This window comes from Vicugna pacos, chromosome 16, assembly GCF_048564905.1.
Source record: "Vicugna pacos chromosome 16, VicPac4, whole genome shotgun sequence".
In the NCBI taxonomy this organism is placed as follows: Eukaryota; Metazoa; Chordata; class Mammalia; order Artiodactyla; family Camelidae; genus Vicugna; species Vicugna pacos.
Window position 1 is genome coordinate 37,049,370 of NC_133002.1, and position 284,534 is coordinate 37,333,903.

General features: G+C 46.3%; 5 protein-coding genes, 7 long non-coding RNA genes and 1 other non-coding gene across 23 annotated transcripts; 8 read left to right on the top strand and 5 right to left on the bottom strand.

Moving 5' to 3' along the window:
* Nucleotides 1–1,658: 1,658 nt before the first annotated feature.
* Nucleotides 1,659–32,938, bottom strand: LOC140686121 (uncharacterized). Its single transcript, XR_012059649.1, has 3 exons — nt 32,820–32,938; nt 21,214–21,279; nt 1,659–2,472 (listed from the first exon to the last, which is right to left on the bottom strand). It is a non-coding gene; the product is annotated as an uncharacterized lncRNA (long non-coding RNA).
* Nucleotides 5,428–9,765, top strand: LOC140686122 (uncharacterized). The gene is made up of 4 exons (XR_012059650.1): nt 5,428–5,673; nt 7,807–7,936; nt 8,513–8,760; nt 9,284–9,765. It is a non-coding gene; the product is annotated as an uncharacterized lncRNA (long non-coding RNA).
* A 4,784-nt stretch (nt 32,939–37,722) lies between the features above and the next one.
* LOC140686124 (uncharacterized) lies at nt 37,723–41,055 on the top strand. Its single transcript, XR_012059653.1, has 3 exons — nt 37,723–37,848; nt 39,892–40,059; nt 40,861–41,055. It is a non-coding gene; the product is annotated as an uncharacterized lncRNA (long non-coding RNA).
* Nucleotides 41,056–41,793: 738 nt separating this feature from the next.
* LOC140686123 (uncharacterized) lies at nt 41,794–48,450 on the top strand. 2 transcript variants are annotated; one of them, XR_012059651.1, is made up of 2 exons: nt 41,794–41,901; nt 45,344–48,450. It is a non-coding gene; the product is annotated as an uncharacterized lncRNA (long non-coding RNA). The 2 variants fall into 2 exon arrangements; XR_012059652.1 differs by lacking the exon at nt 41,794–41,901 and adding an exon at nt 44,973–45,118.
* LOC140686125 (uncharacterized) lies at nt 45,197–45,680 on the bottom strand. The gene is made up of 2 exons (XR_012059654.1): nt 45,594–45,680; nt 45,197–45,494 (listed from the first exon to the last, which is right to left on the bottom strand). It is a non-coding gene; the product is annotated as an uncharacterized lncRNA (long non-coding RNA).
* Nucleotides 48,451–79,230: 30,780 nt separating the features above from the next.
* TAC4 (tachykinin precursor 4) lies at nt 79,231–86,486 on the top strand. The gene is made up of 5 exons (XM_031674659.2): nt 79,231–79,375; nt 82,845–82,938; nt 84,571–84,600; nt 85,531–85,590; nt 86,378–86,486. The coding sequence occupies exons 1-5, from the start codon at nt 79,259–79,261 to the stop codon at nt 86,419–86,421; spliced, it is 345 nt and encodes a 114-aa protein (XP_031530519.2). The 5' UTR covers nt 79,231–79,258; the 3' UTR covers nt 86,422–86,486.
* Nucleotides 86,487–93,935: 7,449 nt separating this feature from the next.
* Nucleotides 93,936–122,539, bottom strand: KAT7 (lysine acetyltransferase 7). Of its 2 annotated transcripts, XM_006218640.3 has the most exons (15): nt 122,353–122,539; nt 119,702–119,849; nt 117,409–117,585; nt 116,042–116,281; nt 112,664–112,746; nt 109,620–109,709; nt 108,081–108,179; nt 105,613–105,723; nt 103,806–103,997; nt 100,912–101,001; nt 100,540–100,680; nt 99,380–99,473; nt 96,966–97,112; nt 96,272–96,378; nt 93,936–95,627 (listed from the first exon to the last, which is right to left on the bottom strand). In XM_006218640.3, exons 1-15 carry the CDS (start codon nt 122,365–122,367, stop codon nt 95,526–95,528), a joined length of 1,836 nt encoding a protein of 611 aa, XP_006218702.1. In that variant the 5' UTR covers nt 122,368–122,539; the 3' UTR covers nt 93,936–95,525. The 2 variants fall into 2 exon arrangements, with proteins under 2 accessions (XP_006218702.1, XP_006218703.1); XM_006218641.3 differs by lacking the exon at nt 109,620–109,709.
* A 119-nt stretch (nt 122,540–122,658) lies between these two features.
* On the top strand, nt 122,659–137,958 carry LOC140686126 (uncharacterized). Of its 3 annotated transcripts, XR_012059657.1 has the most exons (3): nt 122,659–123,166; nt 123,418–123,682; nt 135,940–137,958. It is a non-coding gene; the product is annotated as an uncharacterized lncRNA (long non-coding RNA). The 3 variants fall into 3 exon arrangements; XR_012059655.1 differs by lacking the exon at nt 123,418–123,682; XR_012059656.1 differs by lacking the exon at nt 122,659–123,166 and having other exon boundaries at nt 123,174–123,682.
* A 3,261-nt stretch (nt 137,959–141,219) lies between these two features.
* FAM117A (family with sequence similarity 117 member A) lies at nt 141,220–182,824 on the top strand. Of its 2 annotated transcripts, none has more exons than XM_072938900.1 (8): nt 141,220–141,487; nt 165,590–165,759; nt 173,866–173,961; nt 175,583–175,693; nt 176,129–176,263; nt 177,349–177,550; nt 178,681–178,831; nt 181,604–182,824. In XM_072938900.1, exons 1-8 carry the CDS (start codon nt 141,292–141,294, stop codon nt 181,902–181,904), a joined length of 1,362 nt encoding a protein of 453 aa, XP_072795001.1. In that variant the 5' UTR covers nt 141,220–141,291; the 3' UTR covers nt 181,905–182,824. The 2 variants fall into 2 exon arrangements, with proteins under 2 accessions (XP_072795001.1, XP_072795002.1); XM_072938901.1 differs by lacking the exon at nt 141,220–141,487 and adding an exon at nt 141,773–142,081.
* Nucleotides 182,825–184,982: 2,158 nt separating this feature from the next.
* On the top strand, nt 184,983–191,194 carry SLC35B1 (solute carrier family 35 member B1). 2 transcript variants are annotated; one of them, XM_006218639.4, is made up of 9 exons: nt 184,983–185,440; nt 186,115–186,218; nt 186,813–186,943; nt 187,219–187,249; nt 187,838–187,995; nt 188,927–189,053; nt 189,802–189,908; nt 190,056–190,209; nt 190,956–191,194. In XM_006218639.4, the coding sequence occupies exons 1-9, from the start codon at nt 185,232–185,234 to the stop codon at nt 191,006–191,008; spliced, it is 1,074 nt and encodes a 357-aa protein (XP_006218701.1). In that variant the 5' UTR covers nt 184,983–185,231; the 3' UTR covers nt 191,009–191,194. The 2 variants fall into 2 exon arrangements, with proteins under 2 accessions (XP_006218701.1, XP_072795003.1); XM_072938902.1 differs by having other exon boundaries at nt 185,075–185,095; nt 186,838–186,943.
* Nucleotides 190,452–190,520, bottom strand: TRNAG-ACC (transfer RNA glycine (anticodon ACC)). Its single transcript has one exon. It is a non-coding gene; the product is annotated as a tRNA-Gly (tRNA).
* Nucleotides 191,195–207,764: 16,570 nt separating the features above from the next.
* Nucleotides 207,765–271,146, top strand: SPOP (speckle type BTB/POZ protein). Of its 5 annotated transcripts, XM_072938903.1 has the most exons (12): nt 207,769–207,970; nt 230,595–230,714; nt 240,741–240,786; nt 251,536–251,679; nt 252,296–252,417; nt 254,322–254,473; nt 254,594–254,721; nt 261,162–261,339; nt 263,990–264,045; nt 264,544–264,666; nt 268,298–268,440; nt 269,866–271,146. In XM_072938903.1, the coding sequence occupies exons 4-12, from the start codon at nt 251,602–251,604 to the stop codon at nt 270,008–270,010; spliced, it is 1,125 nt and encodes a 374-aa protein (XP_072795004.1). In that variant the 5' UTR covers nt 207,769–207,970; nt 230,595–230,714; nt 240,741–240,786; nt 251,536–251,601; the 3' UTR covers nt 270,011–271,146. The 5 variants fall into 5 exon arrangements, with proteins under 5 accessions (XP_015106956.1, XP_006218699.1, XP_006218700.1 ...); XM_006218637.4 differs by lacking the exon at nt 230,595–230,714 and having other exon boundaries at nt 207,767–207,970; XM_015251470.3 differs by lacking the exons at nt 230,595–230,714; nt 268,298–268,440 and having other exon boundaries at nt 207,765–207,970.
* On the bottom strand, nt 218,169–227,053 carry LOC140686127 (uncharacterized). The gene is made up of 3 exons (XR_012059658.1): nt 226,990–227,053; nt 221,727–222,153; nt 218,169–218,378 (listed from the first exon to the last, which is right to left on the bottom strand). It is a non-coding gene; the product is annotated as an uncharacterized lncRNA (long non-coding RNA).
* Nucleotides 271,147–284,534: the final 13,388 nt, after the last annotated feature.

Consider the following 284,534-nt stretch of genomic DNA (forward strand, 5'->3'; position numbering starts at 1 on the left):
CTCAGGGACCCAGAGATGCAATGGCTGGGCCAGGGGGAGGCAAGGCCCACGGAGGCCAGGCTCTCGGGTCCACAGGAGGAAGGGGAACTGAGGCGAGACGGAGCCACTCTAGTTCCCTTGCTGCTTTGCATTGTGGACCAGCAGAGGTGGGGTGGGCAGGGCACAGAGGATGGCAGCATTGGAAAGTTCTTCCACGGGGCCCGCTACCATACTGGGGACTTGTGATGTGTCCTCGGAGCTGTGGGCTCCGTGGGCTCTGGGCAGAGAACGTCCTTGTCCTGGAAGTCCCAGGGAGAGTGAGAGAGCACCCTGGGCAAAGAGTCAGAAGACCCAAACTCCCATCCAGGCTCTGTCTCTCACTCCCCATGGGGCAAGTCCCTCCCTCTCTCTGAGCCTCAGTTTCTTCCTCTGTCAAATGGGAAGATTGGACTGGATGGTCTCTAATGCCTCCCTGATGGACAAGCTGTGGTTCTCCAGGGAAAGTGAGGGGAAGCACTTCAGTAGGTGCTCCATCAATGTTGGGGCTCCAACATGTTGGAAGGCATCCTCTGAGGAGAGAAAGCAGGGCTACCCTCATCTCCCACCTACCCCCACAACTTCTGCCAACAGGGGAGCCAAAGACTATGATGAGGGTATCAATAGACCTCCTCGATTGGCCCTTGCCTCTTCCCAGCCTCCACCCTACCCCTCACACTGGCTGCCTCCTGGCATCCTGTCTCCCCCTTTCCCTCCCTCATCCATAGCTACAGGGCAGCTGCAGGGGGGTGGGGGACAATAGGGCTTTCCAGCAACCTGCCCACAGACAGGCCCTGGCTCTCTGCGTCCTACTCAGGTGGTTTAGACCTGGGCACAGACCAAGCAGTCTCATCTAGGTGTCCCTAGAACGTTGTTTCTGCAGGGTCCAGACTTGAGACATATCAAAGCATCCATGATCCCAGCACTGAGGGCCAGAACTGAGCTCTGGTCCCCTTTCCATCAAGGCCCCTGCCTCCTCCCGGAGCCCCCACTCATCCCTGCCCGCAAGAAGGTCCTGATCCAGGGGGAGGCAGCCTACAAGCCTCACATGATGGTGTAAGAACTACCTTAACAGATGCCTTCCAGACAGAGTGGGGCATCTGCAAAGGCACCCATCTGCCTGCTGGTACCAGGGGAGGGCACGTGCAGGCTGAGACTAAAAGTATGGCATTTGCCCATCAGACAATGGCAAGGGAAGAGAGATCATCTCAGGCCCGGGGCACACGCAGTGTGTTCTGGGAACCCCTCTGTCCAGGGCTGCAGGAAGTCATCCAGCGGATGGGACTGGAAGAGCAAGCAGAAGCCAGGCCATGGAGGCCTCTGTGGATCACGTGGAGGAGTCCAGCAGAAAATGGGTAGCAATGAAACTGACCACCCCTAAAATGTACAGGGCCCAGGACAAGAGTACTAACGGAGGCCCACAAATCGAGATACCAAACTGCTAAATAAAATATGTTCTTCTTGCCTTCCTTGATAATAAGCCTTCATAGTAATAAAACTTAAATTTGTATAGAGCCATGGGTTTTATATGGCTGAATAGTAACATGACTAAAATATTCTAATATAACAATTAATATTAAAAGGCAAAATACAAAGTATAGTTAATGGACATCAAAGCACTAAATTAGAATTATTGAAGTGAATCTAATGTTTAGTTTAAGATTTTGTAAATTTAATTAAAAATATGAGATTATTTTATAAAATACAATGCTTTGTAATTCCAAGATTCATTGCCCATCAAATTGCCAATATAAAGATTCACTATCAAATTTCATGTATGGTACATCTAGACCTCCATTTATACAAATCGAGTTGTATGAATTATTTAGTACCGTAAAATGTTTCTCACCTGCAATGCGCATCTATTTTGAAAGCTATGCTAATTTGTGTGTACTTCAGGAACTCAAAGAGAAGCAAGAGCATGGGTGCTTGGAAATTTTATTATTTAAGAATCCAGGGGAAGAGTATAGCTCAGTGGTCAAGTATGTGCTTAGTATGCATGAAGTCCTGGGTTCAGTAAATAAATAAATACTAAATAAAACCTTAGTTACCTCCCCCCACCAAAAAAGACTCCATGGCATTATTCTTGAATGTTTTTTTAAAGTAACCTATTGCATGTTTGCTATCTGGAAGGAAGGATTTAAAAAGTATACCCATTCATTTTTTATTTGACCCACCCACTTTGCACAATGTTCTTTGGTGTCACTGACTGAGGCGGACTCTGACAGAATACAGACACCGCTGCTTTTTGTTTCAAGAACTTAGAGCGAGAGGGTCCTAATGTGGTCAGTTGTTAATCACAAGAGCAGATGTGGAGAGTTATCGGCTGGCCGTGCCGCACTCAGTACTAGATCCAAGGCACTTGAACAAATGTAGCACCCGTGCTGTATTTACGCTTTGATGTGTCTGGAGCAGGGGGCCTTCTTGCTGGCTCCAAGGGCAGTCCCGCATTGAAGGCTGTTGAGCAGGGAAGTGATATAGTTAGAGTCTCACGTTAGCAAGACTACTGTGGATTAGAGGGAAATGAGGAGTCTCGGGGACTCTCAGAGGGAGCCGTTGAAGCAATATCTGGATGAGAAACAGCCTGGACAGAGAAGTGGGTATGGGTAGAGAATGGTGAAGAGACATTAAGAGAGAGATTTAGGAAACAAAGATTTTTTTCTCCTTTTCTCCATGGTCTCTAGAACCTTCTTTCCAAGGTGGGGTACAGGGACACCGACAAATAATTATGCAGCTAAAGTAAGAGAAATTCAGAATCAAGGGCAAAAGGTGACTACAATGGAAGCAGCCCTGGGCCATCTGATGTACTCCAGCAGTTAGCAAGTGACGAACCGAGAGGCCAAGGCTAGCAGACCCTCCCCACAGAGGGCAGTGCCTGTAAGTGCAAAGAGAAGGCTCACAGTTAGACTTCAGGGAGGACTGCTCGGGATGGGTGCTAGGTGGAGCACAGGCTGGGGCCAGGGAGGAGCATCCAGCCCCAGAAGCCATCTCCAGGCAGGGCCTGCTTGGTTGGGGCCGAGTGCCTGGAGGCATCAGGCTGGTCAAGATGACCTCACAGGGAACCATTCCAACTCCAGGCTCTCTGCCCTGATCCCAAGGGCTAGAACTCCGCCCGCGTCCTCCACACTCTGCCATGTCTCCACCTGGCAGCCCTCGCAGATAGTTATCTCTGCTCCCCGCAGCCCGCGCCTCCACCCGCCCGCCTGTCCGTCTGCCAACAGCCCCACTCCTGGCCTTTCATCTCGTGCCACAGCAGCCGGGCTGATGCTACAACCCCCGCCCCCCGGGCTGTCCAGCTCCACAGCTTCCTCCGGGCTTGGGGCCCACAGGGCCGGAGACCTGGGTTTCCCCAGGGCTTTAGCTTCTTGCTTCAGACTCTGCCCAGGGGGGCCTGGGGGACCCGCTCCTCCCCACCTTGCAAACATGGGCACACACCTGAGACAGACCCCACTGTCCTTTCCTCCCCGGGCAACCTCCCCTCCACCAGTCCTCACCCCCTGGACCCCTCCTGTCCCCAGAGCCCTTCTCCTGCCCTGTCCTCTCTGACTTGAAGGCCTGGGCAGCCAGGAGGAGGCTGTAAGACCGTGGGAGAAGGCCTGACGATGGGAGGAACAGATGTTAGCCGCCATTTTCTTCACCCAAATTTCCTTCTTTGCCTGAGTTTGGCGGAGGCAGGCACAGTGCTGAGGCAGGGAGATGGATGAGCTGACCAGTGGCCAGTCAGGCTGATCAGCTCCTCAGGTGGGTGGGTTGCCACCACAGGCATCAGCTCCTTTCCAGCCCCAAGCCCACGCCCAGGGCCTTGGGAGAAAGTGTTGAGTGAGGCCGACTGGCACAGGTGGGACAAGGTAAGTCCTCTGTGATACTAGTGAGCAGCAGCAGCCTGCCAGGAGGCTGGGAGGGAAGCAGACGATGCTTTGATGGGGGCAGGTAGGCTGAAGTAATAGCTCCCAGTTGACCTCTAGGGCTTGCTGTGGACCGAGGTCAGGATGAGCCTGAAAAGGCTGGGATACAGCCTCCTCCTCTGGCTGGGGTGAGTTGAGGCCAAGACATATCTTGGCCATTCCCCTGCCTCCAGCAGAAAAGAACAGAAGCGACATCCAGCAGAGGGAAGGCAGAGGTTTATCCACAAGCCCCCGCCCCTACTCAGCCTTGAGCACCCTCTGGGGACAGACCGGTGGGCCTGGCCTGAGCTCTGTGGGCCACAGTCACTCAGGAGCCAGGCCAGGAATGTGTGGGTGCCTCCTGCACAGGCTGGGGGGTCCCTGAGGTCATACATTGGGTCTTCTACCTTCCCATCTGCTCCACCATAGTGTGGAGGGCACTGCCCACTGTCACTTACATCCAGGCGACATTCCTGAAGACCTGGTTCCCCTCTGCCTCATTACCTAGGGCCTCCTGCATTCTGAGAGCTGTACAGGAAACAGCAGGGTGTGGGGAGCTCTGTCATCACCCATGACTGTTTGCTGGTCAAGAGGCGTTGAGTGGATAGTGAGAAAAAGGGATGCTGGGAGCTCCTTAAAGCCACCTGGAAGCAGCCTGGCTCACGCAGAGATTCGAGGAATGGGCAGGATTTGGGGAGGACAGCATTCCCTGCAGCAGGGGAGAGGATGGGCAAGAACCATTGTCATCGGGCCGCTCAGAAGATGAGGGCGAGCAGCGTGCTGACTGCCAGAGCTCATGACCCACACTCTGGTGAAAAGGGGTAGGAAGAAGGTGTCTGCATAGAATGGGGCAGAGGAATTACCCCTGGGATGGGAGGACCTGGAAGGAGGGGGTGAAGGGAGATCCTTATTATATTGTTGAATTTCTAATGCTGTTGTGGAATTTTTAAAAATATAATAAATGGTGAAATGGGAATAAAGTGTTGGGTTTAGTTAATAGAAATGTTTGATTCTTGGCTGGGACAAAGTTACCCCGGTAATAGGTTGTTAACAACAGGGGAAACTGAGTGTATGGCAACTTTCTGTTTTATCTTTGCAACTTTACTATACATCTAAAATTATTCTCTGGGGGAGGGTATAGCTCAGTGGTAGAGTGTGTACCTTGCATGCATGAGGTCCCGGGTTCAATCCCCAGTACCTCTACTAAGCAAATAAATAAACCTAATTGCCTGACCCCCTCAAAAAAAAAATTCTTGAAAAAGAACAAATTAGAGTGTGTGCTTAGCATGCACGGGGTCCTGGATTCAATCCCCAGTACCTCCATTTAAAAACAAAAACAAAAAATATAAAATAATCATAGAATTATTCTCAAACAAAAAAGAAATAGGTGTTAAAAATATAATAAAGACCAAAAAGAAAGACAAATACCTTACTCAGACAAAGAGCTGACACTAAGAAAGTCCATCTGGTCATTCTGCCACACCAGCGGCCGACATGGGCCTGACTGGGAGGCTGGGGGTGGGGGCTGGCGAACGAACTGTAGGAGGGGACTGGGGGTATTTCACGGAGCACTCTCGTTGGGGAGGCTCTGAGCGTTTGATCAGTGGGCATCAGGAAGTCTTGTCTTGATGAGTCAAAGAACTCCCGGATTAATGGCAAACCAGACAGATAACCAGGCAGTCCAGCATGGTGTGATGGGTTATGGTGGCAAAATGCGGGAGCTATGGAGCATGAAACCCACACTAGGAGGCAGGTAGTATCTCATGCCTGAAAGGTAAGCGGGAGACAGACGGACAGAGGGGAGGAGAGCTTCCTAAACAGGAGACCTGCATGCAGCTCCTTCTGGCACGGGCGAGGGGTGGACGGGGATGGCAGTTCAGGGTCACAGCCAGAATGTGGAGTCCAGTATGGAGTCCAGACTCCTTACTCATTGTGTCCCTGGGCAAGTCACTTAAACTCTTGGGGCCTCAGTTTCCTCATCCATAAAATGGAGATTATCATTCTATCTGCCCTGCCTGCCTCCCGCAGTTGTTGTAAGCGTCACATAGGACACTCACTGTGGAAAGGCCCGGCATGGAGCACAATCACTCTGGAAAAATGAACACTGAATCCACAGTGAGTGGAAGGGTAGGCTCCCCCTCTCCACCCAGTCCCAAAATCAGTTCTAGCCACGCTCAGCCTTGGATGCTGACCTTGGAGGGGCTCCCCCTCTGTCCCTGGCAGGACCCTCCCCAAGAGCCAGTGTCCCCCCCACCACTGCTGAGGGCAGGTGCCAGGCCCTTCCTGGGCCCCCAGGAGATAGCCAGAGTCCTCCACGGTGGGCGGGGGCGGGCATCGGGGGCCTGGGAGAGCGGGCTGCCAGGGCTGGGAAGATGCTGAGGGGAGATGGAGGTATCTGTGAGGGCCCAAGCCCAGGGGGGAAAAAATTCTTGCTGGAGCTGTATAATTAAAATCCTATTAAGCGGCGCCTGGCAGTCTCCCATCAACCCCCACCGAGGCTCCACGCTGAACCCTCACAGCAGCTGCGGCACCCTGCTCTCTGGGCACCGGCTCGGGCTGGCTCTGCTTGGGGAGAGCTGGGGGCCAGGATGCGGCTGGCCTTGGGCAGAGCCAGGGTGGGCCAGGATGGGCACCGGGGAGGGGGAGTGCGGTCAGGGCTCCGGGCCAGGCCTGCCTCTGGGCCCCTGCATCCTTTCCATCCTTCCTGCTGCCCTGTGAGGACTCAGCGACCTCCCTCCACCCCTCAGCCCCTCTGCCCGGGACTGAGGCGCCACCTTCCTGGCTCCCCACCCTCTCCCCTCCTCTTCTCTCCTGGGCTCTCTGCTGTCCTTTGGGCAGCTCCTTGGAGCCCTCACTGTCCTCCCTCAGCTCCCATCCTCCTCAACTCCAGGTTCTCATCCCCCTGCACTCTCCCCTCTTCCTAAGCCTTCCCCACTCTGAGGCAATATCCCTTTCTGCTGCCCTCCTTGGTTCCAGGCTCCTTTCCCCCTGCCCCCTCCACCAGGCAGTCTGCTGAGACTTCCTACCCAGATTCTATTCACCCTTTTCTCTGTGCCCCAGCCCTTCAGTATTCACTTTGTCTACACTCTGCTGTCTTTCCCTGGAGCTATATGCTGAGTACATTGATGTCTTACCTCCCCCATCAGATTGATCACTGTCTCCCCCGTCACTCTGAAGGGCTCTCTGCGAGCAGAATGCAAAGCCTGTGAATCGGATAAGCTCGGGGATTGATTGTTCTCCCCTCACAAGGGGCTCCATCCAGACAGCCATGGTGCTGTCAAAAAGACAGAGTGCTGGGCAAGAAAAGAGGAGCTCGGACCTAGGGGTTCCCTACACATCCACTCTGGGTGGCCTAGAGAAGCTCCATAAGCAGGGCCAGCGCAATGGGGTGGGGGTATGGGATGTAGAGGCTCACTGGGCCTGGCCTCATCCCCTGAAGAACGCATCCCAGTATCTTTCTGGACCCACACCCGCAGTTTCAGAACCTACCCCTTAGCTTTCCCCCTTGGGCCACCAATGGGGGTGAAGGCTCTAATCCCTTGAGAAGGAGCGGGAGCCTGCAGTAACTCAGTCCCCCAGCCCTCCCCCAGGGGCCAGCCATCAGTGACCAAGGTGGGTAAGAATGGCATGAGTGGAGGCAGGCCACCTGGAATGCCAGCTGCTGGAGGTGGGCTGGCCCTGTGTGCCCCTCTCCCCGTTTCCTGGACTCCCTCCTGGACCACAGGGCCGGGAACATTCTGAGTGGTCCCCTGTCACCACACTAGGCTGATCTCAGCAGGCTTCCTCTGATTCTCCAAGACCTCTAGGGCAGCGGATTTCACCTTCAGAACCCCTCTCAGATCCCAAAGGAATGTCAGGACGATGATGCCCTTTCACCTTTTCCAACTAGATTCTGCGTCTTTCATAGGCAGTTCTCTGGCTCATTGTAACTGGAAAACTGAACTACTTAGGGGAAAGATGAAACCAGAAATCGAAGCAAAGGCAGCTCAACAGAAAAACAGACATTGTTAGATACTCCTGCAGAGTTATGCAAATAGGTATGCAAACGAATGAAAGAAGGATGGGGTAGTTTGTGGGACCAAAGGAGTTTCTGAACATAGATTTTAATGTAATGTTCAAACTGGAAGGGTCATTGGAGATGGTCTGCTGAAACAGGCCCAGGGATCTAGTGAAGGTTGACATCAGGACCAGGGCCAGAGCTCTGTCTACCAGACCAAATGGAAGAAGCTAGGCCTTCTAGGGGGAAGTCTCCAAACTCCCGCAGGGTGGGGACAGCCAAGAGAGTTATGACAGCCCAGAACACATGAGACTCGGCCTCTGCCATATTTACACCTGAGCCAGCGAACCAGTCCCAGAGAAACCGGTCCCTGCCTTGAAGGTCTTATATTCTAGAAGGGTGGTGGGCAGTAATATAAGACACAGAAGCCATGTTCCAGGGAAAACTTGAGCTTCTGCTGATGAGGGCTGAGGAGGGAGAGGATTTCCCCAGGGGAGGGGACACAGACTCTGGAACTGAGAATATTGGCTGAGAGCGGGCCCATGCCAGACCCCACCCTTGATTTACCCTCAACAAGTCTGCTTAACTCTGCCTCCCAAATTGTCCTTCTATACAGGATTTGACAACATGGAATCTTTTACCTCTGTAAAGGCCACTGTTCAGGTCCTAGCCCTTCATTTGAAAACAGAAGGGACTGAGCTCAGAGAAGCTATGACACCCCCACTGAGGCACACAGAGCCAGGAGCCCTGACCTCTCTCCTCCCCAAGTCACTGCATCCAGCCCTCACCACTAACAAGGAGTCACCAAGCCAAAGGACCCTGAAGAGACACATCCTGGGCTGGAAAGTCCTGTCAGGGAGACGGGTGAGGACACACGGGAGGAGGGGAGCCAGGTTCTTCGATTCTGGTTCCTTCTGCTTCCGGATTATGCCTCTTCCCACAGCTGCCCCACGAGACCTCAGCTGAGACCCTTGCAGCTGCAGGTGCAAAGGCTCAGCAAGGGGCAGCCACACACCTGGTCCAAAGCTGCAGTGACATCACTGCCAGTTTTCCCAGACGTGGGATCTTCCCATGATGACAGACAAAGCCCGTGCGCCTTTCACTGCACGATGAGGACAGTGGGGGGGGGGGGACGCCTGTGGAGTGGGTGCCAGAGGCATCCCCCCACCCTCACCCCAGAGAATAACCCAGGGTACCAGACAGAGCAGAGTGCCGCCTCCTATGTTAGGCACTTATCTCAGAGGCCCTTATCCCCAAAAGGACAAAGTTCTCCCTGAAATCTGTCCTCCATCTCTCTTGCTGCAGTTTAAACCCCTGAGCATTCATGGAGTCATTAGCACTGAAAAACTCAGCTACTGAGCAGATATGTGTTTATCTTCTGCCATAGGCCCACCATGCTGGCTGTCCAAAGGAGCCATGAAAGAAATGTACCATGAATCCCAGCACTGGAGAAGGTGACAGCTTTGTGAGCAATGCTTTTTCCCCTTACGGCCCCCATACTTCTCATCCACTCCCCACTCCTGGCCTTCACTTTTCCCTCAGGAGCCCTGCTCTCATTTACTGTATCCTCCATGGTCTGCTCCTCTCTCCACACTGTGCAGTTCCAGTTAGACAAATCACTCCCCTCTCTGGACCTCAGTCTCCCTGTCTGTCAAAAGGATGGCCTTGCCCTCCTCTGTTGGGGGGAGTCTCAAAGATCTCGCAGCCCACTAGGCCTCAGTTGGCTGAGTCAAACAGGCTCAAGGAGCTGGCCGCACTCCCAGACCATGGAGGGAGCCTCTGCCTTCCCCAGGAGGGCTGAAATGCAGGCTTCCTCTCTCATCCCTGAGGGCAGGGCCATCCCAGCTGACAGCATCAGCGCAGTGCCCTCCGAAGTCCTGCCAGTGTCAGCACCCTCCCCGATCCCACCCCACCTCATCCCACCCAGCCCCACCCAGCCCAGCTCCATTCAGGGTGACAGCATCGCCAACCTCTTCCCATAGTGGGGGGTGGGGGGGCCTCTGGCAAGCTGATGAGCAGGAAGGTGGGGGGGTCCCTCCACTCCCCAGGTCCTATTACCTAAAGTGCCACCGCCCTGACTCTATAATAATTGGAGGGCTCATTTGCATTTTGCATCTGTGAGCTTTCAGAGAGGCTCCCTGCCCACCTCATCCCAGGGGCTCCACAGCTGTCAGCTCAAACCCACAGCTGGCTTCGTGGGAAGGAGAGAAGGGCTAGGGAAAGGCAGGAAGTGGGAGCTAGAATGGGCACTGGGCCCTGGGCTTCTCCAAGGAAGGGGAGTCTTGGCCCTGTCCCCAGATCTTGTGCCAGTCCTGACTCAGGGGCTAGGGTGGGGATAGAGGGGGGTGACGTCCTCCACCTCCTTAGTCTCAGTTTCCTCATCTGTAAACTGGGGCTAATGACACTTAACAAGCGAGGGGGGTGGGGGGCATGTAATTAGCTCCTGCTGGCTCTGGGCTTTGAAGTGGGATGGAGGAGGGGGCCGGCTGGGCGGGGTGCATGCAGGACAGAGCTGGAGGCCTGAGTGCACTGGTCTGCAGGGTGGGGGAAAGTGCAAATCCCAGGGCCCTTCTCCCATCTGGGGGAAATCAAAAAGCTGAGATCACACACCCAAGGGAGGCCCTTGAGGGCATGGGGTAGAGAGCAGATCAGAGAGGCCTCAGTGTGCACCAAGAATGCCCCAGTCACCTAAGAAATGTGGGTGGCCCATCACCCGCTAAAGGTGAGGAGAGGGGACACAGGATCCAGACCAGGGCCTCTCACACTGTGCTTCTTTGATTTCATGAGCCACGGTGGCCTGGCACATCCCAGGCACAGAAGGCATGTGCCCACAGGCAAAGGCAATGGCCCTGAGCGCACGGGCTCATGGGAAACTCACGAGGAGGTGAGAGGGTAGGGATGGTGGGAGGGAAGGAGGTTATGGGGACTGAGCCCAGGGAGGTGAGGACAGGAGGGAGGGAGCCACCACCTCCCACGCCCTCAGCCTTTCCGCTCGCCCCACGACGTCAGGGCTGAGTCACTGGGAGAGGCCGCTGTCCAGCAGGGGTGGGAGGACCCTGGGGACCAAGTCTGGACACTATCCCAGGCCAGGCAGTGCTTGGGGCACCTTTGGCCGGGTTGGCGCACACCAAGGATGCAGGCTCCAGCCAACCATCCACAGTCCAGCCACCCACGCCTGGTGGGCAGAGCCTTGACTGGGCCTGGGAGGCCCCAAAGGACCATCTGGGAGGATCAAGAAGTCATCTCGGGCATCCCCCTGCTCTGGACACATCAGTAATGAAACCGTCCAAGATTCACCAAAATACATTGCGAAGTCCTTCTTGATGTCAAACCATGAGTCTTCTTGCTACAAGCTACACCCATTGCACCTTCATCAGGGGCAAAGACCAGGTAGTCACTGTTCTTCCTGGGACTCCTCTCTGCCCCACTGTGCTTTCTCTCTCCAGCTCCTTTTATGTTTCCAACAGGTGGTGCCTGGAAGTAGGTGGGTTTAACCAATGGATGGAGCATGTGTGCTCCCCCTTTCTACTGTGCAAAGCCTCAGACCCGAGGATTAACAACCCAATGATTTGTTTGGTGGAGCCTTAGAGCCACAAAATACAAGTACTATTTTGGTCTCCTGAATAGAAAGAAGAACTGTTCATTTGTTCCACAAATGTTATTGATACCCACTAGGTACTGGGCATAGTTCTAGGCATGGGGCTACAGCAGGGAGGGAGACAGGCAGGGGCCCTGCCCTGGAAGGCCCAGCTCGAGCCTAATCAAGAGTGCGGTGAGAGGGCCAGAGCCCGTCAGAGGGATGTGGGGGCTGTTTCTAGAAGAGTCCTCAGAGGGGAAGGAGGATTTGGGCTGTCCAGGGAAACTCTGGGTAGAGACTCCACCCACCATAAATCCTGGAGACCCATAAATCCCAGAGGCTCCCTCAGACTGGGACACCGCTTTCCCGCTGGCACCCGTGGCCCTGCCTGAGCCTGGGACTTGCCGGCTAGGACATCTGGAAGAACTGATGTGGTGGGTCACTCACTCATCATCTTGGGGAGGGTGGCAGGTGAGATTTATGGGATGCTGGCTGTGCGGCTTTATAAACCTCCTTGAAATGGAGGATTTTTCTGTTTTCTGTGTTGACGGTCCTCAGATGTCCAAGCAAGAAGAAGCTTTCCCAGGTACCTGGGAGCCTGCCCAGAAGCTGAGACTTGGGGATCTGACCTTCAAAGCACTTTCAAAATGGAGTCCCTGAGAAAGTGGAAGCACCTTGTCCCTGGAGGACTGAGGGGTCCAGGCCTGGGCTGTCCTCTTGTGCTCTCAAGGTCAACTGAGAGAAGAGCCAGGAAATCCTGACCTGCTGGGGACTCCTGGGATCCCCCCACCTGAATGGTCACCTCCACCCACCTCGGCAGCTTGCCTTCCTGGCCCGCTGGCTCTGCATAGCTCTGTCACTATTTCTCTCTTCTCTGTAGCTCTGTGACCTCCTGGGTTCCTCTGAACTGTAGGGAGAAGAAAATCCTGGGAAGGATATTATTAGCTCAACTGAATTAAGTCCAATCAAAATTGGGACATGGAAATGTGGATGGTAGACTAGACAAAATATTGCATCGATGCAAATTAATGAAACTGATAGCTGTAGTATGGTTAAGGAAGAGACTACCCCTATTCTTAGGAAACACATGCTGAAATATTTAGAGATAAAGGGCCACAATGTATTAACTTACCCTCCAATTGTTCAGGGAAAAATACATACAGTTATAGAGAGAAATAAAGAATGATAAAGCAAATCGGATCAAATATTAACAATAGGTTGATCTGAGTGAAATGTATAAGGGCACGCTCTTTGTACTAGTTTTACTTGTGAAACTTTTTCTAAATTTGAAATTATTTCCAATGACAGAGCTAAAAAGAATGGCTCTCCGGGCTCTAGCTCTCCCTTATCCCCGCATCCTCCCATAGACCCTGGGGAGGGGGGGGTCAGGTTCCCTGTGTTTCATGTACTCATTCCTAGAACGTAAAAGACACTCAGGAGTAAATATGGCTGATATGCTAGCTGTGCTCCTGTCTTTCTGTTTTTGCATCTGTGCCAACATCTGCATTCATTCATTCATTCATTCACTTACGAGTAAGCACCCCTCATCACTCAGCGCACATCCTCTTGGTTTCCTTAGACATACTGCGGAGACAAGAGGACCCGCTTAACAGAGCCCATCTTGGTGGGTCCTTGTGATTCTGAGTAGGTCTCGGGCCTATACCTTGATGCCCCTGACCTGGACGTTGACCTCCTTGGGGCTGTCACTGTCCTCCGGGCCTCTCTGTGGGATGAGGGATGGGCAGTACTGGATGGAGTTGTTTAGAGCCTGGGCCCTGCCCATGGGGCCTTGGTGGCTCCTTCCTGCCTGCCTCCCTCAATCTGCTGCCTTCTCCCCTCCTCCCTTGGAGGGTATAGATGCTCCCAGACTCAAGGGAATGATTGGCCCTGGTGGGTACTGCCCAGCTGTGGGCCAAGGGTCCAGCCCAGAAGGGCCTACTGCCTCTTTCCCACCTTCTAGTTATCCCTGGGCCTGGCCATGGCACCCTCCATCCTTGGGCTCCTGAAGTGACATCACTGGGCAACCACACTCCCCACACACATCCCACAGCACCACCTCACCATCTCACCATCTCTACTCCCTCACATCAAAGGCCCAGGCAGCAGCGTCCCCCTCCTCCCGGCCCCGGGGGTAATCAGAGCCGGGGTGTGTAAGTGCTAGGCCTTCCAAATAAATAAATAAATACTGGAGCACGCTGGGCCTCCCGCCCCTCACTGCTGCCCAGCGCCCTGGGCTGGGACCCAGGCACAGGGCCAGCCCCTGACGAGGTCTTGGGGACCGCCTGGAGCCGGAGGTGTGTGTGAAGAGTTTCGTGTGGGCTGAGGCCCGGCTTATCCTCAGCAGCATCAAAAGGACTGTGTGTCGTGGGGGGTGTGGGGGGCGGGTGGAGAAGCTGCGTGGGGAGGGAGGGTCCCTCAGCAGATGCCCCCCAGGGGCCCCCCCTCTCTCACCACCCCACCCATCCTACCTCACGCACAAGCCACCCCTTCTTCAACATCATTGACTCCAAAGCCAGCCTGCCTCTTCTAGCAAGCAAAGGTTGCATCCCTCAACAAGAAGAGGAAGAAAACACAAGTGGTTTTAAATGTTATCAGAAAGGAACCCCTTACAGGCCAGGGTCCTGCTGGTTCCCATAGCAGGGGGCAGTGGGTGGGCTGCATCGAGCATCTGAGGCCTGGAGAAGGAGGAGGAGGAGGAAGCAGCAGCTATAGGGTGCTAAAGGCTGAAAGGAGGGGGAGCCCCTGTACCCCGGGCCAAGGAAGTGGCTTTCCATCCCGGTGGGCCGGTGGACATGCCAGGAGGGAGGCACGGGTGCTGGACTCTCAGTCTGTCACTCCTGGCTTGTCAGCTGTGTGATTTTGGGCCAGTCACTTAGCATCTCTGAGTCTCAATTTTTTTTTTTTTTGAGTCTTAATTTTATCACCTGTAAAATGGCCTCTCCCACAGGGGAGCAGAAAGGATCACTGAAGATGACCCAGAGGAGGAGCTATAAACTGTAAAGTGCAGTCACCCTCTGAGATTTGTCTCCACTGCTAAAAGGGAAGCACCTTGATCAGGGGGTGGGGGATCCCTGTGTGTGTTTGACTTCCCCCCAGGGCCTGGCACAGAGTAGGCACCAAAAACATGTCTGAATAGTTGAGTTTTTACAAAATGAATAAACAATTTCTAGACTTGACTTCTTCAGCTCCTTTTAAGGTTTTGGTCACGTTCCCATCTTTTCAGCTCAGGAGCCTTTGGAGAGTCTGATAAAAGCAGTGAACCCTCCCCCCATACAAAAATCCATGCACATTTGAATACAATTTCTGGGATTCACACCCCAGGCCCTGGCTTGAGGTGGGGAGGGTGACTCCTCCACTGTCAACAGTGACCTGTGAAGCAGGTCTTCATATCAGAGCTGTATGCAGGTGACCTCTGAGCCACCAACAGCCCTGCACCTGCAGGCATTATTGTTCCCTTTTATAGATAAAGAAACCGAGGCCCAGAGACACAGAGTGACTTGGAGGAATCAACAGCCAGGATGTATGGATAAACAACAAGTTTATACTGTATAGCACAGGGAACTATATTCAATATCTTTTAACCTATAATGAAAAACAATATGAAAATGAATATATGTGTGTATACGTAGGAATGAACTATTATGCTATTACACCAGAAATTGACATAATATTGTAAACTGACTATATTTCAATAAAAAACAAACAAACAAAAACCCAGCAAGGATGTACTGGAGCCAGGATTTATTCAGCATCTCTGACTCCAAAAGGCTTTAAGGCCTGGACTCTTCCTAGGTTTTGCTCCCTGAAAGTGAAGTTTCTGTCTCTGCCTTTTGAGCCCCTAACTGGGGCCGAACAGAAGACAGCACAACTCTTTTCTGGAGGGGATGGCGAGTGGGTGGCCCACGGGCTGGGGCAGACAGAGGCAGACTGACAAATAAAGAGGGTAAATTGGAATGTGAGAACATTCTCTTAAGCTCCGGCACCAAATATGGGACAGGAGGCAGAGAGCAGAGGGCAGGGCACAGGGGTGGGCAGTTTGGGAAAGGAAAGGAGCACAGGGAAGCTCTGAGAACACAGAGAGGATGCCCCTCTGGAAAAGCTCCTAGGGTAGGGTGGGCACAGGTGAGACACCCTGAGTGGGTGGGAGAAGGCTGGTGTCGGGGAGCTTGTCAATACGAGCGACTACTCATTCGGTGACCACGTACGTGTGAAGGGCTCACTACGTGGCTGGTGCTGTGCTAAGCGATGTAAGCACTTTGGCTTCATTCCCCAACTCTCTGAAGTAAGAAAGAATTCTTGCTGGCCCTAATTTCTGGATAAAGAAAACAAGGCACTTGCCCAAAGCCACCCAGCTAGGAAGTGGTAGCACTAAGCACAGAGTAGGTGTGCAATAAATATTTGTGGAATAAGTGGATGGATGGTAAGATGGATGGATGGATGGACGGAAGGATGGATGAGTAAACATAGGTCTGTCTGATCCCCAAATGCGGCTCTTAACTTCTCCCTAATCCTGGGAGGCAGTAAGGAGGAGGTGACCAAAAGAAGAGGCACCCTGGCTGTTTTCTTTACCCTATCTCACTCTGAATAAAATCCAGAGTCACTCCCCCGGTCCACAAGGCCCTGTGTGATCTGATTCCAGACTCATCTCCAGCCACCCTCCCCTCCATTCACTCCGCTCCAGCCACAGTGGGCTCTCTGCTCTTCTCTCCACATGCCGAGCTCTCCCCAACTCAGGGCCCGGCACTCACTGTTCCCTCTGCCCAAGATGTCTTCCCTCAGCAGTCCACTCGGTCTCTTTCTTCTCAGAAGTCACCTCCTCAAAGAGGCCTGCTGATCTCCAGATCTAAACTATCACCTGGTCACTCCTTATCCCTTTACCCATTTAAATTTTTCTCCTAAACAGGAGAGGTCTCCTAGCCAACAAACATCTTATCTGTCTTGTGTCTGTTTCCCTCAACCCCAGGCAGGAATATAAACTCTGTGAAAACAGGGGCTTTGTTTTGTTTACAGCTGTATCCTCAGCACCTAAGCTGGTACCTCATGCAGTCAACATCAATAAATATTTGCCGAATAAGTAAATGAATGGCTCTGATCAGCCCTGATGAGAAGGGCGGGACCTGCTCATGGGCACTGCTGGGCTAAATCCATTGTCCCTCCTCCAAAAAGCCCCCCTGAGTGTATCCATTTTTCAGCAAAAAACCAAAACCCCATGTTGAGATCTTCTGGCTGCATCTGATGGGACACGGTGCCTCCCGTCTGCCCTCTGGCTTCCCACCCTGGTCTCCCCTCCTTGTTATCTTTCCAGGTGAAAGGAAGGGGGAGAAGGCTGGGTGCTGGGGTGTCCGCCTGGCCAGCCTACAGCGAAGTGCCCCAGCCAGGAGGCGGGAGGCGGTGCCCTGGGCTTAAGGCATGAATGGGGCGGGAAGTGGATGAAAGACAGCCAGCGCTCCTGCCTAACGTACAAAGGGGACCAGAGCAGGTGTGAGGGAGGCCTGGGGCCGGCTGAGAGGAGAAACTGGATCTGGAGCTGGAGATCAGTTTCACTTGCAGCGATGCAGATTTCCATTAGTTTTCTGTGGCTGTCACTCATGCCTTGGGGACAAAGCTCAGGCTGGAGGTGAAGGAGAGGCAGCAGCCCAGGGGTGGGGGCTCTTTTCTCCCCAAGTCAGTCTCCCACAGCGTCTCCACTTCCCCGGAGGCAGGTGCACAAGGCCAACGGGAGCTTAGGGAAGATGGGCAACACTGTCGTTTTATAGAGGGGACCAAAGAAGCCTCCAGGGTGCAGTGACTCACCCAGGTCACATAGCCAGTAGCCCAGCCGGGACCTGAATCCAGGAGTCCTGGCTCTGAGGTCACCTCTTGGGAACTGATTTATATATACAACCTGTTCTGTCTCCTGCGGGCCCAACCATGTGAGTGGGGCTGGGAAATCTCCATGGGGCGGCTAAGGCTGGGCTGGGTCTGGATGGCACATGGAGGGGGCCGGCCTAGTGCGAGGGCCAGACAGGGTGTTCCCCAGACAGGGGTGCCACAGGCAGACAAGTTGGGCAGGCAGGGCTGGGCTTACCCGAGCAGAGGCCCCAGCTCCAAAGAGCACTATCCCGTAGAGGGGATACCTTTCTCTGGCAGAACTGCCCAAGGCCATCCTGAACCCCACCCTTGCAACAGCTGCACTGCCCCAGGCTATGGAGGGGCCTAGGAAGAGGCCAGGGGAGGTCTGGGTTGGGGCAGGGAGAGAGAGGGAGGAGGAGGAGGACAAAGCCAGCCTGTGTGGCACCTGGGACATTCCCGGTCTCTGTCTTGTCCCTCCCTGATCCTGCTCTTGGACGGGTGGGAACAATGCCTCCATTGATGTCCATACCCCCAGGGATAACATCTCTGCGTCCCCTGGGACAGGAGCCAAGCAGGTGAGCCTGGTGGGGGCTGGGAGCCTGCACTACAGCAAGAGAGACAGGACCGCAAGGATGGGGCAAGTGGTCCAGGGGGCAGAAGTTTCCCTTGGAGACTCACTCCTTCTGGGGCCAGAACACAGGGAGATGGTGGTGGCCACAGCAGGAGGGACTGGGGTCAGACTTCTGGGTAGGGCAGGGGACTCACTTCCCAGTTTGGATGGAGCCCTTCTCTGCTCTGCAAGGGAGCACAGGAGTATCAAGGATCCGGCCCCTGATCACAGGATCTGCTGGTGTGGGATGAAGACTAACCTTTCGTTTAGGAGAGATGCAACAGAGGAAGAGGGTGGAGGAAGGAGACTGGCCCCAACCTTGGTTTTATCCAGAAAGTAACAAGTCACCCTTGAAATGTCTTTTCATGTCAGAAACAGAAATGGCTCATCGGCTTGCTGGGGAACTACTGGATTTCCAATCAACAAGACTCCAAATAAAATAAGAAGCTGCCATTTGCTATCATTTTAAGAATAAAGTCAATACGGTGGACCCCCCTCTATGGAGCACCCATCTGAGCTGGACGGTCCTGGGCTGGGAGGAAGGACTCCTGCTGGGCCACGAGGGGAAAGGGCAGCCTGGGAGCTGGCCCGGCCCCACTCTGTCTGGGTGACCCAGCATGAGGGTCACCTTCCCTGGGCTCACTAACTCAGCTTGGAAGTGGGGCCAGAAGCCACAGCGGCCCGACTTCAGGAGGTTCAGGGGGTTTGTTTACGGCTGCCTCCCCGACAGGAGTACGAGGCCCTGCATCCCAGAGTCCCGGCCTAGAACAGTGCCTAGCACACGCTAAGCTTAGGAGCTCAGGAACTGCTGAATTAATTACGAACAGGGTATGGGTGAAAGTTTTTTAAATTAGGGGTTCTGTCAACATGATTAACAATCCAACAACAAGAAGGAAGGCTCGGGTCCTGCCCTCGAGAAGACTGCAGGTCAGTGAGCACCAGGATGACAAGAAGGCAGTTCAGGGAAGAGTGGAGCCTCCCAGGTGAGGCCCCAGGGACGGCATTAAGGATGGGGAGGCACTGAGATGTCCTCAAAGGATGAGAAAGTTTTGACAAACAGGGCTGGGAAGATAGAAGGTCCTCAAAGCAGAAGGCTGAGGATTCATTCACCCACTGACTCATTCAGATGGTTGGTTGACCTTTGCTGAGCCCCTACTGAGCACTGGGGATACAAACATGAAAAGATGTGGCCCTGCCCTCAAGGAAACCATCACAGCAATTCAACCACTGCCTCGGTTGGGGGCACCAGCCAGAGTCTTCATCAAGGAGGCAGTTTCTCAGTCTAGACCGGAAGTAGTCGTTATTTCCAAGCGAGTTGGCTAGCTAGGGGAGAGGAGGGCACTGATGCTGGAGAAAAGCCCTCTGTAAAAGGGAGCGAGAGCCTGGGGCCCACCTGCAGAGGGCAGGTAGTGGAGTTTGGTTGTTACTCTGCAGGTAATGGGGAGCCATGGAAGAAAGGCAAGTCCACGCTTTCAACAAGATCCTTTAGAAACAGCCTTGGCTGCAGCAAAGGGGCCACACTAGAGGTAGGGAGGCTGGGAGGGGAGGGATATGAAGTCCACATGGGTGTGGTGGGGTCAGGTCAAGCAGGGAGGAGGGACGAGCTGGAGGTGGCAGGGAAGGAGACAGGAGAGATGGGTAAAGCAACTGGCTTGAGGGAGAAGACCACAAACTCCAGGATCTCAGAGGGCAGAACTGAGGTGGAAGGCCTCACAGCGCTCCAAGCAGGAAGGACAGCTTGGAGGGGACTTAAGGGAGCCCCCACCCAGTGCAGGACTCCTTCCCTCAACAGCTGCCCACAGAACTTCAGTCATTAGCCTGTCCTGTGGTGGAACAGCTCCAGCAGCTGTGGAGGGGGCATCTGTGGGTCCTGTTTAAATACAAAGTGGGTCGATGGAGGGATAGATGAATGGGTGCAGAACACACATGCATTGAGGCAGAGGGTTAAAAGATCAGGTCTCTGGATCCCCTACACCTAGCTTCATAGCTCCAGCCCTAATCCTCTTCCTTAAGCCCTGATCTTTCCTATCCTCTCCTCCAGGAAGCCTGCACTTACTTCCCCACCCATGGAGCTTTACCCTCCATCTCCCCTGTTTCCCCAGCTCAGACCAGTTGGGTTAGATGTCTCTCTAGGTCTGTAGCCTAGGAACTGCAGGGGCAGGGACACAGCTGGGGTTCACATCCCCTGGTGTCCACAGGAACCTGTCTCCAGGGGAACCCCAGATAGGAATGGCGGCAGGGAAATAAAGCAGACCTGCTCCTCCCTGGCCTCCACCGCAGGCATCAGCGCACGCTGCAGGCAGCCCTGAGCATCCACCACCTTGACGGGCTTCCTTCCCTTGTCCTCAGCCTCAAAGTCCCTCCTCTAGAGGGCACGCCACCTGCTTGAAGCTGGGGCCTCAGGTACAGGCGTCCTCACACTTTACAAAGCTGTAAAAGGGGCTAATGACCCCCTCCACCAGCCCCCAACTGACAGAAGGGGTAGAGGAATGCAGGCCAGGGCTTGGCAGCTTCCACATGAAAATGTCTAGAAACTTGTGAGGAATTTTTATCCTGCTGGGGATGGAGGTGGGATGGGAGGAATGTCACCTGGAAACCTTCCACCCTTTCCTCCCCTCTCAGGAATCTTTAGCCTTGAAAGATTAGGAGATCTAAGCCCACCCCCCAAAAAATCAACCATGTCCTTTTTATAGACTTGCCCATATTTCCTGGCCCCTCTTTTTAAATAGTCCTCTCTTGATTTTCCAGCTCATAATAATAGCAATAGCATTTATTGTTGCAGCGGGCACTATTGCAAACTCTGCAAACTCTTTCCAACTTAATCCTCTCATTAGCCCTATGAGCCTGGTATTCTTATTTCCTCACTTTATAGATGCCAACACTGAGGCTCAGAGAAGTTAAGGAATTTGTCCAAGGTCCCACAGCACGCAAATAGCAGGATGTGAGCCTACACCCTTTTCCCCTCTCCAAACACAAGTCATTTCCTTCTGACCCTGGATGGGGCTGGAACCCCAGTGGGTGAAAAGGGAGAGCAAGGGGCAACTGAATTCACAACTTATCTGAATTCCTCCTGCAACTCTCGGACCCTGGCTGGGAGAGATGGCCTTTTCTCAGGGGCAGAGCCTCAAGCCAATCCTTCTTAGGCAGCTGGGAGGAGGTCAGAGGGCAGGCAAGAGAGGGTGTGCTCTTCCAGTCCACCCGGACTCCAGTTAGGGGAGACAAGTGTCACACATCCAGCCATGTATCACCAAAGGCAATGGTATAGAGCCTAAGAGAGGATTCTGGATTCAAATCTCACCTTCACTGCTTTCAGCTGTGTGATCTTGAGCTCAATACTGCGCCTTCTGAGCCTTTGTTTCTTCATCTGTAAAACAGAGAGAGTGACAGGACCTATCTCATCAGGCTGTTATGAGGATTAAACATGCCACCTGCTAAAGCGCTCAGCCCAGTGCCTAAAATGTAGCAGGCTCTCGGTAAAGGCCGGCCAGCAGGAAAGCTGTGGTACCAACAAAGAGTGGGAAGCGGTCTGCGCTGGGGGTATTCTCTGCCCTGCCTCCTGGGAGGGACCCAATCAACACTGCAGTCCCTTCATGGGCAAACCAGGGTCGGGGGGAGTTGGGGTAGCAGGGGGTGCAGAACGCACCTGCGGAGTATGGACCCCTAACACCCTGAAGCCAGAAAAGAGCCAGACCCACCGGCACACAGGCTTCTGCCTCGGTGGGATTCTGGGCAAGAGGCTGCACCTGCTGGTGCCATGATCTCCCTCCGCAAGGTGAGGATGTTGCCACCTGCCTGAAGGCTAGCCCTCGGGGTTTATTTTCTCTCTTCTCTCTAGATTCCTGCTATGATGCCTGCCTCTCGAATGCAGCCCTGTCTCCTTAGTGGGGAGGAAGGATGTCTGCAGATTCCATACCTTTGGCCGAACAACGTCAGGCCGCCCCTAGGAGAAGAGGAAACATTCGTTTGCTTCCAGCTGTTTGCAGGTAATCAGCCTTGGGGGAGATCATCGGAGGCCCTTCCCTTAGGGCTTCAGCCTTCAAGTGGCTGAAAGTGGCCTCCAGCCTGGAGCAGAGGGCTACGCAGCTGGGAGAGGGGTCGAGAAACAGGAGGCTTTCTCAGAGGGCCCACAGGCTCATTTGCCCCTCGGAATCTGACTCCCCAGACACTGGGCCCAGGGGCTGGTGGAGGAAGGAAATGCAGCCAGACCAGACTCCCTTCCTCCGTCCTGCCCCCTGGGTCCGTCCAATCCTCTGTTCTCAAATGTCACCTCCCTCCAGCTGCCCACCTTGCTGTCTGGAATGGCCACGCCTCCTAAACATCTTGGAAAATAGCCTCTCCCTCTCCTCCCCCACTTCTGCTTTCTCTTGCCCATCCTCCTCCTCCAGGAACTTTCCAGACCAGAAGAGGAGAGGACCGTTGTCTTCATTGCCCCCCTGTAGAAATCCACTGCTCTCACCTGCTGCTTCCTCACCGAGGATGCTGAGTCATGACCTGAGGGTGGACTTGGTGACTCGCTGAATTATGGACCCTATGAGAGCAGGGTTTAGGGTCACAAAAGCTGCAGTGAAGCAGGCAAGACAGCAGGGCTGGGCTGGGCTCCCTGTCCCCCTGTGCCTCCGTCCCGTCACTGCGGAGCAGTACGTGAGACCATAAGTGAAAAGTTTTCTAACAGTGCCCGGTGCCATTATTATGGCAACAATTATTACAATCCCAATATCTTGGGAACACAACAGCTCAGTTTTAGAATCTTAGGATCACAGGTACAGAGCCTTAGCTCAGAAGGAGCCTTGGAGGTCATGTAGGACAATTCACTATCTTACCTTCTGGGTCCCCTCCTCCAGCCTACCCTTTCTGGAAGTATCAGACCTGAGTTCCCAAGAGCAAGGACTCCTCTGTGACAGTTGCTGACTGTGGTACCTACCTGTGGGCATTTGATGACAGGGATGACCCAGGTGGATGAGTAAGCCTCTTCCTGTTCCACTCCCTCTCCCAAAAGTTCCATCCCTGGCCCCGAGGAAGTGTTTGAATCAGGAGAGTCACCCCTAACCCCATGCTGAGCCTGTCAGCTGGGGCCCAGTCCCTGTAGAGGCCTCAGACCGTCCCCACTGCCCAAAGCCCTGATCTCTAGGGCCTTAGGGCTGGGCAGGATGGGCAAGGATAAAACAGGACACTGCCTTTTTCAGGCCTAGCACATGATGGGGGCTGGAGGTCAAGGCCTGTGGGTGTCTGGCTCCTCCCTTCTCCATCCTTGTTCAACCTGGTGGGCATCCAGCAAGAACTGGGCTTGGGAAAGACTCCTTGGCAGTCTGAGACGTATGCGGCATATGCAGAAGCCAGTCTGGGCTCTGAGGGGGTGAGGACATGGAGATGGGAGGTCCTGGGGGTTGGGGGAGAGGGGGCAGGAGAGACACCCTCAGAGGGCTTCTGGTGAAGCTCTTAGCCCGGATGAGGATGGAGTCCTGTTAGTATCTGGCTGCTAATGCAGAGTGTGGTGTCCAGGAGGCCTCTAGTCCTTGCCCCCTGGAAAGAGTGTGTCTAGTGGGTCCCAGGCCTGGGGGTCAAGGAGGTTCCTTGAACCTGGTCAGCTCTCAGGACACAGTGGCCCAACCCTAACCAGTCAGGTCACTCTGGGCAGTCACCACCCCTTGCTGGGCTCCCTCGTTCTTTCCCCACAGTATCCCTGCCCTGTGCCAGCTGACAAGAGCACGGGACATGCCACGGGGTGAGTGAGCTGGCCCGGGTGGGTGGGTGGGTTCAGCAGCCCCTCGGGCCAGGGGAGGAGGTAAGAGAGGACTGGCAGAGCTGCCCCCCTCACCGCCCCAGTCTGTGCCCCAAAGCCCACTCGTAGCTCTCATCCCATTTGCCAGATCAAAGCCCTCTCTGTTGTGGGCCTTTGAGAGTCTCTGGGCTCAGGAGGAGGGGATGGGGCCCTGAGGGGGTGTCAGAGAGGACTGGATGGAACTCTACCTGACAGCCCCCCTCCTCTGTGGAAACACCTGGCCTGGTCCCTCTGCCCTCCTCCCCACTTGGCCTCAGTCTTCTTTCCCTCCTTTCCAGGACTGCTCCTCAACCGCCTCTTCGGGGAACCCTCACAGATTCCCCTTCCCTCTGGCCAGGCCAGCCCTCCATCTTGCCCCAAGTGTGTATGTGTCAGGTGCCCTTAACAGGTACCTGGAACAGTGGGCTTTGCCCGCATCCCTGACTGCCCGCTAAGGACCTCCAGGAAGAAAAGCAGAAACATGCAGCTCTGCCAGGCGTGGAGCAAATGGGCACGTCCCTGGGCACCAGGCCTGGCAAACAACCTTCCGCTGTTGCTGCTAGAAGCACAGGAAACAACAAGCCAAGTTCCCAGCACCTGGTGCCCGGAGCCTAGGGACCAGCCTCCGGGTGCCCGGAGCCTTCAGGAAAAAGAACAGGAAGGGGCCAAAGGGAGCACGCTCCCTAGAGGTAACAGGCCCGTCTGTCCCCTTCCATCTGGGGCTGCACCAGGCTCTGCCACCAATCTGCCTTCCTAGGAGACATGCCACCCACCAGTTCGGCAAACAGTGCTCTCCTCAAGCCAATTCTCAGGCTGCAGCCCCTAGGCAGGACCTGTTCATCTTACAGAGACCCTCCTTCTTTCTGGCACCTCTCTCTCCTTCCTCTGACCTTCCCCCAAGAGGCCAAGACACCCTTTCCAGTGCTGCTCCCTTCACTCCTTCCTAGCCCTGCTCCACATTCCCCTCCTCCAAGAAGTCCACCGTGGTTCCCCACCCTCCTCCTTCACAGCAGCTGGATTTCCAGCACAAGCACACCTATGCACAAATCAACCCGCACAGTGAAGAGCAGGGAGGTGCGGAGTTATTCTTCTTATTTATTATTCCTCAGATGTTTGCGGGGCTTTACAGTTTTTATAACACTTTCCTCTACATTGACTCAAGTCATCTTTAAGATTACTAAGAGAGGGGGTAGGGTACAGCTCCAAGTGATAGAGCGCGTGCTTAGCATGCACAAGGTCCGGCATTCAATCCCCAGTACCTCCTCTAAAAGTAAATAAATAAATAAGCCTAATTATCTCTCTCCCCCTCCAAAAAAAAAAAGCTTTTAAAAATTAAAAAAAAAAAGATTACTAAGAGAGGTAGGCAGGAGGGTTAAGTGTCTACATTTTTATAGAGGACACTGAGGCCCAGAGAAAGGAGGAGCTTTGTCCAGGATCACCAAGTCTATTAAAGGTTAACCCAGATGTCCTGACCTTCCGTGACTCCAGGACGCCCCGACTATCAGTGCTTGTTAGTCTGGGAGGGCCTCCTGGAGGAAGTGTGCGCGTGCGCTGCCGGAGGAGGGGACGCAGAGACCCAGGTGGAGGAACGTCGCGGGCCGCAGCCGGCTGGGCGGCGTGGGAACAGGCTGGGCCGGAGCGCGGGGACGGGGCGCCGCGCTTACCGCAAGGTTCCGCCCCTCGGCGGGGCGCAGACAAAGGGGTCGCTGTGCCCGGTCGCCCCCTCCCCTTGCTCGGCGCCCCGCGCCCGCCCCCTCTCCCCAAAGCTGCTTTCAATTTAAACGCCTCCAACCAGCGGGCGCTGCCCCGGGGGGCGCGACCGCAGCGCTGAGCGCCCCTGTAATTTCCGCGGGGAGCTGACCGGCTCAAACACGGCCCCGCGGTGCCCCGACCGCAGGCCCCGAGACCGGAGACGGCGCCCAGACGGCCTTGCCCGGGTCGTGGGAGCGCTGCTGGGGCGGCCTCCTCTGCGCGCCCAGCCCGGCCCCGCTGCCTCCTCCAGGAAGCCTGCGTGCCTTCCCCAGCCACTGCTGCCTCCCGGGCCCCCGCACCTCCACAAGCCCAGCTCCCTTATGGGAAGGGAAGGAGGCCGAGTCAGGAGTGTCCATTCTCTTTGTATATTGTGTCTCCCCCATCAGACTAGAGGCTCCCTGAGGGCAGGGGTCGGTTCTCTTCAGACTAGGGGCCTGTTAGGAGAGGTATTTTGTCAGTGCTTCCCCCATCAAACTGGGGAGATCTTGGATGGCAGGGGCTGGGGTCTCCCTAAAAGACAGGGAGCCAGTGAAAGAATGTTTGTAAAGCATGGAAGCCTGGTGCCCAGACCTAGAGTAAGTTTTTTTTTTAACTGTTAGCTAGTACTACTGCTGATTACATAATAGTTTCCCCAAAGATGAGGCTCTGGAGGAAGCAGGCATGTGCCACCTTTTTCTTCTCTTTCCCCAGTCCTCTAGTGCTTACCCCAAAACAGGAAGGAGAGGACACTTTCTCATGCTGCTCGCTCCCTACCAGGCTTCGTGCAAAGTGAGTCTGAGGGAGTCTGAGTGACTTGAGCTGTAACTCCTACTTACCTGCTAAGGAAGTGGGAGGGAGGGTCCCAACCCCAGGCTAGAGAGGAGGAGACCCCAGCCTCCTGGCCTCCAGAGAAGGCCCTAGCATGGACTGTCTCAAAAGGAGTGGGTCAGGGCCGTGGATATGGTGAATCTATCTTAGCACAGATGAGGCAGAAAGGGCAGCTGGACACCACGAAGAATTTTCTGGGTCCTGGCAGGGGGCTCCGGGGACTTCTCCAGGTTGGGCCCTGAGTTGGGAGAGTGGATATGCCTGCCAGAGCTCCCTCCTTCCCTGAACTGCTTATTCTGTTTCTTGCTCCCCTCTGCCTACAAGTTATGCCCACCCGCCATCCCTCCCAAGGACTCTGGAGGGGCCATTCTGAGTTAATACATATGGATAAGTGTCTAAAGTGCTTGTTGTCCCTGGATCTCTGCTACTCTCAGTAGATGGAGCATCATTGGAATTTTCCAGATCATGGTGTGTGTGTGTGTTTGTGTGTGTGTGTGTCTGTGCGTTAAACTGTGGGGAGGGAACACAGCTGGGGGCCCTGCTTGTCCTGAGTACTCTGCTCCACCTTGTCCCCTCCCTCATGTCCCAAACACCCCTCTCTTTCCAGCCTGGCTTTTGTGGTGAAGCTAATCAGAAGTAATTATGGGGGAAGGAGGGATCCTGAGAGGGACCCCACAGAGACCACCTCATCCGCCCTGGCCCAGCCCTGGTGGCCCCAGTCCCCGGGGCCTGGGCCCAGCTCAGCTCAGCTGGTGAGGGTAAAGCCCTCACCCCTGCCCCCAAGCCCTGCAGCCACAGATAGGCTCACACGTGTGGGTTTGCCTCAGTCACCCCCTAGCTGTTCAGTCCTCATTCATTCATCTCACATTGATAGAGCACCTTCTCTGAGCCAGGGCCCCTTCTGGGAACTGGAAGTAGACGGGTCCCTGCCCTCATGGAACAGCTTCTGGGGCTTGGGTCAGTGTAGACATTTCAGAGGGAAAGACAGAAGGCCCCCTCCAGGATCACAGGCCACTTCAGGGAGGCCCTCCCTGGCCACCACCTTGCTGATGCCGGTGGGGGCAGGGGGCAACAGAGCACACCAGCTCCAGATGCCAGCGAGGACTTCCTGACTTCTGCACTCCTTACCTGGCAGGGTGCCCAGTCCCACCTCCCACCTGGTATTGACAGGTGTGAGGCCAACCCTGATCTATCTCCCTGTCCTGGCCACCTGCTCTCCTCTGGCAGCCTCCTCCATCCACTTCTGTTCTCCCCGCTTCTTTGCTTGAGGTCCCGCAGCAGTGCGGAGACCCTCAGTTGACACCTCTCAGTCACCTCCCTGGCATTCAAGACCCCAAGCAGGAGAGTCTTAGAGACCATGGAGAACAGCTCTCTCCTCTCACGCACTAGGAAACTGAGGCCAGGACGGGTGGGGAGAGCGCAAGCAGTCAGGGCAGCAGAACCAAATCCTTGTCTTTTGATTCCCGGTCCAGTGCTCTTTCTGTGGAGTCCTCCCTGACCGGCACCTGAGGGCAGTTTGGGTCTGCTCCTTACTGGGCCTGGGGAACCAAGGAGCAAACAGGGGTCTGCACCATCCTGCCTTCCAGCCCTCCCCCTGTAGCCTGGGCCCAGGGACTGGGTGGTGGGGTGGGAAGGACCAGAGAGGGACTCAGTTGAGGGTCTCTAATTTGCTCCTGCCCCTTGATGTCCAGAAGAAAACAGGCTTCCTGTGCCCAAGAGATTTCCAAGCACAAGCGGAGGTCAGTGCCGCCCCCCCCAGCCCCGGAGGTGCCAAGGTGGTAATTAGGCTTGGGGGTGGGTCCTGGAAGGATGGGGGTGGGGCGGCCATTATCCCCGGGAGCTGAGCTGGGCAGAGGAGCTGTGTGGTCTGGGCAAATGGGTGGTTTGTAGGTGGTCTGGGGAATGAATGACTGAGTGTTTGGGAGGGAAGCTGGTGGGGAGGGAGCAGAGAGAGGGGAGGGAGCAGGCGGATTGGAGAGCGAAGCTGGGCAGTCTCTCCCTGGACTCACTGGGCTGAGCCCCTGCCAGACTTCTGAGGCATCACCAAGGAGAAGACCACGAGGCACCTGGGCCGGGGGTCTCAGGGATGTTTGTGCTAGGCCTGCAACAGTGCAACACCTGGGCCATCACAGGAGGGGGGCAAGCTCTCTGTTGGGATCAGGGGCTCCAGGAGCCACCATCTCCCCACCTGCTTCCTCAGCTGCAGGAAAGGTGAGGGGAGAAGGTGGGCAGACATTGTTCAGTGCAGGGTCCATGCTGTGGGATGCTGGCCTGCTGCCCCTCTGTCCTCACTCCCAGCCCGTCTAATCCCATTCATTCTAGGGAAAAATTCCTTCTTGGGCTAAGGACATTTTGATTAAGTCCCTGCCCCTGTGGAGCTGTGGAACCACAAGATGACCTCTTCCTCTGACACGCAGGATGCCCGCTCCACTGCTTCTCCATGTCAGGCTGCACAAGGTAAACTGTATCAGTGACTTCATTGCCCTGAGCCTTGGTTTCCCTACCTGGGAAATGGGAATAATGCAGTATTTAACGATGAGGATGAAATAAGCCAGCCCAGGTCCTAAAATGGCAGTTGCGGCAATGACTAATGCCCCACAAGATGTCTCTTGTGTCTGGAGGCTAAGTCTCCTCCTGGGAATGGGTACCTGGAACCCAGGACCTGGCTGACCCCTGGCATAGGGACCAGGACCAGGGCAGGCAGGCAGAGAGGTGAGCAGGTCACGGGGAGGGGGTGGGGTTACTGGACTGTCCAGTGGCATCTGCCCAGGCCTGGGGCACATTCCTCCTCCCCCGCTCTCCCCACCTGCCAGCTGCCACCTGTGCTGCCGGCACCACCACTCACCTGGCCTCTGCAGCAAGAGAGAGTGCAGTGAGACTACCAGACACAGCTGCTCTGGGGGAGGAATGAACTGAGGGAGCAACTCAATCTGGACAGCCTGCTGGGCACCTTAGCTGCTGGTCCTCATGAAGGGGCCAAGTGTCTATATCCTGGTTTCATCCTGTGACCCTCAGCACCCTGGGGGACCCTCACTACAGGAGCGGGACTTCCACCCTCACACTGGGGTCCCCCTGAGGCAGGAGTTGGGCCCTCACCATCAGACCAAAGGATTCATGAAGGGGAGCTTACCCAAAGAACCTGGCCCAAGGGGACCAGGCTGGGATTTGATGGGTCAGCTGGGCACCTTCATGGGTTCGACGGCCTGCCCCTATTCTTTGTTCAGATCTAAAATTTTCCACTGATAGGAAAGTCTCCAGGGAAGCAGGAGAGAACCAGAAAACCTGGGAAATTGTCTGCTGCCTTGGGATCTGGAAATGGCTGGGGTGGGGGAGGGGCAACGTGTGGAGAGAGAGCCTCTTGATTGGGATCCTTCCCAAATCAATCTCCACCCTTGTCCCTACCCTCTTCAAAGCCAAGCGGGCTAACCCTGAATCTCCCTCTGTGCTCTGCTCACTGCTCTCCCACTCCCCCACCCCTCCCCCTGGGAGCCAGAGCAGGAAGGGACTGCATGGCATTTAGTGATGGGGGTGTGACCAAGAAAGAAGGCACCTTTATCCCCCAGGCCTGCAGTCAGGCCAGCATGGCAGCCTGTAGGGGGTGGGTGGCTGGGACCATTGGAGGAGGGGATGGCAAAAAGGCCCAGATTTGGAGCTGATGACACCCATGGGTGCTGATGCCAGTACCCACTCTCCCAGTAGGAAAGAGAGCCCCTTCCCCACCACTGCCCCCCTCAATCCAAAATGGATCATCTGGGGTTGGGGGAATAAGGGGGTGGGAAGCTGGGCCAAATGGAGTGTTGTTTCCTAGGGCCTGGGAGTATTCTGCGGCATGTTGAGAAGTGTTGGTTGGGAGTATTTAGACAGAGGACAGAGATCCGGAGAGAGGCAGTGACTAGAAGCCCATCTTGCTCACCCCTTGCTTCTATGCCAAACTCACTGACCACCTCTCAGAGAATGTCTCCTGTTTTAAGGTCTAATTCCATGCTCATTCAATACAGCAGTCTCCACATCCTCACCCTCAAAATAAAAATATTCATCAAAGGCCTGTTGTGCTCCAGACCTACTGTGTGCTGAAGGGTGGTTGGTGTTCTAAGCACGAATGAGCAACACTCCCTTCCCGCACCTGCTCACGGTCTAGGGAATGCGACACACAAGACAGATTCCAGTTCAAGACAGAATGAAATACAAGCTAGGCAGAGACGCCAAGAAATCTGGGTGTGCAGACAGGGAAATTCGTCCTGACAAAAGATCAAAGATAACCTCCTCAAGCATCGAAAGGGTAATGCAAAAAGTAACTCAGCTCCAATACCCTGAAGTGCCTCTTCTGCCTAGAAGCCCTCTCTGAGTCCCCGATCTAAATCTGTCCCACCCCCATTATAACTTCTCTTTGAGTTCCTAAAGACACCCTGAACTTATCACAGTTTGTAAGGATATATTTATTTATGGGATTATATGATTAATCCTTCTCCCTCACAGCACCGTAAGTGCCAGGAACAAGCTTGTCTGTGAGCCAAGGTGGTGGGCCATGAACGCATGCGGCAGGACTAGGATCACACAAGCCACTGGATGCGGCTGGAGTTGAAGGAGGTGAAGTACATAGTGGCAGCCCAGGCTGGCAGGGGAAGTTGGCACCAGATCAGGGTAGGCTGTAAATGCCAGGCAGTGTTGGGACTTTATCCTGCTGGCAATGGGGAGCCATCAAAGGTTTTTGAGCATGAGAGTGGCATGTTCCAACCTGTGTTCTGAGATCCCAGGATCCCTAGTGCAATGCGGAGGAGGGATGGGGGGTTGGGGTGTGCTCCCCTGGAGCCAGGGGAACCAGCCCTTGTTGCAATAGTCCCAGGGACTGGTTTAAAGAGGCCTCAGTTGAATCTGGAACAATCAAAGGGGAAAGAAAAGCGGGCATCTTCAAACCACTAATGCTACAGAAAGAATGGGGCTTGGTGACCAATTGGATGGTGAAGGGAGTGGACACTAAGGATGACTTCCAAATTCTAGTTATATTGTCTTGGAGGTGATGATGCCTTCAAGCTGGATAAGGCATACCCAAGGCACTGGTTTTTAAGAGAGCTGAGTTATATTTGGACATATAGGTCAGAAGTGTAGTCCTTCCTGGTGTCTCCTCTCCAATTCTCCTACCCTAACCATCACCAAAGTTCTCTTGCCCCTTTGGTTTCCTAGCTTCAGGGCCGAGTTTCCCCCAGGGTGGTGGCATAGACACCATGGGGGAGTCAGGGGTGGGTGGGGGTTGGAGCTGGGCACTGGTCCTCCTGTCTCCCTGCCCCTACTTGGCTTTGCCTCCTGACTGGACCTCTGACGTCCTGTGCCTCTTGGAGCTCCCACCCCTCCTAGGTGAGAGGGAAACTCCCCAGGAAGGCTGGATAAGCTGGGGGAGAGATCTGTGAGGACAGATCTGAACTTTTGAGGCAGGCTTTGCTCCTAGAGCTTTGCCCTCCTCACTCCTGCCCACCAGATACTCCTGTGCACACCTAGATTCTTGGAATTCTTAGCAGAAGAGAGAGGTCTGGGAGACACAAGGTTGGTGGGGAGGCACTGGGTCCAACAACATGTAGAATCTAGAGAGGGAATGTCGTCCCTGAACAAAAAACACAAGGTCGAAGGCAGGGCCCTCTCTGGAGGGCACGGAACACAGACCCCAGACCCTGGAAGCAAGAGCCCAGACCTCAGGGCATCACAGAATGCCCCACGGGGAGTCCTGGGCACAGAGCAAATGCAAACAGAGATGCATCTCCATCACCCAGCAGATGTAGACAACAGGAAGAGAAAGCTGTCAAGGCTGAAAAGGATCTCATCCGGTACCCAGATCTCAGAGCTTTCCCTAGAATCCTCTCTAGGTGTTCTCAGGTGTTCTCATGAAATGGGTGGGAGGGAAAGGGGACTTCACCCCCTACTCCAATCAGAAACTCTCCACTTTGATTTATATACAAGGCATCTGTCCTAAGACACTGCCTCTCTCCAGATCTCTGTCCTCTGCTCGGGGAAGAAATGTAGCTTGCCACTAAAACAGATACAAATAAAGAACTCCATATTTTGGATTATTGACCCTGTAATTCTACACACTGGAGAAACTCAGACTTAGAGCCCACTTTCCCTGAGTCTAACAGCTGAGCTGACCCTCTTGGCTCTTCCAATGTAATTACTGCATGAATACATGAATTCTGGACTCTCCGCCCAGTGCTCTAGAGCTTCAGGGACTTTCCAGGCGAGGGCACATCAGCATGGGAGGTTAGTCTGTCTTTATAGGAGAGGAGGGTATCATCTGTTACTGGGAGACCAGTCTCTTAGCCTGTCAGCCCTAGAACCAAAGGGGGCCTGAGGCCAGAGGGGAGCAGGGGGGATCCTCGCCAGTGCCCAGAGGCCGAGGCCGCCCACTCACTAGCCAGCACGCCCAGCCTCTGCTCCAACCTCCGCCCCGGCCTCCCGCCCCTCTGCCCCTCGAGGTTGGCGACCACCCGGCAGCTGGCGGCAGAGAGGGGGTGCGGCCAAGAAAGAGTTAATCTGCAGTGCCTTTCATCAGCAGCTTGGCGGGCTCCCAAGGCCCACAGGCTGGGTACCTGGGCGCCTACCTCCGTCGGTGGGGCGGAGACGTGACCACAGGGCAGCCCTGCCGTCTGCATTCCTCCCGCGTGAGTGCGTGAGTGACAGCCGCCGCCGCCGCGCCTGAGCCCCTCGCGGGCCCGCCCCGCCCGCCCGCCGCGAGGAGCAGAGGTGGGGGCGGGCCGCCGGGGAGGGGAGGGGAGGGGAGAGGAGGGGAGAAGAGGGCCCGGCCCCCCCTCCCCCGCGCCTCTTCTCTTCTCCTCTTGCGGTGGCCCGTGCTCTGGAGGGAGTCCCACGATAGGGGAGGGACCAGGAAAATCCTGCTGGGGACACAGAGGAGCAGCAGGGCGCAGCCTCTGCCGTGAGGTCAGGATGGAGAGATGACCTGGGCTTCCTGGAGGAGGGGTCAGGACAGGATAGGCACAGCCAGATCTAAATGGGGTCCTTGGAATTTCTGCCTCTGTTCCCTGTATCCTGCTCATGCTCCAGCTCCCCACATAAATTTCAACCCTCCCATTACAAAGTGGCGGCACCCTCCATCCTCAATTCCTCTTCCCTGAACTCAGAGCTCTTGCCTTTGATCTCCCCTGGGGCCTGTTGTTGGGAACAGGAATTTGCCTTTGGCTTGAAGCAAACTCAAGCAGGGTGTAAACAGGCAAACACCCCACCTTCAGGCTTCCCCAAGATGGAGACCAAGCATCAGGACAGTGAGGAGAGTCCTTGGCTCTGACAGGGGGGTAGAAATGCACTCCCTCCACCACTAGGCCTGGGGGTTCTCCATGAAGGCCAGCAGGACTGGAAAGGGGCTTCATAGAGGGGTCCTCATCTTAAAGAAGAGCCTGTCCTCAAATGGAGCTCAGGCCCTGGCCCACTCCACAGACTAGTATACAAGGCACCCCTCCTGGGAGAGGAAATCCCCCCAGGGGCAGCTTGTCCACCCAGGCCCTCTTAGGGCTTAGGGCTGCCCCAACAAGGAAGCTGGGCAACCTAGCCCTAAATTACGCAGCTTTCCAAATGCCTCAGTAGCCCCTGCATCATCAGACCCAGGAAACCAGCAGAGAATCCTCCTAGAATTGTCCACATCCCCCTTCAAATTAGCACTTCAGGCTCAGTTTGAAGTGCAAACTCAGCTTTTGCTTCCAGCCTCTCCCTGTTTGGGTTCCAAGAGCCCTGGGCTTGTGTGCAGAGGAGAGGGATCGAGAGGTGGAGGGGGGAAGAGGCACGGAGGAGAACTGGGTCAGGGCAGGAGCAGGTGGGACCAGCCCCCAGCAGCCCTCCTCCCAAGGACAGCAGAAGCACTGCTTTGCCCCCGCTCTCCCTCCCTCCTCAAGTACGCTCAGCCATCTCCTTCACATCTTGGCGTCTCCAGGTTCCATGTCTTGGATGCCAGTTGCTGCTGTGAGAGCAGGTAGAAATTTGGTCTGATATCTAGATTTTCAGAAGCCCTCTCTGCCTTTGGAATCCTGCCAGCGTGACCCTTCCCGCCAAACCCGTTCTGGTTCTGTCCCCCGTCATGCAATTAGTGTCTGGGGAGTGGGGCTGAAGCCACTTTCAGCAGAGGAGCAGGTGACTCCAACTCCCCAATTTGGGGCAGAGGTCTATTCCTGACCTTCATCTTTGCCTGAACAGGAGATGGGGTGAGGGGGCGGGGTGGGGGTGCGGATATCCACGAGAACTTGCTTTGCTCTATCTCCACTCAGCCCTGGGGCCAATGACTCCATCTCAGTTCTCCCACCTCTGAAATGGGATAATAACTCCAGGAACCACACACAGCGGTGTTCTGACGGTTCCTCTATTAATTAGAGACGGGTGCTGGGTGGTCGGTGCCCTTGGAGAGCAGGCCAGCTTGGCTGCTGTGATCACACCCCCAGCCCATGATCCTCAAGATGAACAACCAAGCTACTTACCCCCTGCTCCGCTGCCCCCCCCAAGTCAGGATATCCTTCCAACACTCCAGGCACTACCTTGAAAAGAAGGCTGAGGAGCCCACAAATAATAATGTGTCAGGCTAAAATCAAGTAAGGACAAAATAAAATCAAATAAGAAATCAGGCAGCAGATTTCAGAAGAACTGGTTTCTTCCATCCCTCTGCCTGGTCTCCAGGGCTTGAGCTTAGGTAGGGTGACTAGCTGTCCCAGGCTGTCCAGGATTGCTCTGGCTTTAGCACTGAAAAACTGCATCCCTGGATATCTCTTCATCTGGGGAAAACTGGGATAGTTGGTCAACCCTTCTCAGGGGGCTTTGAAGGTTGGAGAGATCACAGATGGCTGATTCCCTTCACTCCCCCTGGTTTTCTTTAGGTATCTACGTGGCATCGGAAAAATGCTGGAGGCCTTAGACGCTTCCACTGCCAACCCCCAAACCCAATGACATCACAATGGAAAGCAGCCCTCCCTGACGCTGGCAGCTAGGACCCCTTTCCCCAGTTATCCCTCTTCCAGGAGAATTCTCATCCAAGGACTGAAGTCCTAGACCCCTGCCCCCTTCACACACTCCAGGCAACAGCAGAGCCCTGGCCCTCCCGGGCAACTGGGGAGAACCTCTCAGGAGACAAGCCCCAGGTTGCCATCTGGTGGTAATTCCCCAGGGAAGAGATTTGCCCAGGTGACCTCTAGGTCAGGCTCCTTTAAATAGCCCCAAATTGCCTTTGACACAGGCAACCTGGGGTCACTGCTGGGGGAGGAAGACCCAAGACTTTGAAGGCCACACCCCCACCATGGTACTACCTTGAAGCCACTTCTGGGGGTGAGCCTTCCAGCTGCACAACAGCCATCCACAGGCATTCCTGAGGGGTAGCTGTGGCTGCGGCCTCTGGGAGGGGCAGGGAAGGGGTGAAGGAAGTGGGGGCAGGCCCTCCCTTATATACGCCCAGATGTTTTCTTTTAGGAAACACCAGACCCTGCCTCCCTGGCCGCTACCCCTCCCCCCACCCCAAACACGAGTTTCTGTTGATCTCAGAGCATAACCATCACTGTGCAAGATGAGAAACCAAAGTCCAAGGGCTTAGAGGATGCAGCTCCCCAAGCCCCACCCAGCTGTGGATCTAAACACACACACACACACTCACACACACACAGCAGAGACATGGGGCATACAGGTGCCTGGGCCCTGTTTGGAGCATGGCATCCCCCGTGGAAGCAGGTTAAGGGGGTGGGCAAGAAGCCTGGCCTTGGGCCTCTCACTCAGAGCCAGGCCCCCCAGGCTGGCCAGGGAGCTGTCAAATCCCCCACTACAGAGACAAATGGAGCCGTCAGAGAAAATAGCTTCTAATGGGGAGCAGGAGCCAGGCTGGGCTGGGGTGGGGGGGAGGACTCTGCTGGCCAGATGTGAATTCTTCACTAATCACACCAAATTGGCCCAATTTGTTCACTGACACGGACACGTGGGGGGACTGGCTTCATCTTTCTCCCACAGAGCCGGCTCCCTCCCTCCCGCATGGAAGCGCTTTTGCTCTAGAGATGGGGCTGGCCAGCTGACAGCAGGCTGGGGGGAAGGGGATGAGTCCAAATTTACACACACCCCTCCCAGGAGGTGGCGTGGGCCGGCCCCCCCTCCATCTCTGCCAGGCCACTGGGCCCTGGGTGCTGAGGGCCACAGAGTTTAGGGATCATGGGGAAGGGGGCAAGGAAGAGAAGGGGGTGAAGGCATCTGCTCCCTTGGAAGTGGGTGGCATGGGCAGGAACTAGGGAACTGGGAATATTCTTTGGAAGAGCAGGGAAGGGGGTCTTGGGAAAGGCTAGGGGATCATTTCAGACAAGATGATGTCATTTCTTGGAGGCAGTGGAGTTTACCAGATCCCATTAGGGCCACAAACTCTGAGCCAGCTGGTGAGGGGAGCTGAAGAGAGCCCTTGCTCCCTCTCTTCAACTCTGAGGAAAACTGACCCCTTAAATGTTCATGTCAAATAACACGTACTGAGGTAGGACCAACAGGAGGGCTGCCAGTGAGATTTGAGAACTTTCTCACCTTCCACTTCACTTGGGGTTTCTTTCTCCAATGCAGATCAGAAAGTGATAATGACATGGGCATCTACTGGGGTTTGGGGGTTCCAGGAGGTAGGATAGGAGGGCTGATGGGGGGATCAGCCAGGCAGGAGCATAAATGGAGGTCCTGGCCTCAGGAACTCTCTTCTCTGTCCTGCACCAGGAAAAGGGGCTCATGTACATGAGTTTGGGTGCCCTAGCCCACCATCCAAAGTCCACCCTCCCCCTAAAACCTTTCCTAGGTCACCTTTCACCCCATATCCCAAACCTTCCCAAAGCCCAATCCTGTTGCAATCATCAGTGCTACTCCCTTGGGGGGAATTCCACTCCCAGGAAACCAGCGGGGGGTGGGGCCAGCCCTGAGGGGGAGATGAGCTGCCTGGTTCTCTGAAGGCAGGGAGGTCACCTGGTGTGATAACCTGTGGGACCAGGTGTGGCCTGCTCCAGGAGGGAAGAGCAGGACAGAGTTGGAAGCAGGAGGCTTAGGAGACAGACGAAGATGACAGAGGCAGCCAAACCCTGTTAGCGAAATCAGGGGGCATCCTGGGGAGAAAGGGCAGAGGGGAGAGCAAGAAGAGGGATGAACAGAGTCCATCCAGCTCCAGCAACAATTAAATTTTTATTTTTTTAGTCATTCCTATTCCTTCCTGCCTCACCTGCCTCCCTCATTGTCCCTGGCTAAGCAGAGCGCCTCCTTCTGGCAGGATTGTAGACCTGGCTTCCAGAGAGCTGAGCCCAAACAGGAAAGGAGGAATGCAGGAAAGTCCCTTGGTTTCTTTTATAAAAACACCTCCACTTTCTGTTTTCTCACATGGTTCCCAGTTGACTTATCTTCCCTAACAAGAGCTCTTCCTCCCGCCCAAAGACTCACACTGACCCAGGTATGAATTCTAGTTCTGCCACTTACTTGCTCTGTGACCATGATCTATTATTACATAACTTTGAGCTATTATGTAACGTCTCGGAGCCTCAGGTTTCTCATCTGCTAAGTGGGAAGCCTACACAGAGGATGCTGTGAGGACTACCGCAGATCACAGAGGCCTCTGGCCTAGTGGTACACGGAACCGCTGAGTCGGTATCCTTGAATCAATGAATAGATGGATGGATGGACGAATGAATGGACTTGAAGGACTCTGTTTTGATCTTTTGCCTGACTTCCTTACAGATTCTTGGGCACCATCTAGATTTCCAACAGAGAGGGACTTAACCCCTCCATGTCTCAGTGTCCTCATCAGTAAAATGGGCAATAATTGAGACCACCTGCCTCATGGGGTTATTGTGAGGCTTGGATAAGTGAGTTCAGGTAAAAATCTTCAAGTAGTGCCTAGTACTTTATGAGTTCAGGCAATAGTGGTGGTGTACCACTGCAGGCCATATTGTGTCTCCCCCAACATAGAGCAAGGCCTGCCCTCTGGCCCACACCACACCAGGAACAAGATGCCCCCTTCCCTTTATTTTATTGGCCACCCGCAGGCCCAGCCCTCCCACCTTGGAGATCAGAAAATCCTTTCCTCAGCTAACTCCTTCTCTCAGAAATACTTACCCCAGGACTGGAGAAACTCCAGAACAAGTTCCACTTCCTCCAGCCCTCCTGGCCCCACCCAGGACCCAGATTGGGCCACCTGCCTTCCCTTCCCACCCTGTCTCCAGGACTGATCCTTCCAGTGTCCCTGCCCTGCTCTCAAGCAGTGACTCCCTCTCCACCCTCCTCCCCGTCGCCCCACTGGCTGGCACCTGGGCCTCCCTCTCCCGGGTGGTAGCTGTGTGCAGACTGAGTCTGCAGCAGGTCTTGGGAGGAGCAGCGGGTGCCAGGACCAGCCCGGACTGGTGGCTCAGGCCTCCTCTTGCTGAAACCTGCCACCTCCCAGCCCCTGTGGACACAACACTCATCCCCTTCCGCCGCCGCCAGGAAGCCAGCTCCAAACACCTTTACCTGGAAACCAACACTCCCTACCTACCAGATCCTGCCCTGGGAGGGCTCTGCCTGCTTGTCATCTTGGGTTGGGGCCCCTGGCCTTTGCCTGGACTCTGGCCCTCTCTTGGCTGACCTGTCCCCATTCTGAAGTGGGCCCTGTCCCAAATGGCAGAGAGGAAACTCGGTGGCCATGGACAAACAGTATTTCTCAAAGTTCCCTATGGGGTATCTGTAAGAGCAGGGTCTGTCGGTGGGTGGGAAGCCTGTTCGGAGCAACTCACTCATAAATACTTTTATTTCAGGCTTGTTTTATCTTTAATAGACATGTACATATGTCCAGGCACATTTTACTTCATGTTATGTCCAAGTTTTCTTTAATATAAAAAGCATGCTCTAAAATGTACAGTTGAATAATTTTTTTTTCTCCAAAAATCTTTAGGTCAAATAGACATACCAGAAAGATGTATAATGTCCGGGGAGTCCCTCAGTACACCCCACATGGCACTGGGCACACTGGTGCCTCTGTGGGGGAAATCAGGGAGGCCACGCAGATCGGGAGTGAGATGCGCAAACAGGCAGGCAAGGAATGTTGCAGGAAGTTCTGGCACCTGTTCCTCGGGGCTGACCAGGACATTATTTTTCCCTTCCCTTGCTTATCTGACCTTATCTGAGCCCAAGTTCTCCAGTCCTAACTCCCAAATGTGCCCTGTTTATCTCAGATTCTTCTGCAATGGGGTTTCCCTCAAGGCTCACCATTCCCCATTCTAGCCAAGCCAAACGTGGCTGTGATCCAGAGAAGAGCCCTTGGTGGTTCCACTTCTGGAGAGCAGCAAAACAGATCCTTCCACCCCAGAGCCCACCCCAACACCGTCCCACCCCACACAGCAGCGTTCTTCATCTTCCATGACTCTACACCTCTGTTTCCTCATCTGCAAACCAATTAGGATCTTCCCACAGCAAGAATCTTAACCTCCTTATAGAAACTGTAGGCTTCATAGAAAACTACTCTCTTTCCTTCAAAACGAATATTCTTCCATTCATTCCACACTTATTGAGCAACTTCTATATGCCCTGATCCATGCAAGGTACCCGGCCTACAGTAGAGTATGGTCCCTCTGCCCACACAACACTCGACTGTGGGGATTAGAATTATGTTGGAAGCCTGCCTTTCTTTTTTCATCACATACTTAACAAATCTCAAAGTACCAGAACCTTCAGCGTTCCTGTCCCTGCCCCTGTGCTGGATGCTGGAGAGCCCTGGGATTCAGCCCTCAGGCTTCAGCGGAGACAGCCTGGTTCGTATCCTGTCTCTGCACTCATTACTGAACCTCTCCAGACTTCAGTTTCCCCATGGAAATGGACTTAAAAATGGTACTTCCCTAAAGACTTCTCTCTGACTGCACCCCTCACCCCATCCTGCTTCCTGCCCTCTCTTCTCCCGCACACTGGCCTTCTTGCTGCCTGGTGTACCAGGTGCCAAAGCCAAGCAAACACCCACCTCGGGGCCATTAAACTTGCTGTTCCCCTTGCCTCCACTGCTGAGCTCCCAATATTCAAATGGCTGTCCCTCCACCCCCCTTCCCCCGTCTCCTGCACATCTCTGCTCAAATAGCACCACCTCCGGGAAGCCCATCCCATCACTCTCTGTGCCTTTATGCTGCTCCAGATTTCTTCAGAGCACTTACCTGACATAATATATCTATTTTCTCACTTGTTTGTTTTCTCTATCCTTCACTAGAATGTAAGCTCCAGGAGGGCGGAACTTTTGTCTAACTTTTTTTTTTTTTAATTCATTGCATCTCAGCCCCAGTATCCAGAATAATGCCTGGCACATAGTAGATGCTCAGTAAATGTTTCCTTGACCGAATCTTGAATAAATGAATAGAGAAGGTGGGGAACTAAACAAGACAAGGGCCTGTAAAGTGCTGCCCAGTCCCTGGCACAGGGCAAGCGACAATAAATGGAAACTGTTATTATTAAACACACACCAATGGCCTGATTGAAAAAGACTGGAATTTCATGAGGAGAAAAACAAAATTACGTATCTTATTTCATGCAGTAAACATTTCTGTTGCCATTTCTGTCATCCATCTTGATTAGAAGATGCTTTACCCCATTTGCTTCCCAAATTCAGCCCCCTCAGCAATTGCTAATTCTTCGTTTTTTTTTAAGCACCCGTCATCCAACCTCTGAGTAAGTGATCTGGAAGAAATCAGTGAGATGTCACCTCTATAGCCACCTGGGCCTGGAGGGACCCCTCCCCCAATGCTGTAAGTGGCCACAGAGCTGAGACGGTGATGACCATAACCAGCAGGACCATTTCTCTTCCTCACAGGAGCCCTGAATAAAGAGAGGGACATGAAAGAGGCGTCCCTGAGGGGTCTCAGTCCTCTCACTGGGAGTCCCGCCCCTAATCTGGAGTCTTGTCAACCTAGAGCTCTGGGGAGAACCATGCCATGCCCCCTCTCTACCCTCGAGGCTGAGAAGCCCTCAATTCCCAACCCCTAGCCCCGGAGGTGGCCTTTCCTGGCCTTGGCCAGTGAGGACAAAAGGAAAAACACCTGCTCCCAGTGTCCGGTACGACCTGTGAGGCAAAGGGGGTCACCTGCGGTGCCCCCACCTGCAGTGGGACTGGCGTGGTGTCAAGCTGGAAGGCACAGGCCATGACCAGTTTGAAGGGAGAGATAGGTCCCTGCCCTTTGTGGCTACACCATAAGATCACCAAACACTGACTGGGTCAAGCTCATCTACCACTCTAACACAGCACGTGGGGTTAATAGCCCTATTTATGGCTGGGCCAACAGCCTGGAGAGGTCCGGTGGCTTTGCCAAAGGCCAGAACCAAACCGGGATCTCTGTGACTCTGGCAGGACTGTGTGCCCCTTCCATCACGGGTGGCCCAAGCGTGGTCTACCAGGAGAGGAGGTGTGGCCCTCGGGGCAGACTTCCCAGAGGAGGAGAGGCTCAGGGCTGGGAAGAGGGTGTGGGGAAGTAGGGGCATCCGGAGACAGAGAGGCAGGAGGCCAGGGTCCTGCGGCCTGAGCAGTGCGATCCAGGGATTCAAGGGCGGGGCAAGCTCAACCCGGGAGGCACTCCACCCCCACCCCCGCCCGCCGCTGGCCCCGCGACCTGCCCGGCACACGGTTCCGGGCCACCCCCAAACTGGCGGGACTGAGGGAGGACATGGCAGGGCCCCAAAGCCTGGATATTAAGGGTGAGCTTCCTCCTCCAGCCCTCCCGGGCAGCTCAGGGCGGGGCGAGGGGCGAGGCGCGGTCCAGGTCCAGAGGCGCAGGGCCAGCCTCGGGCCGGGTCTAAGGAGACATCCGCCCGCAGTAGAAATCGGGATGCAGCCAAACCCGAGGGGTCGCTTGGTGCCCAAGACTGCAGGGTTGGGGCGGTCTCAGCCATGAGCCGACGCAGGAGGACGGGGGGGGGGCGGGGGGGGGCGGGGCAGGGGGTGCGGGTCGGAGGCCCGCAGGGCTGGGGCCCGGCTGCCTAATGGTTTTCCGAGGAGGCTCCTGGCGGATTAGAGGTCTGCTCAGAGCAGGGCGGGGCGGCTGGAAAGACAGCCCAGAGCCGCTGGGCTGCGCTGGGGAGGGGGACCTGAGTTTCAGAGTAGGACAGGGCCAGGGCTCAACACGTGCCGAGTCGGGCCTGGAGTCGGGGTGGCTTTTCCTGCTAACCCGGTGGCTGTGCAGACAGAGGCTGGGGCTGCTGGCTCTAGGCGCTGAGGCGGGATGCAGATCCGGTGAAGGTGCTGGGGGCAGGGGGTATCAAGGAGCTTGTCTTAAAACTGTGATTGCCCAACACCTTACAAAAGACAGAAATACCCACTGCAGAGTAGTGCAGTGGGGTCCGGGCAGGGGACTAAAATATCCCAGTGTCCTGCTAGAGAAGACTGTTCCATGCGTTGAGCCTGGTGGGCTCCTAAGTGGGTCGGGGTGCCTCCTCGGCAAGGCCCCATCACCGCTGGCAGAACTCCCTCCCCCCACATTAAGCCTTCTCCCTTCATTAGCCCCCCCTCCCCTCCCCCCCCCCCCCACTTGGCCCCTTCTCCCTTGGCCCCTGCCAGTCCTGGCAGAGACCCATCCAAGGAGGCTGACACCTCCTCCAGCCAGGCCCAGGCCTGCCGGTTTCCCTCTCCCTCACTGGAACTGGCCCCAGGCAGGAGGAGCTTTCTCCTGAGAGGACCCCAATTCTTTTCAGGGAGGTGACCCAGAAGAGGGGCTGGGCCTTGAGTACAGGCTGGATGACTTCAAAGGGCGGTGGGTGGGGTTGGCGCCTGGTCACAGGTGCCACTCAGGGTGGGCCAACCTGCCCAACCAGGTCAGGGCTTGCACTGCACCCCACCCTCCGCCCAGAACATCACGACACCGACACCGACCTGACAGCCACTCCACCCATCAGAGACTCCCCCAGGGCCTAAGGAGGAAGACCTGAGATGCAGAATCCAGGATTCGAGGCACAGAGGGCCTGGCAGGTCATCCCATCCGTCCTCCCACCCCTGCACCCTGAGCCTTCACACACTCATTCACCCACATGCACACCCAGAGAGCTCTCTGGCCACAGAGGGTCACAGATGGGATCCAGAGCCTTGATAGCTACACCTAGCTTTGTCCAAAAGTTCTTCCTGCTGTCTCTGTACCCTTCTGGAATTCTTAGGAAATGAGCAGAGGGTAGGCCAGTCCCCAGTCTGGCACCAGCTCCTTTGGATTATGGAACCCTTGGACCTGAGAGAGGGGCCCTAGGACCCTCTCTCTCCATGGAACCATCTGTCCCACGACCATACTATATGTCAGATGAACATCTGCATGTGCCTGCACGTAGCACCAGGTACTCAGGACCATGCTAGGCACTAGGGCTTAAAAAAAGACTAAGGTTTTTTCTTTCCTGTAGAAAGCTAACAGCCTTAGTCTGCTGAGCTGTAAAATGGGAATGATAATAGTATATATCACATAAGGTTGTTGTAAGGATGAAATGAAATACCACGTAAAGTTCTTAGCATAGAGTAGGTGCTCAATAAATGCCAAGCATAATTGTTATGAGTATTAATAGTAAACTCTAGTGGGGGGATCACAAGTGGAGAGCCACATATGCTATGGATCAGACTGGACCTTTGCAGATTGAGTGGGTCCTGGCCTTGTGTGAATCAGCATTTGCCCCTGCACCTGCAGCTCACTCCAGAGTAACCCCCAGGATTCAGACCAACCCATCCATCTACCAAAAGTCCCCAGGCAGAGGCAGGAATGGTTAGTGCGGGCACTTGGCTCATGGCTACATATGGTGAAGCCTCTTGGAGGGAGAAAAGGGTGCCAAGAGAAAGAGCTTCAGCCAGTCAAGTTCCAGGAAGTCCTCAGGGAGGAGAGAGTTCCTAGGGACAGTGGGAATAAGCAGAGGGAAGTGGCGCTGTGTATCCTGGGCCAGAGATAGGACAAGGGACAAAAGTGATTAGGAGAGGAGGATGCTGGGCTGATGCTGGGGGAGTACAATGGAAGGTAAGAGGATGGAGAGGTGAGAGCAGCAAACAGAGGAATGGGGAGGGCACCTCATTATGGCTCTTTCCAGGCCCTGCACCAGCAGGTACAGGCTGGGTACCAGTGAGCCATGTCAGAATCAGGTGCTATGAATCTGGCTTCTCAGCTGGCCCACACCTCTGCAAGTTGTAGTTATCTCCATGCATTCAATTCGGCAGATCGGCAGGCACGTAGGTGTTATTTACTGGGCACCGACTGCCAGGCCCTGAGCATAGGCAGTGACTGAGATAGCCAGGGTCCTTGAACCTGAGATGTCCATAATCTGGAGGGAGTAGTGACCCGCTCAGTCCAAGAAGCCCTTCTAGAGACAGCTGTCAGGGCGGTAAGGAGGAGGGGGCACTAGTTGGAGAAGGTAATGTGGCGGGGCAGAGGAGGGCCAATCTGAGAACCTACTCCAACCAGGAGGGAGGAAAGGAGGGGTGGCCCGGCCAAATGGAATGGGATCTGAAAGGCCAGAGCAGAGGAGAGGAGGGGACTGGTGGTGGGAGGGATGCTGCCGGCACTCATTCCTGGCTGCAGTGGGAGGGGATGGCTCTCGACCCTACTGGCCCTGGACTCAAGCTACCTCCAACCTCCCTCTGTCAGGCAGCAAGAGCCGGATCTGCCACATTCCTCAGAGGCCAGAGTTGCCATCCTGCTGGGCTTGGATGCACCCCCAGGGGCAGGCTGGTCTCAGGGCTGGAAAAACTGGTCTTCCTGCACCCCTCTCCAAATACACACCAGCCTGGAGTTCTAGGATTCTAGGAGAGGGTGTCAAAGAGAGAGTGTCATGGGAACTGTAGGTTCCCTACATTCCACACTTAAGGGACTGGGAGGGGAGTCGGGAGGAGAGAAGGCAGAAGAAGCACATGAGAAGAGGAAGTAGGATTGGGGCAAATGAGCCAGGAGATTCTCTGGTCAGTGAGGAAAATGGTGGGGGCATTTTTTTTTTAGACTTTTTTTGTGGGGTTTTTGGTGGGGGTAAGGGGACGTAATTAGGTTTTTAAATTTTATTTATTTATTTTTAATGGAGGTACTGGGGAATGAACCAGGACCTCATATATGCTACACACATGCTCTACCACTGAGCTATACCCTTCCCTCTCTCTCCCCCACCTTCCGCTTTGGGGCATTTTTAATAGGCTTCAGAAGCAGGATGCTGTAAGGATCAGATCCTTTTCCCTCTCCCAGTCTCACAGGAAGATGATTATAAGCAGAAAAGTTTGAAGACAGACATCAAGAACTTCCCCAATGGCTGCATTTGATGGCTCCAAGAGAGGAGTGAAGTATTCTCTAAGGAGAAAAAGAGAGAATGGCTTTCAGCCTGGGATGAACCAGGAAGTATAGCCTCTGGATGTGCTGACTGCCCATCACCAACCCCTCCTTCCTTACCATGGGGTGGGGGTGGGCAGCTGTCCCACTGTCCTCAAGGATCCTCCTGCTTCCTGGGCCCCTAGGCCATGTTAGGCCCAAGAAAATCTCCAGCACCTCTGTAAGAATATCTTTTGCAGCAAGAGATATTTAGTGGAGACCCAAAGAAGTAAACTGGTGACCGAAATAAGTCCCAAAATTGGCCCCTGGGGACATGCCAAGCCCAGCCTTCTTCTCAGAACATTCTTACTTGGTTACCTGGGTTCTTCTCCCCTCTCTCTCGAGCTGTGAGCTCCCCCAATTCTTTCCCTGGGCCTGCTGTCGTGCTGGTGCAGAGTAGTCCCAGCAAGTGTGGGATGGGCTCTAAGGGACCAAGCCTAAGCCTCCGATGTTTCCATGGATCCACAGAACTTCTTTCTTACAAACAAAACCTGGCCTCTCTTTAGGGTCATTTCCCAGCTCAGGGAGATAAGCACTGAGATTTTGTTTCTCAAAACATAGGCCACAAATCACCCATCTGCCTTAGAATCAGCAGAGCACTTGTTGAAAATGTTCCCACAGTCTCCCCATTGAAATTCCCTGGACCCAGGAACCTGCATTTTATACTACTTTCCCCATCAAGGTCCCAGTCCCAAGCCCATCAATGATTCTAAGAAGTTTAAGAATTTCTGCAAAGGACCAGCCCAATGAGCAGTTCCTAGAGTGTGGGGTTTGGGAGACTCAGACCAGATGGGCTGTAGCCCTCAAACCTTCTGTAGTCCCAGGGAGAACAGTGTGACCGGAGGGGAAACTTCCCCATGACAAGTGACCTGAGTGAAAAAGACCCTTCCCCAATGTGTGTCCTTTCGTTTGACATTCACTTAATAATTTTTATTGTGAGCCAATTAAGGGCCGAGCACTGTGCTCTACGCTGGTCATTTCAGAAAAGGTCCTGTTCACCTGCCTGAGGAGCAAAGGACGAGTGAGGGCTGGTGTTGAGGCTGGAGTATGGACACGATGACCTCTTAAGGTTCCCTGGCAACCCAAAGGCACCCCTGCCCGGCCTTCCCTCCGTGGCTCTGAGGTCAAGCCAGGCTTCTCTCTGCCTCCTCACAGAGTTGCAAAAAATGTGTTACAGCTCGGTGTTTCAGCTCAGTTGTGACAGCAACCTGGCTCCGGGAGAGAGACCAAGCAGCACTCCAAGAGTTGGAGAACTCAGGTTTATGACGCCAGCAGTCCCACAGGAATTAACACTCCAAGCTCTGGACCTTCTCTGTGGGGTTACATAGGCCTTTATAGGCTGCCAGTTTTACACCTTGGAACAGCATATGCAAATAAAGTATAACAGAAGTTGGCCAACCAGGAACAAGCTTTGTAGAAATAGACCAATCAGGAGTGAGAGAAATAACCAATCAGGAGTGAGAGAAATAACCAATCAGGAGTGAGCTCATGCAAATGAAGTACTACAAATGGACCAATCAGAAGTTAGCAAAGTGGACCAATCAGGAGTGAAGGAAATAACCAATCAGAAGTGAGCTCAGGGAACCAATAGAATTTAAGGGTAAGTAAGCCGTTTCAGAGGCAAAAAAGTGAGACCGATTTCCTGGCCAGGGAACCAGATGGTGCCGGCAAGAGATTAGTGGCCCTGCTTAGGGGTCCTGCCAGTCTTTTTTATGGGGCTTCCCGCCTCAACAGCACCACCAAGACCAGGCAAGAGTGAAATTTCCTGAAGGTGCTGGGTTTCCTGGACGGGAAGGGACCTCTAGCCCTACGGTCTGATTTCCTGCTGTGATGCTCCTGAGGAAGTGTTACGCAGGTGGACTTCATTGATGGCTTCGTCCATTCATTCCCTCACTCATTTATTCACAGGGCTCATCCTCTGTTCTGGACTGGGACTCAAACATGGATGAGACATACTCTGTGCTGTCAAGAGATGCTCACAGCCTCCAGGAAAAGTCGCATGTGACATAGACCCTTGCAATCCAGGGTGTTCAGGCATTCGATCAATCACTCACTCATGTACCACACATGTACCAAGGGTCCTTGACCTGACCCTCTCCAACGACCGGCGCAGTTGCCTGCAGTACAATAATGCCAGGAGCGAGGGCTTTGCAGTCAGTCTGCAGTTTTGAATCCAGCCTTCTGGCTCCCAGTGAACAGCACCCGGGGCTTTGTCCTGTGCACCTGGGACTTCCCCCTGGCTTGTTAGAGCACCAGGAACGACATCAATTATGGGTAATTGAGGTAATAGTACATCAGTGAGTGAGTTTCTAATCATCAATTTCTCCTGTTGCAGCTTCTCCAATCAAAGCACTTAAATTGTGTGTGGGCTTGGTCTCCTGGACACACATACAATGCATATATCAGACTGGATCTCAGTACCTGGCTGTGCAGTAAGAGTCTGCTGTATGAATGAGTGTTCAGTGCAGAGACTGAGAGTAAAATCAGCAATAGTCTCCCGAAGGAGTTGGGTGTTGCCCCGAATGTTCTGCCTTTGATTAGATCTCTTGGCTGGTTTGGGGCTGAGAACCCATAGCCCCGCGGATCAGGTTAACACACATACAGTTAATGCTGACTCCTCTGACCCTCTTAGTTCCAAGGACGCAGGTATTCTGAGTTGCCAGGTGAGTGTGGAGACAGATAAACATATACAGGAGGACCCCACAGTCTTCCAGCTGGACCAGAGGGGCGGAGTCGGCTACCCCTCCCTGCCCACCTCACAACTGTGGAAACCACGGTCTCCACTTGCCTCCCAAGAAAAGCCTTTGTATGTATCTGGGAAGTGCTTTGAAATGTCTAGCCTTGAAAGGACTAGACATTAAGACCTGGGAGGCTGGAAGGTACCTCCTGAGACCACCGCCCCAGCTCTCAGTAAACATGCCAGTGCTGATTATCCAGACCTTCCTTGGTCTTTCTCGTCTTTTTTGCAACAAGCTTCCAACAAGGAGAGGAGAGGAAGTCTCCCCTACCCAACAGTGCACACACACACCACTGTATAGGGAGACCGGGGTCTTCCCAGACCACCCAGCAGGCTGAGGGCCACCCTGACGAGGAAGACCTTTCCCAGGGGAGGAGAGGAGGGACCAGCTCAGTCCACCCACCGGGATTTGGGTCAGACTTGAGGAAGGCCTTCCTGAATAGGCAGACCCTGCCCCCAGGATCAGATCAGATTACCAGGAAGGGGAGAGGATGTCTTCCTCTAGTGATGGTGACGCAAGTGCAGCTCGCCCTGCTCTGGCAGCACCTCTCAGAAGGCCTGATGCGCATGCCCACTGGAGCAGCTGTTCTACAGAAGCATGTTCCCACCAACACGAAGGTACTCGGACAGGCATCCTTGCTCAGCAGTACCTGAGATGAGACAGCCCAGATGCCCCCTGGTAAGAGAGGTTAACCAAGTTAGATTTTGTCCACACAGTGGGTGCTCTGCAGTCTTAGACAGGAGATGGCTCTGTGTATGCAGATAGGAACGATGGAAGAAGAAATCAAGGCACTGTTTGCTCTATTACTATTTGTTAGTAAAGTCCCATTTATGTTGGAAAAAAACATTTTTTTGAATGCTTAGAAAGAAAGGTCTGGTGGGACAGCACTGTTAACCACTGTCACCTGATGGGGGCCAGCTTACACAGCACGTGGTAGTCTATAGACTTCGTATTATTTCTAGGAATTCTGTATTATAGGCATTAGCACTTTTGTAATTTCTTAAATGACACAATTTTTTTAGTGAGCATAACTTAGGGGGTAGAGGGGAGGAGACAGGGCAGGTACCCTCAAGGAGAGGCACTCCCATCTCGGCTTCAATGAATATTTACAGAGCACCTGCTCCAGCCCAGGCAAGGGGTTATGGAAAAAGATTTTGGTCTTTGCCCCAGGACTCTGGTCCCTGTGTAATGTAGCAGGCTCAGCCTCAGAGCCTTGGGAGGGAGATTGCGACCAGGGTCTTCACGGGGTGTGTGGGCTGGGTAGGGGCTTCATAGAGTATCAGGAATCCATAGTAGGGGAGGAGGGTAGAGCTCAGTGGTAGAGTGCATGCTTAGCATGCACAAGGTCCTGGCTTCAATGCCCAGTACCTCCAAAAAAGTTGAGTGGAAGAATCCATAGTAAAGCCCCCCCCCCACCTCCCCACCACACACACACACAAAGATACTCAAACCCAGCAAACTGGGACCTGCTCATGCTGCCACCCTCATATCAGGTTGTACACTCTCAGTCCCTCCCGCTGTGTTGCTGTCACCCCCTCAAGCCCTGCCCAGACAATGCCAGGTGTGGTTGGAAGGGAGCAGGAGGTCCGCTGCGGGGGAGGGGGAGAGGGGGAGGGAAGGAAGAGGGAGGAGGAGGAAGCCCCCTCTGCAGGGCAACTCCCTGCACATCAGGCCTCCCTCCGGTCTCCCCTCCCTCCACTCCCTCCCAAGACTGTGAGGGCAAGACCTCCCTCTCCATCCCTTCCTCCCCCACCCAGCTCCAGGGCAGCGTCTGTGCGGGACCCTCAGAGACAGGGAGAGAGCAGAGACCCCGATACTGAGCATGGGAGGGGAACGAAGGTCCCCCACCAGCACTGTCCTTAGCTGTTCCAGATGTCCCTGTAGGAGATTTTCTGGCACACGTGTGAACGGGAAATCTAAAATGGAAGGGAAGAATAGAGAAGGGCCTTGCATGAGGTCCTGCAGTAAGACCACAGCAAAGGCTGGACTGGAAACCCTGCAGGGACTCCTCTCTCTTCTCCCACTCTCACTCTCTGTGGCACCGGGAGACCAGAACAAGTCAGAGTATCTGCTTCCCACACACGGGCATTGGAGGTACCCCAGTTCTGCAGGCTCATTCTTGTCTTCCCAAGGCTTTGTCAGGATTCCTTACTCTGCCTTTGGACCTGGGGCAAGCCACTTGGCCTCCCTGCGCCTCGGTTTTCCCATGTGTAAAATGGGAGTTGGCAATACTAATAACTAGGATCAAAGAGATGTTTATGAAAATATTTAGTATTAGTGGCTGCTTCTCTTTTCTAAATGAAGGCGGCCCCTCTTGGGGGGGTGGGAGGGAGGAGGGTTGTAGTGAAGGTGAGTACCTGCCAGGTGCGAAGGCCCTTCGGGGGAGGGACAAACCACAGCTGTTGGGCAGCACCCAGAGGCCTGTGTGGGAACTGCACGCCTTCGCCCGCTGGCTCAGGCCGCGGAAAGGAGATGGGGGAGTCGGATGTGAGGCCAGCTGCCCAGCCCCACCCCCAGTGGGCAGCTCTCCGGTCCTCTGCAGGCCTCGGGGGGGCGGGGCAGGCAGAGGAGATGCAGAGTGAGAGAGGAGATTGGGGCTTCCTCCTACAGAGAGCTCTGCTGCTCAGAGGGACTTTGGGACAGGGGCTGCCAGAGTGGGGACCCCAGGGCAGTGGCAGGATGGGGAGGAGGTGCTGGGAGGGAGCCAGGTCCCCCTGAGAGGTGGAGAGGAGAAGGGCAGGGGTCAAGGACAAGGGTAGACAACAGTGTCCATGGAGGAGGGAGGCTGAGAGCTGGAGACAGGATGGCTGTTCAAGAGGAGGGTGAACCAAGATGCTGGGTGGAGGCCATTTTGGCCAGCCCCCTGCCTCCAAGCCCCTCCCAAAAGGGGTGAGTTGTTGTAGGCGGTGGCTTTTTTTTCCCCTGTGAAAATCCACCTGAAGCAGAGTTCTCAGCTTCCACCCGTCCCCGTTCCCCCACCCCAGGGTCGGCCTCCCCAAGTCTAGCCCTTCTTGGGACATTTCTTCTGGAGCATGACCTCAGATGTCCCCCTCCCTTCTGCCTGGGCTGGGGGGAGGGAAACCGCTGCTTTAGTCATGCCAGATAATCACCTCTGGTCACTCACTGTCTGGCCTCTTCCTCCAAGTAACTCCAAGTATCTCTTAGACATTATCTCACCCTGCAGGCTTGGAGGGGGGCGGTGGGTCGGGACAGGGAGAAAAGAGGAGGCAGCATTTAAGAAGGAGAAACTGAGGGCAGAAAAGACCAACATGCCCACCTACCCTGCTCCCCCGAGTAGGCTGGGAAGGGGACGCCGTGTCATGCTCTGAGGAGGGGTAGCAGGCAGACAGCAGAAAGAACCCTCAGGAGGGCTGGGTAGACGAGCACTTGAAAGGGGCTTTGGAGGAACCACCAGGGCCCAGTGAGCACCAGACTGTGTCAAGAGCTTTGCAGGAACCACCTCATCCCTTCTCCCAATGAGAGAGACACTCTAATGCTTATCCTCATTTTACAGATGGGGAAATAGGTAACCCCTAGACCAAGACCACTCAGGAAACAAGGGGGATGCTAGGATTAAGCCCACAGGATCTGACTCCGGAGGCAGCCTCCTGGTGAAACAGTAGAGCGATCAATCTGGAGGCAGGAGCATGCCTCAGGTGACTTCCTGTGAGTCCTCCTGAAGGGCGCACAGAGTGACTTCTAGGTGTTGTCCATTAAGGTGACAGGTACAGCTTTCCCAATTATCGCTGAAGGTTCCCAGCCTCAGCTGACAATACTGCTGGCCCTTCTCTCCCCAGCGTTTTCATAGCACCTGAGAACCTTGCCTGGGAGAGGAAAATGAGCTAGAAGAGGAACAAGTGTATTTCTTGTCCTGTGTATTTATGAACCTCCAGTCTTTTCTAGCGCTAACTCTTGAGCCTCCTTTCCTCTCCTGGCCACAACCTGCCCGCCACCCCCTCATTGACCAGCAATGGCAATTTTGGAGGTGGCCCTCCAAAACCTGTAGCAGGGGATTTATGCCTCATCCTGCTCCACTGCAGACCCAGATCTGGCACATTCAATGTCATGGACTCTATGACCCAGGAGGTTCTTCCCGGGGTCTGACCTGAATCCTTTCCTAACTGTGTGGCGGAGGCTGTACATGGGGTAGAGATGCACAGTCCATGCCTTCGATTGGAGGTGGAAGGAACAGTCCACAGATATTCCTGGACACAGGACTTCGTGGGGCCCTGGAGATCCTATGGCCACATGGCCTAACCCAGCCAGGATGGGAAGGTAGGTACTCTGTGCCCAGCCCAGCCTGGACCCACCTGTCCCTCATTACAATAGCAAATGGGAGGCAGTAAAAGACTTGACTTATCTGATGGGAGCCCACTCAGGCCCCCTCCCCTGGAAAAGCCTCATTACCAGAGCCCCACCCCCTGGCTTTGAGGGGCCTGTTTACTCTGTCATAAGAACAACGGGACTCAGCAGGACTTCAAAGGGAGTCTCCCAGTGGTGCTCCAAGGGAAGGAGAGCATGCAGGTTGAGAACAGAGAGAGCCAAGGGGGTGGAGAGAGTGGAAGGTTCAGGGCCTGGGGTCCCGCTCTGGGTGACATGAGACCCTCTGGAAGCAGAAACAGGGCACTGAGGCAGCGCTGGCCCTGCCTGGCCTTAGAGAACCCCCAGTTAACAGGGGAAATACAGCCCTGCTCGGAGACTCTAGTCTGATGGAAGAGACAGCTCTCTCCTCTGTCAGACGCACGCACGCACACGCCAGAACACGTAGTCTTGAATGTGGACACGGACTCTCCTGCACACGTGGGCCGCAGACATCAGGCTGCAGGCTGAGGAAAGCCCCTCTGCTGACCCTGCCATCCCAACGTAAACGCACAGCAGAGTCTGAGGACCTACTGTATGACTGGTGGCCTCGACTCCCACCCCCTTCTGACGCTATTTCCATCCCCTCCACATCCTCCCTCAGCCCCTCTACCCACCCTGGTCTGGTGAGAAGTCTTCCCTGAACCTTCCTGCTGCAACTCCAGCTTTCTACCGTGAAACCCTGCCTCTGGGCAGAGCTTCCAGGAAGTAGAGGGAAGTGAGTTAGGAGGCCTCCTCCCCTCCTACGACAATCAGGATGTGCTCCGTGTGGGTCACACCTAGGAGGATGAGGTGGGAGCTGGCAGGCGCCTTCTCCTGCTTCACAGCCCATATACCCACCCAGGGGCCTCCTAAAGAAACCCTCAAATCCCCGCACCTTCGGGGGGTTTCTCTTCCAACCTGCCCCCTCCACCCCAGCCTCATTAAGGAAGGCGGTTAACCTCAAACAACAGACAAATTAAAGTCCTGAAGCCGATCAAATAGGAGGTGCCCAGAGGGTAAATTGAAGGCAACCTGCCCAGGCCTCGGAATTATCCTGTTCCCATTCCCAACTCCTGGGCCCACCTTTTCTCCCAGGTTCAGAAAAGACAGAAAGTTGAAATGAGGGGCTCGGGTGGGACAGAGCATAGAATCTCTGGGATGGGGAACAGACAGTCCTGGGAAAGATTCCCAGCACAGACATCACACCTGCTTCAGTGTCTCTGCCTCTCTGGGAACAGCACCTTCCCCTCGAGCCGGGTCATTTCGGACAGCAGAACTTGGGATACAAACAGCCATGACAGCTCACAGCAGAGGCGCTCTGGACGAGCCAGAATGACAAAGACGCCAATCAGGATACAATGGTGGTGCCCACAGGAAGACTATGGGCTACAAACTGGGACTGGATTAAAGCACGTAAAATTTACTTGCACACTGCATGGAAGATTCACCTGGGACAATTTCCCATCGACAGTATGGAAGGTGACTTTACAGTCATAGTTCATAGCTCTCTATTCTAGTGAGTGTGAAAAAAAAATCTAACTGGGGCACCAAGCCATGATTTCACAGATGTTACTGCTCGGAAGTATTTATTTACTTATTCTATTTTACAAACACAGCACCTGCAACGCACCAGGCCCTCTTCCAGCCACTTTACAAACACGAAGTCATTTTGTTTCGGAAAAATGTGTTACATCTCCGTGTTGTAGCTCAGTGGTGACAGCAACCTGGGTCCAGACGAGAGACCAAGCACCACTCAGACAGTTGGAGAACTCAGGTTTATTACACCAGTGGACCCAAAAGAGTTAACACTCCGAGCTGTGGACCCTGGCTGTAGGTTTACATAGGCCGTTATAGGCTGCCAATTTTATACTTTGGAACATCATATGCAAATAAAGTATAACAGAAGTTGACCAACTAGGAACAAGCTTTTTAGAAATAGACCAATCAGGAGTGAGAGAAATAACCAATCAGGAGTGAGGGAAATGGTCCAATCAGGAGTGAGAGAAATAACCAATCAGGAGTGAATTCATGCATATGAAGTACTTCAAATGGACCAATCAGAAGTTAGGGAAGTGGACCAATCAGAAGTGAGAGTAATAACCAATCAGGAATGAAGGAAGTAACCAATCAGAAGTGAGCAGAGGGAACCAATAGAACTTTAGGGGTAAGTAAGCTGTTTCAGAGGCAAAAAGTGAGATAGAGCCTCTGCGCCAGGGAACCAGATGGTGCTGGCACGAGAGTAGTGGCCCTGCTTGGGGGTTCTGCCAGTCTTTTTATGGGGCTTCCCACCTCATTTTAATCCACACAAGAACCCCATAAGTACTATTATTATCCCCATTTCACAGATGAGGAAACAGATGCACAGAGAAGTCAATGGAATTGCCCAAATCACACAGCTAATGTGGAGCTAAGTTTAAAATTGGGTTGATATTGAATCAGTTGACTCGAAAAGTCTCAGTGCAAAAGTCAGGCCAGTGATGTTTCCACAGCTAAAGTGTGAGAAGCATTGACTTCAAGGAACATAATTGGAATTTGATGTCCAATTACTTACTTACCTGTTTAATTGTTTGTGAAGATTAATTTAAAAATAAAAGAATGCTTTCATTCATATCCCCAGTCATATTCCAACCCTCCACCCATTTCCCTTCCTTTCCTCTGCCCACCTTCAGCTGACAAGAAAAGACCCTGTGCAAGTGATTCCGTTTTGCTGGGCCTCAAGCTGGAGTTCACTCCTTCATCTTGTCTCACTGCACCACCCCCCATCACCAATTCCATCTCCAACCCTGTCCTGACTTCTGTCCTCACAGCCCAAGGAACTGAATCCTGGCATTAGGTCATTAGCGGAAACTGCCGAACTCACCTCCTTAACTCTGCTTATAAATTCAAGTAAGTATTGACTGCCTACTATGTGTGAAGCAGGCACTGTACTCAGAACTAGAAAAAGAATATATGGGTGGGAGAGAGAGGGAGGAGGGGAGAAGGACTAGATTATTCTTCGACTGATTCCCACTGAGAGAGCCCCCTTTTCTGCAGCTGAAGTCCTGTCCAGCCCTCCTCACCCGACTATCCCCCACCCACTATCAGGAATGGCCATGTGCCTCTCTCTCAGGTACACCTCTCCAGCCAGGGTCATCTAGGAGACCGGGCCTTGACAATAGCCCCATTCCTGGCTCCGGGTAGGGGTGGGTTGGCTGTGTTCCCATGAGACAAGAGGGGACAGGCCAGGGGGTCATGAAGCTCTGGGGAGGATGCCCCAGCCTCTGGAAGAACAAATAGGGATTAGGGAACACACCGGGGTGATGCCAGAGCCTCTGCAGACACTTTCATCTCCCTGCCTGGGGTCTCCACCAATCCATCTGCCAAGCCGCCTCTGCCTGCAGGCTTCTCCTCAACCTCCCACCCCAGAGTGGGTTTCAGTTGCATCCCACCTACCCTCATCATTCCATCGCCCTCTATCCCCCCACCCCATACCCGGTACCCCACCTCTCCCTAGCCTACCCATCCCTCCTTCTCACCCCAGCTACCCCTGCCCTCCAGCTGAAAGCCAGCCCCAACTCCTCCCCCCCAACACCTGAAGACCTTCTCTCACCCCACAGCCTGGACGAGGAGGCAGCCCCTTCATGCATCTTCCATGCTCTGGCAGCCACGTCTAAGCATTAGGAAGGCTATTTCAGATCACTTCAGACTTCCATTCTGCCCTCCTCCCCAGTCTGACTCAGATATACATACCTTCTGTCCACCAGGCACCTACCGCTGTAGGAAAGATGGGCAGGGGCTTCGGGCAGCTTGCAGGGCACCTGGGGGCCTGTGCCCATGGCAGGTCACAGGCTCAGTTCCTCACTCAAGGCTGCATCTCTCATTCCACAGAGAGACTGGTGGGTGGGGGTGGGGTGAGGTGGTGAGAAAAGGAGAAGGAAGGGACCAGAGCTGATGCAAAACGCAGTGTTTAATGGATGTCATGCACTGCTTTCTGCCCTAAGTGCCTTAGGCTTATTAACTCACTTAATCCTCCTAGCAAGCCTACAAAGTGGGCATTATTACCATTTCCTTTTTGCCAATGGAAAAAAACAGGCACAGAGAGGTTAAGTAAATTGCCCAAAGTCACACAGCTAGTTTTTAGGGCAGGATTAGGATCCAGGCCATCTGGTTCTCTGCTTTTCCTGTGCATCTTTCCTGTTTAAATGTCCTTCACCCACAAAATCAAGCTGAGGCTTCTCACTGAGGTACTCAAAGCCCTTCCTAAGCTCCAAGCACCCTCTGCAGCATTTCCTCCGTGGATACCTTCCTTGACAGATTGAATTCCAGCCTCTGCCAGAACCCCAGCTGTGTGACCTTGGGTGACTCACTCTACTGTCTTGGGTCTCAACTCCTCATCCCTAAAATGGGAGCTAATGATACTGATTCTCAGGCAGATTTGATGAGATCACCGGTAAGGTACCCACTGGGTGCCTAGCACCAGTAGGAGCTCAGTACAAAGCAGGAAGAAGGTGGAGGGAGAGTTCTGAGACGGTTAGCTGAGGTGTCTGGGTGATTGAGTGGGCATGAAGAGGAGGGGTCTTGGGGCCAGGAGCCAGGGTGGGAAGGGAGCTGTCACTCACAGAAAAAATGTGCTCTGGAGTGGCCTGGCCAGTCACCAGCAGGGGGCCTCACTGGCACTCAGCCCTCAGGGTAAGATGGCACCAGAGCCCATCTCCCACCCGCGCACAGAGGGCAGCCCTGTGGGGCCAGACCCGGACCCCAGGCCTCCCTCCAGCCCCTACAAGCCCCAGAGCCAGGATGCAGCCCACAGGATGCTGGCTGGGGCCACCATGCCCTGTCTCTGGAGGGAAAAGGGCAGCTACTATGCAGAACTTCCCCAGAAGGGGTCGTTTAGTGCTGAGACTGCCACCGTCCCAGCTGTGGTGGGGTGGCAAGGAGTCTGCACTCAGCAGAGGTGAGCCCATCGCTCCTCAATGGCCCTGGCCCCCTGGTCTAAACCAGACGCACATCTTACCCACAAGGGCCCCCATGCTTTCCTCCTTTCCTGGCTCTGGGGACTGAACCAAATTATTTCCCGAATGTGATAAATAATAAGAAAGTGGGAAGGAGGGGGCCTCAGGTCCCAGAACGTGGCACACTTCCTGAACGGGAGGGGCTCTCCTCCTCTGTTTCCTCACCTGCAAAACGGGGGATACAACCCCACTCCTGCCTGCATCTCAGGCCTGCCAGAAGTTCACAATGAGATCAGGTGTGTGAATGTGCAAACTGTAAAGTGATCACAGACTCAAGCAGTTCCTATTTGAGATGTGTTGCTTCAATCAATTGCAGATATAGCTATTTGAGCAATTGCTACACAAGCTGGTTTGGTTCAGAGGTTGCACTCAACACCCAGCAAAGGGAGCGGCCCACACTCAGACTGTCCAGAACCTTGATCCTCTACCAAAGAGGAAATGGGCTGATCTACCACCAGGATTTAATTCTAGAGCTGTCTATCCTTGGTCACACACATCCCCTTTCTTGAAATTGGAACCAGTCAGATGGGAACACTTTTCTCTGCTCCCAGAGCTTCTCAGCTGATGAGGGAAGACCAGTCTTAGGTCTCAGGACCACCTCCACACATACCTGATCCTGGAGATAAAGCCCGGGGCATAAGAGCAGGGCTCAGGGAGGCACAGCAGGTCCACGTGGGGGTCGGGATGGTTCCAGAAGGGAGTGGCTGGAACCTGCTTTCCACCTGCCTTCTCACCTCCAGGTTTCTCTGAGCCTGGTTTTGAGGCTGCAGCCAAGCAGGCTACCTGGGAGTGTGTGGGTCCCAGACATCCCTCCAGGGGCTCCTGTCCGTCTGAGCTCCCCACTAGCAACTCCCTGCAGGGACGACCTGAGGTCTCTTCTCACTAACATCCACCCCCTTGCCTCCCTATGCTGGACCTGCTGGACCAGACAGTGTCAGGGAGGAGATGCCTGGCCACAGGTTTCCGGGGTCTGAGGAGGGAGGGAGGCAGTAGGACCAGGGGGAGTGAGCCAGCTGTTGAGAAGGCAGGGAATCCAGGCTGGCCCACCCCACCCCCTCCTCTCCTAAGAGGGGCAGGAAGAGAGGCCCTTTACAACCCTCTGGGCTTCTGTGAGGGGTCTCCCAAAATTTTAGTGAGAGACAGTCAGAAAAGAGAACTAAGCAGAGACTCTCACCAGGGTTTGGCTCCAGGGTCCTGGAGTGGCCCCCATGCTCCAAATAAACACCAAAGGCCTCAAACATCCAGAGTTGCAGAATGAAGACTCAGCATCTCTGCATCCCAGTGGCCTTCAGGAGGCTGCCCAGGGCCTCACAGCTCAATTTCATCTGTCCCCTCTGTCCCTCTGTCCCCCTGTCCCCTCCAGGTCTGATGTCCTCACTCTCCCGTTTCTTCTTCCCCCCTCTCCTTTATTCTTCCTACTTCCATCTTCCCTTCTTGTCTTTTTCTCCTTTCATTTATTCAAAGAATTGAGTGGCCGCTGAGGATTTTGTGGTTCTGTTTATCTGGAAATTGTGTCCTTATTTCTGCGTGGATCCAGCTCTCTGGGTATCCGGAGAGTCTCATCTCTCTTACCAAACTGAGGCCAAACTCCAGGCCAGGGTTGCTCCTCCTCCCTCAGACTGGGGCTCCCTAGAGCCAGTGCTTCAGTGTCCCCCTCAGGCGGCCACCCCCAGGGACCCATCCCTCCCTGCAGCAAAGCTGTGCTGCAACAAGTCTGTCTGGGGTGAGCACGCCCACCTCAGCCCAAATCTCCAGTTTCTAAAGGCAAAAACCTCCCTCACTCCCCCAGGCTTCTCCTCAGCCAGGAACCTCAGACTGGAGGCTCTGCCAAGTTGGCAGAGCTGGGGAAACAGGCCAGAGTTGTTGGGGTGGAGGAGAAGGTGAGACCCAGGCAGTCAGATGTTAGACACAGGAAGAGAAGCCTCACAGGCAAGGAGCTGAGAGGCCCTGAGAGGCAGGGGCCTGTGAGGCCAGGGATCCGCCTCCCTGCCGGGCACAGTCACCTGTGTGACCCAGACGCTGACGCTGAAAAATCACTCTCGTTCCCACGCCAGGCCTCGGGAAGGTGAGGGGAGTAGAGGCCAGGAGGCACTTCCTCTCCACTCCTTCTCTGACCTAGGCCTCAGAGAGGCCCTCCTTCCAGAACCAACCACCCTACCTGGGCTCTGAGGATCCCTTCCTGCCAGCAAAGGGAGAAAAGAGTGTCCCCGGGGTGCCTCTGGAATTGGGGAGTGGTCCTGGCACTCGATCCCCAAAAGGTGGCTGAGCAGGGAGGGAAGAAAGAAGGAGAAAGGGCAGGAGGGCAGAGAAGAGAGGGAGGGAGGAGGTAATGCTGCTGACCCTAAAGGTGGGGACAAAAGCCTGGGTGCTCTGGCCTGCCCACCCCCCGACCTCCGCATCAGCACACGCATGCGCACATGCGCACAGACCCACCCCCTACACCCCGTCTGCTCCCTCCTGCTCTCACTCACATTGATATATAAACGTGGGTACATATATCCTCTCAAGTCAGAGACCCAAGTCAGTTCACACGCACACGATCACGCATGCTCAGGACTCACACCCACCCAACCACCCTCGCTCACACTCAGAAACAGTCTCAAGGACTGCGGCACTCTCAAAGCACAGCCTCTCACACATTTATCGATGTAGTCTCAACCCCTCGGGCCCCAGGCACACTGCGCGTGCACCACACCCATAATCACTCATGCTCATGTACACACTCTCACAGGCGCACACAGAATCACACACTCCCTCACAATTGGGCACATGTACACACTCACACATCCTTGGGCTACCAGGACAAGCCCTCTCTGTGCCAGGTCTGGCCAATTCAGAGGCGGTGCTCCCCCAGCCCATCAGGCTCCGGGTCCCCTGAGCATCCTGCAGGCAGGGCCTTTCCTGGAGCCTGTCCAGAAATGCCCAATACTGAGGTCTCTTCCCCTCGACTCATGAGCTTGCATCCACACAGTGGGTCCCACCTTTGCCTAGAACCCAGAACTGGCCAGAACTACCCAGGCCTGAGGGACATGAGGCCTCAGGCAGCCCCCACTGTCTGGAGCCTGGTCTCCCAAGGGGCCCTGAGCCCCCAGCCCAGCCAGCTTGCCTTCCCTTTGAGGAGGGGCCCTGGAGAGGGGACCTGGGCATCCCTGTGCCTCTGTGCCCTCATCTGTAAAAAAGACGCGGTCATGTCATTCCATGCCCGTGTCAGGGGTCATGAGGCTCCCACATGACCAGGAAAGGGCATAGTCAGCTGGAAAACATCATGTCCAACCTAGGGTTTAGTCATGTCCTTCTTAGAATCATTGCTCTTCACGGCGTCCTTGAGAAACAGGTCCAGGGAGGCCCTGGGGCCAGTCCAGAACTGCAGCTTCAGGGGAGGGCTCACACTCGGCCCTCTCAGTCCTGAGGGTCCATCCACATCCAGACCACTCACTGCCAAGTCTTGCCTCTCAAGGCCAGCCTCTCCAAGAGGGCCTGGATCAACAGCACCAGGTGCCCTGGAGGGTAGGAGGGAGTAAAGTGCTAGACTCCTCTCTGCTGGAGATGAAACATTTACGCCTGACTAGCAGATGCTGCTAGAGATACCTGGACCCTGGCAGGGATCAAGGTACAGTCTAAGCCCCAGTGCCTTGGTGGGTCGGTTGGGATTTGTAGGATTCCTGGTCCCCTATTTCCCACATCAGGCCATGGAGAAGCTCCTGACAAGACCTCCCTTCTCTCTGAAAAGAGAATAGATAGGGCACCACCTGTCGTAGGGCCACAGAGCGGACCTGCTGGGTGGGAGGTCAGCCTGGCATGAAAAACAGATCTGGAAAAGGCCTGAAAGAAGTCCAGGGAGGGGCAAGAGGCATGGAGGCTGGAGGCTGGAGGCTGTGCTGGGAGCTCAGAGGGCACCAACCAGGGAGGAGGCAGACAGCCTGGAGCTGACCCAGCTTGCTGCCCTGAGGGTCTGCATCAGGACCAGTCTCCACCAGGGAGCAGGATAGCGCCTGAGCCCCAGGTTCTGGATGGGAAAGGCACAGATGAGGGTAGCCTTCTATGTGGGGAAGGGGTGCAAATCACATTAAAAGGAAGGGAGAAAGAAACGGAGATGGAGACAGAGCTTGGTAGTGATGGAGAGAAGATACGGCAATGAAGACAAAGAAGTCAAGTCTCCAGTCAGAGTGAGAACACACAGGAGACAGAAAAGGGGAGGACGTGAGAGAGAGTGTGTATCCATGGTAACTGCAGACCAGGGAGGCCAGGGGACCAGAACTGGTCCCTGATCTAGAGAGAAGTGCAGAGACCCAGAGGTCCAGAGAATCAAGAACAGAGGGAAAGAGATGGAGAAAGACAGAGAAAGTAGAGATATAAAGGCAAGACAGAATGCCAGAGCCAGACTAAGAGCAGGGAAGGGAGTGAGGGTGAGAGGCAGCCTGAGAGAGGCTCTAATTATGGGCGGGCGGGCAGAAGCAGAGGGCAGCCTGTTTGAAGTCTGTGGTGAGAAGCATCAAAGGGAGAGGAGGGAGGCCAGCAGGCAAGGGGAGACACAGGAGGGGCCGCCCTCTGCTCAGGCCCACCTGGACCTCCCAGTCTCCACCTCCACCCTGCCCCAGCCCCCAGCTCCCTTCCATCCAGCTGCTCAGCACTGGCCAGAAGTCAGAGCCACCTGGTCATTGGCCTGGGGCTCAGGCTCTGGCTAATCCCTGCCGCCTTCTCAGCATCTCCAGGGGTGGGGCAGGCTTCTGGCCCTAGGGACTGCCTGGCTTGGGGAGGGGGCGGGCTTCCCTTGTGGTTCCTGCAGCTACTTGCTCTGGGTCTCCCAGAAAATATGTCTTGGCATTCCCAGCCCCGACTTTTGGGATCCTGAGGGGCGCCGAACCACTCCAGCTTCAGCATCCCAGCACCAGTCCCCATGATTTGCCTTTCCTTGGATCTGCAAAGCTCTAGCTCTCAAGATTCCCAGCTCCCACCAAGGAAGTTTTGGCCTCTTTTGGCTGCAAGAGGGTGTCCTGAGGTGACCTCTAGGCACCCCCATGTCTCAGGTCAGCAAGTCAGCTGTGCTGGAACTACCATAGGTCACCTTCTCCAAAGAATGTGTCTTTCTGCCCTCCCTCTTCTGCCCATTCCAGAGTTCTACAGCCACCTAAGCCAGAAAGTCCTTCTGGTGCTCTCACTCAAATCCTTCATGCTGTCTCTTATTTCAGATAAGAGGCCAGTGGACCTCTACAACAGCAGCCCTAGGAACACGTGCTAGAGCCCATTTCCTTGTTCTTGAAGCTTATTCTCTAGGGGGCCTCACCTACATCCCTCTGATGTGTCCTTCAAACTGCTGCTCTTTGGACTAGTTCTCTCCAGCTGACCAGCTGGACCAGCCTGCAGGGAGAGGGTGGTAGTCTCAGAAATGAGAGGTGGCATGAGGCAGAGAAGCCAGGCTGACTTGAATAACCTCCTAGGTGGGTGATACTGGGCACGTTCTTTCATCTTTCTGAGTCTCAGTTTCCTCATCTGTAAAACGGGAGAAATACTTCCTACCTTGAAAGGATACTGTGAGAATTAATGTGATGGCATATGTAAAATGCATGAGGCTCCTATAATTGTCATGGAAGTGGGGCCATCCAGAGTCCCCGGGGGAAGATTTTTCCCAGGAGAAGGACAGAAGAGAAAACTCTTGAAGCCAGGAATAGGCCTGGTACCTGGGAAGGGACAGAGAAATGACTCCACAGCTAACCACACCCATCCCCCCACCAAGCACACCCCCTCCTGGCATCTAGCTTCCCCATGTCTTATTACAACTTCCGTTTGCCTCCTCTCATTTGAGAAAGCAGGTCAGTGTCCACCTTCTGTTGTCAGGGCAGCATTGCCACTATCAAGTTCTTGTCAGCGTCACACCACCTGCCAGATACCAAGTTAATCTCTGTGATCCTGGGCTCCTCCAGTGCTGACTGAACCTCAGGGAAACCTGGAGGAACAGCCCTAGACACTCAAGAAGTCCAGCCATTGTCCTCACAACCAAGGTAGTTGTGAGAAACTCATTCCTTATGTAGAGCCTGTCTTTTAAAGGCTCTTCCAGGCTCCCAAATCCCTACCACAAATTCACTCATACACCTATCCACCCACTTTCCCATCTCTACCCTTCCATACATTCATCTATCCATCTGTTCATCCTTCCTTCCATCTATCCATCCTTCTGTGCATCCATCCATTCACATACTCTTCCTTCCATCTATCCTCCACCCATCATCCATCCATTCAACCATTCACTCAGATATTCATTTATCTAACCACCCACCCACCTGTCCATCCTAACACTACCCACTCACCCATCCACACATCTCACCTGTCACTCCTCCATCCATCCATTCACCCACACATGCATTCCCCACCAACTCACCTGTGCATTCACCCTCTTCTATGTATTTATCCATCCACTCACCACTATATATCCATCTTTGTATATTGATCATCTTTTATGTTGAAGGCACTGAGCCAGATTCCTAACCCCCATGGCCTTTCCCCGTCATTGGGAAATCCCAGCATCCATCTTGGCATGCTTGGCAGCTTCCCTCCCATGGAAGGGATGGGGCTGGCTCCACCGAAGACCAAATAAAAAGGGCAAACAAAAAGACTAAATCTGCAGCAAGAGAGGACTAAACCTATAGAATAATAGTTTGATAGAAAAGAAGGATATGGAGACGTCTTTAAGAACAAAGTAGATCCCAATGTTTTTGGCAGGAAGAAGAAGGGAGCTTCCATAAATACCCGCAAAAGCACGGGATGGATGCAAGGACTGTCCACGCGATGGGGCCATGATTGCTTCAGGATGGGGTGTGACTCAGGGCAGGGCCAGCTCATCTCACGCAGCTCCCACTGGCATGTCTCCATCCCAGTTTCCCAAGACAGCAGACTCTTTGGGGGCGGTAGGGACAGGGTACTGAGGAGGCAGAGGCCCAGCCACGGGAATTCTGAGGGATCCAAAGCATCTCTCTTCACACTCACAGAGCAAGACTCCAGGCTCCATCCTGGCTCTCCTGCTCACCAGTTGTGTGATTTCAAGTAAATCCTTTCACTTCTCAGAGCCTCAATCTAAACATCTCTTAAATGGGAAACGTGGGGCTCTACCTGCCCTGTCTGTCAAGAAAATCCATGAGAGTAAACGTGAAAGAACTTTCAAAGTCATTTCTGGTCTTGCACAATACAGAGAAAGTGCTAAACTCAAAGCCTCAAAGTCAGGGGGCACGACCAGCTATTGTCGTATTGTCGCTCCCTCTGTTGGAGAAGCCGCAGGTGGCTCTCCAGAGACACAAGATCCAATGTCAGTCCCAAGTGTCCTCCATGGAGCCCCTTTGACCCCATGCTGAAACAGAGTTTCGCCTCACCAGAGTGGGCCGAGCCCCGACCAGAGAAGGCGCCCTCTCGCCTCCAGCGCTCACTGGCAGGACCGTGCCCTCCCCCAGGAATGCACAGGGAAGGACTGGGAGGTCGGCGCTGCAGCCCGCTGTGGGGGAGGGGTGCAGGGGCCAGGAATGAGAGGTGCAGAGACCTGGGGTGCTGGCAGCGATGCGGGCCGGCCCAGCACGTGCCGAGTGACCGAGGAGAGACCTGGCCTCGCCAGCAGGGGAAGGTGGGGACCCCAGGACCCTCTCCTCCACGGGCTGCACCTCCGCTTCCACCGTGGTGTTGGGGCGGGGGCCACACACACACACACCCTCGGGCTGGAGAGGCTGCGGTGAGGGCACTGTCCTGGGCTCAGAGGTGTCCGTGCCAGCCGGGTGGGCTGGCACGCGGTGGGGAGAGGGCGGCGCAGGCGGCTAATCCCCCCAGCGTCTCCCAGACGCCCACAGAGCCCAGGGTGAGCTCTTTGTCTGAGTGCAGAGACGACAGAGGGGCGGCGGGCAGGCGGGCAGGCTCCTCTTTCTCTCCCCAGCCTCCCGCCCCGCCCCGGGGCAGGTAGAAGCCTGCCGTCTGTGGGGATGGTCGGAGGGAGTGGGGGTGAGAGGATTAGGAGAGAGACAGGCGCTTACAACTTGTAGGGTTCCCTCCCTTAGGCCCAGAGGGCCTGTGGCTTTGGGGTAGGGGTCCCCAGGAGGGCAGGGGGGCATGACCCTCAGCAGGAGCAGGCCTTGTTTGCAGAGAGGGGGGCTGGTAGCACTGCTGTGCATTCATATACCTAGTCACACCCAGAATGACAATACACACACACACACACACACACACATAGCCCGAGTCCCAAACTCTGCATCCACACGTGTGTTTACAACCAGTCTCACTCACAGAGCCCAACTTCAGGGGCATAATTAACTCCACAGGATCATAGCTGGGCAGTTTAAACAACTCCAGTCCCTCATCTGCCATCATACTCAGACGCTGCCCCCCAAAAACATCACGATGGGGTCACGTGCTTTCACCTACAGTGGAGCAATGCCATAGCCACTGGTGGCTCATGTCACACTCTCATGCCACCAGAATCCAGCAACACAGTCACTCACACCACACAGGTCCTAGCCCACTTGCCCCGTCACACAGCAGTCAGGGGGTGCCCAACACCCAAAAGCCTACAGCACGGAATCAAACACGGGCGCCTTCCACGAACCCGCACCCACCACCTAGCATCACTTGGCACCTCATGATTGCCTCTCTGTGCACCTTGAAGAGAATGGAAAGGCCACCCCCTTCCTGCCCCTGGAACTTTGCCCCCTGCCCACCCTCCTACTTAAGAACAGGCCCCCAGTGGGGAGGGTATAGCTCAGTGGCAGAGTACATGCTTAGCGTGCACGTGAGGTCCTGGGTTCAATCCAGTACCTCCATTAAAATATATAAATAAACAAGCAAATAAATAAATAAAAACCTAATTACCCCCCCCCCAAAAAAAGAACCAGCCCCAGACTCCCAGGCCAGGACTAAGCCCCACACCACAGATGCGCTGGGCCTAGGCTGGGTCTGGGCTACAGGAGGCAGACAGTTGATGTTCCCCCAGGCCGGCCCTCCAAGGCCTGTAGGAGCCTTCAAACCTACAGACACATCTGAACTGAGCTGCACTGACACTTTCTCCCCAGCCCCAGAGATGGGCAGAGTCACATCTGCCCCTTCTCCCCTCCTCCTCCCCGACCCTGCCGCCTGCCTGAAGCCTGTCAGCTCTGCAGCCCACGAGCCCAGCTTTGGCAAGCTGGGTCCCTGTGTGGCCAGCGCCTCCAAGGATGAAAGACCTCTGGCTCCTCCAGAAACCAGGGCTAAATATACCCCTCGCCAGCTTTCTTGTGCCTAACTGGAACCAGCTGGGCAAGACCCACCCTTCCGCCTGCAGGACTGGCCCCGGCCGGCAGACAGTGGACAGGCAGATCAGCAGGCCGCTGCCCGGAGCCGCGCCTGACAGAGTGCTGGGATCCAGGGAGTGAGCCCAGAAGTAGATGAAGAAGAAAGCCATGTCTCTCAGCACCCCTCTCTCCAACCCCCACCAAAAAGACAAAATGCTCCCTGAAAGCGGGCCACATGAAAGTGAGCCTGGCATGGGAGAAATGGGCTACTTCCAAGCCTCAGTTTTTCTATCTGTAAAATAGGGATAAAATAGCACTGCCCTCCAATAGTGTTGTTGTACATAGTAAATGAATTAATACAGGTAAAGTGCTGGGATAGTATCTGGCACCCAGTAAGTGCTCAATAAATGCTGATCATTATAATAAACATTCTGGTACCCCACTGGGACGACCTTGTCCTGAAGGTGTGGGCTGCACAATCTTGGACACACACGATGCAGGGCCTCAAATCAGCAGGGCTGCAGGGAGGGGACAGAGGGATGGGCCCAGAGCCGGGCAGATCAGTGAGGGGCCCAGGGAGGGGTCAGTGAGCCAAGACACGCCCCCAGGGGCCCTGCCCCAGGCCTGGCCACGGTCCCGGCTCCCCTCCCCCTGCCAGGACTCCGCCCCGGGCTGTGGTCTGTGCTGTGGCTGCAGCTCCCACGCTGCGGCCCAGTTTAGCGGCTCCAGCCCGCGGCCCCAGGACAGCCCACTCTCCGGCCCAGTCCAGAGGCCTGAAATAGGAAGGAAGAAGGGCCTAAAAATAGCCCTAATTACAGAGGGGCCCAAGGGGGTGGGGGGCGGCGGCTCCTCTCTGGCTCCTGGGCACTGCCACAGCCGGCCCAGGATCCTGCTCCGGCCCTGGGGAAGGGACCCCACCCTGGGCCTCCTGTCCCCAGCCCACAGCAGGCCTCCCAGTGGGACAGTGAGTGAGGGAGTGGGGTGGGGGGATGGGCTAGTAGGGAAGCTTAGGCCAAGATAGGGCCAACATGGTCCCCTCCCCTGACTACAGGGCTGTGACAGCCCACCCGCCCTGCTCCCCACACATGAGGATCACTGAGCACCTCCTGGACTGATAGGTGCCACGGAAGGCACTGCCCTCACTCAGCCTGCCTTCCCCTAGTACTGGCTCCTGCCTCCTCCAGGAAGCCTGCCTTGAATACCTTCACCTGGCTCTGGCTCTGTACCAGTAAAAGCTCCCAGAAAGGTACACTTCTGCCTCCCCCTTTCAACAGGCTTCTGGGGCAGGGTTGTGTTTCCCGTCATCCTGGGGGCTCTCAGAGGGCAGAGAGGGGCTGCCTCTTCTACATTTCAGCCTCATGAGAGAGAGAGCACGAAGATACATAAAGAGATGAAAAGGAAAAGGAGAAACTGGTTAGTGTAATGATGCTTCAATTCTGAGAAGACCCGGAGGCTAAGATAATCTTGTGGGTACTTCCCTGGGTAAAGGATCGTTTTGTGTCAGGTTTGGAAGAAACAAACCAAGAGGCACAGAGGGACGGTAGGGCCTCAGCACAGGAGAAAGCGCTCAAGGGCCCCACTTGCTCTGGGGACCCTCACATCATCCTGTTCTCGCCTGCCCAGGACAGCCCAGGAACCCCAAGTTTTGGGAACCTGCAAAGCTGGGGTTCAAGTTCCCTCCCACTACACATTTGCTGTCCCGCCCTGGACGAGGGAATTCATTCCTCTGGGTTTCACTCTCTTTGTGTGAACAGTGCACCCAGGACCTGACGGGTTTGAGGTGAATATGTGCTGTGATGTCTGTAAATGCCCTTTGCCCTTTTGTGAGGTGTTACCCTGAGGGGTATTAGAGCTTCTCCAGGGAGTAGGAGCTCCTGGCCCCCACCCTGACCCTGCCCATATTTTGCTGCATCTGTTTTGCTCCATGTTTAAAGTCCCAGGAAGGCGTTGGGCGGGGTGTGGGTGTTGTGAAGGGTTAAGGGTAGTTAATCACCCTGGGCTGGTGGAGGTGGGTGGGGGCGGGTACCCCCAGGAAGGATGGGACATGGTGCGCTAGTGCCATCTGGTGGCTACAAATAGCAATGTCAGTTACTGGGTGGAGAGGAGAGGGAGGAAAGACTGGAAAGCAGGCAAGTGGGTGTAAAAGGAAAGGAGGGAGACAGAGACAAGCAAAAGGGAGAGAAAAGGAGGAGAGAGTGGGATGGAAGGAGAGAACGGTCCGAGGTCCTGCAGCAAGAGGGGGGACGCTGAGAACTGGGGCTTTCAAATGTTGCCTCGGGCCCAAGCAGCCCAGAACAACAGCCGAAGAACATTTGCAGCCTCTCAGAGGCTCCCAGAAGCCATAGGGGACCCCTCCTTCCCCACCCATCCCACCGCAGCACAGGGGTCTGAGTCATGAGGCCTGAAGGTCAGCAGGCTGAGATCCAGCAGGTCAAACCAGGTATCACTCCACGGGGACCCCCAGTCCTAAGGCCCAACCTCATCAGCTTTCAACCATTTGGCCCCCAGACACGAGGGATGGGGTGAAATGGTCCCCATGAGCCTTCGCCAGCAACTTGGTCCTTGGAAAAGGTTAGCCACAGCAACCCCAGAGATGCATGAGAAGGCAAACACACTTCTGTACATGTCGCCCACGTGCGAGAGCCCAGCACACACCCTCCAGGCCCCGTGGACGCCCATGACACGCACCTGTGTTATGCAGATGGATTGGGCCAGGCTGAGTGCTTGGGGGCCCCCACCTACCCTCTTCCCTGCTTCCTCTCAGGGGCGGGAGGCAGAGGGTGAACTTGTTTACCACTTCTGCTCCCGGGCAGTGGTGATGAGCTCAGACTAGCCCATTGCCCTCCACGGGCAGGGCCAGGCCTGAGTCATGGGGGTCAGATGACTGCAGAGGCTAAATGGGTCCCATCCTGCAGCCCCCAGGAGCTGCTGGAAGCCCCGCCCTTCCCCTGATGGTGGGCCACCCTCCCAAAGCAGTCAGGCACTCCCAGGCAAACAGGACATAGGGAAGGTCCCAAGGTTCAGGCCACCACCAGCCCTCCCCTAACCGGAGAAGAACGGGGCACATGGCCCCTTCCATCTCTGCCCAGCCAAGCCCAGTCCCCTGAGCACTCATCCAGGAGCAGTGCCTGCCTGCCCTCTGGGGCGTTCTCCTTCAGGCCAACGCCCTCCCAGAATGCCAAGTGCTCCTTCAATCAAGGCCCCAAACACATCTCGGTGAAAGAAATGTTGACAAAATGGCTGCGCTGGAGATTGTGTTACTTCTCCCTGGGCCTCAGGCCGCTGCACTGTGACATGAGGAGGGGGACGCACGTTGTCCAGGGCACTTCCCAACTGACCTCTGTCTTGGCCTGAGGTACATGTTCCTGGGGCTGCAGCTGACGAAAGCTACAAGAAAACCCTCAGCTCTGTCCCCTGACAGACCTGCAGGCCTTGGGATTATCTGTTGATCAGAAGAACCCCACACCCTGCCCCCTTGGACAGCAGAGTAACCATGGTCAGCTCCAGTCACTTAGCATCCACCTTTGTGATGTTTTTTGTTTTGTTTTGGGAGGAGGGAGATAATTAGGTTTTTGGGTTTTTTTTTTTAATGGAGGTACTGGGAATTGAACCCAGGACTTCGTGCAGGCTAGGCATGTGGTCTACCACTGAGCGATACCCTCCCCCACTTTGTGATGTATTTTTGTCTTGTAAAATCCTTCCTCCTACTGTGGGACATTTGATTTCCATTGAAAATAAATTTTCCTAATGGATTTAAACGACTCCTCATTTTTCAGAGTTCCACCAAAACTACAGTTTCCATGGAGTCCTCTCTCTCAAATGTTCTAGCTCTCAGGGGGTGCGCTCCTCCATTGATCCAGAACATTTCCCCAGTGGCGCACATGGCCTTCCACTGCTGCTGGGGTTTGGACGTGTTTGGCCTCATCTTCCCAAGCACCACAGGCCCCTTTGGTCAAAACTGGAGCCTTTCACTCTTAGCGTCCCTCACTCCCCAGCACTACAGCATCCCTTCCCCACACTCCACTCCACAGGTGTGGCACAGACTTGGACACACAGGCAGGTTCGGCCCAGGTTCTGACACTAGACTTACTGGGTGACCTTAGAAAGGCCAGACCCCTACCACGCACATCGCTGTCCCCACCTGTACAAAGAAGGAATTGGAAAAGATGACCCCAGTGGACCCTCTGAACCCTGAACTCTAGGTTTTTGTAACTCACCAACAGAGGCCTCTGTTTTTGTTGCAAAACTGACTGAGATCCAGGAAAGAATAAGTGTGAGGCTCCCTCCCCCGGCCCCCCAATCCCAAGCTGGCACTGACTCTTTCCCATTGCTCCTCTGGCACTGTCCACTTCCTCCCGGCCACCCCCTGGCTGCACTGATCCCCACACTCCACCCACCGCCACCCTGCCTTTGGCAGCCTCCAGCTTCAAGCCCTGACAGTGCCCTTCCCCCTACCCCCGTCTGCTCCTCTGATCTCCAGCCCTGGCAGCCCCTCTCCCCAGTTTGGCACGGCATCTTTCAGCCTGCTGTCTGCCAAGCCTGGGCATCGCCCACTCTCCATGCCTGGGCACCAGGGTTTGGCTTTTGCCTCCCCAAACCTTCAAGCCTCAACACTTTCCTCGCCCACCCGCCCCCTGGGCGCCAGAGACTTGCTGACTCCTGCCAGAGTCAGCGTGGTCATCCGCGTGCCTCAGGGCCAAGCTATGCCTCCAGCAACCCTGACTGGCCCGGCCACTGTCACCCCTTTGGGTCCTCAGTCTTTCCCAGGGTGATGACCCCATTTACTCTTTGGTAAGAGAGGAAGACAGTTTCACTGTATCATCAGCAGCAACATCAAAGAGCGTCAGTGCTCCCTCATGAGTCCCAGGCAGCCGGGGCCTGGGACCACAGTGGGACGTTCCCAGGTGGACCACCAGCTGATCATGGGTTTCAGGGCCCTCTGGTCAGGACTCTTAACAGGAAAACTGAAAGCAGACCCTGTGCTTGTGGACCCAAAACCCTGGCGGGACCTCCCCTACCCCAGGTCAGCCCAGTTTCTGCCCCCTCAACCCCCTTTCACTTCAGGACTTGCTCTGCATTTCATACTGTTGACTCTTCCCTCCTTTTTTAAAAAATTTTTTTAATTTACTTATTTATATTATTTTGGGGGGAGGGAGGTAATTAGGTTTATTTATGTATTTATGTTTAGAGGAGGTACTAGGGATCGAACCCAGGATCTGGTACATGCTAAGCATGTGCTCTACCACTGAGCTATACTCACCCCACCTTCTCTCCTTCTTAAAACCCCTCTCCCTGTGGCTTTTCTTTTCTTAATTTTTAAAATTATAATTTTTTATTTCTGAGGGGGAAGTTAATTAAGTTTATTTATTTATGTATTTATTCACTTATTTTTAACGAAGATATTGGGGATTGAACCAAGTACTTCTTGCATGTTAAACATGTGCTCTACCGCTGAGCCATATCCCCATCTCCTCCCCATGGCTTTTCATATGTCTCTTCTAATCTTCCTTTCTCCAAAATGTATTGATTATATCAGGCACATTAAAATGTGTAGCTAATATTACAGCAAACTTGAATGCTCACTACCTAGTTTGAGAATGGAATTATTACAGAGAAAATGGAAGCGATCTGTGTCTTCTCCCCAACCCCTCTCCCGTATACTTTCTACACACTACATGTGTCTATATCCATTTATAACATGGATATATGTTTTTCATGTTTTTAAATTCTACATAGGTGGAATCATGCTTGAGGTATCTTGCTGCAACTTGCTTTTTTTGCTCAACATCCTGTGAGTTTTATCCATGCTGATACACACATTTTAACACATTCATTTTCACTGCTATGTAGATTCCACTGCCACAATTGATCTATCCATTTTCCTGTTAATAGACATTTAGATGACTGCTTATCTTGTTTTAAATTGTTAAAGTAATACGCACACATATTCTCATCATAAAATATTCAAATCATATAGGATACTGAACAGATGATAGAAACCTCCCTTTACCATCTCAAAGTTACCACTGCCAACCACCTGTGTGTATTCTGCCAGCCTCTTTTTTAGGCATTAACATATACACGTTTGTTCATCAATCGGCCCTTTGCATCCTTGGGTTCCAAATTTGTGAATTCAACCAACTGTGGATTGCAAATATTCAGGAAAAAAAAAAAACTCCAAAAAATTCCAAAAGGCAAATCTTTAATTTGTTGCAGGGCAGCAACTATTTACATACCATTTACATTGTATTTTAAACTATTTATACAGTATTTACATTGCATTAGGTATTAAAAGTAATCTAGAGATGACTTAAAGAATACAGGAGGATGTGTGTAAGCTATACGCAAATACTATGCCATTTTATATAAGGAATTTGAGCATGTTTGGACTTTGGTATCCAAGGCGGGGAGGTCCTAGAACAATCGAAGATGGATAGCGAGGAACGACAGTATACATATGTATCTTTTATAAGCATCTCTTGTCTTGATGTCTGCCCCTCTCCTCTATCTTGATGCATCCATCCTTCTAGTTTCTTCTTTTCACCCCACCCTCTTGTCCATCACCTGCCTCTTAAATATTGAGGCTGCTCAGATCTCAAGCTTTAGCCCTTTTATTCTCAATTTCCCTCTGTTGTCTTCATCTCCCCTGGATTTACCAACTCAGAACTGACCTCCTTAAAGCTCCATGACCTTGTCTCCCGAGCTCTGAGCACCTCCTGGCATCCTCTCTTGGACCATCACAGACATCAAACTGTCAATCTGTTCCTCCAAACGGTTACTCACCAGCAGCTCCCCACCCTCCCACAGACTGCTCTCCTTCCTCTTCATCATCCCAATGCCTTCCTCACTCCCTCCCTCCAGACCTCACACCTGCTGACCCTTTGCAAAAGACACTGATACAGCCCTCTTCTCTCCAGCCCCAGGCCCACTATGTCTCCTCTAGACTACCACAATTACTTCCTGAAAGTCTTCCCTGTCGCCAGTTCCTCCCCACTTCCAGGCCCTCCTGGGAACCCACGAAGTGGGATGGGAAATACAATCCCATATAATTCCTTTGTTCTAAAACCTTCGGTGCCTCCCCAGTATCTGCTGTATAAAACCCACACTCCCCAGCCTGGCATTCAAGGCCTCATCTCTTTGTTCCCCAGTCCCCAGGCAGCCCGTACAGGGTCTCACTGAACTCAGCATTCCTCTGAGAGCACAGGTGTTCCAGACTGCAGTCCAGGAGACCCCGGGACAGGGTCAATCCTGAGTCTCACGCCCAGCCCCAGCCAGCAAAGTTACCCACTCCCTGCATGCGGCCTCCGGAGTCCTCCCTGACTTGAGAAACACACTGTTCTGCAGACAGTGGGGTCTGGAGGCTCCACTCCGTAGACAAAGGACAGTGCATTATAATTATATCTTCAATTAGCTGTTCACTTTTCTGCCACACTCACTAACCAGGACCCAGGAAGAAAACACCAACTGGAATCACGAGCTTCGCCTCTCCCACTAATGGGGTCAGATTGGCGGTCTTTATTGCACAGAGGCTCTGAGACACAAGCACTCAGGAGAGACTTCACTGCCACACGGGAGGCAAGGGCCAGGCCAGAGCCCACATCCCCCACCAGCGGGGCTCTACATACCTGCCTCAGCACTCAGGCCTGAAGCTTCTGAACCCTAACTTTCAGGGTGGGCACACTGAGTCTTGTCTAAGAAACCTGGCCACAGGGAGCTCCTAGTCTGACAGGAGAGACCCAGTTCCTGCCCTTAGGAAACCTTCAACCTGATGACAAAATATCAGGGAACGCCAAAAATCACTTTCCTTAATCTGGCTTTCCTGTAAAATCGAGATGAGTGTTATAGTTTAATTACATTATTAGCAATAATAATTGCTACCGTTTACTAAGGCCTACAATGTACAACGTGCCAGATGCTGTATGAAGTTCTCTTCTGCAGTATCTCACTTAAACAAACTTTACTTCTATTGTTTCTTTGGAGTGGGGGAATTGGGTTTATTTGTTTGTTTATTTTTTAATGGAGCTACTGGGGATTGAACCCAGAACCTTGTGCATGCTAAGCATGCACTCTCCCGCGGAGCTATACCCTCCTCCCAACCTTTGCTTCTACTCTTAACTTAAATCCTTCTTGTGGACAAATAACCCCCACTGTGCACATTTGTCTTTCCTTGTAGAACCTAATTGCACAAATGACATGGATAGGTCAGGGCCAGGGCCCCGGGGAGAAAGGTGATGCAGAAGGAGGTTGAGAAGTTCCCAGGGCCCTGGGCCTGGGCCAGGATATACCTTTGCTGATAAGGGCAGGGACTTGGACTGTTTCAAATCATTCTCAGGACTCTGAGAGCTTCTGAAACTGGGCTATCTATACCTTCAGGCCCTCCCAGAGATACTTGGGATATAATTGAGAGGCTAGAAATGCCAAAAGCAAGGCAGGCTTGGGCCAAATTGTCTGCCATGCCTGTGGGCAGAGATAACACAGCCTCTGGGCACAGAGGGCTAAGGCTGTTTGCTCCATCTGCACTCTGCATGTAGAGACCCACTTTTCCAAACCCAATGTCTTCTGTCTAGGACAAGTGTCTTAAGTGTATCCACACTGTAAATGTGGGTAAAGGGGGCCAGGATTCTTCTCTCCCTGGTGCCCCAGCTGTGGCACACTGTTACAATGCTTGTCTGTTTCTTTCATGTGTGTTCTGGGGCAACTCCCATGTTGCAAGGTGCTCAGCAAATCCAGAATCAATAAATGAATGCATGAATGTAACCTCAAAGAACCGAGATAGCGTTAAGTCACTGCAGCTGAAAGGGTTCAAGAACAGGGTGCAAAGACTTTTGCCCCAGTTACCGGCTCCTGGCTACTTTTACCCGCCCCCCTCCTTTGGAAGGACCGCGCTGCCCACCCCAGGAGGCTCTCCCCTCCCCAGGAGGCTCTCCTCTCAGGCGGCCCAGCCACTCCTAAACATCCTGTCTCTCTAACCAAGGGGCGGGCTGTGAGACCGGACCCAGCTCTTGCCCCGCCTGGATCTGCCAACTCCTGAGTTTTAGGAGGGGGATCGGGCTTCGGAAGAAACCTCCACATGGGGGCGCTGGAAGGGCGCGGGAAAGACTGAAGCAGGATCCCTGCGGCGTCATGTGGGGTGGGGTGGGGGGACCCAGAGGGTCAGCCCCGTAGCCAGTTCCCTTCCTTGCTCCGGCCCGGATCACGTTTGCATTCTCAGTCGAGGGGAAAGAGCACGCGGTAGGGGAGGCTTTTCAGGCTCCCGACTCCGCCACTTTGCAGCTGGGCGGCCTCGTCCGAGGCACTCTGCCTGCCCAGCCGGCCGGTGAAGTGGGCCCAGTCATCCCACCTCCTTTGGACGCAGTCGGCGCTCGGGAAACGTCAGCTTCCTGCCCGCATCCCGCCCTCGGCTCGTGTTTCCTTCTCGGCTCTCCTCCCTCCTGCGCCCTTTCTCCTCTCGGCTCCGCAATCTTAGCCAAACCGCAGCCTTTAGCAATCTTGCGCGCCCACCCGGCGCCCGGGCAGCCCCGCCTCGGCCGCGACCCAGCCCGCGGCCCCGCGCCGCCCGCTCCCGCCCACCTCGCCCCTGCTCGGCTGCGGCGCCCCGACCCCCCGCCGGGGCCGCGAAGACGGGGCGAGGCGGGGCGGGGCGCGCCGGCCAGGGCCGTGCCCGGGTGACCGAGGGCACTGGGAGGGGCGGCGGGCTCGGATGCCGGGGGCCGCGAGCGCCAGCCCGACCGCAACCCGAGGGCAAGGCTGAAAATAGCCGCGGTTTCCAGCCCGTGCCCGGCCTCCCTCCCGGCCTTCCGGACCTTTGGGATTTTCCCTCCCTTCTTCCCGCCGCCTTCTCCTCTGCCCCGTGGCCCCTGCCCCCTCCCCGCTGTGCACCCACCACACCCAGTCCCACGCAGCCGGCCCAGGGGATTAGCGCTGAGGTCCAGGGTTCCAGAAGTCGAATGATCACAAAAATTAAGTTAGGATTAATTGAGCACATACTATGTCCCAGGCACTGTGCTGAGCTCTGTAAGGATGAGCATTTATGAAACATTTACCACCACCAGATGAGGGGTGGCTCCGACTTGCAGATGGAGAAACTGAGGCTCAGAGAAGACTCCTTGGGTCCTAAGGTCATCAGGTTTGGTCTTGCAGAATGGAAAGCTATCTTCTCTGTCCAGAGACCAATGCTGTTACTCGGCTTCCAGCCCTGTGCGGCTTGCCCTTGTGGGCTAAGGCCCCAGGGGAAGTTGGGAAGCAGCTGACTGTGGACCCTGGATGCCAGTCGGCCACCAATTCTCAGTGTAACCTAGAGCAAGCCCTACCTGCTGGAGTGTGAAACCCAGTGTCTCTACATCTGAAGGGGCCATTAATCCCTGTAATTTTCACAACAGTGGAAAACCCCAAAAGGAATGTGAGCTATTAAGTACCCTGCTTTCAGGAAAGTTCAGCTGTGTAGAGGCAGACCCACAGACCAGGGCTGGCTGTGTCAGAAAGGGCTGACCTGGGCAACCTGCATTTTAGCAAATGCAGGGATTCTGAAACCATCAGGCTGGATTCACCAAAGAGGTTCCTGGAAGGGGGTGGAGGTTGTATGTCCCCCCCCAAACCTCCAACTGCCCTTAGTCATCTCTGTCTTCACTGGCCTGGACTCAGTGATTGCAGATTTCTTAAGGACCCCCTGTGCGCCCAGCACACACGTCATAACCCCACTCTCAGTGCTCTCGTGGCATAATACTGCAGATTGACAGAGCTCTCCTCAGCCCAGCTGATCCCTCTGGGAGAAAGGGAGCCAGGTGAGCAGAGTGAGGGCTGGGTTTCACCTCCACTAGGCCATCGGCAGCCTCCTCTGTGCGGAACATAACCTGCACAAACTCTCACCACAGCCCATGCAGAGCTGCAAGAGATATGAGTGGGAGATACTGGGGAAACCCAGGCAAGGGGCCAAATCATTCTTGCTGGAGTCAGGAATAGAGACAGAAAAATTCTACTGAGGGGGTGACCATTAAGTGGACCTTCAAGGATGGTTTACCAGGTGGAAAAGGAAGTCCAGGCAGAGGCAACAGCCAAGGACAAAGCATGGGGCAGGAATCTTGTCCTGTCTGGGAGCAGGTGGTGAAGCTGTCTGGGGGCAGGAAATGGCTTCCGGGCAGCCTGGGAAGGGGACACCGCCTTCTTTCACTCCTACCTCTTTGCTGGCACATAGCAAACCGAACCAAGCTTATCTGCCAACCAGAGGTCTCCTTTCCTAGAGGCTGAGATGCTGTAGGACAGAGACGGTGTCTTATTCATCTTCTGTGGCCCAGCGCCTCACCCAGTGTCAATAATAGTGACAGTAATGATCGTTAATGGGAATTAAATATTTACCATCAGGCACTGTGCTAAGTGCGCCACATGCATTATCTCATTTCATCCTCAAACAACTTTGGAAAGGAGGGCTATCAATAATCCCATTTTACAGATGAGATTCTAAGGTTTAGAAAGATTAAGTAATGGGCCTAAGTTCATACAGCTATTTAGGGGCGGAGCTCGGAATGGACTTCAGGTCTCTCTGACCATGGGGCCCTTGTTCTACACTGATACATGGACAGACAGATGGACAGATGGGTGGGTGGGAGACAGAGAGGAACTAAGTGGAGAAGGGCCCTGAGTGCCATGCTAGGGAGCTTGAACTTTATGCCAAGGGCAATGGGGAGACACGGGGAGGTTCTAAGCAGAGAGAGACAGGGTCAGGGTTGGGCTTTTAAAATAACACTTTGACAGCAGTGGGAAGATAGTTTAGAGCTGATGATGCTTGAGCAAGAGGCCATTTTTCTGGCAAATATTGATTTCTGCCTGTGAGGAGCCTCCTTTCTTTAAGTATTGCCTTAACTCTTCGGGCAAGACATGTGCTTCTGTGCACACATGGGGACTCCTGATGGAGCGGAACGCCGAGGAAGGGGTTCAGGGACGGGAAGGGGAGACAAGTGGTAGAGTACTAAGTTCTGGGGAGAGGCCTGTCTTACGGGGTTGGGGGGAAGCCAGGCAGTCCCCCTGCCCCATTTCTAAGATGACAGGGCCCCACCGGGGTCTCCAGTCAGGAAGCCGGAAGCTCCAGTCCCCGCATACCTGCCCCATTGTGCACCTGCCTCCAGAGGGAACGCAGCCAAAGGTGAGGCGGTGTCGCAACAGAGAGTTAAGCCCTGAGATCAATGGAGGAGGCGGCAGTGGAAGAGGTCTTGTCCCTTCTCTGGGCAGCTGTGATATCATTGGCTTTTCCAGCCAGGGAGGAGGGGAGTCCCGGAAACCGCCCCCAGGCTCAGATAAGCTGAAGGAGCAGAGTAGCCAGAAGGACTGAGAACAGGTGGAGTTTCTCCCACCTACCGAGGAGCCAGAGAGAGAGGACCAGCCTCCTCAAGGCGGTCTTCAGGCTGTGAGGGGCTCCCGGAGGGTCGCTGGGCAGAGTAGCGCTCACCATGCAGCTCTGCCTCACCCTGCTCCTCCTGGCGGGGCTGTCTGCATGTACTGTGGCAGGGGACAAGGAACTGGCACTCGACGCTGAAGCAAGGTCCTGGGTAACCGTGACCCTGGAGGTAGGTAGCACTGGGGAGAGGCTGGGGGTGGTCCATGGAAGATCCCCTTTATGGTTGCCAGGAGAGCAGGTTACACACTGCAGAGCAGGGTGTCTGCCTCCCCTCTCTCTCTGTAGGTTCAAAGCCACAGCTCCTGGCCTCACAGAACTCCAAAGGGGCACATGCATATGAAGCAACAGCATGTGTGTGTGTGTGTGCGCACGCGTGCACACTTATGCTTTACTTAACATTTATTATATACTATGTTTCTGGCACTGTCCTAAGTGCTCCATAAGTATTAACCCATTTAATCTTCATATCAACCTTGTGGGGAAGGTACCATTTCTATCCCCATTTCACAGATAAGGAAACTGAGGCACAGAAAAGTCAAGCAGTTTGTCCAAGGTTATGCAGCTTCAAAAGCACAACTGTACACCTTGCCCAAGGTCTGAGTCTATGTACCTGTGCATCAGAAGACATTTTCCAGAATTTCCTTTCAAGGGGTCAACTTGGGGTGAGATCACTGTTTTATCTCACATGTAGAAACTCTTATTTCCTGACAAGTACTGGTTTGATTGTCAGTTTCTAAAAGGACCCAAGTGCTGTCACTCGGAAGAAATCTGAAAGTTAGAGACACAGCATCTGGGCCCCACCCCATTTGGTCAAGGAGACAAAGGTCCGACCTCAGGGAGTTCCCAGACAGGGGAGCGAGGACGCACACCAGAGATGAACAGGCCTGGTGCTAAGGGAAGGCTTCCAGGAGGGCAGACAGAACAGGGCTGGGCCGGGCTCCTCCCAGTCCTGGTTTGGTGAGGACACTGGGGCCACAGGAAGTGAGGAAGAGCCATCGAATAAACAGCCATTGGTGGTGGTTTTCCTTCGTGGTTTGTCTGGATGTGGAAGTGTGTGTAGGTGAGAAGATGCAGGAGAGAGAGACCCAGGTTCAAGTCTCAGCCTCTCCACTGACTCTGCCATCTTGGGGAAATCATTGCTGTTCTCCGGACATCAGTTTCCTCACCTGTAAAATGGGGGGAGGGGGAAGATGTTCCTGAAGGGTTTTTTTCCCCCTAGTTTTGACATGCTTTATGGAGTTGGAGTCTGTGCCAAACCTCAGGGGACCTGGCCCAGGCCCAGGGAAGCCAAGCTGGGTGGTGGGGGGCTCCCTACACAGCCATGTAGGAAACATCCTCACCAACTTCAGCTAGCGCTGCTGGGCTTTCTTTTCCACCTGCAAGCACCTCACCCTGCAGCTGGATCTCATGCTTCTTTTCCCTTCACTCTCATTTAACATCTCTCTGCTTCCTGAGACCCAGGCTTGGGATATAGGAACCATTAATCTAAGTGAGGTGACAGAAGGAGTGGTGGCTCTGTCAGGGATGATCTGACCACCTCCCTAGCTCCCAGGGCTCCCCGCCTGCAGTGAGCCCTGGAGCTGGGGATTTGGGTTCAACAGATAAGGAGGGCTTCTGGTGAGCGCAGCGGAGCAGGGGTCCTTTCTTTTTTTTTTTTAATGGAGGTATTAGGGATTGAACCCAGGACCTCATGCATGCTAAGCATGTGCTCTACCACTGAGCTATACCCACCCCCTACAAGGGGTCCTTTCTGAGTGAAAGATGCTTCCTAATGGCCCCCAGGAATCGGGTGGGTGGAAGAAAGATGAGTCTTATTTAATTCATAAAAAGCCATTCTCTCCAGCTTGCATTTGAAGACTGCCTTTTACCAAGGCAAAGTGGTTTTCATAAGCTTTTCAGAAATGGGTCCAAATCTCCAAAGACACTTTTCTGGTTCCTGGCCAGGCTAGGCGACTCCAGCCCCAGACAGCCGCCCCAGCCATTGACGTCCTGGGGAGGAGACAGGTTGGAAGTGACTGAATTAGTCCAAGGCTTAGAAAACAATCCACTCCTGACCCCAAAAGTTGGGACAAGACAAACTGTGAGAGGTGAAGCGGTTTCCACTGAACCCCAGCCAGGCCCCTGCTGGTCCCAGGAGCTCCAGCACTGCCTCATCAGAACTGGAAGTGGAAGAGCAAGCCCCTGATCCAATCCCAGCTCCCAGCCTCCTGGCAGGTGGCTTGCATTACTCTAAGGCTCCGTGCACCTGTCTCAGCCTTCCTAGAAAAGGAGACCCCATCCTCTCCCCTATTCCAGATTGTCAGAGAAAGGGCCCTTCATTCAGTGTCCTGTCTCCCAAAAACGCTCAGATCCTGCTTGTACCCAGCACTGTGGCAGGTACTAGGGACACAGAGATGTGAAGATGGTCTAATGAATGTCACCCACTGTTACTCTCTCCCTCTCAGCAGAGCTGAGCAGACCCTTCATCAGGGGCTCTAGTGAAGGCCAGAGAAGGAGAGGACTTTGGCAAAGGTCACGCAGGCTAATGGAAGAATGAGAACTTCAATCCATCACAGACACAGAAAACAAACTTATGGTTACCAGTGGGAGAATGTGGGTAGGAAGGCATAAATTGGGAGTTCGGGATTTGCAGATACTACTATATAAAAAATAAACAAGGTCCTACTGTATAGCACAGGGAACTATATTCAATATCTTGTAGTAACCTACAATGAAAAAGAATATGAAAAGGAATATATGTACATTTATGTATGACTAAAACATTATGCTGTACACTAGAATTGACACATTATAAACTGATTATACAATTAAAAAAACAAATAAATAAATAAGTAAAATTAATTAATTTAAAAAAATAACTTAAATCCATGGTCCTCGGTCCAGAACTTTCACCCCCTCAGCTCAAGGATGGAAATGTCTTTGCCTGGGGTAGTGGCCTTCACATGCCATGACCCTCATGGAGGCCCAGGTTCTAGGGCAGGATAAATCAGGACCTGGGGGGAGTGCAGGGGAAGAGAGGAGAGCAGGAGTTAGAGTGGGCATTGTACTGGGTGCTCACCTTGAGTTCACCAGCTGCCCTCTCCTTGTCTATGTTGAAGACATTTCCCAAGATGGAGCAGAACCCCTGCTCTGGGGTCAGACTCTCTGAGTCTGGGTCCTGGCTCTAGCATCTCCTGTGGGACCTGGGACAAGTCACTTAACCTCCACAAGTCTGTTCCCCAATCTGTAAAACAGCGATAAATCATAGTCCCTACTTCATATGGCGGTTGGGAAGAGGAACTGAGACTATGACTGACATGTTTCAGCCTCTGAGCCAGGTGACCCGGGTTCTGCCTTCACCTCTTACATCCTCACTGGCAATCTCTCCGTGCCTCAGTGTTTTCATCTGTGAAATGGTGACAGTGATAGTACTTACTTCATGTGGTTTTGGTGAAAATTAAGCGAATTAATATATAAAAGTCCTTGGAACAGTGCCAGGAACATAGTAGGCAAAAGGTTAGCTATCAATTATTAAGTATTGTGTAAAATATGCTAAAGAGCTCTGTGCCATCACAGAGCAAGTGTTAGTGAGGTTGTCATTGCTCATGCTGTCTCCTCGCTAACCTCCCCCAAGTCTAACAAACCCTCTGCTTCTTCAGGAAAATGCTGTTCCCAGCATTCAACTCCAGCCCCGGGAGGTGAAGAGGGGCAAAGCCAGCCAGTTCTTTGGGCTGATGGGGAAGCACGTGGGAGGTGAGTGACAAAAAGTGGGCGGGTGCCCAGCGAGGAGGGCTTCTGAGTGGGTTCCGTCACATCAAGCAGAGCTTAACTCCCGGGACCCAGCATCCCTCACTCCAGTCCAGTAGGGGTCGCTTGCGCGATGGTGGTGGTATAGAGTGTCCATATCAATTACCATCCGAACCAGGACACTTTGGAGATCGTTAATTATGCCAGGCAACAGTGCAAACCAGGGCTGTCTCCAGCATCTGGGGAGTGTGGTGGGGACAAACGCTTTGCACCCTACTGGTGCCCTTGCCTTCAATACTATGGATGACCATGGAGAGAGGTGGAGCTGGAGATCAGCCACTAGGTGTGAGTAAAGCTACAGGCAAAGCTTTCTAGTCGATTCTGTCTGGCTCAGACAGAGTTGGTAAAATGAACCTGTGTTCTCTGAGGGCACGCTTAATGCGGGATTCATGTCCTGGGGGGACAAGGAGAAAACAGTCTGAACAGAGAGCAGTTTTCTTTTTCTTATTGTCAATATTGTATATGTTTTTAAGTGGTGTTGGTGAGGATACGAAAAAAAACCTGGCACTTTTCTATACTGCCTTATTTGGAAGATGTGTTGGCAATATCCATCAAGGTTGGAAATGTGCATACATTTTGACCAATAGTCTCATTTTGGTCGTATAGGGAATCTAGCAGATAGAAATACTGCTGATACATGAACCCTGAGGTATTTGGACCAGGGCGTTCATTGCCAACATGTTTGTAGTAGCAAGAATTTGGAAATAACATAAAAACCACTAATGGGGGAAATGGTCAAAATCTATTAGGCACGTCCATAGCCTTTGTGGCCGCTAAAATGGAGGAGGCAGATCTCGGGAAAGACATAGAAATAGCTCCAAGATACTGGTTCAGTGGAAAAAGCAAGTTCTATAACAATATGTAGGATGGGAACCTACGTGTTGTCTTAAAAACACCTACATACTTACACACATATATATGAAAACATAGGGGGAGTTCGAGAAGGATAAATATCAAACTGTCAACGGTATTCATACCTAAGATAGGAAGTGGAGGTGAGGAAGAGTTAAGAGGGACTTGAAGTTTTACTACACTGACCTCTACATTACTTGATTCTTTTTATAGCGGGAGTGTATTCAAAGACTGCTTTTGTAATTTTAAAAAATGCATTAAAAAAAGAAAACCAACTTGTGACCAAACACTTTTAGCCTGAATTTCCTCTCTACATGAGTTTGGGATGGGCCATTTCAGAATTCTCTTCCAAATCCAACAACCCATGGGGAAGCAGGGTGTGAGGGTATAAGAGAAATATTTATTGAGCACCTACTATGCTCACATGTGATGAGATCTCACAATATCCTCTTTATCACCAGCAGGGGAACTAAGGTTCACAGAGGTTAAATATTTCCCCAAGGATGCCCAGCTAGTGCCAGGCACCAGTGACTTCAAAGTACGTGCACTTCCCACTACACGTGGCCTCCTACCAAGTGTGTGTCTTACGTGGCCCAGCTACATGACTGGAGTTCCACCAAAGATGCACCAAAGGCCTGGGACCCCGAAAAGCCATGAGCCCTTGCCACCTCACTGTGCCCCCCAGGGAAGCAGTGCAGCCCTCATTCCTTCTCACTCTTTCCCCAGGAATACCTCCCAACCAGCCAGAGAAAGCAGGTAAGTTTTGTCTAGACTTTTTCTCCCTACACTCCCTGGGGAGGATTGAGTTGTCCAGGGAGGTGAGGGGATGCTCTGGCCAGAGCGCGTGTCAGGCCAACATGTGGAGGGTGGGGCCGGCATGGTCCGGCTGCAGGCTGGGGCTGGGCTTCCTGCTTGTTTCCTTAGAGAGATGCTCTCTGCCTGCCCAGGAAGCAGCCGCGGGGACAAGGAGACAGGGATGAATCTAGTTCTGCCAAAGCTTCAAAATTACCTTGGGTCTGAAGCCTGGAGTTGGAAAAACAATTCAATCCATCCTGCACATGGAAGGATCTTAAAAATGAAAATCTGAGCAGCTTAAAACCCTTTGGGTGGAAAGGGAAAAACAAAATCAAAAGAAAACAAACCAATCTTTACCATAACCCTTCAGTGCTCTCGGGAGCAAACCTCATGCCCTAACGACCCAGCACACCCTCCTGGCTGTCCTCACTGCCTGGACTCCCGGCTCCGCCTCCCCTTCCCTGAGCGCCTGCCCTGCCCAGAGCTTGCCTCCGTGGCCTGGGCACCGTGCCTCCTCCGCACACCGCCCTGCACTCATCTGCTGGGTCACACGGCTGGTGTCCTCAGAGTAGAACACTCTCCTCTCCCATGGGCAGGGAGAGGTCTGCCATCTCCTGTGTCCCCATGACACCCAGCAGTTTTATTAGAGGCACCCACGAGGTGTCTGTGGAAGGAAGGGCATAAGGGAGAGAGCATGGAGGGGAAAGAGGAAGGAATCTGTGAATGAATCAGTGAATGAATGAACCAGTCCACAGTCTTTCCTCAGCTACGCAGGCTGATTGAGAAATGACTCCATTCGTGAGGTCCCAGCTCTGGCCTGTATTTCTTGGTTCCCAAGAAAGCCTTCCTCTGCTGCACCCTCTCTTCTTTATCTCCGCTCTCCATCACCAGGGTATCTGCGAGGACCAGTGGTCCAGGGCCTCCTGGACAGGGGACGACCATCTACAGAAGGTAGGTGAGAGCTTTTACTGGATTGCAAGGGCATCCTGAGGAAGGACCAGGTATTTTGCTGCCAGTCTCTGCGGTAGGGGCCAGGCAGCTGGACAGGCAGAACAGGCTTCCCACAAGCTGCAAGGAAGGGGCCCCATGGAAGAGAGCAGTCAAGGCGCTGGGAGGTGGTCCCTTTGATGATCCAGGCCTGAAGCAGCTATAACCCTGAAGCTGCACCCTCTCCACCCCCCACCCCTCACCAACAGGCACACTCTGCTCCCTGCTCTGAGGGCCTGCTGAAGCCACAAAGAACGGTGTGGGGGTTTTTAGACCCTGGAACATCCCCCTTATTCCCTCACTAATCATTGTTAGAAAACCTGAAGATATTTCCTGTCTTCAACAATTGTAAATAAGTGCAAATCACCCTGGGAGGGATAGCACCCTAAGTGGTTATCAGCTAACGCCTTCTGGCAGGGGGCCACAAAGTCACACAGTGAACTGATAACAGAGCCAGAACTAAATGCTGTGTCTCCTGCTCCCTCGTCCAGGGCATATCCCATGTCCCCAGGAGGGCCTCTGGCATTCTGAGTACTGGGTTACCACTCCCCCTCTTTAGAGAGGAAAACTGAGGATTGGCCCGTCCACACTCTGGAGGCATTTATGATGGAAAAATGGAAGACGTGGCAGGTGAACCTGTAATCTGATTGCCCTAGCTATCTGCAGCCAGAGAAACCTGGGCTAGGGAAACGGAGGGCCTCCGGGGGTGGCGGAGCCAGGCAAGCCTCCCCTAACCCTCGCCCATGTACAGCACTCTTCCCAGGCAGAGAGGATGAGGACCACGGGTCAGAGTGAGAGCCCCCACCACACGCTTCCCAGACGACGAACCCCCCCCTTTCTCCCTACCTGGACATTATAACGAACCAGCTGGCCAGGCCAGCTCTCTTCTCCGTGTCTCCTGTGCTCAACGCCGGTGTGTCCCTCCCACCAGGCCCTCACTGAACTCACTGGGGCTCCTCCCAGGACTCTTGGTCTCAATCGGCGGTCATGCATAAATTCCCTGTTGTCACCACTGTGAGCAAATGACCCTGCCCACCTCCACCCCCAGCACTCAGCTCTCCTCTCACTGCATAGCAGGACTGAGCCTCCCCACTCCTGTCTCCCGTGCCCAGGGCCACATCAGGGGCTCAATAAACCAATGAGTAGTGAATGGTTTCTTCTCTGGTTCTGGGGCAGAGGGCGGGGATGGCCTGGGCTCTGCACCCTGCCCGGCGGCCTGGCACGTCAGCAGGCCGGGAGGCCTTTTCCAGAGTTGTAAAGGGAAATCTCAAACGGCCGTGGTTCTACCCGAAGGTGGGAAGACAGGCTTGGGACATTGGTAAGGGCGACACCCCCTCCCTACCTACCGTCATAGCCTCAAGGACCCAAATCCATGTGTCTTTGGACTTGGAGAAGAACTGGATTCCAGGGCCTTCGTTAATACTCACGTATGGAGTAGCCCTCCAACTAACTGCTGTGCTTCTGAGACACAGGCAGCTAGTCAAGCTCTGAGCACTGGGAAGAGCTTTAGAGAAATGAAATAGTTCCCGTCTCAGGGAGCCCCCAGTCTGATGGGGAGACCACTGTCCTGCCCCAGTGGTTCATAGACAGGTGGGACACAGAGGACCCCAGGATGCTTAGAAAGAGCCAGAATGAAATCCTGGGGGACAAACCTAGGTAATAAGCCTAGAGATGAACAAAGGAGTGAGCTGGGAGCTGTGCGAGTTCCACAGTGAAGGACGGTTCGTTAGTTCACTAGGCTGCATCACATTTTGCATCTCTGCATCCCTCTGTCCAAAAAGAAGGAAATGGTTTAGGAGTTTGAGGGGGCACCTGACTCTTTAGGGGGTGGGGTTGTTAGGCTGTTTAAAAGGAGGGGAAGAAGACATGGGTGGAAACAGCAGGCCCCTCATCTGGGTGCTAGAGAAAGGTTTGCTGACAGCAAAGGCCCTGAGGCCAGTGTGTCAGCACAACCAGTAAGGTTCTTCTAGTCAACGTGTAGTGAAAGAATCTCTATCCTAAGGCTCACTCTTCGTCCTGAGCTCTGAATAAACCCCAGGCCTCCTGTCCTCATCCTTACACCATACCATGTCCGCTGAGAAATACGGGAGTGGGCGGCGGTGCAAGCCACCGCCTGACACTGCAGAAGCCCCCAGGGTACCCTCACCCCTTCCACTGCTAACCTCCCCCACCAGGCACTGGTGCCTTGGCCATCTCAACACCCAGTGCTGTGGTCCCAGGAGGTCGGTCACTGTAACAAGCCAACCTGAAGGAGTGGCAAAGAGGACTGAAGATTTTATTCCTGTGTCTGAAATTTGGGACATTTAAGAAAAACAAGTTACCGGATATTTTGTAAATTTCCTCTCTATGCTGGTACTTTTTTGGGCACTTAGACGGGACTGGAAGTATCAGAGATGGAATTTGTCCTCAAAGACCTACCGACTGTAGAGAGCAAGGGAGAGGTGGTCACTCTGCAAAGGCCAGCCCCTGCTCTCCAACGATCCTTTTTAGACCCATCATGTTCACACAAGCTGCTTTCTGCACATGCCATTCTCCTCCCGTTCTAGTGAATTCTTACTCAGAGGTCAATTTCTCTGTAAAGCTCTCCCAAACTGAGAACTACCCATTCACTCTCTCCACCGAGTTCCCAAAGTGCCTGCACCTTCCTCCACCACAGCACGAATGTGATGTTAAAATTAATAGTTTTATCTCCTCAACAACAGGGTTACTCAAGTATACAGACCACTTCTCATTTATCTTTACCCCAGTGCCAATGATAGTGTTCAGCACATAAGAGGTCCTTGGAGAGGATTCACACTTCCTGTCCTCAGGGAGTCTGTCTCTAGAGCCACGAGGGAGCCAAACATAATACAAGTAACTGAAATAAACAGCAGTGACTGTTCAGTGAACACATATCCGGTAGTTCTCAAACTCAACATGTCCAAATGCTGAACTCTTGACCTACGGCCCCAAAGCTACTCATGGTGGTCAGCTCTTGTCTACAAGTGGCACCTCCAGGTACCCTGCTGTGGGCTGGAAACCTGGGAGCCACCCTCTACTCCTTGCTTCCCCCATCTAAACACATTTCCTAGTTGTTGGTTCTTCCAGATCTGTCTAGAATTCATCTTGCCACCTTCACTACCACTGGTAACACAAGGCATCATCTTCCCTTGCCTGTAGGGCAGCAGCCTCCTGAAAGACTTCCTTGCTTCCCATCTTACTGCCAGACCCACCCCCCTCCATTCTCCGCCCGGAGCATGACCGTCCACTACTGGCCACACTTCAGTTTCCTAGATAAACCTGATATTCTCGTCCTTGGCCTCCAAGGCCCTGTGCTCTCTGATCCTTCCCCCTCAGTCTCCTTACTGGCTCCAGGCAGAATTTCTCAGACTACCTGCTTGCCTGCTTTGAGGTCTATGCTCAGGCTCTCCCCTATATGAACACAGCCCTAGTCCCTCCACACACCCCTCCCTTGGCTAACTCCTCATCTTTCAGGCCCCAGGATAAAGTAAGAAAGGCTCTTTTTCAGCCAGGGCTTCCTTGATAATCAAGCTCAAGGAGTTCCCTCCAGTTATGCTCACACAACACCTTGTCCTTCACCCTTCTTCGCATGGATCACAACTAGAAATCCTCTGTATTTAGTATCGATGTCCTCCAGGAGATTTAAGTTCTACATTTTTGTGTACAAATGAAATGTCTGTAATGTATCTGGCATCCTGCAAGACAGTTTACCTCCACAAGTACCCTCCTCACTCTGCAGACACCCTCACTCTACACCGGAAATGGAAGGATTTGAGCCAAGGGTCCTTCACTCCAAACACACTCAACTCCTACGCCTACTTGGTCTATGCTGTAAATGTACAGGCAAGTCTCAGGCAGAGTTATAAGTCTTCACAAGGAATTCCTTTCTAGCCAGGCCACTTCAATAGGCAAGAAACTTCCAAATGTCTGCCTCTCAACATATTGGTCTCTCAAAGGATTCTCCTAGATCTAATCATTTAAGGAAATGTTACATTCCATCTCCCTCTTGGAAAATCCCAAGAGGGAGGCTTTGAGAAGCTCTGAATTCAAGAAACACACTGTAATATAACTCCGTATTCTCCAAGTTTGAATACAGCACCCTTTTAGCCCATTAATTCTTTGTGTTTAACGGGACACACTTTGGGGAAGGCTGAAGTGGAGGCGTTCCCGAGGAAAAACAGGGAAAGGGACAGACTAATCCCGTTGTGCACCGAGGCTATGTGCAGGGGAACGAAGAAAGCTAGGGAGGCCATCAGCTTATGGAGACTCGAAAGCCAAGATAAGCATGAACTTCATCAATCCAATGAGCAATGGGAAGCCATGTGAATTCTGGAGCAGGGAAGGGATGAGCCACGTCTTGATACGCTAATTCTTCACTTCTCCTGATCCGCTTCCATAAGGAGGTGGCCAAGAATTCCAAGGCCAGGGAGGGACCTCAGAGGCAATATGACTGAGAGCTGAGAAATACTGAAAGACCAACCAGGGTTAAACTGGCTCTGCAGACGCCATTGCATGGAACTCGAACACTGCCCCTGGTGTTACACAAGGTGGTCTTCCTCTGGACACCTCTGGTTTCCAATCACAGGCATTAGTTTAACAAAACCTACAAGGCCAAACTGGATTCTAGCCATTTAATTTCAAAACTCCTTTTTCATATACCCATTTCGGTGTCATGCCATCCCCAAATAATGGTTTATAATTTCTCCTGATCCTCCAGGTTGGCACAGCTCAGCAGGATGTTTCTTTAGCTTTGTGTGGTCGGCAGGGGTCACTCATGAAGCTGCATCCAGCTGGGAGTATGGAGTCTGGAGTTGCGGTGCTACCGGCTGCAGCACATTAGTTCTCCTGTACATGGTCTTACTCCGTCCAACACTACTCAGTTTAGCTCAAGCTCCTGGTTTGGAAATGTCAGCTGGCTTCCAAGACCAAAAGTGCAAGCTGCCAGAATACCACTTCTGTCACATTTGATTAGTTAAATCAAGTAAAAAGTCCAGCCCACATGGAGCAGCACACACATCCAGAGATGGGAGAAATTATTGGTCACCACCTCTGGAAATGATCTACCATACCTTTTTTTTTTTCTGTGAGATAGGAGTACAGGTTTCTAAAAACTTTGGGACCAACTAAATATGAGGTGAGTGGTTTCCAGAAATAAATACCCAGCAGAAAAAGACAGGCTTCTTGGAATGGACATGACTTGCCAAGGATAAAGGTGTTTGTATCGCACACAGAACATCTGGGAAGAGCAATGGAGCCAAAGTTGTGCAACAGCACAGGTTATTTTCTCCACTCCTGGGCACAAGTAAACAAACCCTCAAACCCCCACATGGTGCCAGTGTGTCCTGCATCTACAGGGATTGAACAAGGCAGAAGAGACAAACTGATCTTTCAGCACAAGGGACGTTTTTCACCACTAGGCAGTCCTTTTTTCCCTTCTTAGTGACACTCATTGGCATTCTGTTGAAGATACCACAAAGGAAGTGGGCAATTATCCTGCCCCCATCAGCAGGAAAACAGTCTGGAAGAGGCAGTCATACAAGTTCATAGTAGAAAGTGCTAGGGCAGAACTGGTGGCGGTCCAATTCTGTCATTCCATGATCCCCAGTGAATAGCAAAAGGTGGTTTCTAGAATTCCCAGCACACACCGTGTTATTGAGCGAAGTTTTTACCTTATTCTCTAAACATGCAAAATCCCGCATAGCACTGTGTGTGTATGTATACCTGGGAGGCCACGGGAAGGAAGGACACTAACGAGCCAGTGAACCAGGCCTTCTCCCTCAGCAGTCACTGTACCTCACTTAATGGGACCTGTTACTTGAACCTGTAAAGGTCTAGCTCAGGGCCGTGGGGTGGGGTGAGAGTGAAGGCAGGTAGAAGGCAGGATTCTGCCTTTTCACTGGAGCTTTCTCAAACCAGGGTTTCTTTTACCTCCCCACCTCTACAATCCAGAAATGGATTCAAAGGCTCAATTTCCTGAACTGTAGACAAATGTGTGCCTATCTGCATTATGTAAATTAAAAAAAAAGACCCAATGCTTTGATTAGATTCTCAAAAGTTCAGAAGGAAAGAAAAAAGGGTAAGGCTCCCTGCTGAGAGTCATGCCGCTTCATCTTAGCACCTGTCATAACAGCTCTGCTCCTTAAATGTCATTTGGCTTACCGACTGCTCTTCGATGGAGGAAAGAGGCAGATATGTTTATGCTTACCCTTGAAAACTTACTAATATACATCCAAAAAGCTGCTTTTCATTTGTTTCACGTTCCAGGAGGAATGTGTGCTGTAAGCAAGCTGCAGTCTATTTTCTACACTGGCTTCACATGAACTCCATTAAGGCCACTCCTAACCCTAGCCAGGCAATCTGCCCAGAACTGCAGGGACAAACCAAAGCTGAGGACAAGTCAAAAGCATCATGTTGCCATGTAAAGGGCACACCATTATTCTTAAAAATTACTTAATATGACTCACTAGCCCCCTTGTGAGAAATGGGAACAGGCACAGAGACATCAGATGACTCACGACAGCGCTGTCAGAAGCCTGGGTACTGGAATCAGAGAAGCAAGGCTCTCATTCTGTTTCTATAACCCAGCAGCAAGACCTCTGAGCCTCAAATTTTCTCGTGTGGAAAAGGGATATAATACCCGCCTTACAGTGGTGCTGCGGTCAGGACTGAAGGAAACCACGTCAGTTAAGGGACGGTGCTTACTAGACAGTTTATTTCTAAATCAGAAGCAGAGCCAGAATGAGGCACATCGTTTGCTTCCTGGTTTAGGTCTCTGGCCTCCAAATGTTTGCCTATCTGACCAACTAAAATCAATTCTTTCGTCTGCAAGTTTCACCAGTTTTATTTTTCTGGCAATGGAAGCCACTAGGAGCATGGGGGCCTGTGGCTGAAGCAAGGAAATCTAACTAGAAGGGATCAGATGGTTAACCATTAAGGAACCAAAAAGCCGAGAAGTGAAATGGTAGATGGGAGGGTGTGGGTTCTCAAGCCAGACAGAGCAAAATGAGATTTGCCTTTGTCACTTACCATGTCACCTGTGTTCCCGGTTTTCTCCTGCAAAACCTGTGTGGATTTCTACTGCACTGGGTTAACATGGGGGTCAGATGAGGCAGTGTGATGGTACCCAGCACACTGGGAAGCAACCAGCACGTGCTAGAGCGCTCTTCCTCCGAAACACAGGAGGGGCTTCTACTTGGAGGGTTTCGGGAGCTAGATCCAGGAATAACTCCAGACTTTCGATCTTCTCATGAGGGAGCCTCAGCAGCTGAGCTTCTTTTGTGCAAGTAAAAGGGAGTCAGAGGGGACAGTTTTACTCACAGTAGCCATGGAAGTGAACAGTCTATTCCCATACCTGTAAGGATTTAAACCAGAGAATTCTTCTACGTGAGGAAAGGGCGGGTGGCAATCAGCGGAGGCTTAGGATCCAGACTGTGCACAAAACTTCAAGTGCTCTGACCTCTCAGCATTCCATTCTCATGATACATACTGCCTACTTCAAATTTTTCAAAATGTGAGAGAGAGCAAAATTTCCCTTTGATGCAGTATCTAGAACATGGAGATTTGGGTGCACATCTCTGAGTGTCAGAACAGTCTTTTTATAACCTTAAGTTTCTGTCCATCCCATCTCCCCCTCCTGGTAAGTGACACACAGGACCTAACCTCGCCAAGGAGGACCCTTGTCTCCAAGTTTACCTGCCAGGAGGGGTTCTCACTGGTACCGGCCACAGTGGGCGAAACCACCCTAATACAACTTCCACCCTTCTCCTTTCTACTGTACAGATAAGTGCCCAGCCTCCCTTTTCCTGCACTGGATAAATGCTACAAGAAAATGCAGCTGCTTTCAGAAACCATCTCTACCCGAGAGACGACGATTAGAGGTGACACTGCTCGCTCCTGGCAAACAAGCCTGGAGATTAAGAAGGGATACACCTGTTCCCACCTCCCACAACTATCGCTTGTACCCCGTCTACCCTAACTTCCTGCTGGCTCTTCTGCCCTCAAAATCAAGAAAAGGAACTAAACAGAAGAATGAATAACACTGACTAGTCGCTCGTATGCATGCGTATTAGCTGGAACCAGAGGGCGGCAGAGAATTTATCCCACCAAGTAGACAAGTTCAGAGTAAGCACTCCCTCTACAGATAGCCTGCAACACAAAGGAAAAAAGACAAACCTTCCCCCAGCCACAAACCGCATCCCTCAACAGGCAGTTCACTGCTAGGAAAATAAATCCCGAGGGCATTTACTATTCGCAGCAAGTCAGTGGCACCCGTTCCATCCGTAAATGAGAGCTCCTGGGTGAAACAGACGTGAGCAGAGAACATGCTTTATTGAGGAGTAGATACAGGACAGCACATTCTACCACATGTGGGGAAGGGTTAGCTTCTGTAAAAGGCCTTTACCCCTTAAGAAAACCCCCAGTGAAGTTGCTTTTGGATAAATTTTAACAGTGACACTGAAACTGGCAGGGAGCTGCCACTGAACATGCTTAAAATTAGCTCCCCCCAACCCACAGTGAATATAAGTAGTGTACAGAGATGACAAGAGAAAGGCACAAATGACCAGAGTGGGGACTGTGGTGAGGGCTCCACATGAAGACAGTGGTGATGTAGGAGACCAAGTTGGGAAGGGTGACATGTCATACATCAAAAGCTGCCCCAAGATAGCAGGTTATAATGGGCTGGAGAGAAATTAGAGGGAGCATCTCTTCCTTCACTTAAACAACACCAAAAATAGGAGACCAGAGAATGGGGGAGGGGGGGTAAATCCCAAAAAAGGAAATGGAGGAGGAGTTCTTGGAAGGGCATGAGCACTTTAGTCCTAGAGGGAGGGTGAGGCACTGTTGAAAAGAGAAGCAAACCTTGGCAGGGGTGGACATTCTGCTTTGCTGAGTCATGGGCTGAGATACGGAAGTCATTTTCAATCGCTTCTCCGAGGATGTTCAGACAAAAGCAGTGCAACTTATGTGGAAGTGTAGGTGTGCTATCTCACACTGGTACTGGTGGTAAGGTTTCTGTGGTATAATTAACCAGTTAACATGCAGCATGAAAGGGAGAACTGGAAATTATTTTGGCACCTGCAAACGTAAAAAAGGGCAGGGAGTAAAGAGAAGAAAACATTTACGACTGGGCACCTTATCTGGTGAGGCAAAAAGTAGTATCCATTCCCTTCCACCAAGACGCTGCCCAATGCCCACTGCCCACAGGTGAACTCAAAAGTACAGAATCACCACCGCTCAATTCTTTTCTCCATCTCATTCAGATAATGTGCTGTTACCAAGACTAATCCCTGGGAGAGTCTTCAAAAGTATTTGGCTCTGGTCAGCCCGATACTGATCAAAAACAGGTCTTTTGATAAAAATGGAGGAAAAAATTTACAGTGAGATGAAGTCCAAAGGGAAGGGACCCCTCCCAGCACACACACTCAGAAGTGTTTGTTACCTCTCCCCTGCCCCTCCAAAAACACATGTAAGGAATAAATGGAAAGGTCCTGGTGGTGGCAACCGTTATTTGGTGGTCTGGTGACCAGGCGGCAAGAAGCACTATTACAAAGTTTAGAAGACACAACACAACCTCATGGGGCCAGAGGACATGAGGAGAGAACCAGTGACTGGACAGGTACAGTACCAAAACAGAACACCTTGGGTCAGTGCTACGAGGGATCTGCACTCAAGTCTAACAGCGATCCCATCCAGGCAACCTCACTGAGGCCGAAAGAACAGTTCCTCAGAACCAGCGTCTGCAGTGTACATGAAGGTCGGAGCCAGGACAGTCCTGAGGGGGATGGCCTTCCCAAAGGATACTGTACTTGCCAATCACAAGAGCAACAGAAATGACAGACAGATCCCTAGGGTACGGATTCCTACTGCTGGGGTTCGCTGGCTCAGAGTAACAGGTCACTTTAAGTGCCCTTGGGAGGGGTCCATTTTAAACAGCTTGGATCCATGGTTTTATTGGAGTTGGATCTTTTGGCCTCTTTGGCTATCCACTCATCAATCAGGTCCTGGGGGAGAACAATGGGAAAAATTATTATATAAATTCAACCGAAGTATCTTTATATGTGGGTTCCTAAATGACTGTAGGCAAAGAAGAAATCAACAAAGGTCTCATAATACACTAAGGTGTGAAACAGGTGCTAAAAAAACTGTCCTTTGATTTACATAATGCTTTCCTACCTAATCCATTTCTTCCTACTAGGCTCTCAGTCAGACCAGAAAACCATTATTCATCTTCCCCTATTCTATGTTACGAGTCAACTTAAAATTTAAAACATTTCAAGTCGGCATGAGTTGAGATGGCATTTGTCAAAAGAATTTAAAACCGCTCCCGCAAGCCCTGGAGTTTACGAAGATACCCCTGCACAGATGAGCGGTCTCCTCCGATCTAAGAAAATCACCCAGAATCAGCACAGAAGGACAGCTGTGCAACATAAAGCCGCTTAGCTGGAGCTGCGTACCCTTCTTTTGTCCCAATGTGAGACAGGAGCTGACCAAAAGCTTCTGATAAGGATAAGGCAGGAGACAGGCCTAACGACGAGACCATGGAAAAGGTGCAGGTGGTCAGGCTCCTTTAAGGGAAGGTTACCATTAAGGTGTGGAGGCCCCACAGAATATTCAGCAACGAGCAAGAGGCTGACAGAAACTTTACCTGTCTCTTCAAAACGAGGTGTTTTCCTTTCCAGTACTTGAGCATCTGAAGGGCTTGCAGAGTGCTGACAATGTCCACGGGATTCACAGCTGTCTCCTGGCTAATTTCTGAAACAGAAGAGCTACTGAGAACTTGGCCAAAATGCAGACCCCCCACCACCCCCTACCAAGGCCCCCTTTCCCTTGAAGGAAATCTAGAGGACTCCAAATGTTTGGAATCTTCACTACTCAATCCAACCTGTTCAGAAAAAGTCTACAAAGCAATCACTTGACTGGTTCAAATAGCTACAGAAGACAGCAAAAACCTACTTTGGCCCCTACAGAAATCAGGTCAAAGACAGACCAAACTAAATTCTTCCACCCTTGCATAAATATACAGGGATGTTAGAAGTCCCTGTGTGTGCCAAAAGACTTGAAGTTTTTCTTCTTTCTTGACTTTTGTTGAGAATTAAAGCGTTAGCAACCTGAGACTTGAGAAACCAAATCATATAACCAGTCCCAAGGGCCAACTGCTCTGGAATCCTTAGGTACCTTTAGTGAGGGGCCCATATTCAGCGGGCCACTCTCACATTCAGAGGAAACACAGAATGGGGCATTATCTTTGCAGGTTACAAAGCATGAAGAGGGCCAAGAAGAGTCAGAATATTCAGCAAACATCTTGGGTAACAACCATTCTCTAAGAGTCAAAAACCAACCTTTGATAGAAATCTCTTTGCCTTGGAAATTATGCAGGTAACGAAGAAGCACTTCTTTCCAGTAACTGCGATAGCTTATGAGCCCTAGATCTGAGAGTGGACGTTCTGGGGAGCCAACTTTTTCTTCCACTTTGGAAAGCAAGTAACCTGCCAGGGAAACACAGACACTGTATCTCATCTTATGAGCAAAGAACAATGTACCAACATAGAAAAAGATTTAAGCAGTAGAATCTGCTTTGCACTATTAGTTAGGGTCCAGTCATTTAATGCAACACTATGTCGCTGCTGTCTAGTAGGCTCCCTTTGTGTAAACTAAAGGGGGAGAATGCATACTTGCATTTACTTATAATAGACATTAAAAACTCTGGAAGGCTTCATGAGGAACTTATCAATGGTTATCTGTTACCCTGTGTTAAGAACAGGGTAGATGGGAACAGAGATGGGAAGCCATTTCACTATACAGCTTTTAATCTTTTTCAAAATTTTGAACTTTTAAGAATGGATTATTTCAGTACCACCTATGAAATATTTGAGGGGGTGGGGGGAGGTGACATGACCTAAACCTTTCAAAGTCTCTAGTTTTAACATCTAAACATTAACTTTCAACACAATGGGGATGCAGTCAGCAAAATTCATACTCTGGGAAATGCTACTGGATAACCAACCTGCTTTCTTCAACAAACAAATAGCAAAGAAAAAGAAAAAGAAAAAAAAAAAAAGAATGATGGAGCAGGAACTTTTAGATTAAAAGTGATTTACAAGCTTCATCTATCAATCCCATTATCAGTTCTACCTGGATTTGAGTAAAAAGAGTTTGAAAAAAAAAAAAAAGAACAAAATCACAAAATCAGCAAAATCTGAAATTATAATTTATATTAAGGTTTTTTTTTTAGGTAATGGACTTTGTTCTTTTAGAGATAGTAAAATAATTGAGGGTGGGAGTATAGGTAAACAAGATTGGCTATAAAATGGTAATCATCACAAGGGGTTGATTATACTATTATGCTACTTTTGTGTACGTATAAAAGTTTCCACAAAGTTCAATTTATAAAAGAGGTACTACCTAGTCAAAGATATACAATGCCCTCAGCCCCTCAGCGGTTTATGCCATTTACTGATTCATCTCTTCCCAGGTGGCTTAAATAGAAATGTTTGGAAAGCTAATTCTAAGAATTCTAATTCTGATGAAACTATGTCATATTATAATGAACATGAAATAAAATACAGTTGAACCTCATTATTTACAGTAGTTATGTTATACAAAGTCACAGCGAACATTGGATTAGCGAATACCGACTATTGCTTCTAGGGAAAATAGAGGGTCAGATTCCTGTGAGCCTCTCACACTTTCTTCACCAATCAATACATAACCACGTTTTATGTGTTTAAAAACACCTATTTAATATACATTGTTGTGGGTTTTTAAAATTTTTTAAAATATATATATATATATTTGTTTTCATATTCTTTTTCATTAAAGGTTATTACAACATATTGAATATAGTTCCCTGTGCTATACAGAACACATTTTTTTATCTATTTTTTACATATAGTGGTTAACATTTGCAAGTCGCAAACTCCCAGATGTATCCTTTCCCACTCCTCTTTCCCCCAGTAACCGTAACATTGTTCACCATGTCTGTGAGTCTGTTTCCACACTATTGTTGATTCATTAACATTGAATTGACAGCCAACAGCACAATAACCTACGCCTGAATGACAGCTGGCCAAAACACCTATTTCCTCTGTAAGGCACATCATAGCCTTTGTCGACAGCACTTTAGCTCAACGCTTAGGGGCCATTTAAAATCAGCAACAAAAAGTACAAAAATAAGAACATGGCACTAACAGACTGTGAAGAGGATATCTGCTTAAACAAAGAGGGCCAAAACAAGGAGTCTTGCTTAACCTCATCTGGGAATGGGTAGTGACCTTTTTTACTGCCTTGCTCATGTTCATTGATTTGGGGGTTGCAGATAAACTTTAGTTAAGGAGGTAAATCCCCAAATACAGAATCCAAGATTAATGAGACCCAAAGCCTCTATCAGATATCCGGATCGCCTCCAGACAATTTCTTACAAGACTGAAATTCCTAACACCCAGGAACAAATTCGAAGCCTTACACATCTATGTGCTGTTCATAAATCTTAAACTGGGGTAACCCTGAAGAGCTTACTTCACTATCCTCCATATCTCCCACTGTTAGGTACCAACTCAGGGTCCTGTATTCATTCGCATGTTCAACTGACGATCAGGCCAAGTGACAACCAGGTTTTCTCCACTTACTCATTCACTTAATACCAGTGTACTCCCACTACATGCCAGGAACTGCAGAGACCGTAGGACAAAAAGACAAACGACAATATTCACACGGTCCCTCCTTATGGAGCTTATGACTCTGCTGTTTCACTTACTGAAATCAATGAGCATCTTGCCATAGCCCTGTCTCATGTACTGAGGCATGGTAAGGATACAGGACACATTGTAGTTGAGGAATGAATTCTTTTCCTAAAACCAAGAGCAAACAGATAAGCAGGTCATGAGAATATGGAACCACACATACAAAGTAAGGATTCTTATAAAATACATGCCAACTAGGCCTGGGAAGTGGCTGTCAGGCTCACAGTTGTTTCACCCACACACTTTACGATGGCCAAAGCCATGAATCCCAGGGTTTCCCTAGCTCTGGGACCTCCAGTCTCATTTGAAGAGGGTTGACTCTCTTTCTTTACAGTCACAGAGCAAGGCAAGAAGGTTTAGAATGCTGAGTCAGCCTAGGGCACCCCTCTCTAAAAGCAGTATTTCGAAAAGGGGCTGCCGACTGGAGAAGAAAGGAATCCAAAAAGGAAGCCCCCATTCTGCAAGGGGGTGAAAACTCAGTTAAATCACATATCATACAATTCCATTTACATGAAATATCCACAACAGGCAAACTTCTAGAGACAGTAGGAATGCGACAGATTGAGTGGAAACGGGGAATGACTACTTATAGGTATGGGGTTTCTTATTGGGGTTAACAAAAATTGATTGTGGCAACTGTACAGTGGTTGCACAACTCTGACTCAACTAAAAACCACTAAATGAGTGAATTGTATGGCATGTGAATTATACTTCGAAACAGTTGTTATATTAAAAAAAATCATATGCAAAATCTGGCCTTGAGTCTTTGAAGGCACAGTAGCATTATGACTGAAGGAGTCCAGCTAAAAAACAGGCAAAAGGAATATATTCCTGGTTTGAAGCTAGTAACATAGAGAGAAGCCAGGAGAGCTGGCCTGACAACAAGACGTGGGCCTGTGGGTTAGCAGGCAGGGCCCTGGCCAGTAATTAATAGGCAGCTTCAACCCACAAGTCCAGAATGAGTAAACCAGCTTTTAATAAAGAACTGCACATTTTCATTAAATAATCTTTGATATGTGGCTTTCTCCCCTCAACCCCCTACTGCCCTTTAAAGGAAGGGCTGTCACCACTGCCCAGGGAACTGCCTCTTTCTGTCAGTGATTTGAGTCCCCGTGTGCCAACATCAATCACCCTGCTCTGGTCATCAGCTTCTTAATCTCCAGATCCTGCTGACCTTGGAAAAATATCCAATCAGGTGACAACCAGTGTTGTCTGCTTCAGTCATAACATAGAACAGGAAGGGTTCCACATCATAATATAATGTCTTGTGGTCCAGAAAAAGCTTGGCCAACAGGCACAGGTTTTGGCAGTAGATCTGGAAGCAGAGAAACAGAGTTTAAGTGTGGGTCAGTGATTCTTAAACTTCTCAGATAAAGGCCTAGAATTAAAGAGCATACCATTATTGTTAATGAGGCAGAAATGGTATATTTTGGCCAATAGAAGAGTTCGATCTTCTTTACAAGGTGAGACAGAGATGAAACAAACTCCTTCTGAAGCCTGTGAATGTACAACACTCCCACCCCTTTTTCTGATGTCACTACTTTACCTTGTTTTTCTTGCCATCCACTTCAAACACAGAGATTGAACCTTTGCGATATATCTCATCGCCGGGTGGGTGTTTCCACACACACTTGGCCTGCAAGAGAACGGAATCCACATCAGGGAAACAAATCTTCCCCGTAGGACCGCTGCTCAAAGGGGAAAATGAATCATGGGTCGAATCTGGTTAGCTGAGATGGACAGCTCAATGTACAGAAAAACAGATTTTTTTTTTTCCCCCAGTGAACCAAATAAAGGCTTCTAAAGTCACTGCAATATATTTATGGTATTTTCATAGCAGTTTGGAACAAGTTTTCTGGATTATATTCCAGCACTGTTCCAACTCGAGAGATTAAAATCATCCACTATGTAAAAGCAAGACAAATAAAAAATACCCTTAGCTTATTATACAATGTCTTGTGCCAACAGGAAATTCTTAAGCTGCTTATTTCCAGCAGCTTAGAGTTGTTAAGTAAAGGTACTCTCACCTTTACCAATAACTTCTCGTTACCACCTAAACCATTATGGTCTTCTTTTTTTCAGATTAGAAAAAAAGGCCCAGTGATAAAAACCATGCCCTTTCTCCAAGGGTTTCCTTTGTTATACTAAAATGAAATAGGAGCAAGGCCTTCTGTGGCTTAGAAAAAAAAAAAAAAGGCAAGGCAGCCTGGTTTAGTAGCAGGAAGCTGGGTGGGGGGAACTTGGCCACAAGGGGGCACAAGGCACCCCTTTTCTCACCCTCAACTGCCAATGGATTTAATGCAGCCGGGAACTCCTTGCTGTAAATACGTGAATTCCTGAAAGGTTTCATGTAAATACGTTTTAAAATATCACTTTAAAAGTATGTTTATGGAGCATTTTCTATTAAATTTTATTGTGACTCTTTTTGGTCAACTCAAGGATCATGCCTCAATTTGTGTTTTTTTTTTCATTGAAGTTTACAATTTTTTTAATTGAAGTTTACAATGTGTCAATTTCTGGTGTACAGCATGTTTCAGTCATACATACACAATCATATACTCCTTTTCATAATTTTTTATTATAGATTACTACAAGATATTAAATACAGTTCCCTGTCTACACAGTATAAATTTGTTTATCTATTTTATATATAGTAGTTAGTATCTGCAAATCTTGAACTCCCAATTAAGCCCTTCCCATCCCCTTTCCCCTCTGGTAACCATAAGTTTGTTTTGTATCTTTGAGTCTGTTTCCGTTTCGTAAGTAAGTTCATTTGCATCTCTTTTTTAGATTCCACATATAAGTGATATCATATGGTATATTTCTTTCTCTTTCTGGCTTACTTCACTTAGAATTGGTGATCTCCAGATCCATCCAGGTTGCTGCAAATGGCATTATTTTACTCTTTATGTCATGCCCCAATTTGTCACACTTAAATCCAAATATTCACTAATTGGGACTGCTTCAAGAAAGCTTCACCTATAGTTAGTTTGTTCGTATCTCCACCCCTTTACTCATGCTGGCTCTTTCCAACAATAAGCAAACTAACAACTATTATTTGTTGAGAAACAGAAGCCAAACTGTTGACCAAATGGCCAAAGAAAGCCCATTTCTGTGAGTATGCCTAAAGCAACAGGAATCTCAAGAGGTATGCATTAACAGGTTTTTATTTCCTGAAATTCAATTTTTGTAACTCATATAACAATTGTAGAGAACCTCAAATATTCAGAATGTTTGTTTACTTGATCCACAGATTAATCTAGACCTTTGTTTTCTCTCCCTACTAGTACTATTTCTTATCTTTTGGCTACTTTGTTGGTTAATGCCACTAAATAAACAAAAACAAAAATGAAGAAAAAGGGCATAAATAGTAAGCAGGTCACATCAATAAAAATACCAGTCTTCCATGAAGCAAACCGTATTTTAGTTTACCTCCACGATCAGGGAGACCAGTCCCCACCCGCCACCCCCACCCCCCAGCATTCCTCCCCATCTAGTCTAGTGTGAGCCTCATGTGGAGTCTAGAGGGCTTAGTACACAGTGGCAGTCTGGGCCACAACATTACAGACCACATATTCGAGTCAGGAAGACAAAAGAGCAGTTATCACCAAACTGGGGAGAAGAGTGTTATGAGAGAAATCATAGGACTGGGATGTAGATACTCAGCATGTGGAAATCTGGGAAATAAAGACAAAGGGGAAGGAGAAAGAGACACCCAAAGAGGCCGCAGAGCCAAAACTACACTGTGACTATGGGAACAAGAAAAAAAAAAGCTTTCCTTGTCTGACAGACTAATCCCCCCACAAGACTTCCCTATCCCTGCACCATGGCAGAAATTTTCTTTAAGACCTCATTCCACAACCAGGGAAAGAAAAATGGCTTAAAGCGGCAAAATATCTAGTAAGCGTATCTAGTAAACGATAAAATCAGGTTCAAATCTTTATTCCTATTTTAACAGGAAGATTGTTCAGAAACCAAAAGCATCAAGCAACTCAAGGAAAAGGCTGACCCAAGGACCCATTCTGTTAATTTCATAATCTGTCTCCCCTAAATAAGTGTTCACTCAACACATATTTATTGCTATGTATAGAAAGGTGAGTCATCCTGTCCCAGCTCTGTCTAATGAATTCTAGCTAATAAAGACCATTTATTTTCATCTGGCTTGAGACACAGAAAAACTGCGGGCAAAGGTAACCCATATCCCAAGGAAGAACTAGAGAAGAGCAGGCACCAAGAAAGAAAGACAGGGAGATGAGTATGACAGGATGTGGTTAGGGGCCACCCAGCACCAGCCTTGCCACAGGCTATGTACACCCGCCCTTCAACTTTCTATGCCTTCATCCCACTTCTGTGGATCACTGAGAGATACTTAAATACATGTCAGAATCTTGAGATCCTGTAGCTTATCGTGACCATGCCCATGGATCCCAGACAACTTACCATGTGCCGGCGGAGTATTGTTTGGCTCTTCATATATTTTAAACAGAATTCACACATGTAGAGACGCCCCAGTCGTGCATATTCTTCAGGATAGGGAGAATGGTACCAAGTATCAAGCTCATAGCGACCAAAAGCAATTGTCTTAATCATGTTGCTCCCCTCTGTGATTTGACCTTGCAGCCTTAACTTCTCCTATTGTAGAGAATAAGTCAAATCAAAGGACGATTAGAATCGATCATCTTTGTTACTGTAAGCTGTGTGCAGGCCAACACACTAGGCTATGGGGGGAAAAAATCAGGTTTGGCTTTTAACTCATGAGAAACTTGCACTGAAGAGGACTTACAGGGGCATGAGTAACCAGGAAGGCTCATAGAAAACGTACTGTGTACGTTGCCTAGAGCACAGATCTCAACAAGAGAGTGGCTTTTCTCTGCTCCCTACCATACTCTGGGCCTCCTCTCTTGAACATCACAACAAATCCTTGGTAAAATTTTATTTTCTATCAGCCTGAACCAAACTGAATGATAAAAGGCAATCTACCACAGATACAAACTCCCTACACCTTTACAAAACATTCTAAAACTAAACAAAAGATCCTCTAGAATGTGCTTTATGTATCTGCAGGAGTCTTTATAAAGCTGTGTGGATTGGCATAACATACACCCAGCACGGTCACCCTCAAATCGGGTCCTTAAAAAAATATTTCTCGGGGTGGGTATAACTTAAGTGGTAGAGAGCATGCTTAGCTTGCCTGAGGTTCTGGGTTAATTCCCAGAACCGCCTCTAAGAATAAACCTAGTTACCTACCCCTACCAAAAAAAAAAAAAAATTTTCTGAAACATGTATGATGCTTTAATTCTGGAAACTTAAAGTAGAAAATATTTTTGGATATCTGTCCCCACTCAGTAGCAATGAGCTGACTTTGGAAATAATTCTGAAGCATAACCAGGTAGAGAGTTGTGAAAAGCTGGCCTATGAAATGCTCTCTGTTCCAGGATAAGACAGAGAAAACCCGCAATATCAGCCTTGCCCAGCCATGGGCAGCTATCAATCCCCACTCTCTATAAAACTTTCAACAAGTCTATTTGAGAATTTTCAAATAAAGTATTGATGTAATTTTTCTTTTTACAAAGGAAGGTAAGATTCACTTTACAAACTAAGTTTCCCTGAACACATTATATTCACTAAATCAGAGGTACACTCAATCACAATTTTCTTAAAACAAAGCAGCAGAAAATTCTGCATAGTGTAGCAAAACTAAATACTAACTAACTGTAAATAAAAAACAGAAGGGAAAGCCATCTTAATGTACATAGATAAAGCTTGGCTTTGTCAAACAATAATTCTAAAATATCTGACAACAACCTTTTCCATTATTCCTCTCCACAGTTCCTTTCATAGCTGTAATGAAGGACTGAGACAACCCTGCAGAGGGGAGTTCCTGTTTAGGTTAAGAGAACAGAGAGGGGTATCTCCCAGTCCAGATGTTCTTGGAATTGCGAATTTCCCAGCTGAGTCTTAGGGGCACCAACTGTTTTATCCAGCTAACTACCTCCACCAAACAGGTCCTTCCAGGAGTTGAGCTGGGGAGAGAAAACTTTTAAGGGATCAGGGGAGGGAGGAGAGGTAATTAATTTTAAATATGAATGGATGGAAGACAGTTTCAAAGGAGGATAGCTGGGGGGAGGGGAAAGAGCCAAGCAGCAAGGTACATTTAATCCCCATCAAACTAACTGCTTAATCATTTTCTTGGCAGTTCCAAGTGCCCCTCACAAGTGGTCCTCAGCTTGGAGGTTTTAATACTCACCAAATCCTCTGAAGCCCGAGCTTGTGCTCTCCGGAAAAGATCCAAGTCATACTCGCTAGTCAGGTTTTCCAAGAGAGGTTCCCGAGTATTCCCATAGGTCTGCCTGTGTTCCTAGGAAAATAACCAGAGTGTCATACTCTCTACTTCTAAGAACTTAATCTATTTCATTTCAATGGATGCCAACTAGAGGGCCAAGAATAACCCTAAGCTATTTATTTAGTGCCTAATATTTGCCAGGTATTATTAGGCACTAGGAATTGAGCACAATACATATTATTTATCAGACAAGATAATTCCAGAAGACACCCACTACCCACTCTAGTGAATCTGGAAAGGAAATGCTCTCACAACCTCTCCAAAAGGGAGTTTCATTCTTCAGAACCCTATGCCTCAATTTCTTCCTCTGAAAATGTGCGTGACAGGACAAATAAATAAAATATACAAACCCAAAGGCACTACCAATTCCTAGAATCCTGAGATCTACTTAAAAACACACTTAAAAACACAACCTAATAAAACCCAGAATCCCTAAGCCTTTGAGTCTAAGATTTTGGACTGAAAGTAAAATCTGCAGGTAGGAAGGGGAAGTTGGACTAAGCAGTCTTTTGTAAACTCTTTCGCTTGAATTCCTGCACCTGCCATTATACACAGTCTGTCAAAGGCACTGTAATGCTCCCCCTTTAAAACTCCAGCCCCAAGTGCACAGGAAAAAAAGGCTAGCTAGCCTCGTTGAGAAATGTTTAACTAAATATTAAGCAAGAACAAAAGAGGGAATAATCATAGAAAATTAGAAGTGTAAAAATAATTCAGTTTTAAGTATCAGATCTTACCATGGCAGTCACTAGTGTCCTTTCACAGAAAAGAAATTCTACAGGGGAAACGTCCCTTTTAAACCTTTGATTCTAGCCCTTCCCCCTGCATCCTAGGCTCCACCTCCTACCCAGAGAATAGAAGATAATGGTTGTTAAGAGAAGTGGATGGCTCATCCCAGGATGAACACTGTAGACTTCACATACGTATTAGCATATGAAGAAACCATTCACCAGCACCTTTATCCACACTAAAACTTCTTCTGGTTAATCTGGGCCCAGCTGATGAATATCTTCTTTGAGCTTGAGCTCATTCATTAGACTTGGGCTCTAAGTATTAGTTATTTCTTCCAGCTTCACGAAACTTTTTTTTTTTTAAAGCTTTAAAAAATCCTATTCAGCGTTTTTACCAGGAAGGTTCAGTCTAAATCACCTAGCCTGAAATACTGTGGAGCAGTTGTTTGTAAGGTAAATTTCAGGAGTTTTTCATTCAGACATTCTTTCTACCTGTATGATTCTGGGAAAATTACCTCTCTAAATCTCAGTTTCCTATCTATAAAATAGTTGAAATGCCATCCATTTTTGTTACAAAAATTATGTAAGCAACATGACCAGAGCGGCTACCGAGCACATAAGCGCTCAATATAATAGTATTATCTTATTATTACCCCTCTACCTGATTTGTAGATAAAAACACTAAACAAGACAGAGCAGAAGTATACAGGCTTCAACCCTACAGCACACTTCTAGAGCCCCCCACCCCCACCCTCAACCCAACGCAGTCTGCAGTAGGTGTTTGGCTACAAACACCCCACAGCCTCCAAACGTCTCACACTGGTCCATCTCCATTTATTTATAAGGTTATCATTTTTAAGACAGTAATGACTACCACAAAAGCAAATACATAGTTTGTCACAGTCTTACTGAAAACATGCTGACTGTCTTAAGTATTCACGAACCATACTTTTAATAATCTATTCTAATGACTAAATAAGCAAAGATTCCAACTCCATGAAAAAATAAAAATACGTACCAGAAAAAGATGCCAAAATGTTAATAACAGTGGTTTATCTCTTGGAGGGTGATTTCTATTGGAATTTTTCTTCTCTATATTTTTGGTATTTTCAATAGTAAATACTTATGAATATAATTTATAATAAATCTTTACTTAAAAATTAAATTTCATGCAAATTTTTTAAAATTTTATTTATTTATTTAAATTTTTTCTTGGAGGGGGGAGGTAAATCATGCAAAAAATATTTTAAAGAATTTTTAATGAAACAAGGAAATCAGTTCATATGTAAATTAAAACACAGAATTAAAAGCTGTACTTGACTATTTTTCCTTACACGGACATCTCCAATATCATGATATTTTTTCAAGCAGGTAAATTTAACCCTTTAAACCTAAAGTGAGGTTTAAAAATTAGAGGACTGAATTTTTTTTCCATCTAAATTCTAACAGTTTTTTGTTTTTCAAGACTCTCCCAGTTCCATTCTTAATGGGGAATTATATGTAGTGAATTCTAACTGACAGAGGGGAGTCTATTTACTTACAGAGGATACCAAATGACAAATGTGAAAAGCAGAAACTTAGTGACTAAAAGGAATCAAATGATGGCAAGAGTTCATGCTAATTAAATATTTAACTTTTTCTCACCATATATTTCTCTTTCTGTTCTTTGCTCAGCCCAGAATTTCTCTTCTTCCTGAGTTCAGCAACCTTTTCCTTATATCGCAACTGCCTCTCTGTTGGTGCCTAAAAAGAAAAAGGAGAAAATTAAGAAGCTAGCTTGAAAACTCATTATGTAATTAACTTTTCTAAAGGAAAGTAAGACACACTAAAAAGGAGGGGAGATGGGGGCAGGGAATGCCAGATGTGTTACAGCCACCCTGTGAATACTATGGTAATTTAAAAAATTCCACCTAGACCACAACCTTGTCAGTTAATATGCATTCAGAAAATGTATTTATTTTAATATTAATCTAAACAGAATATAAGTTAAGGATGGAAGCAACAGGAATAAAATAAAGATCAGTTCAGTTCAATAAGCATTTACTGAATGTTTACTGTTTTCCAAGTACTGATACAAAAATGAATAAAAAATTTTAAAGTGAGTAAGAACAAAACCAAAGACAGACAACAAAGAAAAGTGCAGCTACCACTTACAGAGTGCTTATTACCAGCCAAGCACTGGGGACAGGTATTTTACATGCATAATTTAGCTGACCACCCTGCCAGGTAGGTATTATTCATTCCTTTTTATTAACAAGGAAATAAAGTTTAGGGAGGTTAGCTGACCTGCCCAAGACCACACAGCTAGAGTAAGAGAATCGCAGTATTCAAATCCAGATCTGTTTGGCTCCAAAGTCAAACTTCTCCCTTATCACCATGCCTCCTCTGCTATCCACTTATAATCTAACCACAAAAACAGACATCCATATGATGAGCTACTATATATAATATTTGACAAAGTCTAAACTAACATTCTGAGAACATTACAAACAGGAATACATGAGGAAGAAATTCATTAATGGTAGAAGATTTGGGAAGAATTCCTATAACAGCTGAGAGTTACACAAGGCCTTGAAAGAGAAACACAATCTGTTCTTCGTATAGCTATAGAGTTGTAGGCAGAAAAACAGCAAGAGAAAAGACCAAAGGTATTCAGAGGGGCACAAGGAATTAAGTGTAATTAACTGGCATGAATGTTTAGAGAGGCAGAAAGATTAGGGCAAAGCAGCATCTTGGAATCCAAGGGAAAAGAGAAGTAGATGAAAAATGACATAATCAAGTGTTAAATGCTAAGGAAAAGTCACTGGTGACGTTGGAAACACGCCAGCTGAGTGGAGGGGCTTGAAAGTAAATTACAACGTGTTCAAAAGTGGATACAAGATGAAGAAATAGAGCAGCAAGTATAACCTTTCAAATAATCAAGATTACCTATTATCTATTATTATTATAATTATTGTAGATATATGATTCCTTCATTTATGAGTTAGAAGTTTTGTTTCTTGAAAATTTCCTATTTGGAAAACAAGTATGATTTCTAGGTTTAAGACTGAAGACCAGTTATTCAGTCACACCATACCACACAATATAAGAGGCATGGATATACCTAAAGACCATTATGGGGCAGAGGGGATCCAAGACTTGGCTCTCAAACTATGATGGCCAGAGCTTTAACAAGGCCCGTACCTGGTGCCTGGTTGCATGCCTGTTGTTGTCATCTTGCCTGTGGGACAGCATCCTTTCTTCTATCTGCTTATCCCGGCTCTGTGCTCTCACCTGCAACCATCAACAATGTCAATAAATCCACCTGCTTCTAAGACTATGTTTACTTAAGGCATAAGAACACAACAGTAATCCCTTGGATTTACATTGTATTTTCACTTTCAAAGGGTCTTCACATTTATTGTCACAATCTCTATAAGAAATAGATACGGCAAGTTTCACATTCTGTTTTCCTACCCATTAACTGAGAATCAGAAGTGAAATAATTACAGCTAAATGGTGGTCAAGCTAAGATTTTAAGTCTGATGACTCTGAGCCTCTGTACTCTTTCCACTATACAACGGCTAAGAAACAGTGTGAGGAAGTACAAGAACAGAGTAAAGAAGTACAAAGAAAAGGTTAGATACTTGGGGTCAGGGCAAGTCTACAGGTAAACTTAACTTCAGTTATGACCTTGTACAAATCACGTTAGCTCTCCGAGTCTCAGTTTCATCTTCTGGGAAGTGAGGACTCATATCCAACTCCCTCTCTAACATCAACACTAAAACGCAACATGGTCAGAACACAGTGACTGACCCACAATAAGCCCTATCTCAAATCTCCCCTATGGCAATAAACAGCAACTATTTTTAAACAACTGATCAAGTCAAAAACCTGAGAATCCTTGATTCTCCTCTTTCTCTCACACCTCACATCAAATTCGCCAGCAAGTCTATCACGCCACTCCCCTCCAAAACATATCCTAAATCCGTCCAATTCTTCCTATCTCCACTGATACAACACTAGTCCAGGCCATCATCTACGGGCTGAACTTGAGAGCAGCCTTCCGGCTAGTCTACCCTGTGGCAACTCTTGCCCCCTCCAGTCCATTCTCCACATACTAGCAAGCTGTGATTTTAAAAAGTATTTATTAAATTATACCATGCCTCTGAATGCTTCACTGCCATCAGAACAACAGGTCCTTTATGATCTGGATTCTGCTTCTTCCTTTTCCATTACATTCCAGCCACACCGGCCTACTTTCCATCCTTCAAACCCAACCATTTATCCCCACCTCACAGCTGGTGTGCCTGCTCACCCTTCTACTGAGGATCCATGACTCAGATAAGATGTCTTTCTTAACCCGAGCAATAGCAGTGCCGCACCATCACCCCCAAAACAGTCACTCTCTCTTGAGTCTTTTGGTTCCTCATAGCATTTATCACTAAACAAAATTCTTACTTATTAATTTTACATATTCATTTTTGCCTCTCCCCATGAGAAAGTAGCTCATTGAATGCAATCTTTTGTCTCATTCAGAGAGAATCCTTAGATACCTGGAACAGTGTTCAGCACATGCAGTCACAGAATTCTACGATTAAACAAAAATGGTGACATCACTAATTGCAATCATTTACTGGGAAACTCAGAGTAATTCTGTATATGCAAGTACTTGAAAAATCTTGGAGCTTTTAATGTGAGGAATTAGTTTAATCTTTCCATTTAGAATTCTAAATGACATAAAAATGTGTATCTTTTGGAAATTTTCTTGATCCTCCAAGCACATGATCCAGTAGTAAAGATGGATTATGCTGAGCCTGATTCCACTTGTAAAGAAGAGAGCACAAAAGAGGAAAAACTCAGGAAATGCATTCCTTTTTTCATTTTCTTCCTCAAACTGAAAAAAATTTTTTCTTCTTTGAAAATAAATGCTTAAGGTAACATGTTCATACTGCTACAAGCCAACAATTTAAAAAGTTGTACCTTATATGTAAAAGACTTTCATGTAAAAGCATCCACAGTATCAGATTGTTATATTTAGAGACAAGTGGTAAAGGACAACCCTCAAAAAACAGAGGTCACAGTTATTTTCAGAGAAAGAATCACCTAATACTTTGTCAGATTCTGATGCAGATGTTGGAAGAGCCGTTCCTGCTTTGATCTGGTCTCACACTAATGGGAAGATAATGGGATGACCTACCACTTTTATACAGAGCAGAAGAAACTGCCTTGCTCATGCAAGAGATTTGAAATGAAGAAAAGTAAGAGTAAGTGTCCTCAACCTTAAAGTCCACATAGGCATTGGAAGAATACTACTTTGCTGGAAGACTACACACAACATATAAAGAAATTTTCCACCCTATAGTCTACTTGTAAATAAGAGAACAAATTTCTGAAACGGGAGAATTAATATTAGTTGTGGAATCCAATTTTTCTTAGGAGGAAACTGGAACAGACAGGAATAAACCTGTTACCCTGGCCTTGTTAGCAAAGTAACAACCACAAAAAAAACAATTAATACTTTAGTTTAACCACTTGGATAACCTGCCCAAATACTACCCAAGCAATCCATTTTATGAATAACAATTTCAACTCTTGCTTCCCCATAATGAGTATTTTGGTTCCTCCTTGGTTGCAACAACCCACACAGAAACATACAAAATAGGATCTTAGATTTCACTTCTAAATCCATTATTTCAAAATGCCAAAAATTATTTAGAACTGTATTTTTCAAGAATGTGAAATAAGAATTAGCCAAGAGTCAGTGTGATTGAGAGTAACAAAAAGGAAAAGTATTCCATTGAAATAGCCACAGAAAGAGAAAAAGAATTATGAAAAACTTTTTAAAAGCAAAGTGTCTTTAAAGATTTATAAGAAGGGAATCTAATGCATAAACACTGAAGCCACATATTTACGTAAGTTATTCGTTACTGGAAAAGGTCCCTAGCAATCTTTGAAGATAACTTTCAATGGAAAATATCAATGCACTTAGAGGGTGAAGTTCTAAATATTCCATAGATAATCTCTTTATGAATTTCTCTTAAAGAACTCAATATACACAATAATCTTTTATTTCACCGTTTAATTTATTTTTAAAAACACAGTTGTTTCTTATCATGTTTCCTCCAAGTAAGAAGAAAAAGGACCTTGCCCATTCTGTTCACACCGTGTCCCCACTGTTTAGCAAAGTGCCTGGCAAATGGTAAGCACTCAATAAGTATATGTTGAATAAGTGAGAATACAATTACCTTGCACTCATCAGCAGAGAGGTTATGATAGAGCGGGCATCCTGAGATGGAGAAATGTCTCTCGTGCTTTCCTGTAAGGTGTCCTGTTACAGGAGGGCAAAACTTAATCTCAAGATGGAAGACAGTAATATTTCCCCCTAAAATAGATCTTTTTTTTGCTATATCATTTTTACCAAGTATATGATCACAGGTAATCACATCACATCAAAGATAAGCACTGTTAGGGTCATACTGCACCCACAAGAAACTCTCTTCTCTCACCAGGTTGGATCTGGCAATCTCTGAACATACTTGCATACCTTCAATACAAGTGTAGTCCCTTCTTCCCTAACGATGTATTTCTCAAATTCCAAAATGTCATAAACCCATAAGTTTATTTAAAAAACACAAAATTATAAGCAAGAACATTTTCTTTTGGTGGAATTTATCTTTCCTATATTAAATTGATCAAGTCATGTGTACAATAAGTGTATTTTCCTTTCTATTACACATTATCCAATCTGAATTGAACTTTTTCCAATAATCAAAAGAAACTTATGAAAAATGGAGAAGGAAATGGACTTTTCTATCATATAAGGAAACATACTTTGATAATTTTGGGCCAAACTGAATATATTCTTTTCTTTTCTTTTTTCTTTTTTGGAGGAGTGGCCGATTTTGTTTAAAGATTGTTCTTCTATAATCAAACTTTTATTTTATTATCTATTTATAAAACAGATAATCAAATTTTTAAACAGGCAGTTCTCACAAGGCCCTCTTAAGAGAGGAAAATGTTAGGAGTAACAATATAGAAAGCTCATTTTATCTAAAGGGGTATCTCTTCATTTTTCTATTTTTCATGTGGTTTGTGAAAATATGCAGGGAACCAAAAATCCTTTTTATAGGTCTCTTCAATCAAAAGATTTTATAAAACACTAAGATCAAGAGGGATGGTGAGACAATGCTGATGAGATAAAAAGATAAATTAGCAAAGCTAAATTGCAAATCTACAAAAATCTTTATCTTTCATGGAAAAAGAAACATTGATTTGGGGTAAAGGGGACTTTAAGAGGGATTTAAAAATTATACAAGATTTATCACGTAAGCTTTAAAACAGTCCAAGTACTAGAAGAGAGGGGAATTAATATATGATACGCAGGATGCAATTTCTCCAGGATTCTATTATTAAAAATGTAATCTTGGAGATACACATATTTATCTTAGACACAAAAAACTACCCTCACTGATCAAACACTATGTACCGAATGTAAAGTGTCACTGTTATAGCAAAACTTTCAGATATTATGTACCTATAACTTCAGAGCAAATTATTCAAGTTACATCTTATTTTATAATATGTAAACTAAAACCAATCTAATGTGTCTAAATTTAAAGTTTAAAAATGACAGTTGTTCTATTGACCTAGTAATCGACTGCTATGAATTTATCCAACCAATTTTCTAGAAAGACACAAAAACACATACATATAAGGCTATTCATTACAGTATTGTTCAGAGTAGCTACAAATGAGAAACAATCTAAATGTCAATAAATAGGGGGCAATTTAAGTAATTTCTGAACTATCAATATAATGGAATTCTCTATATCCTTTAAACAGATGGACCTCTGAGTGCTAATAATGGTAAGATATCTAAGATGTCAAACCAACAATTGTATATTTCCCTTTTTATAAGTAACAACAAAAAAGAAATATATGTACATACACATGTCTTCTTATATAAGTATAGGAACTTACTAGAAGCATTCATAACAACTACCAATAGTAGTTTTATATCTGGGGCATGGTTTGGGGGATATGAGTGAAGGAGAACTTTTATTTAGCACTCAAGACCTCCTATAGGGTTTCAATTTTTCACAAGCACATAAGACTTTCATACCAAAATTACCAAAAAAAAAAAAAAAAAAAAAAAAAAAGATTGTTCCACATAAGACAAAGAGTGGAACGGGATCAAGAATAATTTTGGAATCTTAGGTTCATTCATACTTTTCAAACTATGCCAGAACATTAAAACCAAAAGTCAAAAAAAAACTTTCCTGCGATGCAACAGATTTCTATTTACCCTCTGGTCTACCACATTAAGGGTGCCAAGACCTGGGCATAAATAGCAAATAATCAGGCCCCAACTCTAACCTCATCTCCTCCTCCCCATTCTGGTCTATCTGCCCCTGGGCCTATTGGCCTCTAAGTACTATTCCTCAAACTGGTTAAACATGCAACATAGTACATAAAAGTAACAACTGAAGGATGCAGGGATAGTGACTAGCAGAGCTGAGGAAAGCGCCTTCTCTTGCCTGTGGCAAGGAGATCACCTTACCCTCTTCAAGTGTATTAGCTCTCTCTTATCCTAAATGTCTATATGATATTGTCTATTCTTTGTTTTTCATTATTTATCCCAAGGAAATTGATTTAGGCCTAAAACAAGTATCTTGAGTAACAAATGGTATGGCGTTGGGGGGAACGTTTGCTTTATTTATGCATTTTGATGGGTTGAAATTACCTGAGAAACCGCTCCTAAACTCGGTAAAGGATCCAAATAAATAAAATACTAGGGAAAATGTATTGGTGTTCTGCAAAGCAGCAATGTACTCTATTCTACCTTTTTTCTGAAACTGGTGGCCACATTCACAGGCTAAATTTCTAGATAGAAAGGCCCTTTATATCCCAATCAGCACCTTCTAACTCCAGACAAACATGCACCCAACATGTGTACCTAAGCTCATTTAAGGCACACAATAAGGTTTAAATCATTACAAGAATCCCTCAGTAAGTGGGAAAAGTTAGCCATTAAAAAAATAAATAAACAAACATAAATGAATGAAACATTCATTTATCTGAGAATACTTATCTAGTTTATACTTATCAAACACACAAAGCCGCAAGATCTAAAACCATTGAAGTCGCAAAAAAGTCTCATCTGTACTCTTAAGGTTGTTTCTTGACCAAAAAAAAAAAAACTGTTTTTCTTATTTCTTTAATAGCTATGGCCATACAACCACTATTCACCACCAGCTTATGCTCTGTTAGTCCTCAGTAAGCTTGGCCGATGCTCCATACAATGAGATATTTGGAGGTAACTGGTCTTCTGTTTTATTTTTGCTGGAAAAACGAGACAATTTTTCACCAGGTAACCCTTCTCAATAAACTGAGTGGTGCTTCAGAGCTGATTTCCTTGTAACCAAATATGCCATGGACAATAGACCAAGAAGCAGAAATGCTGTTTATTCAAGCAGGCAATTCATTGATATTCTGAGCAGTGATCACTGAAGAGCCTAAGAACCCAGGTCGCAGCAGAACACTAAACATTTCTGGGTGATCTTAATTCCAAAGGGAGAGAGAACCATGGAACATGGGGTGTCATGAAGCTGGGGCACACTTACCCAGAGAGTTACAGCCTGGTGTAGGACACTTCATGTTGAAATTATAGCTCTCATGGAAGCGACGGCGCTTGGGGCGGTGAGAGAGATCACTGCCTGAGTCCTTCAGGGACACGTCCTTGGCAATGCTCTCATCGTGAGACACGTTGGGGCTGGAGATGTCTATATCCGACTCAGAAGAAGGGGCATTTCCAGTTGGCGTTCGAGGTGGAGACTCATCGTGATCGGCTGTATTTTTAGTTTCTAAAGTAAACAAAATTGGTGGAACTCATGAATAGGGTTTATTTTCTTATGAGGTTTATTATATTCAGAAGAGTTTATGGGCTACTCAAGATCCTCTTCCTATAATTTAACCAGTAAATTTTAGCCAGTTATCTGCCACAAAGCTAAATGAAAAATGAAGAGAAACTAATAACAACATTCCTCTTGTGCCAAGTTTAAATTCTGACTAAAATTAAATTTGGGGTTAACGAATACATTTCACTTATTTACGTTTCTCCTAAGCCCCAAATCATGGGTAATCCACAATGGCTGGAAATAAATTTTTAAAACACATTATCATCCCGCTCTCCTTGCAGGAAATACACAAGATGGAAGACAAGTGAAAATGGTTCTTTCTGGATGACACTGAACAGACCTGGTGTGAGAGTGTGAATGGACTTGACTAATTCTAAATCGGTGATGGCAAACCAAATGCCCATCAGGGCTGAGCAAGGCCAGAGAGCTGACTGTCCCTGTCAGAGGATAACTACTATTCAGCGCCAGCCAACTATTATTGTGGGTGAATGGCTACCTAATGTTCCTAGAGCTTTCCATGTTTTAAAAGAAACTAGTAACTCAGATTTTTATATGAAATCTCTATTTTCAAGTATTGGTAACAAAACTTCTTTTAAAAAGTAAATACTGTGCAAGCAAACCAACTGGCCATGTTGGCAAGCTAGAAGCTCACCAGTCTACAGCCTTCACTCTAAGGCCTCTGCTTTGGGCTGGTAAATCACAACCTCAGTAGCTTACCATTCTGTGTTATTGACAGTCATTCCACCTCAGAAATTCAGAGACAAATGGACTAATAATAAGCATGGTTGTAAGAAAATCTGGTATGAGCTTTCTACATCTGTGGGGAAGAGGATTCCAGGCCCTTCTGCCTACTGCAAGTCTGATCTAATATACTCTAGCTACTGTGGACCTCAAGAAAACTAAACTACCAAACTGCCCTCAGCAAGACCTAAGAAAGGAATCAGACAGACATCATTCACTGAGCTGAACTTTATCTGTATGAGGCATCTATCTGCAGTGGCTCCAAGTCTCCCTTAGGAGGAAACTGACTAGACCTCTCTATAATGGGTCCAAGTCATACCATACCCACTCACCTCTATCTGAAAAGTCAACCACTTGCTCAGTTTCTGAGCCAGATGAACGAGTCTGCCGAAGGGGATATTTTTTCGGAGTCACGGGGGCAGGCTGCTGCTGACTACGGGTCACTCTCCTGGTAGAATAAGCAGGCTCCTCCGTGCCAAAAGACTGCAAATTCCGAACGGGGCTGGAATCTGATCCCGATTTTTAGAATAATAAAACAATTAAAGAAAAAAGAAGGAAATCTGTTTTATTTCTCATCAGTGTGACTTATTAGCATATAGGCCCTCCTCTTAGTATTTCACAAAACCCAACAAATCCTTAAAACATCCATTTTACTGAGTTGAATATAAGCAATATAGCATAGAATTAATAATTTAGGCCCTGGAATCAAGACTGAATGTGATTCAATTCCACTTCATCGTACGAACCAGATATGGCATCTTGGGCAAGTTAATCTCTCCAAGCCTGTTTTCTGATCTATAAAAAAGGGAAAATACTAGTAGCACATTCCTCATACGTTTGTTGTGAGAAATAAATGAGATAATTCATATAATACACTTAATGTGATTCCCTAGATCCTTAAGTCTAGTGCTTCATAAGTATTAGCTACATTCTCTTTCTTCCCTTACTCTAACCCACCAGAAAACAGATATTCTACTATTAAACATACAACAAGATACAAATACTTCCTTTGTTTAAGGATGTCTTTTTTTCTCCCTGATTGCCCTCTCTGATACCCTGATGCAAAATATTAGATTCATAAACGGTAAGGAAAGAATACAACCTTTAAAATTCTTTTGGATGGAGAAATCTATTCTGAAGCACCTAGCAGCCTTTTTTACAATTCTAATCTGATGACACTTAAAAAAGGAATAAAAGAAATTCAAAGCTAAAATTAAAGCATATTTTAAACAACACAAAATAACCTAATGTGTAAATCTTATAGCTTCTTCAAAGAAAACTGAAATTTTCAAACTCTTGTGTAAAAGTTAGCACACAGCTAGGTTTTCAGTTTGTGTATCTCCAGGGGGCTCCATTTACAATGTAGTCTCCATTTTGCTTTAGAGAAGGTCACTTACACAGAGCACATTGTGAATGGTGTCCCAGGAGCCGTGCAACTCAGTGGTCATGAAGGAAGTCTAGAGATCATGTAATTCCTAGTTGTTTTCAATATTTACAACCTTCAGGTCTCCAAGGCATGGTTAATTACACATTCTAAGAATACTATGCCTGTTCCTTTGCATATACTGTACCCTCTGCCTGTAACAACACTCTGCCATGTTTCAACTTGTGAATTCCTACTAGATCCTTTAAGGTTTCCACAATACTCTACGCAAGCTTCTCAGAGCCCTTCCACAGTGCACTATCATATCAGTTTACATCTTGCACTGCACGGCGAGCTCCTTGGGGGCAGGAACTATGAATTCTCTATCATGGTATTCCAGGACACAGCACAGTACCTGAATTATAGTAGCCATTTATCAATATTCCCATTGTGCAACAAAATGAAAAACTTAAAAGTGGAGAAATCAAGGAACAATATCTATACTTCAGCCAAAATGTTAAATTCAAAAATAAAGTTAGGAACAGTTGCTGAGAGAGAATGTTTCCACTTTCTTGCTTAAAAAAAAAAAAGTGTTTTTCTCTCATTTTGCAACATGTTCATAACAGCAGTAAGTAAATCCGCACTATTTAAGTGCTCAAAGTGTATTATATTTTTCTCCCTTAACTTATTATCATCCATTGATCATCGGCTTTCTGTATTAATTACAACTTTCTTTCTTCACCAGGGAATCCCAGAGTAGAGCCAGGAGGGTCAGGAGTACCCTCCAAAACTTAGCTCAGATGGTTAACTGCACTACAATTGATAGCTGGGTCAACTATTTTTATTTATTAACTGTCTATCTAACTATATTACAGAATTAAACATGTTTTTACAAGTATTGGGCCTTCTCCAATAAGTTCAAGAGACTACTTTAAGTCCCTACACCATTCTAACAAAAAGTGAAAAGATAATATTCTCATTTTACTGACAGGGAGACTGTAATCTATAAAAAATTAAATGACTCAAGACAGACATCTGTCACACATTGATTATACCAGACACAGTTCTTTTGGGTCTACAAATTGGACAGCACCCCAAACAGAACCATGGTTAAAGACCTGATACTTCTGCAGTCATTTACTCTACATTTTACCAGTCTGTCAACAACATCAAATCAAGGGACCAGTTTCCACAATGACTAGCACAATAATGTGATGATCAGTCAGCTGTGAGGTGCAGTCAGGAAGGATACTGCCTTTTACCTTGGGAACTCTGGCTTAGCCGGGCTGAGGAGCGGGTGACTCGGGCAGATCGCCGGGATGTGCCATCACTCTCTGAACTGTCTGTGTGCTCGAGATCTGTAGAGAAATCGGAATCTTCGGTTCCATCTGAACTACTGCCTGCATTCCTCTGTAACACCATAGATCCAGACATTAGCACAGAAACATTTACTTTAATTAACACTGGAAATAAAATGAACTATGATGCTGAAAACACCAAGTTCAAACGTAAGAAAGGATTCCACAGCCAACTTCCCTTTATTTAGAGCATTTAAATGGAACAACCTACAAATAATGTACCTTTATTAAATAAATGAAGAAAGAGAATTAATTCTTATTATCATTAATTCTGAAACAAGACTATTTGAAGGCCAGTAAGTACCACAAACTGGGAAGTATTCTACTCAAAATAGTCTGGTTGACATAACCATGCACTTATAGAAAATCCAAGGTAATGAGAAAAATGTTAGTGCTGGACCCCACTTAACTTCAGAGTAGTTTTTGCTCAAAGTCTCCATGAACAGCTATTACGTTTTTAAAAATCACACACTAATTCAAAATACTATGATCCACAACTCTGATCCCAGAAGAACTTAAGAAGGAAGAGTAAAATTCCTCTTTCTTACATTATCTACCTTTGACATTTCTCCACATGAACGCCAAAAGTACATTAAAAAGAGGGGAGGTTATAGTTCAGTGGTAGAGCACATGCTTAGCATGCACGAGGTCCTGGGTTCAATCCCCAGTACTTCTATTAAAAGAAAAGGGGGGCAGGGCAGCTTACACATGAAGACTCGTAAGTATGCAAAACAGGTTTTAAAAAATCATCTTCAATTATTAGCCTCCTGAGGTATGAGTAGCCATAAAAATAACTTTCATCAATTGAGCATTAACACTATACCCTTTACTAAACCACAAAGAGAAATGTATTTGTTTAAAAAAAAAAAACTCAAAAGTTCAAACTACAAGTCCCCTATTCTTTATTCAAAACCTTTAGGACCAGTTGTGTTTAGAATTCATAATTTCTTAGATTTTTTGGAAAGGGAATGCTTTGTATATATCCCACAAATAACACTCTTTCTTCAGCAAAATATATGTCATACTAAAGGAGACACACAATAACTGTAAGTATCCTCAGGACAGTTTAGGACTGGGTTTGCTACCAAATAAGTTACTAAAAAACATACATTTTCCAGAGTTCTTTGTATTTGGGAATTGCAGTACGGAGACTGTGGACCTATTCCAAGGCACCAGTACTATTCCTGATTCTGGTGAGCCTTCATGTAAATACCGCCTACCAATAGGTCATTTTATACGACATTAAAAAGTGTAAACATTTGAAAGCCTCTGTGAAGAGAAAGATTTCTGCAGAAATGAGCAAGAATATCACCCAGCTTTTCAAATTTGTCTAGGGTAATTTGTCTAGATAATGAGTGGAGGCCCCAGAGAGAGTCACAGAGAACTGACAGGATGAAATGGGAGTCTTAAAGGTGCTCTAGTCCAATTACCCAACTATCTGAATCCCTGATCATCTCTGACCATCCCCTCCTGGCTTGACCCTGGAACTCAGCCCTTCTTTCTGGCTTTCACCAATCTACTTGCCATCTTATTCCAGAGCAGGTTTAACCGCTCTCTCACTTCCCTCTCATTAAGCTTTGTATATGTACTGCCAAGTAGAGAATTTACTAGATCCTTGTACAGTTATTTCTGTCTGTTCTCATTAGACTCAGATTTCCTTAAGCTAGGGATCATGTCTAATTAATTTCAGAATCCCCAGCAATCAGCATGTAGCAAGCAGTCAATAAACATTTGTTTAACTTAATTAGATTTGTTCTGTAGTCCTGGCTCTGCCATTGCCTAATTCAGGGCACTCCATTAGGCCTGTCTGTTTAGCTGAGAAGAGGACTATAGGTGTCTCTAGGTGATCTCATTAAGTCCTAATTCTAAAAAGTTTCTAATTTTTACAAACTGCATTTTCGAGGCGCTGACCAACTAAGCCAGTAAAGGAAAAATAACAGCTTGGATGCAACAGGCCAGAGTAGGATCCCTCGGGAGTGGGCGCTGGTTCTCCACCACCCAGTCTTCTGCTTTGTTGTGTCCCCCTCCGGGAAAGGAAGGATGCTTGAAAACCCCGCCTCTTCTCCTATCAGCATCACCAGACGGTAGGGCGGGGATTCGTGCCACCCAATCGCAGCCCCGCTAAACCGCGCCCCCACAGGACAGACTTCCAAGCCTAGCCAATCAAGAGAAGAGGGATCGTTCTCTACAGCCAGTAGGCGAGCGGTAGGGCCGGGCCCAGACACCGCCCCCACACGCGGGGAGGTGACCGTTGAGCCCAAATGGGCGGTGTCACCAGCCAATCAATATGCTTCCAGACGTTTCAGCGGCCAATTAACGAGAAGAACGCCTCCGAGCCAGGCAAGCAGAGGGCGGGAATAGTTGCAAGCATAGGCCGAGGCCAGGGTCGGGCCCACATTTTTCTGTTGGGTATGGACAGAGGAGAGGGTTGCTGAGCTAGGTTTGGGGGAGCGAGAAGTTGGAACCCGACCACTATGAGGCGTGGCCAACTGCGTCACGTTGCTCAATCGACTGTCGTTAGAAACCCGCCATCCCTCCTGTGCCGTTCCTCTCACCTTCCTTCGCGGCATTGCCGGCGGCTGCGGCCCGACGGTTCCGATTCGGGCAGCGGCGGCAGCAGCAGTAGGAACGGTGGCTCCGGCGGGCTCCGTGGCGGCCTCTGTAGCAGTCCCAATCCTGCGGACGATCCCAAGTGCCTCCTGCTTCACAGCGTCTAGAGCCTTCTGCGCAGGCGCCGCGGGCTGAGGCGCTTTTTCCTCCACTTCCGGCTGGGGCTCGCGTCACCTGACGTTATGGGCCAGAGAGGGTGCTGGGAGGTTCCCTCCTCTGATGAGGGCAGTGAACGCCATTTTGGAGTTGGGCAGAAAGCGGCATCGATGGTGAAAACTGGAGCCAGCCATTTTTAGTTAGGGAGCGGGTAGCCATTCCTGTTTGGGGCAGAAGCCTGACAGTTGAAGTCAATGGTTCTCATCTTTACCTTGGGCAAAATTTCCCTTACCGGTTGTTTTACTTTCTGAAGTCTAGGCAGGAAAGCCCCAGAATCCATCAGGTTGCTGGGGTTTAACCTGTTCGTTGCCTAATTGGCGAAAGGACGTTTCCGTTTATCATATAAACTCCAAGTTGATAAGGGATATTTTGCAGAAGAAACCATATTTTAAGAGCCATCCTGTGTCTCAAAGTGTTAGGAAGAGGGGCTTGTAAAAGGAACGAAAGGGTAGCGTCCATCATCAGGAAGTTTCTTGTCTGGTAGAGGAGACATTGTCCTTGCCCTTAGCAAACAGCAAGTAAATTAATCCGTTCACTCGCGGAAGGAGGCAGAACCATCCTCCAGAAGCCGTAGCTCCAAAGAATTACCAATTTAGCTCTGTGGTGAGCACCCACCTCCTTCCCCCGTCCTATATGGGTTTGAGAGGGTTTGAGTGGCCTGCGGGGTGAGTGTGGGTGTGTTTGCGCGCGCGGTACCCGAGTCAGAGAAGCATTGAATCCCGTTAGCTCAAGTGACTTCTGGAAATCAGCTTGAGCCAGGAGTTGGGAGGAGGAAGAGGAAGGAATATTTTTAGTAAAGCTGGAGCTCAGAAAGTCACTGATGTTTAAATAATAGTAATAGGGCCTGCTTTTAGAGGGCCTAGAATGGAGAAGTTGGTCGAAGATACAAGGTTGGAAGAGGAGTCATAAGAAGAGGCTGGGAAGTGGAGAGCAGGCATTGAGGATTTAACGTTGCTGGAAGAAAAAGCCTTGAGAGGACCAAGGCTTGGCTCACAGCGACTGTGTGGAATCCAGGCAAGCATAGTCATTAAGTTAGGATCCTGAACCCCAGTTTCACCTGAGCCTAGCTAAGATGGAGATTTCCCCCAGGAGCGGATCTAAAAAACAAAGCAGCAGAAGGTAAACATCTGATTGATTTGCTAAATAGTGGACTCTGAAGAGTTGAAGTTCCAGACCCTTAGCTAGCAGTCCCCTTGGAGGATATCCTGGGCTGGTATTAACACAAGCAGCTTTTAGTGTTTAGTATAAATACCTTTGAATAACCTACTTAGGTTGAATTGCATGTAAGAACTTATTTGGAAAGGGCTCATATTTCTTCTACTTTTGTACCCCCTCATCACTTAAGCATTTAACTTCACACTATTACTGTTATTTTGCACTTACTGGTGTGTTCCTAAGGTACTCCTGGAAGTTCTGGTTCCCCGACTAGTGGTAAGGAGCTCAGATGTTAAAGAATGTATCTCACTTCTTTGATACCAAACTTAATAGTGCCCAGACCATGCTCTACCCACAGTAAATCCTTGCTGGTCAATCAGAGTATATTTACCATTTCACAGTCTCTGAATGTATAGCACTCAAAGATGATGAACTATCCCTCCCTGGAAATTAGTATTTTAGAATAAAATCTTATCCTGACTTAGCCATTCATCATACAAATACCAGCATTACAAACGTTCAACATTAGTTGTTCTCTTATATTGAATTTGCAAACATTGCAGCTAACACTAAAAGACTTTACAGTTTCCTTTAGACAGCAGAAAGATGAAAAAAACTAACACCAACAGGATAGGAATGTGATAGTAAGGAAAGTGTGTATTTTAGATGAAAGTAGAACAGCTAAGTATATTTAGAATGGGGAAGGGAAAATCCTAAAAGCTTCTTTCTTTCTTTTCTTTTTTTGATCTGAGCATACTCTTTACTTTGAGCGTCATTTTCATCATGACACAATTAGCTCTCGAAGCAGAAACTGATGTTGGTTTCAAAGCCTTTGACCAGTTGCCCCCTGCCCATCCTCATCCACCAGACTTCACATAGGCAGCTCCACTTTCCTGCCTTTACGCTTTTGCACAGGCTTTTCTTCCTGCCTTGATGCATCTTCCAGCCTTCTTTGAAATTTACTTTCTTCGGAAGGTCTTTCCTGATTTAGTCTCTCTAAGGTAGTGGAGCACAGTGATCTGTTACTTTGCACTTACTGCTTTTTATGTACTTTGCCTTATACAATTTGGTAGATGTTCTTTTTCTCTGTCTCCTTCCCAAACAGGTAATAGGACCATAACTCCTATTTATCTTATTCATCAGCTCTTCTAGTGTCCAGTACAGGGCTTTGATGTCATTTCTGGATTTGAATTTCAGCTCTGCTACTTTCTGTCTGCATTGCTCTTGGATAAGTTTTAAAATTTATCTGTGCCTCAGTCTTCTCATTTGTGAAGTAGAGATACTAATAGCCATTTCACAGGGTTGTTATAAGGATTAAAGGAGATGATTGTTGTAAAATGCTTAGCACAGTTCCTGACAGAGTAAGTGCTCAATAACTGGCTGCTGTCACTGATATTGATAACTCCAGTCACCCTAGTCATGGCTATAACATCTGAATGTTTGGGAATATAACTTTATGTGGTCTCAATGGTTGTTTCCTTTTGTCTATTGAGCCTCACTTCAGCTCAAGAGACACAGAATGATGACCCAAGCATTATATATCGGGCATTGAGTCACAGCAATATGGACAAAGCATCGTGTTTCCACAGGCCAGTAAGCTTGTTGTTCCAAAACACTAGAATATATAGAAAGATGAGCAAGGTTCAGGAGTGGTACAGAGGAGAAAGTGGAGTGTTTTATCTGCAGGGTTTAGGAAAGGATTCATAGAGAAGGTGAAATAAAGAGTGGAAATCCATCGAACGAGGAAGTTTGTCAGTGGACAAGGAGAAGAGGGGCTGGCCATGTAATGGGAACAAACAGCATTGCAAAAGTGCAGAGGTGTGGAGCAGCATCGTATGGGTGTGACTAACCTCATGATGGAGTTGGGGTGGTTGACAAAAGAAGAGGCAGAAATGGTTTTTGGAACCAGTTCATTCAGAGCCTTGAATGCCCTGCGAAGGAGCCTGGGCTGGAAGTGAAGTGGGGAATCTCTGAAGGACTTTAGGCAGAGGAGTCCCACGATTAGACTTGCAATTTGGAGATCTCTTTCTGGAAGCAGTGAGGGGGCCTGATCAGAGTGGCAGAGAGACCACTTAGAATGCTGCCATAAAACTAACCTTACCCAGAGATGAGGAGGAACCCAACAGGGCAGGAGTAGTGGGGGTCACGTATCATGTATATTCTTGTGAATCTTCTTTCTCATATATTTGTTATCTTGTCTCTGCAGTTGCATTTGAAACTCCCTAAAAGATCTCTCAGTTTCCTTTAAAGTGCTCCTCTTGCCAGTAAAATGATAGATACCATATTTCAAATATAAAGCATAGTTGTTCGTTGTTTGCTTCAAAGGCCTGGGAGTTCCTAGAGGTTGGGAGCCTTACCTGGCTGGCCACACTGTCTCCAGCTTCTCCCTTGCTGCCTGGCATCCAAAAGGGCTCAGTAAACAGGGCTTGCACTGCCAGGTGTTGGCTCAGTCAGGAAAGACTTGCACAGAACCAGCCATCCTCTAAGCTTCTTTTTTGACCAGGAGAGGTTAGGAACAGCAGTTTCCTCTGTGGGCAGATAACTGTCCACGAGGTCAAGGTGGGGAAGCATGCCTTGACCTTTTAAAGACAATGCTAGTGTAGCCAGGCCAGTCTCATAACTTCTAAGTAAAAGTATTGGCCTAGTCTCTATTCCCTTGGGAGACTCTCAGAGGTTGTTGATGGGACCATAATTCGTATTAAAATCTTTTCATTTACAGCTGCCTTAAAAATAGAATCAGCATGGTCACTAGTGGTCCCTCCTTCCTTACTCTTGCTGGAGATGGCCTGGAACTTCTTTTATCTTCTGGGCCATTGGTTAATTCAGCTCTTGGATCACCTTCACCGCCACCCACCCCCAGCCCCACCCTGGGGGAAGGTATTGGACAGATCCCAGCAGGCTCAGGCACAGCTCCCCGCCTCTGCAGCTGGGGTTATAAATAACCACCAAAACTAAACAGTCAAATAACCACATTTTGAAAACTGCTAAAATTAAGAAAAAAAATCACTATAATCCTGATTCAGTAGCAGCTCTTCTCCCACTCCTGCCCTTCATCTCCCCCTTTCTTCCACTTATGTACCTCCCTTCCCTGATCCCAGCTCCCGAAGGAAGTCAATCTGAGCACAAAGCCCTCCTAAGATGAAGATGTCCTTTTCCTTATTTGACAGGCCAAAGCCCTCCAGGGCTGTAGTTATAGTTACGCAATGTTGTTATGGCAGCAGAGGCCTCAGGGCAGCACACGTTCCTGGGTGGTAATTGGGTTTGCTTTAACAAACTGTCTCTCCCTGGGTTCTCCATGCTGAGATTCACTTATCAAGAAGACCAGGAAATTGCCATTGGGGATGGGGCTTCATTTTTTTTTATTCCAACAAAACCAGATTCCTCTTTGTTCCCCAGGATGGAGTGTACTCAGTGATCATGGGTTAAGACTTTTTAGACTGCAGGCATTTTCATTTATTCATTCAACAAATATTTATTGAGCATCTGATAAGTGCCAGGCATGGGGCTAGGAGTGAATGCACATTGTGAATAAACAGACGCGATGCTTTCCTCCTAGAGCTTACGATGTAGGATGAGTGTGTATAGGAAGGGGCAGGCGGGGTATGACATTTCCCTGCACCAACCCCCCCTTTCAAAAATTATTAACCCAGTGTAATAATACTAAATAAATGTGTGAAGACGTAAAAGACATCCTTCATCTCAATGCTGCCATAGAGCTATTTTTACTTTTTGCATATTGCCTTCCAGTTTTTCTCCACATGCATACGTCTTATTTATTATATGTGCACATTTTGTATAAATGCACTCATTGTTTATGTGAAATTTCATATTTTTTATACATTCTCAATATTTCCCATGCTTCTCTATAGTTTTCTTAATTGTAATTGTAATCGCTGTGTGACACTGCATTGTGGCTCAGTGACATACTCTCATTTCCCTTTTTGGGATGATTGAGGGTCCTTTATGCCAGATAATGCTGCAGTGAATGTCTGCCTGCATCTATAGCTCTCCTGTTTTTATTTCTCCCTCTTATATATTGCTTCATTTCTTTCCCCAAAGGCCTGCCCAGATTTACAGTGTCACCATCCTTATGTGAGGATGCCAGTTTTAGGACGTTCTCAGAACTGAGTGTTACCACTTAATAAAATCTTACAGTTTTTGTGAAAATGAAAACTGCACCTCATATGTGCTTTTGATTTTATTTCTAGTTAGGATATACTTCAGTTTTCCATGTTTATTTACTAGTTCTGTTTCCTCTTCTGTGAAATCCTATCCATAACTCATTTCTCCACTGAGGTGTTGGTGATTTCCTTTTGAGTTTGCATGAAAGATAGAGAGATGGGTAGATAGATAGACAGACGGATGCTTCGTCTGAGCCCCATTCAGTTACGACAGTATTATTTGCCAGAACATTTGCTTCATAATGATTCCTCTGGTAGTTTCTCCTCCTCCTCTTGCTCTGGCTTCCCTATTACCTCTAGTGGTAAACTCTTTGTCAAGTACGCATGCTACTGAGAAAGAGAATGAGGCTGTGAACAGAATGTGTAGAGGACATGGATGAAAGCAGTGAGGAGGAAGGTTGTGTCATAGCAAGAATTGAGGAGCCACTTTAAAAGCTGTAGTCTCTCTTGCCCACTATAGAAACTTTGAAGCTGGTTCTGCAGACATTATTTTCCTGGTGACCCAGGAGAAACTGAGTCCTAGAAAAAAATTTTCACAAACCAGTCTACTTCGGGAGGATGAAAAATAACCTGGCGTTCTGCCATGTGTAAACCAAGGGTCATTTCATTTGTTGGGAGATGGCTTCCCAGGAATGGGGGCTAGGAATGGGTCTCTCAGAGTCATTTACACGTGCTTACCCAATCTCCCTTGTGACTAATTTTACCCAAATGTGAATCAACTGGCCAGGGTAAGGGAGGCGAGCTACAACTAGGAAAATCATTTCTCTATTTAAGGTAAATCAGTACTTGTGCAAACTACAGTGTTGCAGTTCTTAGTCTTGCTCTAACCAACTGAGGTTACGGACCCCAACCCAATCTCAGGGGCCAAGGATAATTTTCTTACTTGTCTGGAAATACTTGAGATTGAGTGGGGCATTTGGTCATTTTCATACCTGCCTAGCCTTGCCAGTAGATGTCAGTACACCAGACCACATTCTCCAAAGATTCACCTGGAAGGAAAGAGAGGGCTTCAGGAAGGCCAGGTCCAACCATCATGACCTTCTTCTCCCATGGCTCCATGAACAACTCTGGAAAACTATCAAGGATGTGTATATACATGGTTCCAGACAGTATAAAGGCCTGAACTCAGAACTTCAAATTCTGGGCAGAGTCAGAGTTCTTATCCAGAGGCCTTCCCCAGCTTGGGTGGGGTGCACAGCTGCTGTAGGAAGGATGGCAGGATGAGCAGACCATTTAAATGGGGGGCTACACATGATAGAGTTATCAAGGAACAAGAGCCATGGTCTTGGGGCTGTTCCAGATGTCACTGTGAAGCTGATACCTCGGGCAAAGCACTCCACCCATCCTCCACCCCTGCCCCTCTGTCCATACTGACAGGGGCCAGCCCTCTCCTGAGGGCTGCCAGGCTGGGGCTGGCTCCTCAGTTTGGGGCTTCCCCAGGGCCAGCCAGATGTAGCCACACCATGCCAGGAAACTGGGAGGGTTCCTAGAGCAGTTCAGACCATCATTACTGTTCTCCTTCAAGATAAGTATAAACAGCACTAATAATGTGGGAAAACAAGCTCTTCTGTAAAGACTGGTTCTGTGTGCTTCAGTAGGATAAAGACTGAAATTCTTACCTGGCCGGCAGTGTCCCTCATGGTCTTCCCTCTGGTTGATTCTCCAGGCCATCCACAACCTCATTCTCTGTGCTGCAGCCTCACTGGCCTTTCTGCAATTCTCCGGAGTGCTCTGTTTCCTTCCACCTCAGGACCTTTGCACATACTCTTTGCTCTGCCTGGAATGGTCTTTCCCCATACTCTTCTTCACCTGTTTCCACTAATCCTTCAGATCTCAGGTCAAATGTCATTTCCTCAGAGAACTATTTCCCAAAGCTTCCTGACTAGACCAGGTCCCTCATTTCTATACTGTTATAGCACGCTGGTGTTTTCTTCATAGCATTTGTCTCAGTTTGTAATTATACATTTATTTGTGTGAATATTTGGATTCTTTAGCTTCTACCCACCCCAACAGCTACCCCAGACTGTAGGTTCTGAGGGAGCAGTGTCCATTTTACTCACCATTGCATTCTCAGCACCTAGCACAGTGCAGAGTGCTTAATAGGCAGGAACTATTGGATGTGTGAAAGAACGGCAATGGACCAACAAAGGAAGCTGGAAAACACGGTGTTACTCTTGTACACACATTCATATAGCATTTATATTTGAAATATAGTGCCTAATTCTGGTCACTCAGTTCCTAAGGCAGATAGATCATAATCCAAAGAAAGTTATCTAAATTGGTCAAAGACAAAGTGGAGGTTACCATATGAGGCAAAATTTAAAAGATTGTTGGAAAGTTGGAGGCTAAGGATATGATCCAGGTGTATGAAAATATAAAGGGGGTAGAGCAGATCTTTTACCCAGTCCCAAAAGTCAGTGCAAAGGCAAATCTTTTGAAAACTAGACAGTGGACTCCCCAGAGAAGAGACCATATGTTATTTACCTCTATATCCCCAGCACGCAGCATTATGCCTGGCACGTGGTAGGAATTCAAGAAAGGTATGTTGAACTATTTTGTTGTTGAAGCTTAAAATAGGTAGACTTGGGTCTGGGGATAAGGTAGTGTGCAGTTGTTCACTTGGCAAATCCCAGAAGCAGAAAAAGAAAAGTATGAATAGCGTCGAGTCGGGTTCCTTTACATGTGTGGACAATAGCTATACAATAGACTGTTTCAGGGACATTAGGGCTATTCAAGGCCCATCCCTTGACCTTTCGAGATCATCCTTATGAAGGGCAGTTACCATGCACTCTCACAAAATGCATCTTCTCTCCACCAGCGGGGACCAAACTCTAAACTATATAAAGCACTGGTCTCCCCCTGTGTCACATCATCTCCAGCACCCTCCAGACCCTTGGGCACATGCCCTATTGGTTCCCTGGGCATATTCTACTTTGGTTTTCACCCAGAAAAGGGGAAAATCCCAGAAGGTGGTGCCCTGCAATCAGAAGTAAAAGTGGCTGCATCTCTCAGGGCAACCAGAGCCTGAGCCTGGTATTCCTGAGCCCACAGCAGGGAGGCCATTAGCCTGGGTCCCAAGAATCCCTGCAACCAGCATCCCTGGCATTCAGCCTTCCGTCCCTGGCACTTAACCTCCGGCCCTTGAAGCAGGGACATTTCAAATAGTTTTTCTTGGAGTCATGGAGGGTTCAAAAGAATTCTTGTACATTAAGAAAATAAATCCTCCAAAAACAGCTATTGAGCTGCTCAACCTCAGTTGTTCCTTCCTTCTCCCAGCAGCGCAGGGCTTAAAGTAAAGGCTGACGATTTACTTGTATGTCCACTAGCCTCATTCCAGCCAGCCCTGGGTCTCATCCTACATGATACCAGAGTCCTGGGCCCCAGAAGTGGTAAGGGCTATATCTTATCTCAAACATGGGCCTGAAGGCACAGGCATCAGGAAAATACTTTGACTCTTGTCAATGGTGTGCTGATGTGTCATGGAAACTAGTCCCGGGGGCTTCCCCTCTCTGGCTTCCCCCCTCCCCTTCCAGCAGCCTATAAATCACTGGGTATTAAATACTGTCTGGAGGACCCTTCCTTCCCCACCCCTACTTTGGGGCTCCCTGCCAGGCAGAAGGCTACAAGCTAAGCAGTGAGAAAAGAAGAGAATGGGCAGCAGACAGGGGTGTCCATCATTTATCAACCCAACTCAGCGGTCAGTGGCTCTTTCCAGCAGCGCTCTGGCAGGCAGTGCAGCTAGTGTTTTCTGCCAGTGGAGAACACAGTCCGGCAAAGTTCCCCTTATTTGGCTGCCCCACCTCAGAGGTGGGGAGTTGAGGGGTGAGTCCTTTGCTTTTTTTTTGCTTTTGGTAGTTTCAGAATTGAAACACACATTGGTCCTGGATAGATTCTTACCCTCTTCCCACCCTGTTCTGCTAAGTCTCCCCTAGGGCCGCCTCTTGTAGCTTCTCTTCTGACCCCATGAAGAGCTTTCTCACTTTACTTGGCACATTACAGAAGTTTCTTAAGAGTTCCGGAGCTCTGGCAGGCTTTCTTAAAGGGCGGCACCACCCCTCTACCTCCTTTCATCGTCTCTGGTTTCTCCTTAATGGAAATCCCCCAGCTTCCCCATCTCCCTGTCCTCCCCCAAGGTAAGAAGCTTGGAGAAAGGAAATGGATTTGGTCCTAGCCTAGTCCACTGAAGAAGAGATGTACTTTTGCCAAGGAAAAGTTCCAAAAAATGTTTAACTTCCATACCAGGGACAGATGGAACCTGCCAGACTCACCTCCATAATTCCTGAGCACTGCTTCCCTCCGATATATACAAAGAGTTCTAGAGAGTTTAGGGCTCGGAGAGGGACAGGGAGGTAGGGGAGTGGGTCATGGAATGACTGGGTCTGGTCTGTAATCTGAACTCTGATTAGATGTGGACCTCTAGGTCTGCATCCCTCTGACCTAGTCCACTGAACCCCTCAGTCTTTGAAAAATGTACCCATCACCTCTAGCTATATAACCTTCAACACGTTTCCCAACCTCTCTGAGCCTCGGTTTCCTCACCAGTGAACTGGGGATACTTATACCTACTGTATAGGATGTAATAACTATGACTGAGGGTTAACAAGATTATGTGTGCAAATAGCTTAGCCTAAAGGAAGCTCCCAGAAAGTAGAAGTTTTCTTCTATGCTTGTAGCAGGGGTATATGGCCTGTAGCATCCTGATTATATTTCTTCCTTCCTGGGGTCCTCATATTACTGTCTCTATAAGTGGCACAGGCTTCTTGGGCACTCTGAGGAATGCAGACCCATCCCTGGTTCAGAGATTCCAGGATTTCTAATCTACCTTGGGAAGAATTCAGAACTGGGTGTATAGGCCGAAAAATTGACAGAGTTGATATTTAAACCCTGGCTTGACATTCTGGGCAAACAGGAGGTCAAAGACTTGAGTGGAGCTTCCAGGTGGGACTTCCAGGGAAGGTACCAACTTGTGTGATATTATCAGAGTGACATGGAAGAAGCAAGACCAAGCTGCTTCCTACCCCAGCAGGATACATGCTACTTTGTAGACTACTAGGCCTTTGCCCAAGTTGAATGGAAACAGGGGTCACAGAGGCCACTGGTGGAATGTAGTGGAACATTCCAGGCCCTCCTGCTATACAACAGCACAATTCCTCCAAGCTTCGAGCCATCAGGGACTTCCAGGAAGAATGGGGTACAAAGTCCTCACCCTCCACCATGCACAGCAAGAAACCACCTGCCCTGAAAAGAGCATTGCTCCAAGTGTCACCAAGTTACTAAGTGGGAGGATTGTCAGTCTAGCCCTTTAAGACTTTTCCATTAGGTAGACTTGGCTGCCAAGGCCATTTTGTTGAGCTAGAGCCATGTTGTGGAATAGATGTGTTAGGTACACGATGTCCACAGGAAAAACCAGAAATAGGCACCTAATGCAGTCAGGGCTGACGAAAAGGATGGGTTGTAATCAGGCTTCATTTTCTCAGTCAGCAGAAGATTTACAGGGAAGCTATGAAACTTAAGAGTCAGAGCCCCTCACTTGCAGAGAATCCTTCAAGTCCTTGTACCAAACTCTGTAATTGTTTTACTATTTAACTTAAAGAGGAACCCCCAAATGGTATAAGCATGAGGCCTCACAAAACCTGGAGCCTTCCCTACTTTCAGTCTGTGGGGCTTTTAGCCTCCACTTTCAGGAGTGATCAGAAATATCAGTTGGAAAAACAAATACTTAAATAACCACCATTGTGTCAACATTGCTGGATACGGTGCCTTGCGCTTGTTGCTGACAAGAAATACCAGAGCAGATGGGTCCCTTTGCTCAGAACTGGGGAGAAAGGACAAGTACATATAATGTGGTTCGGGAGGAATTATGAAGCTGCACATTAGCTGATACATGGGCTAAAAACGGGACACCTAAGTCCTGAGGGAATCATTTTAGTATCTCACAGGGTCAGTTGAGGAACGCTTGAAAGCAGCGAGGTCTCTCTGGAAGCTGAAGCAGATGATGATGAAGATGATACAATTGTGGGATGAGGAGGGGACATCATATACCAAAGGCACAGAAGATAAAACTGAGGAAGCATCTGTGGCGATATTTTGCAGTTATCTATTACAAAAGCCCTTTAGGGATAATATTCTTGGCTCTGAAGATAAGTTCTGAGCCTATGCCCGAGGTCAGAAGGAAATCAAACTACAGACCAATTTTCACATCACGGGTCCCATCTGTTATAATATCTTTGAATTGGATTTCATGGTACTTGATGCCTGATTTGGTGTGTGGTGTGAGGGGAAGGGAGAAAGATGGGATATGCAATCAGATGGACAATGTTTCAAGTGTTGTAGCTTATTTGCCCCAGGGGTCATTGCATTGTTGAGGCCAACGTGGAGGAGGTAAATAGGAACAATAGTGGAGAGGAGAGAAGTCTAAAGGGGGTGAAATGAATAGGCCTTTTGGTTTATACACAGTCTTCTGGGAACATACGCAACCAGCATCTCCTCTCCAGGGACTTGGATCTCTTAGGGAAAGTAATATGAGGGGGATGCAAACTCTTCCCACTGAGGTGCTGCTCTAGAAACCACATGATCCCTCAAGGTATCTATAACCACACGACACAGCAGAACTAAAGTTTATGTTAATTTTTTTTTTGGTGAAGCACCATCCACATGCTGATCACAGCACTCTAGGTGTAGTAATTAGAGTGAGGACCAAGAGGAGAGAGTGCCAAGACGGTGGAGCAGTGGGACTCATAGCTAGCTGGTGGTCTCCCACAAATACACCAAGCATTACATCTACAGACCCGCTGAACTGCACAGAACACCTACTGAACTTTGGTAGAGTGTCTCTCACTTCAAAATACAAGAGGATTCCTCACAAAAACTGATAAACAGCAAGTTTATACTGTACAGCACAGGGTACTATATTCAATATCTTGTAGTAAGCTATAATGAAAAAGAACATGAAAAGGAATGTATGTGTGTGTATGTATGACTGAACTACTATGCTGTATATCAGAAATTGATGCAACATTGTAAACTGGCTATATTTCAATTTAAAAAATAGAGAGAGAGAGAGCTAGAGTGAGGACCAAGACATGCCTGCTCTCCTTAGGAACCTTACAAATTTTAGTGAGGAGGATACTTTTTATTTAAAACGAAGAATGCCATCCTGGGTATTTCATAGGCCAAAGATCCAAATCTTAAGTTTTTCACAGTGACCTTTTAAGGGTATCATGGGGGTAGGTATTCTTTTTCATGAGATGTTCCCTTAAAAGATTAACGGTGTGACACACATCATAAATCTCATCCATAAACATGTCTAAATCTCTTTTTTAACTGTTTGAGGCATAAACTATATACTGTAAAGGTCACTTATTATATGTATATAATTCTATGATTTTTAGTAAGTTTATAGAGTAGTGCAGCCATCACCGCATGCTCGTTTTAGATCATTTCCATCACCCCAAAAAGTTGCATTGTGCCTGTTTGCAGATATAATCCCTGCTTCTACTCCCAGCCCTAGGCAACCACTGATCTTCTTTTTGTGCTTATAAGTTTGCCCTTTCTTGATATTTTATATAAATGGAATCATACAATATGTAGTCTTTTGCATCTGGCTTCTTTCAGTTAGTGTATGGTTTTTAAGGTCAGTTAGCATACAGTTTTTAAGGTCCATCCATGTTGTAGCATGTAACAGTAGTTTATTCCCTTTTATTGCTGAATAGTATTCCATGTAAATCCTTTTGGAAGTTATTCATGTTTTGAGGCAATGCTGAACAGTATGCAGGAGCCCTCGTCTCCTGCCCTGCCTCTGATTTGCCAAGTGGCCTCTGGCAAATCCTTCCCTTGTCTGGGCATCCACTTCTCCAATTGTGAAATGAGGGGATTGGATCATATACAGTGCCTATTGTCTCTTCCAATTCTTAAAAAAAAAATCTGCCTTGTATTTTTCATAGAGTGTCACTAGGTCTGGTATTCCAAATTTTGATGTCTCTGATCCCACATTTACCTTTTACCTGTTTTATAACATCCAGTGTATCTTTTATTGTTAAGGATGAAGACTCTTCAGCTTAAAAAGGCTGCAGTTTAGCAAGAAAATTTGATTCCCACCAAGAAGAAAAGAAGAGTTAAGGAGTGAATGTCACCCAGCCTGAAAGAAGGAAAATGAACAGTGAGATAACTAAGCAGAGGATGGAAAGTGGTGGGTCACAGCAAGGGACAAAGTGTGTCAGACAAGTACCAAGGTCAAAATCCAGGCCATGGTTACCTCAGGAGTAACAGGGAAGGGCTATAGGGAGGGGGAGGCCATCAGAGTGAGAGAGATGTTGACGCCTAGGACCCCTCCCTACTCTGTTCCCATAACCTCATTCATTCCCTCCACACTCATTCCCAGCCCCTCTCAGGCTGCTCTGCTCCTCCTTCAGTTCTGACCCCATTTCCTCAGGATCTTGTTCCCTGAGGAGCTGGGCCTGACATTTCAGACAGAGGCTGAGGGAAGGAGGTAGGTCAGAAAGAGACACTGTGTGTCTGCGTCATTTTATTTTCCATTTTTATTATTATGGAACCTGGGGGCCAAAGACGTAAGCACTTAGACATTTACCAGGAAGTTCAGAGACAGTCCCCCAGGTACCAAAGACTATCAAGACTTCTCTATTCTCTGCTGAATGGTGGCTACTGAATATCAGATTTTGGAGGGTAAAAACAGTAATTTGGAGTTTCCATTCCTGTTGGATATTGTGGCCTAAAATATTGTGCAAAAGGTGAGGGTCAAGGTGCCCTGGGAGTAGGGCTGGACGGCACCTTCAGAACTGGAAAGCTTCTCTTGGCTATGACAACACCAGCCTCCTCTTAATTCAGTAGCCAGCAGATAAGGCCTGAATCTGATCTTCCAGAATTCCCCAAAACCTCTCGTCAGACTTCTGCAGTTCTTAAGACCCCATGCCTTACAGGGACTGCTTGGGGAGGGGCTGCACCTCTGATTCAACACCAGTAGGAAAAATAACGCCAGTTCCTTGAGTCCTCACTTACTTGTGACAGCTGTGGACACCCTAAGAGCAGGCTGGGATCGAGGGACTGAGCATTTGCTGTTGGAGGCAAGTAATTCTCCTATAGATGAAAAACAATTTATTGAGATACTTGGTGTACATAATCTCCACTTTTGATGCTTTTGAGTGCCTACCTCTGACGTCCCTGAAAGCAGGGGCCAGGTCATGTCTTGATTGGAATAGCATCTAGCCCAGTGCCACTTCTGCTTACAGGCTTCAAGGCCTGCTGGGCTGTGAACTCCAGTGAAGGAATCATGTTTCTGAACATCATTGTCATTCCTTATTGCCTAGCTCTGTGTCTGGCACATAGGGGTCATTTCAACAAATTTGTGACAAGTGAATTAGTGATAAAGATGGCAGGGGGACAGTAACCAAGGTTTCCATGCAAGCTAGAAGATGCTCTGTATGGCAAGGCATCTCCCCTTAGCAGCATACAGCCTCCCCAAAGCCATGGCTTTTTTAATTGGAGGAAACAGACAGGGGTTGATCTTCAGATGAGGTCTTTATCCTTTGATCATGCCCATGCCAGGAGAAGCTATCAGTGATAGAGAAGGGAATAAGAGACAGCTGGTTGGGTGTGATACCTGGGTGAAGAGAGGACAGGGATCGCCTATGCATGCCTGCCTTCACATTCCTCCAGCTGGGTCAGCTTAGTGTCTTTTGCCAGCTTATCAAGAAGGACCATGACTTTCTGGACTCAGAAGATCCAATTCTTCAGCTGTGCTACCTCCACCAACTCTTCTTCCACTGTCCAGGCTCTCAATTTCTGGCACTTTGGCTTTAGAACAAAATTTAAACCCCATGTCCTTCTTGAGACTAGCCACATTACCCTTCTCTCCAAGGGAAGAATGTGCATCTGTCCAATAATATGACATTTTCTCTTTAGAAAATCTCTGAGGTTCATGGAGCTGAGCTGATTCCTTTTTCATGTTTTCCTGTAGAGTGTCCTGTTAAAGGAGAGAAAAATTTAATCTCAAGAGTTAAGCTTCGAAAGTAATCTTTTTCTCTAAAATAAACTTTTTTTTGCAATATCATTTTTATCAAGTCCATGTCTGATCACAGATTGAATCGATCAAAGGTAAGTGCTGTCAGCATCATAACTTGCACCCACAACAAACTCTTTTCTCTCACAGGTTGGATCTGGCAATCTTTGAACATACTTGCATGTGTTCGGTACAAATGTAGTCCCGTCTTTCCTAATGATGTATTTCTCAATTCCAAAATGTCATAAACCCATACATTTATTAAAAAGGCACAAAATTACAAGCAAGAATATTTTCTTTCGGTGGAATTTAAGTTTCCTACACTAAACTGATCAAGTCACATGCATGATAGGTGTACTTTCCTTTCTATTATGCAATCTGAATTGAACGTCTTTCAATAATCAAAAGAAACTTATGAAAAATGAAGAAGGAAGTGGCCTTTTCTATCATGTAAGGAAATATGCTTTGATAATTTTGGACCAGATTAAATATATTCTTTTTATGGGAGTGGGTGGCTGGTTTTGTTTAAAGATTTAAGCTTCTTCTATAGTCAAACTTTTATTTTATTATTTATTTAGGAAGCCATTTGCTCAAAGTATTTCAAGATTCCTCATTCCAGGGCTTTTACCTCTAACACACACCGTATGGCTCAACCAATAAAAATCATTCATCATCTCCAAAGATTGCCTGAGAATCTACATGTTGAGGGTCCTAAAATGGGAAAAGCTGTCAGGCAAGAACAAGAAACCAACCAGCCCACACTTTGGCTCTCAGGCAGGCTAATGGTCTAGAAATTAAGTGTCTGTTGGGGAAGTACCTGAATCTGTAGTCAAAAGACCTAAGATGTTAGTCCTGGGTTTGCCATTTACTAAGTGAACAATCTTGGGCAAGTCATCTAGCCTCTGTGACATAGCCTTCTGTAAAATAAGGACGATAATATCTGCATTTTCTGCCTATTGTACATGTAATATTCTACCTATTATATGCCTATAGTGAAAATTAAATTAGATGATGTATGTGAAAGCTACAAAGTACTAGAAAAGTGTTAATTTTAACATCTCAGTCAAATTTGTATCTCTGGAGGCTCTGTATGTAAAATACAAATAGCAATCCTGTATTCATAAGAAAGTTTCACATGAGGAGAGGGTATAGTGCAAGTGGTAAATAAATAAATAAGTAAACCTAATTAAATCCTCCTTCAAAAAATAAATAAATAAAAAAGAAGAAGGTTTTTACAAGAATAGAGATTAGGAGCTCATCTCTGGAGTCAGGCTGCCTGCATAACCTTGGGCAGTAAGTAATCTTACTCTTTTCTGAAGCCTCAGTGAAGAGATAATACCCATCCCATAGGTGTGGTCATGAGATGAATGCACAGTGCTTAACATGTACCTGGAACGGAGAATGGAACTCACTGAATGTTAACAGCTACCATTACTGATTTTATTAATGAAGATGTGAAGCAGGGTGGTCCAATAAGATCTGATAGAGATCTGAGCTAGGAATCAAAAGGACTCAACTTTGGGGGCCTCAGTTACGCTACTTGCACTGCAATGAGAGTCCATGGTTTTTTCTTTCCAGATTGTCATGCAGATTTAAAAAAAACAGTATGTGAAGACTTTGAACTAATTGTAATTAAGAAGCATTATAAATTGCAAGTTTAAAAAAATACTGAGTTAATTTTATAAAGACTGAATATTTATCAGTTCATCAGTTTGTGTTCATTCCCATATGCCTTTGTTAAAGTTGTCCTCTCCGTGGAAAAAGAGAACAGCATCTCTGCTTCAGTAAAAAAGATTTCAAATGTCAGATCTTGAAGTAAATGCTTCAAAACTGCAACAGTACAATCTTTGCAAAGAAAACCTTTCTTCAGGTTGTTCCATTACCTCAATTTGTTCTCTGTATGTAGGCTGATCTTAATATTCATCCAACTCTTGTATTTCCAATTTGGGTATTATCTGCTTTCATAATATTTAATCCCAAGAATGACCTCTCCTTGCCTTGTAGCATGCTCCCAGATTACCTCCTTTTCTCTGATTAGTTAGTATGGCTTCAGGGAATACCTTCATTTTAACATTAAACTGGGCAAAAACAGAAATAGAAAGATAAATCTGTAGCAAGATCAAAAATAGATATCATAGCTAAATATAAATCTGGAGGGAATTATCTAATTATTTGGATAGTCCCTTATCACAGACAATCCAGGGTTGATTGCCTTTCACTTTTTCCATATATAGAACAAAATAATTAATGAATACCCAGAGTAATAATTTTTCTTTTGAAGAATAATAATTCTAATAGTAACTTAAATGCTCTTTTCTTTTCCAGATGTCTTTATATATATATATTATATATATATATATAATATATATATATATTATAGCATGTGATTTTTCGCAGCCGCATGCATTCTCTGTGGGAACCATCCAGTCTCATTTTGACTTGTAGGTCAGAGAGCATTGAACTGGGAAGACCAGGATTTGCTAATGGAGTCACACTGCAAATTTGGTCAATTTTCTCAGTCACTTTGTTCTTCCACTCCGCTGTGCTAGACTTGGAATGGACGACTCTGAAGGGAAATTCCCTGCTCCTTTTCAGTCTCAATTTAATTTACAGGCTAGCAGCTGGGTTTTTTTTTTTTTTTTTTTTCAGATTGGACCAACACCAAGTGGGGACTTGGAAACGTGAAGAGAGACAAATGTGGTGTCACATGAGGCACAGTAGCCATTAAGTGAGCGGATATAATGCAAATTGCATGCACATATATGCAAACTTTATATTAATTTGTAGAATCTTGCTTTGGAGCTTGTAAAAGTAGTGTTTTTAGGTTAAACCAAAACTAATGAGTTTTGAAGTTACTGCTTTCTCGGTACTTACCAGGACTCAATTGCTGAAAGTTTGACACTCCTCCCCAATCCCCTCATAAGGATTTCACTAGTCTTGATTCCATCTTACACCCGGCCCCGCCCCCGCCCCTGCGCTGCCCGACATCACGTGACACCGTATTTGCATACTACCTGGGACTGGGTGTGACGCTCCCCTTTTCTGCGTCTTCTCATTGGCATCGCCAGAGAACCAGCCCCCTTCCGTACGGACCAATCAGCGGACCCTCGGACATAGAGCAGCAGGCGGGGGCGGAATCGGGGTGGGGTCTTGAGGCGGATCGCTAGGCATATCGACCAATCATCCTTTGGAAAGGGAAGCTCAAGTCAAGGGTTGGTTGGGAGGAGGGGTCTGGGGATTCGTAGGCCAATGAGAGCTCTGGGCTGAGGGGGCCGGTCTCCGCCCCGTAGGGCAGATAAGCAGCCGCAGCGGGGGTTGGGGGGCTGTGTGGGGCTCGCTGTGGGGCCGAGGCAGCCGGGCAGTTGGGCGGGCGGGTGATGGCGGGGGCCGCAGCAGGCGGCAGAGGCGGAGGTGCCTGGGGGCCGGGGCGCGGAGGGGCTGGGGGGCTCCGGCGGGGCTGCTCTCCCCCAGCTCCCGCCGGCTCCCCCCGGGCTGGGCTGCAGCCGCTCAGGGCCACCGTCCCCTTCCAGCTGCAGCAACCGCACCAGCGCCGGGACGGGGGTGGCCGCGCAGGTGAGCCGGGCCTGGAGCGGGTGCCGGGGAGGGAGCCGTTGGGGGAGGGGGGGACGCGTGATTGGGGGGAGGGGTATAGGGAGAAGTGTGAGGGGGAAGTGGATGCGGTGAAGGAAGAGAAAGGGGGTCGCGCAAAGTCTGCGAGGACGGAGCGAGCGAGAGCCAGGAGCGGTGAACGCGGGGTACATGGACGGGACAGAGTGTGCAGGGGAGTCCGGGCTGGGAGGTGAGGGGAGGGACCTGGCAGATGGAGGCTGGCTTTGGGGGCGTAACCGAAAAGTGGGTAGAGGTGTCGTATGGAGGTGAGTGGAGGATGCAAGGGTGGCAGCGAGGTGTGAGGAAGGAGTGAGTGGCGCGTGACGGGGGCGCCTTATGCAGGGCTGGCCCTGGAGCTAGGGACCGGTGGGCGCTGGACGTCTGCACGCGGAGGGGGAGGGGCATGGAGGAGAGTCCCGTGGAGCCATGTGTTACTTCTCCAACTTGAGTTTGGCCCCAGCATCTCGCTCTGTAGCCCTGGCGTTCCTTTCCCCATCACTTCACCGTACGCTTCCCTTTATGCCACCTCCTGGAGCTGATTTCATCTGAGTCGTTGGAGTAAGTTCGTTTAACGGCTTTTACTACTATACAAACGCTCCGCTTCTATTCCCTACAATCCTCTTGATGTGGCTCAGAAGTTGTATACCCCCAGATCATTGACCTGCTTAATATGGCTGTCTCATTCCAACTATCGTGCGTGTATGTGTGTGTGTGTGTGTGTATGTAGGACCTGGGCAGTTTGCCCCTTGCCTTTACCCCCTCCCCCCACCAAGGCTGTTTTGGTAGTCAACGTGGCAGTGGGGTGAGGGCTACAATCAAATATAGTGTGGCAAATACCCCCACTTTATGAATAGCACCGAAAAGGTGTCTTAATAGCAGCTTGATGTGGTGGGTGTAGGGAAACCAGGGAGGAGCTGCTTAACCTTGTAATGGGTCTCCTGCAAATACCGGCAGTTAAGAATGGGAAAAGGAACCTACTTGCATGAGGAGGTTGGCAATAAGTTGAAAATGAGGCTTGTATTTGATTCACACCAGATGTGAAAAGATCATTGCACACTTCTAAAGCCTCAGGGTCCACCAAATGTACAAAAGTCTTGGTCTCTGCCATCTGATGATTAATGACATTCTCTAAACCAGGGTTTCTTGACCTTTTTGTGATTGCCAAGCTTAGTTGCTGCACATCCCTCTCCTAAAAGTTTAGCTGTTACCTTGCCTTCCTAGGTAGAAATGCAATTAAGAGAGTCTCTGAAGTAAAAATTCCAAGTCTGTCTGGATTTCATTGTAAATGTTAGTATTGTACCTTTTAGTGCAGGAACAGTCAAATTTGGTAGCAAGATGGTAACCATATAGTAAACACATACCTAGAATCTGTCGGTGTAGAGCAAGGTAATGCCCAGACAAACTTATGCCTATCATGAGCTATAAAGCAAACCACAAGATTACAAACCTGTTGGTTTTGTTTGGGCTTCCTTGGAGTCCAGGGAAATTAGTAGAACAGTAAACGCCAGAACCTGAGTCACTTTTAGTAGAAATCAACTGAAAGCCTGCCTGTGTAGTAGCTGGAAATCTATTAGCAATCATATTTTAAGAGCAGGTATTTTGTGTCTACTATAAAACTAATATTAAAAAGATGAACACTGGTGGATGCTGTGGAAAGACGAGTATAGGTTTGGATTACTGGGTTCTTCACATGGCCTGTTCCTTTTTTAGGGCCAGGGGCCCTAAGATACTGGTAAAAACCTAGGAAGTTAGAGCTCTGTATAATATGTTGGCTGCTCTAGGGCAGATTGGGTGGCCTGTTTATGGACTGGGCTGATGGATTGTTTCTCTACCTATTAGTATCCCAGAGACACTAATAAAGCACTTACCTGATCTGTAGTGGGATTATTTGTAGGTTTGCAGTGAGGCAGGAGAGAGGAAGGAAAGGAGGAGGAAAGAGTGGCCTTAGCCTGTGGACTTCTTTGTGGCTAGACCTTAAGGGCATGTCCCTGGCCTTTGGTTTGGGAGCACATCAGGTCTTCTACATGTTAACTTTTATCCTTTTGTGTGTCCAGGTGGTTTCCATTCTTTGGTCTTAAGAAGTGGCAGAAGTGATTTCCTCTGGGCCCATAGGGTATATGTGATAGAAGAAAACGCCTTGCAGTCATAAACCCTTAAGAGAATGGCTTTGGATGCTAGCATGCCTGGGTTTCATATCCAGGTTCTACCTTTCACTGGCTGTGTGGTCTGGAGGAAGTTAACTTCTGTGCCTCAATTTCCTCGTCTGTAAAATGTGAATAATAATATCTACGTCATACGAATCAAATGAGTTAATAGCTATAAAGTGCTTAAAACAGTACCTGGCAAACAGAAGGTGCTATGAAATGTTTGCTGCTCTTGTATTATTATTCTCTCCACCCAGCCAAGGTGAGAGCACTGTTGGCCAGAGCCCATTGCCTTTTCAGGCTTCAAAGAGCAAACCCATATTGGTCTGAAACCAGTACTGCAGGTTTCAGAATTTCAGTGCCTCCCCTTTGCACTTTTATTTGCTCATCTTTTAAAATGAGTTTTCTAAACAGGGCTCTGAAACCCAACTGTTTAAAAAAGCATGTGAGCTGGGACTGGGTTTCAGGAACAATTAAGTGTCATCACTGTTTCTGTTTCCCATCTCAAAGTGATGCAGTGCTCAGGGCTGTGCAGTTATCTCTCACCACACACCCTGTTGTGTTCTTGACAAGATATATTAGATATTGTTTTTTAAAAAATGAGGGAGAGTGATGGTCTAAAGAGCAGGATTTACCTTCTGTGGCTATTCCTCCATAAGGGATGTCTTCTAAACTGAGGACCAGCTTCATTTTTATGAGCCTCAGCTAGGGGTGTAGAAGGCAAAAGACAGTGGAGAGAAAAATGAAGGTCAACTCTAAGAAGCGAAGAACCATGAGCTGGTAATAGAAATCCAGGGTAAATTTTTCACTGCAATTCCCCCTTTAATTGAATTCTCATTTGTGTCTCATGTCAGCTGGAGGCTGCTAACTTTTATGTTCTTCCAGGACCTCTGATGAGGGACAAAATGGGGCCAGGATGCGAAGTGTTCTGGGTTCCAGTCTTACCAATCCTGTTTAGTGTCTTTTTCTCCATGTCCCTAGAATGAAGATAATGTTCAGTTCAGCTTTGCAAATTCTTCTCTAGTGGACCAGCCCCACTGGCCAGCTGGGTGCTGGGGAGTACCTCCTCTACTCACCAGGCCCTTCTTAAACCAGGGGTTGGTAATTACAGCCTGCAAACCAAATCCAGGCCTCTGCCTGTTATTGTAAATAAAGTTTTATTGGAACACAGCCATGCTCCTTCACTTAGGTATTGTCTGGCTGCTTTTGCACTACAGTGACAGAGTTGAGTAGTTGCGATAGAGATCCTGTAGCCCACAAAGGCTGGAATATTTACTACATGGAACTTTAGAGAAAAAGTTGGCCTAGCCTTGTCTTCAACAATGTTCCTGACCAGTATTCCTGTATAAAGATGAGTTTCAAATGTGTGTAGTATACACCTCAGGAAGTCCTCAGGGGCCAAAGAAAACTAACAAGCCTGTATCCCTACTCATATTTTAGGGGAAAAGAAAAGGGGGTCATAAGCTTCCAGTTAGTTCTCAATCTTTATGGAAGATCAACACGTGTGAATCCAGGCTGCCCACCCCCACCCTTGTCAGGTAGATATGAACTAATTTGGATTTACATAAAAGCTTAACTGTTAGGCAAATTTGCATCCCCTCCCCTCTTACCCTCCTTCCAAACCTAACAACCTGCAACTGCAGTGAACACGTTTCAAAATCAGATGGAAATTATTTTAGGCTTATCTCTTGTTTTGAATTTTTCTCATTACCTTTTATTTTCCTGAACAGATCAGTGAGATCATGGCTGCCTTAAAATAATGGGACTTCCCCACAGGGACATAGGAAAGGTTTTTCAAATGTCAATTAGGATGGCCTTCAGGATGGTCATTTCAATGAATGTAAGGCAGCATCATTATTTGCAGTGCTTTGAAAACTTAGTCCTTGGGGGATGGATGTGTAGACAGGTGTGGAACCGCATAAAGGAGGTTGCTTATTAGAGACACTAAGAGAAAGCCTTCATTAAACCATGGTCCTGGATTTTGGTGCACAAAACAGCCTGGAGATTGGAATAGAATGCCACTTTTCTATGCCGAGGAGCCATCTTGCTATAATGAAACTTGGGGTTCAGTTAAATCCTTTAAGAGCTATAGTTGTTCTTCAGAAATCTGTGATTGAGGCAGTGTCTAACTTACTTCTGATAGCTTTGCTAACACCAGGCACATGGTCAGCAAAATGCATTACTGAAGTATCTGACTTTTAAATATTATCACCAGTGATGGCATCCTTGAAATTGAGGGCCACAGTGCCTAACTTCTTTATCCTTTGGTACCCAAAGATCCATGCGTTCTTCAGTATTTTGGACAGCAAAGGATATGGGAAGCTGTCCACTTCCATAACATTGAGCAGAGATGTTTTAAACTATTTGAGGTCAGTGGAGGGGGCCTGAGAAGAGCAGTGGGGTGTGGTGGTAAGAGGACATCATTCTCTCCGGTTCCAGATATAGATAGATCTAGAAAATTTGAGGCAAGAATGCAAAATTTTCATAGTTATGGTGGCAATATGAGTGTTGCCAAAGTGGCTGGTGGACTTAAATAGCCAGAGAACACTTTACCTGCATGTTCTGCTAGTTTCTACTGAATGGTGTGATGGGTACCAGGCCACCTATTCCTTGATCTTCATGGAACTGTTAGAAATCAAGCATCCTCCTCCAGATTCTTAAATTCTCATGTAGCGCCTTTGTGCCAAAGGATCAGACTTTAAGGTGTGACCTATTTTGGGGGCAGGTGTGGTTTTTGAGTTTTTACTGACTGTATCATATATAGCAAGTGCTATATGACACTAGTGCAAATGCTGTACTAGACTTACCTGGGCGTACGTACACCTATTCCATAGGCAGCTCAGAAGGGAAAGCCCTGTTTCCTTCCCAGCTCCCAGCAAGTTAGTTTAGTGAGACTGGACTGTTTCTTCATGGGTTGGTAAGTTAGACCCACCTCTGAGATGGACAGAAGAGAAAACAGAAAAGAGTAGAAACAGAAAAGATGAGGGGGGCATCTGGTCAACTCTCCACCTCTGCCTAAGTGGAGGCTTCACAGAGGGCTCCATTATTTGGTTTGCAGGGTTATGAATTAACCAAACATTAGCCAGATCAATTCACATTGTTAGGTCCAAAGCAAGTCCTGATCTCAGAGAGAGAAGAGTTTTGGATTATTCTTGAAGTTATGAATGATCTGTGCTCCAGTTCCTCTCCAGTCGTGTGGAGCTGTGAAGGGCCAGTTGTTCTGGGAACAGCTGTACAGTGGGAGGCTCTGGACAGCTGGCTGCTCTCACTCGGGCCTCCAGCTCACGGTCCCCACTGAACCTCCTGGTTTTGAAAACTCCTTCTGGCACTTGGCCTTCTCCTGCACACTTTTCCTCTGGGTCACTACAAAGCTGAATGCCCAACTTGAAGTCATTTAAATGTTTATCCTTAGGCTCGAATAAGCCTCAGTTGACTTTTACTGTGTGGGAGCAGCACAGCCAATCAAGGGTGGCTTTAATGAACTTAAAAGAATGCTATCAAAGTATTTCATAATAGGAAAACTTTTAACTCCAGCCCCTGGGGAACCTGGAACTGAAGTCTGGGCTGTGCACAGACACTTACCCTGCCCTGCCCTGCCCATGAGCCCCAGACAGCTGACACTGGGGGTGGCGGAGCGCCTTGGGCTCAGCTCTGCCTGCACTTTATAAAAGGGGTGGAGGTTGGGGGAGGCCTGGGAAGACTCCCCCAAGGGCTTCAGTTGATCTGAGCAGTAGTAATAGGCTTCAAGGTGGGGGAGTTTCTCCCACAAGCTGCCTGAATGTGGCTTCTTAGAGTTGGGCAGTATTTGTCAGGCAGCGTGGGAAGTTTGGGGTGCTTCTTCTCTGACCCCGTTCTCCCTGTCTTGCAAATGGCGGGTGGCTCTTCGGGGCAACTACATTAACGAGTATAGGTCTAGTCTGCCACCAGCTCTGCTACCTGGATCCCTCATCATCTGATCCTAACTGAAAACATGCAGGAGAGCACTGAGGTCTAACCTCCTTAAGAGGCAAAGTTTCGAATTAAACACACAACTCCAAAAGCAAATTACTAACATGTGCACCAATGAATAAAATATAAATTCAAGCTGGAGGAGGTAAAGAATGAAGGAATATTCAATGTTAGGTAGGGTTAATTAGAGAATTACTGGGGTGTCTTGAATAGGCTTTTTTTTTTTTAATTGACCAGTCTATTCTCCCTAAGGTTAAATTAAATTTTTACTCTCTCCTCTCCCTTCCCTTTTGAAAGTGGCATTGGTGTGTCCTTGTTTGGTCAGCTGTGTTCCTTAACTTTCTCAAATCTCTTTAGTCCCTTCTGCCCCATGCTGGAAATTGTGTGCCTGCCTTTTTAAAAGGTAGGCACCTCATGTTTCAAGTTCAAGTGCAATGGAACTCACCCTGCAGCTTGAACAGATTTGAGTGTTTTTGCAGAGGGAGGGCCAGGGCAGATGGGGGGAGTGTTGTGCTCAATAAATACTTGTTGGATGGAGTTGCTGGAAAGGCAGCAGGGGTGGGGAGAAGTGAGCCACGCTTCCCCAGGCTCACTTGAAATGGTTTTTCCCACTTCTGGTCCCCACACACGGTGCCCCCTTTAAAATACCTCTCTTACAAGGCACCCCCACTCTTCCCCCTGCAAGTGTTAGTGTTCTGTCTCTTCAAATCCCTGGTCTCCCATTCATCCTGGTCATTGGGCTGGAAGCCCAGCTGGTGGCAGAGACGTGGCATTTCCATGGATGTCTTTACTAGGCCTGTAGGTTCTATTCCCTGCACACTTGAAGCCAGAGGGTGAGCTTGGGCAGTTAGTTACCAGGTTGATCCATGGAAACAACCAATGTTTAGGATTTTGTTATGATTTTGTAAAAAAGCCAGATGACCTGGCTTTAGGCTGAGACGTGGATATGGGTGAGAGGCCAAGGAGACTGAGAGGAATGCTGGAAGTCCTTTCACTCCAGGTAGATTTGCACCAAATTCCTGGAAGTGCAATAATATTTAGCAGAGGAAAGCAGAAAAATAAAATCTGAACCAGCGACTTTTCTGGGCTAGGGAGCAGAATTATCTGTTGGCCCTAGGGTGGCTTCGAAGGTATGACGAGGCTGGAATCTCCCCCTCCCAAGCCAGGCACCATCCTTTATGTGAAGCACTGATGTATCTGCTTCTCTTTTTACCACCAAATGGGGGAAATGCTGGAGATTCTCACTATCATTCCCCAAGCCCTCATCCTCATCCGTGGAGTCTGCCTCTAACCACCGGCTCGTGACTTAGTCAAAATGATTTTGTAAACCAGCCTAGCTGGGGATAACTTGGAACAGAGTAGAAATGTGATTGGGAGGAAAGAAAGGCAGCTTCTCTTCCTCCTCCCCCTCTCTCTCCACCCACCACACCGCCTTCCCTTTAAGAGTGCTTTGTGCTCTGCGTGTGCTTGATCGCCCACACGGCTTTGAGAACTGCCGCTGATAACACTTGCACTCCCTGCTGCACACCTGCGAGCTGGCTGACAACCTGACGCCTGGCCCCTGTTTGGGGTTTGTCTTTGTCACTCGTGCCCATCAGATATGACACACAAACTGGAGTTGAGGGTGGAGTGGATCGCATTGGGCATGACAGAGGGGCTGCAACCAGGGAGTTTTCACAATAGTCCGTCATCTGGGTGGCTAGGTTGGGGAGAGGAGGCCAGTGCGAGGCATGGCCACATGGCCTGTGCACATCTTAAAGCACCTGGACTCTTTCTCATTAGAACCATAATCCTGGGTAGTTTTGTGTTCACTGGAGACTAAAGCAGGTGCTTCTGTGGAAAGAAAGGGTCTGTGAATCCCAACTCAGGAAGGCCCCAAAACTCATCTGCGTTTCTCAGGGAAGCTGAGAGTGTCAACAGTGTTAGTTTTGACAGTGTGTTCCACGTGTTTAGCTTTTTGTTGCTCCTAGTCAGTACCCTCGAGGTTTCTCATTCATCCTCGCAACAGTCCTGTACGTGCAAGTGGCTTTTGCTTGTCTTTGCACATAAGGAAACTGAGGGTCCGTAAGGAAGTGGCTTGCCCAAGCCTGTGTGACTAATAAAGCCCTTTTAGCCCCTGATCCAGGGCTCTGCACGGTGAATTTCCTCCCAGGCTGGCATCCTCTGCAGTCTGCCTAGCATACGCCCAGCCTGTTTCCCTTCTGCTTATATACCTGTGTTCCAGGAGTGAAAATTCATTTGTTTAATTGACCAAAAGAGAGTTAAAAAGGAAAATGGGCTGCAAAGAAGTCCTTCAGTGCCCCTTAAGTAACTATCCACTTGGTGTGGTTGACTGGTTGGTGATGCTTATTATATTATATGTGTAATGTAGTGACAGCTTTTGAGTTTTCCAACTGGTTTGAGGTATGCAATTTCCATGTGGGAAGAACCCTCCCTGGTGGTCTAGTGGTTAGGATTCAGTGCTCTCTCTCCATGTGGAAAGAGAGGCTTACCAGGGACAGGTAGGGCCCAGGAGGTAGGTGGGGTTTTCCTGCCTCTGTGGGGTCACAGTCCTGATTCCTGAGCTTGGGCTGATAGGAAAGGGTGTCTTTCTTATATGGAACCCCCAAAAAGCACGCAGTAATGAATGTGGGTGGTACATTTCTATGGTGGGGGTAGGTGCAGGTGGCATCGTGTCACAGATGACAACTTAGCTTCCATGTCAGGAGCCCCTGGCTTCCCGACCCTCTACCGTGCTCTACCTGAGGATGTCTTCCTTGCAGGGACTTGAACTCAGGGGAAAACTCCGTCTAGGGACTTGGTATCATGGAGAATTACCAGGCCTGCTTCGTAGAGAGGGATGTGAGCAGCTTTTACCTCCTCAGCTCTCTTGCAAAACCAGATTTCATATAGAATTCTTGAATGTTCTAGTAACCATATGCTTATGTGGAACCATCAAGTCCCATTATAAAAATGATTTTATATAATAAAGCTATTTCCATGGTTCATACAAATACTTTTGTTGTTGTCTTTTGTGGTTTTTCTTGTTTAAAGAAAATGAAAAGTGTAACCAACTATCTTATGTAACAAGTACTTTTTTCTGGTCCCTGTCCACGTGATAGTTCATCTCTAAACGAGAACACCTGAATGCTTGCTGTATGCATTGGAAGCGGGGAGCGGGCAGCGGGGCTGTGGAACCATCACCCAATAACACATCCCCTTTGCTTTCTCTTCACCTTGAACCTCCCACCCTTCTGTCCCTCCTGGTTGTTTTCAGACAGACCACCACACAGAACCCAAAAAAGGACAGTACATGTATGTATCTGAATGTGAGCATGTACGTATGTGTGCGTCTTGAGTATGAACATGCGAGTGCCAGGTGTGAGTGTGGGAGAGTGTGTGTATGAGTGCTTATGTGAGAAAAAGCGCATGTGAAAGAAAGTGAATGATAAACACCCTGGGGCAAATGTTTAACGATAGGTGAGCCTGGGTCAAAGCGATATGGGTGTTCTGTGTACTATTCTTGTTCTTGCATCTGTATATCTGAAATTATTTACAAATAAAAAGTTTAAAAAATGACTATATGCGAGACCAATTTGACTGTACCGGGAGTTCTTTAGAATGGAAGTTTTCTTCTGTCATCCTTATAGGATCTCTTATTCTCCCCATTAAACAGTCAGAACAACTGAAGCCCAGAGAAGTTGTGACTCGTCTTGAGTTCGTGTAGCACAGTGAGGCGGAGGCAGGCTTTGGGCACAGGTATTGACCGTTCTGTGGGAGACTGCAGATTGTCCCTGCTACTCGAGCTGGACAAGGTTGGCATCATGTTCTGAGAACCACTGGGTGCCGCTGCCGTGTGTCTGAGCCCAGTCTGCGCCCTGCAGTGACCCAGCAGAGTGGTCGACAGGGCAGCAGGAGGCTGCTGGCCCCCGCTGAGCACATTCGGGATGTTCAGGTACCTTCTAGGGAAAAGTGCCTCCTTATTCTGAGAAACGCTGTCACTCTGCTGTTCACTAAACTCTTGATTTCTTGAAATGCATGAAATCGGAAGGTTCTCTTGTGCCAAGCCATGGAGTAATACAATTTGTATTTTTATAGTAGAGATCCGAGGGGCAGAGGAGTTGAGTTTTCTATTGAAAGCGATGCCAGTTTATGGGCCGGGCCAGACAGCTTTCTCGCGGTGAACCAGTCAGTGTGTTGTGCCCACTGCCTTGTGAATGTACAGGAGACTGCGGGAGGGCATGGGGCACATCTCACCGAGAGGGCAGGAGTGACAACTTCATACACAAAGTGGGGGTTTCACTCTTAGTCCACAAAAGCCTTCCACTAACCGCAGGGCCCCAGGAGGGGTGGGTCTGGTAATCACTACTGGACAGATTTAGAGGTTCCAACACTACTGTTTGTTCCCAGCCCCCTTTTCTCTCACACCAAACCAAGCGCTATACATCTGTCTGCTCCTTGAAGGCACTTGAATTATTCCTGACATTGTTACTGACACTTACCCCCAGCTTCCAGACCTGGGATAAGTGAATGAGTCTTACTTTACTTCTTAACATAGAAAAGACAAGTTTTTGAAAATCTTTAATTTTAGTATGTGTTCTTTATCTAAACTGTCTCCCTCAGCCACCCCAGGGTGTGAGACTGTGATTAAGTTGGCATCAAAGGATTTTTTTCATGGACTCCAGCCAGTTATATGAAGTCAACCCAAGAGCATTTACTGTGTTATCATGCCAGTTTATATACTTTGATTGTTTGTCCTTAGGCAGTTATGAAGTTATAGAGGCTGTCCCCACTATTCTCTTGTCTCTGTCCTACCCTAAAACCATCTGCAGGTGGATGGCATTCGGAACCAGGACAAGACACAGGAGGATGAGACAAGGCTGCCCCCGAATTCCTGTCGGGTTGCCTGCAGCTTAGAGGTCTGCACTGGAGCTGCTGTGTAAATGGCCAGAGCCGTCTGCTCAGAGGGGACTGTGACCACTGAGCCTTTCCCTTCCAGTTCTTAGAGGCCTGGATAGGACGTCTTGGTAATTAACAAACCAGGCTGTTTCCTGGAATCAAATTCTCCTTTTGCTTCAGGAGGAGAATTTTTCTTTCTCTGACTTACAAAAGAAGGTGATACTGCTGTTAAGCAGCTCTTGATTTAAGAGTTGAGAGAAAGTGCATCATATGTGGGGAAGATGGTGTAACTTACCTTCCAGTGATATGTGTTGCAGTGTCCTCCTCTGCCGCTGGAAGCGCACGTGGAAAGGTGACCTGACAAGCATTCTTCTGCTATGAAGTCATCAGTGGTCTCAGTCATACACTGAGGGTAGGAAAAATCTTCCCAAGGTCATACCTTTCAAGACTCTTTCTGGAGGGGCCATTTAATCTTGCTTTTCAGACAAGGTTTACCCTGGAGGCACTATATAACCTTTGAGCCTCCCTTAGGAGACCTGAGCAATCAGCAAGACCAGGGCTTCAGAGCAGGGGCTGCCCTGGAATGTTGCTCAGCACACTTTGGGGTTTTTCCACCAGGCACAGCCTGGGAATTCGCCTAGGATTTGAAATCAGGCTGGATCAGTTTCAGACTGTCAGAGGCCAGGCAGGGAATCACTAGGTGGGACGTAGTGGTCTTTGGAGTATTTCCTTTTTGAAGCTGGAGACACACAGTAGAACCTGAGTAAGGAGACAGAGCTAACCAGAGAAGACTTTCTACAAAGGGGACAAAATGGCCCACGCAGGTGTTCAAGGCTTTGAGGATTGGGCAGAGTAACCCTAATACGATTTTAGACCCTGAAGGCAAAGCAAGTTCTGTGACTTCATGGCCTTGACGAACGTAACTGAGCAATTGCTCTTTAGAAGCCCCCTCCCTGCCCACCAGCCCGAGCAAAATGACCCAGGGCAGAGATCCGGACAGACCTACTGAGGTGTAGCAAGTGAGCAAACCTGCCCTCTGAGCTTGGCAGTCCCGCCCAGCTTGCCCAGGCATGTGACCAGCCCCAGGTACACTGAGCGCTGTTTATACTCTCCTGCTTGGAGGAGGAGGTGAAAGAGATGATCTGGGGCCCATAGCACCGCTGTCTGATCAGCCTAGGTAAGGCACATCTCCCTTCTATTTTGTGCCTTTTTCCCCCTTTAACTTATTTTGCCCCAGCTAACAGCATGAGCTCTGGGGCCTTCAATTTAGCCGAGTTGGTCAGTAACCATCTCTTCCTTACCCTTTAATAGTTGGGGAATTCTAAAACTAGAGGAGGCTCAAACTCTTCTGGTACAAACCCCTGCCTTCTGGCAGGTGGGTATGAAGAACTCTGGGGGCATGAAATGATCTCTCCCTGGAGCTTCTTGGGGACGGACTCTACAGTCTCCCTCGTTCAATTCTGAGTTGAGGAAAAGAAGTCTTTTTCTGCCTGTCATTTTTGTACTCACACAGAAGAGGAGATTTCACCTTCCTCCTGGAATCTAGCTGCCTTCCCTTTAGCTATTTTCACCCATCCTCCCTGGGATCTCACTTGTTTCCCCATTCCTGGTGAAGAGCAAGAATGGGAAATAGCTAACTTGGCTGGGCATCTCTGAGGTTCTATCCGACTCCAACTGTGTTTCTGGACCTGTAGAAACTGCTTAATTCTGCCCGCAGTCTGGGTCTTACTCCTTAGGTGACATGCCACTTAATTTAAAGTCTCCTTCCCTTAGTATCTTTATTCTAACGTGTACTGGTTTACATCTGCCAATTCCTTGCCTCCTGTGAAGCCTCATTCACTGTTTCATTTCTTCTCGCCTACCTTTTCTGTCCCCAAATTAGAAGACCAGAGCAGTGACCTAACTGAATTTGACTTCAGCCTGCCAAGATTGAACTGCTAAGTGGTTTAGATCCTTGTTAAGGAGTGAATTTAATTTCTGTCTTCTCAAATTAAGCCAGTTTTTTTTCCCCCTCACAGCTTTATTTTGGAAAAATTGTAAAGCTGCAGAAAGGTTATAAGCACAGTGCACACCCATTTACCTTTCACCTTAAACTCATTGATAACTTTTTGCCACAGTTGTCTAAACTCTCTTCTCTCTTTGTGTATATTATGTATGTGTGTCTGAGCCTCCATAGATGCTTTTTTGGTGAACTGTTTGAAAATAAGTTACAAATATCATCATATTTCTCCAGTTAACTTCAGTGACATCTGAGAATAAGAACATTCTTCTACATAATCACAATATCATTATCACATCTTAAGGAAACTATAATTCCATCTTATCTAATATCCAGTTCATTTTCAGATTTCCCCTTTGATGACTCTTTTGTTTTTATTATTGAATCAGGATCCAGTTTGGTTACATTTTAAAAAAAAATTTCTCTATTTAAAATTCCCCTCCCACCTCTGTTTTTTTGTTTGTTTTTAGGTTTTTGGTATTTTAATGACTGACTTTTTGAAAGTGTGGACCAGTTGCCTTCTCGCTGTGCCACATTCTGAATTTTTCTGACTGTTCCCTCGTGATGGCATTTAACTTGTTCCTTTGTCCTCTGTATTTCCTGCAGGTGGGAAGTTAGGTCTGGGGCCCAAATCGATTCAGGTAAAACATTTTTGGCAAGAGCATTTCATGGAGGAAGTTACGTACTTCGTGTTTATCACTTTTGGATGCAGGGGCAGGGGATGTCAGGATGACCATTACTAGTGATGCTAAATTTGATCACTTGAGGTGGTGACTACCAAATTTCCCATTGTAAAGTACATTATTCTCTTGTAAGTGGTTTACAGGGTGGTACTTTGGAATTAAAAAAAAATTTTTTTTTGCTCTGAACTCTACCTACTCATCCCTGCCTCCCTCCCAACCCCTGGAAACCACTGATACTTTAACTTTCTCCATAGTTTTGCCTTTTCCAGAGTGTCATATAGTTGGACTCACACAGTTTATGTCCTTTTCAGACTGGCTGCTTTTACTTCACAATATATGTTTAAGTTGCCTCTATATCTCTTTGTGGCTTCATAGGTAATTTCTGTATGATACAGAACTCCTTAATCATAACAATTAGGGGCAAATGAGAAAAAAATTACCAGTTGTAAAAAACCCTCAAGAATAAAATGAAAAATATTAATATCATAAAAGACAAGAAAAAATTTTTAATTTATTTTTTATTATTATTTGGGTGGTGGAGGGGAGGTATTTAGGCTTATTTATTTTTTAATAGAGGCACTGGGGATTGAACCCATGACCTCGTGCATTCTAAGCACAGTGCTCTACCACTGAGCTATACCCTCCCCTTGATACTTTGGCATTATTTAAATATTCTGTTCCCCGCAATGTTTTGCTCAGAACTGTTGATATCCATTGATGACTTTTCCTGATTGAGCTGTTATTTTGGGAGTTGCATAAAGTTGGTTCTAAATTAACACTGATGGACGTGAATATTGCTGTGAGCTATTCTAAAGAGGAGTAAAAATTTTTCTTTTGGGTTTTGGAGTCGTTGAGGGGAAGGGGACAAAATGAGGCCATCAAATTCTGTCGAAGTCCAGATATTTTGTTTGTTTTGAGCTGATAGTAAACTGAGTATCAGCTGCTTACACATATGTTGCTGTCTGGTAGTTTTTCTTGAGGTCAGGGAGAAGGCAGGCTGGATGAAGCTAAAAATAAGTCATGGTTTGTTCACAAAGCAGAAATTATTTTGACTATTTGAACATTATCTGTAATTCTTTTCTTACTTCGTTTTCTTTCTCTTACTTGCTTCTTACTTTCCTCATGGGAAAAGGGATTGCTCCTTTTAATTTTTTTACCTTTTACTTTTTCTGGCACTCTTTCTTTTTGAAGTTTAATATTACAAAATTTATTTAAAAAATTTTTAAAGTCACAGATGTACAATGTAGTGATTCACAAGTTTTAAAGGGTATACTCCATTTATAATTATTATAAAGTATTTGCTATATTCCCCATGTTGTATAGTATATCTTTGTAGTTTTTTTTATACATGATTATACTTTTTTTTATTGAGTTATAGTCAGTTTATAATGTGTCAATTTCTGGTGTACAGCACAGTTTTCAGTCGTACGTGAATATACATATATGCGTTTTCATATTCTGTTTCACCATGAGCTACTACAAGATCTTGAATCTCTTTCCCTGTGCTATACATTATAAACTTGTTTATCTATGGGGTCGCTCCTTTTAAAATTGTCTTCTTCCTCCCACTGCCTGTCCTACATGCTCAGTGGGTAAAACAGTGTTCCTGAGACCCAGGTGTGAGTGAGCTGGCTCCTAGCAAGGGAAAGGAATAGAACTCTTCCAGTCCATGGGGGGGTTCCTGAACCTGGTGGCCGGGATCGTGACGGTTGAGTCTGACAATGAAACACAAGGGTGGGAAATGTCCTTTGAAAAGTCATCTGTGGGGGCAGAAGGCCTGAGTCTCAAGTTGCTCTGTGGCACTGGAGAAACCAATTCACCTCTCTACATGAGGGTGTTCACAGGCCCCACCTGGAACACATTGGAAGCTCTGCCCCCTCTTAACATAGGAGACTCCCTGAGAGTGTGTGGGGCACACACATTCAGAACAAAAATCAGGGCAGAGTTGTCCTCTCACAGGATTTACTGTAGATGAACCTTCCCAATCTCTGGTGCTTCCTCCACTTCATTTACCTTTAAAGAGCTGACTGGACATCACGATTTCTTCTCTGCTTGATAAGGATCTGATTGTTGTCTGAAGTGAAGATAGTGAAGGGCCTATTCCTGTCCTTGGAGTTTATAGCCATCCAGAAATCCATCCCCAGATAACCGGGGGGTGAGGATTGCTTTTAGGGGAAGAAGGCTAGGCTATGGCTGCTTCTGCTATTCTTGCAAAGGCCAGATAGATGCCGAAGGAAAGCATGCTCCAATCAGTAACTGCTCATATTTTGTCTTGTCCTATGAATGTAGAAATCCTTCAGAACTCTTCAGAGAATTCAGATAAAAGGTGAAAAGTTCACACCACTTCCTTTTCTTCTAACTGCAGCTTCTTGGAGATTGAACAAATGTCTAAGTCACTGCTGTCTACCCTATACACACACACACAAACACATACACACACACACTTTAGGGTCACCTTTTTCCCTCCTTGCTGACACAAAGAGTTAGCGTCTTCCTGATTTTTTTGCCCATGGTGACATATCCAAATGGGTTTCTCCTGGCCCTTCTCTCCATCTGCTGATGGATGTGGTCTGCATCCCGGGGAGTCAGACACACAGCTGGAAATGCTTTCACTTGAGCTACACACTGAAATATGGAGTTAGTAATTAACTGAGGTCCTGGCTGAGAAGTTTAACGTGTGTACAAATAGCACTCTTTTTCTCTTTAGGTGAGCCTTGGTGGTAAGGGAAGTGTGCTGTTACTCTTTTTTTCTAGTTTAATCTAATTTCTTTAGTTTCTTCTCTTTGTTATGGTTGAAATGAGCTACTGCTTGGTGTTGAAAGAAGTGTTTAAAGCCCCAGGTTTAATCTTCCCAGCCGGGATGGATGGGGTCTCCTTGGGCTTTCCAGCGAAGGCTTCTAACTTTTGTACAGTCATATTGGGGATTTCGGTTTGACCACAACTTCCCTCCAAAACCCACATGTCCCTGAGTTAAGCAGTTAAGCGGTGCCGGACCACAAGCAGCTAAGACGACCGCCTGTACCATTTAATCCCAACACACGTACTGAAATGGAAAAGTAATCCCTGTGAAGCTGCAAGGAGGAACTTCCCCCACTTACTGCAAATCTGGTATTGGGGAAATGTTTAGAAATTCTGAATCTCTGTTTTACTTTGCTCCTGTCCAGATTAGCATCCTCCCTGCTCCCCGCCCCCCATAAAAGTGCTGCATCACAGCCAGGAGACGGGACAGGACAGGACCTGCTCCCTCAGTGTCCAACCATCTGCCCTGCCTCAGCCTCCTGGGCAGCCCTGCCCCTGCCTGCTTCTCCTGAGAGCAAGATCAGTGACTGAAAAAAGCGTATGGTTAGAAAAACATGTGTAATAAGACCTCATTTTATTAAAAATATATATGCAAACATGTGCACAGAAAGGATGTGCATAGTGGTGATTTCTGAGTGGGGGCACGTGTAGTTTTTATTTTTCAGTTTTTGCTAATCTGCATTTTTGAAATTTCCTCTAATATGTACAGCTTCTGTTATAATGAGAGTTAGTTTGTCTTCAAGAGGGGAGGTGAGAAGATTAGTGCTCATAATGGTTCAAAGCCCGATGACATGAGAAAGTGACTAATAACTTACTTAGTTGCTGAGTTTTGCCATGTGTGAAGTCTCGTTGGCTGGCTCTCTTTCCTTCCTTCTGGAGTCTTGGTTGGATATTTTGGGATCCCTAGACCTCATGCTAATAGAGACTGGTGGGTGGAGAGAAGCCTTGTCTTGTTTCTCAGATTTCTCTCCCCTGCATTGCCCTGAAGATAGTAAAATAAGCGAAGTAGCCCCTCTAGATGCCCAGCCAGGACGCTCTGGTCAAGGGCTGGACCCCACTCGTAAGCTGCTGAGTCTTCACCCGCTAGTCCATCTCCGGCCAAGTTGAGAAGCGCAGCTCAGTTCCTCACTTCCTGTGTCGTCTGCTGCCTTCCTTCTTCCCCTGACCACTCCTTCTAAGAGCTGTCGCCCTCTTCCTTGGGGTTCCTGGGGTGGAGGTTTGCTGGTGTGGTGAGGCCTGAGGTGATCTCCAGCCAGGGATATGAGGGAAAAGCAGAGACAAACTGGTGGTCCTTCTGAAGAGGCTTCGGCTGTGGGAACCCCCAGAGCTTTTGCTGGCAGCCTAGCACCGGGCTTGTGTCAGCCATCCCCACCACAACCTGGTCAACAGCTTCCTGTCTGACGTCCCCTGTATCCCCAGCGTTACTGGAGGGCTGGCTCGAAGTGGGCGCTCATGATCTGCCGCTGAAGGAATCAGTCAGCCTACTGTGGTGTGCCAGGCCCCTTGGCCACTCTGGGTTGTGTCTTGTCAGCCCTATTTTGTGTGCTTCTCGCCCTGTTCCCTGTCTCCTAACATGCAAATGCTTGACCGCTGGTCGTCTCCACTCAGAGCCCCCTCTCTCTGAAGCCATGCAAATGCAGCAGTTGGGAGGCAGGGCCAAGTGGCTCTGGAAGATAGCACCTAAAGCTTCTTATCTCCGGTGTGCGCTGCTTTGTTTTGTTTTTTCCATTTGCCATTGCTCAAGAACCAAAGCATCCGCCGCTGCTGGGCTGCATGGTGACATGGCCTGGCCCGGTGCCAGGGTGCTTCGCCAGGTGGCCGGACTGTGGAGGCTGCTGCTTGCGATGGGCCGATAATACCCCACAGCACTGTAAACAGGACACTCCACCCTCCTGCAGCCACCCAGCCGGTGCCCAGGCAGCCCGCCGCTTTGTCACAGCCTGTCATGACAGGGGCGTCTCCTCTCTCACAGGACGGCCAGTTGTCCCATTTCCCTCCGTCTGTTTCCCAAATCTGAGAGAGGTACTTTCCAGAAATGAAACCAGTTCATCTTCCAACCACAAGCAGCCGTTGTGACTTCTCAACGCTTCTCCTTTAACCATAATCACACAGTTGCAGGGCAGAACCCCCATACCCAGATCTTTCCGGTGTGCGCACGGCGGGTGGTAAGCGCAGGAGCCCCTATCTCAACTACACTCACATGCGAGATTTCTAAGAACGTTGCAGGGAGGTCTCAGTGCCTGGCACAACTCGAGTGCTGACCGCAGCTACAGATGCCCGCACCTACCAGTGACTTTATCATCCCTGCACCATTTACTCCGAGTGCTGTCTGTGCTGGATTAGACCATCACTAGGAAAGGAAGGGGCTCTGACACTAAGATGTGTGCCTTCCCAGGGGACTGTGGTGGCTGGAACTCACCCTGCACGTCTCCTCTTCCTAGGCTCCCTCACCCCCACCTTCTATCCTAAAAGATTGTGGCAGGGGAAGTGGTTAACTGACAGTAATTTAGTTTAACATAATTTACCTAATGAAGACATAAGAGTGTTTTTGCATCTCATCTTCTGTTCTGTACAGCGTCCCTAAGAGGAGGCTTAGTCTGGGACTTGCTGGCCAGATGGGAGAGCAGGCCCAGTGAGGGCGTGGTGTGGGCTAGTCACACTGCATTGAGGGCAGACCCGTGGTCAGAACTGGATCTCTCACATCTGAGCCCCTGCCAGATACCCGGGGACCACACTGCTCTGGCCTGCGGCCCCTTGGAGGATGACACAAGACATGTCAGTGTCTGATTTGGGCTTTGGTCGCATTTTGAGGGGGAAACTGACACCTTGGTTTTGCCCTTAATCAGTTGTGGTGCCCAAGTTAGCAGGTGCTCACCAGACCATTTGGGATGTGGTTTTTAAAATAAGTGGTAGATTTGTTTTCCTGTCAAAACCTAATCTTTTTTTTTTAAGTGTCCCCCTCCCTTATTTCCTGGGCGTGAAGGAAACAGAGCTTGTTAGTCTCCTCAAAGGGACTAAGAATGTAGGGGTTTGGGAGGGGAGATGGGGCCTTGCTGAGGACTTTGAGACAGACGGTGATTCTGTCACCTTGTGGCTGGTGAGGCGCGGGCCAGCCCCCTCACTACAATGTGGTTGCCGTAGAAATAAGGCTGAGGCCTACCTGTCTCATTTAGGGAAAAGAAACTGAAGCAAGTCCTCCAGTTGGACTTAGATGCAGTGACATCCTTGCCAGCCTAGCACAGAGCGGGGGCTCGGTCAGAGGCTGTTGGTTCTGTATTGAGGTGCTTGGTTTCTCCCCAGACACCCTCCTTTCTTTTGTGTGTGTGTGTGTGTGTGTATGTGTGTGTGTGTGTGTGTGTGTTAATTTTTTGTATATATTGGAGCAAGTCAGAATCGATGAAGCCCTCAGAGTCCTGGAGAATAACTGTGGTCAGAGGTGGCCAGAGAGCACGTAGTGTTGACCAAAATGGGTGGTTGGAGTCTTACACCAAATTCCAGGATCCTGGGTCCTCCCTAGCCCTGGAAGAGAGTGTCATCTCTGCTTACTGCCCTTGAGACTGGACTCCTCCAACAGGATGGGACATGAAGGGTATCAATGGGAACGATGTAAAAGAGGTGTGGCTTCAATTGTCCTGAGGGGCTACTAGATTCCTCTCCCCTTGGTTTCAAAGACTTCTCCAGAAAACAGACCCACCGCCAAACAAAAAATCACTGTCACCTGGCCTGCCTTCCATTCTCCTCTCTCCCCAACCCCCATCACCCCAAAGGAGCTAAAGGACAGTCCTTCATCCTGGTTGTAGGCAGGCATCCCTGCACCCTGAAGGGGCATTCCTGATGCAGAAGGGCTGTGAGCCCCGTGAGCTGATTCAGGAGGAAGGAGGCTTGGATTTAGATGTAGGACTGCTGCTGACTTACTGGACAGCCAAGTCCAATCTGAGACTGGACTTCTCTGTGCCTTGGTTTCCTTATCAGTCTTTCCTGAGCCCCTTTTAGGGCTAACGGGAGAGCAAAGGACTATACACACACAAGGACTTTGTAGGGAGGGGGCAGAACTTGAAAGTATTATGTAAACAGAAGAGAGTACATAGGGTCTCAGGATGGAAAAATATCTAAAGATTTTTGCAGCAGTTTCTGCTGAGGAGCTGAAAGAGGTGGCTCCGAGAAATCTTTCTCCCCGCCGCTTCTTTCTCAGCCCGAGTCACAGCCCTCTTCCTTTTGACAGCAATGAAGCAGCTAAGAGCCACTATCTGGTAATAGAAACCCAGGATACATTTCTCACTGCAATTCCCCCTTAAATTAAGTTCTCATCTGTGTCTCATGTCAGTCGGAGTTTGCTTACTTTTATGTTCTTCCAGGACCTCTGATGAGGGACAAAACAGGGCCAGGAGGCGAATTGTGCTGGGTTCCAGTCTTACCTGTCCTGTTCAGTGGCTTTGTCTCCATGTCCCTAGAATGAAGATAATGGTATTCTGGTCTTTACGCCGGTCTCTTACTCATCTGCTTCCCATCTGCCTGTTATCTCCTCTGTCATGAAATCTTGTACACTTGCTTTCCGGGGCCCCGGCCTCAATGGTAGGCTCTTAGAGACAGTCTGGGAGAAACACAGGACAGCATTTTGGCATTTGGCCAGGCTGCCGCATGGGTCAGAAGTTCCCAGAAATATCTGGATTGCCATCTTTTGATCTTAAACCCAGGGCAGGACAGTGAGTGGTTGAAATATGTAGTTGGGCAATATGAAGTTGGAGCTTGAACCCAGCATGCCTGTCACTGCTTACTGGGCGACAGGTGCAAGTAGGGCAGCAAGGAGGTTGGGCCTTGCTGGGCCTCAGAGAGAGGAAAAGGGACCAGCCACTCAGGAGGCTTTACCCATGGTGAGCCAGGTGAGCATGGATGTGCGGGGCAGACAAACATAAACCAGGTTTAATTAGAGCAGGCTCACCTTGTAGTCACAGGTTTTTGATTTTATGCAAGTACTTAGGTGCCTGCGCAGCTCCAGCGCTATGCTCTATGCGCTGTGGGGTACAGAGATAAATTAGACACAGCCCTTGGCTACAGGCTGTTTGTTTTCTGGGAGTTACAAATGCTTGTAATCTGAGAGAGAGACTGGGAAGTACTAAAAGAGGACAAAGTCTAGGGAAAATCAGAAAGTCCTCAGATACTCTCCAGGGGATCCAGGAGGCTCTGTGGAGGCGGAGATGGTTAGGCCGGCCCTGATGGGTGGATCAGAGTTCAGCCCTAGGCACGTGTGCAAAACCTCAGAAGGGGGAAGGCCTGAGAGAAGGGTGGGAAATGATGCGTAGTGTAGTTTGTCCAGGACGAAGAGATCTTGAAGAGGAGTGAAGTGTAAAGGAAAGGTTAAGTGGGAGCAGAACATGAGGCCTTTGAGTACCATCTTTGAAAGAGAGCCTTTGAGGAGTTTTAAGGGTGTTAAGATTTAAAAGGATGTATTGCAGGTCAACATATATTGATTTGGAAAGGTGTTTATGATATAAGGTGAAAACTCATTGCAAAATGGTATGTACCATATGATCCCACTTTTTAAATTTTAAAGCATACACATGCACACATGCAGAAGATGAGGCCCACCAGGATATCTCGCAGTATTACCAATGATTATCTCTGGGTGTTGAGATTTAAAGTTTCTTTTTGCTGTTGTTTTGTGTTTCTTGACTTTTCCACAATTCACACTTCCTACTTTTGTAATTATGTCATTTTTAATTTGTATTATGTGAGCACATATTATGTGATGGCTGAGGGAAATGACTAACAGATATGTTAGGAACTGGATAAAAACCGAGACTAAAAGTTGTCCATGCAGTAAAATTTATGATACCAAACTGTGAGGGGAGAACCTCTCAAATGTCCAATAATATGGGAGTGGATAAGCAAACTCCTATATATCAACCTGGTGGAATATTATGTAGTCTGTAAAAATGACAAATATGTAGATTGTTGACACTTGGAAATGGGAAGAACAAAGCAGAACATCATGTACATTTCATGTTGATTACAATTATGTCAAAATTGTGTGTAAAAATTTAAATCAATTTGGAGAATGTAGGTCCGTATTGTTGGTGTTTCTTTTTTGTTAATCATGGTAAATACACATAACGTAAAATTGACCATTTAACCATTTTAAGTTTATGATTCAGTGGCATTAAATATATTGTCACGATGCTTTGTAGCCATCACCACCATCCATTTCCAGAACATTTTCCTCATCCCAAGCGGAAAGTCTGTGTCCATTAAACAATAACTCCCCATTCCCTTCTCCCCCTAAGCTCCTAGTAACCTCTGCTCTACTTCTTGTCCCTATGAATTTGCCTATTCCAGGTACTTCATGTAAGTGGAATCATACAATATTTGTTCTTTTGTGTCAGTTTTATTTCACATAATGTTTTGAAGTTTCATCCATGTTGTAGCATGTATCAGAATTTCATTCCTTTTTGGGACTAATACTCCATTGTATGTATAGACCACATTTTCTTTATCCGTTTCATTCATCTGTCGATGAACACTTGGGTTGTTTCTACCTCTTGGCTATTGTGAATAGTGCTGCTGTGAACCTGGGTGTACGAATAATCCCTTTTTGAGACCCTCCTTTCACTTCTTTTGTACATATACCTAGAAGCGGAATTGCTGGATTGTATGGTCATTCTATATTTAACTTTTTGAGGAACTGCCAACCTGTTAGTGTCTTTTTAATATAAAGCTCTTCAAGTTTATTTATATCTACCATCCTCAGTTCCTTTTGCTGTGCTTAATGCACCATGAATTATCAAGAGATTAGTACAGATGTGAAGGCGTTTTGCTGTGTTTAAAGGAACGAGCCTTACAGAGCTTAAGATAGTAGAGTGTTTTGAACGTGGCTGTGGAAAACATGGTCAACGCAGACGATTGAAACTTACAGATGATTCCAGAACCCTTACATTTTATCAGGGGTTTCAACTTTTACCTTCTCCCAGAAAGCTTTAACCAAAATAAAGACAAAATGTGTGGATTTATAATTGCTTTATTTTTGTCAGAGACAGAACCAAAGACTTGGGTGTTTTCCTCCATCTTGAATAGCTGAAATTAGTTCCATCATTCTCTCTGTCTCAGTCACCTTGGTTCCCTAAAGTTAACCTGTCCTGGAGGAAGTTTAAAGAGTCCTTCAGTTAGCTGGGTTGAATTTATGCAGTGCAGTGAATTTGTGTTCTGCTGGACAGAGGAAGAAGGGCAGGAGATAAAAGATGGAGGAAAAATTGGTTTTTGTCCACTTCGAGTGACCTCTTTAATGATGGGAAACAGTCTAGTCTCAGGAAACTTAATTCAGAGACCTAGGAGTTCACAGTTGGTTATCCATTAGGAACAAGACAAAGAGGACGTGTAAAGTCACTCCTTGTCCAAAGTAAAATGGTGTAAATTGTTTCCCGTGACAAGGCCAGCTGGTTAAGTCACGGAAGCTTTCATCAGAGTGTATGTGCTTTCATGGGCTGCTTCCGATTCTTTTAGGAGAGAGGTAGGTAGAAGTGAAGACGTGGCAGTCCGGCAAGACTTCTACGAGAGAAGGTTGGTTACCACATCTCCTTCCTCTGTGCTGATGTCCAGGTGTGCGGGCTGTGCTCTCTTCCAGCCAGCGTCCCATGTTCCGTGGCCCCAGAAAAGCCAGTGTGTAGGCCTCAGCCACCCCAGGTCCGACGTACATTCTCCCTGGACACCATCCTCAGCTCCTACCTTCTGGGCCAGTGGCCACGAGATGCTGATGGGACCTTCACCTGCTGTACCAATGACAAGGCCACCCAGGTAATGAAGCTCTCCACTAATGGGATAAGGGGTAAGGATGGGGCAGTGGGCTGACTGAGGAGGCCTTTGATCTACTCACCAACTCGCAGTCATGGACATGACTTGTTCCGGGTTTTGGCTGTCCATACTCACCAAGTAACTTTTCATCATCTCATGTTTACCAGCTTGGTTCTCTTTGTAAACTTCCCTGAAAGTGAGTTTGCATTCCACCTGGGTTTGTCAGTTTGCCTTCGAGTATTCATGTGTGGGTAAGCAAGAGTTGATTTTAGAATTTATTCTAGGTTTTAAAAATGAGATTTACCGTGCTAAAATTAAATGGGCCAACATTCAGTGGAGTTTGTATTGCCCCAGACAACTGAAAGAGGTGACCAGAAAGTGTGTTGAGTCAGGATAGAGCCCACTGGAGCAATAGAGTGGAAGGTTCTAGATAATGGAGCGTTGATTCCTGGTCAGCAGCCCAGTCAGGGATTTCAGTGAACCCGTCTGAGTCCCCTGGTGCCCAGGCCTCCTCTTTCAGTATTTTTCTTCACAGCAGTCTTTTCATTAAGAATCCTAAAGTTGCACAGAATCTCCGCAGATCATCCAGGCCATTGGTCAGTTTTGGAATGAGGTAGTGCTAGCCTGAGCAAGAAGTCATCTCCTATGTGAAATTATACAAAGATATTTGTTACTCTGATTCAGGACTTCAACATTATTAGCAGTTAAGTTTTTAAGAGTCAAATCTTCTCCCTTTTGATGTAGTTTAAACCCATTCCTGTTCAACCTCAGAACAAATGAGTTGTTCTCAGGAAAGAGGAAACAGGGTGGGGAGAACACGGGCTCAGAGGCAGGCCTGCATCCTGGAGGATGCTGGGCCCTGCACTCTTCCTTTGCACGCCGCTGGAGCAAGCCCGCTCCGCCTGATGGGAGGGGGCCGGCCAAATGGGAATGGGTTTTGTGCGCTCACTTCCCCCGCCTTCCTGTGCTGAGCACATCGCATCGGTCCCTTTCTTTTATTTATTTTAAAAATGAGATCCCTTTTCGAATGTTATTGGTGAATATTTGAGTGCCCAGTACTGTTCTTGGCATGTTGGAGTGAAGAACCAGGAAATGAGAACAAGATTTGGCCTTGGTGAGTCTGGATGCCAGTTCTGTGAAGGCCAGCAAGCGGAGAGCCAAGGGATAAGATGGGGCCAAACGTCCGGCCCAGTTTCCAGGAGGGGAATTCTCAGAAGAATACACCACCTTGGACCAGCAGGAGTTTGCTGCAGTTAAAGCTGACGGCACTCTAGATCTATGAGCAGATGGTGAAGGGAGAGCAGAGTCCAGGGAGCAGAGTAGGCCTGCTTCCTGGGAGCCATGGACACTGTTGTTCCCTGTATCGTCTGCAAAGGGCAAGTAGGATAGGTTATGTTTCTCCCTCCCAGGCCTGGAGCACATACCCCTTTCTCTTTGGAAAGGAATATTTAGTCCAAATAACGTATCTAGTCACAGAGGGCTTCCTGGAGGAGCAGGACTTGAGGTTGCTTTGAGTGTGTAAGCTCATGATTGCACCCTCCTTTGTCAAACGGCTGGCTTCCATGCAGCCCACCTAGCCCCGTCTCTGTCATTTCCTGCTCCCAGCCTTCTAGGAAGCCTCCATCCCACTCCTCAGATAGCATTCTTTGTCAACTCAAGGCAGAGTTGGCCTCAGATGTTCCCTGGCCGGATTTAGAGGCACGGGCTCTAGGCTGTGTGTTTTTGCTCAGGCTCCAGCTGCAGGCCAGATCTTTTATATAACAAGTCTGGGCTTCTTGCCACAGCAAGACAGAGGTCAGCGATGCGCCTCTGTGGGTCTGGCAAGGCCGAGCTGTGCAGCTTTCCTCTTTTCCCTGGGATGGGCTCCAGCCCTCGAGGAACTCTTAGCAACCTGTCAATATTGTGGCCGCAGTCAGGAGGTGGGAGCATTCTGATCAACGTAGGCATCCAAACCCAAGTATGTACCCTGCCCATCTTTCATTCCTGGCCTCCTGGGAATTTTCTGCTTCTAGGTTTTGGGCTCCATTCAAATTCCTGCTTGAGCACCCTGGCCGGGCACAAGCAACCTTCTTTAGCACTGGGATTACGCCAGGAGGACCTGAGGCTCTCCTGACATCTCCCTAAGTAATTGGTGCTCCTTCCCTACTGAGCATGGCCACATCACCCAGAAAGGACTGGAGATGAGGGAGAGGTTTTACTGGGGATATACCAAGAAGTGTGGAGAAGGTTAGAGGTAAGGTAGGGAGGTGGGAATCTACCAGAGTCCTTGAAAGCTTTTAAGTTGCTAAAAATAGATGATGCCGGCACCTTTCCCTAATTCCTTTGAGCTTGAGGGAGCTGTTCTCATCCCTACCTTCCCTTTTGCGCTTTCTCTTCTAGCCACACCAGTGTAGTCAGTCTGTCCACCACATCTGGCAGGCCCTCACTCCCGCTCTCTTAATTGTACCCCCAGCCCCCACCCCCCCGCCCCAAGCCAGCACCAGAGTGTGTGTCTGGGGGCCTCATCAGCCCTGGCACTCCCGGGGGCAGGACTTGCACTGAGGATGGCCGCCAGAGTTATGATGCAGGCTGAGCAGCTCAGCTCCCCTCTCCGAACCCTGTAGAGCCAGCCAGAGCCTGGCAAGTTCATGTCAGAACATCTGCCTTTCAGACAGCCAGGCATGCTGCCTCCTTAAGACTTCTCACAAGGCAGAAGATGGAGGTTGAAGCTCTACATTCTCAAATATAGCAGGTTGCCAGCAGTCCCAGTGTTCCCTCCCTGGGCTTAGCTGTGTCTCAAGCTCTTAGGTGGACACAGAGGAGAGCACAGGTATTTCCTCGGCAACTGAAGCAGTCTGACGTGGAGAGCTGGCTCACCCAAATATTTGAGGCAGGTGAGGAAGAGAGGTGGGTGGATCTTACTTGGGAAATACGTTTTTCTAAGTAGGAGGAGGAGGGGTGTGAATGTGGTAACTGGGGAAGGGGTTCCTTGGAGCTGCTGCGTGTTCTGAGCCAGGATGCACAATGGGAGAGGGATGACCAGGTCTCCCAGGGGTCAGCTGGGTTGGGGTGAGGAAGGGTGTGGGTGCAGCGGGAGCTGGATGCCAAGGGGTCGGTCAGGGAGAACCAGGAGGGCTCTTGCATGGAGTCTGCATCATCTAGGGGTTTCTTTGTGGGTCGGAGGACTTTGTCAGGACTGTATGGGTCACTCGGAATGTGCTTTACCTTCTCTGGACTGCCTTCCCCCAAGGTCAGCTAGTCAGGCAGCTGGCCTTCAAGTGCTTTGGGCTGGCCCCTCCTGGTGCTGGGCCTGGGCCTGGGCCAGGGCGGGTGATGGCAGCACACGCAAGGGTGCGGTCACCCCCACCCCCCTTCTTGCTGGGAGTCTTCTCGCACTCTGCTGGAGGGAGGAAGTGGTCTCACCACAGCTGGAATGACTGTTGGAGCCAAGATCCCCCACTCATGTTCTCATCCTGCAGACAGATGGGACCCTGTGTACCGGCTCTGCCTGGGCCCCCAATCTGCTCATCTCTACCCCGGGTCCTCTATGTGCCCCAGGTGAGGTGGGGATGCTTTTATGATTGACTGTCTTTTGCTAGCTTACTCTTCAGAAAAAAATTAGTTTAAATTCTTGACAAACCTTAGGGAGTACCCTGAAGGCCAGAGGCAGAGGTGGCATGGTTTTTTGGGGAAGATTTCCCTTTCTGTGACTTTCCCTGCCTGTATACCATCCTCCTCCTTTTCCCAGTCCAGGGTCTCCACATTTGGTGATGACACACGACTCAGTCTGCCCACCTTTCTTTGTAGGCATGGGGGCCTGGGCTCAGCGCCATGGGTGAGCAGGGCTAGTTGTTCAGTATATGGTTTGACAACAGCACAGACTATTTAAAAATGGGTCCGTGATGGGAAATCTGAGGGTTGCACAGTCACCGTAGGGCCAGAGATGGTGGCCTAGGCCACCTGCAGCCAGAGTCCTCGGCGCTGGCCGGCAGACCACCCTCAGAGCCTTTCCTGCCTCTTTGTCTGGCTGGGTCCCAAGGGGCTGATTCCCTGATGAATTTCAGTTCAACACGTAGTTATTGGCCATCTGCACTAGGCCAGGCACCATGCTGCTCTGCATGTCTGTGTAGGTACACTGGGTTATGTTCCCAGAGCCCGGCCAAGGTCACTGGAGACAGCTTGGACCAGGACTCGTCCCACCTCAGAATCCGGATAGAAACATAGTTGGGTGGAGGGAGTGGGGCAGAGAAGCAGGTTCCAGTTTGGAGGGGTTTTGGCTCTATCTCACACCTGCCTTCTTCTATCAGGCTGCTCTTTGGAAAGCAGTCCTCCGTCCCCACCCAGTTATCCCACATGTTGCTCTGGGATTTCAGAATCCCAGGCAAAGCTTCCTTGGTCTAACCTACATCCAGTTTTGCATAATTCCAGCATCATCTGCTTAGTTGGCCGACACCACTCATGGCTAGTAAGTAGCCCTGCTTCTCCCTCAGCTACTCCCCCTGGTCCAGGGTGTTAAAATAAATCTGTTCCAGTATGTGGGTCCCTTTGACAAACATGACTGGCCCACAGAGCTCAAGCTTTATCCTGCTTCCAGGGGACCTTCTGGGACGATTACTTACGGTGCTGTCGTGCGGCATGGCTTGAATCACTCTTTGAAGAGTGGCCTTTCTTAGCTGTAACTTTTCTGTGCTCCAAGTAGACCTTGGTCCAGACCTCCAGGAGGAGGGACCTGCTACCCAGGGGCACTGGAAGTAAGGGGCAGTGCACGGTCCCCACCCCTGATGCTCCCAGTTCAGCTGGAGGGGCCAGAGCCCACACATGTGCACGTGCCTGCCTGAAGGATGCTCAAGGCCATCATGGAAACAGCTTCAGATACAGGATAACCTACTGTATTAGGTTCCTGAGGCTGATACAACAAATTACCTCAAACTTAGTGGCTTAAAACAACAGAAATTTTTTCTGTCATAGTTCTGGAGGCCAGAAGTCTGAATTCCATTTCACTGGGCCAAGATCAAGGTGCTGGCAGGGCTGTCATCTCTCTGGAGGCTCTCTGGGAGACCCATTCCTTACAGCTTCCAGCTTCTGGTGGCTGCCAGCATTCCTTGGCTTGTGGCCACATCTCCCCAATCTCTGCCTCTGTGGTCACACTGCCTTATCTTCTCTGAGTGTCTAATCTGTCCCTCTCTCATAAGGACACTTGTAATGACATTTAGGGCCTATCAGGATAATCCAGGATAATCTTCCCATCTCAAGATCCTTAACTTAATCTCATCTGCAAAAACTTTACCACATAAGGTAACATTGACAGGGTCCAGGGACTAGGACCTGATTTCTTTAGGGGGCCATTTTCAATCTATCACACCTACTGAGCTCCGCTCCTACTACTGTGCCTCTTGCTCACTCTGGCCCAACAGCACTGGCCTCCTTATCCTCAGACACACCAGACTTGCTTCTGCCTCAGGGCCTTTGCACTTGCTATTCCTTCCATCTGGGTCACTCTTATTTCCAGTATCACCATGGCTCACTCTTCATCACCTTTGTGTTTTTATCAGAAGTTACCTTTTCTCTGAGGACTTCCCTGACATTCAAAATCATGTTCCCTGGTCCAGCATTCCTGTTCCCCTTTATGGCTGTATTTTTCTCTTAGTACTTTCCACTCTTTAAACTGTGTCTCCACTAGAATGTAAACTCCAAAGGGGATGACGATTTTTGCCATTTTTATGCACTACTGTGTCCCCACCACCTGAACAGTGCCTGACGCCCAGCCTGCACCCAGTAACTCTCTGCTGAGCGCATAAATGACATATATATATCCTGAATCCCTCTGAACAGAGATGCAGAGTGAAGCAGCAGGCTGCCAGAGGTGGACAGGTTAGGAAGGGCTCCCTGATGGGAAGGGTGGGAAAAGCTGGTGGGGCAAGCCATCTTGGATGAGGAGACCAGGCTTTGAGGCCAAGGGATAAGGAAAGAAAAAGGAGAGGGCGCTAGATTTACCTGTAGGACTGAGAGCCAAGGATGGAGAGCCCAGGGGATGGGGGGAAAGATGGTGATGTCTGTGGTCAGGGCCAGGTGTTGAGGCACGGCCTTAGTAGCACAGTTTAGAGAGTAGGCAGTAGCTGCTAGGAGATGCCACCGAGCAGACTGAGGTGAGGTAAGTTGGCCTGAGAGAGGAGATGATCCTCGCTGCCATGAACTGTCACATCCTTCTAACCTCCAGCGCTAGCCTCCATTTCTCCTTCTGCTCCCTCACATATCTCAGAAGAAAGAAGGCAGTTGAAGAGTTTGCAAGAGATGTCAGTTGAAGCGGTGGCAGCTTGAATGTGGCTACCTCCCCCTACCCACCTGTGAGTGCGGGGTCTTTCCAGAGGAGGGGAAGCGGGCATCAAGACCTTCGCCTTTATCATCCCTCCTCTGCAGCCTCTGCCACCTTTCCAGGGACAACAAGCTTGTGTGGGACTCAGAGCTTTGATGAGCAGACCCTAGAAATCTACAGGTTTAGCTTTGGAGCCCTGGGAGGAGAGGAGCATTTGTGCATCTGCTGGGCTGGGGGAGCGATGGGAGAGGTAAACTTTCTCCTCTCTTTTCAGTAGCTGCAGCAGCCTTCTTGAAGGCTCGGTCTGCCAACACCCTGGTTTAGAGAGATGTGGACATTAGGAAGTAGACCAGCTGCGTGGTTCCAAGGACTGTTAGAGCCAGCTCCACCTCGAGGGCTTTGAGGTGGGGGCCTGAGGATGTGTTGCCCGCCTTTTTCCTAAAGAAAGAATAGTAGGGGACACATTGCTGGAGGGTCTCCCTTGGGGTGCTGGCCCCAGGGAAGAGGCCATTGTCTCACCCTGGCTGGTTGCACAGCCTAGTAGAAGGTCCTGATGGGTGGGCGGCTGGGAGAAGGAAGAGGCAGGGAGGCTCGGCCCCCGCAGCCCCTCTGCACGGCAGCTGTCACACAAGGCAGCCTGCTCCCACAGCCCCGCTTGGACTGCCCCCACCACACTCTTCTTCACAGCTGTTGGGTGGTGAGTTGTTGGGCTTTTTCCCTCCTTTCCTCCCCCTTTTCTGTTTGCAACAACCTCTCGGGGGAGGTCAGCAGATTTGTTGGAGGAGATGGTTCCCAGGCCCTCATGGTTTTGGCAGCTTGTGCAGAGAAGTTAGAGGGGAACTGGTTCCACTGGAGCCTTCCCCCTTGGGCCCCTCCCTTGGAATGGAAGTAGGGAAGGTTGGGGGGGGGAGCGGAATCTTGTCCTCCTCTGCCTCATGCCTAGAGCCAACAGCTTCCTCCGTCCAGTGGGGGCTCAGGAAGTGGGTCTACAACTCCCCCTGCCTCCATCTTGGATCGTTTGTCTTCTGTGCAGCAAGGGAGGGAGGCTGGCTGACCGAGAGGCTTATTCTCACAAGGGGTCGGAGCAGGGCCCAGGAGAAAGAGCTGTGATAAAGCCAAGAGGGGTCAGGAGTCAAGGCTGAGTTTAGAATTCTGGCTCCCTCCTTTCTGAAAATGTCCCCTCTCTATATTCAGGGGGACTTCAGGAGGCCCCCACACTTACACACAGAGGAAAATGGTGGAACAAGCTTGAGGCACTGCCCCACACAGAAGCCTCCTGCTGTGGGGAGGATGGAGAGCGGGGATCTCTGTGGAGCTTTTTCCTGTTTTACCAGTTAATGATTCCCGAAGGGAGTCCCGTCTGGTAACTTGCTTTTGTTAGGTTCCTAGGAACCTGGGCCTGTGCTGGGCATTTAGATGAGGAGAGAATCAAGGATGCAGCTGGTTCCCTGAGCCTGTGTTCTTTTGGAGCCAGTTGGTATAGGGAGGGACAATGACACTACTAATCCTCACTACTGGGGAGAAGCACTTGGAATAGCTGGGGCTGTAATCTGTGTGTGAAAGTCGGAAGAGAGGAAAGAGCAGGTCGGCCTGATTGGCTCATCAGGGAAAGTTCCCTGGAGGGTGTGGCTTAGGACGGAGGCCGTGCAGGTAGAGAAGCCTGAAAGAATAAAGGATGCTGGCAGGGTCCGGGCAGTTGATGAGCAAGTGAGAGAAGACATCAGAGAGCCGCCACCTCTGTTCAGGAAATGGTGCGTCTGCTTCCCCATGGTCTTCCCGAGAAGCTTCTCTGTCTCACGGGGTTTCTCTCTCTGCAGACCCCCCTGTCCTGGCAAGAGCTTGAAGGCGAGCGGGCCAGCTCCGGTACACACAAGCGCTCAGCGTCCTGGGGCAGCACAGACCACCGAAAAGAGGTAACTGCCCCCTTTGTCTCGCTGGCCAGGGTAGCTGCCTCTTGTCTGCCCCCAGCACCGTGGATGCATCTACTCCAAAGCGGACTCAGATTTCCAGTCCACCCGCCTCGATCTAGCCTCTTCCTAATGACATGGCACCTTCGTAGCTACCTCCCAGCCTCCTGGTGCTCTGTCCTTAGGAGCCCAGACCCTCCTGCAGGCAGGGTTCAACTAGTGACTGCTGGTGCCCTCCAGCAGCCAAGCACAGGGTGGGAGCGGCCATTGTTCTCATGTCACTTTGTGGTTGGATCCAGATAAGCGGTTCAGAGACTGGAGAAGGACAGAGAGTGAGTTTCTGGGAATTGGAAGCCCCTAACCTCACTTACTACTTAAGTATTCATCCAGTCTTATTTTTTTGGGTGGTGGTGGTGGGGTAGGTAGGTAGGTTAATTTATTTATTTAAAAAATTTTTCTTTAAATGAAAGTACTGGGGATTGAACCCAGGACCTCGTGCACGCTCAGCATGTATTCTACCACTGATCTATACCCTCCCCCCGCATCCAACCTTATTTTTAAAAGAAAAGAAAAATAGTGATGTGTTCCCAAACACTTTTTTCCCAGCCCTCCCTCCCTCTCACGAGGGCTCCAGTGGTTGGGGGTGAGTAGAGAAAGCCATAGACTGGATTCCAGGGCTCCCAACCCTTCTTTGCCTGGCATGCTGTGTGGCAGCCCAGGGGAGGGCCAGCTCTCTGGGAGTTACCCTTTACAGGGGAGTAGCTCCTGCCCTCTTGGTTGCAAGAACAGAGAGAGAATGTGAAATAGTTAATGCTAGTGGGACATACAAAGTATTTAAAATTTGTGATGATCAGAGTGAACAAGTTATTTACACTAAGGGCAAGTAGGTCCAGAATTCCAAATGTGACAGGGAGAACATTCACAATTGTTGATGATAATCCCTAATTGTTTCAGGATGTGAAGTTGGGACCAAATCTGATGTTCCTTCTCGAGAGGCTGCTCCCTGCCCACTGCCGTCTACTTTAAAATGGGGGGAAATCTTCCATCCTTCCTGGTCCCAGGGCCTTTGAGATAGCTGTGAATGTGTTTTGAGGAGTGAACTCAAACACATCATTTCCCATTTCTATTAATAGAGGAGTAGTCCATGCCTTTGGAATCTGTGAAAGACAGAAATGATTTCAGTATTGCGTATTTTTAATTTTTTGGAACCTGAGCCATCTGTGGACTACATGGTGATTCCAAAAAAAATCAAATCATCTAGCTAATATGGTATCCAGCTTGCCCGATGAACCTGTCATCACAGTTTTGAACACCACTGAGGCATTTTGAGGTGGAAGATGAACTTCCATGTAACTTTTATTTCTCATTTTTAAAATTTGTTTTGTTTTTTGTGGGGAGATAATTAGGTGTACTTATTTATTTATTTATTTATTTTATTTTATTTAATGAAGGTGCTGGGGATTAAACCCAGGACCTTGTGCATGCTAAGCATGCTCTCTACCACTAAGTTATTCCCTCCGCTACATCTTCCTTTTATGTATGGGCTTCTGGCTACGCCTGGGAGAGGAGACCCAGTGTCCTTCCTTTGCTTCACCCGCCTGTCCTCTTCCCCTCTCCTGGCCACCAGATTACCAAGTTGAAGCAGCAGCTGCAGAGGACAAAGCTGAGCCGCAGTGGGAAAGAGAAGGAGCGGGGCTCCCCAGTGCAAGGGGACCATGCTGTGCGGGGAGCACTGAGGGTACGTTTTCTCCCCCAGCCTTCTCCCCTTTGTCATCCTCCAGGGCGGGTCCTCTGAGCCCTACTACACTGCATGCCCAGTGGCCATATGGTTCCAGGTGAAGTTTTAGTGCAAACTTGGACTTGCTGAGTGACATTGGGAAGGGCTCCTTGCTGTTCTGAAGTTCTCTCTCCTCCATCCCCACCCTCTGTATAATTCAGGCAATGGTGCAGACTCTAAAAGCACACTGTAGGCCTCTCAAAGGTCTACCATATGGAGAAAACCCCATGGACGGACCTATTGCAATCGGTAACTGTCCCCAGATTCTCCTTTACTCACTTGGTTCTGCTGGGTAGACGTGACTGTACCCACCTACTTCCTCCCGACCCCGTCAGAACTGGTAACTGTAGGGGAACTTAGGGGGTTCAGTGATGGCTTCATTTGCCTCCTCTTCAGGCATCCCCGCCCAGCTTCCCCTCAGGGTCCCCTGTCCTGCGACTTAGCCCCTGCCTGCACCGGAGCCTGGAAGGGCTCAACCAAGAGCTGGAGGAGGTGTTTGTGAAGGAGCAGGGTGAAGAGGAGCTGCTGCGGGTGAGTGGGGGCCGCACCCTGCATGCATGGACCGGCAGCATCCTGCTGAGTCTGGACACGGGGAGGTGGGACTCTGGCTGCCTGGGGGCTCACAGGCTGTGCAGACATCAACAGAGCAGCATGCGACCAACACCCTGTGGGAGGAACACAACTTCAAACGGACTGAACCACAAGAACAGCAGAGATGGGGGCCTAGTTGGGGAAGGCTTTGCGGTGGTGAGAAGATGCAGAGGCCTGCAGAGAGGAGGGCTCCAGCTGGGAGGAAGGGACTGGCATCACGCTTCAGCCAGAGCACCAGCTCAGCCGTCCCAGTGTACTCATCACTGTCACTGTCACCCAGCTGAGCCTGTGTCACCACTTCCTTTCCCCCCATCTCTCTACCTGGTGACACTCGTTCACCCTTCACGCCCAGTTGCCTGTGTGCGGCCTTCTCCCCGACCCCACTCTCAGGCAGAATTATTCGTTCCCCTTTCTGCAGTCTCAGGCACATTGCCGTACTGACACAGGACAATCGGGGAATGCCATTTGGGCAGTATTAATATAATTCTAATGGACACACTCCTCAGTTTATGATTTACTTGCTAGTTGATTTTTAATATGTGTATATGTAGGATTTTACATGCGCACACAGGTTGGTGAGCTGTGGATACAAGTACCACTGAATGTTAAAAAGGAGAGGGGTGTGTTTAATACAGAATAAGAGTCTGCATGCCCATCCTGCAGGAGCCTGCAGCCGCTGCAGTGTCCTGGTGGTTTGCCCCCTCTCATGCCCTATGTGTCACTCACCTTTGTGTTCCCAGAGCCTGACACACAGGAGGTCCTTGCACACTTAGAGCCTGGCGGGGGTGACACGTGATGAAACCATAAAATTAATATGTCATCATAAAGTCAAAAGAACGAAGTGCTCCAGGAGAAACAGAAGGAGGTGTCTCTAAGATTGAGGGTCGTGGGGGAAATCAGTGACGTGAGGAAATGGTGTCCTGCTGTCACTGTGTGTTGTGAATAGAGGACCCTGAGGGTCACCACAGCCCTGCCGGCCTGAAGAGACAGGCTTGAGAGCTGAGACCCACATTATTCCCCGGCAGATCCTTGAAATCCCAGACGGGCACCGCGCCCCAGCTCCCCCCCAGAGCAGCAGCTGTGATCACCCCCTCCTCCTCCTGGAGCCTGGAAACCTTGCCAGCTCTCCCTCCATGCCCCTGGCATCCCCCCAGCCTTCTGGCCAGACCAGCCGTGAGGAGCAGCGGGGCACAGCCGAAGAACTGGCGTCCATCCCCACCGACAAAGGTAAGCTGGGAGACTGAGGCACAGGGCCGTCTCTGGGCCCTTCTCTACCTCGCATTAGTTTCTGGCTGGGCATTTTTACTTACTAACCAACTAGAATATCTTTATGAGTCATCTTTATTCTATACATTATTCTAGTCCTTGATATAGATTCTGATTTATAATTTATAAAGTTTCTGCACTTAGAGTTTTATTTAATCTTCGCCATAATACAGAGAAGCAATCCCTCCCATCCCGTTCTTTGGCTGTGGTTTAGCATGCCATAGTGGGGAGCCCATGTACCTGTTCAGGGGTCCACTGTCCCCATTACCAGCAGTACATCTCAAGGGGATTATATCTATCAATAAAAGAATGTGGTCCCTTGCCCAGGGTCACACAGTCTGACCCAGATCAAAACCCAAACTTTCTGACTCCAAACCTTCACTTTTGACTGTGCCCTGGAGTAGACAGTCCCTTCTCCCAGTAATAATGATCCTTAGATTCTAGCGCACTGTTGCCTGTGTCACCTAACTTGATCCTCACGGCAACTCCACGAGGTAGGCTGGTCAAGGGCATGATCTAACAATACAGAGGTAAACAGAGCTTAGAATAATAAAGAGTAAATGTGAGATAAATAACAGATAAAGTCAATATTTGCAGCCTAGGCAAAGTACATTCACTGTGTGGAAAGCGAGAGGAATTTTATCCCACAAGTGGGGTTGAGTAAAGATTGCTTCTCTGAGTCAGTACAAGAGCTCTTCCTGGAAGAAGGGATAGATTTTCAAGGCTGTGGAAAGGAAGAAGCTGTGGTATGTTGGCAGGCAGGGCGGTGCCTGTTGGAAGGAGGCAGAGACACAGACGTTAGGATTCCTTTAACTCTGAGACTAGGAGTTTCAATCGTAAACTACCTCCTGGGAAGATTGATTTTTTCCATCAGTTCAACTGTATTTTTTATCCTGAATGACAAGATCTGTATTTTTGAAAGCTACCTCAAAGATGTCTTCAGGTAAAGTGCAGACAAACAACCCAGATTAGCTTAACCACTGCCCAGCGCGTCGCGTCCCCTGGTCTCACCCCTTTACACAAAGGCCTGAGCTGGGCAAGGCAGAGACCTTCCTTCAGCTCCACTGGACTCAGCCTTGCTCTGTTTGCAGCTTCCTCTCCAGGCCACCCAACCTTCCTTGAAGATGGCAGTCCATCTCCAGTCCTTGCCTTTGCCGCCTCCCCTCGGCCCAATCACAGCTATGTCTTCAAACGGGAGCCCCCAGAAGGCTGTGAGAGAGTGCGTGTGTTTGAAGAGGCCATGTGAGTACCTCAGACGGACGGGGCATGCGATAGAGGGATAGGGATGCGGGCTGAGCCCTGTGTCGTCCCATCCGATGGGCCCCTCCGCAGTCTTGGACTCTCTCTTCCTGGAGATGTTGTCAACTGTAGATTATCGGTATTGCAGTCTTTCCATGATCAAACTTGTTGACATTACCTCCTCTGAGCACCTAAATCTCTGCTTATCATTATCTCCATAGAAACCTGCTCTCTGCCCACATGCCAGCCACAAACGCAGCAGCAGCTGGAAAGGAAAGAGATCTGAAACCTAAACCCTTTGTTTCTTCTATTTTTTCCAACCCCAGGGAAGGTGTGAGAATTTGCTAGACCATAATCAGAGAGAGAGAACATACCAGTGATTCTCTTCAGGCAGAGCTTAGGAGGGTCTCATGCCCACCGGAGTGGCGGGGGGAGCCTGAACAGCTTTCTCACTGCTTCTGAGTCAGATCTCCTCACCCTGCAGCTGTAGTGGTTCAAATGTCATGAACTCCTAGACAGAAATTTCCAGTCCTTGCAAGTAGGGACTGTGGAATATTCCCAAACCAGTCTGGACAATTCAGAAGTCACTCTGAAGTTGATTTCTTTACTACAGTTGCCTCCCATTAGCAGGGAGAATCAAGAGCCGAAACTTTCCAAGTGCCGCACAGTCCCCTGAGCAGGAGCTGAGAATAGAGCACATTGGGTTCCCCCCACCAACTTCTTATTTGTTGGGGCAGATTCACAGTGGAAGCTGTGGTTTTGGTGGCAGTCAGAAGGTTTAGTTACGGAGTGTGAGTGGGGTTCTAGTTGGACAGGGTTTGGGGCCTTGCTGGCTCCACCTGTGTCTCAGGTAAGGGAGAGGACAACCCATGGTAGTAGCAGAAGGCACATCCATAGCCCAGAGAGGGACTTAGGAGAAAACCATGGGCGCTAGGGTGTTGCTCCCATCAGTGTTGCCTGGCAGCTCTCCAGGAACCCTTGGTCCTCTGGGTGGTGTGGAGGGAAGAGGCCAGATCTGGTACCTTAAGCAGACTCTGGGCTCTTGTACCATCCCTAGTCCACATTATGGTTGTGTAATTACAACCTGGAATTGCTTGAAATTAGGCTGTTGCTTGACTTGATTCTTTTGTAGACTCATCAGGCCAGAAGAGGTTTCAAGTCATCTCATCTAGCTTCCTGCCCCTATGTTAACCCTTTAAGAGAGGTGCTGAGCCATCAGTTACTTTCTAAGATATCCTAGGGTAGGAATTCTCAGCTCCTTGGGGTCTCTTCATTGTACGAACTTTCCTCCTGTGAAGTTCATGTGCTAAGTGGTTCTTCTGCCACATTTTCCCTTTACTGGCTGCCAATCCTGGAAGAGAGCCTGGATATGCCAGGGAGGGAATCAAGCCATTCAGGGTCATGCTGGTTGCCCTCATGTCCTTCGAGCGTTACTTGGTCTCCTCAGGGTCACCTTCCCCACACGTGCATGCACACACCGAGAGCGCTCCCTCTTCTGGCCATTCCCCACCCCTTCCTAAAGGCGGATGCTTGAAAGCCCTTCTCAGTCAGAGGCCACCTTGCCACTGCAGAGCCCTCTGGGACCCCGGCTTCCAAGCACACCCACACACGGGCCCTCACCTCCCTCCACCTCTTCTACCCCTCACGCTGTGCCAGGCTCAGCCCTCCTCTGCATGCCTCGCGCTTCTTCCTGGGTTTGGAATGATTAGAATTCTACAATTAAAATGCAATCGATCTATCAAGCTGTACACGAAGAGCATTCTTCTCTACATACATCTGAACGTCTTCCTGCACGTGTGTCTTCTCACCCGCAATCCTCACAAGCAGCAGCTTCTCAGGACCGTTTCACCCCAAAGCACAGCCAGACAGTCTTCTTTTTTTTATCACAAGGATTCCTTACTCTAGAACACTCTGACCTGACCTCCTTTAATCCTTCCATTTTCCCTACATGATTGGAAAGGCAGGGATTCTTTCCACATTAAAGGTGAGGCAGGTCAGGCCAAGACCACATTGTGAGTTAGAATCCAGATCTCCTGATAAGGTCTAGCTGCTGTCCTTTCCTCTCACCAAGGGTTTTGAAAATCACACCTTTCAAATCTGCTCAAGAATTAGATTCTTGAGGCCAGTAGATTTCACTGGGGGACAGTTTTCCCCCAGGGGACATTTGGCAATGTCAGGAGACATTTTTGGTTTTCGCAACTTGAGAAGTTTTGTGCTACTGGCGTACAGTGGGTGGGGGTCAGGGATGCTGTTAAACATCCTACGTTGGACGGGATAGCCCCTGTGTGATAACCGAGAATTATCCAGCCCAAAATGCCAGTGGTGCTAAGGCTGAGACTCCCTGCTTTAAGCTATGCAACGTCTAAGAAAGTCACTTTTGCCTGGATCTCTGCTGTCAGGCAGGTGGTCTACCCCGCAAACACTGTTCACTGATAAAATCTCTCAAATTAAAAGATCTCTCAGTCTCCCCTTCTAGAATCACGTCAGGAAGTTCTTCTTCCTGTCCAGCTTTAATTCCTCCTGTTTCTAGCGAAAGTAGATTTCCTGTTGTTTAGCTGTATTTCTGAAACATGGAGAGCTGAGGGGCCTAAACACTGGTTGTTGCTCAGCAGCCTGTCGGTTTTTGGTCAAGCGATCCGCCTGTTTGAACAGAGACCCAGCTGCCCTGCCCCCCTGACGCGGTGACACCTCTCGTCCCTCCTCACTAGCTGTTTCTCTCTGTGTGTATGTGCGTGTGCACATGCGTATGTCTCTGTTTCTCTCTCCATCCTCCAGGTCCCCAGGTCCTGACCGGGCCTTCCTGACTTCCTGTCCTGACAAGAACAAAGTCCATTTCAACCCGACCGGCTCGGCCTTCTGCCCCGTCAGCTTGATGAAGCCCCTCTTCCCCAGCATGGGCTTCATCTTCCGTAACTGCCCCTCAAGTCCGGGGTCCCCGCTCCCCCCGGCCAGCCCCAGGCCGCCGCCTCGGAAGGACCCAGAGGCCTCCAAGGCCTCCTCACTGCCATTCGAGCCCTGGCAGCGCACCCCGCCGTCAGAAGAGCCTGTGCTTTTCCAGAGCTCCCTGGTGGTCTGAGGGCCCCACCCCCACCCCTTCACCACGGAGACCAGTGCCTTGGTGGCAGGCCCCTCCCTAGGTCCCCTGAGGTGGGGGATGAAGGAGCCCTTCCCTCTCGGCCTTCGAGCACTTTCATTTATTGTGTCAAAGCCCTGGGTCCTCTTTCTCATGGACACCGGCCCCTCCAAATGTGAGGGGACCCGCCTTCTCCACTAGCAGCTGGGCAGCTCACAAGCCACCCCTGTGTTCTTGCCACCTCCCTCACTTGGTGGAAAACTCACCCGGAAGGTCTGGGGTCCCCCATCCCTGGGTGTGAATCCAAAGGACTGGGTACAGGGCCCTTGGGTTTATCACGGAGCAAGCTGGCCGTGATTGAAGGAGAGGGGACACCGCAGATTGCCTTCCCTCTCCGCCGCAGTCACAGAAGAAGAGACCCCCAACCCTCTCAGCCCCAGTCCCCGTGCCTCCCTCTCACTGGAGGAGCTGACCAAAGCAGCCCTGAAGGGCCATAACACTTGACCAATCCAGCTGCTGGCAGAGGGGGAACCAAGCGTTTTCCCAAGTGGCATTCTCATCTCGCTTTCACCCTAAGATTGTCTTAAGCAGCAGCCCAGGCTGCCCGGCCCCAGGTGGGTAGTGGGGGAGAGGGAGAGCTGCCATTCCTTCGGGTGGCAAATGGCAGCTTCTCACCCTCCACTTGCCCCAGGACTGGGTTGGATTAGAAAAATGCCTATTTTTCTTGTATCAATGTAGAAACTCTATTTTCTCCCAAAGACACTATTTTTGCAGCTGTTTGAAGTTTGTATATTTTCCGTACTGCAGAGCTTACACAAAACTGAAGAAGAATGTTAATGTTCAAGTTTTATTATCCTGTGTTTAGAAGTTGTTTTTTGGCAGATCTTGGTGTTAATAGGCCAAATAAATAAGTATTCCCAGCAGCTTCAGGTTCTGTTACATATTTTGTGGAGGGAGGGCCCAGGCTAGAGATTGAAGGGCTCACATTAGTCACTTCATCCTTGTCTTCAAGAGGAGCCTATACTGAACACCTAAGGTGGATGTGGGTGGATACAGAGTCTCTGTCCTCAGGCCACCACCAGGCTTGTATTCTTTACATGGGCATATAAACAGGGTCCAGAGAAATGCTGTCCGGAGTGAAGAGTGTGGTGCAGGTGGGGTGAAGCAGTTGGTGGGGAAGTCATCCATTCTTAGGTGAGTCTGGAAAAGCACCCTAGGGAGAGTAGTTTTCAGTGGGGAAATGAGGGTGACCAAGGGGAGACAGTTTGACATTGTGGGTGCTCCTTGCACCAACCAGCAAGGGGAAATAAGACCAGGGAATGGCATTCAGGTTGAATCTCTTGGCACAGTTTTAAGGAAGCTTTAGCTCCTTTTGAGTATTCGTTGCATATTAGTAGCCACAACACAGAGGGGAGAAGAAACTTCCTGTCCTTTTGTAGCCTCTCAGCTTTACAGTGCCACACCAGTTAAGAGCTCTTAGGTTTTTGGGTAAATGAGAATAGCCATCCCAACATTCTGATGGTACTTTGCAATTTACAAAGCATTTTCACAAAAGAGGCGTTATCGCCATTGTATGGGTGAATAGTGGACTACCCCAAGGGCAGTCATAATAACTACAACTGTATCTCATAAAATCTCAAACTCCTAAGCCAGGCTCTCCCAACAGCCATTCATTGGTTAGGTAAGCGCCAGATACACTGTAAAATGCTTTATATAAAATAACACAAATATCACAACAACCCAATGTGATAAATCCCACTGTACTAATGAGTGAAAGAAAAATATGGAATAACCACCAAAAAAACAGATACAAAGTTGGGGAGCTCGGATTGGGAACGAGATCATTTGAATCCAGTGCCCATGCTTCTAACTACAGTGCCCTCCTGCTTGTTATTCTATTTCCATTCATTTCAGATGAGGAAACTTGACTCAGAGGTCAAGTGAATTGTTTGAAGTCTCAGCTGGTAAAGAGGCAGAGCTGGGACTGGAGACCCAGCTCGGTGCCCTGGAATCTTGGGCTAATACAGTAGAGTAAGCCACTGGGCAAGGGAGCAGATGTGTGGGGGTCCCCCTCCCTAACTAATACATAGGAGATAGGGGTTTGAGGCCAGACCCTATCTTCTACTTCTTACCCCTCCCCTGAAAGATGTTTGGCCTACCCCCAAAGTCTTAGTGAGTCAGGCCCAGAGCGATGGGTGTGGTGCTGCCCCGAGTTTCCTTCCCTTGCCTGAGGCTGTGCCAAAGGGGCAGGCTGCTAGAAGGGGAGAAGTAGCCTCTACCCAGATAGCTGCCTAGAGTCCAAGGATTAAGGTAGGGCGTGAGTGGTAGTGGAAAGCCCTGGGGTCAGTCTGGCCCTGCTCTTAGCGTCAGCAAGTGGAGGCCCAACACTTGGATGAGGGAGGAGTCCAATAAGGAGCTCATTAATGCCTGAGGGTTTGCTCCATTGCTGGTGAGCTGTAAGACCCTGCAGAAAAGACACTTCGACAAGCTTCTATTTCCACCTCCAGGATGTGAGGAAATAAGATCAGAGCTGAGAAAGAGTAATGACTAATAAACACCTTAAACTTGCACAGCACAATTTACAGTTTACAAAACACTTTCACAAACCTCAGATTATCTGATCCTCAGAAGTCAAGAGGCGACAAGATGGCTATTATTAATTATCCCTATAGACTACGCACAGACTAGGAAAACTGTGGCCCAGAATTTAGGTGACAAGGGTAGGTTATCCTGCCTTTAAGTGACAGAGCGGAAAGAAGATCCCTGCCGCCCTTGGAAGGCTAGAGATGTGCCGAAGGAGGAGGACGGCTCCCCTAAATCAGGCCTTGAACGCTCCTCGGGTCGAGGGAGTAGAGTCGGGAACGCTGCGCAGCAGCTAGGGGGCGCTGGAGTTCCATTGAGGGTTTTCAGGCATTAGGACCCCGCAGAGAAACCCGACAGCCGACCGGGAAAAAGACTATTCGATTTGCCCAGCCGGCGTACTCCTCCTTCCCGCCCACCTGTCTGTCCGAGTACGGCGCAGCCAATTGGCCACCTCCACATCCTCAAACGTCATCATTCTACGCCCGCGTATCTCCTAGGCCATCCCGTCTCGCTCAGGGTCGCAGTTGTCCTCGGAGTTGCCTGATCGGAAAGTCCCGACGGCAAGGCGTTACCTTCGGGGCACCTAGCTCCCCTGGCCATCAGGGATGAAGGCAAGGCCCCAGGGCGGGTCGTCTTTCCTTGGAAGTGGGTACTCAGTTCTGAAGCGTTTCCCCCTCGGTGGCCCTGAGCTGGCAGTTCTGGCGGTGGCTGCTGGGCCCTGCGGTGCGCCGGTCGCATGCAGCTCCTATGAGGCCCCTGTCGCCGGTCGGCGATGTCCGGCTGGACCTGTCGCCGCCGCCGCTGCCGCTGCCGGCTGTGAGCGGGTCTCCGGTCGTGTCGTCCGGGCGTCTCATGGCCGCTAGCAGCTCTCTGGTGCCTGACCGGCTGCGCCTGCCGCTCTGCTTCCTCGGCGTCTTTGTCTGCTATTTCTACTATGGGATCCTGCAGGAAAAGATGTGAGCGGATCTCCGGGGTCGAAATGCAGACACCTCCCGCACCCCAATCCCGCCTTGTCTCCGGGTTCGCGGTCCTCCCGCCCCTGGCCCCGGTGTTCCCCCTTGCGCCTCGCCCTCCCAGCACCCCGACACCTTTGCGGCCGCGGCTGAACCTCCCCAGATTTCCAAAAAGTGAAAGCTAGTCTCTGGATTCTCGTGACCTGGTTATTTTTCTTCCCTTAATGGCTTTTTTTTTTTTTTCTCTCTCTCTCTTGTTGGTCCTAAGGGGCTGAGTTTTGCAGGCTGAGGTTTCCATGACCTGTGCCGGCCCCTCTTTGGAACTCCCAGATGCCTGCTGACAGTTGATTCTTTTGCCCTCGGCCCTGCTGATGTAGCCTAGATCCTTTCTTTTGCTGCGTGGGATACCTTGTTTCACCAACTAATTTTCCACGTTTCCTCTAGCTCCATCCTTTACGGATATACTTTCCCTAGGCTATGGCATCAGCGGCCTGCGATGTCTAGCTGATCCAATAAAATCAGCTCCTGTTGTAAATGAACCCAGTGATCCTTACCAAACTCTCCCTACATCTAGAGAAGCAAGATAATTTCAAGGCTTTCAGTGGCTCTGGATTACTAGATGATACGGAGGGAAATGAACTAATTCCTTCCCATTTTCTCATGCATTTCATTCTTAGAACAAGAGGAAAGTATGGGGAGGGAGCCAAGCAGGAGACGTTCACTTTTGCCTTAACTTTGGTCTTCATCCAGTGTGTGATCAATGCTGTGTTTGCCAAGATCTGTGAGTACCTAGATAGTAATCTGTTGTGTCCTCTGCCCCTGCTTTTGTATCCTAGGCATTAGGCAGTGATCTAACCTTCAGGTCTAACTCTGAAGATCCCCAACCGTTTTAGCGCCCACAACAGCCTCTGTTCAATCTATAAAACTAATGGCTTTGGAAAAGGGTGAAATCCTATTTCCTTAAATTAGATCAACTTCTTAGTCAGAAGGGTGCAAAGAATGGATCTTCTGTGTTCCAGATCCTCATGAGAATACTTCAGACTGTTTTCTTTGTCCTTTTGATTTTCCTTTATGTGTCAGTGTCAAGCATGTTTTGAGCTTTCTCTCTTTTTACCCTGGGGGCTAGCAGCAGGTCTGACTAGTTCCTTGAACTGAATGAGCAGCCCCCCACTCCAGCCCTGCATGTGGTCTGGGGTAGGCTTAGGTGGGATTGGAGAGTTAGAGAATCTTGAGAGATTTCCCAGTCCAAGAGGACAGAAATAGTTTGTGCTTCTCCTGTAATTTGACAGACAAGTTCCCTTCATGCGGCTTCGACTTTTGCTCAGTGGTCCGTCCTTGGCCCACCAGGATGTATGTTTCTTTTGTTTTCTCCCAGTGATCCAGTTTTTTGACACTGCCAGGGTGGATCGTACTCGGAGCTGGCTCTATGCTGCCTGTTCTGTCTCCTATTTGGGTGCCATGGTCTCCAGCAACTCAGCACTACAGTTTGTCAACTACCCAACCCAGGTGAAACCTTAGAGTGGGATGAGGGTTGGCTCAGAAGTTGTTTGAAAAGGATGAAGGAATCTCCCTTGGGTCTGTGACTTCAATAAAAAGAGAATATGTCTGAGAAATTAAGAGTACGAAGAACCATAGATCTGAGGTTTAGTGGGGGTGGGTTGGATGTGATAGGGCTGCTTTCTCTGGTGCAGGCCCCACACTTATTCATCTTAACGCAGCACCTAGCACAGTACCTGGCACATCACAGACGCTCACAGACTATTTACTGAATTTAATTTCAGGTCCTTGGTAAATCCTGCAAGCCAATCCCAGGTAAGCAGAAGAAAATTGTCCTCATCTTCCATCCTCACTCTTCCTGCAGTAAACTCTCTCCTCCTCTGTTGGAGCTTTCTGTTCCTCTGGACTTTGTCATCCCACCATAGCTATCTCTAGGGACTTCATTCCATCCCTTCCCCTTGCCCATCCTGTCAGCCGAATCACTTCCTGTGGTGTTGGGTGTGCATAAGGTTGCATTCCTCATTGTGAGCTAGAGGCTGACCTAAGCTTCACATGGTGAGACATTTTGGTGTCCCATGTGTTTACATTGTCGTTAGATACCCTAAATCCCATGTGATGGTCAGTTTTCTTTTTCTCAACCTCTCACTCCTCCCCACTGCCCCACCCTTGCCCTGTTCCTTCCTGGTCCCTTAACCTTTGTTCTCTACCTTTTCCCTGCCTTACACTATTTGTTCAACTTTGTTGCTCTATCTAGCTGCCAGCCTTGCCCTCTCCTTTGATCCTTTCTAGGCTTTCTCTCTCAGACATTCTTTTTTCCCATAGTCTTTGGCTCCTAGGAGGAGAGTGTTGGGCTCATCACTGCCTATGGGTGCCTGAATTTTCCACTCTCTTTCTTTCCTGTAGTCATGCTCCTTGGAGTGACCCTTTTGAGGAAGAAGTACCCAATGGCCAAGTACCTGTGTGTGTTGCTAATTGTGGCCGGAGTGGCCCTTTTCATGTACAAACCCAAGAAAGTAGTTGGGACAGAAGAACACACAGTTGGCTATGGAGAGCTGCTCCTGGTATGTGATCCTGGTGGGAAAGGAAGCCTTTTCCAGTGATCTTAACAAAGGAATCTCCCCACCTACTCAGGTAGAAGGCCAGTTCGATGTCTTGAGACAGGCTGTGATGTCTCTTGCCTCCCATTTCTGGTCTTTGTCTCTTGCTGCATGGCCCCTGGCTCTGCTCACGTGGTAGTGGGAAGCCTAAAATATTTCACTACTGTTTAGATCTCCTCCTGGGGAAGGGATGACTGTAAGGCCTGTGTCTAAATGCTGGTATGAGGTCCCAGAGACCTGAGAGCAAAAAGTCTTTCAGTGTGGCTTTCCAAGAAACCTGGAAGCCAGAGTTAAAAATAATACTATAGTAGCTATTGCTTACTGTGGAGTAGGCATTGTTCCAAGTGTTCTACATATTAATTCATCAATTTTTACAACAATAACAGTAATAGATAGCATTATCTCCATTTTACAGATAAAGAAACTGAGGCAAAGTAAAGTTAAATCAGTTGCCTATGGTCGCATGGCTGTTAATTGGCAGAGTTAGTGGCTAACATTGCCCAGTATTCTAATCCAGGCAATGTGACCACAGAATCCAGTCTCGGGAGCACTGTGCTCCGAGCCAGGAGGCTAGTGTACTGGGACTAGGTTTCCTCTCTCCAGCTTCAGTGGAAGAATGTGTGTCATTATGTTGGGAAGTGGTAGGCTTCCTGCCCTACTCTGATTACATTACATCTGTGTGGCTCAGATAACCTGTCATTCCAGTGCCTGGGGGGAGGAGGGCAGCTGGCATGGTCTCTCCCCACCCTCTGCCTGTGACTGAACGGCAGCATTTTGTTCTGAGGACTCTGTCTTAGGCAGCAGCTTTCTGGGGCATCTCAGAAAGGTGAGTCCTGCGTCCCATGTTAGGGAGGGGCCCGGTAGCCTTCTCACTGCAGGCCGCACTCTTTTTCAGCTCTTATCTCTCACCCTGGATGGACTGACAGGCGTTTCCCAGGACCACATGCGGGCTCACTACCAAACAGGCTCCAACCACATGATGTTGAACATCAACCTTTGGTCGACATTGATGCTGGGAGCTGGTGAGCAGTTCTGCTGTTCTCCCCATGCATCAGCAGAGGGCAGACTGCCTGCATCTGCTTAATCTCTAGTTCCCCTGCCAGATGCTAACTTTGCCCAGGCCGAAGGTCAGCCTCACTTCTCAGATGCCCTTATGTCCAAACCCCTGAGAAGCCTCCTTAGAGAAACCTTCACCAGCAGGCTCTGCTTGCTACTCATTACTGGCACGTCAGGGGCAGACCTGTACCACAAGACGACACAGTAGTAAAACACTGGGGTGCCCTGGGAACTTGTCTTCTTCTGAGGGGGATGAGACACTGCTATGGGGTGAATACTGAATATAGTTCAAACATGAATGAGTTTGCTTTTAAATCAGTGCTTCCTAACTTTTTTCAAATCTGGGCACACGTAGGAAGCATTTTTCGTACAGAACACGGGTTAACAGAGGGGGCTGCTGATGGCTAGAATCGACCGGGTTTGCGGGTACCTTGAGCTAGGGGTGTGTGGATCAGTATCGTCACAACTTCTGAGGATCGCTGCTTTCAATCACTTTGCCAGAACTAATTCAACTTCCAGGCCTTTCTCGGAAGAGTCTAGCTTCTCTAATCAGAAAAACAGAAGGGAGATGCCTGATGAAATGATACAAACTATTCCATACATCTTCCCATGCCCCACGCTCCTTCAGAGTGCTTTAGCGGACCGTAGGCAGGTGTACTCATGCGAGTGTGGGCACACAAGATGCACCATTCATCTTTTAACATTTCTTCCTAGGAATCCTATTCACTGGGGAGCTCTGGGAGTTCTTGAGCTTTGCCGAAAGGTACCCTACCGTCATCTATAACATCCTGCTCTTTGGCCTGACCAGTGCCCTGGGCCAGGTGAGTGCCTTGAGTACCAAGACAGACTGATCTGGCTGGGAGAAGAGGGGTGGCAAGGTTAGCCCTGATGTCCTGCTAACAGACTTTAGACATCTTAGCAGGTACCCAAGAACCAGCCTGACCTTGTCTTTCGCTGTCTTCCTCCAGAGCTTCATCTTCATGACAGTTGTGTATTTTGGTCCCCTGACCTGCTCCATCATCACCACGACTCGAAAGTTCTTCACCATTTTGGCCTCTGTGATCCTCTTCGCCAACCCTATCAGCCCCATGCAGTGGGTGGGCACTGTGCTCGTGTTCTTGGGTAAGTTCCATCCAGGGCAGACATCTCTGGGCCACACAAAGGGACAGTGACAGAGCTTTATCCCCCCCCTAAAATTTACTTGTATATTTATGAAATTTAGTTATTTTAGAGAAAACATTTTTACAATTCAAGTTTTGTGTTTTTTTTTTTTTTACTGTATTCACTATATATGCAACCATCACTACAGTCAATTTTAGAACATTTTTGAGGGGAGGAGGTAATTAGATTTCTTTATTCTTTGATGGAGCTACTGGGGATTGAACGCAGGACCGCGTGCATGGTAGGCACGTGCTCTACCACTGAGCTACACCCTCCCCCTAGAGAAAACATTTTTAAAAGAAAAGGAAGCATTACCTCTAATCCTGTCTTCCTGAGGAGCGTTTCACTGTAGTGATTTCCTTCCAGTCATTCTGCTTTCCCCAGATACTGAGCAGGGTAAAATTATTATACTTATTCCCCATCAATTTATGCTGGTGTGGATGAACTGAGAGAACTAGCTTAGAAGTTTGACTCTTAAGTTTCTTTCAGTCTTGCTGTAGTTTATGTACATATGTAATTACCAGCATCTTGGTGATTTTGTTTATTTGATGCCAATCTCTTTTCTTGGAGGAGGTTTTATAAAATCAATGTTTAGAAACTAGTTACATTTATTTTGGAGAACCAAGGCTAACCGCCTCCCCCCGCCACATCTTTTGTGGGTTTCATTTCTCTCTGGGAAGTTAAGCCCTTTTTCTCTCTTTCCATAGGTCTAGGTCTTGATGCCAAGTTTGGGAAAGGAGCCAAGAAGACATCCCACTAGGAAGAGGGACTACCTCCACTCCAAGGATATTTAAGTTATTATCGTGAACAGTGACATCTCTTGGGAACATGGACACGCTAGAGATATAGGACTAGGTTTCAGTCTGGGGTTTTTGTTTGTTTGTTTTTTGTTTTTTAAAGGAAACAGAATCCCATATTCTAAAAAAATGCATTTGGATTTTGATAAGACAGAGTTGGCAGCTTCTGTTCTTGATGACCTGGAGCACAGCCTGGGGCAAATAAAGAGAAAAAGGGAGAAGGAAGAGGCGGGGCTTGGTGCTCACTGCCCAGGCTGCTCCCCCGTGCGTGTGGTTAACCTGGTTGGGTGGCCAGTTCCCCCAGGAGCCTAAGTATTATAGGGAGGAACTTTTACAGATTGTATAGTTGTGCTTGTGGCCTCTGTTCCTGTAGACAAAGGTCTAAATATGCCCGGACAGGTAGCTGTCTGGTAGAGCCAGAGAATGTAAAAATCAGTTTATCTCTTAAAGCTCTGGTGGGCAGATTCTTCTTTTAAAAACTACAGATACTTTCTGTCCTCAAGAAACTTCTCTTGAGGTTGGGATAAAATGAGCCCAGAGCCTCAGAGTCTGCTGCATCTCACATTTCTCCGCTGCCTTCCCTTCAGCCAAAGCTCAACCAAGACCAGAGCGGAGACCCAGTGTGTAGGCCATGAACAGCTTTGGAAGGTCTGATTCCCTCCCTCCATCTCCGCGTCTGTCCTGTGTCCTACCAGTCCCCTCCTGGGGCAGCTGGATTAATCCTTCCTATTCCCCTGCCCCTTTCAGCTGCTAAAGCATTGCAGACCGCCGCCATCCTGGCTGTGCCAAGGTGTCACCATGCCAGCTTCTGCCTGTTGAAAGGGATGCTGCTGGCGGAAGGCACAGTGGCTGAGTCCTGGCAGACAGTCGCTGTCGAGTTTTCTGGGTGGCAACGGGGGGAGAAGGCGGAGCATGGAGCTGAGCCACCTGCCCACTGCTGCCTTCAGAGCTGGAAATCACAATCCTCTACGGACCAAACTTTACACATGAAAGTGCATTTCCACCAGCTGCAACTTTCACTCCATCTGTTCAGCAGCCCCAGCCCCTTGGCTCTCCAGATGGGAGCCCAGCCTCCTTCCTGCGCGGCTGCCCTCCCACCCCCCGCCCATCCTTTCAAGCCCTGCCTCACTCACACTCATCTCAGTCCCTAGGGGCCCGGGTGTCCCTGCGGCTCTGCCCCCGAAGGCCCCCCTCATTTTGAACTCCTGCTTGAGAGAAGAGGTTTGAAATACATCTGGCTGAACTTCCTTCCTTTCTCCACCTCTTTTCCCTCTCTGTTTTTCTCCTCCTGAAGGTTGTATCAGTTAGTCCTTCCCTACTGGACTGATAGTTCTTCCAAACTGTCTTCTGGGGATTGGTTAGGTGGTCAGAGCGTGTTACTGGGACCGGGGGCCCACAAGCAGTCCTCACCTGGACCAGTTGTTTTAACAAGAGACATTTCCCTGGCCAGTCCTCTCCCCCTGTCCCCTCTACCATTCCCAACGCGGAATCTCAGGTGTGCCTCATACTAATCCAGTGCAAGAAGGATTTCCAACAGCTCAGCATGGCTCTCACCTGACATCAGAGCAGGCCTGTCCTATCCTTGCTGAGCCAGGAGCCCCAGTTCTGGTATATTCACCCAGTCCCTTGTCCATTCATCAAACACTTCCTTCTGTGTGCCACATCCTGTGAACACACTGGGAGTTTAGAATGGAGTAGGACCACTACTCACTCTCTCGGAGCTTCATAATCTCATAGGGAGATGGGGAGATAAATCATTGCATCTCAGAAATGCAGGGCTAACTACGAAGGAAGGTGTCTGGGCAAGGCGAGGCTTGAGCTGGGGAGTGTGGGGAGATGAAAGGAAGAGGAAATGGAGCTTTGGCTCCAGTGCCAAGTGGGAAGTGGGGTTTAAAACGGCCTGGCTTCTCCCTGTGCTCCTGCCTCTAATCAGTTCAAGTGAGAGCACAGGGGCAGGTGAGCGGCTCTGCAGTGAGGTGTCGTTCAGCTCAATTGGAAGATATTTTAAAACGTTGTGTAAGCTGCCAGCCCGTGCGGGGTGGCGTGCTTACCGACAGGATCACAGGAACTGAGAGAGCCAAGTTACACTGAAGTCGGTAACACGCCGCTAGGTTATAATGGTACCGATAAACGTGAAATACCAGACAAGTTCAAACAGAAGTATTGTTGATCACTAACCCTGGGCAGCCTCAGGTTTCTAACGATCAAAGGACTTTCATCTGCAGTTAATTCTAAGTTACGTGTGGAGGAGAGGGAACCAAGCACGGTGTTTTTAGTTTGCGGTGTATCATACTTAACATCTATTTTGGTCAGACTGTCAGGTTCAACTCCTTAGCTGTTTGTGCTCAGGCTCATGGTAAAAGTGGTTTTTCCCATTCCTGTACACCTCTTAGCCCAGGGCAAGGGGAGTGATGTACAAATGTGATCTGGGGTAAAACCATACGAAAAGCTGCTCTGGAATTAACCATTATAAGGAAGAAAAGTTATATGTCATTTTTCAAAGGATTTAAAGGGGCAGGAATTAAACATTCACTGTGGCTAGATCATCTTTCAAGTGAGTTACTTGGGATTGGGTGATGTGTTTTCTCCCAGCCCAGTGAGACCCTTGTGAAGAGGACCGAGTGGGCATCTGCATCTTTTAGAAACGGAAAAACAAGTTAGGGGAGGTGGGACAAGCTGCAGCAGGCCCCTGGGCATGTCCCTGAGAGATTAACTAGAACTCACGGTTCTCCGAGTTCTGGTTGCATCTTGGACCTGTGCCCTCAGAGGGGGAGAAGCCAAGCTCCTCAGGAGGCCCATAGCGTCTGCCGTCTGGTCCCACTTGTCAGTGAAACAGTTTGCACACTTTATGAGTGGTGCCGGTCACTTTCCTCAGATGTCCTGGCAGAGAAATTGTCCTGGGTCTCTGCGGGATCATTCAGCCCTTCCCGCTGGAAACATACCAGCTGTCTTTAGGAACAGCATCTCATATTTACTGAGCGCCTCCTTTCCCAAAGCTCTTTAGTTCATGACTTTTTATCATTACAACACTCCTGGGGAGAGCTGAGGCCAGAAACAAGTGTCCCCATATTTGGACTAGGAAGCCTGAAATCCACCTAAGTGCATCAGCTGAAGGTCACACGACTTCGTGGGAGGGCAGGGCCCAAGGTGAGTGACACCACATGTCAGAGGTCAGCAAGCTAAGCCAGTGATTCCCAGCCTTTTGGATTTCATGATCCATTAGAATTTCCAAATAATTTGGGGGCTGACATAGATACACTGGCTTTTTATTTTTTAAAGTAAGGACATTTTTAAAAAATCTAATATGGCTTACAAAAGGAGATTTTAACTCCCAAAATTTAAGGAAAAGCTATCCACCTCAGAATAAAGAATCCTTTCGAAGAAATGGTAGTTGGAAATCATACCACTATATAGGTCATAAAAAAGCTGATTAATTGCAGAAAATGTTCAACATAAAATGTTATCCTGTGGTAATACATTGCAGGTATATCATTACGATTCTTTGCCTGAAACCACTTGGTCAATCTGGGGCCTGCATTCCCTAAAGCAATCTGCTGGAGCTGAATGTCACATAAGCATGCTGACAAAGATGGCAGCAACATGCAATGAGGTGTGACACCATTTAGAACATCCTGAGAGAGTCTGAAAACAACATCCGCCTGACCTGGGCCGCTTCTGCCTTCCCTCTGCAGGGCCAGGAGGGGAGCAGGCTGTGGGGGCCAGAAGGCTTTCCATTAAGGGCCGTGGGAGGGAGACTCCGCACCTCTGCCCCAAGGTCTGCTCCTGGGGTGTTCAGCCCTGGCTTTGGTCACCCAGCTCAGAGCGCCCAGAAACTGTTTCAGGAGATTTCCCCCTACTGGTGAAAGCTCATTTCTGACAGGCGCAGTCAGACTAGGAGCCAGGGGGCTATGCGGGCCTCGGCAGGAAGGCTGGAAAGCAGAACAAAGGTCTTGGACTGAGGAGTGGTTTCATTCAGAGCCGTCCACTCAGCTCAGGCACAAGTCCACGAAGGCCGGTGGGTTTTCTGTCCAAAGATGCTTGACTCCTATCATTTCTGGGAGAGGCGGAGGAAGGAAGCGGTTCAGGGCATTCTCCAAGGGGGGGGACAGGATAGTTCCTCCTGCCCACTTCTGTGTTTTGCCATGGTGTGTGGGTGGCCAGAGCTAGCAGAAGCATCAGGTTTCAGCTTAGGGGCTAGCTAGACACCATTTCCTCCTACTCAAGACCCTGGAACTGCGCATTCAGACCAGAACCCCAGAGCGAATGTGTCACTCTCACACGAACACTCAAAACTCCTGCAATGTTATGTAAAGTGTGAGTGTGTGTGTGTGTGTGTGTGTGTGTGTGTGTGTGTGTGTGTGTGTGTTAACACAAGTGCTCACACGTATGTCAAGCTAGTAGGTTTATTTTTCTGTAAAAAGGGTCCAGGGATCTCTTTAGAGTCTCATAGGGGTACATATACAGGATCACGATAATCATGGGCTCATTTAATTAAAAGTGATTTCCCAACTAGAGCTGTTGTGTGACTAGGAACCACTGAAAATATGATCATTTCCGCTTATGTTTAGATACAGAGATGACACTGAATTTGCAGAGAAACCCAACAGGAGTAACACATCCAATTTCATTCCTAGTTGTCTCCTGGCCTCTCCAACACACTTTATCTAGGGTTGTCAGATTTAGCAAATAAAAATACAATATGCCCAGCTACATTGGAATTTCAGATAAACAGCACATACTTTTTTAGTATAAGTATGTCCCATGCAATATTTGAGACATAATTATACCAAACAATTTGGTCTTGTTTATCTGAAATTCAGATTTAGCTGGTGTTCTGTATTCATCCGGCAGCACTGTTTGTGGAATTAGTCATTGTCACCCATTCTCATGGGCTCCTCTTTTCCTTGGAAAGGAAGGCACTCTCAGATACATCACCACTTGCAATTCTGTGCACAAGGTTTCCAGGTACTTTTGTTCAGGGCCAATCATTTTATAATTTCCCTTTCGGCCAAGCAGAGATGCAAGCCCAGACTTCGTCAGCAGGGGGCACCATTTTCTTAAAATAGATCCCCAGTGGAGGTTCCAGGGGTAGAAAGGGGAAGGGAAACATTGAAGTTTGTACTTGCTGCTTCTGTCTTACTTCTGGAACGTCCCACTTCTCCCCACCCTACTACCCAGCCAGAATTCTCTCTGGGAAACAAGAATCTGATCCTGTGACTTCACTCCTTCAATCACTTCCAAGGTCCCATCGTCACTTCCTTAATTCGCTGTAAAAAATCCTTCAGGATCCCACTGTAGTCTGTGTTCCCTGCTTCAATCCCTGCCACTTCCACCCTACCTGACCCCACCCTCCTTGCCCTTCTGGCACTCCCTGTTCACCACGAACTGTTTGCAGCTTCTCACTCCACTATTTACTGTCATGCCTTTGCTCCTGTAGTTCCCTTTGCTTGGAATTCCCATTTTCCATTCGATGCTTCTAGCGACTCCATTTATTCAGCAAATTTCACAAGTATGCACTCAGCTGTGGGCTGGGGATGCTTGGAGGAGGCAGCCGCCGAAAGCCTTTCCCTGATGCATCTCACGGTGGGGGCAGGGAAGAATCAATAAACAAGTAATCAAATCAACAAGGTACTTGAACTCAGTTCAAGGGATAACTCTGACCTGACTCCCTTGAGCAGAATTGATGGTTCCCTCCTTTGGGTCCTCTGATGGCTTTTCATTGTAAAGATCCCAAATTCTAACACCTGCACAATCGTCATAGAGAATAGGGGGGAACTAAACGAGCAAGTTTAACTCAACAGGAAGAGGGGTGAGATTGAGGGTGTATGTAGCCTATGACAAACCAAGAGGGCACGTCCCATCTACAGGGGACAGAGACTTTTCACCTCCTTTGGACTGCTGCCAGATCTGTTAATTCAAATAAAGATGGAAATATTGATTTTTACGTGAATCCTGTCAATTTTAAAAATTCTTTGCCAGCTAAGTTAAACATGTCTACAGGTCCGATTTGGCTCATAGTCACCAGTTTGCCACCTACCATATTGCAGCACTATATCACTGTCTTGTATCTGATTAGTATTTATACTTTCTCCCTGAAGACTGTCCTTGTGTCTTTAGCCCCTATAACACAGCAAGTGGCACAGGGTAGGCGCCAGTCAAACATCAATAAATGTTTGTGGAAGGGTGGAAAGAAGGGAGGGAGAAGGAGACAGCCTGGGAACAACAGTTTGTTGATGGAAGTTATTACTACTGCTTTGGGCGTGGGACAGATGGAACAAGAAAGCTCAAAACAATTTATTGCTGAGTATACGTGTGCCCGTGAGTGTGAGTTCCCATGTTAGCAGGTGTGACAGCTGGAAAATGTGTCTAAGAACCATCGGCTCCTTTCTCAGTGAGCTCCCAAGCCATTCCTCCTCATTCTTGGTGGATGAGGGGGTGGAGAAGAATGCAGGGCTCAGGGTGGACTCCTGGCTTCCTTCCAGAACCTGGAGTCACTGGCACAGAGATCAGAAAGAGCTTATATAGGCTTTTGGCACCAACTGATACATCCTCGGGGGAAGGTGTCTGGCAGCTGCTGCCACCCACTGCCTACCCGCTAGAGTGCCCCCTGCATAGCAAGCAGTTGTGGGGGTCAAAGTAAAAGGCTTTCTCTTCTCACTTGTCCAAAGTGAGATAATCAAAATGACCCTTCACCCTGCACTGGGGGAATCAAAACTCCCAAGTTAAAGAGAAGAGTGGGGATGGCTTAGACTCTCCTCTCTATCACAGCCCCCTAGAGACAGAGCAGGAGACTGACCACTGGAGCAGTCTGCTGATTTCTGTTAATGGTATGCTGTCCTATTTATCAAGAGAGGATGCTACATCGCACCCACATGGAGCACCCCATATGAATTCTTGCTGCCCCAATGAATAAGGACGTATCTTTGGAAAATAGACATCTGAGGCTCAGAAAGTATATTGTGTCTAATTTCCAAGGAGAAGTAACTAGATCAATCAGGAATCAGAACTTCCATCTTGGTCCTGAAATCTTTTCAGGCTTGGAAAATGTGATTTCATGAATCAAAGAGGGTGGAGGGTGCCACGGCAGCCTGAAGTATATTGGAGTGACTCTTTAAGCTGGACTATGGAAATTTCTGTCCCATGATTGTCTCTCTGGTGAGAGGTATCTTGAAAGCCAAAGATGCTGCCAGCCTCCAGCGTGCCTCTTCCTTCCTCCCAGTGCTCAGTCATCCAGAAGCTTTGAAGCAAGACTTTCCAGGAAGCAATCTCTCCCGCAGGCAGTGCTGACTCAGCCCAGACCCCAAGTGCCCAGTGTGGTCCCTGTCCAAGAGCAGCCAGCAGAGGCAGAGGCTCACAGGGGACTGTGATCCTGCGCTGTGTGTGTGCTGCTGGGAAGGGGAAATTGGGGTGCAAGACAGTGGGGCATGGACCCTGAATTGTTTAGGTTTTTGCTAAGGGAACGGGGCTCAAATAGTTGCTTGAGTTCTTCCGGTCCCAGCATTCTTTGACAAAACCTATCTTTCCTACATTTCCAGAGGCAGGGATGGTGGTAAATTCAGTAACTTGAATCTGGGAGTGAGAATATTCCTTGACTTGGTCCCGGCTCTCACTTCTAATCTGCTGTGGCAGGCATGACCATCTCTCTGGGGCCTCCACCTGACTCTCCAACATCCTCTTCTCCCAAATTACCCAACTCAGATTAAAGGGAAATTCATGCTCCCTCTCTCCTCTTTACGTTCTCTACAAACTGCCTGTGAATCTTCCCATCTCTGCTGCATCCTGCTGCCTTGCTGCCCTCCTCCCTCCCTCCAGTCCATGTCATTTTCCTTTCTCCATACTCCTCCCTTCTCTCTCTCCCTCTCTCTCTCCCCCTCCTGTTCTGACAGTGAAATCTTTCCCTGGCACAGGCCCTCGACTTGCTTGCCAGCCCTGCTGGGTTACTCTCCTCATTTCTGTAGCTTCTGTCCAATTATCTCTCTGGCCAAGCTCATTGGGAGCCCTCTCCTCTGGCCATACTGCCTCGTTCCTTCCTGCTGCTAGCAATGCTATCACCCACGATTTCATTTCCATTTGGGGATGGGGATAGAAAGCTGGTTTGAATCAACTGGGAGGTGTTTGGCAATCCATTCTGTGTTATGCTCTGAGGGCCCCAGCAGAGTTAAGAGAATCTTAAGGAAGAGACACCATTTCCTAAACCATTAAGGGCTGCACGATCTAGTTGTAATGAACGTGGGATCAAAAAGCTTTTTAGAGTCAGCCAGTCCTTAAGAACAAGGGCCCAGTGACTGGGAGGACTGGAAGCCTTGCCACAGAAAACAAAGCTGTGACTCAAAGGCATCACGTAGATGCTTTCTGGCTCATCCACGTTCCTGAGTTTAATGTCTTTGGCTTGGGAATTAACTTTGAGACTCTTCCAACATAGATAAAAATAGAGCTCATAAATGCCATCACAGGCACTTTCCGATAAGGTGGCCTTTTAAGGGAAGACTGGGCTCCCAGCGGATGGTGTGAGTCAAGGAGCCTCTCGGGCGGATGTTCACGGTTCTCACAGGCTGCTGACCAGCCTGCGGCCAAGCAGTGGATGCAGGAAGAGGAAGCTGCTGGTGGCTTCTGTGCCTGGAACTACAGGATCCAAGTTCCTGAAAGGAATGTTTGTTTCACGAATTCATTCACTTATTCATCACACGAACATTTGTCTGAATACCTATTACATGCTAGGAATGCTGCTTTGTGCTGGAAACACAGTAGAGAGAAAAAAAAGGAACCCCCTTCCCCCAGGGAGCTTACCATCCTAGTGAGGGACACAAAGAGGGAGTCAGGCAACCATGATACAGGGGGATAATGCAATGGGAGGAGAAACATGGGAAGACCTAACTCAGGGTTTGGGAATGTGCACAGCTTCCTGGAGGAACAGATGGATAAACTGAACCCCGGAGAATCAGCAGAGAATTAACCAGAGGGAGGTGGGGGAAGGAGAGGGAAAGATGGGGAGAAGACTGTTCTGGGAAGAGGTAACAGTATATGAAAATAGAGAGAACTTGGTTTACTCAGGGAATTGAATGTGGCTCTTCATATGACAGGAAATGTTATTGCAAGGTGCAATGGGAAGTGTAAAAGATGCCTGGGGACAAAGGCACGGGTCACTGGTAAAGAGCCTTTCACCCCTATTAAGGAGTATGATTTTCATATTGAGGGCAATGAAGGATGGAGTGCAAAGAAATGATTCGATCGGATTGACATTTTAGAAATCTTACTCTGGAGGCAGAGCAGAGAATGAGCTGGAAGGGGGAAGATCAGAGGCTGGGAGGCCAGGGGGCAGGCTGCTGTGATCTAGGGAAGGATCGGGGAAGTGTCAGTGAAGGTAGAAGGAAGTAGGCAGAATTGGGAGTTAGCTACAGCATGGAATTGGCTTGAGAAGTCAAGGATACTTTTCAGTTCTCAGGCTTGAGCTGCTTAGTGAGCTAAGACAATACTAGAGGAGAAGTAAGTTTTACATCTGCTCGGTATTACATGCCTGTGGTCCATCCAACTGAAGATATCAGGTTGATAGTTGGATGTGGAAGTCAGGAGCGCAAGAGAAAGGCCTGGCTCAAGATAGATTTGGAATATTCTTTCGCAGATGGATGGCAGTGGAGCTGTGAGAGTAAAGGAACCATCTCAAGGCAAGTGAGGACAGCGTGAAGAGCAGAGGAACTGAACACAATCCAAGGAGAGCCAATATTCAAAGGATGGCCAAAGGAAGAGCCTGTAAAGGAGACTGAGGTGTGCCAGCAGTAATGAATGGTCTTCTGTTGTTGACCTCCAGCATTCATTTCCCCCTTCTGCCAAGAGTGCCCTGACTTTTGTTTCAGGAATTCACTCCTTTCCTGTTGTCAGTCCTGTGGTTTGGGTCACAGGGGAGAGATACTGGCTGGTTCTACCTAACCCTTCTGACCCACCTCCCACAGCCCTCACACTTGCTCTCTGTACTCCAGCCACACTGATTTTCCTTGAGCTTCTCAAAAACTCCATGCTCTCTCTGGCCTTAGGATCTTTATCTGGCCGGCTTTCCTTTCCTCATTCCCCTACTCCATACTCTTTACCTAACCTTCCTTTCACGCTTCCAACCTTCTTTAACATTCCAGACAAGTCCAGGGCTTTCTGTGATACATCCATTCATTCAGTATGTACTAAGCACCTTCTGTCCATGTATCAGCACTGTGCTGAATGCTGGAACATCATGGAGAGCAAAATAGACAGGCTGGAGCCAACAACTGATTAGGAGAGGCTGATAATAGACAAGTAAACACACAGAACAATTACAAATTATTGTTAATGTTGTAAAGGACATAAACAGAGTACCATGATACCAAGAATGTCCTTATTTTGGATAAGGTGAGTGGTCAGAGAAGGTTCTCTGAGGATGTGAAAATTAAACTGAGACCTGAAATAGGAGGCAGAACCAGCCATGTGAAGAGCTAGAGGGAAAGTGTTCCAGGTGGGGGAATAGTAACCACAAACGCCTGTGAAGGGAAAGAGTGTGATGGGTTCTAGGAATTGATAGATGGCCAGTGTGGCTGAAATGAAGATGAGAAAAAAAAAAGTGACATGAGACATAGTTGAATATGAGACTCTTCAAGGCAGAGGACAGAGTTTGGATTTTATTCTTGGTACAGTGGAAGCTATTCAAAGGTTTTAAGCAAGGGTGCAGCATGATCTGACTTAAGTTGTCATTAGATAGCCCTGGTTGCTGAGTGAAGACTGAATTGAGGGACAAGTGAAGAGTTAGACCAATTAGGACCCTCTCGGTGTGGTTCAGGCAAAAGGAGCTGTTGGCTAGAACTTGAATGGAACTGGAGAGATGGAGAGAAGGGGACGGATTCAAGGGACATTTTGAAACTAGAATTTATGGGCATTCCTGATGGATTATATGTGAGGTATCCGGGGGAAGACGACCCAAGGATGATGCCTAATTTCTGGCCTGAATGAGTGGAAGGAGAACCAGGCGGGCTTGGCTTGGACTGCCCCAGCCCCCTTTGCTGCTCTCCCCTTCCTTGGAGTCCCTGGGGCAGATCTTCAGAAGCCCAGAGCTTGAGAAGCAAGCACAGTTCAAAAACCACTGGTTTTGAAATTTAAAAATTCTAAGCTGAAAGCTTTCTGTGAATAGGGATGATATTTCTATTTCTTCTTTCTATTTCTTTTGCCTTATCCTTTTCCCTACCTTTTTAGAGCTCTGTACCCAGCGAGCGTTCAGTAAGTGCTAGTTGACTATTCATTTGTGCACAGACCTTCCATAATTGCATTTTAGATTAAATTCTTTTTTAAAAGTAGGATTCTAATGTAGAATAAACTTTTAATTGCAATCAATTCACCTTCATAAAGCAGGGCCATGGCAAGGATAATCTAAAATTGTAAAATCCAAAGTAATTTCTGTTTCAGTTGAGGCAGAGGAAACAAATGTGGTTTTTGCTAAACAAATTATCTACATTTTGTAAATGTTATTTTAGGGCAAATACCAACAGGTAGTGGATCAAGCCCATTTAGAATAGAACCAAGAAACCACTGAAAATAATTCATAACAGTGAATATAATCCATATTTTGGTAATATATTCTTGTTGAAAGCAAATATTGACCTTCTAAAACTTATTTTGAAACAATGACTTCAGGTAATTCTTAGACCTGTCTTAAAGATGAATGAGATGGAGCTGTGTGGCCAGTCCAAGAAAAAAAATCAAAGACAAGCTGGACTCAAATTTGTTGTTTTTCCTTTCCCTCTTTCCTATGCTTCTCTTCTGTCTGGTACTCCACTCGTCAAATATCATCTTTCCCAGCCATTTCTCCAGGTGAAAAACTCAGAATTTCAAGATCTATAAGCACATTGATCAAATCCTCAGATATGTACACCATTCCAAGCCGTTTGTTTTATAAAAGAGGGAAGTGAAGTAACAGAATGTCTTTCATATGCACTTTAAAAATTTATGTATTTGTATCAAAGTATAGTTGATTTACAATGTTGTGTTAGTTTCAGTTGTACAGCAAAATGATTCAGCTATACATATATATATATGTTCTTTTTTAGATTATTTTCCATTATAGGTTATTACAAGATATATATAGTTCCCTGTGTTAAACAGTAGGGCTTATTGTTTATCTTTTAAAAAATTCTCTGTGGCATTTTAATAACTTGAATCCTTATTTTTTATTTAAAAAAAATTTTTTTATTGAAGTGTAGTTGATTTACAATGTTAGTTTCAGTTGATTTACAATGTTAGTTTCAGGTATCAGCAAAGCAATTCGGTTATACATATAAATACTTTTTTTCAGATTCAAGAAACTGAATATAGTATATTCAGTATATATATATATAGTGCTATACAGTAAGTCTTTGTTGTTTTTTTTAACTTTTTTAATTGAGTTATATTCATTTTATAATGTTGTGTCAAATTCAGTAGGTCTTTGTTGTTTATCTATTTTATATATAGTAGTGTGTATACGTTAATCCCAGACTCCTAATTTATCCCTCCCCCTCATCTCCTTCCCCTTTGGTAACCATAGTTTGTTTTCTATGTCTGTGAGTCTATTGCGGTTTGTAAATAAGTTCATTTGTATCATTTCTTTTTAGGTTCCACATGTAAGTGATATCATATATTTGTCTCTCTCTCTATGACTTACTTCACTTGATAGTAATCTCTAGGTCCATTCGTAATGCTGCAAATGGCATTATTTCATTCTTTTTTATGGCCGAGTAATATTCCATTATATATATATATATATATATATATATATATATATATATATATATATATATATATAAATTCATTTGTCAATGGACATTTAGGTTGCATCCATGTCTTGTATGCCAAGCACTTTTGAACAAATATGTCATTAAATGCTGCTTATTACTCTATGGTGAATGCCCCTTTTCACAGTGGAAGTGTTTGCCATCCAGCATCTGATCTGCTTCCTGATTGGGATGAGTATTCTGCTGCAGATAGTGCCAGTGAGAAAAGTGCCGACCGTCACATGGTGGACACCATGGCAGTGAGACCTTTCTTCATTGCCCCTGCCCTTTACACCACCCCTGCCTCCCATGATGGTCAGGGTCCAGGATGTGGTCTAGGATTGGTCACCAGGGTGCTGCTGCTTGGACTTTGGGTTTGCAGCATGAAGCACAAAGATGGGTGGAAGGTTAGATGTCCTTTGCATTGGCAGCAGCAGGGACCATGCGTCTACTGGTAGTACTTCAAAGCGGTGCCCAGCAATTAGGTTTTCCAGCCAGAAGGTCCTGCTAAAGAAGATTGTCATTCTTCCTTCATTAGCTCTTGGTTTCTGCTGAATTTCCAAGTCTGATTCTTCAACTCCTGTCAATTCTAGGAACCAGAAATATTTCTTCAGTAAATTCCAGTTTGGGCTGATATAGCTAGCTTTGGGGCAGTTCTTGCAAACAGAAACCTGACCGATCTGTGGGGAAACAGACTCTGAGATCAGAGAGCTTGTTCAGGGACTCTGGCTAGCAAGTTTCAGTCTTCTGGCTGAGAAATCTGTGCTGTTGCCTTGATTCCATGCTTCTTGAAAAATTCTAAAGAAAGGCATAGAGCAAAGGAGCAAGGATGGCACACAGATTAGAGCAGGGCTTGAAGAGCAGCAGGAATATGAACACTTACCCCCAAATCCAAGTTCAGAAACACATCCACAAATAAGTGGAGTCTACTCTCCTCTATGTAGAGGGACTGTGCTATGTTCAAATACTATTTCAATTAATCCTCACAATAATATGCTTTGGTGGGCATTATTTTCTCCATTGCTTGTATGGAAAAACTGAGGCTGGGTGCGGTTGGTCCACGTTTATACTGTAGTTAAGTGTTAGTGCTGGGTTTGAACTTGAGTCTCCAGACAAGGAGGCTGGAGCTCATTCATTAAGCCACAGCTGCTTCACTATGAAATCTAACCTGAGCAGCATGCTCTTGTTGATATGCTTCCTTGTGTATGGTCTTACACCTGTGTCCCAGGCTGTGTCATCTCTCCCTGTTCCTCTAGACAGGACTGTGCCCCTACTAAGGATCTTCCTTCTTGCATATCCATCTCCCATCCATATATCCATCATCTGTTTATTCCTGCCTGCCTCTACCTCCCCTACTCTTTCAAGGGAAACTATGCCTTTGCCCATTGGACTATAACATGGAGCTGAAGAGCCTCGTTGGCAGAATAAATACCAGACGTCCAGGGGCCTTTTGGGACAGATTCCTTGCCCAGACCTGGCTCATGATGGCCAATGAACACTTTGTCATTTGTGTTTTGGATTAAGAAAACGAGTTCTGCACGTTTCCTACCATCACAAAGAGCAGTGAATTGAATTGGTGCCATTGTAAGCTTGACTGTTGTTGCATAGATAAAAGCCTCATTAATTCTCTCATGAGGGGAGGGAAGAATTTTATTTTGAGGACAGAAGAATGAGGGGGGCTTCTTGCTTATTGTGATTAAAACAACAAAGCAGTAAATGGAGGAAATAATTAAATAACTGCATTTTTCCCCCCAAACCTCGTCAAGAGGCTGGGTGAGTTTTTAATTAGTGCTGCATTTTCAATAAATCCATATCTGTACATGGTGCTGATTCTTTCCTGGATAAGGGAAGGATAATAATGAGAATCCTATTTTTCAGGCCCACACTAAAGGGATGCCTAGTATATTTAATCATGCTGTAGAAATCCTGGCAGCTTTCTCTGAGCCTAGCCTCTGCTCTAATTACATTTCTAGATTTTAGTAAATTGAAAGGGAAAATGTAGGAACAAAATAATTAAAACCAAAGAGGAAGTGCATATTAAAAAGGAGAAGCTGTTTAAAATTCTTCCACACAGTGCTTCCAAGGACATCTACAGTCATTTAATCAGATCCACATCAAATCAAAGTCCTTTGTACAGAGGCTGGTGGGATCACATCTCAGGTGGGCGGTATGGTCCCTGCAGTAGACCAGGCTATCTATCACACCAGGCTACAGATGGGGATAGAACTCTTATATCCTTCCAGATCTCTGGAGAGTCAGGGCCAGCCTGGAGGAGCCGCTGGCACAGATTCAGTAGCTCCAAGGAGTCACTTCCTAGGTCACAGTCAGAATCTGACTAAACTGTAATGATTAGTCTCGATTGTGAGGTTCCTGAAGTGTGTTGTTCATGCCTCCAATTTCCTCCTTCTGTTCCCCTTCCCCACCTCCATGCTCCTTCCTCCTAAGGGTACCCCTTTTCTTTCTTCCCTGCTATCCTGTGAAATCTGAAGTCAAGAGAATGGGAACTGAACAGCCTCAGTGACACTAAGAATCAGTGACTTGTAACTGGTTACTGGGTTACCTGTGGGGCACTCTGCATTTTCCCAAGGACAAAAACCTTGCTGGCTGTAGCTAAAGGAATGAATGTTTGTTGATGATTATGAGTGAAATCTAATTGGAAAGTTTCAAGCATCAGCCCAATAGGTGACAAAAGCACTTTTTGTTTCAAGTGGGGCAGGCACAGGAGCCACGTCGCTGTTGAGTTTAGGACCTCCATTTCTTGATCATTTTGGCTGAAATACCGGCTGGATAAGCTTTAGGAGTTTGGAGTGTTTTGTCTGTGATTCCTAGGACATTTAACGCTGTGAGATTATAGGGTCTGCATGTGTATTTGAAAGTGGAAGGCAGCCTGACACTGTCAGCCTCCCCTATTGCTTTGCTCATGGGCTTCCAGACTTCCCTGCTGAACAGACTCACCAGCCACCTGGCGCCAGGACGCATGTGGCAGGAGACAGTGAGCACTGTCTCCTGGAGACAGTCCCACAGAAGCAGAGCTTCCGGTAGCTGTCCCCAAGGCAGGGTCCATACTTTGTCACCCCATGATCCACAGGTTCATCTGGTTGCCCTTTTGGATGCAACGCCTCCTCTAGGATTCGTGTGCGTGTCTACGTAATGATACAAACTCAGTGTGGAAAAGAGACAATGCCTGCTCGGGATTATTTTGCTTGGTTCAGTAAGAATAATTTTTTTTAAAGTCTAAGCCAAAGGAAGGAATTGTAGCAATAACAAATATCCCATCACTGATGTTATTACTCCTATGTGGAGATGGCTTTTTTCTTCCAAGACGAAGATGCTCTGAGACATTTTTCTTTTACTCAACTCAGGAACCAATGATAGCCCTTGGAAGCTAGGATGTGAGGCTGACTGGGAACCAGGTGTCCAAAACAAATTGTCACTGAATCAGCTTCCTTTCAGTTAAGCCGCCCATATCCTCGCCTTCCCTCAGGATGGTCCGTCTTGTCTTGTTTGTTTCCAAATGTTAAATTTTAAAAGTTTCTTAAGAGTCTCTAACATTATCGCAAGATATTTTACTGACAGAGTGGGTTAGGAAAAATAAGGTAATGTATGTAAAAGTTGTTAGTAATCCATATACTGCTTGCAAATTTAAGTTGCCGTTGTTAAATGCCTTTATTGTTACGCCCACCAAGACTCCCCCACCCCCTTGGCGTGCCTCTATTTGGTCCTCGCACCTCAACGCAGCCTATCGCGCCCTACACGCGACCCCCTCCGAGTTCCCGCCTCTTTCCTCTCAGGCCCCTCCTTCCACCCAAATCCCCGGGCCCAGGCTAGACGCCGGGGCGCATGCGCATTAGGGAAGGTAGGCGGAGTCTTGAGGAAGAGGGAGGAGGGGCAGGAGAAACCAGAGAAGGGAGGGGAGGGGAGTAGAGGGGGGGCGGAGGCCGCGCGGGGTGGAGCCCGACGGGTACGCGCTGGCTGCGTCGGCGTGCTGACGCCATGACGCCCCGGCCGGTGTGTTTCGGTGTGTGTGTGTATGTGTGAGTGTGCGCGCTCCGAGTGTGTGTGTGTGTATTTGTGTATCGGCGGTCCCGCAGGTCCCGGATGTTGCGGACAGTATGAGGCGAGCGCAGGGGTACGGGGACCAGCAGCTGTCGCCGCCGCTCTCAGGTGAGTGGGGGGAGGAGAGTCGAGGGAGAGGGTTGTCCTGTCGGAGTGGGGGGGCGTCTCCCTTAGAGGTGACTGACCCCCCCAGTCCTCCCCCCCCTCCCCTCCGCGCCACACATATACTCTTCTCTGCCCCATTTCCCACATCCCGGGTTACGTGGCCTGCGAATGCCAGAGCCTAATCAACCGTTCCTTCTCCTAATCCGAAGCATTCAGGAGACACAAACGCGCCCCCTGCCTTCCGCACCCCCATAATTTTCCCAGCCCCATCCCCCTTGCCAAATAGTGAGCTGTCGCCTGCGGCGAGATGGGTGACTGCGCATGCGCGAGTGTGAACGCGCTAGGGGTGCTTGTTCGCTGCCCTCGGGGCGCATGCGCATCGCTATGTTGCAGGGACCTGCGGGATAAAGAGCCCCTTGACCACGCGCCCTCCTTCTTCCCAGGCAGTAAGCTAGACTTGCTGCCGTGTAGTGAGCCTGGCTCTCCTTCCCCAAAGGGAGAATATAAGTTTTTGAGTGCGTTGACAAAGCACTGTTCGCATCTGATGTTGTCCTAGAGACTCCTAGGCTACAGACGCTTCCCAGAGCTTACATGCCCCATGCTGACCCTTCTTTTGAAAGTGTCACTGCAACTTCTTGTTCTAGCATTACTTTTTTTCCCTCGAGTACTCCCAGCGTCATGCTGTATCTTTAATGCAAACCTCCCTGATATATAGGAGTAAGTGCCCCAACCCATTCAGTTATTCTGGCAGGGGATTTTGGTAGCCTTTCTAAAGAGAACTGGGGTCATAAAAAAGAAAGTAAGGGGAGTTTCCTATTAGTAAAATTATTAATTATCGTCACAGGACTAGCTAAGGTAAAGATAAAGAGCAAAGAGTATAAGACTTAGAGTAATAACTGTAAATTAAGACATCAGGGTTCTCTCATCTCCAGCCCTCCTACTTTGTGACCTATTTGCCTCTTTTTTTTTTTTTTTGTAAAAAGAACTTCCTTAGCACTTTTGTTTTAGCTGTACATTATTGATGCTCAGCAGATGAAAACAGAAGCAGTCTGAAACTATTGGTGGACAGTAACTTACCCAGTGGAAGTTTTAATTTTAAGTAACAAGAGTGATGTTTGTTTCACATTTGCAAAGAGCAATTTTAAAAGAGGAACTTAAGGTACAGTGGTATTTCACTAATCTACAACCTGGGTTTTCAGTTGGCAGATTATATGTGGTCCCTCAGTTTGCTCCTGTGTTGCCACTCTTGGATACTTGCTGCTGCTTCTGCCATCAGAAAAGGGTGCAGAAATGATAAACTCTTACAAGCAAAAGGTTTGCTGAATAACATTGAAATGAATAGCTGAATTGTTGGGGGTAGAGGCACATTTTCTGTTTTTCAGTTACGTTTGCCAGCCTTGTTTCCTATCTGGATAATTAGGAATGGGAAACATTATTAGTAAGCCTTATTTTCTCTTCCCTTTCCTTTGTATTCTTTCTTTGATATTCTTCTCTCAATGCTTTTTTTTTTTTTTGGTCTCATTCTTAACTCTAGGACCTTATGTTCTTAGGCCTTAAAGTATATATATTTTTCAGTTCCCCATTTAACTCTGGTCTTTGCATGGTTCAGCTGTCTTTTGTGCTGTTTTATGTTGCCATGGTTACAGCTGGAGCCAAGAGATGACACAGAGGAAGCACAGGAATTTGGAGGGCATATATCTTCAAGTATCTTGGAAAAGAGCTGGAGACTCATCTTTTTCTTTTTTCCCTGTGTGAAGACTGAGTATAAGTTATTGTGACAACCCGACACTTAGGGTGGGAGTGATTGATGTCCATTTGGTACTTTGGGACCTCTCCTTGTAGAGGTCTTCAGAGTAGTTGCTTTGGTGCTTGGAGATGTTTAATATTGCCTGTATCCACACTCCCATCAGGTTCTGATAAAACCTTGAAGTAAAGCTATGGAGGTAATAAATGTCCGTTTCTCTTCTCAGTAGGCTTCTGTCATCTCAGATGCTTTTGTTTTTATCTGGAAACATTTCATCTGGTTGAATTTACTGGTTTTATTTAAAATTTTTATGGTATGAAGGCATGAGATGCTTTTGGGATTAAGATAAGTATTCATTAAATAATTCGAGTTGGTGTAGAGCCATGTTTAAAAAATAACTCTGGGTAACGCATGTACATACATATGAAATAAAATTAAAAAGTTACACAGAAAGGGAAAAATCTTTCTAATACTGTCCTCCTTTTGTCCATCTAGTTACCTCCCTCAAAGGAAACTATTGTTACCTGTATCTTGTTTACCTTTCCAGAGGTAGTGCTTCAACAAGCATATACAATATGCTTTGGTATTTTTGTTTTTATTTGTTGTTTATACAAATGGTAAGATACTATATTTGTTTTTCTGCACTTTGCTTTTGTCACTTAATATATCTTGGCTATCATTCCATTATAGTATGTAGAGTACCTCTCCCTTTTTGAAAGATGGCAGGTATTCCACTGTATAGATGTGCTATCTTTCAACCAGCTCCTATTATTGGATATTTAGGTTGTTTCCAGTGCTACAATTAATTCCTTCTTTGTACTTTTTATGCACATGGGTGTCTGTTGGATAAATTCCTAGTGGAAGGAGATATGCATTTTTTTTGATATATGCATTTTTAATGTTGCTAGATATTGCTAAATTGCTTTCCTTGGAGGTTGTACTAATTTATATTCTTGCCAGCAGTGTATGAGTCTTCCTATTTCTTCACCAACATTGTATTATCAGATTTTTAAAATCTTTGTGCATTCTTTTATCTAAGATTTTAAAGTTCATTTTGTAGCTTATAAAGCTTCATTACACCCAGGGGTTATGGATAAATACTGTCACTGATTTTCAGATGAAGGTGGTGGTGGAAGATATTGTAGTACTGAAGAATAATATCATGAGAATAAAGTCGTATGCCTAGATAACTCGGCAAATCCATTAGCAGTGCTAGGAAGACATGTAAAACCTATTTTCTAATTTCTTCCTTTAACTCTTGATGCTAATTTCTCTATATGAAATTCTGTAAGCCCATAAGTGATGTTTGATGATATCCTTTTGATAGCTGTGACTCAGAATTGTTTATACAAGTGAACTGCCATTCTGTTGAGGAATTGAAAAGCTAATCCAATTAGTTAAGGTGCTTACTGAGTGCCTACACAGAATATTGCTACTGGTACTTTAAAAAAAAAGTCTGCTAGTTGCAAAATGGATACTTCACTATGAGCTGTGAGAAAGTTGAAAAGAATTAAAAGATGTCTGTGCTGGAAGGAGCTTACAATTTTGTTGGAAAACCAAGTCTATTGAATATATGAAATAATAAGAGAACAAATAGTAAACAGAATAAGAACAGTAATATACTGTGTTCTATGCTGAGAGGACTTTGTAAAGAGATGAATAATGTTAGAGGAGAGTTCATTTGGGAGGCCTTCCTGGAGGAAGTGCCTTTGAGCCCTCCCACCCCATTTTCTTAGAACTGTTTAAGTGAAAAATTTTAAACATACAGAAAAATTGAAAGAATAGTGCAGTTATCACCTTTATACCAGTTATTCCCTAGATTCAACAGTTGTTTTGCTATATTTGCTTTATACGTGTGTTTGTATATAGTGTATGTTTATGTTGTAGACATCATGACACCTTAATACTTTAAATATTTTAGATGCATCTTCTTTGTTTTAATTTTAGTTTAGTTAATTTGGGTATGTTCTAGCCCAGGTGTACTTACATTTCCTTTTAGTTGCATCTTCCATGAGGTAGATGCATCTTCTTAAAATAAAGACATTGTTTTACTTAATTATTCTTACAATGTATTATCATAGCTAAGGCAATTAACAATACTTTACTAACCCTAATATCCAGTTCGGATTTTCCTAGTTGTCTCTAGGATAACACTTGTTAGCAATTGGTTTTGCTTGTTTTTTTTTTCCCCTCCGAACATGTCTCTTTAGTCTCTTTTTAAATCTAGAACGCTTTATTTAGGAGCCACATGATAATTGCCTTTTTGAAGAGACCAGGCCATTTGTCTTGTAGAATATGCCACTTCTGGAATTTCTAACTGTTTCCTCACAGTTTCATTTAATTTGTTCCATATCCCTGTATTTCCTACAAACTGGCAGTGAAGTCTAAAGGCTTGGTTAGACTCAGGTTAAACATTTTTGGTAAAAATACTTCATAGGTTATGCTCTGTATTCCAGGTCGCATCACAATAAGAGAAACGTAATGTCATAATGTAATGATGATGAGTTTGTTTGATCATTTGTTCAAGATGATAAATATCAGATCTCTCCACTTTAAAGACGTTTTTCCCTTTTGTAATTTGCAAGTAATCTGTAGAGTGGCTTGTTAAACTTCTTCTCCAGCAGCCTTTCACCTGATGACCATCCTTGTGTGGATGGTTATTTCTTTGTTTATTACAAAATGGTAATTTTCTAATTCTGCTTTTTTTTTTAACATTGATTAGCCTTTAATCTTCTGTTAAGATTTTCCTCATCAATCAGGAATAAATTATAATTTCTTCCCAAAAGTTAAGGTAAATTCTTAGTTTTCCCTTCAGTAATTTTTCTGAATAAGGATATATAATAAACACCTCTAATGATAGGAAATGAATTGTTTCTTTTTCTTGCTCTCTTTGTTTTAGTAGCATTATAAACTCATGGATTTTAATTTAGTCTGTTTGGGGTTTTTTTTTTTTTGCTAACAGTTATGGACCTTTTTGTTGATGCTCAAAATGTCCTATATTTGACCTGTGGAAGCCCTTTAAGCTTGGTGTATGAGTGCTTCTGGTACAAGAAGTCCCTGGATCACTTTGTATTTTTCTTGTCCCAGATGTCCCCTCATGTCTGTACCTTTATATATATCACATTTTCTTCCTTTTTAATAAATTATGTTGTTCATCGCCCTGCAGAGCTTCTGGAACCAAATTCTAAAAACTAAAGATGCCTTTCTTTGAACACAGTGTGCCTAGTGTTTGACATTTCTGTGCCATTGCTGGATTCTGGATCTTAGATCTCACAGATTCCTTACCTTGAATGCTCTTTGTGAAATACAGGTAGTATTTCTGAAGAGAGCATTGCTTCCCACACCCCCACCATGTCCAACCCCACACCCTTAGTGTAAGGTTAATTATAGAAGAGACTGGGGGATATCTTCTCTCATGAGCAACCTTGCTTTTTTTCTGAGATGAAAGGTACAGAAAATAAAATTTAGAGACTGATAATTTGTATATATTATCTTGGAGATATAAGGTTTTGATTGTTATGTAAAAACATCTTTGTGTATATATGCACAAGAATGTGTTTGTCTTTCCTCCCTTTTCCTCATTTACACAAATTTCTCCAACAGATTTGGAGTGTTACATAAGATTATGCTGTAATAACATTTTTTTTTCATTATCACTAGATTTTCATCACAAAAAAGAGACAAATTGTTCTTAATTAGGGAAAAATTTCAGATAGGCCATGAACTCTGATATCTAGCTGTCTTAACACAGGGTCTCAAACAGTGCTGAATCTTGTGGATTTCTGTCATGTACTGTAGACTCAAAAATGTCAGTACATCCACAGTGTTTTTTGAAAATCCGTCACACTAATGAAGGTTAATATAAATGAAAAATACAGTGCAACTGCATTTTAAAGCTGTTTTAGGGACTGGACTAATTCCTACCTTAGCAGAAAATGTTTTATAGGATTCTAACCATTGAGTGGTATTTTGAGTAATTTACTGATTTCAGGTTACTCAAAGCCTGACGGTAACAGTATTCTGATATTCATCTGAAATTCACTTTACTTTTTACCATCTTGTCAATATTTACATCCAGATTTTTATAAAAGTTATTCTCAACCTGATTTCATAACAATACTGACTCCATATTAAATTCTGGTTGTGTATTCAGGGAAGCACACCTGTTTCTTGTGTTTGTTTTTAGTCACAGTGAATCACTCTGAAAGGCTATGCTGACACATTTGCTACTAAGATCCAGTAGCTTCTTTTACTTTTGTTTTTGACAAGCCCCCATTATAGGAAAAAAGATTCTAAAGTTTAGCTTTTTTAGGAAACACTGGGGCCTTCATTCTTACAACTATGGTCATGTTTTAATAGAACTGGCAGGAGTCATCTGGTTGCTCTGTGTGGCAGAGTTGGTCATGCTGCTTTGGGAGAGCTGGATGCAGACCTCAGAGTAAGAATTAAACATTCAGACAGTAACTCTTACTTGACTGTGAAGACCTTTATTCCTCTCTTTATTCCAAAAGCATTTAATTGAATTTCTCAATGTTTTTCAAAATCAAAAAGATTCAGATTGGAGGTAAAAAAGAACATGAAAAATTTAACACAGATGGTGTCACAATCTTGGAAGGGGGTCATGCTCCAGGCATGGCAGAACCCAAGAAGGTGGAATACCCACTCTGGGCCCAGCCTAAACCTGCTGGCGTCCGCAACCTATTGACCATAGCCAGGGCTACACCTGTCAAACACCCCAGAAGTGGGAGCCTGAGCAGGTAAAAGGCAGACATGACCCTGATTTGGCCTCGGCCTGTCTGCTGGCCTTCAGTGCCACCCCACCTTTGGGCAAGGCAGGCTTAGCTAAGGGAGGCTAGGGGTCATAAGGCTGTGCAGCATGAGGCTGAGACACCGGGCCACTTTGACAAGTGAGTTGCATGGCTTGGCCTGCAGGAACTAGAAGAACTTCTGGCACACCTGGGCCATGATGGAGCCCGTGTGGTCTGAGTGATAGGGTCACTGTAAGACCTTAATTCTTTTTTTTCCTTTTTTTGTTTTAATTGAGTTATAGTCAGTTTACAATGTTGTGTCAATTTCTGGTGTACAGCACAATTCCTCAGTCACACATATATTCACTTTTTCACCATAAGCTACTATAAGACATTGAATCTATTTCCTTGTGCTATACAGTATAAACTTGTTCATCTGTTTTATATATACCAGTCAGTATCTGCAGATCTCGAACTCCCCATTTATCCCTTCCCACCCTCCTCCCCCCGGCAGTCACAAGTCTGTATTCTATGTCTGTGAGTCTGTTTCTGTTTTATATATAAGTTCACTTGTCTTTTTTTTTAGATTCCACATGTGAATGATATCATATGGTATTTTTCTTTCTCTTTCTGGCTTACTTCACTTAGAATGACATTCTCCAGGGACATCCATGTTGCTGGAAATGGCATTATTTTTATCATTTTTGTGGCTGAGTAGTATTCTATTGTATAAATATACCGCAACTTCTTTATCCAGTCATCTGTCGATGGACATTTAGGTAAGACCTTTTATTCTTGACTGTTACTTTCTAAGAAGCTGTTGGCATAAATCTTCCTGCTGTGGCAGCAGCAACGTCAAAGAAGGGCTTGCAGTAGTTCTCTGAAAGCCTCTAATTCCTCCTGTCAATCTATTTATTTGTAGGGGGAAAAGAAAGATATATATATGTAATCATTCATCTCCTTAATTTGATTTACATAATCTTTTTCTTGACATTTAGAAATAGGTAATTCTGTTTCTATGATTTTGACTACTTTAGATACTTCATTGAATGGAATCATGTAGTATTTATCCTTTTGTATCTGGCTTATTTCACTTAACATAATGTCCATGAGGTTCATCCAGATTGTAGCATATGTCAGAATTTCTTTCCTTTCCAAGGCTGAATAATGCTCCATTGTATGTATATACAACATTTTGTTTATCAATTCATCCACTGATGGACACTTGGATTACTTCCACATTTTGGCTATTGTGAATAATGCTGCTATGACCATGGGTAGACCATGGGTAGACAAATAACTCTTTGAGACCCTGCTTTCAGTTTTTTGGGGTATATACCCAGAAGTGGAATTGCTGAATTATATGGCAATTCTATCTTTTTGAGGAACCTCCATACTGTTTAACATAGTAGCTGCACCAACAGTGAACAAAGGTTCCAGTTTTTCTACATCCTTACCAACATACGTTATTTACTGTTTTTTTTTCAATAGTAGCCATCCTAATGGGTATGTTTAAATTTGTTCTTTAACTTTGTCTTTTATTGAAACTAAGTTTTAAACTTTGACAGAGTAAGATTTATTATGTTTTTCCTTTATGGTGTATTTTTTTTTTTTCGAGGTAGTAGTTACATCCTGAATTTTCTTCTACAAGTTTTACAGTTTCGCTTTCCACATTTAGGTCTCTAATCCACCTAGAATTTATTCGACGTTTGGTGTTAAGTAGGGATCTAATTTTTTTCATAAGTATAACCTCAAAGTAGAGATTTAATTTTCTTTCCATAAGGTTAGCTGGGTATCCCACCATCATTTATTGAAAAGTTAAGTCTGCCCCTTCCTACTTTGTATTACCACTTACATGTTTCTAAATATATGAGGGTTTGTATCTGTATTCTCTATATTCTGTACTATCACTCTGTTTGCACATCTTGTGCTGGTACTACACTGCCTTAATTATCATAGATTCATAATAATTGTTCACACCTGGTAGGGCAGGTCTCACTACCTTGTTCTTTTTCAGTTCATCATCCTCCTTGAAAAACCCTGTCAGATTGGTATATTTTAATGAAGCCATTTGCTATCTTAATTATATTTACGTGATATATAATGGCCTTCTCCAAAACTGAGTTAAAAAAAATCCAGCCTCCCTTATCTTAGCAGCTGGTCATTAGGTTTGTCTCTTGTTCTGAATAAGCCCCCAGTTTCCATTCAGTTCTTAGTTTTGTTGGAGTGATACTTATTTTTATATAGGGATATGGTATTCAAATGGAAGAGAACCTTGTTGTAATTTGGTGTCTCAGATAAGGACATCAAATAAAATACTTTTGGTAACGGCATTGAGGTTTTATGGTGTCAAGGATTTCTTGATCATAAGGAAAAGAAGCCTATTTAGAATAGCTCAAATTAAAGATTTATATGTCATAGAATCTAAGGAAAAGCTGGACAACCAGGCTTCAGAAAGGGCTGGCACCAAAATAGTTCCAAGGGCCCCAGCAGTTAGAGTTAATAATGCACTCTAGTGTTCCACCTTCAGCGGACCTCAGTATCCATGAAGCTTAATTCAGATTCCTGAGCAATATCTGATTTGGTCAGTCTAAGGCTTGGTTTCCCCCGGACAAGACGTCTGCCCCAGTTTCAACTCTGGTTGAGGTTAGCAGAGGGAGGGTTTGGTACAAACCGCAATTGTGGGGGTGGCTGGAGCCAGAGGCAGATTTTCTTAAGCAGTGGTTCTCAAACTTTTTGATCTCAGGACTGTTTATACTCTTAAAAAAATTACTGAGCTTTTTTGTGTGTGGTGTATGTCTATTGATAGTTACCAAATTAGAAATTAAAACAGAAAACATTTTAAAAAATATTAGTTACTCTAAAAAAGATCTCATGTTAACATAAGTAATGTATTTATATGAAAAATAACTTCAAAAAATTAGTGAGAGGAGTGGCATTTTTTACATTTTTGCAAATCTCTTAGGCATCCAGCTTAATAGAAGACAGCTAGATTCTCATATCTGCTTCCAAATTCAATCTGATGTGATAGATTTTTTTTTAACTTTTTATTTTGAAATAATTACAGATTCACAGCCAGTTGTAAAGACAGGTCAGAGAGATCTCATGTACCCTTCACCCAGTTTCCCCCAGTGGTAAAATCTTACATAATTATAGAACAATATCAAAACCCAGAATTTAACATGGATGAAATGTGTACATACCCCTATGTCCTTTTGGTGTGATAGATTGTTTTGATTGAAATGTATGAAGAAAATATGGCCTCTGTGGTCATGTAATTAGAAAAAGGAGTATTTTCAGACAGTTGTGCATATTATTCTCTCATACTACACCAAAATTTGACAATTAGTAGTTTGTAAGTTAGGTTGCAGTGTGGAATCTAAAATCATATTGATGTCACTGTTACATTAAAATCCTTCTGTCTTTCTTGTCCTTTAAATAGATCTTTTACCAATACATGATTTTATAATGTTATGCATTGGTTGTTTGGGCAATGTTGGTTCATTCTTCCAAATGACACATTTCATAATGCACTATCAAAATAACCACATTAAGTTATCACCATCCTTATCAGAAAAATCTGTAAGTATTGGGAATCAAACACCTACAAGATTTCCAAAATTTTAGTTTTTTATTAAAACCTCGGATTTTATCATTGGCAACAAATACTGTCACTTACTTTTCTTGAAGTGAGAGAAATCACTTCATTTTCAAGAAAATGTCTGCTGAATATTCATGTCTGAATAACCACAGTTTGCCCTTTGTTCCGAATAAAAGTAGGATTCCATGAAAAAAGCAGTTAGTTTAGCTCGCAACTCAGTCACAAGTGCTTTTCCTGCGGACAGCCATTGTAGTTGAGTGTCCTGTAGAAGTGCTTTTTACATACTTCCCATTTCATCACACAGAATACTTAAAAGACCTGTATGAGGGTTCAGATTTAATGAAATTAATAATTTTTATTATAATAAATTATAAAATTTATAATTTTATCAAAAACATTAAGTGAAGTTGACTTAAAAAAAATCGCCAGTACATAGTGGTGAAAGACATATGGCTCTAGCACAGTTTGATGCTTTTACCTTGATTTATGCTAAGGCAGCAACAGTTATACCTGTTACTGATTTTGTACCACCAGTGCAATGTCAACACAGCAAAAAAGGCAAACAATATCTTACTGTTATGAAAATAGTTTCAGCTTAGTAGACTTACTCAAAGGGACCTCCAGGGATCTGTGAACTACATTTTGGGAACCACAACCTTATGAGAGGATGTAGGTAGGGAAACAAAGGTCTGTTACTTGAGGTACAACAAGTGTTTCATGATGGAACTTTACTGGATTGCTGGTACCATTACTTAATATCACTTAACATGATGTAGATATGAATGGGATACTTAAAAGATCATAGAAAGTTTCAGATTTCTTGTTGAACAGAAGTATTTTCTTAGTGAGTATTGTTTTCAAACAACAGAATTTAAGGTATTCAGATTTTCAACGAGGTAGTCTTTCAAATATGTCATAATCTTAGGGGAACCCATTTTAAGATAGCTTATGGAATTTATGTCATCATAGTAGCACATGCAGCTTAACTTTTTTTTCCAGGCAGTTGAATTCATTAAAAAATCTGAGCTCCAAAAATTGTATTTGGGAAGGTCTTACCTTTTCAGAAAAGGCATAGAAGGGAAAGTTAAGGCTGGAAATCTGCTACTTCGGCTTTCATCTTTTGGTCATTAAAGAGTCTTGTTGAAGAGAATAGTGCCCCCAGCCCCCAATTTAAATATGTTTTATGACAGAGAAGGAAGTAGTGGTGTTAACTGACTTCATTTCAAGAAATATCTATTGAGTGACTATAAACAAAAGGTTTTCTAAAGGTTGAGGAGGGGTATGTTCTGAAATGAGTGCGGAATTACACCAGTATTATATATTTAGGTGTTTAAAATGGGAAGAGATCATTCAACTGGGAAAGTTAGAGTTGAGGGACTTTCTGTGAAGGTTACATTTGAGCTGGGTTTTGAAGAGTAGGTATTTTATAAAGACTGGAATTTTGATAGGCAGAAGTAGGAAGGAAAATCAGACAGAAAGAATGTCATGAGCAAAAATGTGGAGGTGGGGAAGTACAGAGTTAGTATAGGGTGTGTACTGGAAATAATGAATAATGTAGTGTAGTGTAGCTGATGCAAAAGACACATGGGATAATGGGAGATAAGGCAGGAAAGTAAATTGGCCCAGAACAGGTCTTATACGAAGGCCAGGCAGGGTTTAATGTGGTAGGTGATGCAGAGACTTTGAAAGATTTGGATTGAAAAAATAACATCAGAGTGTGCTTTCAGAAAATTTATTTGGCCTCATTCATTTATTGATTCATTCATCAACTGTTTTTTAAATAGTTGTTCTGTGCCACTTAAGCATGAGGAATGCTGTATATAATGATGAGCCAAACAGAAAATCCCTATTCTCATGGAATTTACATTCTAGGAGAGGAGCTTCAATGAATAAGTGAAATATAGTTACAAATTACTGTAAATATTACGAAGGAAGGGAATAATTTACTATTGGGGGATAATGGGGAGCTTAAATTTAATTGGGGGAATCTGGGAAGGCCTTGCTGAGAGTTAAATACTAATTAGGTGCCTACTTTGTGCCAGATGATATTCTAGGTGCTAGGGATATAGTTGACAAACAAAACCAGCAAAAATCCCTGCTTTCTTGAAGTGCATATTCAGGCAATAAACAGGATAAATAAAATATGTGGTATGGTAGAAAGTGATAAGTCCCAAGGAGAAAAACAAAGCTGGAGAAAGAGATACTGAGTGTTGGGGTGGAAGTGGGCATTGCAATTTTAGATAGAATGGCCAGGGAATGTCTCACTAAATCACTACAAGGGTAGTATTTGAGTAAATATCTGTAGAAGTAGAAGGTGAAGGCATAAACCAGAACTCCAGTCAGAGAGAGTAACAAGGGCAAAAGCTAGGAGGAATGTATGTGCCTGGCATATTCAAGGAACCAGCAAGGAGGCCAAGGTGATTGGAGTTAGGTGAGCAAGGGAGAAAGTAGTAGAAATAAGCTCAGAGAGGTTCATAGGAGTCCAGGACCTTAGCCACATGTTAGAATCACCTGGGGAGCTGGTAAAACAACTGACGCCTGGGCTGCATTTGTACCACTTAAATAAGAATCTTTGCAGGTGGGCCTCCGTGGCACAGGTGATGGAGAGAGGTAGATTATTTGAGAACTATGTTAAAGAATCTAATTATAGATTGAATATGGGGGTTTAGGGAGAAGAAAGTGTCAGGGATGACTCCTAGATTTCTGGCTCAAGCAGTTGGATGGGTAGAGGTGCCACCTACTGAGATGGGAATGGGAGATAGAAATGGGAGGAGTAAGTGTGGGATTGGGAGGGAAGATCAAATCAGAAGTTCAATTTTAGACATGTTTAATTTGAGATATGCATGAGGCTAAGTATAAATATGTTAAGGAGGCAGGTATATGAGTGGAGCTTGAAGTAAAGTTAGAACTTGAGATAATAAATTTGTATATTATCTGCTTATTGATGGTCTTAGAAGTATCTAAATGACATCATATAGGATACATTTGTTGGAGAAAGAACTGAAAGTCTGGGAACTGGTTAGTCTGTTCCAGTAACCTGAACAAGAATTGGTGCTAGTGTGAACTGGGATAGTGGCATTGCGACTAGGGAAAAAAGATAGGTTGAGATTTGAGGACCTGTGCAGATGAACAATAGATAAGGAAAGAAAGATAGCTTTGAAATGTGAAGCCTAGGTGAATGATCAGTCTGTTAGCAGAAATAAATTGGTCAGGAGGAGCTGGTTTGGGGAAAAGATAGTGTTTGGCTTTGTATGTATTGACATTTAGGAGAGGCTGCCTTGCAGGCAGGCAGTTAAATCTATTGCATTGGGTTTTGGAAGAGCAGGTGAGGTTTGAAACATAGATATAGGTTTTATTCATATAAACTTGATTCACCATGGGAGTGGAAAAATTTATGAAAATAACAACATTCAAAGTTGTTTGTTTGTTTTTTTTTTGGCAGGTGGGTGGGGAGATAATTAGGCAGATTTGTTTGTTTTTTAATTGGCAGAACTGGGAATTGAACCCAGCAAAGCATGCACTCTACCACTGAGCTATACCCTCCCCCAACATCCAAAGTCTTTATCATGACCTGTTAGGCTCTCTGTGATGTAGTACCTGCCTATTTCTTGTACAGTGTTTTCCTTTGTGCACCATACTCAAGCTGCACTGTCTTTTCTTACATACCTAGCTAGATCCTCCTTCAGGGCTTTTGCACTTTTTTTTCTTGTTTTCTCATCTTGAGTCTTCCCTTCCTCTTGGTAGAGGGAATAGAAGTTCAGAGAGAAAAACTCAGAAATTCACATCTGGGAAGTAGAGAGAATTCCAAGAGACCCTTACTAAGGTATGAGAGCGTGGATCAGCATCTGAAGTAGAATGGCCATGGGAGCCATTGAAGTTGAAATCCCGTTAACAAAAAGATACAGTAGCATCTTGATCTTCATTTACTCAAATCTGTTGACCAGAGATAATAAATCAGTGGATTTCCCCTCTGCCTTGTTGGTTTGATGATGGGATGGTGGTGGCGGTCGTGGTCATTAATCTTTAGAATATAACTTGACTTGATGATGACTTGACTCATTGTTGCCATTCTGTCACCACTTATGGAAATGTCCTACAAATAAATGAAAATTCTCTTCAGTGAAAGTTATTGATAAATTATTTCAGAAACTTCTGGCGTGAAGAAACAACATGACAACAACAGGGAAGTTATACTTCTCTTCATGAGCTAGTGTGTCACTCCTTAAGTGATAAAGAGTTGTGTATTATTTCAAATCTACACTGTATTTTTTCAGAGTAAAAATATTTGGTTTTTCTGATTATTAAACCATGGAGAAATGGAAAAACAGAAAAAACTTAAAGTTTTTCATGTCATTAAAAATAATCTTTTAAAGTAACTACATAGAACTCTATTGTATGGGTGTGTATTTTATTTGGCTAATTCTCTACTAATGAACTGCCTTTTTCAGTTTTTGCTTATACATTATGCTGTGATAAGTATCTTTATACATAAATCTTTATACACTGATCAGATTGATTCCTTAGGATATAGAATTGCTGTCTTAAAGGGTATGCAATGTTCCATTTCTCCTATTTATTCTTTTAGTATCTTTATAGTTGAAAAGATATTTAAACAACATTAAAGGATATTTTAATAAAGAAAAAATCAATTTTATTCTTCTATCAGCCATTTTCCTCTTCTCATCTAAGTATTTTTGTTTTTGTTTTTAAAGTACCTATTCCTAGGTCTCACTGGACCTACCAAAAGAGAGTTTGAGGGTAGGGAAAAACATATGCAGAGAACAATTACAATTCTGGGCATCCTGTATTAATTATTAGGTAAGCAATTCTGAGTAACATTTATTAACTGCCAAGAAAGTGACAATAAGTATGATGGGAATTCAGAGTAGACTAGGGTGATTAGGAAACGCTTCAAGGCAAGGTGGAACTTGACCTGGATCCAGAAGAGTAGTATTCAAATAGGAGGTAGGAGAACGTCTATGGCCTTCAGAATGGTATGAACACATTTGAAGAAGGCACATGATCTGTGTGTATGAGCTGACAAATAGGTTAGAGTATGCGGCAAGACTAACTGGAAAGGAGAGTTCTTGTTGTGGTGTAGTGGAGAGGCTTGTTACGGGAGTTAAGTTATGTTCCAGAGGACTAATTTTATTTTTGGTACATCTTAAGTTGTGCAGTAGGGAACTATAAGGTAAAGCAAATTTGTGGCCCAGTTTAAGCAAACAATACATTAAAGTCTCTTTTTTGTTAGAAATATAGGTTATTTATTGATATAAGTTGATTATTTAATAATGAACTTCCTGTAGATCTTAAAAGTTCTCATAAGAAAAAAATTTTTTTAATAACTGTGCGTGATGATCGTTGTTAACTAAACTTATTGTGGTAATTATTTCGCAATATATATGTATATCAACTCCTTGTGTTGTATGTCAGTTATATCTCCATGAAAATATTAAAAAATGAACTTCCTAACCCTTAGATATTCATTTTATTATATAAATCAACTTATAAAAGCTGACATGTTGCAGTTTTTTTGGATCTCAGTTTCTTCTGTAAAATCAAAGGGTTTAGACAGGGTGGTTGCTGAAGTCCTTCCTGGCACTTGAGATTGTTACATAACCTTTCAAGATACCTTGATTTTATGAAATAAATTGGCCTGTGGTTAGTCTGATACCCACCTCTAGCTTCTTAGGCACCCCCGTATCTGTGGGAGCAAAAATCTCCAATTGGATGATTCATTGCTTCCCAGGTCTAGATTGATTCACCTTTGGAAACTCATTTGTACTCACCTTTTATTTCTAAATGGCATTTAGAAATTTTCATTTGAAAGAATTTTGTGGCTAAGATTGAGCCTCACGAGGATACTGTGAGGTTGAGAGGAACTAGTACATAATAATAGTCAGTTTTAAATTATCCTCATATAAATTATCTGTAGGAATTCATCTCATGCTGGCTTCCTTCTTTTATTTTGAATTCACTCCCATGATGTCTTTTAATATATGGCCAGGCTGTGTAAATATATGTTATTATTAGTTCATCCCAGATATAATTTTGGATATAAATCTATAGGAAAAATTACATAATACATTCCAAAGTAAAATGTTTTCACCTCCTTTAGTATGGGTAATTGAGAAATGACTAGTTTTTTTAAACTCAGATTTTCTCTTTAAAGTATGCAATCATGTTCATAGCTAATCTGTGGTATACTTGAAGTATCTCCCTCCTAGTATCACATTCTTTTCACCTAAAGTATACTACCTTTGACCAGTGTTACCGTTAGACGGAACCAAGGTCGTAAGGTGACTGACTAGCTCTTATGACAGGCCTTCTCAGGATGCTGTTAACTTGTTGGGGTCTTCACTGTTTAGAGTCCATTCCTCAGTTTCGCCACTGAAGTTGTTTCTTTAGTGCACCAGAGTTGATTGGTCTCAGAGAAAAGTGGTTAGCCAAACTCATACTGGGCTGACAGATGAAAATCAGAATGCCGTTTTACTAAGATACATTGAGGGACAATCTTTTCCATGACCTAGAAAACATGTACCTACTCAGTCCATTCCCCTCCTAGTGTCAGTATTATTAAAGAAATAATAATAATGGCTAATGTTTACTGAGTACTTGCTATGTGTCAGGCTCTGCTCTAAGCATTATACGTATATTTAACTCATTTAATCTTCACAATAACCTATGAGAAAGGCATCCTTACTTGTATTTTACAGGTGAGGAGTCTGCGGCACAGAGTTTTTTTTTAGTAACTTGTCTGAGACAACTAGTAATTACTGTGTTGTACTAAGTAAAAGATCACTTGTTAAGCATGAATCTTAACAAAGGAAAGTAAAGATATTTGAGGCTATTTTATCTGGATCATGATCTGTTCATTCATTCGTTTTTCAAACATTTATTAAGCACCTACTATTTGCTAGGCATTTCCTAGACACTAGGCTTACCAAGGTGAATATAACACAGTTAAGTGCCTTCCTGGGACTCTCAGTCTCGTGGGAGAGACAAATAATTATAACAGCAAGAGATCTACACATTGAGAATGAAGAGGAAGGAAGTATTTAATCCTACTTGACGAGATTAGAGTAGATGAAGGAAACATGCAAAGATGCCGTGGCATAAAAACAGCTTACTCTGCAGCAATGAAACAAGAAAGTATTGCAATTAAGGTATTATTGCAGTATACTAATGTCCTGAGCGAATGAAGCTGGTGGTTGTCCTGAGTGAATTAAGCTGGTCCTGGGGATGAAGAGAGACAAGTTTGGGTTGTATTTCTGAGGTAAAATTGATATGATGGTTGACTAAATTGGGGGTGGATGGGAAGTGGAGGTGGGGTAACTGAGGGAGAATGAGAAGTTAAGGCTAACTCTTACTAAGTTTCTAGTTTGAATATTTGGATGAATGGTAGGATCACTGGAAGACAATTACGTTTTTGGAGAAAGATCGACTTCCATTTTGGACTTGCTCCATTTTAGATGCCAACGTCCATAGCAGGAAGTTGGTTTGCAGTACAGAGATAGGCAGCCAGCCATGTATATAGTAACTGAAGCCATGAAAATTAATGAAATGGGAATGACTGTAGTGATTTGGATTGGCTAGTAGGCAGGAGCAAGAAGAGAGGGGCCAGTATTCCTCTGTTTTAGTAAATCCTTGTTTAAATTTTGGATTTTTTGTTTTTTTTGTTTTGCCTGCTTTTGACTTGCTAGAAATCTTGTCTTTTGAAATTAAGTGCTTTAGTAACTTGTGGTTGTCTTAAAATTCACACAAAAACTGTTTTGTATTTTGATTGTAGTGGTGGTTACTTGTGAGTTTTGTCAAAATTCACAGAACTGTACACAAAAAGGTAAATTTTACTTTATATAAAAATTGCAGAAGAAATAGATATATCCAGAGTTTATTCCAGAGTTCTGTGGATCTCTTATATCCTTTTAACAAGATCTGTTTAGAACTTTTTATAATGCCAGAATCTCATATTAACAAATTTCTCCAAACTTTCTCACCAATTCTTTGACCAAGCTGACAAATAAGAAAATGGGTGGATTTAAATTTATCCATCCTGCGGGGAGGGTATAGCTCAGTGATAGAACATGTGCTTAGAATGCATGAGGTCCTGGTTTCAATCCCCAGTACCTCTATTGGGAAAAAAAGAGTATGTGTATGTGTATATATATATATATATATATATATAAAATCAAACCTAATTACCTCCCCCCAAAAAGAAATGAAATGAAATGAAATTTAGCCATCCTGCTCCTACTTTGGTTATCACTACTTGAAGACAGAGAGCCAAGAAAGGATCTGAAGAGTCTACAAATTATAGTGATCCAGTCTTTTTTTTTTAAATGTTATTTATTTGTTTACTTATTTAGGGGGGCAGATAATTAGGCTTTCATTTATTTATCTTTACTGGAGGCACTGGGGATTGAACCCAGGACCTTGTGCATGCTAGGTACACTACCACTGAGCTATACCCTTCCTCCAATCTAGTCTGTTTTCTACCAATAAATTATGATGATTTTTCACTATAGGTGTCTATGGTATTAAAATTTTTTCTTAAATTTCTTTTTAATGTTTTCATCTCTTTCAAGTAAGGTAGGAATTGAAGTAAAGGTTGTAATTTTATTCTAAAATAAAGAATGAGGATAACAGTATTTTTATTGCCAACTATAATATAAAGATATTTTGAATTAGCTTATTAACTTTGTTAAAGTCTAAGTTTATAGACATAAGATATTTATAGGAGTGATTGGGTTAATTATAAATTATGTGGAAGGCTTAAAGACATTGGACATCAGTTTTGGGTACTTTGTTATGCAGCAATAGAAAACCAAGAAATTTCCTCCGCTGGACTGTGCCTGACTACTGTGCCTTGTTTAGAGTGCATGCTCATTAAAAGCACATACAATAGGAAAAAACCCAAACTACTCCTTACCTTTGGAAGTATTCACATTGCATGATCTGATTGGATAAACTTTTCTGTCAAGAATGGGCAGTAACCAATAAATACTCACTTTGGTTATCAGAATGTCTGCAGCCAGTTATAACCCATTGTTTTCTTTTATGTCATAGTAGTTTGCCATTTAACATAGCAACCCAACTAAATAATGCTTTAGTTCTTGAAAGTATGTGCAAGCTCGGTGTTAAATTGAGTGTCTTTGGATTTGACATTTGGATTAATTTCAAGTAGTCATTTACTTTTCTCTGCTTGATCCATTGCCGCTTAACTACCAATCTCAAGTCCAAGAAACAGATTCTAGTGTGTCTTCGAAACAGTAGACTGTATTGAAGGGCATGATTGTTTCATCTCAGTCTGAGACCCATCTCTTTGATTTTGTGATTGTAAACTTTGTTATTTCTGAGATTATAATTTTTACTTGAAAACTGTTAACCTAAAAATTTTATCTGCTCATCTGCGGATTGTAGTCTGGTAGACAGGACATTGAACTCCATTAGATAGAATGTGCCAGCACCTAGTTTTTCTTCAGCTGCAAGCAGTCTTAAAGGGCCTGCAGGTAAGGGTTTTTTAATTAGTGGTATAATTGGGGGACTTCCCACATGATTTTTTGGTATCATGGGCAGGACCCTTGTCAAGTAACCATTATATTTAACTTTGTGTCCCATTTAGTTCAGCTCCCCCTCCCTTTCCCAGTTGATGGCTTGTTGGATACCTGGACTATCTGCTCTGAGCCCAATGTCTGGAGTTGGGCCCTACTGATAATTTTAGTTTGGTCAGAGGAGTTCTTATTTTGAGAGATGCTTCTGGCCCTTAGAATAGGACTTGCTGTGTTTGGTTAGTTTTACGTGTAGGTGTATGTAAGGTTGGCCTTGATTTGAGTGCTTCCTGTTGATGCTTAAAATTGTAAGGCTTTTTATTTTTTAGTGATTCCCCTGATAATAGAAGAAACTGGGGGCAATTTTCTTAAGCGATTTAGTGTTCCATGTGGAGAGGAAAGAATGTGTTGGGAATAATCTCATAGGGGATGTACCTAAATTATATTTTCCTACTTTTCTTGTAAAATTAGAGGGAGCGTCTGCTGAAAACAAACATACTGAGGTAGATGTACCTCATTCCCCTGGTTCTAATGTTTAAAAAAACATCTTTTTCCACATTTCAGTGTAAGCCCAAAGTAATCTCCACCCCTCCCTCATCCCTGCCACAATGTGATGGCATACTAACACTGAAGATGTAATAAATATTTATAATAGCAAATTATAGAAAAATAAAATGAGAGCTTTGGTATAGGTTTATTTTGTTTTTAGAAACTCATGTGTTCCCCTCTCCATGCACATCCCACCCATGTACACACATATGCATGCTCTTGAATTTGCCTGATATTTACATGGTCCTCTACAAATACTTCCTACTAAACTAAGATGACCGTTTTCAAAGTGGATGACACATATTAATTTAATTAAGTTACTTATTGAGTATCTACTCCATGCTAGACATTATACCAATTTTTTTTAATAAAAACACTTTAAAAATACACCAAGAGTTGCTTCCTATGGGCTCTGTAAACACCTTTTTTAATCAGCTCTGAGATCGTGCACTATCCCATTTAATTTGGGGATAAACAGCTGATCCCTATTAAAGGGTCCTTTGCCAGTGACAAAGATAAGAAACTAAATTGATTTTCCAATATGCTGATAACCATCTCTGGGTGAAAGTGGCCAGATTATATGTGGAGGAATTTAGCCATACGTGCTGTTAAATCTACATCCTGATCTAGGGCAGAACTGAGTTTCCTTGGGATTCATAGACTCTTCAGTACAAGTTGCTCACTTACTCTCACCTACTCTTTATGCGCTCTTGTACTCAGAGGTATGGGAGAATAGAGCAGTCAGTCACCTGGGGAGTATATATTGGAACAACATTTTGTTGAGTAATTTTTGGCATTATCTGTCAGAATAAACAATGGATAGGCTCTTGGACTTGCTTGCACTTGCATGCAGTTACACCTGTTTGCTACATTGTCTGCAGTAGCAAAAACCCAGAAACCACACATCAGGGTACAGTGGAATTCTTTGCAACCCTTAGAAAGAATATATGTGCCCCTCCAGGGAATATGAGAGAGAGAGAGAGTGTGTTGTGTGTGTGTGGTGTGTGTGTGAGAGAGAGAGAGTGTTTGCTAGTACATACATTTTTGTGGGTTTTTTTGTTTGTTGGTTTTGCTTGTTTCTGAGGATACAAAAGAAAACAGCAGTGATTGTGGGTGCAGGAGGGTATAGTTCAGTGGTAGAGTGCATGCTCTACTGACAATAATAATGATTATTAAATAAATAAATAAATAAATAAACCTAATCTCTCCTCCCCCCCAAAAAAGGAGAAGAAAACAGGAATTGTCTTTAGGCTTAGGAAGAGGGATTTGGGTGTCTGGAAGGTAATGTTTACTTTTCAGTTGTAGCTTCCTGTAACTTTTGAATTATTTATGCTGAATATGTATTGCTTTTAGTTTTAAAAAGCATATACGAAGAAAGGCAGATACAATTTTAAAAGTTTTTCCAAAGGGGCATAAACTTTAGCTCTACAAGTGACCTTAGAGATCCTTGGACAGTTTCCCTCAATTTAAAGATGAGAAGACTTAGATTTGAGAAAGTATCTACAAAGTCTACACTGGAATTCAAGTCCTGAGGACAGCAAAAGCTTATGAATATATTGACTTGTTCTGTTCTTATTCTAACAATTTATTTAACTGTTGTTCATCCTCATTCTGAAGAATTGATTTTAGAAGACCCAATAAAATGTTGACCTTTGTAAGACAGTTCTTAATGTAAGACAGTTCACCTCCGGCAATAAAAGTGAAATGGTAGTGTTAACTCTTACCCACATTTTGTAACTTTGGAGACTCAGTTCTTTAAAAGTGAATCTATTTGTGAGTTCTGTAAGTTTTTAATATTTGAAATGAGTTTGTGTCTAGAATCCAAAGCTTCCTTTTTTGATTTGAATGCTAGCTGACTATTCTAGATTTTTAAAACTGATTGTACTGAGTTTTTATTCCATCTAGTTTCCAGGGATGAATAGATGGAGAAATACTTTTTGTTACTTATAAATGGCTTGCTCTTTAAAGACCAAGTATACTGTAAAAGATGATGGGAAAATTGTTTGAAGGAGGAAAATTTATATATTGAGGAGGAACTTTCAGTTCTTAAAAATATGAGCAGTTCTTTATAAGCTGAATCTTTTCCTGGCTCTTCAAGGCCAGAAATATTTTCTCTTAATTGAAACCAAGCAAAGAAATTGGTAGTAGTGAGGCTGGTTGTTTAACATGGGACTGGATGTCCACACTGCATTCAATGAGTAGTTTTTATGGTTGATTGACTTTAGGGCTCAAGCAATGGAAACATATTTATTAATGCTAGGAGTAGTTGTTGGACTTAGGGCAAAAACCTATCTTTGCTATGATTCTACTATTTGTATAAGTGGGGAAACTCTTCCAAAATTTAAGTAATCCAAAGGCCTTTCTCAAAATGGGCACTCTATTTGATAATATTTTTTTCTTTTTTCTCTTTTTAAAAAAATGTTCTTTTTTTTGGCAGGTGGAGATAATTAGGTTTATTTATTTTAATGGATTTACTGGGGATTGAATCCAGGACCTTGTACATGCTAAGCATGCACTCTACCACTGAGCTGTACATCCCCCCTGCCACCATGTGATAGTAAGTAGATTTGGCTGATAAGATGACTCTTCCAAGGACAGGGTTTTCAGGAAATAGAGTAAAGGAGCCTTTTTACATCTTGAGGATCAGAGTCAAATCATGGCTGTGCTGTTTTAATCAGTTAAGATTTGGTTTAATTGAAAGGAATAAAAGGTTATAGAGGGCCAGGAACAAATAGAGTTGCAAATTTGTCTTTGTAACCCCACATCCTTCGGGAGGAATCCAGTTTCTGTAGCTACTTTAATTCTGGTGTGAAGGTATCCTGAGCAAGGGAATCGTAGCCTGACAGTTGACTTAATTTGAGCAGCTGCATTAGGTAAGACTGGAAAGCTAGATTGGGGGATGTCAATGTGGCATGTGTTTTCTGGTTTGTTTCCAACATCCTTTATGAAAATGAGTGGAATTTGGTTGGTCCAGTTGCACTCTACATAATGGGTAACTATAGTGCCTCATCAAGGTCTTTTTTGCATTCTAAATCATTAGTGAACTCAACGTCCTTGATTATAGTTTGTTTTCACCAGTACATTATCTTCCATTTACCCGCATTGAAATTCTTGAGCCCACCATATACTTTTTCCAACATAACTATAAGGAGGTACTGTAATAGTCTGGATTCTGGTCTTAGCCCTGCTCCTGGCTGCCTATGTGTAGTATATCACATTGGGCAAGCCATTAAGTTGCTTTGGGGTTCAATTTCCTTATCTGTAAAACAAAATCATTTTACTGGATGTTCATTAAGTCCTTTTATAATGTCTAGAACATTTTGCTAATGCCTTTATTCACCAGGTGTTTATGAAGCACCTTCTATGTGCTAGGCACAACATAAGATGCTCTGGATATAAGTCCTTTGCTGTCAAAGAGTATTCAGGCTAACATCAAAGAACTCCCTTCACTTTACTCAGATCACCTCAGTCTTTTACTCCTGAAGAATTAAGTAGTATTAGCAAATTTTCTTGCTTTTTACTATCACTCTATAAGGCATTTGTTACCACTTTTGGTTTATTTACATCTCCATCTCCAAAGTGCTCTTATGTCTACCTTTTATTTTTCTATTTGTAAGTCAATTTCCCATCTCAGAAAACAGATCAGCTCCCTGGTCCCATTATGATCACTTGTTTTCTTTAATTGATAGAAAATAAACTGTGTACCAGAGAGTAAGGCTTAGTGGTCAGAAAAACTAGTGATTTCTTTCAGACAAATAAAAAATACAGAGTCTGCAGGCTTGATACTATAATTTTTAAAAAGAGTAGCCTAAATGGATACAATAAGAAAAATTTCAAAGATTAAGGATGGCTTTGTTAAAAATTTTTATACCCAAAAGAAAAAGAAAGTTTATTAATAGAGTTTCTGTTGGATGCAAAGACCAGGGAACTGCTTCTGACTTTGAACTGGGCATTATCTCAGCAGAGCCCCCACTGTCTAGGTTCTGGTTTTCAGATTTGCAAGACCAGAATGTCAATACTACACGTGCACTCAGAAGATGATCAGTCTATATTAACTAGAGACAGTGTAGAAGATTAATTCACACAAAACAAATTCATGGAAGGGATAGGAATGGGCCTGCTACTTTTGACTGTGATCATAGAAGGCCTTTTTCTAAAGAGGTGACTTTTGAGCTAAAATGTAAAGAAGAAGCAGCAAGCAAAGTGAATATCTAGAAGAAGGGTCTTCCAGGCTGAGGCAAGATAGCACAAAGGTCCTGAGATGGATACAGGCTTTGGGTCATTTACAGAAAGGTCAGTGTGTTTGCAGTGAGGTTAGTGATGTGGGAGAGGAGTAGGTGATGAATTTGGCATAATGAACCAGCTTTTATAGGACCATATAGAGTCAGATAAAGTGATTGAATTTTATTTCTAAGTGTGGTTAAATGGAAGAGTGACATAATCTGATTTACTTTTTTAAAGTTCATTTTGGCTGCTATGTGGTAAATAAATTGTGCTACAGAGGAAGCTGGGCAAGATCAATTAGAAACGAGTTAACACTGGTTCAGGTGAGAGAAAACTGCACAGAAATGGATAAAATTAGAAACGGATAAATATGGATTATATTAGGAAGCAGGACAGCTGACAGGACTTACTGATAGATAGGATATGAAAAGAGAAGGTTTTGGCTTGAGCAGCTGGGTAGAAGATGGTGCCATTTAGTATTTTAGTCATGTTAGACATCTCAAATGAATGTAATTAAGGAATGATAGAAATTGTGCTTTTTAATTCTATAAGCTTGTGGCAAAAGGAGAAAGAGATTTCCTGAGGAAAGACGCTGGTTTCTTGTGAACTCAGACCAGAAAATTACTCTGGCATGTCAAAACAGTAGACATTTTATTTTAATAAATTACTGATGATGAGGTGTTAAAATATGGAAAGTCACTTAAAAAGTATTAGGACATATGATTTGTTCCCAGGGTCCAGTGTTGAAAGTAGGAGTGAGTTTATCAACAGTTTGCCCAGATCTCATTAATAATGGTGCTCAGATTTTGTTAGAACAGTAGAGCATACTTTTCAATAGAGTTGCCACTTGAAAATGAAATCAAATTGAAAGCTAGGGTATACAGATATATCCTTAGATATTTTTCCAGTTCCTCAATGTTGAATAGAAGACCATATCTGATCTAAGAATCACTTTGTCGCAGGAATTAAAGTATTGGATTAGAAGTTGAAACACTTGAGTTCTGAACCCAGCCCCCTTAATAGCCCTGTGACCATGATAGATTGTAACCTCTGAGCTTCTATTTTCCTTATTTGTAAAATACTTGCCCTGCATGCCTCACAGAGCTGTTAAAAATCCCAAATAAGATCATGTATGTCAAAGCACTTTGAAGACTTTGAAGAATTGAATACTGGAATGGTTATATAGCTGAAAGCATTTACCACAAAAGGACCTTACAAGTCCTTTTAAAGAAGACAAGGAAAACCGGGGTGGGAGTGCTCCAGTTGTATCTCCACTGTGAAACTCGAGGTTATGGCTTCCATTAGGCTATGTACTCAACTCTACAGAACTTTTCTAAGTGCTTTATAATTTAAAAAAATTTTTCAGTTTTATTAGGTAGAATTGTTACAATTTGACTGCACATATACAATATATTGCATGTAAATACATATATACAATATACTGCACATATTTCTATAATTTACATATATGTACGGTTCATTGTTTCTAAGAACGTTTAGAGCTTTAGCTTTTTATAAACTTCCGTAGTTATCAAAGGAATAAAGCCAACCACAAAATAGGAATTAATTCAGAAAGATACATACACCCTACCATTAACAGCAACATTATTTATAATTGCCAAGATATGGAAGCATCCTAAGTGCACATCAGTAGATGAATGGATGAAGAAGATGCAGTGTATGTTATGGAATACAACTCATCCATAAGAAAGAAAGATATTTTGCCATTTGCAGCCCTTCATTTACTTTTTTTTTTTTTTCACTTCAAAAACCAGGATTTTATAACTGGCGTAAACATTTCCATTGCATTGAAAGCCTAGAAATAAACTTAATCAAGTAGGTTACCTATACTCTGAAAACTGTAAAACACTGATGAAGAAAATCAAAGATGATACAAAGAAATGGAAAGATATCTTGTGCTCTTGGATTGGAAGAATCAACATTATCAAAGTGGCTGTACTACCCAAAGCAATCTACAGATCCAGTGCAACCCCTGTCAGAATACTCACGATATTTTTCACAGAACTAGAACAAACAATTCCAAAATTTGTATGGAACCATAAAAGACCCCGAACTACCAAAGCAATCTTTTGTAGGTCTTTTTTTTTTTTTCTCTCCTCTTTCTTTTTGTTCCCTTTTCTTAATGGTTTGATGACTAGAGAAGTTCCTTTAACATTTGTTGTAAAGCTGGTTTGGTGATGCTGAATTCTTTTAGCTTTTATCTGTAAAGCTTTTGATTTCTCCTTCAAATCTGAATAAGAGACTTGCTGTATAGAGTATTCTTGGTTGTAAGTTTTTCTTTTTCATCATTTTAAGTATCTATCACAGTGACCTTATAATTCTTAACCAAAGCCACTTGTAAAACAGAGGACCCCAGATAAACGTAAATGCCATAAGGATAAGAAAATGTACAAGTAAGTTTGGCTTTGTGCTCTTATTTGGTAGTTAGAACTTTATTCCTAGCCATAATGCCAAAATGAAAAGCAGCAAAATATGGTTAGTATTTTTTACTTTTAAGTTTTTTTCCTTTTATTTGATCTTTGGGCCTTGGAGTGAGATTTTGTTTGGCTTACTTGGAGTATCTTTCCCTTAAGAAAGGAAAAGTGTAAACATGCCAGAGGCTTGCTAGCAGTTGTCAGCAAGAAAATGGAAGGGAAAAAACAGGTTGGGGTTGGAAAATGTAAAGTAAGAGGGAGGAAAAACAGATTTGAAAGAGGAGAAAAAGCATTTAAATTGTTTCCAAGTCTCAAGTTTTTTGGACTTGAGTTCCAAAAAAAGAACCCTATCTTTGAGTTAGGTACTATAATTTGAGGTGATTAAAGAGGTCCTTGGAGAGCAATGAGTGAAATTAGGGAAAGATGGAGAACAAGTTTTCGGGAGGTTAGAAGGTGGATGGTGGCGCAGAAAGAGAAGGTGCTCTGTGGAAAAATGGTTCCTTTTGAGGATTTATAGTCTCCCTGAAGATAAGCTGGGTTACTACAAGAATTATTTTTATTTAAAATGTGCTTTCTTACTGAAGTATACAAAGTCGGTCTCTTTACTCCTTCTGCTTAAGTAACCCCTGTGCTAAGCACCCATCAACTGGGGAAAATATTTCACCAAGAGCTAGATTTTTTGTTACTGAGAAGATCTGGACTGATTTCATTGGCTTTTTTGGTTTAATTCAGGCTACATTATTGTATTTAAAATGTTGCTCTTATGTCTTTTCGAGCTTTTCTAGTGTACTTTTCCCTCTGAATTCATTGTTTTTGAAAAGTTAAAAAAAAAGAAAGAAAGCCAAACAAAAAGTAGAGATTGTGACACTTTTAGCTGAAGTCCTCTTCATTCACTTTCTCAGTTCTTTTTTCCACCTCCGCTCCCCAGAGACACCCTACTGCTGTGAATTTAGTGTGCATCCAGTGCAGAGTGTGAGTATGAATATATTAAATAAATTCTATGGCAGTCACTTTTTTCATTCATTTTCATTTTTCAGGATCTGTCCATTTGGATACACATAGATCTAGGTCCGTCATTTTAACTGTTTTATTTTTTATTTCTCTGTATGAATATTTCAGTCTTCCCAAATTCCTTTGATGGATATTTATATTGTTCCCCTTTTTTTTGCCATTACAGACAAAACTTCAGTGACCAGCCACCTTATAGATATCCCTTATAGTTTACTCCTCCTCCTTCTTATTCCTTGTTTTTGCTTTGGTGGTTTGATTTTGTCCTAAATATCTTATTTGAATTCTCCCATTTGGTTCAGTACTTTGGTATTCACAATCATCATTTGAGGGAGAGGGAGGGCGAGGAAAACCTTGCATAACTTGGAACGCCAGTTTTCTTTTACTAAGGTCAGAGGCTCTGAAATTTTCTTTTCTAGTGGATTCTTTTTGGGCTTTGATAAATTTGGCAACCTTTGTGTTTAATATTTTATATTTTTATTGTCTCATATTCAATAGCTGTTTTTTTATAAACGTCAGTAACTACTCACCTTTTTCCCTTCTTCCTTATAAGTTATCTTCTATTACTTTTTTCAGGGAGAGGGGAAGGGAGATAATTTGGTTTTTTGTTTGTTTGTTTGTTTATATGGAGGTACTGGGGATTGAACCCAGGACCTTGTGCATGCTAAACATGTGTTCTGCCACTGAGCTATACCCTCCCCCTTTTATTCCTTATAACTCCTAGAATACTTCCTCTCATTAAATGTAAGACTAGTATTTAGTGACCAATCCAGTTCATGCAGTTCTTGTATTACCTTATAAATTCAGCATGATCCAAACAGCTGATATTTATAAAAGAATTTCTTGCAGCATTTTTAGCCAAATTAAACATTTTGAAAGTATACGCCTTTACCTTAGATTAGAATTATTGCACATAAATTTTGTTCAAGGACCATATGTTTCAATGACCAATGGTTTTCATTTATGATTTTTTTTCTGGAATCTTTAATCCACTATACTTTAGTCATTATTGTGAGGTTGAGTGTATTTTTAAGTTTTATGTTCCAGGGATTTTTTTTCCCCTTTAAAGGTGGATCCTATTCAGAGCTTTGAGCACTTGGAATGCTGAAGTGTTAAAAAGGAAAACTGTTACTCTTCTCTAATAATACACCCGCCTGCTGAAGTGTCTGAGTAGACCGTCCTTTCTTGAATATATCAACTATCTTTAAGAATTTATGTGCTAAGTATTTTTAAAAACAATTGATAAGACCTTAAAATGGAAATCTTGGTAATAAATATAACTGTAGAATATCATATGCTTGTATATTTTCTCTCAGATTTGTTTATGTCTTAGGTTATAGTTCAGATCACAAGTTACTGTGGTTGGCAAGTAACCAGACTTTGGATATAGGCTTATTCTGGCTTTAACGTAGGTGAATTGTCCACCAAAAGTATAAGCTCTATCTGTTTGCTCAGAAGTACCTGTCAGATCACCCGGTAGGCAGGTTTGTTCAGTGAATTATCTTCCTTGCGTTGTAATCACTAAGTTTGAATGGAGTTCGTTACCTGCTCTTTATCACATCAAGCCCATGTTTTATGCTGCGGAGAAATGTTCCTATTTTAAATCTTCCTTTAGAATAAAATTATGTTCTTATATAGAACACTAATACCATGGAGTTTTGTTTTCCCTTCCACTCTGGAAACTCTGCTATAAAAAATGTTAATTCTTATGTCAAAAATAATTTTTTCTTCTAACTGTAGTTACCTTCTTGGGATATTTCATCTGGATTTGAACAGAAGACTTTATTGTTTCTGTGGGAGTCAAGAGTATTATATAAAGAACTTTCTTAAAATTATATTTTGTTTGCGTAATTCTTTATTTAAAACACCCATTTACCTGACTTTAAAGTAAAACATGCTTATTCTTAAAAACTTTAAAATAATGATAAGTATAGCTAAAGGAAACAGTCAGTCAGTCTCCCTGCTGCATCTTGTCGGGTCATTCTCCCAGTGGTCGTGGCGTACTCGCATGAGCACTACAGGAGAGTTCTTGTCTCTCTGGAATGTCTCTCTGGGCTCTCCCAGCATTGTCATCATTAAAACAGGCACTGCACATTTGTTAGGGGGAAAGATAATTTATTTTGTACCAATTTTTATAAGTCTTACCTGTAACTCATTACTAATAAGAGCATAAATCTGAAACTTGTTAGTAAACAAACTTTGTTAATAAATTTGATGTCAGAGAAGGGAAACCTTGTGTTTTTCAATTGTGTAGAGTTATTGTCTAATCTTTCAAGGACAGAAATCCAAAAGGAGATTAATTCAATCATTTATTAAATAGGTATTTATTTCTGGCCTTCTGTGTGGCAGACACTGTCTGGGTCTAGCAACAAAACAGACAAGAATCTGCCTGCTTATATTTCAAATAAAGTATGGTCGATGACTTTATGTGCTATAGAAAAAAATGAAGTAATGAAGGAGGAATAGGTTTGTGGCTGTGGCGGGAGAGGATGACATGTTTAAGGGTGTCAGGAAAGGCCTCACAGAGATGATGACTGTTAGGGAGAGCCCAGCAGCAGGAGGGAGTGCGCCAAGAGAGTATCCGGGGGAGAGTTACCCTGGTAGGGAAAAGGGCGAGTGCGAGCCCTGAGGCAGGAATGAGCCTGTTCTGCCTGAGGAACAACAGCAAAGAAGGGCAGTGTGGCTGGCACATGGTGAGCTCATGAGAACCTAATTGGAGATGAGAGCAAGAGAGGTAATGAGGTCCAGATTGTTCAGGGCCTTTTCAGTTATTGTAAGGGCTTTGGCTTTTACTCTGAGTGAGATGGAAAATCATTGGAGGTTCCATCAGAGGCTATGATTAAACTAAAAAGGTAATACTCCAAAATACTTGTATTTTGGCTTTGCTTTTTCAGAAGCTTTTGTTTGCTTCTAATAGTAATTTGAGTATTAACAAATGGTTCCTGGTGAATAGTTATACATAGATTCAATCATTTGTGTCAGCACTGAAAACTTCCCAGAAATACACATCTTAGGTATTGCAATTAAATTCAGAGAAAGGAAGTATAATAAGAAAGCCTGTCTATAGGTATTTATTCCTGGGTGGCTCTGCTTTATTACTGAGTTCTCATCCTGAATTGTCTTGGAAGAAAAACTAGGGGTGCATTCTGTGCAGGACACTGTATTCTTCCTTAGGCGCTGGAGGAGATACATACATACACATACACACATCCTCTGTTGGGTTATTTCATTGGGTATTATATGCATTTTATTGTGGTATTATTTTAATGCATTTTTATTATGAAATATAACCTATAGAAAGATACACAAAACATACCTATATAGTTTAAAGATTAATTATAAAAAGCAAGTACTTTGATAACCATCACTGAGACCTAGAAATGTATCATTGCCAGCATCCAGAAGCAGCATGCTGTGTTGGCTGTCTCTTCTAGATCTTGACCCACACTGTAGCTCAGAGGTATCACTAATCTGACATTTCTGATCATTGTTTCCTTTTCTTTGTGGTTTTACCACCTAAAATTCATTGCACACTAATATAACTAACTTGTCTTTTTTTGAATTTTATATACATTAAATGGAATGATACTGTATGTGTTCTTTTACGTCTTCTTTCAGAACCTAACCATATGTTTGTAAAGTTCATCTGTGTTAATAGGACTGTAGTTTAATTTCATTGCCATGTAGCATCCTGTCATGAATATACCACAGTTTGTGCATCCATTCTACTGTTGATGATGTTTTTGGCTGTTAGGAGCAGTGCTGCTCTGAATGTTCTCGTTTATGTGCTGATGGATGTGGGCAGGAGTTTCCCTGGGCCATATTTGGCGGTGGAATTGCTGGATCTTTACCTTCATTAGATGATAAACTGTTTTCCAAAGTGGCTGTACTAATTTGTCCTCCTAGTGACAGTATGAAAGTGTCCCTGTTCCTCCCAGTCCTTACCAGTATTGTCAGACTCTAAATTTTGCCAATCCACTAGGTCTACCAAGTGTTCATTCTAACAAATTAACCAAGATACCAAAACCTTAAACACAGTTGCTGTTCAGTAAATATTTGTTAAATGAATTCAACCTGACTCTTGTCACTCTAAGTCTTCTGATCAAGACTTTGTCCTGTTTTAGAGTCAGTGGTTGTAGTACAGTTTTTGGCGAGGGCTCATTCCATTACTGATAATAACTAGATCTGGTTAACCAAAATAAGAGAACCAGTGTACCAGTTAAAGATAGCATTTACAATTTCAGGAAAAGCTTAACTCATTTTCCCACAGAGGGGAAGATAGCACCAGAGTTTTCTGCCTAGGTTATGCTCCTAGAAGCCATGCAACGACTCCTGTCCCTTTTCTGTTTTGAGTCGCTTTGTAGGTTACGGTAGATTATTTAGGGTGGTGGTGGTAGCTAAAATATCTCACCAGTCTTCAGCAGCAACCTCAGTGTGGAAGCTATTTATTAAAACCATAGGATACATGGCTTTGTTTAAATGTGTCTTGCTTTAGTGTAACTGACCCACAGAGCACTTTTTATAAAGGGTATTTTACCTAAAATTTTTATGGTAATTCTTTCAACATTTTGTGAATTAGCTGACAAAAGTGATCACTCCCCTCTTGTAAATGTTGATACAGGGCAGGCCACTTATTTAATTTTTGCTGTACTCATAGGTCAGTTAATTAGAGGAATTAGCTTGAATTTTTCTGACTTTAATTTCTAAATACAGTCTTTTTGAGAGATGACTAAAAAATAGAGCACCCAGAACTAGACATGAGATATAAGAATGGTAATTTTGACTAGTAAATCCTAGTAAATGTATCACCTGCTTTAGTAAGATTTTCCCTTTTTTAGAAATGGCCAAAGTAAGTAACGATTTGTATGAGATTCAGAATCTAGTTAAGTCTGATTCACCATCTCTATTTCCAACAGAGATTTCCTGTTAGACAAGACAAATTAGAGTCTTCCTACTGACTTGGTGAGTTTTTACATAGTTTTATTTTAAACATAGTTTAAGATCATAAGGACGGAAGTGGAATGAAATGCATAGAAATATTTACCATGACTTTAAAAAATGCACATCTTGAGTGCAATCTACTGTTCCGTTTCAGTGCAAATAGTATGTAACGTTAGAAGTCTTATGAGATAAGCATATAAGTTGTTTTTTCAATTTTTTTTAAAATAATGAGCATTATAGTCACTGTTAAAGAAACATTCTTCATAAATGATTTCAAAAGAGGTTTTATTCTAAATATTCTGTCCTGGAACAGACCAGAATTATTTATTCAGATCTTCTCTGGTGGCTACTGTACATAGGATAAGGCTTTCCACTAATGATGGAGAGGAGAAAAGTTGTTGAGATTTAAATTTTTAATCAGTGGTTGTTAATACATGATCTGGAGACCTTAGATTAGAGTAAGATTATTTTTCTCCCTAGAAATCAGGGAAATCAAAATTATAGTTTATTAAAGGAGATGCCTTAACGCAACTCCTGGGCTTCATTTTACTTTATGTAAAAGGAGTTTGATTCTGAGTAGATTACCTTTGTGTATGTACCTTGAGCTATCTCTCTATGGGTAACTTAGGTAAATCTTTCTATCATTCTGTCTAGCATCTTAAAAGTTTTGCTTTGTGGTATGAGATTCTTGCCTCAAATGCTTATGTATGTTTTTACACAGTTTTATTGGGTAAAATAGGTGTTATTGCATTTTAATCTTTTATATCCTGACACAAATCATGAGGAGCCAGGAAGTTGTGTTAAGACAGACATTCTTGGCAAACTTTCCCCTGTTTTGTCTGCCTGTGTGGTTTTACTTTTTCCTTGCGTCATGAATTTTGGAATGAACACTTAAAACTGAGAACTTCCGGCCCATCCTTTGTTCCATTTAGTATAGTTGGAACCTTAACATTAACATAGAAATTAGCTTATTTTTAATAATTTTGAAAGAAGGGAGAATTTATTTTCTGCAGGTGGTTTCTAGGTAAGGAATATGGGTCCATGTAAACAGTCATCAGATTTCTCTACACCATACCTAAAGGAGAAGATTAAAGCATACATATGCCTTGATCTCTCTTTCATAGTTAGCGGGAACTCTAGGTGTCTCTCAAAAGGTGTCTCCAGAGAACACTGAATTCTACGTGCTGCTAGATAGTACGTGGTAGTTAATGCCGAAGAGAATTGGCTACCCTTGTTGTGGGCCAAATCCCCTGGAGTAGATGGGTCTTTTCAGCTTCTAAGTTAATGAACTTATTCCAACTTGTATACCCTAAGGCCAGTTTAAAATTTCTTCTTTGATAGGCGTTTCTTGGACCCTTTCTGTAGCCAGATTGTATAAACAAGAAATATTTTTACATGACTTGACTAAAGCATCGATGACCAAAGAGAACTGTGTGCTGAGTTTGGCTTCTGTAAAGGCCAGAGGACCCTGTGGGGTTATGCAACTTCTTCCTATTTGTTTCATGAAATGACTCTTCTGTTTTTGAATTCCTTGCAAATTGGACATGCTTAAATTGTATTATGGCCAAGCTTTTCATCTGTTTACTGTTCAGATTTTATAAGATTCTTCATAGTTGTAGTTGAGGGGAGAAGGTGAAAAACTATAACCTCTCAAATCTCAAAACAGCTTTGGGAATATAATTATATAATAAATAGGATCTTCGTAGCCATAAGGTTTTTTCCCCTCTTCCTCCTCCTCTTCCTTCTTCTTTTTTAAAATTCTGTTCCAGCTCTTGTTTTAGAATAAATTTTCTCACCCTAGAGGAGAAATCTTTGATAACATGTGGGATGTGTTAAAATCTTCATCTTTCCTAAGTTTGCTCTTTGTGGCCCTAGAGATTTTTGCTCAAGCCATTCAGTGGAGTCAACACATTATTATAATTTGTGAAAAGAGAGAAGTTGCTGATTTTTTGGTTCTGCCTATCTAACTTCATTTCTGAAGGTGTTTTCCTTTGGAACTGAGATCCACTTTGAAGTGAAATAGCCCCTTTATAATCAGATTTGTTTGCTGATTTGGATTCATGTCGTTCCATTTGAGACTTCCCCCAATGATGGATTTTGAAAGTGATGTGTGGAGAAGCTTAACCTGATAAACCCTATCTGCCTTTTTTTTTAAAGCAGTTGGAGGAGTTTGGTTGTTTCTTTGTTTGGCTGATTTATTTTTTTCCTAGCAGGGGATTAGTAATTAACAACAGCAGCCCATCACCTGATGAAAATAACCCAGACCTTGTGAAACCTGTACTTGTTGCATCCATGGTTTATTCTGCAGGATCTTTCATCCAAGTGGAGACAGGAATTTTTTCCTTCGATGTTGTTACGTCATTTGTGCCTAAATTGAGAAGCACAACGAAAGCTCAATAAGTCTTTTTAAGGTCTAAGGAGATTTAGTCCTACAAGGCTGTTGAGTGACACCTACCCTTTTCCAGGACAGACTACGTTTGGAGCAGAGTGTGTTCTTCCTGGACATATTTTGGGGGTAGAGAATTATGCTAATATGTCCATATCAACAGCTCTTACATAATGGCTAGTTTTTAGGGGGAGGGAATGATGCCCTAGCCCTTAACTGAAATTGGCAATGAGTTTTTCTGTTCTTTGGTATTTTGTTGTTGTTAATTAGAAAAGTTGCATCCAGAATGAGAACTATTCCATATTTTAACCTTTGAGCTGGCTGCTAAGGTCTCCCTGGGGACAAGGACACTTTGAAGTTATTTATAACCTATAGAGAAGGGCAGTAAGGCTGTCAACAGCCAGCACACGCTGAGGTTTGGGAGTCAGTGGGAGCATTCTGTTGTTTATTCCTCTACTTTCCACAACTTGAGATTCTTTCATGTGCCTTCTTGTTCATCTGCATTTTGACTTTGGCTTACTAGCCAGCCTATTTCTATAAAACTCTGTTATAACACTTAGATTGAGGAGGAGGAAAAAATAGCCTTTTTATGTACAAAAGCGTATCTAATCCTTACAATCATTTCAGAGTCTGTGCTGCCTAAGAAATCTGTAAACTGGGAAAATCTTAAAGGTACTGATGTGCATATGTAATACTATACTTGTTTCTGAGTTTTCCTTTTATGTAGTAGTTTCTTCTAAGTTTTCCTTACATACAACAGTAGTAGGAACAATTGAACTCTTAATTAGATAAACATTCAGCTATGGCAGAAAATTTGTTCTACATCTTCGCTTGGTATAGAAAAAACTTGGTTATGTGTCTAGACATGTTTTAAAGGTATGTCTGTCTCTCTGTCTCTGTATCTGTATCTGTACACATGTTTACATGTGTATCTATTTAATGTTAATTATCTTTTCTCTACGTGTCAATTTTAAGGGAATCAAACCTTGTGTCAAATATGAAAATTATAGGTCAAATCTAAGTAAATGCTACGGATCTGCCTCATTTTTATCAGTGTATTAGAATTTTATTATATAGCATTCGACTTGAAATAACTTAGAGGTCTAGCCTCTCTGATGGTACTTCCAGGATGTGCTTGTATTACTGTTGTCTTGTGGGTTCAGGAACTTCCCATTTAGCCCTGTAGGTTTCTCTTTTCTCCCAGCTTTTCTTGAATTTTTTTTTTCTTTAAATCAAAAAAGGAATATAGTTTTGGAATGTATTAAATGAGTTCTTTAAAATTGGAGATGAACTGATAGTTTTCTTTTTAAAATATTTTGTTGTTTTGAAAATATGCCTGAATTTCCTATAGCTGTTATTCATTCAGCAACTCCCAAACTTTAACCTTTTAACTGGAGCTCATTAAAGGAAAAATACGATCCCCAAAGACAGTGAGTCTGGTTAGTCAGCAGCAATTTCATTGAACAAATATTTACTGAGTGCCTATTATGATGTGCCATTTTAGGCACAGGGGGATGCTGTTTTCCCATTGTGCTTAACTTCTAGTGGGGAAGACAGTAGACAAGTGAAAATATAAAAACAAGATAATTTCACTAGTGGTGATAAAAAAGAAATTAAAATAGAGTAATGGGATAAAAGAGACAGGCTAAAAGTGGAGACTACTTCAGATCAGGTGGTCAGGGAGGACCTCTCTGAGGAAATTACACTTGAAAGGACACCTAAATGACAAGAAGGAGCCAGCTATGAAAATATCTGAGAGAAAAAGGAGCTTTCCAGGCTGAGGAAAGAGCCTGATGTGTTTACCAGATAGAATTAAAGGCTGAGTGACTAACACGTGGTGATTGAGCAGGGTGTTAGATGAGGTCAGGGAGGTGCACTGAGACTTTGGCAGTCATGACAGAAGTTGATTTTATTTGGATAGCAGTAGAAGCCACTGAAGAATTCCTGTCTGGCTTCTCATAGGGGTCTGATTTATAAGCCATCTCATAACTTAGAAAAATTAATTGTGAAGGCTGCTAATTCCTTTTAAAATATTTTAATTTATTATTTGAAAAGGTAATATATTCATGTGGTTCAAAATTCAATAAGTACAAAAGGGAACACAATGGAAATTCTCTTTCCCACCCAAGTACCCGGTTTCCTTCCTTGGAAGTAACCAGTGTCCCTTGAGTCTTGTGTAACTTTACAGAGATATTTTAGACCTGCACATATACATAGAAATAAATATTTTTGCCTCTTCCACTTTCCTTTTTTATAGATTCTTATTATTGTCTTTACCATAATTTACTCTGTTGATGGACTTTTAGGTTATTTCCATTGTTTTTTCCTGATTACAAATAGTGCCACAGTGAAAACCTCTTATATTTGTCATATTATATGTATCCATAGGGTAAATTTCTAGACGTGGAATTGTTGGCTCAAAGGGTGTATGCATTTCTTATTCATTCTGATATGCATTTCCCTTCATGGAGTTTATAACAATTTATACTCTAATCAGAAATGTTCTCCTTACCCTGGGTAAGTGTTATCAAGCATTTTAATCTTTGCCAATTCACTGGGTGAATTAATATGTGGTTTAATTTGCATTTGTCTTATTATGAATGAGAGTTGAACTTGTTTTCACGTATTTAAGAACAATTACTACTTCTGTGTCTGTAAACCATTGACAGTCCTTTGCCTATTTTTCTGTTTGGCTGTTGATTTTGTTCTTCTTAATCTTTAGATTCACTCAATTCTAAATTCCTCTGTTAAAGAATTTTTTAAAAAAATAACAGTGTTGCATGTCAGTTATATCTCAATTTTTTAAATCTTTAGCTTGTAAATTTTACCAAACATGAACCTGACAAGGGACATGGGATACCCCAATCTTTCCTTTGCTGATTGAGGTTGCTCTTGATTGCCCTTAGTTTCATTTTCAGAAGTGTCTCTAAATTAAACAAAAAAAAATACACTTAGTGTTTTGTTAGACTGGAACTGCAAAAAATTTACCCATAACAAATATTCAAAAGTCATTCAAACCTTGCAACAGAGGAAGTCAGTGTGACCTATAATAATCTGTCCTTGGGATAGTGAGAAAGAAGTTGTTACCTCTTGGGCTGTATATGATTAAGGACACTGTAACAGGAGAAATACAAACGCTCTTTTGAAGTCACAGAAGTTTCTCAGAAGTGGATATACCTAAGTCTTTCTATAGGTTGGTTTTTTTTTTTTTTTTTGTCTTTTGTCAACAGTCTTTTTGGCATCTCCTGTTTTAGAAAATGCAGACGTCTCTCAGGTTTAAAATAGTTACAAGATTGGGATTTTTCCTTACTTGGAAACTGTACAAGGCTTTAAACCAAGAGAAAAAAATGTTATAGGCTTTTAAAAAGTCCCTAGCAAACCATTCTTTGGCAAGAAGCCATGTTCCCAGCCATAGCTCGTATATGTGTGTGTACTATGTTAAACCACATAAATTGCCTATTTTTGACTGTCTTTGGCCTACAAGACAATTTCATGGTTCAATGTGATATGTCCACAGTTTTATCCTGTAATTTAAAGACTTGATGGATATAAGGCTAACTCGTTGATATCATATATGTGATATGACTGTGTCAGTTGTTGATTTTTTATTTTCATTCTCTGTATGAACGGATTAGATTAAAGATGGAGGAATGCTTATAAGGAATAAAAGAAAGATTAAAGAAATGCACACGCTGTCTATATGACCCTTTCCAGAGAGTGTTCTAGCCTGTCTGCATATACAGTAGGTTAAAATATCGGGACATTTCTCTCTAATATACAGGGAATTCATCTTCTAGCCTGAAAGTATCCTGATTATGTAAGAGGTTAGTTCAAATTACTGATTTATGTTTTCAGAATGAAAGAAGTAATAACCAGTCTTTCTCCCCTTGTAGAATGAAGATATACTTGATAACTGGATGAAAGATTCACTTTTACCAGAGCTGATACTTGAGAGTGCCAGGCTCGGGGTTTTGGGCTTTGTGTGTAACCCATCCAAAAGAACAAATGAATGATTTTCATTACATTTGCAAATCTAATGCATTTAGCACTGTTCAAAGGGCTCTTTTAGAGATATGTGAAAGAAACAAGCAGAAAAGTTAATGAACTTGAATGCAACTGGGTAAATGTTTCAGTCATCAAAGTATTTTTGCTGAATGCCCTGTTCTAGGCAGCCTGTGCTAGGTGGTAAGGGAGTACAAGAAAGAATAGTTGAAGCTCCTTAAAGTCTACTGGAGTCAATGGAAGTGTTCCTAAGTGTAAAATAAGGTAGAAAAGAAATACATTCTGTAGCTTCAATTGGAAGCATTATCTTTGCATCATGGCAGTATTAGTACATTCTCTTTCTTCCTTCTGTCTACTTTCCAAAGTTTAATATTCTACTTAGAAATCATGTTGATGGACTTGAATCTCTTGTCAAAAATGATTAACAGCTTCATGGTCCCATAATATCTACTGTGAAGCTTTCTGTTAGAGATTACTATTAGTTGATAACTGATACTACTACCTTTGCTGGAAATTGAGCAGTATTACAGTTGACATATACTTTGAAGTATATTTCTTGGTGTGACTCAGAAGAGGTATAGCCTCACAGTCAGGATTTAATAGAGTGACTAGGGAAATAAATGGTGGTATGTAACAGATATGTTCAGCCTCAGAGTTGTCAGCAGACTGGGAAGTTTGCTAAGCTTTGGAAAATAAATTTCTCATTAGAGAATTTGGATGATCTTGTTTGAAGCCAGGAACAGTATATTTCGGTGCTACTTGTCTCCTACAAAGTTCTCAAGTCATGACCCTCAAATAGACCTCTTCTTTTCTGAAATTGTTTTTCTACTGGGCATCTGCGGCATTTGGCATGAAGTGCTGGAGAGTTCATGTAACACCAGGCTACCTTGCTGATGAACACTTTGCCCATGGTGCCTGCTATGAGTGAAATTAATTAGGCTTGTGCTATCCTACTCAATTTCCCTCTCAGCAGATTGTGTGATTAGAGCTCCTCAGAGTCTAAAGCTGATTCTCCAGTTCTACTGGATGCTGGGTTGGACATTTTTTAAAAATTGAAAGATGGGTGATATTATTAAAAAAAAAAAGACTTGGCTACAAAATAAGTAAGAAGCAAAAAAGATAGGGGAGAATGACTAAGACCAAAGTTATATCTTAGGCCTAGAGAATTCTTAAATTGTTAATTGTGGGGTAAATTTGAAGTATTTTTTTAAACTTCAAAATAAACTCAAATTAGTATTTTAAGATCGATCAGTGTAGAGCTGAGCCTGCACCTCATACCTGCAGAGTCAAGTTTTATGCTCCTAACTAACATGCAAAATTTACATCTTCATTGCCAACCTGCCCAAAAGGAAGTTTTCATTAGGAATTTTGAAATTTCATTCTGGCCCCTCCTGGCAGTAATGGTAACTGGGATTTGTAAAACTGCCTAAGCTACATTTACTCACTACTAGACAAATAAACAGTTCTGTGAGAATGTGTTTTCCATCAAATGTAAGCCCACGTCAGTCACAGGGCTCTTTTCTTGATATTATCGTGGAATCCTGAATTGCACAAACCAGGGAAGCCTAAATGCTGTTACAGTGCTTAGTTTGCTAGCTTAAGTGAAATAGCACATCATATTTATAAGATTGTTAACTTCATCTGTGATTGCATGGGATGCTTTAATTATAAATGCATGTAGGGTAATGTTTAAAACCAATGGGGGCTCTGGTAATACCCATGGTATTACTCTGTGAGGGTGCAACTATATCCTTAATCTTCCTCCATGCTTATGACTTAAGTGGCCAGTGAATGTGTGAGTTGAGTGATTTTTGTTGTTGTTTTTATTTATTTTTACCTCTTTCTACAAAGGATTTGAGGCACTTTCCAGAAATGCTTAACATATCAAAAAGTAAAATAAACAATTGAGGGAATTAAAACAGTGAATAACAATGTTAAGAAAATAATAAAACCATAATAGAATGATCATATGAGTCTGTGTAGAATATTCGCATATAGAATGAGTATATGAGCCTATAGTTTCAAGAGTTGGGTCACAGATTTGCCTCCAAGTAGCCAAGCGGAGAGGGCAACATGATCAATTACAAGATTCATATTGTCTGTCCATAATTAAAACAGTGAATAACAATGTTAAGAAAATAATAAAACCATAATAGAATGATCATATGAGTCTGTGTAGAATATTCGCATATAGAATGAGTATATGAGCCTATAGTTTCAAGAGTTGGGTCACAGATTTGCCTCCAAGTAGCCAAGCGGAGAGGGCAACATGATCAATTACAAGATTCATATTGTCTGTCCATAGCTGAAAGCAAACCAGGTGTTCAGGAAAGAATTTCTCCCTTGTATACTATAAACCAGACAATGTGTGATAGAATGGAATAAGTACATCCTTACACTTTTCCTACAATTAGTAAAATATATTTTAAAAATAAAGTAGAACAGTACAAAGAGTAGTATACACTAACATAGTTGTCATTTCAAACTAATAGACATTTGTATTGTCATACTGGCTTCAGGTCATCCTAATTTTAAAACAAACATGAGGTCAACTTGAAATGTCTCATGTTCTTTTCCCAGCTTTATTCTTTTTTGCTCTCCAGTCATGAATCTGATACATAGCTTGTCAGTGATTTTTTTCACTTAGTACTCTATGCATACATCTGTAAATAATATATAAACCATAAATTTACGTAAATGATGTACTGCACATGACATTCCAAAACTTTTTTTTCATTAGCATTGTGTTTGATCTCATCTCTTTGGTGCTGTAGATCTAGTTCATTAATTTTAAATCCTGAAATGTTTTTCATTATATGGAAATAACCCAATTTAGTTATCTATTTCCCTCCTAATGGGATTTTTTGTTTGTAACAATGCCACATTGAACGACCTTGCCTGTGTCTGCTTGTGCCCATGTAGTTTTTCTAGGGCAATGGTTTCAAAATGTTCCAGAACCAGCACATCAGAGTCACCTGGGAACTTGTTAGAAATGCAAATTTGGGGGCCCATTCCAAACCTCTGAATCAAAAACTCTGGGGCCCCAGCAATCTGTTTAACAGGTGATCCTGCTGCACCTGAAGTTTGAGGACCACTGTTCTAGTGCATGTATAGTTACAAGTAGGATTACTGAGTCTTGCGTGTACATATGTTCAACTTTATTAGATGTGGCAAACTCCTATCCAAAATATACTTACTAACTTACAGTCTTACCAGCAGTATATGGAGTTCCTACATCCACATAATGGTATGGTTGATTTTTTTTCTTGCTCGTCTCGCAGGTGTAAAATGTTTTAGAGCTATTTTATTTCCTTATTTATGACTGATATTTTTATAGGGTAGTTCACCTTCTTATTTATTTTATAGACACAATTTATATGTCAATTCATATATTAATAAAATTATCTCTGCCATACATTGCATGCTTTTTTTTTTCAGTTTGTTTCTTACTTTGTTCATGGTACTTAAAAGTTGTAACCAAATTCACCAATATTTTGAATGGCTTTTATGTTTAGAAAGGCCTTGGAGGGGAGAATTTTGAGTTGGATTTGATTTGCTACCGGGACACCCTGTTGAGACGTATAGCAGTTATTTGAAAATGGTCTGAGGCTTATGAGAGAAGTCAAAGTTAGAGATTTGGGGAACGTGTATAGCGGCAGAAATTTGATGCTATTGTGGATAAAATTACTGCAAAAGAGAATGTAGATTAAGAAAATGATTGAAGATTAAACCATAGGAACAACAATGAAAGAAGAGAATCCAGTAAAAGAGGTTGAGGAATGATCAGAAAACAGAGAAAGCAAGGCAAAGAATCTGGAAAATCAGATACTGACGAAGTGTAAATGGGGAGAGATCTTTAATGCTACATCTAAGAAAGGGGTAAGTGTTGCCCTTCCAGAGAGCAGCTACCAGTGGGTTGAGGAATAGAAGACTACTCTTAATAATAAGTTTGCACTGAAGTGTAGGAGAAGATGAGACAGTAGTTGAAAAGGTAACAAGGTCATTTTCCTTTCGGAGTGAAGTATTTGTACCCCTAGGGAAGAAGCCAGTGGTGAAGTCGTATGCGATATTCACCATGGTCTCCTCTTTAGGAAGCCTTTTCATGGATTTACTTTAAGTACCCTTTGAGTAAATTCACTTGGTAAGATAATATTAACTAGTATTATGTAGATTAAAATAGGGTGATATTGTGAGGAGGAGACAGCTTTAGGTTAGGTTATCCACTCTGAGGTGAACATTGAATACTGAGGAGCCATTTGAATCATAAGAGTAGAGCATTCCACGCTGGAGACAAAGTTTCCAGTCTCTGGAAGGTCACATGGAAGTAGTAGGATAGTATACCATTAATCTAATGAAATCCTCTTGCTTCTTGGGTCAACCAGGGTGAAGAGAGAACAGAAGTCTTTGTCCCCTGACTTTGGAAATCTTGTTTAACCTTCAAACTGGCGATGTCAAGGGTTCCAAGTCCTCCACCTCCGGCAGAAATGTCGAGTGGTCCTGTAGCTGAGAGTTGGTGCTACACACAGGTAGGTGTATCCTGGGAGGATTTGGGTAGATGAAAGGAATCAGATTTCTTTTCTACACTGGGTTTCCTTCTTTCTCTGGGATATGCTTGACAAAGAGATAAAGTACTAGTCAGCTTTCCATTCCTTGGGTATCCACAAAGAATCTGAGTGCCCTCGGCTGCTGTTTTTCACTAGAGGTTGAAAGGGGGGAGTCTTTGAAACTAGACCCACCTACATCCCCCTTGTTGGAAGTGTGTTCCTCTGCTGGGAAACTCCAGGGGAAACCAAGTCTGAGATTTCCAACCCTAGGCTGTGGCATCAACATCTAAATCATCAAACATTGAACAGAGGTTCATTTTAGGTATGGCTTAGTCATCTGCTTTGCCAGCCTTGTCCATGTTTTCTCACTTTTCATCCAGTGTTTCTCAGAAGTTGAGAAAAGTTATAAAATCAGTTGGTCACTGTGAGATTTCTTAAAATGTGGATGAGGGACAGAAAAGGCTGGGCCTACATGCTGGCCAAGTAGTGCTGTCTCCCTGTGAGATCATGCAGAGAGAGGGAGGGATTTTCTGAACTCCAGCCTGTTTTCCAGGTTCCCCACTTCCTATTTAATTGCTTCCTGGTTTTCTATCAACAGATCAAGGTAGTGAAATTCTCCTACATGTGGACCATCAATAACTTTAGCTTTTGCCGGGAGGAAATGGGTGAAGTCATTAAAAGTTCAACCTTTTCGTCAGGAGCCAATGATAAACTGAAATGGTGAGGAAGAAAACATCTAGCTCTAAACATTTTTCTGCAAGTTGCCTGTTGTTCTTGGTTTCCCAGGAGACTGACTAGAATGTAAGCTCATTGATGGCAGGGACTTTGTTTTGTTCTTAATGTACTCCTCAGTGTCTGATACGTAATAGACAAACTTACTGCATATTTGTTGAATTTGATGAGTATATCAGGGATCAGCAAACTCAAATGGCTGTAGGGTAATGTAAACAAGTGAAGAGGGCCAGTGTTGTAAATAATACCCACACCTGGTGTGAGTGTTGACCACTTGGCAAACTGGGACTAGTGAGCGTCCTTCTAAAAGATGTGGTGTCTGCTCACCTCCAGCTGACTTTAGCTATGTGTAAATAAATGCTAACCATTGCCAGATTTTCTCACTTTTCAAGAAAAGCAAGAAATCTAGATTTTAATGTAAGAATCTCTTGACTTTTAGGTTATCTGTTTTTAAACAATGAAGGAGATTTATTTACTTATGTAACTGGAGCGCCCAGGGTGTGGCTGGGTTTGGAGAGAATTTGATCCAGTAGGCCAGTGGTTAGATTGAGGACCCCATCTGTCTATGCTCTGCCCAGCTCTCCACACTGTTTAACATCTCAAGTCTAGCTTCTCTTGTGATTGAAGAATGACTGTCAGTAGCAATGGGCATAACCCACTACCATCCAACAAAAGTGTTTGAACTTTCTTTGAACTAATTGTGTGGCCAAGAGTATGTCATACATGCCCTGATTGGTTTAGGTATAGGTTCCCTCAGTTGATCCCTGTGGCAAGGGCAATAGGATCTGGTAGTAGGTGTCAACCCCATCCAAACCATGTGATCTCCTGAGGAGAGAAGGCAGTGAAGAATACAACCATGTGCTCACGCAAAGACCAGAATGCGTGTCTGTGAACCACTGTTTTTGACCTCTGATGACCCACTGAAGAGTTTAGCAATTCTCCAGTCATTTAGTATTTCTTGGCCACGTACATTAAGCAGTGTACCACTAGGTTCTGAGAGGAGGCTTATTCTTAGGCATTGTTTTTAAATCCATATCTTCAGCACAACGTACAGCGAGGTATGTGGCATATGCACTTCCTAAAGAAGCACTGAATTGGGCCACCTGTTTGAGAGAGGTGCCGTAACACTGGCAAGGCCTAAGGATACATACGGCCTATGTATTACACGTGGTAGAAGCAGTGTCTGAACCACATGCAGTTCAGCTAATGACATTTACAACTTAACTCAGTTGAACCTATTCCGTCTGAATTTTGTTTTGATCCATTGGTAACAGATTGGCATCTCTGCCTCTATTGAGAAGTCTAGCTTGGAACGCTACCCTGTGTAATGGGGGTTTACTTTTGTCTCTGCTTCCTCCATACTGCCTCCTTTATTTTAATCTTAGAATATTATTGCCAGATTGATAACATATCTATAAAAGATTATTTACTGTTCACATATTTCTCTAGAACTCTTTTTATCTCCCAAAGTGGTATTGAAAGGCTCATCGACTTTTTTTTCTTCTGCTACAGTCCTAGCAAAATAAGGGGCTGCCTTTCCTGAGACTGAGGATTAGAGTAGACTAAGTCTAGGCTGAATGGTAAAGTATTTTAGGGAGAAAAAGAGTGATTTGGGAGATTATGAGGAAAGAGGCAGAGATACAAGGGATGTGTTGTCAGATTCTAGGATAACCCTTTTTGTTGTTTACTTTTTAAAAGGTGCCTCAGTTTGCTCTAGAACTGTGATTTCCAGAGTAGTCATTTACTGAATCAGAATCTCCTGGTATGGGGCCTGGGTTTTTGTTTTTTGTAAACATCTCCCTCTCTCGATTCTGATGTTCTAGTTCCCACCTGTCATTTCTCAAGCCTACAAACATGGATGCTTTCGACATTTTTTTTCCTGTTTCGGGTAGGTGTTTGCGGGTAAACCCAAAAGGGCTAGATGAAGAAAGCAAAGATTACCTGTCACTTTACCTGTTACTGGTCAGCTGTCCAAAGAGTGAAGTTCGAGCAAAATTCAAATTCTCTATCCTGAATGCCAAGGGAGAAGAAACCAAAGCTATGGGTAAATGCTATCTTTGTTTGACTCTATTTTCACATCTAGCAACTTTATACACTGACATGTTGTAAATTTGGTCTGGTTTTTTGAGTAACCCTAAATACAACTTTTTTTTTTTAACCCCAGAGAGTCAACGGGCATATAGATTTGTGCAAGGCAAAGACTGGGGATTCAAGAAATTCATCCGTAGAGATTTTCTCTTAGATGAGGCCAACGGGCTTCTCCCTGATGACAAGCTTACCCTCTTCTGTGAGGTGAGTCCTTTTACTGTGCTGTGCAAGTGGCAGTTCCTAGACCTGACGGTATCCGTAGACTTAATTGTTTGGTATCAAGGACAGAGAGTAAGATCCCCAAGAGGAGTGATGCTGCATGAATGTTATTTATGTGCCTGATTGAAAACTGTCTCATGATTTCAGGGTTGTTGGACATCTCAGCTTTCCACTTGTTGCTCTAAAAAGCAAAGATTGTGCATTGTCCTGGTTATGTGTGATGTTTTAGTTGTTTTGATCAGGCTTCTGGCTTTTTCATTGCAGAAATCTTTTCAGAAAGCATTTAGAAGGACTGTTACTTTAAGCTGAGGAGCCTGGTCAGCAGCTAGATATGTATTTTTGTTCCTTAAGCTTTCTGGCTCCTCCTTGAGTTTGAAGTCCACGTGTGTTTGATAGATCACTTTCCTTTTCTGCTCTTTGAACTGGATGACTGTTACCAGGAGTTGAGTGTCTCCAGTTTGTCTTGCTGGAGTAATTGTGAAATAGGAGGGTGAGAAACATTTTTTCTAGACCGAAGGTTATGTAAAGCTCTCTAATTCATTGTTAGCTAAGAGAGTTATCTGTCAGGAGAGTCCTTCTCTCCCTAGTGAGAGGGTCCCTAAAGAGCCTTTTTCAGGTTTATAGGAGAAACCTTGTAGTAAAATTCCTAAACTGAGAGTGAGTTAGAAAGTAGTTTCTTTAGTAAGTATATACTAATTAGTCATTTCATGCTGTTATCAATACATTTATAACTACTCATAAGCTCACATTGTAAGAAATGAGTCAAACCTCTAGTCAGCCAGGATGTTGGTGTTCCTATACATTACATGGTCAAGGAGCCACTTCCTGAGCAGCATGACTTGATGAGAATGACGGCTGTGCTTTCATGGGGAGGGTGCAGGCAAGTTCCCCAACTGCCGGTGTGCTCTGTCAAATAATAGGGGTGCACCGTGAGTTAACAAGTTAACTCAATAACAGTTCCAAAGGCATGTCACCATCTAGACAGCAGGGAAGCTGCCCCTTAGGAATCTTGCCCTTTCGTGGAAGAGGCCTGGCAAGCAGTAGCTGGCTTCTTTTCCAAGTCACAGCTCGTTGAACATTTCCACAGGATAGTTGCTGGTGCTTCGGAAACTTGGGAGGTCTAGTTTTATTAAAATATCACACTGAATACATAACATATAGTTTGCATAATAGCTACCTTCTCTCTTTTTTAATTGCTAAGTAAAAGAAGGAAATACTAGGGTGATAATGTCTATAAAATACATAAAAGGTTGCAGTTGTTTTTTTTATCTAATGGACTTGGAATTTGAATTCTACATAAATCCAAGTAGATACAGATCACACTCAGTTGCTCAAGTGAAGAAGTGAAAACAGGTGGTTTTGTGTGAGGTTAGATGTTATATAAACAAGCCGTCAGTTTAATATTCACCCTTCTTAGAGATCCTATATTTCAGAAAAAATTTTTAAATAGAATTCTAGTTTCTGTTGGAAATGAAAGCCAGTCTTTGAACTATTCTCTAAAGGAGGAGAAATCACCTCTAAATAATGCATTTGGTGGTTTAGGCAATACCGTAGACTTTTTGCAGCATTTTCAGGTCTGCACTGGGTCGACTTTTCTTATATGCTTCCCCCCACCCCCAAATCCATTCCATCTGCCCCAACCCTTGTGTTGACATTCTTGATTTGGAAACCAATTGGCCTGCCCTCACTTGGCAACCTCTTATCCTGTGGTTAAGTCCGAGGCACTGTCTCCCTTCGCTTCCCCATATGAAATTCTCTTAGGAGAAATCCTGTGGTTAAGTTTAGAAATGCCTTAGTGACTTAGAAGGGAAGTGAGATGACACTTTGGAAATGAGGAGATGTTGAACAGGGAAACGTCTGCTGGGTTCTGCTGATGCCATCGGTTTCTTACCATCGGACCAGGTGTGCCATCTGTTCCTCTCACACTTCTCTGTTGGCCACAGGTGCTGAGTGTTGCTTCTCATTCTTGGGCTTGTGCCTAGTGAGACTCGTTTCTGTTCCAAGACTCTCTGTGGACTTAGTAGCATTCAGCATCGCAAGACAGTTGCGTGGGGGGGGGGGAATGTGTTGGATATGTGGGTTTTTAAAATGTCTGCAGCTCTTCTAAGTTCTTAGCACTTTTCAAAACTAGAGCATTCTTTAGTGCAAATTCTATCCCTTTGACCTTTGATCCCTTCTATCTGGCGGGCTATTTATAAACAAGTTTATTTTGTTTATATTTGTATTTGATTCATTACTGGTTTAGTTAGCATTTTCTTATAATTTAGAGGCTTTTATGAAGTTGATATCCACATACAGGTTTAGGTTATGAGTACTCCACTGTTCTATTCCTTACTCAGCCTTCGGCTTGGGCACTTCTGTCCTGTCCTGATGTAATAAGTACAGTTGTTTTGTAGGTTTGGGGTGTTTTTGTTTTTTGCTGTTCCCAGAGGCCACAAGAGGGAATCCTAAGGTAAAGAATTGAGACTTACACATTTGTGTGTTAGGGCTTTATTTAAGTGGTAATGTTTAGATCACAAACTCTGACAAATGCCAAATGGGTGGTCTTGTTAATACGCCATTTTCAATTCTCAGTGATCTTTTTGTCTGCTAGGAAATGTGGCGAGTCCTCCAGGTTGATATTCCTTAGTTAACATATTTGGAGGCACTTTCAAAGCATTCCCTGAATTGTCTCTTATCACAATCCTTTGAGCTAGGTTGGTTCTCTTCTCTTGATTTCACATTACCGGGGAGAGAAGCAGTGCCTAGAGAGGTCGGGTAATTTTCCCTAACATTGTGCAGCAGATTAGTGTCAGGGCCATGTCAGCTCTCCGTTTTCCATCTCTAGTCTGCTGTGCTACCATGAGTGGAGCTGAATGCCATTCACCCAAGGAAACATGGGCTCTACCATGTTTTCTTAACAGAGAATTTACTTTGGTAATGAAACAGAGACTCATGAAAGCTTTATACTTCTCATGTTCTCTTTAATAATTTGGACGACAGAAAATCTGCTTGAAATGTTTCAGCTTCTATTGATCTTCTCTCCGTTTATTTATATTGAAAACAGGTAGCAGTTAGCAGTGAAGATGTGTGCATTTCACCTTCAACGCATATGCCTCTGACAGTTAGTAGATTCCAGTGCCTCTTTGTAATGTTGCCCTTAAAGTTCAAATATGAAATACCAAATATGAACTACCTAGACACTAGTTAACTCTTAAAACATCTCTTTCCTTATCAAACATGGAATATCCCTTCATAGCCTGGGAATATATGTATTTTTGCCAAATTTTAAATATGTGTGTCTGTTAGTTTTTTATCACTTTATTAATGGATTATTTGGATATCTTAGTTGCACTGTATGAAAATGCTAATGTTTGATTGTTCCTGACCTACAGAAAGGGTGATTTAATATGTAACATCATTATAGGTTATAAAACACGATAATGTAGTAAACCTACCACCTAGCCCAGCATCACCAGTAACTTTGAACTGACCTGTATATGCTTGTCCCCTATCCCTTAGATCTAATGTCTCCTTACTCAGAGGATGATAATAAATAGCTTTTTTGAATTGTTTGTTATCATTCCCTTATTTATTATCTGTATGACTGAACAAGTATATTGTTTAGGTTTGCTTGTTTTTGAGCTTTATGAAAATGGTGTGAAAATGAATGTAGTCATCCAGGACATGCTGTTTTCACCTTATGTTTCTAAAATTTATATTATGGATGTAACTATAGTTCACTGAATTTTAGTGCTGTGTGATGATGGTCTGTTGTGTATTTACACAACAGTTTTTTGTTTTTGTTTTTTTAATTACTAAAGTACAGTCAGTTACAATGTGTCAATTTCTGGTGTACAGCACAGTGTCCCAGTCATGCATATACATACGTATATTCAACAACAGTTGATCAGTTTATTCATTCCCTTGCTGATGGACGTTTAGATTGTTGCTAGTCTCTTGATTAGAAATAGTGCTGCTGCCATAGACAATCTGTATACAGTCTGTTTATCTTTTCTTGATTGTTTTAATTATATAGAATTTAGAAATATATTTCCATTGGTTTTATCTTGACTTTTTATGTTTAGACAAAATACACAAGAAATGGCACAATCTTTTATGAAATTTTATATCTTTTATGAAATTTTTTAAGAAAAGGAATTGAGTTTAAAAGTGAGGCCATTTTACAACTTGAAATTTAGAGGGTTATACTGCCTTCCTGAGACATTTTCATGCAGTCATTTCCAAGATGACATAAATGTCACAGTCACGTCATCTTCACAGCTGCAATTCTGAATGAGTCTCTATAGTCAACTTGATAGGCATTAAAAAAATCTTTAGTTTTTCTCAAAATGGTATCGTCTTAGCATCATCATTTGCAGAGGAAAACAATCCCTTTCTAAGTTAAAAGTTTGGGCTCTGAAGACTCATTTGTGAATGCCATTTAAAATTTATTTTTAATTAAGCGTATTTAATGTTGGTAAGAGGTGCCAGACGTTCAGAGCTCTGGAGACTCCAGGCATCCATATATCTGCAGAACAAGCCTGGCTCAGACAGTAAAGGTACATTCTCCTTCCCGCTGTGTTCCTGTCTGTGCCTAGAGAGAGGAATTGCCCCAGTGAGAAGAGTCACAGTCTTTGGGCCTCACTCATTACCAAGTGCACATATAACTAGCACAGGGTTCACTAGTAACAACTGTTTGAAATTTATCTTAGCTCTCGCCAGTTCATTTTACCCCATTTAGTTAATTGTCATCAAGTGTTAATGACTTTGGGCTCCTGTCAACCTGGTTTAATTCAAGCTTAGGAACCCAGTGCCAAAAGCTTTCTCCATTCCCTTCATTGGCCATCCCAAGAGGTTCCTGCCTTTCCCTATGAGGAGGTTGGGTTTAATTGGTCTTTTCCTTGGTTGTTGGTTTTTTTTTTTAAATCTGCAATATTTTGAAGCTACAGCTGGAAATAGGCACCTTCTACTTTTGATATTAATATTATATCAAAGAAGTGAGGATGTTAATACAAGAAAGTGACTGAACCAAATTAGAGATCTACACAGGACAGTCTCTGTGGGGTGGTTTGTGTTGGGTCCTGAGCTATTAAAATAATGTTATACTCTGGCTCTGATAAATGTGCTACTGTTGCTAAGCACATTCATAATTGATTAACTTGGCTGCTTCATTGCTTAAGACCGTAACAGCTAGTTTTAAACAAATGAATAAACTTCTTGACCTGATAGTAAATATCTGACTCCTACACAGAAGAGGCTGCAGGTCATTTGGATGGGGCATTAACTTTCCCTCTGGGTTTATGACTGCATTTAAGGGATGACTTGCATCTTGAAGGTTAAAAGAGATTTGGGTCATTTAGGATGTTCCTGAGCTATCTTCTTCATCTAACTCATAGGAACAGCAAGAATAGGGAGCTGATTCTCAAGGTTTGTGAATTCTGCTTTGATTTTAATGCTTCAACCTAATATGATGTAGGAGAGGAAACAGCAAGGGTTGTTAAGCAGAAGACTGATCTGTTGGGTCTTTTCTTCAGTCTGGTGATTTACATTTATTTTATAATGTTGTATGGTTTATAAACCCTTTTATTTCATATCCTAGCATATTCATCTCAGTTTCACTGACCCACCCAAAAGTTACCTGGGTTTTTATCTAGACCAAACAGTTAATTCAACCGGTAAAACATGCTGCTGCTTGAAGCCAAGTGGCAAGTTGAATTCCACTCTAAACCCTTTGTAATCATTCTGTTCCAAAGCTGTAATAAGTGCATGTCTAGCTGGAGCCAGTCGTCTTGTATGTCATTGTCACAAATGGCTGAGTGAGGATGTAAGTGTGTGGGATACCCACCCAGTAACCACTATCCAAAATCTTCCAAGCCCAGTCCTGTTCATTAAACTAGCACTTGTGAGGAGGTGCCAAATATTCACCAGGACCTATAGAAGCTGCATTTTATTCTTATGTTCCAGACTTAACTGAAATAAGTGAAGTGCTTTTAGCCTTATTAGATTCTTTTCTCTAGAGAGTTTAATTTAAATGGTAGTTTCTATAGGAGTTCTTTGTAAATAACTTTTTGCTTAAGGCATATTCATAAGGTGAATACTTGAGGTTTAATATTTGTTTCTGTCTGTTTTTTCCCTCTGGTGGTTTGGCCTAGGTTTTCAGGGCAGAGGAGGCAGAGCTTATTAGAAGTTTGGAGGAGAAGGAGATTTGTGGGGCGCTCTCCTCATTGTCCTGAGATGGTGTAGAATAAGTGTGATTGTGATAGTTTGGAAATTATTTGATCTGGAGGATAAAGCCTTGATTTGTGGAGGTGGTTTCAAGAGAATATGACTAACATCAGTATCTGAATGTATTGTAACAACAAGGTAAAACTCATCTCTCCTCCTGCTGGGAAGAAAAATCCTGGTAACAAGAGCTTTGGATTGTGTTTTCTTGTCTTTCACAGGTGAGTGTGGTGCAAGATTCCGTCAACATTTCTGGCCAGAATACCATGAATATGGTGAAGGTTCCTGAGTGCCGATTGGCAGATGAGTTAGGAGGACTGTGGGAGAATTCCCGGTTCACAGACTGTTGTTTGTGTGTTGCTGGTCAGGAATTCCAGGCTCACAAAGCTATCTTAGCAGGTTGGTATTTATTCCTGGGGAGCTTTAGTTTTGGTTAAACAAGGAAAAACAGTGGGTGCATAATCATCTTTTGAATAACTTCAACTTTTTGAACTAGTACAGAAAAACTACTACTAAACATTTTTATATTGTAGTGATATTAGTTATCATAACCAAAAATTCTACACTCCATAAAAGTGGTACTTCTGTTTTTTTCTGTCTATAGTGGACTTAGACCACCATTTTCAAGGAGTGGATGATGACATGTATTTAATGCCTTTGCACCTAGAGATCAGAATTTAAAATCCTGATTAAGAGCAGGTTAACAGCCCCTAGACAGGGACTTAGGATGTAATGGAGAGGATTCTGGACTCAGGACTAAACCATCACGTAGCCAAGTCCCCAGCGCTGGAGGTCTTAGCCCTCTTTTCCATACAAATGTATTAGAAGATTGAAAATGTTGCCAGTAACATGGAAGATCACACCTTGTTCTAGTAATAGGCCCTTAGTCTTTAAGACCAGAGAGGTTGCACACAGGAGGAAGTGATAAGGCAGGACTGAGAGCCTTACCTCACATGAAAGCATAGTATTCAGCCATGAGACGTAAGGGGAAACTACATGAACCTTCAGGCAACAACACATTCCTTACCAAGACCCTCAGCTCCGTCATTCTAAAGCACTTACCGTTCCCTCTCTCATGTAGGTGTTACTGACTATTGCTAAAGGAAGTCATTAACTCTTAGGTTAGTGTCTCCATGCCCAGCGAGGCCCTCAGCGCTGCTGAGAACTCTTTCTGCAGATATATAGTCAGCTCCCTTTCTTTTTCTCAATAATAGATACTTCAAACCTTTGCCACTCTCCACCTCCCAAAAATGGCCCTGCTACTCTTCCACGAGAAAACCAAGGCCCTTCTCCCTCAGTGCCTGCCTCTCACCTCGCCTGCTTCTCCCCGCATTCTAGCGGAGGAGTTCTTCCTCGTGTCCAGAGCAGACTGTGCTTTCTGCTTCTGTTTCACGTCTCACGCTGCCTTCTCAGAAGTCTTACTCTGCCCGTTACACCCTTGTCATCTCTCTTTCTCCTGTTGCCTGTTTACCCTCAGCCTGCAAGCTTTTCCCCCTGGTTATTGTCTCTTTTCTTTCAGAACTAAATTTCTTGATTTGGCATATTCTCCCTCTCTATAACCTTTCCTCCCGCTTATCAACTCAGTTTGCCTTCATGCTACAGAAGCAGTTTTCCAAAGTTATATAACCTGCTGGTTCGTAAACTTGAGGGACTCTTTAGGTCATACGTTATTTGACTCCTTTCTTCTGGTCCTCTGGCTGCTTCTAGTGTGTGGCCTCCCTCTTCTTCTCCCATCCCTTTAAACACTGGTGTTCCCTGAGGGTTGCCTCCGTTCTCTTTTCACTCTGCTTATTATCCTAGGTGATTTTATTTATTTTCATAACATCAGCTTCTATCTGTGCACTGAACCCTCTAAGCATATTGCTACTTTAGACCCTTCCCTCTTTGTTAAAAACACCAGCCTTTTATTTTTATTTTTTATTGACTTGTAGATACTGTACGATACTGTGTAAGTTGCAGGCATACAATATGCACCAGCCCTTTAGTCTTCAGCTTCTGTAATGTATAACCCTTCTGAGGGAAGAACAATGAGAATTGATATCCTTTTGGAATAGATGAAAATATTGAGGCTCAGAGGGTTAAGTGATTTACCCAAGATTATGTGGTTAGAAGATGGCAGATCTAAAATTAGTCTTTTCTTACATCAACTAGGTCAAAGTTCCAGCTACCTGTTGGCTCAAACTCCTACTATGTGTTCCATCTGTTCTCCCTCTCAGGTAGAGATTGGTAGTCTCAACTTTTACCAAAACCCCTGATTTATTGGGCAGCATGATAAAATTTGAGTTCATAGCCATGTTGTTAATTTCATGGTTGAAATTAAGTTTACTTATTTTTCATAGTGTTCGTTAGACTAGAATGGGCATGGCTTAGAATAACGTCCTTTCATTAGTCCCACCCCAGGGAAAAAAGTTAAGAGATGTTAAATACTAAGGAACGAGAATTTGTCAGGTAGCATTGAGCTTTGAAGGGCCACAGGTGATTAGGATATCTCACTGTTTTCGCCTCCTGGGGGCGTTATCATCTCTGTTGATAATATGGGGCGTGGAGGAACGGAGAGCCTGCCGTAAACAACCCTGCACTTCATCTAGTTTAGTGGATGCCACTGAGCCCTGTTCTTGACCTCCTTGCTGTGTGGTCCCTGGAAGTGCAGAGAGTAGGTGTCATTGTTCTAGGCAAAAATGCAAATATTAGGACACCCTTCATAGACCATGAAGGACCTTTCATTCGAGCCCCCAGATCTACCCAGAGGATACCATTGTCATCTGACATAGGTACTTTGAGTAATTTTCTTGAAAGATGAATGCTTGGAATGGAACCAATATGAAATTATTTTGAAAGGAGTGATTTCTTTTTTCTCCCATATGTATTATAATTATTCACTTATCAGTAAATATAAAAAGAAAGGAATTTTCCAATTCTGGTATAATTTGATATAAAATACCATTTCTGTAGCAATGGGCCAGGAAAGAAAATGATCTCTTCTTCATAACAGAACCAAGAGATTTTGGTGTGATAACCCTGTCTGTCCTGTTTCCTTTTCACTTTGTAGCTCGTTCCCCAGTTTTTAGTGCCATGTTTGAACATGAAATGGAAGAGAGCAAAAAGGTATGTTAACAGAATGGAGATGTGTCTTTTTAGCTAAGTGACTAGAATCAGATGATTTCCCAATTTGGCAGCAAATTTATTTTCCTGACCATTTTTTTTCTTTATTGTACTATTAAAATGGAGTATAGTTCTCTGACAGACACTTCCTGAGAGCAGAGAGAAGTGGTCTGGAAGCCACCATTCTAGGTAAAGCAGACTCACTATTCTAGGCAGATCATCTATACAGTCTTGGGTGAGGATATTAGACATGTTTCTACTCAGGAAAAGAACGGTGAAAAATCAAAGTTATAGTTGTCTTGCTGTTGTACTAAAGAAAACAAAAGTGGTATGTAGGATGGGAGAAAAGGCTATTATAATCAAATAGGGCAAAGAGAAATTTTCCATTCATATTAGGTTTAAAATGATACAGGCTCCTCTTCACTAGAGCTTAAAATCACGAAAATCGTTTAGGGATTTTGTTCTTTGGCATGTTTCTCATTTTTAATTTTTCTGGCATAGAATCGGGTTGAAATCAATGATGTGGAGCCTGAAGTTTTTAAGGAAATGATGTGCTTCATTTATACGGGGAAGGCTCCGAACCTCGACAAAATGGCTGATGATTTGCTGGCAGCTGCCGACAAGGTGAGATAAGAGCAGAAAAATAACTACGAAACTGGGGGGTTTTGTGACCTCTTGAGTTTCACAACAGGGTTTCTATGTTGCTTTGTGGGTGAGATGAACGTGTATCTTAGTTTGGCCAGAACAGTCCTGGTTAACATTTGTGTTCCAACGCAGTTATTAATAGCACCCTTTGTATTTTCAAAAGTGTCCTGCTTTGAATGGTAAATTATATGGTCACCCTAAATATGAAAAAGAAGGGTAAGTTTGATGTTTACCTCTCTTCTCTTCACCATCTCAAATTTAACCACAGTTACATTAAAGATTTAGATAATACTAACATTTGGATTTATAATTTATAATTTGGCTTTATAATTTACAGAATGTTCTTGAGTTCATTAACTTTTTAAACTTTGTCAATAAGTGAATGACTTTAAACTTTGTCAATAAGAGAATGACTTTTACCGAGTGTCCTGGTTATTAGCATTTTCAGCTTTTACCTAAGAAGTTATTGAAATATGCCACATTCAATATTGTAAGATGGTGACTAGCTCTCTGGGAAAGAGAGGTGCTGCTGCAGTAAGTGTATACTTTGACTGAGACACTTTTCAACTTGAGAAATGTTAAAGTGTGAAAATAAAAATGTGGGTCTTAGACTCAAGGAAAAATGGTGATTACCTAAAACAACAGGCCAGGGATTCCCAAAGTAAGGTTGAGGGGAAGAGGTTAATGAAACACTGAGTTTAGCCAAGGCAAATTGGGGTTTTTGTGTCGCTCTTTTACAGCAGGATTTCTGAGAACCATTAGTGTTATCAGTGTGCACTGAGTTTCCTAAAAGAGAATATGATAGACCAATTTCTCCTATTTAAGTAATCCTGGAATCACTTTTCTCAGGGATCACCTCCAGGGATTAGTGTTCCCCAAATCACACTTTAGGAAACTGACTTTCATTATGTGGGTTCACCAGAAGAGGTCAGTGACCTGTTCCTCCAAGGCCCTGTGATCTGAGGAGACACAGCTTGGGGGTGGGGAGGGTGAAAGGATTGCTATTTATGCCATGGAATCTTTCTTACGTTGGGGAGCAGTTGAGGCAAGGGGGTTAAAGGGCTTAAACCCAGTCAGCAATAGACCCTGTGAGGAAGATGGTTCTCTGCTGGAGGTGCCTCCTCTTCCCACCGTGATGCTGCAGCCCACATCTGCGGGTCAAAGCTGGCTCTGAACTAAGGGCACCAGAGCCTTCCTGAGATTCGCCCCCAGGAGTAGTCTCCTTCCTCCTCCCTTTGCACCCCTGAGGAGGGGGAAAGTATCTGTGTTTACAGTGGAGGTTTTATCTTTATTGATCAGCTTTTTGGAGTGTTTGTAGAGGATGAGGCATGTAAACCCAGTCAGTGCTACAGTGCTACAGGTGAAAAGGATTGAATGATAGCTGTATCCATTTTATCACCTTTCAGGACTTTATTAGTACAGTGAAGCAAAGCGAACATCCTACACGCTTCCAGTCTAGCTCAGTTCTGACACAGTAAAGTTGGTTTCAGTGGAGACAGTAAGAAAAATCTCACTGCGAATTCCGAGGAAGTAGAAGACACAGCCCAATGCTTGCTTTTTATAAACATGAGTTTATAATGATTCTGCCTCATCCCGCTGTCTGATTTTCAGTGAAGCAGTCACTTGTAATTATGCATACCAGGCATTTATCCGCCTCGTCTTCTAGCTCCCATAAGGATGAGTAGTACCATAAGGTCCAGTTTTCAGACAGAAATAGTAAGGCTCAGAGTTGGGTCGTCTCAGAGCCAGGGCTAAACACTGCTCCTCAGAGAACCTGCTGAGAACCTACTGTACGTACACAGTATGGGGACCAGCCTGAACTGACATTCCAGGGATGGTATTTTTCAGTACAATGTCTTAACTTACTTTTTAAAAGATGTAGCATGTGAATCACAATAGTGCTTTAAATTTATGAATGAGAAGTAACTGAAGGGCGCATTTTCAAATTCCATTCAGAATTTCCCGTTAGTCTTTGCTGTAAGCTTATTTGAAACATTTTTACCTTTACACCTTTTGGTGAGCTTCAGGAAAACAGAACAAGAAATTTTTTATGGAAGGATCTAAACATCTAGAATTCACCCAAGAGGCTAAAACAGCTTCTTCTGAGCTTTTCCAGTCTCCTGGGGACATGCGTAATTAGACCAAAAACAAAACAAAACACATTGCCCAGGCCTGGGTGACACAGTTTCAATCTCTGGGGTAAGTACTGCCATTAGACAGGTTTTTCAGAAGCATAATTAAGAAAAAAAACTTTGTCCCCAAGGGAGAAAAATGGCTACTTTTGTCTAATTATGCAGTAGGGATCAGAGCTATTCGCAGTAAAAGTCCTTTTAAAAGAATGAATTGAGAAAAGATAAGATGAATATTCTGTGCAGTGTGGGATAAAGACTGAACATTTACTCAACCTTTTCCAGCCTTTTAAAACAAAAACGGCAGCCTACTTTCTTGCTTGTCTACTGTCATTCCTGTTTTCCATGGAAACTATTTTCCAGTTACTCAAATGTAAAAAAATTAAAGCTGCACCGAAACCAATAAAACTCTCTTTCTGCTGCAGGAGATCGCGGTGCCAGCAGATATGCCTCCTCACCCAGAATTCATAAAAATAAAATTGTCCTGGTTTGAGTGTCATGATTCAGCCTGGAGGAGAATTGTGTCACTGAGTTCTGAGGCTCCCAGGATGGTACCTATACGGAGACTGTGGGCACCCTCAGAGCAGACCCTTCTCCTGTGAACTAATTATGACATTTTATTTTGTGCCTTCTTTTATCCCTTCTTCCTCCTTATCCCTAAAAAGTTACCTAGTAAGTTCATAATATATCTGAGAGCAAGTAGTACAGTTGCGTCAAAACAAATCAGCTAGATCCAATGTGCCCAGTATTAACCTGGACCTTTGTTTCCAGAGCATATAGAACCCTTTACTAGGAAAATAGGAAGTTTTTAGACTGAAACTGGATCCAGGGTCTCTGTTGCTTTGTTCTTTTACTCTAAGAATCCTAACCTCAACGCCAATAAAATCGGTCTCTATTTATCCTTTTCTGTTGAAAAGGAGGCCTTTGGTTGACCCTCATTCAGGAACAACTAGTGGCAGAGATGCTGGTGAAAGTCACCACGGGGCTCCCTTTTACAGCCTGATGGGCAGTTGGAATACCCTGCCGGGCTGGTGACACTAGACAGTGCTTAAGTAGAAAGGACTGTGCTTCACCCTAGTCTGGCTCTAAATAAAAGGACTGCAGAAATTTAGAATGTGATGTCCCTGATGACTTGAAGCAGAGTGATGCCTCATTGTAAGGGTAGGTAGTGACGGTTTAAGAAAACACTTCCATCATAGTCAGGGTAGATAAAACTTGGAGACGTGGATCTGTTCTGTAACTGCTATTTTTCTAATAGACTTTAGCACTTGAATGGCAGCTCTGCAGGTTATTTTAGGTGTCTTCATGTCGGCCTTCAGAGTATGGTTATGTTTTGTAATTGCAGCCGTAGCCTTTTCATGGTCTGTGCAGTTTTGTTCCGGTATCCAGTTACGTGACGGTGCTGCTGAAGAAAACAGCTTCAGTAGCAGTCAGCCCAGAGCCATTCCTGCCCTGACGACAGCAGTGCTTGTGTTTTACAGTATGCCTTGGAGCGTTTAAAGGTCATGTGTGAGGATGCCCTCTGCAGTAACCTCTCCGTGGAGAACGCCGCAGAAATTCTCATCCTGGCTGACCTCCACAGTGCAGATCAGTTGAAAACTCAGGCAGTGGATTTCATCAACTAGTGAGTTGGCATCTTCAAAGTTCTTTCAGTATAGTTGGGAGAGCTAGAAAAATAAATGAGAAAGACTTTGAATTAGTGAGTAAAACAGGCAAGCAGCTTCATTAACCTTTTAGAAGTAAGTAGAGAGTTAATCATTTTTTCCCTTCGGCTTGACAATCTGGAAAATGGTTTTCCTTAACATCAGTCTAATCTGGTTGGTGGGTGAGGTGTTCTACTACCTTGTAGGGTTGGAATTGATGAAAATGATAACTTGCTGGCCTGAAAAAGCTGTGTACCCTAAGATGATAGCACCTTTACTTCACAGTCACTGGCTTAAAAAAAAAGACATATAGATGTCTGGGGAACAGAAGTATGATTGTTATGAGTTAATAAAATTGTCCAACAGTCGATTGCAGAATGGAGCAAAGAGAAGGCATAATAAGTCAGTCGATGAGGTCATTAAATACTGTTTTGAGAGAGAAATGTTCATTCCAGTAGATCTGTTCCTTCATCCTGATTGACAAGTGACCTGGCCATATCACTTTCTGAAATAATTCTCAGTGGGATGTGTTCTACTCCTTTGCCTGATGGGGAGTGAAAGTTGGAAAAAGCCCCAGGAGGAGAGCAGGCCTTATGAAGCCCTCACAACAGCACTTCTGGGGTGAGACCGGTCTAAGAGGTTGCACGGTAGATGAGTGAACATTATTCAACACCGAAAATGCCCTGAAACAGGAAACAGTGTCCTCTAAGTCCGTTTGTGAGATTGTTTCGAAGAAGTTACCTATTGAGGCAAAATGTTTCTTTTTATGGGGGGGGGGTAATTAGGTGGTTTTTTGTTTATTTGGTTTAGTAGAGGTACTGGGGATTGAACCCAGGACCTTTGTGCATGCTAGGCACGCACTCTACCACTGAGCTATACCCTCCCCCACCCCAGGCATAATGTTCCTTGTAGTGAGTGTTCACTCAGTGCTGGACGCTTGCTTGGTGCTTTTTAGATGTTAACCATTCAGTGAAATGTGGTTATTATCCTCTTTTTTGATAATCAAGCAGGCCCCAGGCTATGATCTGCTTTGTGGTTATGGGACTAGTAAATGGCAAAGCCGGACGGCAGCTCAGAGCTGTCTGACCCAGAGAACCCCTCTCTCTCTTCAGTGGCGTCACCAGGGCGTACGTTTAAAGAGCACGGATGATGTACATGAGCCTGAGGAACATGTCATGTTTTGTATTTGAGACTGTAGTGGCTCAGAGTCCTGGTTTGCAGTTACGACAGCCATAACTTGGTCACCTGTCTGCACACTGTCCAACAAACAAATTCTCATGCGTATCAAGGGTTCTGTCTGAGTGTTTCTTGCACTGACACCCGTTACAGCAGACTCTGGGAAATTAGGCTGTTTAGTCCATCCTTCACTCCCCCTTTGGTAACCCGTCTCTCCACATTTCTCCCAGTCATGCTTCAGATGTCTTGGAGACCTCGGGGTGGAAGTCGATGGTGGTGTCGCACCCCCACTTGGTGGCGGAGGCATACCGCTCTCTGGCCTCGGCACAGTGCCCGTTTCTGGGACCCCCGCGCAAGCGCCTGAAGCAGTCCTAAGGTCCTGCCTGTTTTAAGACTCCGTTCGTTTTCCAGAAGCAGCAGCCACCGTTGCTGCACTGACCACCAGGTAGACAGCGCAATCTGTGGAGCTTTTACTCTGTTGTGGGGGGAAAAGACTGCATTGTAGCCCCAGACTTTTAAAACAGCACTAAATAAACTTGGGGGAAATGGGGGTGGGGGAAGGGAAGGGGCCGGGACTCGGGGCTGTTCAACCTAATGAAAACCCTGTTGCTGCGTCACTGTGTTCCCCTGGCCTGGCCGAGTTTGATACTGTGGGGATTCAGCTTAGGCGCTGGCCTTGAGGACATCCCCGCGGTGGTACTTTGGAGAAACCTGTCTGCATCTGACTGAGCAGAACAAATCATCAGGTGCCTGGAGCAAAAAGAAAATTTAAAAAGGACATTTAGTTTTAAGAGAAGGGAAAAGGAAAGAAGAAAGGATTTTTGCAGAATTTCCCAAAAATCAATTTGTGGATTCCAGTACCAGTAGTATTTATGTTGAGAGAAATTTTAGTCCATCCAACTGTGCTAAAACTTGGATATTTGTGAAAACTCCTCACCACCATGCAAGTATCAGAAGAGCTCTCTTGTTAGCACTTATTGTTTGCAAGAACAGCAGACGTCCTGTTATCCTTTTATGAAAAATGACAAGCGGAGGTGAAAGGGGAAGGAGGTTATTTGATCCAGAAGATGAATATTCTGATGTGGTCGCTTTTGCAAAAAAAAATCTTTATTGGTGTTGAAAACTGGAAAAAATAATTCATCCAGAATTCATACTGTCTTGACAAGAACTATGGTTCTCTGTTTTTAGATATTGTGGAAAATGTTTTTTGGCATTTTTCTCTGATTTTATTTCTTCTCCCCCCACCCTTTTCTAAAAAAAAAAAAAACAAAACACACACACACACACACACACACACACAAAACAAAAACAGCAAAAAGAAGAGAAAAGGAAATTTTATTAATGCTGTATGAAAAAACTCCCAGCCCAGATTGCTCAGCTGTCCGTACCTGACTTGCCGCCTGCAAAGGAGCCAGTCCTGTTCCTTCCAATTTGCCCCCTTCCTGCAGGGGAGAACTTCCAAATGTTAATTTTTTTTTCTTTTTGAAAATATAAATAATTACTATTTTGTACTGTGTGGTATCTCTGGTCTTTTGTTTCACTCACCTGTCTTGTCTTTTGGGTCTGAGTTCTTAAGGGATTTTGAAGGCCTCGTTTGATCCTTGATCTGGCAGAGATTATGCTCGAAATGTCTAGGCAGCAGGGATTTATTGCATCTCTCGAATCTCGAGTTTCCTTTGTGAGCTACCAGCGATCGCCAGTCCCTTGTCCTTCTTGAGGCTCTCACAGCCCACATCCTAATGAGGGGTCAGGCTCCTGCTGCCAGCGCAGGTAATGGAATTGGGCTTTGCTGCACCCTACGTGTTTTAAGACCTAACTCCTGATCTCCCTTCTCCTTAGCTAAATATAAAAATATCAAGGGGACATGAATGTGGAGATTCAATAAAGGGAAATTATTCTCTCTGACTGGTTCTGTCACTGACTGGATGTGTTTTCAGAAGAATTAATGTCTGAATTCCCAGTGAGCTCGAAGAATGCTCCGGGGCTTCTCTGCCTTTCCTACAGCAGTGTGGGACAGGACCGTGGGGTACCCTGGCCATGAGGCCAAGGTGTGTATTATTTGACACCTTAGATGGATACTTAAAGTATTTCACCTTCTATTTCCCTTCAGTGACTTTAGCCTTTGCCAGTTTTCCAGTTTTCATTTATCTTGCCATCCCTAGAATGGAGTAGATATGACCCATTATCAATATAATCAAAGACAGGGTTTCCTCATGAGAAGCCACTCCATTGCACTTCTCAGTTTCCTCCTAAGTGTCACCTATGTCAGCAAGTGCCCAGTTCTCCGAGTTCTGGCTGCTGTCCCGGGCCTCCTGAGTCCTCACTTTGCATATCAGCACGGACGTACACAGGGTCTCCTCTGCCCGTATTGTCTCTTAGGTAACTGCATTGATTCTGCACGTCTGGGTTTTCGGCAAACCTTCATACACAGTATCTCATTTGAACTTGCCAACACCCTGATGAGTTTGGTAGGACAAGTGATAGGTAGCTAGCATCTTCCCATCTGATAGATGAGAGAAGTTGAAACTCAGAGGGACATGCATCAGGTCACACAACTCGAGCGACAGTTCTTCCAACTGATACCCTGGAAAGATTATGTAAGTAACTGGAAAAAGTTCCATTTCTGAAGTGTCTAGGTAAGAAAAGGTAAAGCTTTCTTCCTGTGGGAACAGCAAGAGCAAAGCTCTGGAAAGGTGCCTCTGCTGGACTGTTCTTCAGAGGGTGCAGGAGGACAAACCAGGCTTCAGGTTTGCTTTTCCTCATTCACAGAAAGCTGTGGGTCCAAGGAGTTTATATCCTCAGGAGGGTAGCACTTCTGGCACCAAGCTTCTGACAAGATGAAGGTCTCTTGGAATTTTCCTCTACTTAAGAGATTTCCAATGTGGGCTTTCCTATGGGTACAAAGCTGTTAGGATTCCACGTACAGGTGAAGCTGTTCGATGCTTCTCCTGTCATTATTATATTCTTTCTGGATGTGTTTGTTTTTGTTTAAATGATACATTTGAAGCCATCTGGTTATGACAACATCAGAGCCCCAGCATACTGTTCATAAACCTCCCACTGCCACCACCCCCTCCCTCAGCTCCCCCACATCTGAAATTTAATTCAAGTTAACTCCACAATCTGGGGCATGTGCTGTCACTGCAGAGATGTCCGTGCCAGTGGAACAGTTGGAGATTTCAATTCCACAAGGATATGGCTTATTTATCAAAACAATATTTCAGGCAAGTAGTTTCACAGAACCTTTGGAGTTGCAGTTTCAGGTCCAAATAGCATATCTGGCATCATTCCTCAGCTCCCCTCCTTCCGTATTGTCAGCCCCCCTGTATCTGGCCATCCCTGGAGAAATTTTCCCATTCCTTATGTAGAGTGAACCTCTTCTGTGTTGTTATTAGGCCTCTAAACACCTTTATGGGGTTTAACAATTTAAGTAAGAGATGCCTCTCTTTTCCTTATCACTGCTAAATCTGCTGGCCTTTTAGATCTTTGAAGAGAACCCTCTTTTTTTTTTTCTTTTTAGATTCCAGCCAGGGACATCAAGATTATTTCTTAGGCCCAAAGATTTCTGGCTTGACCACCACTCCACATTCATTTTTTAAATCTGTTGTGGATTCTCCATATTGTGTGAGCCTGTGCAGATGAAAGGAAACAGCTTGTGTGTTTATGAGCAGAACAACAAATGGGGGCAGGCGGCGGAGGACGTTGAACTGCACTTTGAAACTGACTGTTGCTTTGTTCTGGCTCTTCAACTCTTACAAAAGAACAGAAACTAAATCCCCGCAACATGACCGTATTGGATCCTTCAGTTTATCTTTGTTAAAGACAAATTCTTGGCTGGAGCCCAAACATATTTTCCACAACTAATTATCTTTTTAATCAGCCTGAGCCCCATGTGTTTCCTTTATCTCATGACTTTTCACTGAACTCTGGCCTACATCATTTAGATTCATTTCTAATGGCTTGCTTGCTAATCCAATATTCAGGTGAGTATCGTCACACTGTTCTTTATGTATGTTGATGCACAAACGTGGATGTGTTTCCCCCCCTTTTAATTTCAGAGGTTGACTGCGCCACATTGGGGCCTTTGACCCCATAGGTGGATGCCTTATGGAGACAGTGAGCAAGGAAGCAAGTGCAGGATGATCAGTATTTGGGATAATGAGCTGGGAGAACCAGAAGCTTTGACCTGCAGATGAGGGTGGCAACTTGAATGTTGTTGACTGATGGGATCTTTATGCTGCTGAGCCATTAGCAAGATGATCACTCCCCCTCTGTAAATCCTGTCATGCTGGAGTGGAAGGTGGCATCTGGAATGGTTCTGATTCCTGCCGCTCGAGGAAAAAGAATTTTCGACTTGAGGGAATTCAGTACAAGCAACACAAATGATTAAGGAGTTGAAGGGGATCGACTCTAGGGGAAAAAACATTTTGCAGATAAAATATGCATAACTCAGGTAGGGGAATGTCGCACCAGGACCTGTAGTTTACAGATCTCACAGGAGTTCTGAATGCTGGCCGCCTTGTCTTGTGCAGCTCCTGTTCACTTCAACTGTACAGCTTGGGAAGGTGATAATGTAACATCCTCAAGGTCACTCAACCTGGCTCTGAGCCAAGAAGCAACAGCAGGCAAAGGAATAGCTTTGGGGCTTAGGCTGGAGGACCAGAGAGAAAGTGAAAATCGAAGAGTTTGCCTGACAGTGAAGTGGACACCCTGGCTCAAAGCACTGAGCTGAAAAGGGGCGAGCGTTAGCCCGATTAAGACCCTAGCATGCGAGCTCTTGATAAACTGAAGGGGAAAAAGGGACCCCCACATAGTTCATGGTTTCATGTCTCAGGGAACAGGCATCCAGAGAAGAGAGATGACTGATCCAGGTCACGGAGATTAAAATTCAGGCCACCGATTGGGCAAACGATGCCTGAGCACCTAGAAGGTGCCAGACGCTGTGCTAGGTCAGGACTAAGGCGGCAAGTAGCATTTCCACTCTTCTAACCTGGTCTCACAGATGAGGCCGGGCAGTGGCCCACAGAAACAAAGCCAAGAGTTCACAGCACTGAGGGCTGAAAAGTAGTAAGGAGGTCAGTGGCTGGTTACCTTAGAGCAGTTTCTGTCAAAGAGTGGAGGCCAAAGCCAAACTGATGAGAAAGGAAGCAAACATAGCTTGAGTGTAAGCTCCTCTTTCCGGAAGTCTGGCGGGCAGAGAGGAAGGGACTCTCCCACCCACTCTTAAGAATTTATGTCTCAATTTAGTCAACATATTTATTTTTGTCTAGAAGTAATGGTGTACAGGTTGTTCCATAAAACCAGACACTTTAGTAATTGATATTTGTAATAAGTCATGTTTATATAATAATTGTACCTTCAGATTGAGAAAGAAAACAATCACCTTCAACCCTTACACAATTTTGAGAATGATTTCCTAAAGACAGACACACATTTCTGCACTTTAACCTATCCCTCTTCCAAGTGAAAAAAGTTTGCTTCACATCTACTGTAGATGCTTGAAATGTTTTTGTGGGCAGTGGTTTCGTTCAGGGATGTGCTACGAAAGGTATAGCGGTCAGTTCCTCAAAATGTAAGTCCTGATGGGGAGCATTTACCTGTTTACGTGGTGTAGATACTCCTACGATGGCCTATGCCAAACCTGAAGATGACATTAACTGGGTGCGGAGCTGGAAGGGGATTTGCAGCTCACCATCGTCTAGTACTTCCGCCGTACAGATACAGAAGATGGGTGTAACCTCAAGCCACAGGCAGTAGTAAAGCATAATTAGAAAGAGATGAATTTTGAGTATTTATTACCATTGCTGTTAATTGTACACTGGTACAATTTAATTTTTAATTGGCCGCTTAACAACCAGCTCTCAAAATTCCTGGAAATTTAACGATTGGCTCTGTAGAGCCGGTGCGAACCGGCCCCAGCACACCACAGGTGTGGTTTCACATTTGTCCTCCAACATCTGTGAGCTTCATTATTTCCTGTTATCTGGCAGCACTTTAAAATGCACCTACTACTTTTAATGGTGAAATGAAGTACTGCCTTTTTGGAAGTTTATAGATAGATTGACATTGATACATGAACCGGTAGTCATACATTTTAACCTCTCTGAGTAAATAAACATTTTTATTTCTGTCTCTTACTAGTGTTGGAAGTGTTTCTTTTCATTGAAACACTAATGAAAAATAGGCATATCCTCTGACACATTATCCCATGTAATCTTTAGTCATTCCAGAGAACGTGGTCTCCACAGTGTATCCTTCATGCCCCCATTACCTCTGAGCAAAAGCTAAAGGAAAGGGCATTTGAGCATGATCAACATGAACATACCAATGGGTGATCCCCAGGGTCTCCTACACCCACCGATATTTAAGAACCTTGCCTTGGTTTGGCCTTTTAAGAATGAATTTTTAGAGCTCTTTCTGTTTTCTTTACTGAAAATTCATTTATACATTCCATATATGTTGTGCCAGGAACTGTGCTAGTATCTAGGGATAAACAGTGAGTAAAACGAACTGCCCCCTGCCCTCATTGGACCTCACAGTCTAATGGGGAGAGAGTGTCTTAGTAATCTCACAAGTACACGATGTCAAGCCATGCTGAGTGCTCTGAGGAAAGGTGTAGGGGGCACTGTGAGAGCCTGGAGTGGGGAATTCATCTCATCTGGGGGATCTAGAAAGGCTTCCCAAAGAAAGGAGCTTTTGAAGTGATTGCTGAAGGTTGAAGAGCTGTCAGCTTGGTAAAGTTGGAGAGGCACGTTCCACACAGAAGAAATCACATACGTGAGGCCCAGAGTCAGGAGGGCACATGGTGTGTTCCAGGAGCCCAGACAAGGTGGGGTGGCTGGAGTGTGGAGAAGTGTGAGAGCAAGTTAGGGGCCAGATCTGGCAGGACCCGCACAGGTCACGTGTAGAACTGGGGTACTTACACTAAGAACAGTGGGGAAATCATGGAAGAGTTTTATTAAGCAGGTGGAGGTGACAAGATTTTCATTTTAATAAAATCTTTGGCTAGAGTGCAGAAAAGTTACTGTTAAGAGTGGGGATGGAGGAAGACAAGAGATAACAGAACTTGAAGTAGAGAGGTGGCAGGGCTAGAGAAGAGATCAACTGGGGAGATTTAGGGGGCAAGGTGGCAAAACTTGATGATAGATTGGATAGAGTAAGGACAAAGAGGTGACTAGGATGGATTCACCAAAATAGAGACCAATAGGAAGATAAACAGAGAAATTAGATTATTAAGTTCATTTTGTTTGTAGATTATGAGATGCCTTGAGAAGTCCAAATGGAGGTGTCATGTGGGCTGTTGAATTTATGAGTCTAGAATTCAGAGGAGAGGTCGGAACTGAAGAGAAGCTCTGGGATATACTGGTTTATAGGTGTAATTGGGAAGCTCTGTGGTGTGCTGGATTGCCCAGGAGGAGTATAGAGTGAGGAGAGAAGGGGGCCCAGGACTAAACCTTAAGGGACTCTTCCATTGTAGGGCCAGTAAAGGAGGATAAGCCACAAAGGAGGAGGGGAAGTGACCCCAGATAGGTAGGAAGACGATGTATGTCAGAGAGCCAGTACAGGTTGTTACAAAGTGTCCGACGCTGTAGAACAAGTGACAGAATAAAAATGCCCATTGGAACTAGCAACATGGTGTCATTAGCGACCTTAGCCAGGGCCATTTTCAGTGAAGGGACCCCAGTAGGGGCCAAGTGAGGAGTGGGTGGGACATGAGGAATGAGAGGACAGGCGGGTCTTGGAGGTATGGCTGTGAAGGGAAGGGAAAGTTCAGGCAGTGACTGGAGGAGGGAAATGAGTGGAGGGAGGAGTTAAATTTTTTCCTATAGAATAGAAGAGACATGAGCCTGTTTAAAGCGGATGGGCAGGATCAAGTAGAAAGGAAGCACTTGAAAGTCCCAAGGTCCATGGAGAAAGGTATAGCTCAGTGGTAGATCTCCTGCCTGGCATGTGCAAGGTCCTGGGTTCAGTCCTCAGTGCCTCTATTTAAATAAACAGATGAACAGATAAACCTAATTCCCCCTGCCAAAAAAGTAAGATGAATTTTTTTAAAAAATTAAAAAATAAAGGACCAGCAGAATGCTGTGAGGTTCTGAGACAGCAGGGAGGAAAAGCAGTGGGTGGGCATCGGGCGGAAGGGATGGGGCGCCCTCTCTGGGTGTGAAGAGAGTCCTGCAGAAAGTGAATTCGTCTCTAGTGGGAAGTTGAGCAAGCTTGCATCTGGTGATTTGTATGTTTTTCAGTGTTAACTAGGAAATAAGGTCAATGGCCAAGAATTCATGGGTAAGGGTTGGGGGTTGGCCGAGTGGTGGGAGCGAGATGCTGGGGAGGAGTTAGTGAGAGTGCAGGCAGCACTGAGGGTCCGCCCAAGGGTGGTGTTTGGACAACATCTGGAGTCCAGGAGCGTGGCTCTGACCTCCCTCCACCACTCATTATCCTGCCCAAAGCACCTGCCTGTATAAGCCTTAGTTTTCTCATCTGTAAAATGGGTATATTTCAGGGTTCTCGTGGGAAATTAATGAGTAAATACATATCGAGTCCTTAACACAGTGACTGCTATGTGTGGGCTCCAGAAAGGTAAACTGCTGCTGCTGTTACTGCCGTGCACTTCTTTTTGGTCCTAACCTAAGCCACGTGTAGCCTTTTGAGTCCATTTCTTTTTATGATTTCTTGGGTTGGAATGTAAATCTGCGACAAGACCCTGAAATAGGCATCTTTGGGAGTGTGGGGGATCTCCTGAAGCAGAATTACCTGTGGGGAGAGAATCCCGCGTGGACTGGCCATCCCGGTGTCCGGCGAGCTTGGAGACTCTCACCTGCCGTAATGTGTGGAGGAGTCTCAGGACAGAGTCAGCTTTTGCCAGATCTTTCAGTCACCTGGAATAGCTCTTCTGTTCTTCATTTATCATCATCACTGTCATCGTGGTTACAATTTCCGAAAGCTAAGAGTGCTTGACATTCGGCATTAGAGAGAAAGGTAAGAGACCGGGCAGAAGCACTTCGGCTTGTAGGTGTGAAAATAGGGCTTGGGGAGAAGATGTAAGTAACTTTGGGATCCTGAAACCCTGTTTCTTGGGCAATTGCGGCCTCCCAAGGGGCCAGGGAGAGAGGGATGGTGCGTACCTGCTAAGCCAAGCCCATCTTTTCTATGTGGTTTTTCTTCTTTGGCTTCTTTGCTTTATTTCCTTCCTTTTCTGCTCCCGGTCCTTCCCTCCTCCTGGAGCATGGAAGCTTCCATTATTTCTCCCCTGTTTTCCTAGACATTTCTCTCCCCCGTCTCCAGTACCGCTTACCAGAGTGACATCTTGAGCCTGATCCTGCCGCATAAAAAAATAAAAAATAAAAAAACCCTGCCTACAACGAGCCCTCCAGTGCTGATGTCCGCTGAGATGTGGCAGATGGCAGAGCCTGACTGAGCAGCAGCAGGCCCCCTCCTATCCCAGGCCTGGGAGCTGCCGGGACTGGTAAATGGGGCATTTATATACCTTTCCACACTCTTGTATCCTCCACCTACCCCCGATCTCCCCAAACAGCATCATTCTCACTTATTGCAGATGCCGCCCGGCAGGGTTTTAACTGCCTCTTAACCTGTGTCCTCCCTTCTCCTCCTCCTCCCTGTCCCTGCGAAAGACTCCCATGATAGAGTTCAGAGTTCATCTGTGAGTCAACAAGATTTACTGCCAGGCCCTGTGTGTAGTCCATGCCCTTGACCCTTCTCAAAATGTAGAAGAAATGGTCCCACAAGGCCCAGTCCTCAGGGATTCACCCTCAGAGGCACAGTCCGAGATGGGCATATTTCACAAACCCATTTCCCAGGGGGACCAGCAAGGGACCACAGGCCATCGAGGCGGATGAGAAATTGATCTGCTGGATGGAGGTGATAGAGACAGGTGAGGTGGGGATGGGGCGGGGTAGGGCAGGAGGGGCCCCTGCAGGCTGCCTCAGCCTGGGCAGTACGCTTGGCTGACTGCCTGGGGTGTTTAGCTCTGCTTCTAAATAAAGACCCTTTGGCCACTTGCTTTCCCTGAGCTTTGTGTTCTGTTTACCAGTAGAGGTCTCGGCGGGTGGGGGACCGGGGGGTGCCACAGGGGCTTCTGGAGTGCAAAAGTGGGATGCTGGGAGCAGTAGGAATGCAACCAAGGACTCTGTTTCTTGACCAGAATCAAACATAGATTCTTTTGTGTGGATCATCTTTTGTCAACATGCCAGACTTCTGAACTTCCCTGTTTTTTTTTCTGCCCATTCTTCCTGCAGCAGGGAATGAGAGTGCCCACGGCCATTCTTCTCACCCCCAGGCTTGGCCAGGATCAGAGAGGGCAATAGTGTGGGGCTGTACTCAGAGCAGCTCCCCTTGAATACTGCCTCTGTACCAGAGTTCCATTGGCTTTACACGTTCCAATTCAACAGCCCTCTGATGGGCAAAGATCGCCCCCATTTTACAGATGGGGAAACTGAGACACAAAGATGTTCCATACCTTGCCTAAAGTCTACAATTAGGAACAGACAGAGTAAGGACTTGAATCCAGGCAACCTGGCTGCAGAATCCGTGCTCTCAACTTCTGTGCTCCACAGCCGCCCCCGCAAAGAAAGAGAAACCAGCCCTCTCCCCCTGCTCGTGAATCCCAGCGGGTCGGGGAGGGCCAGGCACCAGCTACATGGCAATAGCCTTACATGGACACGATGCCCCCACTGCCAGAGTGAGCTGTTCCCGCAGTGACCGTGTGAGCAGATGGGGAGGAACTGCCATCTAGGCCGGGAGGGGTGGAGACTAGAACAAGATCACATGGCAACTAAGACTCAAACTCAACTCTCTCCAAACACATCACAGCCGGGAGATGGCCTTGCTCTGACCCCAAGGAGGAGAGCCCAGGCTCCCTATGACTTAGCAGGCTATCTGTCCCCAGGTAGGATCACCCCGCAAGTCATGAAGGGGATCTGGAGCAAGGAAGACTGGTACAAGAAAAGAGCAGGTACTGGACTAGGAGCTAGAAGACCCAGGCTTTTCCTGTAATGCTCAGTGCCTCTCACTTTGCCCTCGGAGCTAACCTAGTTCTCTGAAGACCATTCTAGGGAAGACAACACACAGTATTGGGGCAGGTGGGAAGAGGAGTGTGCCCACACCCACATGCTGCCCTCCCCCTCTGCTGCCCTCTCACTTCCTGCCCACCGTCTCCTCCAGCCAGGAGGACCTGGGCAGGCTGGAGTGAGAACGGTGTAGCAGCTTGTCCCCCTGTTGTTGCTTCCTCTCCCAAGCTGGCAGAGCGAAGGCTGAGATTACGCCTCAGCGCACCATCCAATGAGGCCCATCAGGGATGGTCCCCCCTGGAGAGAGTTTGGTGTGCAAGCCACCAGGGTTCAGGTGTAACTGCCAAGGAAGGACCACCTGCCTCTGAGGAGCCTCTGGGCCAGCTGGAAAGGGACACATAGCCCGTGCCCTCACGAGTGTCCGATCTGATGGGGAACACAGCTCCTGCATCCAAGTCTCTAGTTAGTCTGGGGGAACATCCGCTTGACAGCCCCCAAGTTGGTGGTTACAGAGCACTCCAGACTCAGTCTGAGTCAGAGATTGGAGTAGGCTGTTTTGAGAGGGCTGTGGATGCTGGGAGATAACAGAGGAAGCGAGGTGGAATGTGGAGTTGAGGCCGGATGCTGGAAGAGAGGAAGGGGCTGGGAAGGTGGGAGCCAAAAGTTCTGAGTATGGGGTGAGGGGGTGGGGGGGTAGAGTTCAACAGAGCGAACTACAGCGCCCCTCAGCTTCAGCTTTGGAAGGACAACCTTTGGGGTGTGGAGTGGTGTGGCCTCATGGCTCTTACTTTTCCCCCTTGAGTTCATTCTTCTTGGAGTTTCTTGCTTCAGTTCTAGCCACTGACATCATGCTGACCCCAACAGAACATTTCCTTTGAGGCTATGGCTCAAGTGTGAACTGAAACCTCTTCCCTTGATGATCTGGCCCTGTAGAGACCAGCTGGGACTTTGAGAGGCTTTATTAAACAATATTTGCTGGATGAATAAGGACTAAGGGAGAACAGAAGGGTATTAACATCTTATGTCCATGAGGCTTAGAAATAGCCCAGCTCACCGGGTCTAAGCTTCCGAGTCTGCCCCGCCCAGGCTTGGAGGCTTCAGCCTGGCCTGGGCTACTTCCGTCTGCTTTCACGGGGACCAGCCAGCGAGGGGGGGCAGGGGAGGCTGCGTACTAGACCCCAAGAAACCACATGGTCCCTGTGCGGTCCACCTAAGTCACTCCCTTTCATCTCCTTCCCCAGGTAATGAGACCTCGAGTTCACAGGGGCAGAGCTTTTTCTTGGTGGAGCCAGAGGTACCCCTATTTCTTAAGCCAGGCCAGTTCAGGAGGGATAAGAATCAGGAATCAGAGTGTTCCCGGCAGGCCCAGGGTCTTGGGGGGCTCAGATCTGAGTTCAGACAGTCTATGTTAGTCTCAGTGTAAGCACAAACCCAACACTGACAGCTTCATGTTCAAGAGCCTGGGACTCTGCCCCCAAGTGCCTGGTTTGCCTCGCTCCCCAGCTTGGCAATGGACCAAGCCAGAAACACGGGCCATACGGCTGCTCCGCACAGTCTGAGCCCACCCTGGTAGGAGGAGCGCCTTACAACCCCAGGGTCCCAGAGTGACAAAAGGGCAGCCCCTACTCTGCCCTGTCAAAGATCCCCCTCCCATCGCAGGCCCCCTTCTGCATTGGACTTCCAAAGCTGTGTTGTTGCAGGTAATTAAAGGGTTTTAATTAAATTAGGATCCCATCTGGCTGGGATCAGTCAGGCCCTTAACGAGGATTGTGTGTCACCAACATCAGAACGTGGATGGGGACTCAGACGTGTGGGGGCTCAATTGGGGGATTGGAGGCCTTTCAGACAGAGGTAGTGAATGCTTCTGAGCCTCTCAGGGGCCCCCTGCACTGCAGCAGCAACTTGTTCTGCCTCCCAAATGGCACCTCAGTGCCAGAGAGGGGGCAGAGGACCAGCGCTTTCCCTAGTACCTTCTTGCCCATGAGTCTATGTAACCTCTCTGACGTGCGGCAACATATGTGAGCATTTCCTCATTTCTACAGGTGAGGAAACTGAGGTCAACAGAACTGAAGTACTCAACCACATCCACCGAATCAAGTGGAGCTAGACATCACTGCTAGAAACAGAGACCCAATGAGATAGAAATTTGATAGAAGTAAGAAAGAAATTGGATTTTTCTCTCACATAAAAAGTGAAGGTAGGAGCCTAGGACTGGGGTGGTATTTCTATTCCACAAATTTTTCAGGGACCAGGATTTCTTCTAGTTCATTGCTCTGCAGCTTCTAGGGTATGGCTCTTATCCCTCATGGTCTAAGATGGCTGCTAGAGCTCCAGCAATCATATACACATTCCAGGCAGCAGGACAGAGGATGGAACAAAGAAGAAGGGGCACTCGTGTACATCAACGATCTTAAGACTTCCGTAAGTTGCCAAAGAACTCCTTAGCTTATATGTCACTGGCTAGATTTTAGTCACATGGCCACATCTAGGTGTAAGAGAAGCAAAAAAAAAATTTTTTTCAGGCAGTCATGTGCTCAGCTAAAAATTGAGAATTCCATTACTATGGAGAAAGGGGAAATGGATTATTAGTGGTCTCTGCCACATGAATTAAGGGACAGAACCAGGGAGGAAACGAGGTCTCTTACCTCCAGGCTGGGGCACTTCCACCTACCCACACCAGGAGCAAGCCTGACGTGAACAGAAACCCACATCCAGAAACAAGGAGGAGGGAGTAACATTTAATTTTCCCAACAATGCTCCAAGGCAGGTAATAGATCCCCAGTTTTTCATGTAAGGAAACTCTGGGAGATTATGTCATTTGTCCAAGGCTAATAAGTTATAGACCCAGAACTGGGATCCAGATGTATCTTCCTGCAACACTCACATTGCTAGTTTTTTTGGTAGCTTCTGTGGCTCAAAAGGTGCTAATGTGCCCCTTAGGATCATCTAGCCAGGTGGCTCAGAGATGATGAACTGGAAGGATTTGAACTAGACATGTTAGCTTGGATTGTTATCAGTTCAGCCTTGAGCTTGGCAGGCCAACAGAAAATGGGGTCTCCTGTGGAACCAGAGCCCAGCCCCCAACCTCTGAGTGCCTGTTCTACTCTGGCGTTTGTGCCTTGGGGACAGCTTAGCAGCTGCCACTCCAGGACTTTGGTATAATGGGCAGGTGCTGCCTGCCCTCGCCCGATCTTGCCTCTGCCTAGTGGGGCTGGTAGCTCCTCTCCTTGCCTGTCACCCAGCCCCTGGTTCTTCTGGCAGGACTGTCTTCAGAAGTGACGTTTCTCTCTCCCACGCCCAGCTATGACACTGGATCACTTCCCAACATGGAGCAACTGGTTCATTGTGTCTCCCACAACCCCTTATGCATACCCACTCAATAATCCAGCACCCTAGTCGCTTCACACATGACCTTCAGTTGCCTCCATCCCCCACCATACCCTTTCACCAGCCTCCCTCCCCACCTACCACCTCGAGCATCTCTGAGCAATAGGCCTTGCCACGGAAGTCTGCCACATGCAAGGTCACTAGCATTTCTGCCAAGGATGGGAAAGGGTGTGACTCAGTTCCTGCTTGCTCATCTCGGGGAAGTAGAGTGAGAGGGGAGGGAGGAGAGAGGAGGGAGGAGGAACCCAGGCATCCATTTGCTTTGACTTGAGGTGCATCAAGGGGAAGATGTCATCAGTGCCAGTTGACCTAACATGTATTTCCTCTTGCTAGCGTCAGAGGCTGCTGGGAAGACTTACCCCCCATAGAGATGGGAATGCTGAGGCCCAGATGGGAATGCTTGCCTAGATGTACACAAGACGGAGGACAGAGGCGACCTCCAGGTGTTCCAATGCTTAGAAAGAACAAGCTTCCCCCTCTGCATCCAT

Excerpts from the sequence above, each read along its gene's own strand:
- SPOP (XM_006218637.4), top strand. The coding sequence starts at position 251,602 with ATGTCAAGGGTTCCAAGTCCTCCACCTCCGGCAGAAATGTCGAGTGGT. Across the intron at positions 261,340-263,989 it reads TCACAAAGCTATCTTAGCAG|CTCGTTCCCCAGTTTTTAGT; the intron begins GTTGGTATTTAT and ends TTCACTTTGTAG. Across the intron at positions 264,046-264,543 it reads AAATGGAAGAGAGCAAAAAG|AATCGGGTTGAAATCAATGA; the intron begins GTATGTTAACAG and ends TTTCTGGCATAG.
- KAT7 (XM_006218640.3), bottom strand. Across the intron at positions 108,180-109,619 it reads GGCATGCAACCAGGCACCAG|GCACCAACAGAGAGGCAGTT; the intron begins GTACGGGCCTTG and ends TTTTCTTTTTAG. Across the intron at positions 105,724-108,080 it reads AACAGAAAGAGAAATATATG|GAACACAGGCAGACCTATGG; the intron begins GTGAGAAAAAGT and ends TTATTTTCCTAG.
- SLC35B1 (XM_006218639.4), top strand. The coding sequence starts at position 185,232 with ATGAGGCCCCTGTCGCCGGTCGGCGATGTCCGGCTGGACCTGTCGCCG. Across the intron at positions 186,219-186,812 it reads TGCTGTGTTTGCCAAGATCT|TGATCCAGTTTTTTGACACT; the intron begins GTGAGTACCTAG and ends GTTTTCTCCCAG. Across the intron at positions 187,996-188,926 it reads GCTATGGAGAGCTGCTCCTG|CTCTTATCTCTCACCCTGGA; the intron begins GTATGTGATCCT and ends ACTCTTTTTCAG.
- FAM117A (XM_072938900.1), top strand. The coding sequence starts at position 141,292 with ATGGCGGGGGCCGCAGCAGGCGGCAGAGGCGGAGGTGCCTGGGGGCCG. Across the intron at positions 165,760-173,865 it reads CCAATGACAAGGCCACCCAG|ACCCCCCTGTCCTGGCAAGA; the intron begins GTAATGAAGCTC and ends CTCTCTCTGCAG. Across the intron at positions 173,962-175,582 it reads GCACAGACCACCGAAAAGAG|ATTACCAAGTTGAAGCAGCA; the intron begins GTAACTGCCCCC and ends CCTGGCCACCAG.
- TAC4 (XM_031674659.2), top strand. The coding sequence starts at position 79,259 with ATGCAGCTCTGCCTCACCCTGCTCCTCCTGGCGGGGCTGTCTGCATGT. Across the intron at positions 79,376-82,844 it reads GGGTAACCGTGACCCTGGAG|GAAAATGCTGTTCCCAGCAT; the intron begins GTAGGTAGCACT and ends CTGCTTCTTCAG. Across the intron at positions 84,601-85,530 it reads CAACCAGCCAGAGAAAGCAG|GGTATCTGCGAGGACCAGTG; the intron begins GTAAGTTTTGTC and ends CTCCATCACCAG.